This window comes from Canis lupus, chromosome 6, assembly GCF_048164855.1.
Source record: "Canis lupus baileyi chromosome 6, mCanLup2.hap1, whole genome shotgun sequence".
Lineage (NCBI taxonomy): Eukaryota > Metazoa > Chordata > Mammalia > Carnivora > Canidae > Canis > Canis lupus.
Window position 1 is genome coordinate 34,347,861 of NC_132843.1, and position 288,358 is coordinate 34,636,218.

Genomic DNA, 288,358 nt, shown 5'->3' on the forward strand with positions numbered 1-288,358 from the left:
ATGCTGTTCTGCCTGTCAGGTAGGGAATGAGGTGTAAGGCCAACCCAAAGGGAAGCTTAGATGGTACCAGTGATGATGGAATATTCTAGTGAGTTAATTTGAAAGCGTGTGTGGAATGGTAATTGTATAAGTAAAAAGGGTAATGTGGAGAAAAAGATCAAAACAAAACCACCCCATTTAATTTTCTTTTGTTTTTTCTTTTAAAAAAGATTTTCTTAATTGTGACCATGAGCAGGGGCAGGGGTGGGGGTGGAGGTGGGGCATGTAGTGGAAGGAGAGGCAGAGGACCAAGCAACTCCTGATTGAGCAGGGACCCCGATGGAGGGCTTGATCCCAGGACCCTGAGATCATGACCTGAGCCACCCAGTTGCCCCCAATTATTTTTCTTTGAATACTTTCTGGTTGGTTGACATCCTCTTGGTTTCCACTCAGGTCATGATCCTTAAGGTCATGAGATTGAGGGCCGTGTTGGGTACTGCACTGGGCATGGAGTCTGCTTGTGATTCTCTCTCTCCCTTTCCCTCTGCCCCTTCTCCTGTGCACGTGCTCTCTCTCTCTCTCAAATAAATAATCTTTTTTAAAAAAGTACTTTCTATAAACACACTTAGAATTTTCAAACCAACTTTGATTTTACTTTTTCTTCTGGTCCTCTACTCATACTTTCTCAATTTGGTGGTTTTACTGCTTGTTTTTCACCACCTTCTTTCTATTTCTTCCCAGTCTTGGTTTTTAAAATTGTTACTCATTTCATTTATTCACTTAATGAATTCCATCCTGTAGTCCCAGACTCCGTTCCAGAGTCTTGACACATTTCTCACTCATTATTATCTTAATCATAAAATCCAGATTTTCTCATGTCAGCCCTTTGCTCCTTCCTGCCACTGCAGGAATCCCTTACAAATCAACTGTAATTGTTCCCTCTACCTAAAAGTCCTACCCAGCTAATCCATCAAGGAAGGCTGCCGGAGGGCCCCACCCTTCAGACATCTTAGTTCTCTTTCACTATTTTTGAGTGGCTGCCATTTCCTCCTCTTCTCTTAACCTGGGGATTTATTCAGCCACAGTTTTACTCAACACCACAGCCTTCCCTTTCAGAGTAATTACTCCAGTGAATCAGAGGTAAGTGATTGAGCATCCTTATTTACACTGCAGTGATGAGGGTATTTACCTTTATGGGAAGATTTGCATTTTCAAAGAGAAAGTCTAGAAAGAAAATCAATGAAACGCTAATGGCAGCTTTTCCAGTGATGTGATACTTTCTTAGAGGTGATAGTTGGGGAATTCTTTCCAGGCAGTCATTTAACCTGGGTGATGTTCCACTCTATCTAGAAATAAGTAGAGATGCCACAAGATCATTGGCCATCTTTTTCTACCCACCTGCGTAGAAAATAGGTTATCACCAAATTCTAACAATGATTTTCTTAAATTCTTGAAACTGAGATTCTACAAACTAGCCTAAAGTAGTCATTCTTTTTTTTTTTAAGATTTTATCTATTTCTTTTTTTAAATTTTTATTTATTTATGATAGTCACAGAGAGAGAAGGAGAGAGAGGCAGAGACATAGGCAGAGGGAGAAGCAGGCTCCATGCACCAGGAGCCCGATGTGGGATTCGATCCCGGGTCTCCAGGATCACGCCCTGGGCCAAAGGCAGGCGCCAAACCGCTGCGCCACCCAGGGATCCCTAAAGTAGTCATTCTCAAACTTTTCTGCACAATAGAAACCCCTGAGAAGTTAAAAAAAAAAAAAGAGAGCGATCCTAATGCCCAGGTCAGTTTAATTCAGAGTCTCTGATGGTAGACTCAGGAATTTGTATTTATTTTAAAGATTTTATTTATTTATTCATGAGAGACAGAGACACGGGCAGAGGGAGAAGCAGGCTCCATACAGGGAGCCCGACATGGGACTTGATCCTGGGTCTCCAGGATCAGGCCCTGGGCTGAAGGCAGCGCTAAGCCGCTGAACCACCCGGGCTGCCCAGGAATTTGTATTTAAAACTTCCTTCTCAGATGTGTTGTCTACACAAATCACCTGAGGATTTCTATAAACTGAAGAGTCTGAATCAGGTGGTGTTCGCTGAGATTTCATATTGAAGGAGCTGAAGACCCATTTTTCAACTTGACTGTACATTTTAATCACTCTGGGGAATGGATGGATGAATGATGAATGAATGAATACATACATACATACATATATACATACATAAGTACATATACACATACATACATAAGTATGTATAAATTATAAAAAGATGCCCAGATTCCACCCCCAGGGAATAACAGCAAATTACACTAATGTCCTTCACATTAACTTTACCATTACAGCTGATCATTTAACTTAGAGAAATGAAACTCTCTGATGGGTGCAATAGATGTATTGCATCTATTTTATGATTGGAATGTATGATTAGAAGCAGGGTTTCTCCGTTACACGTATGTAAAGCTTTCTGAGGGGGAAGAGAAATTTTCACCAAAAACCTATCAAATATTTGTGGGTATGGGAACATCAGTCAAAACAAATGCTTTCCCTTTTTGTGCCTTGGCAATCAGCTATGTGGTATCAGGGAAAACAAACCCAGCCCAGCGTTTGCCAGGTAATTTTCCACAAGTAAAACTGAAGAAATGAAGGGTTGGGGAACATGTTTTGCCACGTTAAATGCTATGTCTCTTTTTTAGCCTCAGCGTTTCAAATGGAATTTAAATCTTGGGGGGTTAGAGTTCATTTACTTTTTGGCAGAACAGCACTTCCTGTTTCTAAGAAAAAGGCCCCAGAATGCTGCTTTCACGTCAAACGCTATTACAAAACAGCACTTGATGAATTGAATGCAAGTGAATGAAAAACACATGGATTAAGTTTCCATTAGCATCCACATGGGTTTAATAATTAAGGGAAAATGGTTGAAAAAAAGATTGTTTTGAGTTTTACCCAATCAAAATTTTGTAAAAAAACAAAAACAGAAACAAAAACTTAGTCACTCATTCCAAACCTGATACATGCCTGAGATTACTCATCCTTAACCAAAACAACCCATATCAACCTCATAATTTGAGACCCAAGCAATAAATTCCATCCTCTCAAAAATCATTGCAGCACTCACTGGATTTTGGGAATTGTGAAATCAATGAACCATCCTCTCCTGAAAGTAAATAAAGGAAACATTTAAAATGGAGTTGGGAAATCCTGAAGGGGGTGCTCTCACCCAGGTACCGCCTTGCAGGGTGCTTAATAAGCCAGAAGAAGAAAGATAATAACTATTTTGATGCGAGAGGATGCTTTTGACATAGGAATTTATCTCTTGCCTTTAAGAAAAGTAAGATCCTTCCCTGTCCCAGCAACAAGGCACTAACTACTACCTGCAACTGATGAGAACAACTCTCGTTCCTCTGTTCCTCTCCAATGAACTTTTATTCAGAACAGTCCTCCCCAATTGCCTCCTAAAACCTAATCAAAGCTGACCTTCCCTTCATCTCTGGACTCGTCTGTGGTTCACCATATCTTGCTTGTTCTGCATTTCTTTCCTCTATTTCTGAATAAATTCATTTTCTAAAATGAATTAATAAAACTGCCCTTTTCTGTGTCTAAAGCTGACACTGTTGTCATTGAACTGTTCTAAGCAATGTGTTATTTTTTGTTCACATTAGGTAACTCAGTTTGACCATTTGGATTTGGCTCCTTCTGTAAGCACGTTTCTTTTTTTCTTTCCTTTATGTAAGCATATTTTAAAATCAGTCTCACCCACCTGAAGTCAAAGTAAAAAAATGCCTCACAAGTAATGGCCATAGAAACATTTTTACCCTAGAAATCAGTTTAACTTTGACCAGATGCTGTTTCTAAATAGATGAGTAGAAGACAAGTTATTTAAAACTGATTCATTTCCCTCATAATTATAAACAAGAAGGTAAGACTAGATTAGTGTTTCCCAATTCTCAATGCTTTGGGCTATTCAACTAGTAAAATTCTCCATATTGTATCTCTATAGTAAAAGTAAACAAAAAAAGTAGCAGAGATTGAAATGAATCCACAATTTCTGTGAAGAATTACAAGATTAGGAAAGATGTACCTTTGGGGTAGAGTACTATTTTACCTCATTTCTATAGGTAATGATGCCTGAGAAACACTGAATCTCATGTCAAAAAGAAGTAGTCTTCAATTTCCTGTTATTCTTTCCACGTATTGTTTAGAAATTTCTACCACAGCATATTATAAGCATATCAAATAGAAGGCATCTACAATTGTCTCAGTATCTATTCACCAAGGCTTTTCTTGTTCTTATGCTTTTAAAACAAAAAAATATATATATTGATTGCCCTATCAGTTGCCCAACTTAAACTAGAAACTCTAAAATATTGAAAATTGAAACTAGAACATGGAAAGAAAAATAAGGCCTCATGCTCCAGGCCATTAGACACTCTCCTCAGTGTTATTAAGGGTCAAAAGTTGATGTGCATGTATTCATATATCTTCCCTATATACAAATGTGCACATACATATAACTATACATATAAGTGCATCTTGCCAATGTTTTGGCACAAATGGAACCAAATCATATACATTATTTGTCTTTTTGGTTTAATTTTTTTAATTAATCAAAGCTTGGGAATTAGCTATATTATAATGAAACTTTTTTCATATTTTTACAATATTCCATTTTGTGAATATCCTCTATGAGCTTTTGACTTTTATTTAAAGAAAGTACTAAATGAATACATATTAAATAGGCAGATGAATGATTTTCCTATGAGCATCTAGGATACTACCAAAATTTAGTTATTACAAAGACTTCTGCAAAAATACCCATATATCTATATATCCATATCTATCTATACTTAATGTGTTTATTTCAGTGTATTTGTAAGATCACTTCCTAAAAATAGAATTGCTTTGACTAAGAACACATTTCACATTTTGATAGACATTCCAAATTATATAGTATATTGTGTTAATTTGTACTTACACCAAATGTGTATGAGAAAGCATATTTTCAGGCAGCCCAGGTGGCTCAGCAGTTTAGCACCACCTTCAGCCCAGGGCGTGATTCTAGAGACCTGGGATAGAGTCCTATGTCAGGCTCCTTGCGTGGAGCCTGCTTCTCCCTCTGCCTGTGTCTCTGCCCCATTCTCTCTCTCTGTGTCTCTCATGAATTAAAAAAAAAAAAAAAGTGTATTTTCCTTACTCCTACCAATCCTTTTTTTTAACCAATTGTTCTTACATATTTAAAAGTTGTTTATATTTCCTTTTTAAAAACTGTTCAAAATTTTCTTTATTTTAGAATTTTATTTGTAAGAAATTTAAGATACATGTAAATAAGTATCTTATGTAATTAGAGATATTTTTGAATTTTGATTTTTAAGTGATAGTTAATAGAAGTTAGTCATTTACAAAAATTGCATAGGTATTTTCTGAGGTGATATTTTTACTCATTAATGATATATTTGGAAATTATTTTATCTTTTTAAAAACTTTTATGTTTTATTTGTTTTTTAAATCTTGTATTAAAAAACTTTTCCCCTAAAACATTTAAAATTAGTATTATATAGTTTTAAATAAATTTTTATTATGTTTTTCTTTGATTTATCAATAATTTTTGTGAGAAAAGTTAAGGGTAAAGCTGTTCTTAATAATGACTTCATCGTATGGTGAAATCTTATGTATATTTATATACTTCCTCCTACTGTTCTGTTCTAGTGATCTGTTAGTTTTCCTATGCTCAGGACAAACTGTTTTAATCACAGCAGTTTTATGATGTATTTTAATGTTTTATATGTTTCCTTGTCTTATTACGTCTAAAAAAAAACTTGCTATTTTTAGTGTTTACTTTTCCATGTCATTTGGAATATAAATGTAGCTTCTATTGTTAAAAAGCACCAAACAGAAATTGTATCATTTGAGGTTACACTGAATTTATCAAATTATACTGGAAGAGCTGGCATCTTTGCAATGTAAATCTTCCATATATTTTGGTCTCCATTTATGTCCTTTGAGGTAATCTGGTATTAGTATTAATTTTACTTCTTGCTTTGCAAACTTATGCCAAATTTCTATTTGAGTTTCTAGAGTTGCATTGTACAATATTGCCCCTTTTTGGTAACATTATCAATAATATCTTTTTGCCTGTAGGATAAAATGGAAATTCTTAAGCTTGCTAAATGAAGACCTCTCTAAAGTAGCCCTAGCTTTCTCTTCTTATTTAATATCATAGTCTCTCAAGAACACTTTTCTCTGGTTGGTACAGCTACTGTGGAAAACAGTAGGGAGGCTCCTCAAGAAGTTAAAAATAGAGCTACCTTTTGACCCAGCAATTACACTACTAGGTGTTACCCCAAAGATACAAATGTAGTGATCCGAAGGGGCACCTGCAGCCCAATATTCATAGCGGCAATGTCCACAATAGCCAAACTGTAGAAAGAGCCGAGGTGTCCATCAATAGATGATTGGATAAAGAAGATGTGTTATATATACACAATGGGTTATTACTCAGCCATCAGAAAGGATGAATACCTACCATTTACATTTATGTGGATGGAACTAGAGGGTATTATGTTGAGTGAAATAAGTCAATTAGAAAAAAAGATAATTATCATACAGTTTCACTCGTAGAATAGAAGAAACAGCACAGAAGATCATAGGGGAAAGGAGGGAAAATGGAATGGGAAGTTCAGAGAGGGAGAAAAACAATGAGATGCTTAACTATATAGGAAACAAAACTGAGGGTTGCGGAAGGGGTGGTGGGTACTGGGATGGGGTAATTAAGTGATGGGCATTAAGGAGGGCATGTGACATGATGAGCACTGGGTGTTATATGCGACTGATAAATTACTGAACTCTACCTCTAAAACTAATGATGTGCTATATGTTGGCTAATTGAATTTAAATTAAAAAAATAATAAAACACTTTTCTCTGATCACTCCAAACTGTCCCCTAGTATTTTACTGCTTTCTTCATATCTCTCTTACTAGCCTGGAAAACATGTTAATTTCTGTCCTGTAAGAATAAATCCATGATTGTTTGTATCTTAGCAAAAAACAATGTGATACTGCCTTTAAGTACAGTAAGAATCCATGCAATGGGTAGACAATATTAAGTTTCCAGTAGCTGGTCACATAATAGTTTCTTGCTCAATAAATATTTGTTGTTAATTAAATAATAGTTTCTTAGATTTTTATGGTCATGTTTTTTATTTACTTTTTTGCCAGTGCATAAGTAGTTCAATCATAATAAGTGATTTTATAGATGACCTGCATCTATATTAAACATTTAAAAATGATGTTATTTTATTTTGTTTAAGATTTTATTTATTTATTTATTTATTTATTTATTTATTTATTTATTTATTTAATTAGAGAGAGAGCCAGAGGAGAGGCAGAGGGAGAGGAAATGAATCTCAAGCACTGTCAAAAAGTTCCATTAAGCCAAAATACTTCTGATAATGCTGTACCTGTCTCTGTTTAATGATATTTGCCCTCCTCCTAGGAAGTGTTTCTTCTTTTAAATTTAAGTATACATTGTTTCATACTACTAACAAGAAAGAAAATATAATAAAAGGGTAATAAAAGAGTAACCAGTATTTTTGTGGACTACAACTGCAGTGTGTTCAATGATAGCTCTCCAAAGGTATGTCCATGCCCTATTCCCCAGAACCTGTGAATGGATCTTATTTGGAAAATGAGCCTTTGCAGATGCAATTAAATTAAGGACCTTGAGATGAGGTGATAATCCTGGATTATCCAGGGGGCCCTAAATCCAATGATAAGTGTCTTTATGAAAGAAAGATTTAACACAGAGCTATGGCCATATGAAGATGGAGGTGGAGTGTGGTTGCCGTGGGCTAAATTGTGACCCCTACCCCCAAATCAGTGTGTTAAAGTCCTAATGTCTAGCACTTTAGAATATGACTGCATTTGGAGTTAAGGCCTTTAAAGGGATAATTAGGTTAAATGAGTTCATTAGGGTGGGCCCTAATCCAATATAACTAGTGTCCTAATAAAAGGAGGAGATTAGGATAGAGGCACACACAGAGGAAAGACCATGTGAAGACAGAGGGAAAAAGACAGCTATCAACAAGCCAACAAGAGAGGGCTGCAAATGAAACCAGCTTTGTGGACACCTTGATCTTAGACTAGGATTTTAAACTGAAGACAAAAGGAAAATGATGTGGAGGTAGGAGGGATTCTGGGAGGTTACTAGGAAAAGTGAAGTAATCTAAAGCAAAGGTTGTTACACAGAATTAAATCTGTGCCTTTCAATGAGTAGATTCTATTATGATTTAGAGTGACCCTTTTCTTCCTGCTACTTACAAGGAGACAGTTAACAACTGGAGATTTCCTTTATAAATATAAATTTATCTCACAAAAAGGTAACTTTTGGAGTGGCATCTTTTGCTCTTGATGGCAAATATACTTCATTAAATCAAGAGAACTCTTGTTCATTCTATTATTTTGTCAGTGATTTGTAAACTTGCAACTTCTTTCTCAAGTCAGTACTTAGAATTTCAGTGCACAGAGGTCACCCACACTCACTCACAAATGCGTATGTATGCACAATATGCAGTATCAACTCTAGACTGATGCAGTGGGAGAGTATGTCAGAATAGTGTGGCTTCTATTCTGCAGGTAGGAAGGCAAGAGAGTGAAGGCATTGGTTACAGAATTAAACTTCATGGTTTTCTGTTGATTGAACAAGGTTATTTATAAAGACATGGGAAAGATTATTTTTTAACTCTGGAATGAGAAGAAATTAGGGAAAAAAATCAATGAATTACTATTCCAATAACAGTAGCCTCAGGCAAGATTAAATCACAGGTAAGAGTTTATTTGCTATATAACCACACCCCTGGTCAGCTAGGTTACTGTTTAAGTACTCGGATTGTAAGTTTCTTCTAGAGGTCAAAGATATCCAGCCTACCTGCCTCATTAGGCTTTCAGAGGATTTGAAATGTCCAATATACCGCAGGTATGGTTCCATGCATGACAAATATGTGCCTCCCACACAGGCGCCTATCTTTGTTTCCTCTGTGCAGACTTCCAGAGCAGCCTAGGGAGACTGCAGGCGAGATGAGATGGTGCAAGCTCATTAACAAAGATCTAATAACAAAATCACATACACACACACACAAAATCTAATTAGCAAGGATACCTCTGGAGCAGCAGCCCCATGGAAATAAACACAAGGTTGCATTTGTTTTCTGCTTAGAACCATATTTTTTCTATTTTCTTAGAATTAAAAAAAAATTGTACTCTTCCTTCCAAATTGTGTCCTCACTTACATCATTGTTCATCATGTTTCCCAGACCCTGGGATTCTTTTCAGTGCTGAATGGAGTAACCAGAGACATTTCCACTCATAGGAAGCCTTTGATCAGGGCCACTGCCTTTAAAGCACCCTCCTTGGAATCCCCAGGCTGGCACTGTGCACGAAAGCCACTTGGGGCATGAGGTAGCCTGATGGTTGTTTCATGGCACAGAGCAAGTGCTGAGGAAGGCAGTGTAAGCTGGGTTGGAACCAGTGCACCCCATCCCAACAAAACCAGCAGGGGAGGCAGAAGCTATGGAATGCAATTACATGGATTGGAATTTGGCCAGCCCACAGGGTGAAATGGCACGGCAGTTGCCTGCATCCCTCTGTTTGCTGGCTGAAGGAGTTTACACATCATTTACAATATACACGAGAAGATTCCACAGGCAGCTGTGATTGGCCCTCAAGAGCCTGCAATAAAGGAAACTGTCTTTTGCTTACTTATGAAATTCAAGCCGCAGCAAACGCGATGGCTTTCCATTCTAACTCTTCATTTAAGAATGAAGTTACTCAGACAAAGTGACAAATCTGAGAAGTAGAGGGTTTGGGGTTAGATTTCAGGAATTTCAGTTTTAGGTCTTATTGCCACATTTTACTCTAAACATAATTCGAGCACTTGAAAAAAAATTGTAGTTCCTTAGGAAGTCAGACAGGCTTGGTGTTAATATGAGTGCATCTTTACCACCTTTGCCTCAGTGTTTTCCATGATTTTGAAATGGGGGTAATGTCTACTTCACTGGAAGGTTAGTTGAACTATTACACTTCTAAGAGAAGACAGGAGAAAATCATTACAATTTGGGGTAAGCAAAGATTTCTGAAGTCACAGAAAACACAAACTATAAAGGAAAACAAACTGCGCTTCTTCAAAATTAAAATTCTACTCTTTTAAAGACACCATTACAAAATTGAAAATGGTAATCACAGTCCAGGAGAAAATATTCACAATGCATATATCTGACAAAGGACTTGCAATCAGAATTTATAAATAACTTATAATCCAATTATACAAGAACAAAGAGCCTGATAAAAATACATGGACAAAGGACTTTAACAGACACTTCAGAAAAGATGTACTTCTGGCCAATAAGTACATGGAAAGATGCTTAACATGATTAGTCATGGGCAAATGAAAATTAAGCCGACAACAAGATACCTATTTTATACCAATTAGTATGTCTAAAATTAAGGTTTGCAATACCCAATGTTGATGAAGACATGGAGTTCCCAGAATATTTCTGGTGGGAGTGAAATGGTAAAAAATAAACAAAAAACTTTGGAAAATAGTTTGGAAGTTTCTTACAAAGTTGAATATCTACCCTAGAACTTTCTCTTCTAGTTATTTAACTGAAGTGGAAACATACCCACAAAAAATCTTGCACATGAGTGTTCGTAGCAAGTTTATTTACAATAGTCAAAATGTAAAGCAACCCAAATGTCATGAGTTGTGGCATATTATATGTGGCACAGGTTTCTCAGCAATAAAAATGAACAAAATGTAGATACAGATAATACAGATGAATCTAAACGTTGGTTTGAATGAAAGAAACCAGGTACAACAAGTGATTCTATTTCTATGAAGTTTTAACGTAAGCAAAATAAATGTATGAAAATAAAACCAATCAGTGGTTGCCTGGGACAAATTGGGGTGGTTGGGATTGACTATAAAGAGAATGTCTTATCATGATAGAATTATTTCATATCTTTGTTAGAGTTGTGGTCATACTTGTCACATCTGGCATTGAGGTTGTATATACATATTTGTCAAAATTCTTGGAACTACATGGGAAAACTGGACAGCTACATGCAAAAGAATGAAACTGGACTGCTTTCATACACCATACACAAAAATAAACTCAAAATGGATGAAAAAACTAAACCTGAGACCTAAAACCATAACAATCCTAGAAGAGAGCACAGGCAGTATTGTCTCTAATATTGGCCATAGCAGCATTTTTCCAGATATGTTTCCAAATGCAAGGGAAACAAGCAAAAATAAAACTTTTGGAGGACGAATACCCACCATTTGCTTCAACGTGGATAAAACTGGAAGGTATGCTGAGTGAAGTAAGTCAATCAGAGAAGGACAATCATCGTATGGTCTCACTCATACAGAGAATATAAGAAATAGTGAAAGGGATTATAAGGGAAAGAAGGAAAAATGAGTGGGGAAAAATTAGAGAGGGTGACAAAATGTGAGAGACTCCTAACTCTGGGAAATGAACAAGGGGTAGTGGAAGGGGAGATGGGCGGGGGGATGGGGTAACTGGGTGACAGGCATTGACTGAGGAGGGTACTTGATGGGATGAGCACTGGGTGTTATACTATATGCTGGCAAATCAAACTTCAATTAAAAAATAAAAATAAACTAGTGGGACTATATTAAAATGAAAAGCTTCTGTACAGAAAGCAAACAATCAACAAAACTAAAAGCCTACTGAATAGAAGAATATATTTACACATCACATTATCTGATAAAGGGTTAGTATTCTAAAATATATAAAGAACTGATACAACTCAATACCCCGAAAAACAGATAATCCAATTAAAAATGGGTAGACGATGTGAACAGACATTTCTCCAAAGAAGACATACAGGTGGCCAATACACATATGAGAAGATGTTCAGAATTACTCATTATCAGGGAAATGTAAATCAAAAACACAATGAGATACTACATATACATCGTCAGAATGGCTAAAATAAAAAATGCAAGTATCAAATGTTGGCAAGGATGTGGAGAAAAAGAAACCCTGGTGTACTATTGGCAAGAATGTAAATTGGTGCAGCCACTGTGGAAAACAGTATGGAGGTTTCTCAAAAAATTAAAGTTACTGTATGATCCAGTAATTCCACTACTGGATGTTTGCCCAAAGAAAATGAAATACTAACATAAAAAGTTATATGCACCTCTATTTTTATTACAGTATTATTTACAATAGCCAAATTATGGAAGCAACCCAAGAGACCATCAGTAGATGAATGGATAAAAAAGATATGGTATGTAAATACGATGGGATATTACTCAGCCATACAAAAAGAATGAAACCTTGCCCTTTGCAATTACATGGATGGATCTAGAGGGTATAATCTGAGTGAAATAAATCAGTCAGAGGACAAATACCATATGATTTCACTCATATGTGGAATTTAAGAAACAAAGCAAACAAAAGGGTCAAACAAAAAACCCAGACTCTTAAATATAAAGAATAAACTGGGATCCCTGGGTGGCGCAGCGGTTTGGCGCCTGCCTTTGGCCCAGGGCGTGATCCTGGAGACCCGGGATCGAATCCCACATTGGGCTCCCGGTGCATGGAGCCTGCTTCTCCTTCTGCCTATGTCTCTGCCTCTCTCTCTTTCTCTCTCTGTGACTATCATAAATAAATAAAAATTGTAAAAAATTTAAAAAAAAGAATAAACTGATGGTTACCAGAGGGAACATGGGTAAGGAGATGGGTGAAACCGGTGAAGGGGATTAAGAGTACACCTATTGTGGTAGACACTGAACAATGTGTAGAATTGTTGAATCACTGCTGTAAACTTGAAACTAATATAACACTCTTAATTTACTGGAATCAAAAAACGGGGAGAAGTTGGCAACAACAACAAAAACAACAACCCATAATAAAAATGTTATATCAACTCTTGAAGTGTGTACATTGGCTTTCATTTAAAAGGAACTTCCTCCAGTGTTGTTGCAAACATGAATGAACCTGGAAGACATACTAAATGAAATAAGCCAGACAGCGAAAGGAAAATACCTGCATGCTCTCATAGATAGAATCTAAAAATGTCTAATCCACAGAAGCAGTAGAATGGTATCAAGCAGGGACTGAGGGATGGAGGACAAATGGGGAGATATTGGTCAAAGCGTACAAAGTTGAAGTTATATAGGTTAAAGTCTAAAGATCTAATGCACAGCATGATTACTACAGGTAATAAATAATACTGTATTAAGTACTAGACATATGCTAAGAGAGACTCCAATGCTTTCATCACACACACAAATAACTGTAGGAGGAGAAGATATGTTAATTAACCCAACCAGTAATCATTTTGCTATTTGTGTGTATACGTATATCAAAATCATCATGTCTTGTACTTTAAATACATTAAATTCATTTATAAATAAATAAAATATTTTGAAAATTCACAGAACCACACCCTTAAAGTAGCTGCATTTTATTGTATGTGAATTAGGACTCAAAAAATCATTTAAAAAGTCAATGTGATGCTTACCTCTGCGACTGTTGGAGTACACAGCAGGTTTAATGACATTGGTTCTGCTGTAGTTTTGAAAATGGATAATCAGCTCATGAGTGCAGGTTTATTATCATGCTTCATAAAACATACAGAGCATTTATAGTTTGTCATGTACTGAATATTACATAATAAAATTTTTAAAGGAACTGAAACAAAATTAGCAACATTACCATATGTAAAATACTAATCAAAGTTGCCAGACTTTATCGAATGATTACTATGCGTTAATTTTTCATAAGCTTTAGTTTATTCAATCTTTGTACAAATGTATAGGGTAGTTTTAGTGTTCTAATTAAAATATGAGGACACTGATTATCAGAAATATTGAGCCAGTTCCCCAACATAGCACAGTTAGTTAAGGGTGGATCCAGGTCTAACATGTCCTTCCTTTTAGCCCACCATGCTTGAATCCTTCTAGTGCTTGACCCAACACTGTGAATTCATTCCTCTCCATAATACATTCCTTGCTTTTTCAGGGCCATAAGTATTCAGCCCCACTTTTCTCAGTGCCCTCTATATAGCCATGCTCATTTACCATGTTTTCTCTTTCTCATGGCCACCTTCTGCTTCACACACTTTTATTGTACTCCGGACTATTCCCATTGTCTGTTCTTCCTGTTGTCACCTTTCCCTTCCTCAAATTTATTCTGCAAACCAGGGACATCTTCTTCATATATAATTCTTATGTGCAGCAAGCTAGTCACCATTATAAATTGGCTTTCAAATTACTGAAAGATAAAATGCTCTCCTGATTTAAGATTTCACAGATCCTGCAGTGGAATCCAAGCCAATATTGTCTCATCAGATATGCACATTATGCTCCAAGTCAAATGTCTGCAAGGATACTCCAGACAGATCTCGTGCTGTCCTTTTTGTAAACTTTTCCTCTTGTTGCCTCTGGAGAACTCTACCTTTCCTTTCTTCTTTCTGAACCCTTCTGTCTTTCAGTTCTGAAGTTACTTCCTCAGTGAGTTTTCTCTGACCACCCAAAACAAACCCAAGCTACCCCCTCCTCTTCAGTTGTTGTGTTTTACTGCATTTAAGCTGTGTTCTCATTCTTTCATCTATTTACAATATCTCTTTAAGACTCTACTCTGGACCATCTTAATGTGCAGTGTAGAACTGTAGTTACGAGTGAGTCCTTACTGTCATGAAGATTATATTCTTACATCTGTGCTAGTCTTATTCCTCAAAGTCAGTTATAAGCACCTTGATGCCTGGAATCTTATTTCAAGCCTGCATCACTTATCTTATTTTTTAAATTCTTATATTTTACATCTATTTATCTAGTATACTATACATGAAGAGGAGAACTACTTAAAGTCTATTGTGAAAATTTAAATAGTGTTTTTTCCTGGATGTTGGGGCCATAAATGTCTTAATGTACCATATATATTTAAAATAATGAAGTGAAAAAGAGGGCTCTCAGAGTATTTGGGATCTTTATAGTGTGCTTTTTGAGTTCTCCTAAATTTAAGAAAATAGCCTCTCCTTTAAAGGAAAATTTAATCTACTTAATAACACAGAAGTTGTCGCTGTCCTATTATTCAGTCTTCCTTACTGTGAAGTCATGGGGCTAAGATAATACTTTACTCTCCCTACTTATGAAGCTATACATGGTGATTAATAAAATGCCGTGACTTACAGTAAAATGACATTGGGTAAGGGCCATACCTAGGATATATAATAAATCTTACTGTCATTCATGAACAAATAAACTATAGTATAGTAACATCAATGTATAAAATGATACATACTGATCATCGTGTAAAAATTTTCTCTATATGGCTCAGTTGTATTTTTGACAGGATAAAATAATCCTTAGGCTTTATTCTAATTTTCTCAGTAGTTGTGATGGAAAAAAAATGAAAAATCTCTCAAAGAGCTTACCCTTGATTACTGTTGTAATCATTCATTACTGTTGTTCGTTCATTCATTCATTCATTCATCCATTCAAACATTCATTCATTTGCTCCATCCTACAATGAGGCATGCTGGGGTTTATACACTGAACAAGATGATCCCTTCCATCATGGAGCTATATATTTTTACAATATTGTATTTCCTTTCCTTGGTACTCTAGTAGAAGATGAGCTACTATTTAAGTATAAGATTCAGTGGGGGAAAAAAATAAGATTCAGTGGGAGCTCATAAGAGGGAACCAAACCAAATGTGGGGAGTCAGGAAGGCTCCTTGAATAAAAGATTTCTAGAATGAAACCTACAGACAAAACATGAAAAAAAATTAATTCAACACAATAGTAAGGATGTCTGGGACAAAATGGTCTCACTTTTCCCTGCTTTTTCACTTCTAAGTATAACTAAAACCCTAGAAATTATCAATAGACGAAAGGACTGAGAGCTAGAAAGAAGACTCATCCAGACCTTATGACTTGAGACACAACATGATGAAGTCCCTGGGTTTCCTCTTTACTTTCTGTATACCCCTGACCCAGTTCCAATTAGGCCTGTAGCCCAGGAACTGACAGCAGGTTTGAACAACAACATACCATGTCCAAGGAAAGCCTGCTCTCTCTAGCCAAAGAACTGAGAAAGGTTTCCAACAGAAACCTAGGGCAGAGTCCTGGTTCCTGCTCCCCTAGCAAGGCCCAGCCATACAGCCCCAGTTCCACACTTGGCTTATTGGGCAATCTTATCTGCTTGTGGCTGTGGTAATGGCAGCAGTAGCAATAACAAAGCCCCATAGCAATGATAGCAGCAAAGATGAGAAGGATGTATTTACCTATACTTTTATTCTTTCAGTTCTCATTTGTCCTTCCTGGTGTTTTAAGATTCATTATTTTATCATTTCCTTTCTGGTAAAAGAACCATCTTTAGCTATTTATTTATAATGGGTCTGCCAATGAGAGTCTCTTTTCTTTATGTCTGCCTTATTCTCAAAGGATTGTGGCCTCAGTGATGGTTTCTGATGAGATATATCCTATGCCATTCATAATTGTTTTTCCCCTATAAGGAAGGTATTGTTTCTTTCTGTGTCTCTCAGTCTCTCACTGTGTCTCTTTGTCTCTCTTTCCCTCTCTTTTTTGTATCTTTCTCTCTCTGCTTTTTAAATTTTTGTCTTTAGTTTTCAGAAGTTTATCTGTGATATATCTTGACACGGGTTTCTTTGAGTTTATCTTGTTTGAGATCATTCAGCTTCTTGAATCTGTTGGTTTATATTTTTTACTACATTTAGGAAGTTTTTTATTTTTATTTCTTCAAATAATTTTTTAGCCCTGCTCTCCTTCCCTCTTCTTCTAAGAGTCTTGCTGACATAAATAATACAATTTTGTTATGGTCCTACCAGTCTCTATTAATTTTTTCTTTTTTAACTCTATTTTCTCTCTCTTGTTCAAACTAGGTAATTTCTATTGTTCTATCTTCATGTTCATGCATTCTTTCCTTTGTCATATCCACTCTACTATTGCATCTATATAATGAATTTTCGATTTCAGTTATTGTACTTTTATGCTCTAGAATTTCATTGGGTTATATAATTTATATTTTCTGTTTCAGGAGACTTTCAGTTTTTTTTAATGTTCCTTTTTAAATTTTAGTATGAGTTTTTTAGTCTTTGTCAGATAATTCTCTTTTTTAAAAGATTTATTTATTTATTTGAGAGAGAGCACATGTGTGCACGAGTCAGGGAGGGGCAGAGGAAGAGAAACAGAGCCCAGTGCGATCTAATTTCACGACCCTGAGATCAGAATCTGAGCAGAAACCAAGAGTCAGATGCTTAACCAACTGAGTCACCCAGGTGCCCCTGTCAGATAAATATAACATCACTATAATCTCAGTCTTTACTGTCTACTGATTTTTTAAAATTTGTGTTGGTATTTTCCTGGTTCTTGATATGACAGTGATTTTCAATGGAAACATATATGTGAGTACTCTGTTATGAAGTTCTGGATCCTATTTAAACCTCTCCGCTTTCTCTGAAACTGCTCTAGTGGGGAACTGCTGTAGTAGGGGTGGGGAAATGTTGCTTTACTACTGCCAGGTGAAGGTAAGGAGGGAGGGTCTTCTAGTTACTGGGAAAGTGGGAGTCTCCACTAGCTCTTCAATGATTTCTCCTTCACTTGGAAGAGGAATAATTCCTTGTTACTTCCTTCTCCATCGTCTTGGCACCACAGCAGCACAGGAGGAGGAAGAGTCTTGGCTTTCCTACCCCCCTATTGGCCTTCTCTGACACTACCCTGTAAAGTGGGGGTTGGGGTACCTCCTTATAGTCTGGTGAGTGTGCAAGTCCAGGTTCCCCATGTAGCTTCTGCCAGAGTGGTGGGTAGGGGTGGAGACCACTGTTTTTTTTCTGTGGTGTTTGACTAGAATAGAGTGTTGTCTAAATATTTTATTTATTTTAATCTGCCTTTTTTCTGGTCCCTAGCCTGGAGTAAGCAGGGACTTGCTAGAGGTTTTTGGGGTCTTTTTGTTGTTGTTGTTTTTTAATCTGCTGCTTTGCTATTTCTAGGTTGCTGCTTGGTTCAGTTCCAAGTTTGAAATACATGAAGCAAATAAAAAATGGGAGGAATTCATCACCATGTTGATCCTTGTATCCCAAGGTCACTATCTGGTCTTTCTTTCTCTACCTTTGAGTCATCTTAAGTTAATTTTATATATAATGTCCAAAGTTTTTAGTTGTATCTAGTGGGAGAAATAGGGGAAAAACACATCTGATTCATCTTCCCTTAAAACTTTGTGTACCCAAATGTATAATTTTAAATATACCATCCATTGAGTGATCTAAAAGCATTTAAACAAACAAAATTATTATTTTTTAAAGATTTATTTATTTATATGAGAGAAAGAGAGAGTGGGGGGAGGGGCAGAGGGAGAGAATCCATAGGCAGACTCTCTGCTGAGCAGGGAGTCTGACTCAGGGTTCAATCCCATGACCCATGAGATCATAACCTGAGCCCAAACTAAGTCAGATGCTTAGCCAACTGAGCCACCCAAACATCTCCAAAATAAAATTATTCTAAGAATATTTAAAATTGCCATCTATTTAAAAAATATATGACCATTGTATTAGATTCAAGCATAGGAAATTATTGATATCCAATAGTTTCTGATCTATAAAACGTCATTTTCATAGGAAAATTATTTGCTACATTGAATTCAAAATTTTGATGCACTAGGACGACACTAGTAATGTCATACCAACCCAAATCAGAGAAAGAAGGAGGGGGGGATGATATTCATAGATAACTTCAGTGATATCATAATAATCTTGCCAACAACTCACAAATTAAGACATCCTTGGCTATTTTCATGTTTTAATTAATTAAAGCTAATTATGAGGTTTGAGTTGCAAATGTCAGGTATTTCTGTCAAGAAAAACTATGTAGACTGTGCTTTGCAAATATCTAGGCAACAATCACACAACATAGACATCATAGCATTGTTTATTAGTAATAAAATTTTCTGGCAAATGACTGAAAAAGTCCTGCCCTAACAAAATTAGTTTATTGCAATAGCTTTTCAAAACATGAAACTAAAGTATCTTAAAGGGGTAACACCTTTTTCTAATGTGAACCAGGTGTACCTATAGGCTAGTAAAAACACATATATATTTTCTTAAATCAACTGGACTCTTGAGGTGCTAAGATAACTAAACATTGAAGATATTTTTATTTGGTATGAATGAGGTTCCAGGTAATGTTTAAAAGCAGCACCTGTATAGAGGTAGAGAAAGGGTGCTTGTTCAGTTTTCTGATCTGCACAGACTATATCTATAAGCCACAGGGCAGTCTGAGAGCCAGACATGAAGCAGAGAATAACATTCTTCCTTCCGGAAAGGATGACACTCTTTTTTTAGGGAAAGGCATTACTTGTTTCTGATAATGTATATTCATTAGGTTTATAATAAAGGTTAATATTTTCCAGATTGGGAAATAAATTTTCAGTGTTAAGGGAGCACCTTTACTCATCTTTGAGTTTTAACCTTTCTATATCTTCCTAGATAATTTAAATAAGCTATTTGGGGCTGTACCAGATGTCATGTTAAATAAATGGTTGCTTACTCATTTATAATTTTATTGTTAAATAAATTACCTCACAAGTATCTCAAAGGTCAATATGTGCTTTCTAGATTTTTGGTTCAAATAAAACTCACTTAAGAAAATTGCCAGGGTCAAGTGCAAATGGTAAAAACATCAGGGAGGTGGTTAGAGGATAGATTCTGGACACATATACACTTTTGACTGGCGCTCTTCCTAGAGTGGGACAAATTGTTACCAACTCTTGCCTGGTGGTTACTGTTAGCAATATAAAGCCATTAAATGCAACAGTGACCTCAGCATCAAACCTCACCCAAATAGCCTCCAGTTTCACAGCTTGAATCTCCAATTGCATTGATTCATCTCCATCCCCTGTCTAGATAGTCTTCATAATGAGAGCTTTCTCCTCATGTGGACTGAACTTGATTTTGACAATCCCACTCTTGGTAATCACAGTACTTTGAACTCATTCCCAGGCATGAATTTCCACTGACTATTGTCAGTCAGTCTGTTCACTTCCAGCTGTTAAAGTTCAGAGTCATTGGACACAATTAAGAAGTAGAGAAAGAATCTTCTTCCATCATATAAATGGTGATGATGTAACTGGAAAAAATCAGTCATCTGATTACACACACTTCTCCAATTTCATTTGTAAAAATCTGCCTCTCCAACTACTTTATAAAAGCTACAAGGGGAGCAATCAAGTGGTTTCTTCTTTAAAACTCAGAGCCTATGCATGTGGCTGGGCATAGTGTTAACAGTTAATTGATGCTTATTGGCTCGACTTAAAGAGACTTAGGTATTCAGTTCTATTTTTTGAGGTTAATATTATTTAAAGGGAATTTATAATTACCCACATGGGGATTATTATCTTCATTGTGTGTCTACTATGAGAGAAACTGCTAGGTACGAGGGATACCAAAGAGGAGTAAGTAAAAGACCTTGTCTTCAAGCATCTTACAGATGCAAGATATAAAGAGATGCATCATGGAAGAGATACACCCGGCTAAAGTAGTTCAGAGAAAAAAATAAAGATTTCTTGCAACTACATGTTCTTGGAAAGATTCATAGAAGGGATGATCTTTGAATTGGGTTTTTAAAAGGTTGGATATACAAAAACAAGAGAAGTAATTTAAGATATTTATTGGCAATAGTTTATTTATGTCATGCACTTAATTAATATCTACCTTGTTATTTTGATAATGTTTGTGCTTATCTCCATCGAATGATTTCAGACATAGCAGAAATTATGTGGGTCAGTCAGTGGTCAGAGATCATAGCAATATATCCTGAAGGGCTTGATTAGCTATAGATACCAACAAGAAGTGTTAATAAGGATCACGTTAACTCTAAAATTATTATTTTTAAAATGTAATTTTGGAAATATATTCATTTATCTTGTACATTCAAGAAATGGTTACCAAGGCCATGCTATGTGCAAAGCATATTGATTTTTGCCCTACTTAAAAAGTCAATCATAAATTAATATATTTGGCCATCATTTATTTGAAAAAATATATGGCAAACGAACTACTATACTGTTAGGTATTATAATAGAGATATTTTCAGTAAATTTTTTATAGCATGCAGATGTGGGAGAAAGTAATTTTGTATGTGAAAATGAGGGAATCTAGGAATAAGAGGACGTATTTGAGTTAGATCTTAAAGAATGAGGAGTCATTTAAGAGTGTACTTTGTGGGCAACATATATGGGTTACGGCTTTCTATGGCAGAGAGTAAAGCAGAAGCAAGGCATGGAGTCATGATCATCGGGTTACCATCACAATTTGGAAAGAGCCTGTGTGGCCAAAGATAAGTTAAGAAGGTTGGGTGGGACTCAAGATTTAAAAGGCATATAGAAACACAGGTCTGGGGTATAGACAAGGTGAGGATTGAAGATAATAGATCTTAGAGTCAGAAACCCAAAGACAATACTTAGCATCACTGTTATGAATGAAAATGCCCTTGAAAAAACTTTGGGATAGTCTGGAGAATCAGCATGCTTACACTGATACCACCTCTGCTACTAATTAGCTCTGTGGGCAAGTTACCTACCTTCTAAATTTCAGGATTCACTTTCATAAATGAGCATGAGAGAATTAATCCAGTTCTTTAGTTTACTAGCTACTTGTGAGATGACCCATAAGCCATAGAACAAGCACTGTATAGAAGTATAGAACTCAAAAAAATCTCGATTACTGTTAATATTGAAGAGGACTAAATGTGGAGCCCTAGAGAGCATTAACATTCATGCCATAATTAATAAAAGAGCATAAGAGAGAAAGTATTCAAAAAGGTAGAAAGAACCAATGGGTGAGTAATTTCATAAAGTTTCATGGAAAGAAGAGTTCCAAAATGTGGAAGGACAAAACCATCACATCCCCTTCCACAAGTCCAGAAGGAGGAGCCCTGAAAAGAAAGCCGCAGGAGTTGACAGGTCTTTGGTGACCCTTGGTTAGAACAGTTCCCTTGGCATTCTCAAGATAGAAGTTTAATATATAGTCTTGAAAGTAAGCAAGGGGATGAAGTGAAATTATAATAGTTTCTTATTTAAGGTAAATGAACGGTGGGCTAATTAGAGAGTGAGATGGATCTCAGTTTTGTTAGAATGTAGATGTCTTAAATGCACTGTCAAGCAAAAGAAATTACATCCATGGAGGAAGAGGAATTAATGAATAAGATGTGGCATTTAATAGAAAATGCCCAAAAGAAGATTGTAAAAATAGAATCAAAGGCACAAGTAGAGATATTCTCCATGAAAGAAAAGTAGGGAAGCCTTCTTGATTCAGACAGGAAAAATTTATAAAAATAGTGATTTGATAGGGATTGCATTAAACATGTAAATTGCCCTGGGTAACATTGACATTTTCACAATATTAATTCTTCCAATCCATGAGCATGGAATATTTTTCCATCTCTTTGTGTCTTCCTCAATTTCTTTCAGAAGTGTTCTATAGTTTTTAGGGTATAGATCCTTTACCTCTTTGGTTAGGTTTGTTCCTAGCCAAACTATGGAAGGAGCCTCCGTGTCCATTGAAAGATGAATGGATAAAGAAGATGGGGTTTATGTATACAATGGAGTATTAATCAGCCATCAGAAACAACAAATACCCGCCATTTGCTTCGACGTGGATGGAACTGGAGGGTATTATGCTGAGTGAAATAAGTCAATCGGAGAAGGACAAACATTATATGGTCTCATTCATTTGGGGAATATAAATAATAGTGAAAAGGAGGAATAAAGGGGAAAGGAGGAAAAATAAGTGGAAAATATCAGAAAGGGAGACAGAACATGGAAGACTCCTAACTCTGGGAAACGAACTAGGGGTGGTGGAAGAGGAGGTGGGCGGGGGGTGGGGGTGACTGGGTGGAGGGCACTGAGGTGGGCACTTGACGGGATGAGCACTGGGTGTTATTCTGTATGTTGGTAAATTGAACACCAATAAAAAATAAATTTATTATTAAAAAATAGTGATTTGAGATATGGGAGGAGATGTAAAAACCTTACTCCTAATATCTCCAATTACCTGTGCAGTTGAAATCCAGGTGACTAAAAGTGAGAGATTTATTAACAGAGGGATCTAGGAGTGGAAAGGCTTGAAATTACTTAGAAGGGAAAGGTTGCGAGTTCCGAATGAGTCAATGTTTTCTTAGCATTTATGAAGGACTATAAGATATTGGAACATATTAATAAGAAAACAAGTCCATCAGAATGGATAAGTAGTTCTCTGGAAGTGCTAGGAGATCCACTCATATGAAGATAGAAAGATAACCATTGACTCAAATAGGGAAAGAATTGAGGACCTCTCTGGTGTTTTCAAAATGTTTGACTGAATTTCAGCCTTGGGAAATGATATATAAATAGCATGAGAAGATGAAAGAGTGTAAGATGGCCTATGCCTATGCCTTCAAGAAGTTTTTATTCTAGAAGAAAAAAAAACTGACATAAGTAAAGATAATAAAAAGACTAATATAACAAGTACTTTAAAAGCGATAAAAAAAAAAGTAATGAATCTTCCCAAGAATGATTGGTCATAGCATAGATACCTCTGTTCTGATGACAACTGAAAGCCAAGGTCAACATTAAGACTGGAAACAAGCATTTGAGTGTTAATGATTCAATAGGATCAGAGCTTTGAAAATGGAAAGAGAACATCATCTATTCTTGAATACCAGAGTGAAATGATAGGATATGGGCAATGCCGGAAAATATCACCTTCTTTCAAAGCCACATGGCCTTCAACAAAACTAAGTAGATATGTAGTGTGAAGACACTAAATGCTAACTTTTCACTAGTTATCCTTCATAACAGGACATGTGCTGCTAGTAAAAGCCAAGTGGAAAGAAATAAGAGCAAAGATGATTTCCAGTACTCAGAGACAGAGACATCCAGTGTGGGAAGGAGCTGCAGGTCAATGCAGCATAGTGAGAAGCCAAAAGGAGGAAGAAATGTGCTTTTTTAATTCCTAAATTAGAGGACCAAGGTAAGACAAATATTAGAGTTACCATAGAAAAGAATTAAGCAATCCAAGGATAGGAACTGACTTGAGATGTCAGTACTAGAAATAGTCTTTAAGACACTTTGGAAGGAAGTGAGAATCCTACCAGTTTTACATTGGTGCCAAGTAAGACCTGTCTTGGGTAACCATTTGGGCACCTTAGCCTCATATTCTATGTAGATAAGTTGAATATAAACACAAAACTTTGGGAAACTTGCATGGGAATATTTAAGAAAGGGAATGGATAGAGGGAATAAAAAAAAAAACCTTAGCACTGCTAATGTTTTAGTTAATATTTTTCAATATTTATAGCAACTTTCAGCAGATGTTCTATCTTTACATATGAAAGATGCTTTCAGGAGCATTTCTAAGAAAAACTCCTGTCAAAACTGTGGAGATTTATCCTTCTCCAAGATAAGCACACAAGTACACACACTGAGGTTGCAGTGGTGGATTGATAAACCATAAACACATAGTGGCATAATTCAGGGAAAAACTAAAACCATTTAGATTAAAGCTAAGACTAGGAGAAAGAAGGTACAGAAAGATCATGCAAGAGTCATCAGACCCACTTGGAAAAAATATTAACTTGTACCATTTCTTAAAGGAATCAGAGTTGACTCATGAAACACCAACTCAACTGTGGAGATTTGGTGGAATCCACTGCCTTCTTGAGCAGAGAAGTATGGCTCAGGCCTTCCATGTAGCATTCAAGAACACAATTATAAAATGTTAAACTAATTCTAAACCACTAGAGTAAAAGCCATAAATATAAATCCTTCCCAGTTCCCTTTGGTTTCCTGTAAAGACACTAAATGCTAAGAAAGTTCGGCTCAGATGTATGCAGGATTTTCTCAATCACGGCTCCTCATTCTTTCCAGTTCCCCAAATCTAAGCCGATGCTGTGTCCCTGAAGGTCACTCAGGACACCTTGTCATCACAATGTCGCTACAGAGAAAAACAACATTGAGGGCAGCTTTTTTAATGTTTTTTCAGGTCTCTGCTATGTTTGCCCCACACAAGAAAGGGAATGAAAATCTTTTGAGAGGTAAGATATAAAGGGAAATGGTTTATTAATAATTAAAGCCACTTGGTAAACTACCCACTCAGACTGCCTCCTATGGATGTGAATGACATTCAGGTTTTCTTAAGTCCAAATGCTGTTAATGCAATACTGTTCTGAAAGATCCTCCCATGGGTACTTACTGTTTTCATCTTTGTACTGAATCTGTCACTATTCCCCACACATACTATAGTCACTCTCAATAATGATTCTCTCCTCCTATGTAGTAAGGCTGAGTAGTTAAAATCGTACTCTTTGGAAGCTAGCTAGCCTGTATTCAAATACAGACCACATCCTTCACTAAGCCTCACTTTCTTCACTGTGAATTGGGGCTATTGTTAGCCCAAAGGAAGATAGAGAAGATTAAATGCAGTGATACCAGTACAGTACTTGGAAAATAGTAAGTTATGGTGATTGTTGTGCATTAATTGTTAAGTGTAATTTTACTTTCCACCAAGTCAGATTTTCCTTCTATTTTCACTATCTGTGTCTTTCTAGGCCTTCAATGTACAGTTTAGGCCCACTTCTCACCAATTATTTCACTACTTGTAGTCACACTAGGACTTACACATTTGATGAATCTATGTAATTTTAACATCTGATAATATAATGTTATACATGAAATATTTTATTAAAATATTTCCTTTCATGAAACTAGATAGTTAATAAATTTTAGGCCGGGCTTATAACTTTGTATTATGTATATTTGGATTCCTCTTGCAACTTGCCATGAGTAAGGTGCGTCATATCTACTTAATAAATATGGGCTGATTTAATATATTATTCTTTCATCTATAAAATGATTACTCTTCATTGGCACTGCTAAGAATAATTAATTAAAAAGGATTTTTGGTCAACTCTCATAAATTCAGAATATGTCAGGGTATCTTCCTATTGGAATCACTGAAAAGTTTGTTCCTTTTTCAGAAATGAAATTTTCTAATTCTTAATAGATTGTAGACTTCTGTATATCCTAGCAACATAACAAAGATAACTAAATCATTGTTCTTGTGATATTCACAGAATGAACCAGAAAAATGGGGGAAATGTGTGTGTTTGGGGGTACCATATGAGCCCTAGAAAGTATTGCCAATTGTGTGCAAAAATTGTTAATGAATTTCTGCCTAATAAAGTGCCAAATATACTCATATTTATCTTCTATTAATGAGCAGTGTGCTTAGGAAGTAATTAGGGGAAATTATGTCAAAACCTTACTAACACCCCAATTTGGAGTTAAATGAAATGATGCCAGTAAAGTGCTTATGGAAGCAGACAAGAGGATGATCTCAATCAGAAAACCTTCTTGGAAACTAGACCTCCTTTGAAATGATACTTGCAATGAACAGAAAGTTCTGCCTTTGTGGAAGCACTTTTTTTTTTTTTTTTCCAGAGGGAATAATCAACAAAAAGATGACAAAGAGAAAACCAAATCAGCAAGGCAAGGCCTCTTCTGCCATGAGCTGATGATACCTACATTGGCTAGGAAACTAGGACTGGAATGTATGTTTCTTAGGAATCCACTCCCATTGAGCATACGGGTGCACCAAAAATTTGGCTGGCATAGTGGTGGGACTTTGTTGGAACAATCACTCCCCTCAGAAAAATAGAGAAAAATAAAAATGACTATGCAAAAATACAATCTATGTAAAACTCCTGTAAAGATTTGGAAAATAATCACTCTGACAAGTATTTTCTAAAGAAAGCGGAATAAAATTATAGAATATATGTTTATAAAATAATTCAAGAGGGTAAAATAAGAGAGAAGAGTAAGCAATCATAAAAGAAATAATCTGAGATCACAAAAGACTGCATAGAAATAAAATCTTATTTTCCAAATTGATAACAGGGAAGGGCAACTAATAACAACTTTCAGTTCTGTCATAAGATAACCATGAATATGATTAGAAAGGAGATGAGATACATGAAGGGTAGATGTAGGATCTCTTATAACTTATAATCTCAGAATGGCACACCTAAACATACAAAGTTGAAGCAATGATGAAAGACTTGCACCAGCAAGACTCTTTAGGTGAAAGAAATGCTTTTGTCTGAGTCTGCAAGTCACTGTGCATCAAGAAATAGCAAATAAGAAAGAAAAATCAGAATCCAAGCTTTATTTTATTTTGAATCTCAGAATAAAAGAAAATCGTATAAAGCCAGTAATGAAGTGCTTAAAGCAAGTGATAATTGTCATCATTATCATCATCATCACTATCATCTCCAGTATCAATAATAACCATTAATAAAGGCTGGATTCAGCTATTTTCTTGTACCACTAACTGCCAAAAGATAAGTAATATATGGTCATGGGTTTTGAAGGGAAGTGCTTATGACAAAAACATTCCATAGTTGGTAATGTTCATATAAGAGAAAAATAAAATGTTCTTAAGCATTCAGAACTATAAAAGATGACATATACATGCTCCCTACTGGAAAGAATCGTAAGAAGATATACTTTAGCATTCTGTAAAATGAAGAAAAACAACTCATGAGAGAAGGATCATTATTTATCAAAAGCAGAGTTAATGATAAATAGTAGCCCTTAAGTGGATATGCCAAAATTTATTCTGGAAATCAAATACCCACTGTTTAATAGTTTAATATTTTTATTTTAGCTCTGAAACCCCAGGTAATATGAACAAGAACTGGAAGTGGAACGATAGGGAAAAAAAGAGGAATGTAATAATCCTGAGCTGACTGAAGAGTTAGACACCTGAATGTCTAATCTGGTGGCTTATATTGGGAATTTGCCAGGTCTTCCCCAGTTGATAAAGAATATTAAGGCAATTGAAATAAAAATACTTACAATGAGAATATGAAAGCAGTTTTGAAACGTTATGGCTTTGAGGAAGATCTTGTCTTATGGAATGTTATAAGAAAATGCAAAACTATGATAATTAAAACTGATGGGCAATGGTACATGAAAAATAATATTTTTTAAAGTACAGAAACCACAGTAATAGTTTAGTATAGCATAAATTTCCCTTGCTCATTAAAAAAATAATGGATCATTCAAAATTAAATATTGGGTCAATTGTCCGCATTTGTAGTTAAAAAAAGAAACTCTAAAACAAAACAAAAAACCCAGAAAGCTATTATCTCATAGTCTATTACAAAATACATTCTATATAAAGACTTAAATATGGAAAACTATAAACATGATTGGAGAAAATATTGGTAAGGATTTCTACTATTTTATTGTAGAGACCTTTCCATGTATAACTGATAGCAAAATTATGGAGAAATTAATTGCCAAATTTGTCAAGAGAAAAATTAAAAGCGGGACGCCTGGGTGGCTCAGCAGTTGAACGTCTGCCTTTAGCTCAGGGCCTGATCCTGGAGTTCAGGATCGAGTCCCACATCGGGCTGCCTCCGTGGAGCCTGCTTCTCCCTCTGCCTGCATCTCTGCCTCTCTCTCTGTGTCTCTCATGAATAAATAAATACAATCTTTAAAAAAAAAGAAAAATTAAAAGACAAATGATAGCAAATTAGGATTATTTCCTATGTATATCCCTGAGTAAAATTAATATTTTTTAGTAGATGAATAGCACTTAATCAAAAATAACAGTGAAACAAAAGAATACATTGACCACTCTTCTTCATTAGTGGGCCCTTCTCTGTCTCCCTAGATAAATTCTGTGATTGTGTACTCTGTGCCTGGTAAACTGTAAGCTTGTTGTAGGCATTATGGTCATTGCATATCTTGTTTACTTGTACATCCTAAATCCTTAGCTCACTGTCTGATGCATATATTGATTAATACATGTTGATATTACTGTTGAACACTGTGAATAAGAATTCACCAATCAGTACCTAAGGCTGATGATTAAATAAATGGAAAGTTATATTTCAGTAGAAATCAAAATGCATGTTAAAAATGTAATTAAGATTATAAAAAAAGATTATAAGTGACAATGCTCACAGTTGGCAAAGACATAGTAAATAAGCGAGCACTTTCCTGCCATTAATAGGAATAAAAGTTGGTGTGACTTTTCTAGATGTTAGCTGTAAATGTGTATTGAAAGACTTATGTACATACCCTGACCCAGTAATTGTATTTGTAGAAACATTTCGGAAGAAACTAGTCATGATAATAGTTTGGGCTTTTCTTGCTAGGGTGTTTACATCATCACAGCATTGTTTTTAATGAAGAAAAAGTGAAAATAATTTAAATGTTCAACTTTAGGTTATTGGTTAAATCAAATGAGATATATTAATGTAGCAGAATAATTCAGTTTTAAGTATGAGTTTGTAGAAAACTATTTAATGACATGTAATGTTTTTCATAATATTTTTTTAAAATGTGGATGATACCATATAATGGGTTAAATCTCATTATCCAACAAAAATGCATAGGGAACAACTTTAATGTAATGGTGAAAATGTCTGCAAATGGCCTGGTATGATAATAAAAGTAAGGTACAAAAAAGACCCATAGGCCCCTAACTGAAACAAATGGCACTGAACTGGTACGCCCTCGATATTTTTTTTAAAGCATATTTTATATCCTTTAGGATAGTTGTTTCTGTTAGGTAAGTTAAGCATTTCCCTTGCATTTTTAATTTGAACAATTGTTTTAGTTAGTAGGAAAAAAAACAACTCCTGTTTAAATAATGAATTCTGGGTAAATCTTTTCCAAGAGGAGGCTCACCATCAGGCCAGGGTTGGAAAGTTGTTTCTCTTTTAGCTGATGAGCAAGAGAGTATTTCAGAATGTTTGGTTTGGAGATCCAGCATTAACAGGACCTGAGTTCCCCACAAGAGAAATGCTTAAATAAAGCCCAGCGAGAGGAAAGAGGATTTATTTATTTACTTACTTTCTTACAGCCATCAATATTTCTGTTTGTGTTTTCTAGTCTCTGATCTAGGTTTTGTCTTATTTTTCAAGTGACAAAGTCTGTGTTCTTTAGCAAGGATAGAAGGAGGTAACTTACATCATTATTTGTTAAAATGCACAGATTTCCTCAGCATACCCTTCTTCCTCTCCTAGGAAATCCCATTGACCACCACCCAATAAAATCATCTCTCAAAGCTTGTGGTTGTTACAGTCTTCTTTTAAACACGTATATCTGAGAAAAATCACTGGATATTCACATTATTCTAAACAATTTATGAGAAAGTCTGTCTGTCTGTATTTCCCAGTAGAAAGGATTAGGCCATTTTTATAAATGATTTATCATTATTTTCTTCTGTAGGCAGAAGAAATGAGACAGAAAGATTAAAGTTGATTAAGAAAAATAAGGTTTTTTTTTTCTAAAAGCATTTATGTATATCTATTTTGTATACTATTGCCTTTTATAGGTATGTTTTTAAGTTTTTGCATTCTACGTACATATGTATGAGTATGGATCGGTGACATTCACTTTAAAAAACTTTATTTTCACTCATCTCATATTTGAAGATGTGACTATAAAAGGTACTAAATGGAAAATTGGAAAGCATGCCAACAACCAAGTTGATGGGAAACATCTGAAAGAAATTAGACACATTTTCGGGAGTACTTTTCCATTCCATCCCTGTGCCCCTGGCTAGTATGTTCTTTGTACACTGGATTGCAGCTTGGGAGAAGCTGCCAAACACGCAGGATCAGTGCATGGGCCTCATGTCTCCTTTATTGATCAGACACAGCCGAGGAGGGATGTGGGCCAAGCCCCCTGCCATGACTGCATGTGCCACTGATTCTAATAAGTGTGTACACACACACACGCACACACACACACACACACCTAATTTGCCTGATTTTTGCAAGGGGGTAGGTAGGGGGAAGAGAGAGGTTATTAAGATTTTCAAGACATAAACAGTCTTGAATCAATTATAGGATGTAAATATACAACTTGCTAAAGCACAGCAACAGCACATACCTATGGACTATGTTTGTCTTGGGAGAGGCTGTACATTTTGTTTTAATGCCTTCCTCCCTCCATTGCCCACCTTCAGGAGTCACTCCTGCCACTTTGTCAGGCTACCTAACCTGACTCCCATTAAAATGGGACATTGCTCACTTAAATACAGGAAAAACTTGCTTCTCTGAGGTGTTTGAAGTCAGTCTAGAAGGGTTCTTTTCTCTACCTGCTGCTTACCAACATGCTCTCAGATCTTGGATTCCTGACTTTCTCCTGATCTGCTCTTCATGACAGAACATAGATGCTTGCAAATTCTCTTTCCTGGACACCTTTGCCAGCTTGCTTCTGGTTGTTCTGGGTGGCACTGGTGAGAGATTGCAGAATAGGAAAAGTGGGAAACTAAGTTGTTTCTTCTCTCTTTTTGACTGTTGGTGGCCTCTCAGGGAGTTTGTGTGTCTCCTTTGTGACCCCAACTCTTAGGGCAGTACCTCATGGCTTTGACCTCTCTCAGGTGGCTCCAGTTTCTATGGTAATCTTTCTCCTTCCACTGGCCCATTAGACCTATTGGTACTGGTAATATCTTGCTAATCTCTGGGTCACCCATCATCTCCTGTTTACCCTTTCAGCTATTATAAATCCTTCAGAGCTAATCCCCCATATTAACCTCCTGTATTTACCTGGGATGGATTCCTTTTTCTTTATTTGACCCTGATTGACACAAAGGAAAGAATGCCAAGTGCAGGAGTGTGAAGAAGTCAGCTTATACTGGATGATTTACACCGCCTTTACATCATTATAATACTCCCTAACACCTCTAAGATTTGTCACCACTTGTTCCATCCCATTTTCTTTATCCCACATGGCTTCCTTCCTTAACATCTCAACTTTGATGAGATACTTGGGAACATATTTGAATCAGGCAATTTCCTAGCTGCATGACCTGAGTAGATTAATCCAAATGTCAGTTTTCTGCCTTCAAAATGGTCTAATACCCGTTCTGATGGACTCCACTGAGATAGTAGATGCGGAATCACTTTGTAAACTCTACAACTCTGTTTAGTAATAAGGTACATTAGATACTTTACAAATCTGTCTAAATATGTACATTAGAATATTTCATACATTTAGCAAGGATGTTTTAATAAGTACTATTTCTCTTTTTTTAAAAAAGATTTTATTAGAGAGATAAAGAGAACAGGAGCAGCGGGGAGGGGCAGAAAGGGAGGAGTAGACTCCCTGCTGAGCAGGAAGCCCCACAGAGGCTGCAGGGCTCAATCCCAGGACCCTGGGATCATGACCTGAGCCAAAAGCAGACGCTTAACTGACTGAGCCAGCCAGGTGCCCCAGTACTATTTCTTTCTATGGGGATTGCCTCCTCAAGTATGCCAAAGTGATGGTTATAGTTAGGTTAACAAAATAGGAAAAAAAAACAAAAAACAAAAAAAAAAAAACACAAACCCACGAGGTATTTGAAGAACATTTGGGGGAAATTTGGTGCCTGACTTGGGCCTTAAGTAACTCAAAGTAGAAAAGTAATCTGCTAAGCCCAGAAACAGGCTATGCTTTACTAAATGAATACCGAAAATATCATTTTTAGCTCAACAGAAGACTCTTAGTTAATCTCAGTATACTTTGTACTAGGAAGGTTTTGTTTGCCTGGATAATATATCAAGAATCCTGAAGTAAAGTAAACAAGATCACATGTTTCTGAGGGACAGAAACCTCTTTAGAAAACACATATGGTTAAGCCAAATAAATAAACATGACCGTATGTGCAATGAAAAGAACCTTGGAATGGAAGACAGAAAAGTGATGGTCCATTGTATAAGTCAGCTAATGTTGCAATAATGGCTTGGAAGAAAGCACCCCAAAGTTCAATGGCTTACAGCAAGAATGTATTTTTTCTCATTCTCAAGTCTGCAGTTGCCTGGAACCCTGCTTGGCTTGTCTCCGGGCTGGGGGTTGGATTCAGCTCTCTTCTCAGGTATTTTCATCATTCTTCTTGGACCAATGACTACTCTCTGTTGGTATTTTTGGCAAGTGATAGGGGTGCAAGAGGGTGAAGAGAAATATGTGATAAACATTTTGGCCAGAAGAGTCAGACTGACACTTCATCTTAACATGGTCAAGCTTGGCATAGATGAAGCACTACCCACTCTAGTGGGTAGCATCATGTATTTCCATGGCAGAGAACATAGAAGTATAATTTTAACATATGAAGACATGTGAACAAAAATTCAAACTACCTAACACCTTCTTTGAAGTAAATTGATCAGCAACTGTAAAATGGGATTTAAGTGAAGTTGAGCCTTCTTTTTTATGTAAAGAAGAAATTGTATTTGCTCAAGTCTAATGTCCTGTCCAGTTCTTCATTAATTTAGAATGTGTGCCAAATTCATTCCTATGATTTTGAAACCTTCATATTATATAACAATGAAGGTTTTTACTCATGAAATGAATGAAATTAATAGGATTCCACTGGAAGAATTTAACTGTTTCAGAGAACAAGCATTTTAAAGGATTTTTTTTATCATAAGTGTATATGCCTAGATGATATTAGTTATACATGAATAATTTTCATGTGACTATTAATAGAGTCTTGGAAAAAACAGTTTACTTAGAAACACTTGTTATCCAATTAAGTTGGTTCATTAATATAGACTATATTTTGATTAATTAGACATGCCATTATTTCACATGGCCCACACTCCAGTTTGTTCCCATTTTCAAGGGCTGATCGTACAAAACTTTGTTTGTTCTTCTCAAGAGACAGCCATGCTTGGCACAATACCCAGAGCCTTGTATGAGATCAGGGCATCTGGTTTCCAGTTCTGGCTTTGCCACCTAATAGCCACATGATTGGATAAGCCAATGGTTTTGTGCATTTCTTCCTCTGCAAAATGAGGAAGAGTCACAGCTGAACCACTTCTTTCAGAGGATTAGAGACATGATCAAAGGAGAGTCTATGTATAAAGTACTTTAGTAAACAGCACTTGAGCACATTGAACAGTTTTATCATGATGACATGTTTTAATTAATTTTACTATTATTTAGGTATGGTAAGGCCAATAGATTAAGATACAACTTCTATTGAAAAAAAGTAATTGATTATACTCACAGATCCCAAAAGAGGGAGTATATATCAGGCTGTGGTGGGAGGGGGTTTGCACATGGGCTATCACTGGAGTTGGTCATGAAGCAGAGGGAAAGAAGTGAACTCTGGGCAAGCTCCTTTATTGTGATTCCCATGAGAAGGAATGGGCTAGGCAGAGAATGTAGATTTAGGAATGGCTAATTTGAATAGTTTCAGCTCTCTAGAATCTAGGCCGGGATAATTAGGGCAAGTATATAGTGCTCCAAGATGTGAGAATCCTATAACAGGGATAAGAGTGTAGAGTCTGTATGGGATGGTTTACATTTAAAAGTGCACCCCAAGGGGCACCTGGCTGGTGCAGCAGGTTAAGCATCTGCCTTGGGCTCAGGTCATGATCTCAAAATCCTGTGATTGGGCCCCAGTTAGGCTCCCTGCTTAGCGGGGAGTCTGCTTCTTCCTCTTGTTCTGCCCCTCACCCCACATGTGTGCTCTCTCTCTCTCAAATAAATAAATCTTTTTTTTTTTTTTTAAGTGCCCTCCAAGAGGAGGACTCTCTGAGAAGTGGAGATAGTAAGGGAAGCAAGAGGTCAAAGCAAGGAAATTCAGACACAATATCACTTCATACAGAACAAGTTATGTCCAGTATGTAGGGTAGATGTTACAGCATCGGGTTTGCAGATGTTAGAAACATGGTTAATATGATCATTGTTGTATCTTCCTACGGTAATCTCTGGGAGCATTCAACTTGTTTATGTGGTTGGGACATGGAAATTGTGTCACTCTAACCTATATCTTCACAGGGTTTCTTCAGCTATCTAATAACTGTTCTTAAAAGGCATTTGTCCACCAATACATCTGATAACTGGCAAAGAGTAATATCTGAACATAATTTCTGAGATGGAGCTACATTTTTCATTATAGATGCATAAGAATAACTTTAAAAGCTAGAGAGAAAACGCTTCATAATAATATCTTTCCCACAAAGAAGCCCTTCTGTGGAAGTGGCACAAAAAAATTCACAGATGAAAGGCAAAGCTGTGGCAGTGAGCCCAAAGAATGAACCAGGAAAAGCAAGGGTCAAGACTCTAGATCATGTGTAGCCATAACAAGGCAAAGTAATTTAGTAAATACTGACTGCATTATTCATCTCTTTAAAAACTTTTTGTAGTTGTCTTTGCCCTCACAATACAGTCCAAATGTAAAAATAATATAGAAATCATTTTGTAACCTCTCCAACCACAATACCAGTTTACCAATTCAGCCCATTATTTACCTTACATTTCAGATTTCAGCCATGAAAAATTCTAACATGACTTTGTAGGTCCTTGAAAATGCCATGTTCTCTCCTGACATTTGCTTCCTGAGAATTGCAATGAACTTTTTATCTCTCTTCTATTCCTCTGCTCCCTGCTCAACTTAGAATCCTACTGATTCCTCAGGCCTGAGTTTAGATGCTTCTTCTTTGACAAGCCATTTTGACCTTCCATTTTACACTTAGGCTTGATGTATGATCTAATGGGCTGGACATAGAACATCTATGGACTGAGGTTTATTTGCCTGCTTACAAATATCTTTCCCCAAATAGTCTGCAAGTTCCATGAGAATAAATTCTGTTTTTAATCATTGCTTAGTATCAAATATCAAAACCTTGAGTCTGGCACTGTGGGAGTCCTAAATAGTGTCACTCAGTCCAGAAAAACTTACTGGATCCTACGGTTAGGCAGAGTAGCTCTGTTTGGTGTTCTTAAATTTCCCAGTTATCTCTCTTTCATTAAATACAGTTTAGTACTACTGTTTATGCAGGTGTATCTTCCATTATACTTTAAGTTTGATAAGGATAGAAACTATGAATCATTCATCTTTGTGTCTCTAATTTCAAACACAGTGGTACAATTTAGGTGCTCAGAAATTGTATCTGTTATGACTGTTATTATCATTATTATGGTAAATGTTTTTGAATAGATGGATGAATAAATGAATAAACAAATGTAAAATAGGGTATGGTAGAACCAACCTGAAGCAGGAATAATAATAGGGGACAGACTCTAAAATACATGTCATGCCTCATTCTTTTTAGTATTTTCCCCCCAAGAATTGAGATAAAATGAAGTTCAGAAAATCACCAAAAGTGAATAAGATAAACAAGGCGTTATTATAAAAAACCACTAAGATAAAATGAAAGCAAGATAATATGATTTTTTCTATATTCAGTGTACCTCACAATTTAGATTGTGCATGTTTATAAACTTATAGAAGTTTAATCACTATCATTTTTTTGGAAGACATTTATGTTTACTGATTGTTTTTCCTGCAAGGACCAGAAAACCAAGGCAGTGATGTCCAGGCACTGATGTTAAAGGCAGTGATGTCTACAGCCATCATGAGGACAAGATGTCTGATATCTAGAAGGGATCATGTATAACACTTGATGACTGGAGGCTTTTTTTCACAATGAGATAAAAAACACATATTTCCAAAGGACTAGATTATAATCGTGTTCAACTTTATACAATAGCTCCATGCAAAAGAACTGATGAAATTCTAGGAGGAATATTTTCTACTATTTCTCCAAAGGACTTAACTGTGGTCAACTAAGCTCAAGTTAGATTTTTTCCCAAAGAGGAAAAACTCATTTTTTGTGTCAGATATCCTGCTAAAAGTACAATTATGTGAGAAAATAACCCACAGCCTAAAAATTACAGTGAGGAGTAAATGGCTAATTTTTAAAAAATTCTCAAAGCAAATTTTGATGAAGAAGGGAGAGAGTCCGTAATACTTGCCAGGTGTTCTCTTAGGACCAAGAGTTTTACTCTTCAGTGCTTGAATTTCACTGTTGGATGGGAGCATACCCAATGGGAAGACCTTGCCATCAGCTATTCCTCTTCTCACTGCTAGCTCCTGCTACCTCCCTTTTGATGCCCCCTTGGCAGCACTTCACTGTCCTGCAGTCACCATTCAAGAGAGAGTGCATCCAGCTGTTTGGGGCTTTTAGGACAAGATGAAGTGGTAGGTTGAGGGCATGGCGGAATAAGAGAGAATGAAGAAAGAGCAGGTTACCAAATGTAACAGAATTTCCAGTATTTTTTAAGACTGTTCTTTTGGCCACCTTAAATTTCAAGGCAGAAAAAAAGGCACATTTCAGTTTTTCCTCTCATTACTTCAGGGTATTAACCTACTTTGAACTCAGTCTATCAGATGAACCGGTTCCACACCCATGAGGCATTATTATCACCCAGTTCAAAAGTGTTCAACATATGGACATCATCAAAACCCAAACTGACTTTATGTTCCTCATTTCTAGTAAACGATTAAAGGAATCTAATCAAGACACATGCCTGTGTCAGGGGCTAGGCAATGCACCATTAAATGTACCATTGAGTTGTATGCAGAGCTTGCAAGACTCCACAAACTCATTTTAATTTTACACAGACAAATTGAAAGACCCAGTATCTTCATTAGAGTTCAGCTCCCATTTAAAAGCAACAACAACAACCCACGATGTCATGATGGAAAACAGAAGCTGCATCTTCAAATCACATCCATATTGGCATTTCACAACTGTAGCCTGATTGTATTGTTAATTAATTCTCGAGATGCACAGTAAGCCAAAGGGACAATTTGAAAAGAGTACTTGTCATTTAATTAGTAAATTAAGTTTTTTTATCTCAAATGTTTCTCTATTTAATTAGTATGTACTGTAGGCCAAAATCTCATACCAGCTGGATATTTTCAGGATAAATGGCTTTGCTTATTTCTTTCATTTATCAAGCCAGTAACTTTTCAGAAAGAGGTTGAGCTTGGGTGATAGAAAGGCAAGGGAAAAAGATCAGAACAGAATGCTTGTTGTGGAGAATCTTATAGTTCAGGGACGGAAGAGGAGGAAATTTCTATTTCAAGATGCTACTCTGACATCAATAGCATAGAATAATGTGGCTTGTGGAGTTTTAGGACTCTGACACCTCTTTTCTTAGAATAAAGTTTTAGGGATGAAAGAAGTTAAATGACACATAGGGAATCATGTACCTAGTTAAGTAGAGGGGCCTGAACTCTACTTTACTCGAGGACTCCTGACTCCAAATGAAAGAATTTTCAGATGTCTGTGTATTCATGAAAAAGTGTAAAGTGTAATTATAAGGGTACAGATTAAGGCATGTGGAGTACAAGTGAGGAGGACTTTATGATTTGAACTATGTTAAAATCTTAGAATACTGAGATTAAACTGGATTCGGTTTAGGTCTAATGTGTTACCAATTAATAATTCATATCTCTAAATGAAGAATTAGTCAGCTTGTTTCATTTCACATTCTGGGAGCAGTTTTGTCATTTTGGAGCAAGGTTCCATGAATGTTTCTTAATATAATACTAGGATATGTCAGCTCAGTCTTAACTCATTTGTGCAGTGTCTCTTTTCTTCTTAATTAAACACAGAAACTGCTGATTTGGGGACGAAAATAGAATCTGATGATGTCTGAGTTTCTTCCCAGAAAATATTTTGTCTTTGCCTCCAGATGTTAAAAGTAACACATTAGTACAACCCAGTTGGAGGAAGGGACAAACAGCTGCCTCTTGCCCTTCCGAGAAGGCAACCTGGGGCTGGAGAGGATCACTGATTACCCACCTGTTGATGCCAGATACAGAGTCTAATACAAGATAAAAATGGCTCCAGCCAAGTTGTTGCCTGAGCTATCCTGACCTCTCTGTGAGAATGGTGAGGAATAATAAGGGAGTTGAATATAAATTAATCATTTAGCAAGTATTAATGACTGACTACAAATTACTCAAAAAAATGTGGTGGACTAAATATAAGATAGTTTTCCCCAGGATATTACAATTAGTTTGGGGTCAAGAATCCATATATGTATAAAATATTTGATAAAGCAATAAAAAATATCTACCAACTGTTTAATGAGCAGGATATAATATAAGAGCACAAGAACTTCGATAGCAGGTTATGTAAATATAAGGCCATGTGGAGACAGGCAAATGTCAAGCTTTACAAGCTGCTTCATTCTCACCACCAACAGATATGGTAGCCTTGTTATTTCTGTCTTTGTGCCTGCTCAACTGAATTTTGACTGATTGCGTCCTTATGATCTGTGCAAGCTTGTTATCTATGTCTTTGCTTGTGGAGGCCTCCAGGTTCTTATTTTAGATTCACTTGGAGATGACTGTTCAGCCAACTGGAGTCATCTGTATTATAGGGTCCTATCTTTCCTAACTTCATGCCCTGATTCTATCTAATGTACATATTATCTCCAGTCTGATTTATCTGACTGATGAGCCAATGGTACCCATGTAGACACTAGTAGTAGCTATTAGTGAAGTGCAAAGACAAACTGCTTTTGCTGCTTTCAGGTTCCTGTAGAAGCTATAATGAGGCTTACAATGTACTATTCAGTGTTGTTCCTTTTTTAACCTGCATATCAATTGGCTCTGTTTCGAGGCAAGATATTTTAACTAATATCTAAGGATCATTTTCATCTCTAAAATGCTATAATCTTGATGGGATCATTGATAATTTGCATATAAATAGAACCTTTTGCATGATTGGATAGTATTTGTAATGTTTTCTTGGTAGTGGTTATGATGTACTAGGTAAAACTAGAACTGCTCTAAATAGCTGGTAATTTAGTAATGTGGTTGCAAGGTGTGGGAGCAGAAGCATTCTCTAGTCCTATAATTAGGTCTCAGTCTTTTAGTGAGCCTGTGCCTCTTACCTATGAAATTTACAAGGTTTCAGTTTTTTCTCTTTCTTCCTTTAGGTGGGATAGGATGGCTAGGTTGATCTGAGGTTTGGTGTTTCTCTTCCCTCAGAACAGTTAGGCATTGGTTAACTACAATTGACCCCTGAACAACACAACTAAGATTAATGACCTCTCACATAGTCGAAAATCTGCATATACCTTTTGACTCCTCAGAACCTTAGCTACTAATACCCTACTGTTGACTGGAACCCTTACCAATAACATAAACAGTAGATTAACACAGACTTTGTATGTCACATGCATTATATACTGTATTCTTATAATAAAGTAAGCTAGAAAAAAATGTTAGGATCAAAAGGAAGAGATGATTCATTCACAGTACTATACTATATTTACCAAAAAAAAAAAAAAAATTAAGTGGACCCACATGTTTCCAACGTGTATTGTTCAGGGATCAACTAGTTTCTCCAGAGAGCAAGCCTCGTTAAGTGCTTGGGTGTATTTCAAAAGGGTTTCCTTCCTTTACTCCTGCCAAAAAGCATGAAAGGATAACCTGGTTGAGCTTCTAATAATATGAGGTTCCACTTCTGACCGGGTCCTCCTGGAGTTTTTTAATAAACTTTTTTTTTAAGAGAAAGAATGTGCACACATGCACGAGCTGGGGAGAGAGGAAGCTGGAGAGAGGGAGAAAGATTCCCAAGCAGGCTCCATGTCCAGCCTGGAGCCCCATGCACAACTAGCTCTCACAACCCTGAGATCATGACCTGAGCCCAGATCAAGAGTTAGATGCTTAACTGACTGAGCTACCCAGGTGCCCACCTCCACCTCTGGAGTTTTTAACTAAGAGTTGTCCACACTGAATCTCCAAAACTCATCAATTACAGTTCGGGTTTCCTTACCCTGGCTTTTGCTGATGAGACTCTGCTCTGGTAAGCCTTAACTTACTGTATTCCTTGTCTGTCTCTCTCCAATCTTGGTAGCTACAGTTAGAATTGTTTCTTTACCTCTCTTACATATCCAAGAAAAGTTGATTTTTTAGTTTGTTTCTCTTTTAACTTGTTAGGACAAAGTGATCACTTCTAAGATCCTTAAATATAAGCTAGAAACTAGAAAGGTTAAATAGTATTTGAAAACAGTTTATTCTCATAATAATTTTAAACATGCCTCCTGTGAGCTGCTTTGCCCAATTAAGTTGTGTTATTTCTTAATAAAACAGTTTTAACCAAGGTACACTTCTGATTAAAATGTCAGAGATTCTAACATGGTTCATTCTGAATTAAAGAGGTTACTAAATGGAAAGTTTAGTGTAAAGCTGAGTTGTGCTTTCCAAGTTTCATGGCTTTTATCATTCACTGAGGGGTACTAGGGTCACTTTATCTGTTGTTAAATCAGACAAAGTACAGATTAAATTATGATTTCAAATGCAAGTTCAGGCTCAGTTCTCTATTCCAGTAACTGCTGCTAAGTCATCCCATATAAGCTCTTTATAACCTCCAAGCTTCATTGTTTCCATCTATAAAATGGAGGTAATGACACTTTCATTTCTTACATTGTATGATTATTAAGTAAGTGAGGTGAGACAGTGCAAAGTGGGCTGCAAGTGGATAGGGAAGCCCAGATTAAGCACTACTTCTACCTCTTTTTAGATTGTTTTTGTAAGATCCATGATTTACCTACCATATGTCTGATATTAACACCTACCAGATTGCATTATGCCTTCCCATGCATGCTATTTCTTTCTTTTTTAAAGATTTTATTTATTCATGAGGAATAAAGAGAGAGAGGCAGAGACATAGGAAGAGGGAGAAGCGGGCTCCCTGTGGGGAGCCCAATGTGAGACTCAATCCCAGGACTTCAGGATCACACCCTGAGCTGAAGGCAGATGCTCAACTACTGAGCCACCCAGGCATCCCGCATGCATACTATTTCTGTAGTCTTAATTTCTGAGAGTCAGAAAGAATGAATCATTTATCCCTGTAACCATATAATAGCTGGCATAGTAGTTGGAAGCTATTCAATAACAAATGCTTATTAAAGTTTTTCCATAACAGGTGATACTTGAGTTGGGTATTGAAACCCAAGTAATGCAAAATTGAGGATAATAAGAATGCTTAATAGTCAGGAAAGGCTAAGATACGCTGTGAGAACAAACAACCCTAATATATTGGTGGCTTACCATCAGTCAAAAGAAATAGGTTTTTTCCTCCCTCAACACAAAGTTTGATGCTGGTCCAAGTGACTTTTCTAGGGCAGGTGTCCCATATTTGTTAAATTAGCTAGCATGTCTGGGGCTCATGCCATCTCCTTATAACATGCCTTGTAAGCTTCATTAGCTTTCTTTCAATTCCTTCCTAACATCCCAAGCACATTCCTACCCTAAGGCTTGACAGTTGCTTTTCTGTGTAGAATACTCTAACTTTGATCTACACATGGCTAATGCTTCCCAGTTTGTGAAGCACCTCTTCAATAAAGCCATTGATGACAAAACAAAGGATCACCCACACACCAGCTTCACTGAACCGTATGTTTGATCTTATTGACTTCATGGCATTTAGTATTTTTAATAATATACATTTATATGTTTGCTTATTTTGTTCATTGTCTCTCTTTTCCCCTCTCCTCTGTATTCTAAGGTACAAGCTTTACAAAGAAGAAACTTGATCTGTTTCATTCACTGCTTTTGCCTCAGGAGCTAGAATAGTATCTAGAAGCTAGTAAATAATCAAACAATATTTTAAGTGAGTTAATTGTTAGCAGGAAGACATACTATGGAATTCTAAAATTTACAGAATACTAGGAGGCTTCAAAGGGGTGTAAACTTCTATTAAGGTCCAGATAGTAGATATTTTAGGCTTTGCAGACCAGATGGTCTCTGTCACACCATTTAACTGCACTAATTCTGCCATTGCATCTCCAAAGAACCTGTAGACAGTATGTGCATGCCAGGGTATAAATGTGTTATAACAAACTATATTTACAAAAATAGACAGCAGCTGGATTTGACTTAGTAGCATAGTCAGCCGACCCCTGCTTTAGAGCAATGTTAAAGTCTGAGGAGCTTACACCTTTGGGAATACATTTTTAATTGTTAAGCTACTTGGATTCAAGTCCTGGTTCTTCCACCAATCCCTGCAAGTCCCCAATTCCTCTTTTGTAAAATGAGACTAATTATTTAAAAAAAGCACCGTACCTCAGAATTGAGATTGCACAAAAGGTGCTCAAACACAAAAATTTTTGCATTATATTTAAGAATAAGCTCCTATGAAAATGTTACCACAATAGATTAAGTAACAAACAATGGTGGCAATGGAAATAAGAATGGAGAAGAACAGATGTAATTAAGAAATTTAAGAAGTGAAATTGGTGGGTCCTGGGGACTAGAGCATGAGTTAATGCTAATGGTATCCTATATCATCTGTTTCTTCAGTCTAGAACAACCTTCTGCACTTTTCAGCCTGTAAAAAGTTACTTCACTCTTTAAGAGCCACCTCCAATTATATATCTCTGAATTGTCTTTCAGATTCCTCAACAGACTTAATAATGTAACTAAACACAATATAGAGCTTGGTCTTTTTTTTATTTCTGCTCTCTAATATATTTAGCTGTTTATACATTTGTCTTCCTCAGTACATTATAAAAGCTTTAGGATCAGGGATCATTGTGCTACCTTTTTCTTTGTCATTGTTATTGCATTCTTCATACATTTGGTACATTTAATTGCACATATTTAATAAATTCTTATGAGATGATTGAGGCACAATGATTGATTTTTTTGAAGTACACAAGTTCAAATTCCATTTGCTAGAGTTGCCATTAATAAAATATACACAGAACAAACATTGTAGATCATAAGCAATGGTTTGGTAACTTAACTTCTGTATCCCCAACATCTGCTTGCAGTGATGCGGCATCCTCTTGGCTACTCACATGCCATTCCACTGGGATATGTCTCTCCAGTCCCCATACCCCACCCCACAAAAATCCCAGCGCCTGCCTTATGTGAGACTTGGAAACATAGAAACATAAAAATAACACAAAGATCCCTTCTTATGTATGATCATTAATGGGAACAAAATGTCTTGGATGAAATATTACTGGCAAAATGAGGTAGAACCAGATGTCGTGTAATGCAAGACCTACCATAAAGTGATGACGAACTCTATTCTGAGTCAGATGGACTTGTCTCCTAGAGAAATATTTATTTTGGAAAAAAAAATAAAAAATAAGTACATTTTTAAAGATTCTGAATTTCACAAAAGTAGAGGGATTTTCCTCCACTGGTTTAAAAAGTTTAGACTATGGCAACCAAAACATTGTAAAATAAGTTGTTTTCCATTTTATTTTGTTTTCAGAGAGGGAAAAATTTTAAAAAGAGGATTACATCAATAAAGATTATTTTAGCATTTTTTATCATTATAAAAATTGTGCATACTTATTTTTGATTATAGGCATACCTCAGAGATCTTGTGGATTTGGTTCCAGACCACTTCAATAAAGTAAATATTGCAATAAAGCAAATCAAATAAACTTTTAGGTTTCCTAATGCCTATAAAAGTTATGTGTACACTATACTATAGTCTATTAAGTGTGGAATAGCATTATGTTTAAAAATACAATGTACATCTTTTAATTCAAAAATACTTAATTGCTGGGGCACCTGGGTGGCTCAGTTGGTTGAGCATCTGACTCTTGATTTCAGCTCAGGTCATGATCTCAGGGTCATGGGATCAAGCACTGCATCTGGCAATCTGGCAACTTGCTCAGTAGGGAGGGAGTCTGCTGGAGAATCTCTCTCTCTCTCTCTCTCTCTCTCTCTCTCTCTCTCCCCCCCCCTTCCTCTCCCCTCCATGTGCTCTCTCTCTAAAACAAATAAATAAATCTTAAAAAATACTTTATTGCTAAAAAATGCTGACCATCATCTGAGATTTCGATGAGTCATAATCATTGATGACAGATCACCATAACAAACATAATAATAATTATAAAGCTTGGAATATTGCAGGAATTACCAAAATGTGACACAGAAACATGACATGAGAAAGTGCTGTTGAAAAAATGGTGCTGAAGAGACTTACTCAATGCACAGTTGCCACAAACTTCCCATTTGTAAAAAAAGCATATCTGTGAAGTACAATAAAACAAAGTGCAATAAAATGAGGCATTTGAAAACTGCAAAACTGTAAAGATGAAAATAAAATTTGCTCCTAATCTTAATAGCCAGAATTAATTATTGTTACCACTTTTATATACCTCCTTTTACTTTGTTTAAAAAGAATAAGTTTTTAAAATTTGATTTATAGGTACTAAAATCGAGAAAGTTGTATTTCCTTGTAGACTTCCACCTCAAGGTTGAGTCATAAGTTTTATTGTCCTAAGGAAAGAGAGATTGGATTTTGCTAAGGAAAACGAACAAACAAACAAAGCCAAGAAACTATGTATCTGCTTTCCATGCAAGATTTCTGGAGCTCATTTTAAAAAACAAAAACCAAAAAATAATCATTATAAAAACCTGGCTTTTGGTTTGGACTTCCCATGGGTTTTAGGAAGTAAGAATCCATAAGGAAAGAACAGATTTTTCCAAATATCTGCAGCTACTAATTAGCTTATCATGACCTAGGCTTGGTGGTCTAGATCATGGAGTTCAATTATGTTCCAGGAGAACTCAAGGTATGAATTACAGTCATGGACATTTTACCTCTCCTAGGTTCTCTGACTGTGGGGAGAAGGAGACAGAGCTAGAAGTTTAAAAATGAATGCTCTAGGGGTGGCCTGGGTGACTTAGTTAAGCATCTGAGTCTTGACTTCAGCTCAGGTCATAATCTCAGGATGGTGAGACCCAGACCTGTGTCAGTCTCCACACTAAATATGGAGCCTACTTGGGATTCTCTCTTTGACTCTCCCTCTGTCCCTGCCCACCCCCAGCCTCTCTCTTAAAATACATACATACATACATACATACATACATTTAAAAAAAGCATTCTAGTCATTCTCCATCCCTACCTCAGGACCAGATAGGTGAATTTTAAAATATAAAAAGGTAGGAAGGTATCACAGAATATTAGTATAAGTATAGTTGCCTGATAGTCCCCCCTTATTTGTGGTTTCTCTTCTGTAGTTTCAGTTACCCCTGGATCAACCATGGTCTGAAAGCAGATGATCCATATTCTGACGTATAGACAGAAGGTCAAGAGTAGCCTAATGCTACATCACAGTGCCTGTGTCATTCACCTCACTTCATCTCATCATGTAGGCATTTTATCATCTTACATCATCACATGATGAAGAATGAGTACAGTACAATAAGGTATTTTGAGAAGGAAAGAACACATTCACCCAACTTCTGTTAAGTACAATTGTTCTATTATTAATTATTGTTATTAATCTCTTACTGTGCCTAATTTATAAATTAAAGTTTATCACAGGTATCCACATATAGAAAAAACATTGTATATATTGGGTTTCACATATCCACTGTGAGGGGGTCTTAGGATATATCTTGTGTGGATAAGGAAGATTGCCATAGTATACTCTCCAAGGATTATTATATAGGAAAACTAAACATGAACTAGGATTTTGGCTTTGAGTTGCGTCTAGCATAGCATGGAGCATGAGGTAGTGGCAGGAGGCATTTAGGTACTGAGGTGTTAAAACAGATCTTATCATCCTTAGCTTTACTTGGTATTTAAGAGATCAATAAATTTAACCTCTCCCTTTGAGGATATATAGAAAAGACAGAAATACAGAGAGTAGATGAGCATGCACCTCGCATAAGAACAAAGAGATTGCAATGGTCAGTGCCCTTATAACTGAAGGAATATATGGGACCACAGTCATCAGCGATATGACCAGCATGTTGCCCCAAACAGCAAAAAAGAGAAATTGTACCTTATGGGGCACCCTTCTAGAAAACCAGTCATTGAAGAGCATGGGCCAGTAAAGGTTAGAAGATTCTTCAAGGACAGGAAGCCCTTTATCCTCCTATTTATATATTCAGCACTATCTGGATGGACAAGAACATGTATGAGAGTGGAAAATGGAGTGTTCATGCCTCACAGACAAATGGGATACTATTTATCTGTCAAGTTGAAAGTAAATTATTGTCTAGTGTGGTGGGCCTTGTGAAGGATATAATACAGAGTATGGGAAATAATGAAACATACTTCCATTTACATATTTGGTGTGAATAAATTAATTCCATATGCATGCAGTTTTCAAAATTGAAGACATACTGTATATTCTTCATTATATACCAGTTTTTCACTTACCACTATATTATGATCATTTCTACCTTGTAATTACATGTGTCATCAATAAAGCATTTCAATAACTGCATTATATGCAATCATATAGCTGTATTTTGATGTATTAATTGGCTGTCCTATTCCCCAGGTTTATGTTTATTTTACCAGAATAAGTGTCTCTCTTAATGCCCTTATGTATAAATATTTTCCCAGTTATTGATTATTTTATTAAGGATAGAGCCCAAAGGATGATCTCTAAAAGTAGCTCTTTCAAAACAGTCTTGTAGAAGAAAACAAACCTCACATCAACAGCAGAGGTAGCTAGGTTCCTGTTCTTAGATTTAAAAAAAAAAAAAAAAAGAAAACAAAAAGGATAGGGTCCTAGGATAGGGCTAGGAAGGACTCCCTGGTAAAATAGTATGAATATCTTCAGTGACTTTTGAAACACATTGCTAAATTGCTTCCTTGAAAGGGTTTACATTTTGTACCCCTAGTAATAGAATATGAAGTTGGTCATTACACCATACCATTACCAAAATTAGAGTCTATATGTATATCCATTTTCCCTGTAGTTGACCCATCGTAGGCTTTCATGAATATTGGTTGAATAAAAAAGCAACCTCATTGTTACTTTAATCTACACGCCTTTATTACCAACAAAATTCCGTATTTCTTTAATGATGATTTTCTGTTTTTTTTCTTTTCTATTATTTATTGTTCTGAAACTTTAATGTTCTCCTTCACGCCTTCAGTTGAGTCCCCTCCTTTTCATACTCATTCCCATTTCTGAGTTTTTGTTAGATAAAACTTCTTGGCATCTCTTTTTTTATAAGTTTAAAATCTTCTTGGAGTGAATTTTAATCATTATATTGTATTCATATTATTATTTATTTTGTGCTTTCAGATAATGAGGCAATGTTTTACACTGGCTTTGGATTCAGAAAATCTGGGCTGAATCTTGGTTCTAGTACACTCCAGACTTTGTATGACTTTGGGCAAAACTCTCCTCCTTTTTGTGTTTAAGTCAACTCATGTTTTAGTAACTCATCTACAACATACATATTGATAACTAACCATGTGTGCATTCAGACAATTCAGTAAATCTCTTGAGTGTGTATTATGGGCCAGATGATACTTAATGGTGTTTAAATGGACAAAACAAAATGCAAGCACTAGAAAAATCTCTGAGATACCCCATATTTTATATACCATGTACATTTATACTCCTTGGTTGCACTTCTGACCACCATTAACAAGATACATTATTTTCTTGCTTTCTCGTTGGCAAGGATATGCTTTCTTTAAGCAACCATACTCTCTCTCACTGTGAGATTTCCCAGGTTGTGAGATAGTTGGCTTATGAGTCCATTGTCAAGAAAGAAGCAGAATTAACTGAACCAGAAAGAGACCCAAACTCTGACCTTGACTTCATTAAGATTGTGTGCTGACCACTTAGGCTGACCAATAACAGAAATTTTGTCTATTCAGCTGATGTGCCCTAGGATGTCTATTTCCAAGCATATCTGAACCCTGATAACTATTTCCCAGAATCTCCCCACCCCTGGAGAGAACAATTTGGAAGTCATAGTCAAACTTAATGCATTTCTATTTAGGGATTTAATGTCTGGCAAAAAATAATATCTTTATCATTTATTTAATACATAAATGGTTCTTATTCTTGTCTGATCTCCCAAAGCTTAGCAAAGTAAAGGTCATCCATTAATCACTTTGTCCTTCAGTGAAGTGCAGCCATCTAGTCTGTGAGGACTATAGCTTCATCAGCAAGGCATGTGGGCTGATTCAATAAAAACTTGGTACTCGTCCTGTTAAGGGCACTATAATTGGTGTTTGTTGCGTACAGATGATGGGATGGAAGCAAAAACAATTTTCCCCTTAGATGTAGCAACCTTATTAGGTATGGAAGGGGACATACAGGTTTATAGTAGAAGTGGCAGGTCCCAGCATGAGAACCCCTGGGGGGGTCTTCTCTATATGCTGACATATCTAGGTTCTAATAAGAGGAATCTGTGTTACTTCAATCTTAGTATACCTAAAATAAAAATTATTATCCTCCCCCAGCCCAAATATTTATTGCTTCTACTTTCCATCAACTATACCATTCTCCAGACCTCAAGTTGTGAAGGCTAGGTGGTGTCTGATGTACCTCTCCCTGTTATCTCTCATAGTCACTGGTCAACATATGACTTAAACCTGTCACGTTCTCTGCATCCCTCTGTTGCCTCCATCACTAGCATCTGTTCAACTTGTGATGAGATTACTTCCAGCAGCCTTGTTAACTGGGCCTTCAGGCCACAATCATCCCACATATCATTCCTTTTATAAATAAATATTCTCAAATGCCCTTGTCCTTCCTCTGTACTTTCACTTGAGAGATAAGACGACTTTTTGAACACCTACGACTTTATTTTTCTTTGGCTCTCAAAGGTAAACACAGCTTAGAACCAACTCTCCTGTCTTACAAACACTTTCTTTTCCTATAGTTAGCTGTATTCCTTCTCTACCAGCTCTTCACCAATGAGTCATTTTACATGTGCCTCCCACTGGAAGTTCAACTCTTGCTTTCTTCAAATTCCTGTTCCCATATTTATTCAAAAGAGCAATATTAGCTCAGTGATTTCTTTAACGAGAACATGTTAGGCATTTATACTTGGCCTTGTGGGCCTTTCATTATGATCACTAAAGATACTGTTGATACATGTACAACACCCAGATCCCAGTTCTCCATGCTGCTGTGCTCTTTTCCCTGGCTGCTGGAGGTGGTAACAGCTGACAGTTCTCAGCTTAGTCTATCTCCATGACTGCCCTTGGTTGAGTAGAGTGACTATCCAAAGTCATGGGGGAAGCTCACACTCAATGGCTGGTAGATATAGGGGAAAGACCCTTTCTATTAAAGAGTAAACTAATAGTTTGGATATCAGGAGGGCCAACTTATCTTCATTTGCAAATCACAATGACCACTCCTATTTCAGTCCTCATGAGACCTTGAGGGCCTGTGCATCCACTGCTTTTATACCATGTCCACCTTTGGGCATAGGGACATTCATATGGAGCACTGGCATCCACAGGACTGACTCTACAATGCTGCATGTTGCCATTCCCCTTGAGGTCTGCTACATCAGAGTGATGCAGTCTCCGCTAATTGTAGAACCTCAAAGTAATACTACCTTTTGAATCATGGAGAACTTGTCCCTCTCATATACAATCACAAGACTAGAAAGAAGCTTGTGGAAAGTTAAGTCATAATAAGATGTATTCTTGATTTTGTTTTTTACCATTATGATCCTTGAAAAATGGGGAATGAAGTGAAAGACATAAATTGTGATATAATGCAATAAAAGGTAATCTAAGTTAGTACTTTAGTCATTATTAAATATGTTGTACATATCTTTCCAGTTTAGAGATAGATCTAAAAAGCACTAATAATAACTTAAAATGAACTCTTCCAATCAGGAAGGAAGAACAGTGCACAAAATTTAGGTTTTTGAGATCAAATTACCAATAAATTTCATGCCCATAGAACCAGATTTTGTAGTTTGGGATGACCACCTTATAAATAGGAAGACCATATATCCTGGATTGCCAGGAATAGTTTTGGTTTATACCTGCTATTCCAGAGTAATTATTAATAGCATTTTCATTTTAAAATATTGAGTTGAAATCCACATAACATACAATTAACCATTTTAAAATGTATAATTTAGTGGTTTGTGGTACACTCACAGTGTTGTAAAACCATTACCTTTATCTAGTTCCCAATGTTTTTGTCACCCGCAAAGGAAATCCCATAACCATTAAACAGTCAATCCCCATTCCTCCCTCCCTCAACCTCTGGAAACCACTAATCTTGCCTTCTGTCTTTATAAATTTACCTATTCTTAATGTTTCATGTAAGTGAAATCGTACAATATGTGGTCTCTTGTGTCTGGTTGGTTTCCTTTAGTACAGTGTTTTTGAGGTTCATCCACATTTCAGCATGTTATCAGTATTTAGTTTCCTTATGACTGAATAATACTCATTGTATGGATATATCCCATTTTGTTTATGCATTCAGCCATTGGTGGGAATTTGGGTTGTTTTCGACTTTTGGCTATTGTGATTAGTGCTGCTATGAACATATTGCACGTGTATGTGTTTGATAATTTTCCTGCAAAATCTAGGATGTCCTTTGTCACAGAAATGTGTAAATATCATTTCACCAATAATGTGAATGATTAATTTTGTCATTTGTCTGAAGGAAAAATATAATGCTAAGCTTGGTTCATGAGTTTATTAACCTCAAAAGACAGGGACAATAGTTTGCACTTAAAGAATCTTAGACTGCTATGAGAAAAAATAATACTTGAAACATGCTGCTGCATGTGAACTATCTACTCTCAGATTTCATATATACTCTGTTTTCCTTCAGCCTATCTTAAGCTTGTTAAGCTTGTTTGAAACTTTCCAAATGTCACCTGCATGTGGAAGCTACAGAAGTTCAAATTAAAGAAAGAGATCCTCTCTTTTCCATTGAAAACAGTCTATACTTCAAGAAAATAGAATCTACATATTTCTTACTTATATCTACTGGTTCATCAACACATTTTCTGTGATTTCTTTGACATTCAAGAAGTTTCAAAAGATTCCTTGATCAAGAGGGAAGCTTTTGCCAACTGCAGAGAAGCATTGCAGGTTTAATTTGGTTGAGAAAAGCATCAACATTAGCTTCCTTTTATTGAGGTTCCCTCTGATTAAATGGGCTTGTGTAAGAATTTCAGCCTTAAGGACCTTTGACTCTATGGATTTTGCCATAATGGTGCATTATGGCTTAAACTATATCAGCTGTGTAAAGAATCAAGGCATTCCATCAAACTCAGAACAAAATTGATTGGTGTTTAAACAAGCAAGAAAAAATGGAAAGATTTTGTGTCTCAGTGATTCTGGCTGATAATTAGAAGACTTTGATAGTTTTATCTTCAATCTCCTTTGCTCATGTTGATATAACATTAGGATTATCAAAAGTACATTATGATTAATAAAATTGTATTAAAAGCTGTTTAAACACTTAAAGAACTCTGCAGTAAGCTAGGGGTGAGGTAGGTGGAATACTTTCCTATTTCTTTTTTCTGTTACCCCAAGAGGAATTTTAAGAAGATTCCTTACACATAGCAAATGTTCAATAACTACATTTTGAATTGAATTAATATTCTTTAATTTCATCTCTCTCCATTTATAAATGTTTTAAGTCTTCTAAAATAAAACCAAAGTACAAATATAGGTTTATGATGGAAAAATCTGTAAGTAGGATAGATTGAAGATTTTGAAAATCTTCTCAGCTTTAGCCATTTGAAATTTTCTAATCTCACTCTATTGGAAGAGAGAGGTAAGAGGGGATAAATTTGGAAGGTAATCATTTTGAGGTTCTAATTTCTGTTCTTTCATTTATAAGTTATTTGGCAAGACATTTCCTTTCCTGTGTTTCCATTCCATCCTCTACCAAATGGAGGCAGTGGTAGCTAATCCATAGGGCTATTGCAAGGCTTAGGTATCACAATATCTATAAAGTTATGAGGCACACTGTGTAACATACAGTTAGTCTTAATAAATAAATACTTAATAAATACTTAATAAATACGTCTTCCTCTTTTCTGACCACCTGGGGTGGGAATTGTGGAGGAGAAAATATTTTATTTTTTCATATTATTTAATTTTTTTGACAAAAACAAAACCCAAGGGGAAAATGTAAATATAAATGTTTTAAGACTATAGGAAGACACTTTAAGAGTGTTAAATTCTACCCAGAGACTAATCTCATGTCTAAATGCCCTGAATTCTAGCTTTTGAATGTCTCAGTTCCTTCTCTCACTCCCTCTAAAACAAAGTGACATTGGAGCAATTTAAATGTTCTTTAATATAATATCTGCCATGTGACATAACCAGGGTAAGCAATTAAACTCACACAACTTATTGATATATAGTTTGCATATATAAAGCTGTTCTTTGTCTTTCTAGACTGTCAATGTAGAAGGAAAAGGAGAGAAACCATTCTGAATTTGTATTACACTTATTTATTCTGTCATTTAAAGTAAAAAATGTAAGGCAGTCTCCAAAAGGTACTCACTTTTTATAAGGTGACCATAATCAAAACTGTGGTAGTATAAACTACTTGATTAATGTTTTATACTCATATAGTTGATTTTGTATGTACATAAAGAATAGATCCCCTCTCAAATGTATCTGCTCATCATCTAACCTCACAGGGCATGATATAGAAATCAGAAATCAGAGAATGGAGCCTAGGTGATTCAGTCAGTTAAGTGTCTGCCTTTATTTAGCTCAGGTCATGATCCCAGCCAGGGTCCTGGGATGGAGCTCCTCATCAGACTCTCTGCTAAGGGGAGACCCCAACTCCAACCATTTGTGCTCGCTGTCTAGCTCTGTTCTCTCTCAAATAAATAAATAAAATCTGAAAATACAATCAGAAGGTGAATTTTCTGATGTCTAAGGAAAATACATCTGTGATGTAAACCAGAATGCTGAGATGGACCATCACTGTCTTCTCTCCATGTAAGTATGTTATAGGGAACGCCAGATTATTATTACGCAGTTATTTGGAGGACCAGAATCAGAACATTTTGGATATTCCAAGATTAATTTTCTCTGGCCACAGGGATAAGAGTCTCCAAGTTTGGTTGGCACAGTGTCTCTCCCTGAACAATGCTTACATGGCCTTTGATCAGTTGGATTCTTTTAACTTCTGTTCCCTGCTTTCTTTTATACTGGATATAATGTAGTAGATTAGGTTACTAGATATCTACTTAATAAATCACATTTTGTTCCTACTCTCTCTAAATTAGAGTTGTGTGTTTATCCAAACAATTTAGTCACAAATTTATAGTCTCTAGATTTACTCTCAAAGATAGATAATAAAATGTGCACAGATAGTATCTCTTCAGTTTTCTGAGAGCAAATTTATTTTCAGTGCTGAAGAGAGGTGCATCACCCTTACTTTAGATATTGCCCCTAAATACAACTAAAATTGCTTGACTGAGGTGTGTACACATGAAAGATTCAAGATCTTGTAACTTGATATTCTCTTCTTAAATTTTAAAATCATTTGTCCTGTAAATTTTAGATGGTAGCACTCCAAAGAGCAAATTGGGTATCTAAGAATAAATATATAGCAGAGAACTATTAATGTCTCTTATAAAATCTTCTGTTAAAAAAGATTTGTTTTCCAGATATATGAGGCTGTTTTGGAATTAGGTCTTTACACAGCTCTAGGTTCTTTTGTTTCTAGGTTAAATTCTAAATACACTAATACAGATTAATGCCCCTTAGTTTTTAAAATGCTGTCACTTTGAACACTTAATTAATTATGCAGATATTTTTGAGGGACAGCTATGCAAATCTGTTAGCTAGCCTTAAAAAAAACTTAATTCCTGTCACTACCAAGCTTCTAGTTTATCAATTCTAATTAAATCTTTGTTTCTCCACACCTTGGTTGCTAAAATATGGAGCTCTAATCATTGAATCTCTACTTTTTCTTTTTTCACTTTTTCTTTTTTTCTTTTTCCTTTGTGTGTGTGTTTCATTCTTGCTTTTTTCTCCCATTCTTCTTTTTACTCTCTGTACATCCTTTTGCCCTCTTAGTCCCGTTCTCTTTCCAATTTAACTCTCTCCCTTTCCCTGTATAAAATATTGTTTAAGATTAAGCAGCAGACTAAAAGAATGTGACATATGGCTGGAGTTAAGAAATACAAAGTTACAAATATGGATAATGACAGAAAGAACTGAGTGGCCAGCCAGCAGCATGAATGTATGGAACCTGCTGCCATCACTGTAGCTCTTCTGCTTGCACATCATCTCCCATCCTTTCTGCCTTGCTGCCTGCTTCTGCCCTTAGCCTCTCTTACGCCTAAGACTTATCTCCTCACTTGCTCAAGAGATCCCATCTTTTCTCCCAGTTTGTCCATTGCTCTGAATCTCCAGTCTCTTTTCTTCACTGTCATTGTTCCCCCTGCAGTGGATTTATTCCATTTTTTTAAAATAGTCTCTTGTCCTTGAAGTTCCTCCAGCTATTATTGTTCCAGGATTTGTCTTGAATCTTCTTTTTTTTTTTTTTGTATTCTATATCTAATCTGCCAGCAAATTGTTAGCTTTGTTTTGAATATGTATAAAAATCCTACTACTTATCATTTATGTCACCCTTATAACCTTAAAAGCAACTATCTAATCAAAGGAAAATCATATTTCATCTGATTATTGGAATAGCCTCCCACCAAATTTCCTGCTTCCTTATGACCTACTACCAACAGAGTAACAAATGTAATCCTTTCAAAACTCAAGTCAAATCATAGTCATGTTCTGAAGAAAATCAATCTGTGGCTTTCTAATACACGCTCAAGTCATTACAATGGCTAGTATGACTCTGCCTAATCCAATGACCTGCTTTTTTATCTTCTACTCCTTTCCATCTTGTTCACCAAACCTAATTGTACTCTTTCTGCTATTCTTTGAATACTTCAGACACATTCCTCTAATGTGTTGTTTTCCCTTAAATGTTTCCTGGCTCCCTTCCTCACTTCTATAAGGCCTTTGTGCCAAGAATACCTTTTCAGTCTGATTTGTCAGAAAACACCCCAACTAAAATTGCAAACTTTCAGACAAACTTGTCATCTGGACTCCTTGGTTTTTCTCAGTTGCACCTGTTATTATCTGCATAACCATTTGATATGCTATAAATTATACATATGAAACCTAAATTCTTCCTTCCTTTTCTCCTACTAGAGTTTAAAATCTATGAAAATGGATGCTTTCATTTGTTGGTATATTTTATCTTGTTTCATAATTTTGTTTACTTCTGTATCAATTGCCCTTAGGAGAGTTCCTAGTACATAGTAGGCACTAAATATTTGTTGAATACAACAATGAAATGTTCAAAAATTATTTGGAAAGGAGAGGTCCTCAAAAGAAAGACTCATAATGACTATATATTAAAAGAAGGCTGATACTGTTTAGAGTGAGCTGATAATGTTTAATATAGCAAGCCAGGTAACTGAGGCATCGTCTAATCTCTATAGTCAGAAACACCTTCTACTTCATATTGTTCATTTTAAGTCATTTTATATGGGTTAATCTCATCTCAAGTTTTATCTTCTCAGCGTGTGGGATCATTAGTAGAAGGAACTCTACTCTTCTGTTTCCTTAGTGCTAATAGATTGCTGTAGTCATGATAGATTCTCATTAATTATGTGGCAGTTAATAGAGGATTTGGTTAATATTAAAATGCATAATATTTTCCCCCATCCTTGACAATCCATGTCACTTGACTGCCTCAACAGAGCCTGCTTTATGAAATCTTTGATAATTTAAGGGAATAAAACTCATTGAAAGAGACTCATACCTGGGGCACCTGGGTGGCTCAGTCAGTTAAGCATCTGCCTTCAGCTCATGTCATTATCCCAGTCCTGGGATGGAGTGCCACATCTGTCAGGCTCCCTGCTTTGAAGGGAGCCTGCTTCTTCTCCCTTTACCTCTCCCCCCTGCTTATGCTCTCTCTCAAATAAATAAATAAAATCTTTTAAAAAATTAGAAGAAAGAGACTCACACTTTATGGTAAATAGGAGTTAGTAGCTAAAAGAATGGCAGACATGATGATTTGGAATACAGACTGTCTTTATCACTGGTTACTATTCTCTTTATTAAGATTTTTTTAAGTTTTTTTATTTATTTATTTTATGAGAGAGAGAGAGAAAGAGAGAGAGGCAGAGACACAGGAGGAGGGAGAAGCAGGCTCCATGCCAGGAGCCTGACGTGGGACTCGATCCCAGGACTCCAGGATCGCGCCCTGGGCCAAAGGCAGGCGCTAAACCGCTGAGCCACCCAGGGATCCCCCTCTATTAAGATTTAAGTTTGATTGAAATTCTGGTATGGCATTTGTAAGAGTGTGTCCAGTTTTCATTATGCTTAATCTCTTTGGTAGTTTCTCCTTTGCCTGCAGAATATTCTACTGCATGTAAAAGAGAAACTGGAACCCTAAGGATCTTGTAAAGTACATCAATTTGTAGCTAAAACTAAAAGGAGAAAAAGATCTAATTTCAAATGTAAGCTAGTGCCAAACACAAATGGACAAATGGAAGCTTGCAACTAAATAATAGAATGTAGAGGGAGAATAATTTATTTCCAATTTTGAGAAAAATACACAAAGGAAATTGTTTATCTTTGTGGAACATAATTCACAGGGTCACATTAATTTTCCAATACTTGCCAATCCCATCACTGAATCTTCATTTGCCATAAAGTTTATGAAAATAGCATAATCTGATTGTGTTTGCATTTAGTCTTATGAATAGAAACTGTGCATTTACATATAATAAGAGGTTGATACAACTAATTTGTCAACCAAAAGAAACAAAAATCTTTATGTTAGGGTTTTATATCTTTGCATGCTTCTTAAAGATTTTTTTTTCTCAAAGATTATTAAAATAATGGCTAAGATAGAGTCTAAACAAAATTATTGTTTGGAAATAAAATACAATTGTCTCATAAGTGTTATATAATATTAAGCAGATGATTGCTGCTGCTTTGTTTTACTGGGTATTCACTTGCATTTAATATCATGCTACAGATAAAGAATTCAAAGAAAAGGGTCTAAAGGTAAATGATCTAATTGTGAAAGAAGAGTTAACTTTACAATACAGCTAAAACAAAAATGATGGTGATCAAAAATATGAAAATGGAAACATGGTGAAGCTAATAAAAGGTAGCATGCATAGTTGTGTAGGTAATTTTCTCGGGTGGCATTAAAATGAAATGCAAAGCAAATGAAATAAAAAATCTACTCATGTGCCTTATGGAATCATAAATTGCAATGACATTACAATGAAAACAACATGATTTGCCCAGTCAAAGTCAATTATGTTAAGAGAAAGAGAGCGAGAGCGAAAACTATGGACATCATAAACACTGTCAGTCCAAATCTTCATCTCTTTGGCATTTAAGCCAAGTTAATCTACTGTTTTACATAATTCTTTATAAATGTTCTTGGCTCAGGACATAGGACTGTGTGTTCAAACGTATAAAATTATCTGTGCTCAGAGACTCTTTTAAGGGTTATCTGTCTTTTGTATTTTTATCTCTCTGTTAGTTTTTATTACCATGCACAGCTTTAATATAGACACACTATTGTATCTGACAATTATTAAGTTATTTTATCCCATTTGGTCTTAAACACCCTGCTTACTAGTAAATATGATTTACTCCTCCCACTAAATTTATTACCTAATAAATGTGCTAAAACTCACACCAAGTAGAAATAATAATCATGATGTCTAGTGCATTGAGCTAGAAATTATGAGACATGGGTTCCAGTTATAGTTTGACAGCGATGAGCTGTGTGACCTTGTTCAAGTAACTTCAATTTTCTTGACTGGTACATGAAATATTTGAGCCAGATAATTCTCAGTGGACAGCTGCAGCATCCCATTATTCTATATTAGAATAATATTTACCATTGTTTAAGATATTTCACTTCCATGATGCAATTTGATCCTCAGAACAACTATTTACTAGAGAGAAAAGATATTAATTGACTTGTTTAAGGTAGAAGGCTCATGATTAATAGGGGTGGTTAAAAAGGAGCTGGCATGTATTCACAAAATATATATTGAATGTCTGCTCTCCTCGCCAATGGGCATAGGTGAATAATAAAAGCACGGTATTTCCATCACAGAGCTTCCAGTTCTATGTCATGGACGATCTTTGTTTCAGATCCACCCTTTCCAGACTGCAGAAGGCTAAAGGGTGCCACCAACCCTCCATCAAACACAATCTGAATAACCTAAACTAATATAAATTAGCTAAAATAAAGTTACATTATTTTTTAATACATTTATTTTTTATTGGTGCTCAATTTGCCAACATATAGAATAACACCCAGTGCTCATCCCGTCAAGTGCCTCCCTCAGTGCCCATCACCCAGTTACCCCCACCCCCCGTCCACCCCCCCTAAATAGTTACATTATGATAACAAAGTCTTTTAAATATTCTGCAAAGAAAGAAAGCCATTTAACTTTAATTAGTACAGGGTTTCACAAGGATTCCTAATGGTAAACAACCAAGCCACTCCCTTCTCCCTTCCCACCTAATAACTGCTAACAACTGGTGAAGGTTTCCCATAGCCCAGTATGGGAAACATTGGTTTGAAGTAAGGTGCCCGTTACCTGAGGAATGGTTGACAAAAGGAACATTACAAGAGGATATCAGACTGGTTTGAAGCACTGCTGTGCAAGAGGTGATGGGCTATTTAATGCATATGTCCTTCTTTCAAAAAAGAATTGCAAAGAATAATTTTGAAATCCCTTTAAAGCCATGGATCTTCCTCTCCTTCTTCCCTACTCACCATGCTAAAAGAGGAAAATAAACTTGTTGGACTATTTCTGCTCAGGGAGTAAAATGTCTTGTTTACTTTTCTTCAGAGCTCTCAGTCTTTGACAGAGAAACAGTAGATCTAATTAGACACATCTTCTGTCCATGTGCTATTCTTAAACCAAATACCCCTTTCTCTCTTAATTTTCCCTTATTCTTTAAAATAGAAAACATGGTATTTTGAAAACAAATCCCTTGTTTCGTTGACACCACCACCATTGTTTTAAATGGAAACATCTTCCATTCCAGAAGAGAGACAATTATACATAAACAATCACAAAAAAACAAATGGTCAGCAGGTTGCAAATATTAGGTAACCCTGTACACATAGGTATCAAAATAAAACAAAATTTAAAAAAAACATAAAACCTCCCTTCATAGTTAAATGACCACTGTTTTCTCAGGGTTGCACAATTAAGTAACTAGAAGCAGAACAAAATTAGACATGGTGTTTCTGTTGTTCAGTAGTTTCTCGTTTTATTGGTGAAAATAAAAATAATAAGGAAATCTAATGAGAAAGACTATTTTAGCCATATTTCCTGGTCTTACATTACTTTTTTTGGTGTGTGTGTGTGTTTGTGTATTAGTGTGGGTAAAATAAATGGATATATATAGGTAATAAGATACAAAAGCAGAATTATTGGGAGAGAAAAGTCAGAAATATAAGCTGAAATTTTAGGATATATCACTAATTATGTATTAGTAGAGAAGAGGAAAGAACTAGACTTTAGTTTGTGATTTGCTAGTAGTCAGGTAATCAAACGGGACAACTATTTTAGCATTCAGAATCACAGTGCATCACTTAAGCAATGGAATTAGTAGTACCACTAAAGTGTAATTTTTCAAAAAGTTAAAAACATGACTCATGCAAATATATCAGATGCTAATAATTTTATTTAACTCAATAATTTAATGAGGAAATCAGTAAATGTTAAAGGTGAATTTGAAGATTAGATACACACACACACACACACACATATATATAAAATCAGTAATGATGAAATGAATTTGCTAATAGAAGTGAACTAATTAATATCCCATAGGGCAATAAAATGTAATGCGTGGAATCATCTTTTCTTTAGGATAAAAAGCAATTTTATCTCTACTGAACAAAAATAATTTACATTATTGAGGACAAGAATTATTTGTCTATCAGTTATCTATGGCTTTCCTTCTTTCCATACAGAGTTGATTCCACTTAATTCTTTAACTTTTTAAAAATTGCTGTTAGCTTTAAAATGAGAAAATTGTAACCCATGATTACTAAGCTTTCTTAAAACTGTAACATGCTTCATGATCTTTGGAAAGGATAAGATAAAGAACATGACATGATGGAAGTTGAGAACTGAAAATGCAAAATATGCCAGAAATCTTAAATATAAAATATTAAATACATTTGTAATAAAACCATAAATAACCTAGTAACACAATAAAGCATGACATAGAGATTATTTAAAATGCCAAATTTAGGCTAAATGTCAATTTGTATGTCCTTGAAATTAGTGAAATAGGGGTAAGAATTGATCTAGTAGGATAGCACTGGGATATGATATTCATGCATGAAGATAATACAGGAATCTTGAGAAAGAGCACACATTTTGAATATGCCTTTATGAAAACCATCAAGTGAAACCATAAGAGTGAAGCAAAATAAGCTATGCCAAAAAGGAAACAATAATTGTATTAAGGAATAAGGATATATACATTACAAAACAGACACATTTAAGAAAAAGGAGTGACAAGGGCAGATTTATATGAATATATCTCTGGAGTACTTGGTTCATACAAGAAAGGCAAAATCACTTTGGCTCCATTTCATTGCACCTTGGTTGATGCTAAGTATTTTGTGTCAGATCTAAAGTTTGGTAAAGAACTCAGATATCTAGCAGAGGGAATTCTTCCCAACAATTTTATAGAAAGGATACTATAGGGACTCAGTACTTGGAATTGTTCACTGTTTTAGTCTTCTTTACCTCATGTGTAAATCCATGCAAAAATAGGATTTTTTTTTTTTGGCCGAATTATAAGGATTTTGTTGTTATTGTGCTTTGTGTCACTAAGAAAATTGCATATAAATCTAGTTGATGTTTTAAATGTGTTTCTTGAATAAAGGACATGTTGATATATGTACAGAGTATGGAGATTTATTACTTAGGGATGATTTTGGTTGAAAATAACAGAAAATCTGACTAATCAACAAAAGGTATCTATTTGTCTCACACAAGAAGTTAATGTGTAGACTATTCAACATGATGCATCTCAGTGATGCCAAAAGGGATTCAGTCTTTTTCTATAATTCTACTTTACCATATGCCATGCTTAGGCTGTAACTATGTCCCTTAACATCATGGTATCATTGTTATATGTGATACACATGGCAAACAAAATACCAGGTTTCTGTTCTCAAGAGAAGGGAGAAAGAAAGAAAGAAAGAAAGAAAGAAAGAAAGAAAGAAAGAAAGAAAGAGAGAGAGAGAGAGAGAGAGAGAGAAGGAAGGGAGGGAGGGAGGGAGGGAGGGAGGAAGGAAGGAAGGAAGGAAGGAAAGAAGAAAGAAAGAAAGAAAGAAAAAGAAAGAAAGAAAGAAAGAAAGAAAGAAAGAGAAAGAAAGAAAGAAAGAAAGAAAGAAAGAAAGAAAGAAAGAAAGAAAGAAAGAAAGAAAGAAAAGTTGCCTGAATCTAGAAAGGAAAAATTTGTAAGAAGTCCCCAGCCCACTTTCATTCTTGTATTTATAGTCATTACTCTATCACTTAGTCACTCATTGCTGCAAGGAAATTGTGTTCCTTAGGTGGGACCCATTTCCTGACCCCAAACAAATCAGTTTAAAAAAAATAATGGAATATAAACATTATATAATTTACTGGGGACAGTGTTAGGCTCTTCAGCTACATAAACCAAAATAAAGATGAAAGGGCATTATCTTTAAATATAAAAGATAATAGTATGAATAAATTTCTGGGGAAGATTCAGAGACTCATTCATCGATCAAAAAATTGGTAGATAATGACTGTCTTTTTTTTTTCCTTTATCAAGTGATTTATTTACTTGTGTTTGTTGTCAAATTTATGTGATGAGAGTACTAAGAGAAAGAATGAGTATATGAAATATTTATTTTATCTCAGGAATTCTGTAGCACTGTAAATACCGTATTGTGTCTTTTCAACAAACTTATGAGTTAAAAAGGAGGGTGCAACATGGCATCAGGAACAATATTATTTAGTCTGTTTGTTAGACTTTATGACTTGTGATCTTCACACTATCCTCACATGTCAAATATGGTGTCCAGTTGAGTACTACAAAGTAGAGAAAACTTCTGATTCATTTATGCTCGAGAATAATAGATGATCACTCTTTACTTTGTTAAGATCTTCAGTGAGGACACTTTTATAAAAAGGCGTAGAACAGAAATGTCAAGTTAGGCATAATTAGCTAATGTACTTATCAGTGACAGTTACTGGATTTCCATATAACCTTAGCCATCTCAATATTTCAAAACATTGGAATCTATGGTGGTTCTACCATAAGTACTCAGAGATACAATAGTAATTAGAGCTGTGTTGTCACTGATTTGTGTTTGAGCAAGTTGGTTCATCATACTTGAACCAATATTTCTAATAGTTTGTGCCTATGTCTTTGTACTGTAATGAATGGAAAATAGATCCTGTTCAGCATTTTCTTATCTCATCAGTCTTGGAAACCATAGACCTGTTATGTAGAAATACAATCCAGAGAAACTGCCAAGAAATCTGGGTACATGTGTTTGTGTGTGTGGGTATGTGAGTGATTTGACTTTGTATATATAATCCGCATATGCCTATGTAGCTGTAATGTTTGTGTAGCATACCACTTGGCACGTGGAATGTGTACAGAAGAGGTTGAGTACCTTTCTTTGGAATACTAATTATTGATAAAACATGAGTACCATTTTCTGGAAGCCATATTGAAGTTTCTAGTGCCAGATTTAAAACAACAACAAAAAAAGCAAACAAGCAAGCAGAAACGGATATCTATTTCTTCTCACTGCATCATTTTCAAGAAGACCTTAAAATTCCAGGAAAAGGTTGCAGGACAATTTAAATGCAATGTGGTGAAAATACTAACAGATAACACTCATAGGATTATCATGAGCATCAAATCAGTTAATATTTGCAAAGAATTTAGCACCAAGTATTTGATAAACAACTAAATAAAACCATCCATATTTACTATATTTCACTATAGTATTAAAAAATATTTCTTCGAAACTTTCAGACCTGCTTTGGAATTTGGCTATAGGTTTGGCTAATACACTTGGAAGATAATTTCTACATTCATAGAAGTGTTGGACCTTATGATAATGGACCATGTGCACCTTTTGGTTGTGCTGATCACAGACCATTTCTTTTTCTGAGACCTCTCTCCTAGACCAATAGAGCTTGGTACTATCAGAAATCCTGAAGAGTCTCAGATTTTACCTAGCTTGAAAGCCAGCAATTGGTCTGGCACAGTATCATGGGTGTTTGTAGAAAACATAAGACATTTGGGTCAGAGATGAAAGACAATTTATTTATTACTCACAGCAGTAATTGAGTCAAAATAACTGCATTTTGGAGTCAGTTTTCCAAGGCCTGATTCTCACAGGATGACACAAGGAAGGCCAGATGATACTTGCACACACAGTGGGTTGTATTACCAAAATGATCACTGAGTTTAGGGAACCATATTCTTTTATAATGTGTGGTAAGTATGACTGCCCTGTATTGCAGAGGGAAACATTATAATAAAAATTCTCAGCAAACTAAGAATAAACTAGGAGCTTCTTGATGTATAAAAACCTATATCCAGTACAATTTTTAATAGTTAAAAAGCAAATGTGTTTCCCTTAAAATTCAGGATTCTGGAAGATGTCCTGGTGGTTCTAGGTAATCAGTTAGCCAAAATAAAGAAATAAAAGCCATCCTGATTATAAAGGAAAAAGTAAAACTATCCTTATTGGCATAAGACTTGATTACCTATATAGAGAAGCTGATTAAATCTACAAGAAAGCTATTAGAGATAATATATTTTTGGAACGATTTTACAAAATAGATACAAATATTGTAATACTGTATAATAGAAACAAACAATTGCAAATTGAAATTCTGAAAAAAATTTCATTTTGTGCAATAGCAAAAAAATAAAAGAAATATAAGAAATAAAAGATGTGCAAGACCCGTGTACTCTAAACTACAATACCTTGCTGAGAGAAATTAGAGATTTAAATAAGTAACAAGATGGTAGGAAAGGAGATACATTGTCTATATTCTTCCTTCAGCAACAATCATTTGGTAACCATACATGGAAAAAAGGTGCCTTTGTGGGAAGTCTGGGATCCAGGCAGGAGATTGTGAAAACCTGAAGAAGCCCAAGACCAAGGAGGGCCATTTTAAGAAGGCAGGCCCATGCCCAGATGGCAAAATCCCAACCTTGGCCCTAGCTACAGACTTGAAAACAGCCCAGTCTCCATGTGAGGTCAACTACAGCCCTATGTGATCTTGGTCTTGCTGCCAGCACCATTCAACAAGGGTCCCACCCATGCCTCAGGTGACAGATCTGCTGACCTTAGACCTGACTGTACACCCTGTTGTGATTCCAGCCCCCGCCCCCACCCCCCGCCAACCGTCCATCCTGTCCACTTGGCAATCTGTCAGGAGACAGGCCCTGTGACCTTAGTCTGACTGCATATCCTGATATATCCTATGACTCAGTCCCAATCCCATCCCAGCCATGGGCCAGGACACTCCTGCCCACCCAGGGAAACACACTTGTCCATGCCCTGAGACAGGGCCTCTGATTTAGATATGAACCCTGATCCTGAAACAGTCTGTAATTCAGCCCCAATCCCTTTCTGCTACAGTCTTGTTCACCCCAGAGGGAGACATGTCAGTCTATCTGTGCAACCAGAGTCAGGCCTGACTGCAGATCCTGAAGGAAGCCTGTGACCTTTCCAGCCCCTCAGCCTTGTTCTGAGGCATATCCTGCCTACCTAGGGAACAAGAGGAAGCCACAGCCACCTGCATATCTGATAACAGGTTGTTGTCTACAGACCTCAAAGCAGACCCTTGAACTAGTACTGGCCCTACTGACCAAGGTTCTGGAGGCAGTCCCAATCACTAAGGAACCAGACAGAATTCATGCCTGTCCTAGCCCCTGGCAACAAACTTATTGACTGCAGACCTAGCAGCTTCCAGAACCTGTGGTTCTAGGTCCAATGTTCTCCCCATAACACAAAACAAATCTTAATATCATTCTCCCACTCTCTCTCTTTCCCTCCCACCCTCATTCCCTCCTTCCTCCCCTCCTTTTTAGTGCACTTTTCACAAGGATTAGAATGATGAAGATGATAATCAACCAAAGAGACAAAATCAACACATCCATTCAATAAATATTGAGTGGATTATTAGGCCTTAAAAACCATACTAGATACTAGAGAAACAAAGCAAAAGAAGACACATAATTCCCCACTATTAAAAACATATACTCCAGTGGGTTAAACAAGATTTTAAGTGACACGAATATTGTTATATGAATAATTACTGTAAGAGTCAGAAGGAAAATGTACAAGTACTATTAAGTGTATATCTAATAGACGGGTCTAACCACAGTGGAGTGTTAGCAAAAGTCTCCTGGCAAAACAGTTTCCACTGAATCTTTAAAGATGGTTTGAGTTATCCAGGTAAATCAGAAAGGAAGAAAGCATTTCAAAATCAAGGAGAAACATGGGATCCAGGAGTGAAAGAGTTAAAGAAACGGAGGGTAGGGGTATGATTGATGAGAGCTGTAGAATCTACAACACATAAGAGAAATGGTTGCAAAGATGATGGCTTTGAATAGTTAGGAAAGGATCCATTGAAAGACCTATGAATCAAAAGTAACAAAACATTATTAAAAAACATTAAAGACAATCTTGATAAATGGAAACACAGTGAGTGTTGACTGGGGGGTTCAATATAGTGTTGGTGTCAGTCAGAATTCAATGTGCTTCTAATACAAATTCACTCTTCCTTGAAAATCAGACAGCTGACAATAAAACTGTGGAAGAAAATAGTTTAATATTAATTAAAAAATAAGTTGTCTCATATGCTGTCACATATAAAAAGAAGATAAAGGTAGAGTAAGGAAGACTTTGTTGTCTTGCGGAAACAATGAGCATATGTAGCAATGGAATAGAAGAGGTTCCAGGGAGAAGCATCCAAATATGAAAACTGATATATGACAAAGGTGACTTTAAAAATTATTGAAAATATAATGACCTATTCAATAAGCAATGTTGGAGCTAATGTTTGCACAAATAAAAAAAATCGTTCTCTAATTAGTACCATGAATTCTTGGGTGTATTATAGCCAAAATGTACGAAGGAAGGTAAAACTCAGTGTTTTGTTTTGTTTTTTTGTTTTTGTTTTTTTTTTTTTAATTAAGAGAGAGAGAAGGAGGTGGGGAGGAGTAAAGGGAGGAGGAGAGAGAGAGTCTCAAGCAGATGCCATGCTGAGCACAGAACCTGACTCAGGGCTCAGTCTCACAACACTAAAGTCATAACTTGAGCTAAAACCAAGAGTTGGAGCTAAACCCACTGAGCCACCCAGGCACCCTTAAAATCCAAAATTTTAAAATGAAAATATAAAATAATGTAACTAATGTAGAATAATAGTTCTAATTCCAATGAGAAAGGATGGAGGTCCTTAATATTTTTTAAAAGTTATCATAAAATAGTTTTTAAAAAAAGCTTGAATAATAAGGAAACCTACATCTACATATTTGTCAATAAAACACTAAAATATCTTTGAAGCCTCCAGTAGAGTAACTCTGTCTCATGCATTTCTCTCTACCAGAGCCTCCATCATTTTTTTTGTATATATATATATATACCCAGTCACCCCATCCCCCACCTCCCTTTCCACCACCCCTTGTTTGTTTCCCAGAGGTAGGTGTCTCTTATGTTCTGTTACCCTCACTGGTATTTCCCACTCGTTTTCTCTCCTTTTCTGTTTATTCCCTTTCACTATTTTTTATATTCCCCAAATGAATAAGACCATAAAATGTTTGTCCTTCTTTGATTGACTTACTTGACTCAGCATAATACCCTCCAGTTCCGTCCACATTGAAGCAAATGGTGGGTATTTGTCGTTTCTAATGGCTGAGTAATATTCCATTGTATACATCTACCACATCTTTATCCATTCATCATTTGATGGACACCGAGGCTCCTTCCACAGTTTAGAAGAGCCTCCATCCTTAATGTGACATTTATCATTACCATGCATGTGCTTTCACTCATCACATACATTTGTAGCCCCACACAAAATATTCTCTTGCTTTCCATAATTTTAAACTATAAGTTATTTCAAACTGCAAGTTTTTCTAAAACTTGTTTTTTTTCTATTTGAAAATGTATAAAATTAAAAGTACTATATGAAGCCAGCCAGTACCAACATATGAAATATAGACATTTCATGTTCTATAATAAGCTACAATTTAACCTGTAGATAATAGGAGCAAAAATTAAACTCAAATGGTTATTCAGACTGGTTCTATAGCATTATAAAGACAAGAAACTAAATTTTGTTGAACTGACTTTTAGATATTTCAAAAATGATCTTAACTTCATAATAGCACATATTTGTAAATTAATTTATGAGGTAGTATAATTTAGGAAAAAAGAATGCTTAAATATCTATTAATATCTTTGTTTATGTCTTTTAATTGACCTGTCTAAACCTTTGTCTAGAAACTTGTCAAATACAATAAACATTGAAAACTTCATTTCATTGTTCAATAGCATCTTTCATACAAGCCATCTGATAAAATGTATGACCTAGTTCTCACAGCCTGGGCTACTCATAGTTGTGTGGGGTCCTCAGCAAGTATTTTTTGTGTGAGTCCCTTGTGTATATACACAATTTGACTTAAAAGGAATTATAAAATTCATGGGCCCATGAGAGGTATAGTGATGTATTGAAGAAGATTTAGAAAAATGGAAAAAGAAAAAAGACATTTCATTTTTGTTTATTGTTCAAGATTCCTCATAGTGTCTAGGAACCATCTTTTGCTATTCAGATTTGAGAACCCTCTTTTTTTTTTTTTTTTTGAGAACCATCTTTTTGAGTTACTAATTGCCAAAAGAACTGATGTTAGATAATTCTATATCTTTCGGGATGCCTGGGTGGCTACATGCCTCTATGGTCTAGCGTCTGCCTTTGGCCCAGGGCGTGATTCCGGGTCCGGGAATCGAGTCCTGCATCAGGCTCCCTGTGAGGAGCCTGCTTCTCCTTCTCCCTATGTCTCTGCCTCTGTGTGTGTGTGTCTCTCATGAATAAATAAATAAAATCTTTTTAAAAAAAGTTTTTATATCTTTCACTGCAGTAAAGAATTAGCAACACTGTTGTTACTCACAATGCCATACCAGTTTGGATTACTTTTGCCTCTGAATTTCCCTTTTATCATTTATTTAATGCTGTTTGTATCATCAGTCATTATGCTGCATCATTCATTGAGCCACCACAAACCTGACTTCTAATGACTTTTTCAAAGGTTGTTACTTTCTTTGTTGATAAAGCCCTCAAATGTGAGTCGTACCAAGAACCTGCAGGAATTGTAAACTCTGCAACCCTGCTATCCACACTTTGCCACCAATGGAGAGCAGAAATGAAAAACGTATGGTCAGAATGAAAGCAGTCTCACGTGTGCCAGGAATATCTATTCTGCTTATGGTATCTGGCAGAGTACATCAACATAACATCCATTAGAGGCAAGAAAGGACAAGAACAGGTTCTGATTAGAGTAAATATCTCAAAAACCCTTGGAGAGATGGGCAAGGCCCTCTTAAATGAATCCCTTAAACTGAAGAAACATTGACTAAGGAACAACTAAGGAGAATCTGAAAGTGATCTATGTTCACACAGACTGAAAATACTAATATTTAAACATCAATAATAATACTAAGTATAGGTCAGCAAGCATATTGGTTATTCCCGTTCAAACATTTCTAAAGTATTATAGGATTTTAGAGCTGGTGAGGAATTAAGTATCATTAATGTAATCCCCTCTAGCATAGCAAAAGCCACTGAAGCCTGTGCGGTAATGCTAAGATTATATTTTTAAGCCTGTTTCCCAGTCTGGCTCACATTGTGTTTTATATAGTCTTATCAGAAGTGAATTGATTTTAATACCTCAACATCCACACATATGTGTTTTATGTCTATTTTGGTTTTCAAATTCCTGACTCTTAAATCTAGAGTTCTGACACTATGTTTTACCTTTTCCTATTCAAAATTCACTCTCAGTAAGATTTGAAATCTATATTTCACATATGATTTTGAATTATGCCAACATTTTACAGACATTGAAAGGTCTTTGTTCAATATTGTTTCTATTTGTGGAGTTAAAGGATTTGTTTAATGGAACAAAGATTTCATTTATGAATAAGGTAGGTAAACAGGACATTGGGGGAAACGGGGATCTTGTCATGATTGCTCAGATCACACCATGTGGGCAGCCTAACAATCTGCTTGGGGATTATTTCTACAGACCATTTTATAAATTAGTTAATAAAATGTTTGTAACTGGGCTTTAACACAGATTTCTATCTTCTCTCCACCCGAGATCCTATTAAAATGGCAATAAAATAATTTAAAATGTATAAATCCACAATAATAAAACAGAGGAGGGGCCACACTGACAAAAGACATCAACGGTATTTTGGAAAAGCAGATAGAGGGTGATGAGCGATGCAATAGAGTTGAGGGACCCATAGGCCTTGTGTTCAGGCAGAGCAGAATATAGATGGTCAGGAAGCCAGTGTTCCCTAAAAACCACTAGAGGAGTCTGAGATCTTAACACCAAAGTTGAGGTCTGGAGTAAGACATAGAGGTAAAAAAGAGGAGTGGATGTTATATAGATAATACTCCATCACTACTATCACTACTACAAACATGGAAAATAACAATAGGAAAAGTTCTACAGTCTAGGAAAGATACCTGAGAATTTTACTCAGTGGAAATGGAACACTTCCAGAAAAAAGTTATCTGAATTTTGATATTCAGGTATCTCCAATATAATTGTCAGTTTATTGACTTATAGCTTTTTTCCTGCTTATAACTGTTTGTTTTTGTTTGTTTAAAAGAGAGAGAGAGAGAGAGAGATCGAGCACAGGAGCAGGGTAAGGGAGAGAGAAAGAAGTAGACTCCCTGCCAATTGTGGAGCCCTATTTAGGGCTCTATCCCACAACCTTAAGAAAATGACCTGAGCTGAAATCAAGAGTCGGTCCCCAACTGACTGAGCCACCCACGTGCCCCTCTATTGATAACTCTTAAACAAGGACCCCTATCAGTATATACAGAACTGAAATCCAAGTTCTCAGATGCCAGCCAACATCTTATCTTGTAAACAGGACTTTCTAAGGATAGCAGTCTACTATGTTAACTTTTTTCTTTTTTCATTTTTTTAAGGATTTTATGTATTTATTCATGAGAGACAGAGAGAGAGAGAGAGAGAGAGAGAGAGAGAGAGAGAGAGGCAGAGACACAGGCAGGGGGAGAAGCAGGCTCCATGCAGGGAGCCTGATGGGGGACTGGATCCCAGGACTCCAGGATCACGCCCTCAGCCAAAGGCAGGTGCTAAACCGCTGAGCCACCCAGGGATTCCCATTAACTTTTTTCTTTAAAAAAACATAGGTATATAGAAAAAGGGCAGAAGAAATTTTCCAATAAATATTTGAAATAAATTTTCTACAGCTCATTAATTTATCCAGCAAATTTCTGGTTTTTAAAAAAATTATTATTATTATTATTATTATTATTATTATTATTTATATTTTATTTATTTGACAGCACAAGCAGGGAGAGCGGCAAGCAGAGAGAGAGGGAGAAGCAGACTTCCTGCTGAGCATGGAGCCAGGGTCTCCGTCCCAGGACCCTTGGATCGTGACCTGAGGCCAAGGCAGACACTTAAACAACTGAGCCCCCCAGGCACCCTGCTGGGTTTTTTTAAAAGCTCATCTCTGTTTTAGGCACTTGGAATACAAGAGTGATGAAAGAAAAATGAATAAAATAACTTACTAAATTGTCTTAAATTTAGAAAGTAATAGTACTATAAAAAATGTAGAGAGGAGAAAAGAAAAGTTGAGTTCTGTGTGGGAAGTTTGTGACATTAAATTGTTAGAACTGACCTCACTGAGAAGGCAAGCTTTGATTAAAGACTTAAATGTCAACAATTATGAAGACAGAGATTGAACAATGGATTTAGCACCATGGTGAATACTGATGACTTCAAGAGGAACAGTTTTAATTGAGTGTGGGAAGTAAAATCTTTATTGAATTTAAAAGAGAATATATTTACAGTTTCAGTTAAGATGGAGTAATCATAGTCTACCCCATTTATCCCACTGAATGTAGCTATAAAACCTGGAAATCAAGCATAGTACAGTCATTCACCCTTCTACCTCCACCCCTTAGATTCTTAGCAACCACTATAACTTTTTGTCTCTATGGTTTTCCCTACTCTGGACATTTTATATAAGTTGAATCATACAATAGGTGGCTTTTTGTGTCTAGCTTCTATCACTTAGCATAATGTTTTCAATGTTCACTGAGTTGTAAATGAATTCTTAACTTTATTCCTTTATCTGGTTGAATAATATTCCATTGTATGGATGTACCATTTTTGACCATCTGTTCATCAGTCAGCAATCATTTGGGTTGTTTCCATTTGGAGCTATTATAAATAATGATGCTGTGAACATTTATGTACACATTGTTGCACAGGCATGTGTTTTCAGTTCTCCTGTATTTGTACTCAGGAGTAGAATTGCTGTTTTACTTGGTAACTCTGTTAACTTGTGAGGAACTGACAAACTTCTCCAAAATTGCTGCATCATTTTACATCCCTATCAGCAATGAATGAGGGTTGCAATTTCTACATCTTTGCCGACACTTATTATTGTTCATCTTTTTTCCTACAGCCATCCTAGTGGATATACTTCATTTATTTTTGTATCTACTTTATGCTCACCTGAAGAGCACCTGGCATGGAATACATAACAAATATATTTTGACTATGTGAATGGGCGAATGATTGAAATAAATACTATTCATGTCTATATAGCCCATGTACAATTAAGGTTTTTGTTTGAATTCCTTCATCAAAAGATAATTTTTTTCTTCTATTTTACTATTTATGGCATTGAAATCAATCAGTCTATTGGAAATACATTTCTTGTAAATACCAGAATGAAGTTCAGAATATTCACATCCATTCTTGCAGACATTTCCCATCATATATCATGGGTGCCACAAAAATTCCCAGCCAATGACAGTGGTATTTTAATAAGTATTATTTTAATCTCCTCTGATTTCATCAGCTTATTTTCCCTGTTCTGTCTCTGATTTCACCCATCATTTTCTGTTTTCTCTCAAATCACAGGCTTTTCAACAGGCCATAAAAGAAAAGCAAAAGCAGACAAAAAGTCATTTTGAAAGATAGAGCAATCTGTTCCCACCTCCATTCCTTGGGTCCCTGTGAAACATTAACTGTGAAAATCCTTTCAAAGTTAAAGAGGAGCTTGCTCCTTCTCCCCTTTGCAGCAATCACAACGCTGGAATACCCCACAGAGAGATATAAAGACAGATTATCCATTTTGCGTAGCACCTACTCAATGAAATGTATTTTGTATTCCAATTTATTGCTAACGAAACTTAGCTTATAAAAGTTAGTAAGAGCACCTTAATTAATTTATTTATTTTTAAAGATTTATTTATATATTTATTCATGATAGAGAGACAGAGAGACAGAGACACAGGCAGAGGGAGAAGCAGGCTCCATGCAGGGAGCCTGATGCAGGTCAATCCCGGGACTCCAGGATCCCACCCTTTGGCCAAAGGCAGGCGCCAAACTGCTGAGCCACCCAGGGATCCCTGAGCACCTTAATTTATGTCACAATATTCCTAGTACCAGTCAAGACCAAATCTGTGCTTAACACATAGAGGAGAAAGAAATAACACATAGACTCCTCTGTTGGCTTTTTCTTTATGGTTCAACTCTACGGCTAAAAGATTCTTTATTGATGACAGAAACAATTAGCTTTCAATAATAATTTGTAAATCTCACTGATAACTTCCCTAATTGTTCTTCTCTATTGATACATTAACTGATGAGATAATCTATGATTTTATCCAATTCCCTGCATTTGATTGATGCCTTGGCTATTTGATTATACGAAAGATTTTCAGCTTTAAGACAGCTCTGCTACATCTACCTAAACGTAATCACTGATCTATTCATAACATAGGTTAAAGGACTTGTAAAAACTTCATTGTTTACCTGGGCCAAAGAATTTTTGCATTTGTTATGTAAAACTATTAAATAATTGCATCATTTCTAGTATATTCCAAGTCCAACCATACTGAAAATTCTTAACATATGCCTGTTTTCACAGGGCAAAGTTTTTAGTTAGCTTTTTTCCTTCTTTTTAAACATCTGTGTTTGTTTATTGGCAGCATAAATATTTAAAGAGAGGGGAAGAAACCTCAAACTATAAGTGAAATCAGCTTTCTCAGCCCCATGTTGCTTGAAATAAACTTCATGGAACTTTTCAGTGTGAACATGTAAGAACATGGACTGAAGTTAACAAAAGAATGAGTAATCTTTTGAATGTGTTGTTTATTTCAAAAGTAAATGAAGAAGTGGTTCTCTTCAGAAAGAAATTATATTAAGGTTTTATTGGGTGACTAATGTTCTATACTCCAGGCTGCTAGCTTTAAACTCTGCCCCAGTGCTGTTAACCAGAACCTCTAAGAACAAGCTTAATACATGTAAAAAAAAAAAAAAAAAAAAAATATATATATATATATATATATATATATATACCATTTTAAAAAACTATCACAAACAACATCTCTGGAAGAAGCTTTTGCTTATTTTTTTTTATAAACACTGATTTGTACAAGACTGTTCAGTACCAAATCATTGATAACTTTTTTCTTCAAGTTGGTACTACTTTTTCTATTCTAATGATTTTTATAACCATTTTCATTGGTTAAATCAGAAAACGTAGATGGGGATTTCAGTAACTTTTGCTTTGTAGGTATGCCAGCTAATCTTTTATGACTTTGTTTTAGCAGATAATTCTGTTCTAACTAGATGGAAGATAAAGCTGTTAAAGCTGGTGGCTCCCCCCGTGATAGGCCCCTATGTGAGTGATATGTATGTCTGTAGACACACATGTCAGCTAGAAAGTCTGAATGTGGGGCTCGGGGTTTTTGATATATGTTATATTTATCTTAGGTCAATTAGAAAAAAACTTACAAGTGAAATACACAAAGAAGATTTGGACTTTTCATGCCACACATAACTATAGTAATAAAAAGGCTGATACTTGACATGTTGATGGACATCATGTGTATTTCAAATCTGTGAAGGAAAATCAACTACAGTTAAACACAAGGGAAGAAAAGAAATGTTTCCAGGAGGCAAGAGAAACCAAAATGAAACATTTTCTGCTTTTAGTTTTCAGAGGGAACATTGCTTCACTCTGTAGGGTCTTCAGTGTATTTAACCATTATAATGCTATATCTGGTATTTATGTTCATAGATCTGAAAGAGGTCATACAACTCCCTTATTTCACAGTTGAAAATGCGGCCTAAAATTTTCAATATTTGTCTGTGCAAAATCATGAGGGGGTCAAAGCTAAGTTGTCTATTTTGTATGTATGTTTTTATTTTTCCTTTTGATCAGCAGGATATTTCTGATGCCAGTAGATATATGGAAGAAACACAACGTTTTTGTGATGTTAGTAGATACATGGTAGAAAGTATCTCTCAATGATTGTATATGAGATCCTTTGACACTTAGGCGTGTCACTTTTCATACATAAAATAATAATAAAAAGGGCTGTTAAGTATATCAAGGTAATTGGCATTGGGAAATTTGAACTTGAACTTCAAAATCTATCCATTAACAACTAGGTGGCTTGGGATAAGTTACTTCTGCCTTCTGTGCCTCAGTTCCTACTTCTATAAAGTGAAGTCTTTACAGGAGATAATCTTTGGGTTTTACTCCAAAATTAACAGTTTGTGATGTATGCTCCAAATATGTGTTTGATAGAATTCTGCTTTCTAGGATCTTCTGTCAAAATGATTTTGTTCTTGTGAAGCAAGTATCTGTCAGAGTCTAATGTCATCTACAGTTTAATATGTTACCTTACATATATAATTAATGTTGAACCTATGATTCCTCTAATCTCCATGACCAGGACATGCTCAAATTCACTAAGTGACCAGCCTTAAATCAACTGGGAATTTGCAAAGGTATTTCTGTCTCATCAATTCGGAAGAAATTCAAAGTCCTAAGTTTCCAAAGTGAAAAAATTTGTCCATAAAGTGCACTATACCCATGATACACTATTCAAATTTAACAAAACATTTATTCATGGAAGTTTAGTGAGCTTTTTTGGCAGGTGTTGTAAATTAAAGGGTATAAAAAGGCATACGCTCTTTTTATGGAAGGTGTACTTCGGTGGATTATCACACAAACTCAGGGGGATAGAATGTATCACCTCTGAGGAGGTTCTTTTTAGTATCAAGATTCATTCTTTTAATAGGATTCTGCAGTGAAAGGAATTATCTTTGCCAAACCAATTCACATATATTCAAAGGAGGGTGAGACTAGGAATCTGAACACTGAACACGTGTTATAATGCAAACGCTGTTACTAAGTAGTAATTAAAGCACTGGTCAGGCATCCAATGTCTCTGTGCCTTAAAGATCTTGTCTATTAAATGGACAGGTGACTTTTGACATATTTACCTAGGAGATTTTGATAAGCATTAGACAGTATCATTTATATGCTTAGGGAAAGTTTAAAGTGATGCATGGTAGCATGTCAATATCCTTAATAGCCAACTTGTGAAATGTCCTTCTTTCATTTGGGGAATTAAAGTGTTCCCTCCTCCAACAACTTCCATTATTCTTCAGGGTGAAAACTGAATACAAACTACAAACTAGGGTGTATTACTACAACAAAAAGAGTGTGAAGAGATCTATTAGTGTAGCTTTGAATGTATCAGTGGTAATTGCCACACACACACACACTCTCTCTCTCTCTCAATCTCTCTTTCTCTCTCTCTCAGATACATACTCCTGTCACCAAAACCTTTTGTACAGTTGTTAATTATAGAGCCAAATCTAGGTTGCCTTCTACACTGTTACGATAAATATAGTCATCTTGGTAACTTTCTATTAAATCCCAGCACTTTTATTTACATAAATGGCGTAAGAGGTTTTTTCTTTTGCAATGATTTTGCTCTACTGTGCGAGATTTACTTCTCTCTATCCATAAACCTAACTACCACCTAAACTCTTTGCTAATGATTTCAGCTACAGGCTCAGATTTGTTTAATTCTCCATTTTCCAAATCATTAAAAATAGGTCCCTTTCCTGAAGGTTTTCCAACAAAGAGAAATTCAGTTCTCTTTAATTAAATTCAGTGGCCTGAAACACCAAAGAGAAGTAAACTCAGGGGATTCCAACAGGAAGGACTGCTTAGATCAAAGGAAGTGTTCATGTGGTACCAAGTTCAGAATGGGAATTAGAAAAATCCCTGGAGAAAACAAAGTGTAGTGTCTTGCAGCCTTCCATGCTTAATTTTACTTTACCATGTATTAGCTACATGGCTTAGTGCAAGTAATGTTTCACCTCTCGGAGCCTAACAGTCTTCACCAGTAATAATAAGATGATAATGTCCACCTCTTGTGCTGTTCTCAAAATTAAATACAATATGTAGAATGAGAAAGAAGCCCTTTGATTAGTGCCTATTATATACCTCTGGCTTCTTAAATATGCATCTTAACCAATTTTCACATGAGATATATGCTTGAGATATCCTTGAGATATATGCTACTATATGTACTTTATAAATGAAGACACTAAAACATGAGGAAGTTGAAAAATAATTATTATATGCATAAGGTAACACAATTATTGGAACTGAAAATCAAGATTTAAAAATAGATCTACTATACTTCAAAATGTATGTTCTTTCCACCAACTCATGGTTTCTTACACAGGATTTCCAGTATATATCACTTCTATTTATTTAGAAATCACTAGAATGAACTAGAGCAATAACTTTCAAAAACTTCCATCTCTGCCAAGTTAAAGTACCTCTAGTACATCAAGGAGCAACAGCACATAGATCATTTATCAGTCTCATAAGCCATTGAATTGGAGCAAAAGAAAAGCCAACTTTGAGACTAACACATCTGATTACAGATCTGAGTTCCATATTGATTAGATGTGTCTTTTTGCACAAATTATTTAAATTCTCTGAACCTCATTTTTTGTCATCTGTACAATGGGAATTCTAAAAGCCTTATCACAAATTTGTTGTGAAAATTAAGTGAGAGTGACTGAAGTAAGGAGGCAAACTAAGCTGATGTTTCTACTTCATCTCCCATTTAAAATCCCATAAAAACCTCCAACAAACATTTTAAATAAAGAAATACTCGTGGGGGTGAACAAAGAGTGCCATCAGGAAGGCATACATCTTGAAGGAATTCCTAAAAATCAGACAGTAGAATAACTTAGTTCTACAGAGAAATAAGACTAGAAAATATTACTTCACTAACACCATGCAGAAGACTAATGGGTAGGAAAGTGAATACAGAGACAACAGGGGATTGGTAGATCATGAATCTGCATGATCTACCGTGATCAACAGAGGTAGGGTAGATCCTGAATATGGAGGCAACAAATAAAAGACAAGAAAGGCATTCTGAAAAAACAAGAGGATTGTACTTAGTTTAAGACAAAATAAACATGTCTCTGAAAGAGTTACTTGAAGATGCAGTCTGTAAGATGAAAAAACTGAATCTAAGGAAGAGTAAAATATTAAAAATATTGTTGAACAAATCAAGTTGTAAAAATTATATTTAGAACTATTTTGAGGTACAATGAAAATCATAAAAATACTGGTGGTGGTTCAAGACCTAGAGACAAAGCACATCCTGAATAACCCAGTGATGGAAGGTTTGAGTAGCCTGCTCTTGAAGTTTCCAGACCCCTTCAATGCATATCCATCTCTTGTTCTAGCCTATTTTAAAGATGTTTCATGAGAATCAAGTTATATGAATTCTGGAATCATTTTAGCAATTAAATATTTAAAGTAATTAACAAATAATTATCACAGTATGTATCCTCTTTTTAAGTACCAGATTATACATTGTTAGGTAGATATAAGCTCATGCTTTACTGAAATCAAGGTGCAGATCATGAATCCATCAACAGTGCTACATCCAAAAAAACCATGGTTGCCAAATACCATTTAACTCTGATTAGTATGTTCTATAGCTTTGGCCAATGGGCATTACCAGGCCTCAGACATTCCTGAGAGAAGCATGTAGTCAATTCTGCTTGACTAAGATTTACTCATTCCATATACATATTATCTTCAAAAGCATGTGAATCAATCAAAATTTTATTGGTTTATTATGTCTAAATGAAACCTAGTAAATTCCAAAGAGCAGAAATCCTGCAAACTGTATTTGATCATAGTAAGATAGAATCAGAAGAGAATAGGCCTTTTCAGATTTAGAAAAAAAAATTTCTAGCCATTCTTATCCATATATTCATCAAAATTATGTGTTGAGATTTATCTCATGTTTTAAGGAATATATTACTTTTATTACAAAATTAGAGTGATTATTTCAGTAAGGCAATACAAAAACATTTCATGAAATTTTATTTCCATTCAGGATAAAAAACTTAGGAAAATCAGATGAGAAGAAATTCTCAAAATCTCTTAAAGTGCATCTACTAGATATCTACAAAAGAAAATCATTATTACTGGTAAAAACTTAAGCATTAATGGGGATCCCTGGGTGGCTCCCACATCGGGTTCTCTGCATGGAGCCTGCTTCTCCCTCTGCCTGTGTCTCTGCCCCTCTCTCTCTCTCTCTCTCTCTCATGTCTTTCGTGAATAAATAAAATCTTAAAAAAAAAAAGGCAGGAAGTCAGTATCCTGGACTTAAAAAAAAAAAAACTTAAGCATTAAAATCAGAAAAGTAAAAAATGTTTTTCTCAATGCTAAGAATCATTCTTAATGTAGAAATCATAGTTAAGACCGACAAGTAGAAGAAATAAAAGGTATACCAATTGAAAAGAAACAAGGATAACTGTTTTTTGGTCTATACAATTGTATATCAATAAAAAAATAAAAAAATAAAAAAAATAAAAAATAAAAAATACTAGGACAAATGATGAACATAATAAAAAATAACAATACTAGCAGAAATTTGTACAATACTTGACATATAGAGGATGTGTTCCAAGTCTGTAGACATATTAAAAGAAAAATTCTTTATAACAATTAATGAGGTTATTTCTATTGTTATCCCATTTTACTGGGATAACAGATGAGGAAATTTTAGTGCACACTGGCTACATAACACCAAATAAGTGGCTGAGGAGGGAGTTGTATTCACAGAGTCTATATGCTTAACCACTAGGTTGCATTTTTCAACACTCTAGAAATAACCAAATGGAATATGCAATTGTAATAACATTGCAGCAAGAGAAATTGTTAAATAACTATTGTTAAATAACTCAGTAAGTCAAACAAGAGAAAGGCATGACCATTAAAAAATATTCAATAATAACCAAGAAAATGTTGAGATTAAAAAAATATATAATAAATAGCATACCACTCCAATCAATAAAACTACACAAATAAATTTTATTAATTGAATCCATGGAAATAATATATTACTGGTATATGAATAAACAAGTGGATCAATGAAATAATGAAAAATCAGAAACAATTATATATGTGATACAGTTTTGGTAAAAGTGGTATTGTGTATCAAAGGAAAATATATTAGAGTTTTACACTAATATATTACACTATTAGGCCTAAAGATAATTAGGTCTTTATGTGAAGATAAGCATTTATACTTTTTCTTTAACTTTACACAAATAAATTATAGATGGACTACATAACTAAAAATAAATTAGAAGGAAACTTAAAAGATTGTTTTAGTAAATTTGTGATGAGAAGGCTTTTCTAGGGACACCTGGATGGCTCAGTGGTTGAGCGTCTGCCTTCGGCTTGGGGCATGATCCTGGGGTCCTGGATCAAGTCCCACATTGGTCACTGCAGAGAGCCTGCTTCTCCCTCTATGTCTCTGTCTCTGTATCTCTCTCTGTGTCTCTCATGAATAAATATCATGTAAAAAAAAAAAAGGCTTTTCTAAATAAGTCACGAGATCCCAAAGGCATAAAACTAAGGCCAATATATTTAATTATTATATTTATATAATTTATAGTTATATTTATTATGTTTATATTTATTATAGTTATATATTACTTTTAGTTATAAAATCTGTATAATGAAGCATACCAAAAAGAAAAACATTCTATGAGAAAAAATGACAAAGTATATAATAAAATTAATACCTAGAATATATATTTTTTACATTTTTTAAAATTTAAGTTCAATTTGCCAACATATAACACTACTGCTCATTTCCTCAAGTGCTCTCCTCAGTGCCCGTCACCGAGTTACCCCATCCCCCTGCCCACCCGCCTTTCTGCAACCCTTTGTTTGTTTAGGAGTTAGGAGTCTCTCATGGCTTGTCTCTCTCTCTAATTATCCCCACTCAGTTTCCCTCCTTCCCATTATAATCCTTTTCACTATTTCTTATATTCCATGTATGAGTGAGACCATATGATGATTTTCCTTCTCTGACTGATTTATTTCACTCAGCTTAATACCGTCCAGTTCCATCCATGTCAAAGCAAATGGTATTCATCCTTTCTGAAGGCTGAGTAATATTCCATTGTGTATATAGACCACATCTTCTTTATCCATTCATCTCTCAAAGGACATCATGACTCCTTTCACAGTTTGGCTATTGTGGACATAGCTGCTATGAACATTGGGGTGCAGGTGCCCCAGCATTTCCCTACATCTGTATCTTTGGGGCAAATACCTAGTAGTGCAATTGCTGGGTTGTAGGATAGCTCTATTTTTAACTTCTTAAGGAAATTCCACACTGTTTTCCAGAGTGTTTGCACCAGTTTGCATTCCCACCAACAGTGCAAGACAGATCCCCCTTCTCCACATCATCTCCAACATTTGTTGTTTCTTGTCTTGTTAATTTTCGCCATTCTCACTGTTGTGAAGTGGTATCCCATTGTGGTTTTTTTTTTTTTTTAAGATTTTATTTATTTATTCATGATAGACACAGAAAGAGAGAGAGAGAGAGAGAGAGAGAGAGGCAGAAACACAGGCAGAGGGAAAAACAGGCTCCATGCAGGGAGCCTGATGTAGGTATCAGTTGGGACCTGTTTTTTGACCCAGTATGTAGTCTATTCTGGAGAACGTTCCATGTGCACTTGAGAAGAATGTGTATTCAGTTGCTTTTGGATGTAAAGTTCTGTAAATATCTGTGAAATCCATCTGGTCCAGTGTATCATTTAAGGCTCTTGTTTCTTTGGAGATGTTGTGCTTATAAAATATGTCAGTTGCAGAAAGTGCCGTGTTGCAGTCTCCCAGTATTAGTGTATTACTATCTAAGTTTGTCTTTACTTTGGTTATTAATTGATTGGTATACTTGGCAGCTCCCATTTTAGGGGCATAAATATTCATGATTGTTAGGTCTTCTTGTTGCATAGACCCTTTAAGTATGATATAGTGACCCTCTTCATCTCTTACTACAGGTCTTTGGGATAAACTTTAATTTATCTGATAGGAGGATTGCTACCCCCGCTTTCTTTTGAGGACCATTTGAATGGTAAATGATTCTCCACCCTTCCATTTTCAGGCTAGAGGTGTCTTTAGGTCTAAAATGAGTCTCTTGTATATAGCATATAGATGGGTCTTACTTTTTTATCCAGTCCCAAACCCTGTGTCTTTTGATGGGATCATTAAGCCCATTCACGTTCAGAGTAACTATTGATAGATATGAATTTACTGTCCTCGTAATACCTATTCAGTCCCTGTTTTTGTGGATTATTTCTTTGGGCTTCCTCTTTCTTTTACAGGGCCCCCCTTAATATTTCTTGCAGAGCTGGTTTGGTGGTCACATATTCTTTCAGTTTCTGCCTATCTTGGAAGCTCTTTATCTCTCCTTGTATTCTGAATGAGAGCCTTGCTGGATAGAGTATTCTTGGTTGCATGTTCTTCTCATTTAGGACCCTGAATATATCCTGCCAGCCCTTTCTGGCCTGTCAGGTGTCTGTGGGGAGGTCTGCTGTTAATCTAGTATTACTCCCCATATAAGTTCGGAATCTCTTGTCTCTTGCTGCTTTAAGGATCTTCTCTTTATCTTTGGAATTTGCAAGTTTCACCATTAAATATCAATGTGTTAAATGGTTTTTATTCATTTTGGGGGGATTCTGTCTCTTGGATATGAATGACGTTCCCTTCCCCAGTTTTGGGAAGTTCTCAGCTATGATTTGTTCAAATATACTTTGTGATCCTCTCTCTCTCTCTCAGTCTCTTCTGGAATCCCAGTTAGGTGTATGTTCTTCCTTCTCTATCATTTATTTCCCTAAGCCTTTCCTCATGGGCTCTTCATTGTTTTTCTCTTTTTTCCTCAGCTTCCTTCCTTACCACCAACTTGTCTTCTATGTCACTCACTCTTTGTTCTACCTCATTACCCTTCGTCGTTAGGACCTCCATTTTGAATTGCATCTCATTTAATTGATTTTTAATTTCGGCCTGATTAGATCTCAATTCGGCAGTAACAAAGTCTCTAGAGTCCTTTATGCTTTTTTTCCAGAGCCACTAGTAGCTTTATAATTGTACTTCTGAATTGAATTTCTCACAATGTATTTAAATCCAAATTCTGTAGCTCTGTGGCAGACAATACTGTTTCCAGTCTTTTGTGGTGAATTCTTCCTTTTATCATTTTGTCCAGTGCAGAGTAGCTGTATGAGTGGGCTGAGTCAAAAATATCAACCACGACCTAAGTAAAATATACCCTAGATGATTCTGAAGAGGTCAGAGACCAGAAAAGAAAAGAAAAAGAAGAAAGAACAAAATAAAACAAAAGGACCACTAAAGTGAAAAATAAATTTTAAAACAAAATAGTAAAAAGAAAAAAGAAAAAGAAAAGTAAAGAGGAAAGAAAAGGGGGGATGGTGGTGGTGAGGAAGTGGTAGTGGAGAGAGAATATAGTCTACCTGATGGGTCCTAGAGAGTGATCCTCTTGGCGCTAAGTGTATTCTGTTCTGTGTGTTAGAAGATGCTGAAGCATCTTATATACTTATATAAAGCTCCAACATTGACCACAAAAACATAAACAAGATGAGAGAGAGGGGTAAAAGGGGAAGGAAAAGAAAATATAATCTCACAGAATGAACCAACACTGTGTTCCACTTGGTTCTGGGTGAATTTTGGTCGTATTTTAGAAAGTATTAACTTCCACCATTTTAAAACAAAATGAGGCAGAAAAAAACAAATACTCATATCTTTTCCATCTACCAAAATTACATTGAATACGTTGAAGGAAATCCAGAAGTGAAAAATATATCTAAGGCATGTAATTGTAGAAATATGAAAGTCAAAAAGGAAAAAAAAAAACTTAAAAATGAAGATTTGGTAAAATATTGCAGTTAGGCTGGGAAAAGAGAAAAAATATTGGAAAATTTTAGTCTGATATAAAAATGAGTCATAATGGAAAAAAAAAAAAAAAAGGACCCTCTAGTTCTATATACCATTTTCTCTCAGTTCTGGAGCTTTCTAGTGCTGCTTGTTCCATAAACTTTCCTTTCCCTTGTACTTCCAGCAGTTCTTCTGGGGAGGGGTCTGCTGTGCTGATTCTCAGGTGTTTGTGCTTGGGCAGAGATGCCCCACCCCTTGCCAGGTGCTGGACTGAGTCTGAGCTGTTTAGCCTCTGAGGCCTTTGTTCCCTAGAGGCCCCACCTCTCCCAGGCACTGGGTGAAACAAAGAGGAAAAAAAAATGGTGGTGGCCAGATTTCCAGCTCTGGAGTCAAGCTTCTTGTGAGTAACTAACCACAGTCTCCCTGTCCACACTGGCCTAGATGCTCCTGGGGGCAGGTGTGGGTGCACTTATCTGCACAGCTTGCAGGGCGCCCAGGGGCAAAAGAGTTCTCGATTTCCTGTGCCTTCCCTGCTTCTGCTTGTCCCGGGGGAATGCAGGATCCCCAGCTTTGTCCACTTGGGCACCCTGGGATTTGGGGCCCTGCGCTGCTGGACCCACACTCCTGGGGACCACCTTTCCCAAAGGAAACAGGGTACAGCCACCTCTGTCTGGAGCAGGCCCGCCCAACCGACTGGTTTCTCCCAAGTGCCCCAGAGGGCTGCAGCACTCCAGCCCTTTACCCATATGGGACTGTGGTTTGAGGGGAGCTTTCCCCTGGGAGCCCTGCCTCTTATAGTCACTCCAGAAATCTTAAGGCTTCACTGCTCCTCCAGCAATTCTGCCCAATTTCCCTGCTAAGCTCTTTTCCATCAGGGAAGATTCTGGCATGGATTTTTAAAGTTGCTGCTTCTCTAGGGCTTCTCCAGGCTGCCCTGAGGCTTTTTCCACTGGTCCTTAGCCCTGCTAGTCACGGTTTCCCTCTTCCACTTTATTCTTGTTTATTTGTTTGTTAGTTAGTTTTTGCCTTCCTACCTTGTTAGAAGCGAAAACTTCTGTCTCTGTAGCATTCCAGCTACAGGTCAATTTCGTAGGTGTTCAGGGTGCTTTAAAAGTTACTAGGTAAGTTTGTGGGGCCAGATAAGTTGCAGACCCTACTCTTCTGCCATCTTGCTCCTCCCCCAATATCTAGAATATATAGAGAAATCAAAATGAATTGAATAAAAAAGGTTACAAACAAGAAATTTACATAAAGAAATATATAGCCAACTGTGTTTAAATACAGATGTTTACTTTCTTTAATAGGGAAATAGTATATATTTTTTTCATATCTTTTATATCGGTTTTCTATTGCTTCCATAATAAATTACCAAAAACTTAGTGGCTTAAAACAGCACAAATTTATTATCTTATAGTTCTGGTAGTCTGACACAGATCCCATCCCACTGGGCCAAAATCAAGGTGTCAGCAGGGATGCATTCCTTTCTGGATGCTATAGGGGAGAAACTGTGTTCTTGCATTTTCTAGCTTCTAGAGGCTTCCTGATATGCTTCTATTATTCAGCTTATGTAACTTTAGGTTTCCTGCCATCTAAGATCCCACCAGGAGGGGTGTTTTGGGATAGGTGTGTTGTACCAATATATGTCAGCATCTTATAGCTATATACGTGATTATCTAAAAATACGAAGACTTTCTATTACTTAAAATATGGATCATTTTAGAATTCTAACTTATGTTATAATGAAAATGCCATCTTAATGCATTTTATCTTTTGTGTGTGTGTGAGACTGGTTTTTTCTTTAGCTTTTCTATAGTCTTTTCATTAAGAAAATAATCTTGCAGTTCTTTTGTTGTATTCTATTTCTGACCCTGCTACCCAAAGTACTATTTTCAGGGATAGAACTATGTTAGGATTCAATATAATTTGCTAACAACAATTACAGAAACTTGAAGTTGGGGTCACTCTTAGATATTAGACTCATTAGGAAGATATTAGCATTTTGTGTGGGGCAATCCTTAGTTGTTCAGGAATTTTCCAAATGTAATAGTCAGTACATTTAACACATTCTTGAATTTCCTTCATTAGAACAGCCAAAACACCCAGAGACATTTCCAAATTTATCTTTCCAAATGGATATTTGGGAGGACTCAGGCTGCAGAACATGAAGAAAGTAGCCAAAATCAGAATTATGAGTGTAGAGAAATGGTAAAAGCCAGTATTTCTTGATGCCCTTTCTCTCCTGTTTGCTTTCTAAAATGTTTCATAAACTTATTTTCATTTTTTTAAGATTTTGTTTATTTATTCATGAGAGACAGAGACACAGAGAGAGAGGCAGAGACACAGGCAGAAGGAGAAGCAAGCTCCATGCAGGAAGCCCAATGTGGGACTTGATCCCAGAACTCCAGGATCACACACTGAGCCAAAGACAGTCACTCATCCACTGAGCCACCCAGGCGTCCCCATAAACTTATTTTCAAAATGCAACCTTTCTATAATCACATAAACTTTGTATCTGTTTTCCAACATAATGGAGTAAACAATTCAATATTCCATTAGCTTCTTGATTTCTTTATTGTTATATGTGTATTTTAACATTGTAGCATGTATATGGAACAATTTTAAAAATCAGTCTTAGTGGAGAAAATCATGTTTCACTCTATCTTAACAATGACTTTTATTTATATATATATATATATATATAGGTAAGTCTTCTTAATTATGATATAAAAGCAAGAATTTGCACTAAGTTAAAGTGGATTACTTGTCAATTTGATGAGATAATTAATGAAGTAAGATGAGATAAGTAATAAGATTTACTCTTTACCAAAAAATTTATTATCTGAAGGAAGAAATAGAGTTGTTTTTGCAGGGACACAGAATATATATATACTGAACTTTGAGCCAGCAAAACATGTCTTTTGCCAACATAATAGCAAACCTCTAGATATTTTTTTCCATATTTGGGTGAGTGAGAGGATAGCACATAACACCTATGAAGTATAAACTTAAAAATCCAAACTGGGGATCCCTGGGTGGCGCAGCGGTTTAGCGCCTGCCTTTGGCCCAGGGCGCGATCCTGGAGACCTGGGATCGAATCCCACGTCGGGCTCCCAGTGCATGGAACCTGCTTCTCCCTCTGCCTATGTCTCTGCCTCTCTTTCTCTCTCTGTGTGACTATCATAAATAAAAAAATAAAATAAAAATAAAAAAAATAAAAATAAAAATCCAAAATGTTTGCATTCTATAAATATATGAAAAATATTAACAGTCATCCCAGTCATTTGATTTATTCAGTGAATACTCTGAAAATCTACAACATACATGAGAAACCTAAGTTCTTCTAGGTAAGGAATTTTTAGTCCAAGAAAAAAAACTTAATGGGAAGCTGAAAGTACACAAATTAGTGATGTAATGCAAAACATAAGAAAGACTATTAAAGCCCTAGGGAGCACTGGGTGTTATACTATATGTTGTCAAATCAAATTCCAATAAAAATATATACAACAACAACAAAAAGAAAGTCCTGGGGATATGCAGAGAGAAATTTGTATCAACCTGTGAAAGAAACTTCCCTCCTTCTGTGTCATCAGAAAATCTTAACAGCGTTGTGTACATCAGCTCAAATATAGGCTAGAAAAAAGAGGGACTGCATACTCTGTGAATTGGAGGAACCAAGATCTAAGCCACTTATGGCAAAGAGGAAAGACAGTGCTTAGCTAAAGCTGATCCAAAAACTTTTCCTCATAGCTTAAAAATATTGATATATATCAGATGCTAATGATAGGATTCAGGAAGAAATCTGCTTTGCATCTCAATGAATATCAGGACACATGTTCCTATTACAAAACAGAAGCCAGCAAATAGACAGGAATCTCTAGAAACTTTGTAAGACTGAACACAGAAGCAAAGCCAGTCTGTAAAGATCCTTTTGACAAACCAAGAACAGAATGAAGTGGCTGCAATTGCTGATTAGATAAAAGAGTTATGCAGACCAAGGAGTTGTATCTATATGCAGTCTAACCACTTAATGATTAATATCCGTGTAATATTTTATTTCCTGCGAATTAAACTTCTTAATATAACTTCTTGTAAGAGTGCCTGTCTAGTATTTTAGCTTCACTAGAAAGTGCTGGAAAAGTGGAAATATGACTCCTGCCAAAAGTCCATGAGAATAATTATCCAAAGAAATGCATGCCACAGATACAACTAATTGAGGTGTTACCTGCATAGGTGAAAGCAAAACACCTAATTGGTTTTTGTCCAATTTTCATTCAAAAGCTACTGCACCAGAAGTTTGTGTTTGAGGTAGGTTTGCTCTAAGCAGATGCTTGTTTTTAAGGGTAAGACAAAAAATATACATCAAAGAGGCCAGCAAAAAGAAACACTAATTCTGAAATAGTAGCCCATAAAAATACTTAAGACTCATCTAAATCCCCTTCTTCTCAGAGCCTTCCTTCACCCAACCTCAACAGGTATACACTCCTGATCTTGAGATTCCAGTGCAAATAATAATAATAGTAATATAATATCCCCTGCTTGTGGCTCCAGCCGTAGCTACCCAGTGGACTTCCTATGGTTCATGAGCCCCCTCATTATAGCACACCAGGAAGCTCAGTGGGTATTGAGCTTTACTTATAGAACAGATACATGTTAAGAAAGGGAATTTATTTCCTCATTCTTTAAAGAACACAAGGTCAAAAAAATAATACAAGGTCATCAAAACAACATGGGATGACTGGAGATGGAATAGAAGAGTTCTGGTACTGACAGGACTTAAATACACCTGCTACGCATGTCCTTTGTATTATAAGGCCCCATCCTTAGTGCTGAAGACCATCCTGTGGTGGTGTTTTCTGTAGCTATTATCAAAGAAATAATAGATATGTTTGGGTTATTTACTATGTACCAGATACTCTGAAATACATAATCCTATACATAATCCTATTTAATCATTACAAGGAACTTTGTATATATCATTGCCTTTTTTGCAAGTGAAAAAAATAAAGCCAAGCAATATAAATAACTCACTAAAAGTCACAGAGCTATACAGAACTCTTGAGGGGGGATCCCTGGGTGGCGCAGCGGTTTAGCGCCTGCCTTTGGCCCAGGGCGCGATCCTGGAGACCCAGGATCGAATCCCACATCGGGCTCCCGGTGCATGGAGCCTGCTTCTCCCTCTGCCTATGTCTCTGCCTCTCTCTCTCTCTCTCTCTCTCTCTCTCTCTCTGTGTGTGTGACTATCATAAATAAATAAAAATTAAAAAAAATTTAAAAAAAAAAAGAACTCTTGAGGGACAGACAGTAACCTTGAACTCATGTCTTATGACTCAAAGTCAAAAGTGAGGCTTTGTCATCAATGTGGAATTAATATCTACTCTGTGCTCTCTCAATTCCTTGTTTCCTCAATAATAATAAAGGCATACTAATAGTAGATAAGAGTACTTACATCACAGGATTGGTAGGATGATTAAATTAGATGTTTTATGTTTAAATGAACAAATTATTTTCTATACAAATAGTAAGTATTTAATAAAGTCAACTACTGTTTTTATAATTACAACCTGGAAGTATCTTATCCTCTGTTCTTCCCATTAATTTTATAATCCTACTTTATGTCAAGTATTGTTCAAGATGACTAGTACATAGATTTTATCCATAAGGCATATCCAGACCTTGGGGAAGGATCTATGAAGTAAAAATTATTGAAAATTTATATTCTTCAAAGGAGACAGCTGTATATGCAGAGTATATGTATATATGCAGAGTTTGATGGGGAATAAATGAATATGAAGTCTCATTTCTATTTGGAGAAGAGGATGAATAAAATGGGGCTTTATAAGGAATGTTGGCATTCACCGGAAATTAGACACTTTTCCCCCTAGTACCTTATTGATACTACTGTCCTTTCTTTTCACATGTATTATTTCTAGTGGAAAATCTGCTATAATTCTTAACTTTATTCCACTCTACATAGTTGTATTTTTCTCTCTAGCTGCTTTTAAGTCTTCTTTTTTTTTTTTTTCATCACTTCTATTGAGCAATTTGATCATGATGTAGAGTCTTGGTGTGGTTTTATTTGACAGAGAGAGAGAGAGCAATCACAATCAGCAGAGAGGCGCAGAGGGAAAGGGAGAAGCAGACTCCCTGCTGAGCAGGAAGCCAGACTTGGGGTGTGATCATAGAACCTAGGGATCATGACCTGAGCTGAAGGCAGATACCTAACCGACTGAGCCACCCAGGCACCCCTAGTTATAATAATTTTTAATACCCATTGGCTACTAATTCTAGTATCTACACTATTTCTGGATTTATTTCTAGTGATTGATTTTTTTACTCCATTATGTGTCATATTTTTCTGTTTTTGTTTCTTTGCATATCTAGTAATTTCTGATAAGATGCCAGACTAATGCTTTTATCTTATTGGGCTCTGGATGTTTTTGTGTTCCTTTAATTATCACTGAGCTTTGTTTTGGGATGCAATTATTACTTAGAAATGGTTTGATCACTTATAGTTGTTTTGTGCTTTGTGAGGCTGATCCAGAGCAGTGTTCCACTTAGGGCTAATATTTTTCTCCACTATCTAAACAGTACTTTTCTGAGTACCATACCTAATATTCCATGAATTTTGAAGGTTTTCTGCTCTGGTTTATGGGAACACAATAACTGGTTTTATGAAAAGTAAAGGGATTTTTTTGTTTTGTTTTGTTTTCCTTTTGAGTGCTCTTCTCCTCCTGGCTGTGAAGAACTTTTCCTATGCAAATACACTGAAATCAGTACTTTATTGAAAACATAAGGGGAACCTCTGTAGATATCCAAAACTCACTCTCTGTGAAGCTTTCTTATTTGACACTTCCCTATCAACTTAAGCTACCTTACCTTTTCTTAATTTTTCAATCTGTTGCCTTAGCAGAGAGCAATTGTTATTGTACACTTAGATACCCACTCTGTGTGCTACAGCCAAAGAACTAATATAGGCAGTAGGATGGGGCAAACAATCTTTATTTCACTTTTCTCAGAAATCTCTGTCTACTGTTACAGGATATTTAATGTCAAAAAACCCCCATTGTTTCATATAGTTTTTCTTGTATATTAGTTTTATAATTTGAAGGGATATATCTGGTCCCTATTACTGCATATGACCAGAAGTGGAAGCTCCTAGATATATTCGTATTTAGATGCCTATTAGACATCCAATCAAAGACATCAAATTAGCATGTGGATATTTGAGTTTGGAGTTCAGGGTAGTCATCAAAAGATCATATCAAGAGTGAGTATAAATAGGGGTAAGAGATAAAAGAACTGAGTCCTGGGTCACTCTAGAACTTAGAGGCAGGGTGATGAAGAACAGCTTGTAAGAGAAAAGAAGGGGCCATAAGGTAATGGAGAAATAGACACATAGAAGGTCTTTTGAGTCAAGGAAAGAAAATAAGAAGTGCAATATCAAATGATCAAGAAATTCCAAGTATGATGAAAACCAATTAAATTGCTATTGAAACTGAATAACATGGAGGCAGCTGACAATGTTGATAAGGCAGTCTCTGTAGGGTGTGGAGTGGAGGAAGCTTGGTCGAGGTGGGCCCAAGAGATAAATCAGAGAGAACTAGTATACAGAACTCTTTAGGGAGGTTTTGATTTAAAGGGAAGGTGAGACAAGGAGAAGTAGTCAGAAAGGGAGGTAAAGTCAAGAGAATTTTTATTTTTTAAAAAGGGAGAAATAACAGCATGACTCTTGGGATGGAAATGATTCATTAGAGAGAGAAAAAAAAATATTGCTTGAAAGATGTGGATAGGGAATTGAAGCAATCTTTTCCAGTAAATCAGAAATGATGGGAACTAATGTACAAATTGAGAGGCAGTCCTAGGTAGATGAGTGGGTATTTCCTTGTCCAGTGAAATACAGTTATCAATTTTTATTAACAATAGCAGAAGAGATCTTGTAGGTTTGAGAGAGGAGCTAATATGGAGTATCTGGCCAGAGGAATGGGGAAAAAAAGAACTAGGGCATTTTAGTGTGATTACTGGGCAGCATTAATGTTTCACTTAAGTTCAGTGATCATGAATGTTAAAGTGAGAACAGTCACATGGTTGTCCATCTTTCTCCACCGCCATTTAGCTATGCAGGTATATGTTCAGAGGATGGATTTAACCAGGTTATAGTGTTGCTAAAGTGGCATAATGAAATAAGAACATGGCAGGTACTTGAAGGAGTAGCAAAAGAATGCTTATAAGGATTGATTATGGAGTGAAGCCAGACAAGGAAGTAAGGAAGACATGAGAAAAATGAGATATATTGAAAATTATGTTGACAAATACAGTACAGGAATTCTTCTTTGTGCTTTGTATATAAAGATCAATGGAAGGAAGAATTAGCCTGGTTAAAGAATTGTTAGAATTGGCTCACTAAGGAGAATAAGTTGAAAAGACAGGAGGGGGAAGCAGAAAATCCTGACTATTTAATCTACTAGTCCTTGGTTCTCAAGCTTTAGCATTAGAATTGTATGACTTGTATAACTTGATAAAGCTCAGATTTCAGGACCTCCCTCCATCCTTGAGTTTCTGATTCAGTAAATTTAATGGATTTCTAGGTGGAACTTCATTGGTGCTAGTCCAGGCATCACAGTTTGAGAACCACTGTTCTATACCTCTCAAAACCCTGAATTCTAAGTTACTGCTGCTTGAGAAAGCAAAAGAGAAATGCACTTATATTGGAATGTGAGTAATTGAAAACAACTGAAAATGTAGGCTTCAAATAATTAATATACACTTGTTTTCTATGCTTGTTATATATTCTATCAAGGACTATTATAATTCTGTAATAAAAACAGTGAAATTTAAGTTGAGTTTTAGGTATCCTAAAAAATTAAATGTCAAGCCTAGTATTCAGCTACAGATCATGAAGTCATCTAACTGCAAATGATTTTAAGAAAAATTTCTTTTGATGATAAAAATCTATTTCAGCGGTTAAATGGTATCTGTTTTCCTACTATATGGATTAACTTTTTATTTCTCTTAAAATGGAAATCTGGACATTTTTGCCATGCACTGGCGCCTTATTTCAAATATGGAGTCTGGGAAAAATACTTGTTAAATATTTAAGCTAATAACCAGAAAGTAGAAAGAGTGCACAGTGACCTAACCAGCTGCAAGAAGGGACATGAGTAGGAATGGGAATTACATTTTTATGTAAATGCACCATGAGCAATGGTGCAAATTGGGCGCAATTGGTGCAAATCTTCAGGCATCTGCTCATAATTTTATTGATGGAGCTAAATGATTGATATGTCATCCAGATCTACATCTATTTAGTGCAAACAAGGTGTATAGTATGTAGCTAGGCATATAATAGGACTTCCATAAATATGGGAATGCTATATATCCATTGGACTAATAAATGGGTAGTAAACTATGGCCCCTGGGCCATATCTGGTCATGACTATTATAAAGTATTATTGGAACCCAGCCATTCCCATTAGTTCATATTTTTTCTATGGCTGTCTTCCTGCTACCATAGCAGAGTTGAATACTTGACTGAGTATGGCCCACAAAACCTAAAAGATTTACTATCTGACACTTTACAGAAAAAAGTTTCCTGCCCTCTGACAATATTATGGACAGCATGAGCCAGGCATTCTGGATTCCTATGTTCCTTGCATGTAAAAAACTGATCATTCTTATTCTAACATTTAAATCAATCAAAAAGACAAAAAAGCCAGAAAACTGCACTATGAAGGCATTTTTTTGTATATTTTTTATACGAGTTCAATTTGCCAAAATATAGCATAACACCCAGTGCTCATCCCATCAAGTGCCCCCCTCAGTGCCCGTCACCCAGTCACCCCATCCCCCCACCCACCTCCCTTTCTACCACCCCTTGTTTGTTTCCCAGAGTTAGGAGTCTCTCTTGTTTCTGTCACCCTCTCTGATATTTCCCACTCATTTTTTCTCCTTTTCCCTTTATTCCCTTTCACTGTCTCTTATATTCTCCAAATGAATGAGACCACATAATGTTTGTCCTTCTCTGATGGACTTATTTCACTCAGCATAATACCCTCCAGTTCCATCCATGTCAAAGAAAATGGTGGGTATTTGTCATTTTTAATGGCTGAGTAATATTCCATTGTATATATGGACCATATCTTCTTTATCCATTCATCTTTCCATGGACACTAAGGCTCCTTCCACAGTTTGGCTATTGTGGACATTGCTGCTATAAACATTGGGGTGCAGGTGTCCCGGCGTTTCACTGCATCTGTATCTTTGAGGTAAATCCCCAGCAGTGTAATTGCTGGGTTGTAGGGTAGTTCTGTTTTTAACTCTTTGAGGAACCTCCACACAGTTTTACAGGTGGCTGTACCAATTCATATTTCCACCAACAGTGCAAGAGGGTTCCCCTTTCTCCACATCCTCTCCAACATTTGTTGTTTCCTGTCTTGCTAATTTTCACCATTCTCACTGGTGTGAGATGGTATCTCGTGTGTGTGTGTGTGTGTGTGTGTGTGTGTTTTAAGATTTTATTTATTTATTCATGACAGACAGAGAGGGAGAGAGAAAGAGGCAGAGACAAGGCAGAGGGAGAAGCAGGCTCCTTGCAGGGAGCTCAACGTGGGACTCGATCCTGGATCTCCAGGATCACACCACCGGCGGAAGGTGGCACTGAACCGCTGGGCCACCAGGGCTGCCCTCATTGTGGTTTTGATTTGTAATTCCCTGATGCTAAGTGATGCAGAGCATTTTCTCATCTGCGTGTTGGCCATGTCTATGTCTTCCTCTGTGAAATTCTTGTTCATGTCTTTTGCCTGTTTCATGATTGGATTGTTTGTTTCTTTACTGTTGAGTTTAATAAGTTCTTTATAGGTCTTGGATACTAGCCCTTTATCTGATATGTCATTTGCAAATGTCTTCTCCCATTCTGTAGGTTGTCTTTTAGTTTTGTTGACTGTTTCTTTTGCTGTGCAGAAGCTTTTTATCTTGATTAAGTCCCAGTAATTCATTTTTGCTTTTGTTTGCCTTGCCTTCCTAGATGCCTTCCTAGATGATTGCAAGAAATGGCTGTGGCCAAGTTCAAAAAGGGTGTTGCCTGTGTTCTCTTCTAGGATTTTGATGGATTCTTGTCTCACATTTAGATCTTTCATCCATTTTGAGTTTATCTTTGTGTATGGTCTAAGAAAATGGTCTAGTTTCATTCTTATGCATTGTTGCTGAAAATTGTTGCTCCAATTTTCTCAGCACCATTTATTGAACAGACTTTCCTTTTTCCAGTGGATAGTCTTTCCTGCTTTGTTGAATATTAGTGACCATAGAGTTGAAGGCCCATTTTTGGGTTCTCTATTCTATTCTATTCCATTGATCTATGTGTCTGTTTTTGTGCCATTACTGTACTGTATGATGATCACAGCTTTGTACTACAACTTGAAATTCGTGTTTGTGATGCCTCTGGCTCTGGTTTTCTTTTTCAATATTCCCCTGGCTATTTGGGGTCTTTTCTGATTCTTTTTTTTTTAAGATTTTATTTATTTATTCATGAGAGACACAGACAGAGACAGAGACACAGGCAGAGGGAGAAGCAGGCCCCATGCAGGGAGCCCGACGTGGGACTCGATCCTGGGACCCCAGGATCACACCTGGGCCGAAGGCAGATGCTCAACCGCTGAGCCACCCAGGCGCCCCTTTTCTGATTCTATACAAATATTAAGATGATTTGTTCCAACTCTGTAAAGAAAGTCCATGGTATTTTGATAGGGATTGCATTGAACCTGTAAATTGCCCTAGGTAGCATAGACATTTTCACAATATTAATTCTTCCAATCCACGAGCATGGACTATTTTTCCATCTCTTTGTGTCTTCCTCAGTTTCTTTCAGAAGTGTTCTGTAGATTTTAGGGTATAGATCCTTTAGCTCTTTGGTTAGGTTTATTCCTAGGTATCTTATGCTTTTGGCTGCAATTTAAATGGGATTAACTCCTTAATTTCTTTTTCTTCAGTCTCATTGTTAGTGTATGGAAATGCCACTGATTTCTGGACTTTGATTTTGTATCCTGCCACACTGCCGAATTGCTGTATGAGTTCTAGCAATCTTGGGGTGGAGTCTTTTGGCTTTTCTACGTACAGTTTCATGTCATCTGTGAAGAGGGAGAGTTTGACTTCTTCTTGACCAATTTGCCTTTTATTTATTTTTGTTGCCTGATTGCTGAGGCTAGGACTTCTAGTACTATGTTGAATAGCAGTGGTGAGAGTGGACATTCCCGTCGTGTTCCTGATCTTAGGGGAAAGGCTCCCAGTGTTTCCCCATTGAGAATGAATTTGCTCTGGGCTCTTCGTAGATGGCTTTTAAGATGCTGAGGAATGTTCCCTCTATCCGTACACGCTGAAGAGTTTTGATCTGGAATGGATGCTGTATTTTGTCAAGTGCTTCTTCTGCATCTATTGAGAGGATCATATGTTCTTGTTTTTCCTATTGTTGATATGATCTATCACATTGATTGCTTTATGAGTGTTGAACCAGCCTTGCATCCCGGGGATAAATCCCACTTGGTCATGCTGAATAATCTTCTTAATGTGTTGTTGGATCCTATTGGCTAGTATCTTGTTGAGAATTTTTGCATCTATGTTCATCAGGGATATTGGGCTATAATTCTCCTTTTTGGTGGGATCTTTGTCTGGTTTTGGAATTAAGGTAATGCTGGCCTCATAGAACGAGTTTGGAAGTATTCCATCCCTTTCTAGCTTTCAGAACAGCTTTAGTAGAATAGGTATTTTTTTCTTCTCTAAACTTTTGATAGAATTCTCCTGGGAAGCCATCTGGCCCTGGACTTCTGTGTCTTGGGAGGTTTTTGATGACTGCTTTCAATTTCCTCCCTGGTCATTGGCCTGTTTAGGTTTTCTATTTCTTCCTGTTCCAGTTTTGGTAATTTGTGGTTTTTCAGAAATGCATCCATTTCTTCTAGATTGCCTGATTTATTGGTGTATAGCTGCTCATATATGTTTTTAAAATCGTTTGTATTTCCCTTATATTTGTTGTGATCTCTCCTTTTTCATTTTTTTGATTTTATTAATTTGAGTCTTTTTTGATTTTAATAAGGCTGGCTAATGGTTTATCTTTTGAATTCTCTAACTTCCTGGTTGACCTTTTCATCTTTTAGCAGGATGCTCTTTAACTTCCAGGTGTTTTAGTTTCTTCCAAATTTCTTCTTGTGATTGAGTTCTAGTTTCAAAGCATTATGATCTGAATATATGCAGGGGATAATCCCAATCTTTTGGTATCAGTTGGGACCTGTTTTTTGACCCAGTATGTAGTCTATTCTGGAGAACGTTCCATGTGCACTTGAGAAGAATGTGTATTCAGTTGCTTTTGGATGTAAAGTTCTGTAAATATCTGTGAAATCCATCTGGTCCAGTGTATCATTTAAGGCTCTTGTTTCTTTGGAGATGTTGTGCTTATAAAATATGTCAGTTGCAGAAAGTGCCGTGTTGCAGTCTCCCAGTATTAGTGTATTACTATCTAAGTTTGTCTTTACTTTGGTTATTAATTGATTGGTATACTTGGCAGCTCCCATTTTAGGGGCATAAATATTCATGATTGTTAGGTCTTCTTGTTGCATAGACCCTTTAAGTATGATATAGTGACCCTCTTCATCTCTTACTACAGGTCTTTGGGATAAACTTTAATTTATCTGATAGGAGGATTGCTACCCCCGCTTTCTTTTGAGGACCATTTGAATGGTAAATGATTCTCCACCCTTCCATTTTCAGGCTAGAGGTGTCTTTAGGTCTAAAATGAGTCTCTTGTATATAGCATATAGATGGGTCTTACTTTTTTATCCAGTCCCAAACCCTGTGTCTTTTGATGGGATCATTAAGCCCATTCACGTTCAGAGTAACTATTGATAGATATGAATTTACTGTCCTCGTAATACCTATTCAGTCCCTGTTTTTGTGGATTATTTCTTTGGGCTTCCTCTTTCTTTTACAGGGCCCCCCTTAATATTTCTTGCAGAGCTGGTTTGGTGGTCACATATTCTTTCAGTTTCTGCCTATCTTGGAAGCTCTTTATCTCTCCTTGTATTCTGAATGAGAGCCTTGCTGGATAGAGTATTCTTGGTTGCATGTTCTTCTCATTTAGGACCCTGAATATATCCTGCCAGCCCTTTCTGGCCTGTCAGGTGTCTGTGGGGAGGTCTGCTGTTAATCTAGTATTACTCCCCATATAAGTTCGGAATCTCTTGTCTCTTGCTGCTTTAAGGATCTTCTCTTTATCTTTGGAATTTGCAAGTTTCACCATTAAATATCAATGTGTTAAATGGTTTTTATTCATTTTGGGGGGATTCTGTCTCTTGGATATGAATGACGTTCCCTTCCCCAGTTTTGGGAAGTTCTCAGCTATGATTTGTTCAAATATACTTTGTGATCCTCTCTCTCTCTCTCAGTCTCTTCTGGAATCCCAGTTAGGTGTATGTTCTTCCTTCTCTATCATTTATTTCCCTAAGCCTTTCCTCATGGGCTCTTCATTGTTTTTCTCTTTTTTCCTCAGCTTCCTTCCTTACCACCAACTTGTCTTCTATGTCACTCACTCTTTGTTCTACCTCATTACCCTTCGTCGTTAGGACCTCCATTTTGAATTGCATCTCATTTAATTGATTTTTAATTTCGGCCTGATTAGATCTCAATTCGGCAGTAACAAAGTCTCTAGAGTCCTTTATGCTTTTTTTCCAGAGCCACTAGTAGCTTTATAATTGTGCTTCTGAATTGGCTTTCTGACAATGAATTGTAATACAAATTGTTTAACTCTGTGGCAGAGAGTACTGTTTCTGATTCTTTTGTGGTGAGTTATTGTTTCTAATCATTTTGCTTGGTGCAGAGTGGCTGTATGAGTGGGCTGAGTCAAGAATATCAACCATGAACTGAGTAAATTTCACTCTAGATGTTTCTGACAAGGTCAGATACTAGAAATTGAAAACAAAGATCAGAATGAAATAAAACAAAAGGACCACTAAAGTGAAAAGCAAATTTTAAAACAAAGTAGTATAAAATAAAAAGCCAGGAATCCTAAAGAAGAAGAGAAAAAAAAAAAGAGAGAAGAGAAAAAGAAGAAAAAAAAAAACAGGAGAAGAAAAACAAGAGGGGGGACTGGAAGATGGTGGTGGTGATGAAGTTGTAGTGGAGGAGAATGTAGTCTATCTTGAGAGGTTCCAGAGGGTGATCCTCTTGGTTCTGAGTATATTAAGTTCTGTATGTTAGAACATGCTCATTTCCAAATTTATGTAAACCAGAAATACTTGTAGAGGGTCCCAACACTGACCACCAAAACATAAATGATATAGAAAGGGGAGCAGAATGGGAATGAATCTCACAGAATGAACCAACACGGTATACCACTTCGTTCTGGTTGCATGCCAGTCATGTTTTAGAATGTATTAACTTCCACTATTGTAGAACAAAATGAGGCAGAGAAAACAAAAAACACAAAATGATACAAAAAAACCTATCTTGTATATCTCCCAAAATTAAGTGGAGTATGTTGAAGGGAATCTAGAAGTGGAGAACATCTAAGACCTGTAGCTGTAGAAATATGAAAGTCAAAAAGGAAGAATCCTAAAAATAAAGAGGTCATAAAGTATTGCAGTTAAGGTGGGAAAAGAGAAAAAATAATTGGAAATTTACAGTCTGATATAAAAATGAGTTGTACTGTAAAAGGAAGAAAAAAAAGAAAAATTAGGGTTACCCTCTGGTTCTATATACTGTAAATCCCTCCACTTCCCCTGGAGCTTCCCAGCGCTTTCCAGTTCTGGACCAGTTTCCGTCCAGAACTTGCTCTTCCCCTGTCCTTCCATCTGGTCTTCTGGGGGAGCGGCCTGCTGTGCTGATTCTCAGGTTGTGCACCTGGGGGAGCTTCCTGCACCCCCCTCCAGGTGCCGGGCTCAGTGGGAGCTGCTGACCCCGTGAGGCCCCTGTTCCCTGGGTCCCTGCCCCATCCCAGGCACAAGGTGACACCAGGAGGAACGACCACACTGGCGGCGGCCAGCTCCCCAGCCCTGGAGTCCGCTCCCGCAGTAACTCCCGCAGCTCCTAGTCCTAGTCCTCACTGGCCTGGATGCTCCCGGGGCGGGGGCACCGATCTGCACAGCTCGGGGCCCCTGGCAGGAGCGTCCTCGCTGTCCTGAGCCCTCCCCGCCTCCCTGTCCCGCGGGGAGCGCAGGGCCCTGGGCTGTGTCCCCCGCGCCCTGGGTCTGGGGCCTGCGCCGCTGGACTCGCGCTCCCGGGCCTCGGCTCCCGAAGGCAGCAGGTGCAGCCCCCTCCCCCGGAGCCCCCCGACCCAGCGGCTTCTCCCGAGGCCCCGCCGGGGCGCTGCAGCCCTTCCCCGAGCTCGGCCGCGGGGTGTGGGGCGCTGTCCCCCGGGCGCACCTCCTGTTAGTGACCCCGGGAGACTGGGGGCTCCGCGGCCCCTCCTGGGATCCCGCCCGAGCTCCCTGCGAGCGCCTTTCGTCCGGGACGAATCCGGGCGGATCTTTAAAGCTCCCGCGTCTCGGGGCTGGGCTCTCCGGAGCTGGAGGCTCTGGCCGCGGCCTCAGCCCGGTTCCTCGCGGGCCCTCCCCCACCTGATCCTTCTTTATTTTTTTTCCTCCTGCCATCCCACCTTGTTAGAAGCGAAAACCCTTCTCTTTGTAGGGTTCCAGCTGTTCTCTCTCTAAATATCAAATCGAATTCATAGGTTTTCAGGATTATTTGAAATTTATCTAGGTAAGCTGGTGGGGCCGGGTGACTTGGGGACCCTACTCCTCCGTCATCTTACCCCAGCCATATTACTGTATCTCATAAGCAAATTGATGTAACCTCTTGGAGCATGTATTCTAGATGTTACGTGTACGTTACTTTTCTACTCTATATAACAAATTTTTCTTTTCTTTTTTTTAAGATTTTATTTACTTGAGAGAGAAAATGAGCAGTGGGAAGGAGCAAAGGGGGGGAGAGAGAGAGAGAGAGAGAGAAGCAGACTCCCCACCAAGCCCCATGTGGGGCTTGATCCCATGACCCCGAGGTCATGACCTTAGCTGAAGGCAGACACTTAACCGAGACACCCAGGTGGTCACAAATTTTTATTTTAGGTAACATATTACAGTTTCTCACAAATCCAGCAGTTGAATAGGGATCTTTTCTCTCCGTCACATCTTTTCCTTTCAAGGAGTTGGACATAAATAGTGATGATCGCATTGTTATCTTGAGATATGGCAGTGACACTTTATATTTTTCCATTTATCTATCCCAGTTTCCTACTTATCAATTAGGGGATATCATCATAGCATGGATAAAAAAAGGAATAAATATTTATTGACTTCCTATTACGGGCTATACTGAATTAGTTAATTTATAAACACAATCGAAATTAATTCACTGAATAATCTTGTGAGGCTATTTCTTTCTCTGTATTTCTTTATCTTTCTCCATGTCAATTTCTTGAGGCTTCAAGACAGGCTAAGATCTGAGAAACCAGATCCATGAGACATAAAGCCTGTGTTTTCTTCACTATATCTGTTAACATATTTTATATTAACCTTTGAGTTAAGAGACTATCTGCTATGGGAAGATAACTAAAGATTATTTTTATTTTCCAGAATCTCAAATATTAGGAGTCATCTATAATACATGATAGAGGTTAGCAGTAAATGCACAGGAATATAAAACCTCAGAGTAATTTGAGACATCATAGGAAGGCCTTATGATCCAAAGTAAGTTAAGTATCATTTGTTGTTTATTCAATCATAAAGGTATTTATTGAGCTCTTACTCTGAGCCAAGCCAGTTCTAAATGTTCAGAATTCAGTTTTGAATTTGCCATTGTTATAGACTGAATATTTTTGCCCCCTCCTAAATTCACAGGTCAGGTCCTAATCCCCAATCTGATGGTGTTTGTAAGTAGGGTCTTTGGGAGATAATTAGAATTAGGAATAGAATTAGGTGCTGTGGTTGGAGCCTCCATGACAAGATTGGTATCTTTGTAAGGAGATGATAAGCCTGGATAGCTCTCTCTGCAATGTGAGAACAAAACAAGAAGATGGTTGTCTAGAAAGCAGGAATAGCACTTTCACTAGAAATCAAATACGCTGGCACCCTGATCTCAGACATTCCAACCTCCAGAACTATGAGAAATAAATTTCTGTAGTCTAAACCCTTCAGTCCATGGTTTGTTGTTATAATAACCCAAACTAGAACAGATGTTGTCCTCGTCCTTATGGAATTGTTATGTTAAAGGTCTAAGATCCTATAACGGCCTGTATGTTCCTTTTGTATTTACATCAATTCACCAGTTATAAAGTGCTCTCAAAACATTATAAGTTTATCTCATCTGTGTGAAATAGGTCTTGTTATTTCAAACATCCAATGGTATATTGAGCCTCATATGTAACAGATTTAAGTAGCATATCCATAGCAAAATGTATGGAAATGTTGGGATAAAAACCTGAATCTCTGACTCCAGAGCCAATATTCCATTCACTATACTGCAACAAACTCTTTTTAAAATGAAAATAATCTTGCAGTTCACATTAAGCAATATATTAGATAGTGCTGGAAGTTATTCTCATAATAGATAAATTTTGGTCCTAAAGGAATTCTCTGTTCTAATCAAAACCCAAATAGCAGAATGCTAGGACTAGAAAGGCTCCTAGAGATTATCTCAACCTAAATTACTCATTTTACAGTTGAAGGAACAGAAATGTAGGAAAATATTGGAATCATAGCTCATCAGGGAAAGAACCAGTGAATTACCTAATTGCAATTCAGCCCTTTTCCCAGTACCCTAGGAAAACTTTTTCCTAGCATTAGTATTCCTGCTATTATATGCTGCCTTACTGTGTTTAATGGGGTTGTGTGATTAACTTTTATATTCTAATAATCCAGATCCATTTGCCTGGATGAAAAATTTTGTTCTCATCTTTTCTTTTATTCATCAAAATGCCAAAGAAAGCCCATCCTGAACTATTACGTATCCTAAAATGTTATTGCTCACATTTATGTTCTCTTGTTCCAGGAGGGAAAAAACACTATTAAATTATAACGAATCTGTTTATAATATATTCCACAGCTTTACAATTGCCTGAAATGTGAGCTTGATGATAGGCATCTCCAAATAAACTCACATCATTTCCTCTGTTCTCTGCCTATTTGGACAGTTGGTCGATGCCTTCATTCATCTGTAAATACTATGTGGTCTGTGTTACATAGCACAGTTTGTTTCAGAATCTACAAGGACACAAATCAATAACACTGCCTACTATTTTTTAACACTAGATTTGAAAGGTACTGAAGTGTTTGGAGAAATTTGCTTTATTACAGTCATAATTTGGTGTATGTGTATTGCGTATTTATATACATACATATTGTCATTCTCCCTGTTCATATTCTTATGGCCAGTGATAAACATTTCAGAAATATTACCATTCTTATTAATTTTTATTACAGTAGGTAAGGAAAATATTTATATTTTTGCCACTGTAGAAAAGCCTTAACCCCACTTTCATTTTTGAGGCCAAAATGAATAGCTAGAGATACTCTTAAGACCTTCAAAGTGAAATGTTATGGATTCAAATTTCAGCTTGATCACTTACAGTTTTTGACCTTAGACAAATAACTTAGCCTTTCTGTACCTCAGTTTCATCATCTGAAAAAAAATTGGGCTAATAATATTACTTCTTAGGATAGTTTGTGAAGATTAAATGAGATAACCTATATACATTTCTTGGCTCCACTCCTGGTACACAGCAAGTACTCAATATACATTGACTATAATCATGATAGTGATGTTAGTGATCATGACAAAGGTGAGGATTATAATTTAATTGCCTGGATTACAAATGTGCAAGTCAAAAACCAATTACCCAGAACCAGTTCCATAGCACTTTTTTGAGTATCCTGTGTTAGGGGACTCAGGTAGATTTCCAATGACCATGTAAGATTATTAACTATGAACACATCATGCTATGAAACACACATGCTAAGACCAGTATTACCAATAGAAGACCTGAAGAAGCAATAGTTAATACAGTGTATTTAGAAAACTCACTGTATATGTAGATTTGTGATATAGAATGTTAGCCATATATAAAATTAGGTAGATCCACCCCTTTCCTGACAGGCAAGCCAAGGAGGGAATATGCCAACAGAGAAGTCCTGAATTTTTAAGAGAAAGAATACTAGATTATGTACAAGGAGAAAAATGGGGGTTGGAGCAGGCAGCTATAAAATAACACAGTGCACAGTAAGTTATCTAATGTGTGTGCACAGTGACAATGGAACACTTATGGTTAGAGAATCAGAGGAGATTAGAATGAAAAGCAGAAGATAGGAATGAATTTTGATCTGGTTTAGTCCTAGAAAACACCCGAGCGGGTTCCCTGCTTGCAATTAAAAAGGGCCATGGTAGTAGTAACAGGAGATGGGCAGAGTAGGGAGTGTCTGAGTTCTGAATGCATTCATTGATTTACCTAAGACTACAGAGCTTCTTAGTTGCTGATATAGTTTTAAAACCCATGTATCGGGTCACCTGGGTGGCTCAGTCAGTTAAGTGCCAACCTGTGATTTCAGTTCAGGTCATGATCTCATGTGCCGTGGGATTGAGCCCCATGTCAGATTCCACACTCAACACAGAGTCTGCTTCTCCCTCTCCCTCTGCTCCTCTCCCTGCTCTCTCTCTCTCTCTCAAATAAATAAATAAAATCATTTTAAAAAAAGAATAAAATCCATGTATGCTTACTCATAATTCTGAACTTGTTCCATTAGATCACATGACAAATGCTGATTCAGACTAAGTCACTTAATGACTAGAAAGTACTTTCATAAAAATGTTTGTTTGCTATGCTTGCCATAGATCTGATGAAGTTATAATATAAAAGAGATATTAATATGTATCTGTGTTAGTCTTTTAGAAGTACACACCTACTTGAATACTTCCTTGGACTCCTATACCTTTCTAATTTATTGGTTTTCAATTTTAAAAACTTTTTTTGTCTGTAGATGTATTTAACAGCCATATTAATACCACCACATAACCCACTGTGAATCAGAACATATCAAGCTTCTGCTCAAGGCAGAAGCTTCTTTTTTTAAAAGATTTTATTTATTTATTCATGAGAGACACACAGAGAGAGGCAGAGACATAAGCAGAACCATGCAGGGAGCCTGATGTGGGACTCAATCCTGGGACTCCACCCTGGGCTGAAGGCAGGTGCTAAACCACTGATTCACCCAGGCATAGTGTTCTTTCCCTACTTGTCATTCTCTTCCTGACCCCAGATATCTACATAGATGACTATTTTTCACTTCCTGTAGGCCTTGACTCAGAAGTCACCTTCTCAATGAAGACTTCGTTGGCCTCTCGAGCAAACATTTCAATGTATTAGACACTTCATATTTCCTCTCCCTGCCTTATGGGTTTTTTTCCTTCATTATTAACTGTATCTAATTTGATATATTCACTTACTTGTTTTATTTATATATATTTTTTACTACCAGAATATAAATTCCACAAGAGCAGGCTTTGTTTTGTTTGTTCAGTGCTAGATCCTTAATGACCAGAACATTACCTACATTTAATGGGGGAAATAAAGGAATACATAAAATACAAACAAACCAATACATTAATGAATTCTGGTTTCTTTAAAGTTAAATTTAAAATTTTATGACTTCTCTGCTAGAGAAACAATACAACATGATTATCAAACTATATAATATAGGCTTTAAAAAACTCTCTGACATTGAATTTCCTCAAATTGACCTTTTATACTTATCCAACATAATTTCTATCCAAATGAGTAAAAACATTTCTCTTTTACAAAATATCTGTTAGCTTCTAGAAGGATCTTCACATTTTTTACATCTATACCATCATTTTCACTCTTAAAATCCCACTCTTTCTTCTCTTCTGTAGTCAATCCTGCCTCCTTAAAAGCCCATCACAAGTTCCTTTTTTTTTCTAGGAACAACTATTCTATTCCAGCTAGCTAAACCACTCTGATAATATTCATCTGAGGTATTTCTTGTAGCACTGTCTTGTTTTGGAATATAACATTTTGTTCATACTTTTAAATTACTGCTATTTATCTCTTAGTTGTGAGTCTATTGAAGTCTTGGTGTTTTACAGTTGTGTGAAACCTCCTTAATGCCTTAATGCCTACATATATATACATATACATACATATATATAAATGTATGTATATGTATATATATGTACATGCTCAGAAAATATATGTTGGTAAGTTTATTCTTTTGGTTTTTGCAGCAATGCAGTTATTTGGTTTAAAAGAGCATTTAAATACAATAGGATAAATAAATTGGTGGAGTACTCAGACTGGAGTAATCAGAAGTTACAGTCTCTGCCAACAAACTTGTCTCTGAAAAATAATTATCCATTTTATCCTCAATCCCATTAGAGCATTTCTAAAGGATAAGTGAGTAGGCATGCTCTCAATGTCATAGGATATGAAATGGGAAGCTTTACCATTAAGTCACAAGGGCAAACTTTTATTCTCTTCCAATTTCCATAGCTAAACTAAATCTAATTCCAGTGTTTCATGAATAAGAGAAGCAGACAAAATTATTGGGAAGAATCTACTCTATTGCTTGTGTATCAGCCTTTAAAATGATACATTAGTCCAAAATCAAGAAGGTAAGCAACGTAACAAGCTCAACAATAAGACCACGTACAATTGGGTACTCATTCTCCAGAGCTGTTTATCTCAATTTTACATCTTGCTTGTCATTTTGAAAGGCATTTTTCTCTTAAAATCCTATCTATTTCTGAAGACTGTAAAGGTATATCCTAATATGGCAACAATTGCTGTAAATTTTTGTTATTTACTGAAATCATACTATTGTGTCTGTTGCTCCTACTTCATTTTCAAGAATAAATTGCTTGAAGTGTAGGTTAGTACATAAATATTGCTCTGCAAATTAAATGGTTGTCAAAAATGTTTTGGGGAAATTGCATTGAAGAATAAACCAAAACACAGCGTGATTTATCATTGAGCCTGCTCAACTCTCTAGCAGTACATGGAAAGTCAGAGAGTAGGAGCCCTTTCCCAAGCAGCAATCTCAGTGAATATGTGTGTGAACTCCCATGTATACCTCAGGCCAGTTTGGAAAAGGAGTGTTAGGGCTGCAGTTAATGACTATTTAAAAGTGAAGTAATTTAATCTGAAGAAGGAAAAATATCCATGGCTGTCATGAGTGTGCTCTGGAGCTTAAGAAAAAGGAATTGCCATTGACCTTGTTAGTTTAATTAAGTGATTCCCAATTAAGAGACTAACAGAATGTTAGCAGCTAATGACATGCAAACTAATATTGGCTTCAAAGTGTATGCTGTAATTCCTGATGATGATGATGATGATGATACGAACAATGCTGTATTACTATCTACTATGAAGCAGTGCATTAAAAAAAAAACAGAGCATTCTAAAATATATGCATTTGATACTGCATTGGAGGAAAAGCAGCCAGCACGTATCTTTTGTGGAAGGTATATGTTCACTTGGAGAGGGACATGATAAATGGAGAAACAGAGAGAGGAAATGTGAAAGAACCTGTCTTCTATTAAAAAAAGAAAAGAAAAAATCCCCAGCAACATTAGTAAAACTTAAACCCTTATAGATTAAATATCATGTATTTATTTATTACTTGGCTCACTGAATATTTATTTTGTACCCTTTTGATCAGTCAGTGGAGAGATGGAAGTAAATTGTGTTTGCCCATGTTTCTTCTTTGCTTTCATCCCAGCTCAGACTTGACCAAATTGTTTCCTAGAGTAGAGATATCTAAACAGCAAGCCAGGCAAATCCAAAGGTGATCAGTGTCAAATTCTGGAGTGTTTTTGAAAGTCTTTTCTCCAAAGATATAGCTTCACATAAGCTGTTGGGTAAACCCCCATTGTCTCCTAATGGTAATCCATTTTCATTCACAAGTCATAAGTCATTGTCTCTGTGTTATGGTCAACAGGCTCTAAGAGAGCTTGTGCCTAGAGATCTTTCTCAAAGTTACAATTACAGTGCTCTGTTACAGCATTTGTTTACTGAAAAGCCTTACACTTTCTTCTAGGCATTTTTAATTTGAATATATATATTCATCATGAATCATATATATATATTTATCATGAATATATAATATTCATCTATATATATAAATATAATCAATATATATATTCATGAATATATTCCAGTAGGGTTTTGAGATTTAGACCAAACTATTTGTCATTTCTGCCTTCCCCAAAGGCTTTTCAGGTAGTCTTCTTCAAAGCTGACTAAGATTTCTGGTGGAACAGAAGGTGCTTCAGTTTTACTAGCACAGGTTTACCCTTCCTATTGAGGATTCTCAGGTGTACCCTTTAATGAAGCAGGAGAACTGACTCATTAAATATTTCAGGAAATCAGATCTGCCCTAAGAGATACCTGATGATACTCCTGCACAATGATATCAACATTTCAGCCATAAGCTTTTTAAAGATAAGAACTGTGTCTTTTCCTTTATTCAAGTTGTCTGCTTTCCATGATAAAAGAAATACATATATAGTCACTCAATAAATGTGGATGAATAAAATAAATAATAAGTGAATTTACAGTTTAATTCATCAAATTTATAAGGTTTTTTTTTGGCCTTGCTATTGATAAATTAATACTCTTTGTAACAAATCTCATATGTGGGCGTGGTGACTTTTATATGTATAACTGTATATCCAATAAACAAGATATTTCTCTCTTCCACAGACATGGCAGACAGTGTCAAACGCACATAGTGAACTTCTTGCAGCTGAGCCATGGTATAACCATCCTTTTTAACCTAGATGTTCCTGCTGATTAAGCTACTTTGAATTAACCTATTTCCACCCTGACGTTAAAGAATTCTTCATAAAACACATACTGTAAGTGGAGAAATGATCATGTAGCTAGAAAGTGACATTTTATGCACGTGAAAGAACTAGAGGACTGGGCAACATGAACTTGAAATTTTCCACCCTATCTATCCTGCACTTCCCCCTTGCACCACACATGAACAATATGGTAGAAATAGTAGCTACCTCTTTTATTTACAACCCATATCCAAATGATCCAAGTTGGTCAGTACTTATTCCAAAGATATTTCAGATATCTTCAAATATCTTTGGAAACTTTGCTCTACTTGTGATGTTATTTTCTTAATTCTGGCTCAAATAACTTCTCTCATGAATTACTTAAATTATCTCCTTTTGTCCCCAGTTAGTTTTTTCTTCTAATTTGTCTTATATACAGTTTTCAGAGTGATCTTTATGAAATTTGAATCTTATTACATTACTACTCTACTTAAAATCCACAGTGAGTTCTCATACTTGCAGAATAGTATTCAAATTATTTAATATAAAATATAAATAATATTTTATATGTAATATAAAATATAAGGCCCTGGAGGAAGAGGCTGTTGTAAAAATCTATCATCTGTTCTCTACGCACCCACATTACAATTCTTTAAGGCAGTATTTAACTTCTGTTCTTTTCTTGATACCTTTCTGAATACTATCCTGTCTACTTAAAATACTCTTATACTTTCTTCATCTTCATCTTATTAACATGTTTCACATTTCTGGGGATTCTCAAGGGTTCTGTTTGGGGCTGGAATGGACAAGTGAGAAAAATAAATACACGAGTAGGACTCACCTATGACCCTTTTAAATTATACTTTAACTAATCAGTTTACTTTTTATCAGTTTTCATATTGGGGTTCCTTTGTAGGATTATATTTAAATAAGGATTTTTTTACTCTAAAAAATTAATACCACTGAGCTTCCCTGATCCCTGTTAGATTTAGATTGCTGATTATCTTGGTTGGCACACTTGCAGAATAAAAAACTGGGACACATAAATGTTCTTAAGATTTTTAGATTCATGTATTGGTGAACTTGGAAAACTTAGAGCAAATAATTTAGCAGCAATCATAATGTCCTATTTAAATATGTTTTCTGGGCAGCCCCGGTAGCCTGTCGATTTGGCGCCACTTTTGGCCCAGGGTTTGATCCTGGAGACCTGGGATCGAGTCCCACATCGGGCTCCTCATGGAGCCTGCTTCTCCTTCTGCCTGTGCCTCTGCCTCTCTCTCTCTCTCTCTCTCTCTCTCTCTCTCTGCCATAAATAAATTTTAAAAAATCTTTAAATATGTTTTCTAAGCAATGATTGGAAAATATTCCTGTTATTCTCATTATAGTGGTACATTTGAGAATGAACTCTGAACCCTTAGGGAAGCTGTGAATGAGCTTTAGAGATTTAGTGAAACACTTGAAATGGTAGGGAAAAATTTTTTAAGCATTTTTTTTAGGCAAAGGTTCATAAGTTTCTTAGAGTCTCAAAAAATCTAAGATGACAAAAAAGTTTAAGCACTTCTCTTTTATAGATAAAACAAGGCAAATCTAATCATAAGATGAAATATATTTTTTCTTTAAAAACATAAACTCAGTATAACAAAAGGGAAGAAAATATTACACATAATAAAACATTCAAATGCAAATTAATTGCCTCCAACATTTTGGAGTTTCTTTCATCTTATCATATCCAGTCTTAGCTCACATAAAGAATTCTGTTCTTTGATCTAAAGGACATGAGCATATAGTCTATACTTCTGTAACTTAGTTCAGGGGGTGGATGTGACTCATGTGGTTAAACCACACCATAGAAGTAAGAGCCAAGGACTCTCTTGGTCACTAGCAAGGTCAGATAAAAAAGCACCTAGACATCAATGATGAGTAAAGGGTGTATTTTCTGATATCCCAAATAATAGAATTTCTGTAAGTTTATTTGAGATACTTTTCATTAAATGTGCAAGTGAATATGGAGTCACTATTTTAACTAAGACACAGAATTATTGGTTTCATTTGAATTATGTCAAAAACAATTTTTATCATGGTAAAGATATTCAAATCCTTGAGTCATTACCAACAATTTCTTTTTTTGGTATATTTTTTATTGGAGTTCAATTTGCCAACATATAATATAACCCCCAGTGCTCATCCCGTCAAGTGCCCCCATCAGTGCCTGTTACCCAGTCACCCCATCCCCCTGCCCACCTCCTCTTCCACTACCCCTTGTTCATTTCCCAGAGTTAGGAGTCTCTCATGATCACCAGCCAGAGTTAGGAGTCTCTCATGTTCACCAGCAATCTCTCTTGGAAGAATATACATTTGGGCAATATATTTCTCCTCCCTTTCCCAACTGAGTATCATCTTTAATGGGTCATAGCTGATGACACCTAAACTGGATCTTAACCTGCAAAGAGTCTATTATGTTCCCTTTTCAAAGAATTAGAGTATAGAAACCATAAGAATCAACCCATCAAATAATGATGGGCTCTTGAACTGAAAAGTCATATCAAGTTGGTGTGAGACTAGGCACTAGGGATAGTAAATAAAGGCCATGAACAAGTTTTGGGAAACAGAGAATGTGAGAAAAGAAATGAGAAAATAAGCAAAAGTGTAAATGCACTTAAATGAGAGATGGAGACAATGGCTTTTGTTATAGCTTAACATTTCTAGCTGCCTTGTGACACTTGATTATCCAAGGATTATCTGCTAAAGTCTTTAAATAAGCAGCTTTCTACTTAAGTCTTTTTGCATGTGTTCAGTTTTTTGCAACTGAAAACAGTAGGACATTTCATGCTCTTCTTGGCCCTGAATATTAAACTTATATGTGACAATAACAAAAAAATAAAATTAAGGCTTGAGAACCCAGGGTCATGAAGAATTGGAGCAATAGCTGGGAAAGGGTAGAAATGCACCTAATAAAGTGCAAAAAATTATACAAATATACATGTATCTGTATTTATCCACATACATATATATGTGTACACATACCTGCAAATAAAAATTTGCTTCATTCTGAAATTTTAGGTCATATGAAGAAGCCCTGAGAATGCCTTTCAGCCCTATATGAACCAGATTCTTAATTAATGATATTACAGTTCCTACCACCATTATTATTGCTACTGTTACCACTACTCATACTACTATTGTAATAAAATGAGTCCCTCTTATCTCACAGTACTCTGCAATGTTTGAGAACTTTCTCATCCAGCTGTAAATCTGATTCCCTCCATGTGATGTAAAGCGGCACTGGAGACTTAGTCATATTGTCTTCCGTCACTTAGCAGACCACGGGCAACTGATGGGGTCCAGTGAGCAATATGGTAACCCGCTTCTGAACCTACTGAGCAGAGAAACCAGTTCTGGCAAGAAGAGACTTCTCTGATCAGCGAAAACCTAGTTTCATAGGGGTGCAGTATAGGAGTCTGCTCTGCCTGAAGCTGCCTATGGTTAAAGTACTTTTTAATTTCAAATTTAAAAACTTGGATGTTTCATTCTGTCAGTGAATTCCAGCTATCTGCAAAAATTATCTTTTCTATTGGACTTAAAACTGAAACATACTGTTTCCATACATGGTACAAGGAGTAGGGTAATAAAAATATTCTGTGGGGGAAAAAAAAAAGGAAAGCCCATGATATCAGTAGAGAAGACTTTTTTTTTTAAGATTTTATTTATTTATTCATAGAGACAGAGAGAGAGAGGGGGAGGCAGAGACACAGGCAGAGGGAGAAGCAGGCATCATACAGAGAGCCTGACGTGGGACTCGATCCAGGGTCTCCAGGTTCATGCCCTGGGCTGCAGGCAGCGCTAAACCGCTGCGCCACCAGGGCTGCCCCAAGAAGACTTTTTTTACTTTTTTATTCTGGTCAAGAGACTGAACCTTACAAAGTCATTCTGACTTCAGATTAATTCTACCCTTACAATTACATTACAGAAATAGTTGCATATAACTTTTTAGTTGAAATTATCTAAATTTAAAATACTGAATCCATCCTGAAAACCCACTGTCTTTAGTTTAGAGAGGCTAAGAGAAGAGGATATAGATGGAATCAACAAAATATATTCATTCTTAGAAGTCTCAAAACCCAGATCTTAGTGCTATAAGAAAAAAATGGTTAGATATAACAAATCACATACCTGTTACCTATTTCAGCAGTGATTATTCCCTATATACCAACTATATGTTCATCACTGTACTGAGGATCTGAAGGTAATAAAAGAGGAGATAAGCCCATTTTCAGAGGGTTTTCTGTGAGGAAATAACAAGTGAAAACTAATTTTAAGCTGTGTAGATTTGCAGAAATATGGATAAGAGAGAATTGACATGGGCTCAAAGAGTCAACAAAGAAGATGCCCAGTGAAATCTGAGTACTTGAGTTTCCTTGACTTTGTAATATATGATGCAAATAATAATGCCATTAAAAAATGAATGGAATGTTTAATATCTGCTTTCAAATCTAGCCTTTAAGAGCTCTGAAATTTGAGCAGAAAATACCACATATATATCTTTCATTCCAAATAGGTAGACATAGAAGACTTCAGGGATAGAGCTTATGATGTGTCATTATGGGGGCTAGTTAGAGGTTAACACAACAAGGGGTGTTTCAGTGCTTAATGTGGCAAGATTAAGAATGCTAATGCAATATTTCTCAATTCTCAATATATCATGAGGAGTTGTGCAGCCTTACTACAATTGGTGCCTAAGGCAGCCTGTAAGAGAGACATCTCATCAGGCTAAAACCTTTCTATTGAGGTCACCACGTAAACAGTTAATGAAGCAGAAACTCTCTGGGGATTCATTGAGCACATTTAGATGAGTTCTACAGAAATGTTCAGTCGGTGGTAGGGGAATTACTTCAATGATGCTTTAACAGAAACTGTGGACATTCAACCCTCTCTGCATTCAATGGGGTGTTCATAACTAATTTCTTATTTTCTGAGCACATGTAATAGTTTGACTATAATTTTTTTATTATAAGCATTAACAGTTAAGCCAGAGGTCACACAGCACATTAACTGTCCAGTCCAATTGAATAGAAGAGATTTGAGTTGCCAACTTCTTTTAGATTGGCTCGTCAGTTTTAGGGAAGTAACCCCTGTATAATCCTGCCATGAACATGCAGTGAACAATTATTGGTCTTTTTCCTGATAACCACCATGACCACCCTTTCAAAGAATATGCATTGTATACCTGCACCATTAGGAGTACATTATACCTATGTACATATCTTTGTTACATATACTCTTATTTAGCATGCAAAAATGCACCATTTACTGTTGTAAATAGTTCACAAACATTAACTCAGTTTAGCAGAATTTGCTTGTTATACACTCTTGAATCTCTTGTCACCAGAATATCTTGGTCGTCTTGAGACACTCATATTTTATTTGAAAGAACTAGCCCAATTGTTTTCTTTCTCACCCAATCTCCTGCCATGTTTCTCCTTTATATCAACAGACATGTTGATGATCCATCCAAAAAACTGATATAACTGTTTTTAAACTCCCACAGATAAGATTATCTTTAGCTCTCCATGAGCATAGTCATAACTGGATCTTACTTCAACTGGAAACATTTCTCCTTTTGAAATTTGAATATTCCTTTAAAGTGACAGCTTTCTCTCTCTTCACCTCTTCTCTTTTTTTGTCTCATGTATGGTGCCTGTAATTTATTCTTATCATGACCCCTTTCTGCTAATTTTTTCCCCTTTTTCTTAGTTGAACTGTCTCATTTGGGCTTCATTTGCTCACCATGACTATCAACTTTCTAAAAGCCACTGATTATGTCTCAGGCTGAAAATATCCTATTATTTTAACATATTTCATGTCACTGAGTTGAGTTTCTGAAATAATAGTTTTACATGGAAATTTGAACTTGTAGATAACATGGTGTTAGTACACTACTCTATCGTTATCACTACTATACTGCTTATTCTACACTACCATCACCTTATCATTACAATTTACTTTGCTATTATTATGTGTTAGCCTCTATACTAACAGTTTGGTACCTCTTATCTCATTTAATTCTCACAACAGCGCTGTAAAATTTGATGGTATTATAACAGCCATTTTACAGTTGAAAAAATGGAGGCCTAGAATATTAAAATTACAAATATGCGCTCTTTCTTCTAGGAATACAATAAGAAGTCAGGATTCTGCAACCACAAGAGGGCCCTCACCAGAAGCAGACTATGCTGACATCCTGGACTTTCATTCTCCAGAAGGATAAAAAATTAATTCCTGTTGTTTTTATAAGCCAATACATAGTGTGCATTTTATTCATATTGCAAAGGGATTCTTTACTTGATAATAGGATTTGTGATGGAATGATTTTTAATTAGTATTTCTTTTGGTTTACAAATTATTAGAAAATCTATGAAGAAATTGTTGATAAAAAAGTCAGAATATAGGATTAGAAAAAACTTAATGATTCATCTTTAATCAGTCAGACTATCTAGCTATTCTAAGATACGTATAAATTATAACTTCTCACAAAGTCATAAAACATAGGAGGCTCAGCCCCTACCCTTGAGTCAATTATATCTTAGCTGAATAGAATGTATAAGCACATATGCATACACACACAATACAGATACCTTGAAGATACACACAACACAGTTTATAAATATAGTTATCAGGATATCAAGATTAATGGCAAAAAGAAGATAAGCATCCATTTTTTTTATTTCAGTGTTTTTGAACTATTATTATTATTATTATTATTATTACTATTATTCTCCCCTCCTAAGTGGTCTTCATATACTTTTTTTTCTTCTTTTCTACAGTTAAAATTTTAATACCAAAGATATGTAGTGTATCTTTTTTCATATTGTGGGCAATATGGAGACCACAACCCACTGCAATATTTAAATTTTTTTTCACTCCCCAAGAATAGATTTTACCCCCCTTGGAAGGAGATATGTCCCTGTTGAAAATGCATAGTTCAGCATTATGAAATGTTTATGCTGGAATTTAATGTTGTATTCTCAAGCTCCATTTTATAATCACATAATCCTGTTTTATCACCAACAAGAAATATTTCGTGTTTTTAATTTTTTTATATGAATTTGACTGAATCCATTAATTCATACACTTCGTGTCCCTTATTAAAATTCTTCTATCTGGTAATAACTGATATCAGCAAGTGCATATTAAATCAAATACTGAAAGTTGAAGTCGGTTAAAAGTATAAAAATTTCCCTTCAATGACTTGAGAATTGAGCCAGGTAGTTGTATCAAATTTCTAAAATATCAGAAATTACCATTGTTCCCTACTGAGGGCAAGTCACAATTTGAACAACTAATAAGATACGTTGATTGCATTTATCTGACTATAATTTGTATCAATCCAGCAGTATAATAAACATCAAAGTAACCTCCACATAATGGCAAAAACAAGGCATAAAATTCAAACTCAGTATCCTATAAATGTGTCCTGGCTGGAGCCCTGGAGATTGTCTCCAGACTTGTAATACAATCAGGTCTGGGGAAACACCAAGAAAATGTTTTCTTTCAATCACTTGTAATTGGCATTCTTAAAGTGAAGGGAAGAAAATAAAGGGGATGGAATCTTTCGATTTGCTGCTTTTGTTTGGAATTGCTCCAAATCACAAGTAACTACAGGGCAAATTGACATCTTCTCAGTTGAGTTGTAACCTTTTCCTCCCCTATTTCTTTCCAACGTTTGTAAACAAACAGATATGAGTCAGGACATTGAAAAGTTGGTCTCAAGCCAAATGTCTTATCCTGGCATTTTAGGCTGTACGTAATTTCAATCCACTTTTACACTTTCCAAACGTACTTCTTTTTCTTTCTCATGTAAACCTTTAACTATTTTGTCTGTCTTTCTCAGTACGCCTTGAATAAGCCATGCGCACCTTAGCAAACTGAGCTCCTTCTCATTTCCTGGTGTTTTTTGGCATCCCCTCTCCTCTCTGCCTAGCAGAGGTATACTCATCCATTTAGATCCTTTACCAAGGAAGTCTCAAAAATCCATACATTGATACATCTCTTCCCTTTCTGATAGTACTTACTTTATTTCAACTGCTCCATATATCATGTTATTGATGTGGCAGATATTCAATTAGCAAATGTTTAGTAAGTATTTACAACATGCCACACAAATTTCTAGGTATCAGAAGTAGACTAGGCAACAAAAGAGATTAATTCCTACCCTCAAAGGATTTATATGCTAGTAGGGGGGAAAGAAAGATAAAATGTAACAGACAAAATAGTATGCACAGAACTAAAACTAAAAACATATTTTTAAAAGTAATCTCTACTCCCCAACATGGGGCTCAAACTCACAACCACAAGATCAAGAGTCACTTGCTCTACCATTGGAGCCAGCCAGGCATCCCCAAAACATAGTATTTTACATGAGAGGCCAGCAACCTTTTTCTGCAAAAGGGCCAGATAATACAACTATTTAGTTTTGAACTCCTGATATGAAAACAGCTAAGACAATATGTAAACAAAAAATGAGTGTGGTGCTGTTACAATAAAACTTGCCTTTGTAAACATTGAAATTTGAATCTGTTAAAATGTTCTCATGTTATGAAACATTCCTCTTCTGATTTCTTAAAAAACATTGAAAAAGGTAAAACTTCTCATTAGCTATACAGATCATACAAAAGCAGGAGGTGGTAAGGATTTGACCCCAGCACATGGTGGCTGAACCTGTGTTGAAAGAATGGCAAGTGCTCAGGGAAAATGAAGTCAAAGAAGTGGGCTAGGGAACACAGACAGTATGAAATCAGATTGGTGTTATAGAAAGTCACCCAGATAAGGCCCCACTAAAAGATAACACTTGAATAAAGAATTGAAAGAAATGGGGTCAGTTAAGCATCTGAAGCTCACAATCATGAGTTCAAGCCCCATGTTGGGCTCCACGATGGGCGTGGAGCTTACTTAAAAAAAAAAGAATAAAAATTTAAAGAAGAAACGTAAATTTCACTTGACAATAAGAAATTTAAGAAATAGGTGTACCTGGGTGGCTCAGTGGTTGAGTGTCTGCCTTTGGCTCAGGGTGTGATCTCAGGGTCCTGGGATCTAGTGCTGCATCAGGCTCACCACAGGAAGTCTACTTCTCCCTCTGCCTATGTCTCTACCTCTCTCTCTGTGTCTCTCATAAATAAATAAATAAATAAATAAATAAATAAATAAATAAATAAACAAATAAATAAATAAAATCTTTAAAAAAGAATTTAAGAAATATAATCTTAATTTTTCTACCTGTTTCAGTCTCCATCTCACTTATTATCCCATTTCTTCACTTGGCATCCACAAATACAACCCCTCACCCTCTGGGAGAGCCTGTGTGTAGAAGAGTAAGTATTTCACAGTTATTTTTAATCCTATTTATTTTATCCATACATTTAAAATTTTTATCCAGAGGAGGACTGTATAGCTTCACTAGACTGATAGAGAGATCCATGGAACTAAGCTATATGAAGATCATTATGGGTCAGGTCCCAAGAAATTAGATGCAAGGGGGGAATTGGAACTTGGACCTTGGTATTATTAACTGCATCTTATTACCTGGTTGACCCTTGTATCTCCTGCATAAAAGTCCCTTTATCGTCTAAACAAATATAGTCTAGGGATACTCGGCTCTTCACCTCCAGAATTAGCCCAGAATTTTTCTCCTTTGCCAACTCCAAACCAGCATTCCTCTCCCTAATTCCACCTCTTATGTTTTTTTTGTTTGTTTTTGTTTTTGTTTTTTTGTCACTGACTCTTAGCAATGTCTCCATCTGCCTCAGTAACTCTTTTTTTTTCTTTTTTTTTTAATTTTTATTTATTTATGATAGTCACAGAGAGAGAGAGAGAGGCAGAGACACAGGCAGAGAGAGAAGCAGGCTCCATGCACTGGGAGCCTGATGTGGGATTCGATCCCGGGTCTCCAGGATCGTGCCCTGGGCCAAAGGCAGGCGCCAAACCGCTGCGCCACCCAGGGATCCCTGTAACTCTTATAATTATTCCAAAACCCTCTCCCCTCATCTTCTCCCACCATTACTGCCACACATTACTGGTCCGAACTTACCACAGTCACTCAAAATATGTTAATACTATCTGAGCAAGTCTACCACATGTTATATATTAAGCATTGCAGTACTTTCCCAACTGCATTATCCTATTGAATCCTATCAATAGCCTATGATACAGCTAAGCTATTATCTTTTATTGACATTTTATCTATGAGTAAATTGAAGCACGGAAAGATTAATTTACAAAGACTGGATTTTAATATAGGTAATTTAGCTAAATAGTTCATGCACTTGATGAATGCTCATGATGGCATCCAGGGTACAAAGTTATCCAGCACTTTAAAGAAGTAATGTAAATATATTTTGCTGAATTGAAGCCACAAAATATTAAAAAGACAATATATCATGATCAAGTAAGGTTTATTCCAGAATTTAAAGGTTTGCTTAATATTTGAAAATCAACAAGGTAGTTCACAATACTAGCAAACTGGGGGGAAAAAAGACATGATCATCTCAATTGATGCAGAAGAAGCATTTGACGAAGTTTGGCATCCAATCCTGATAAGAATTTTAAGCAAACTAGGAATTCAAGGAAACTTCCTCAACCTAATAAAGGATATCTGTGAACATCTACAGCTAGCATCATACCTAATGGTGAAATTCTGAATGGTTTACCCCAAGATTGGAAACAAAATAGGAATGTCTGCTCTCAATAATTATATTTGACATTGTACTAGAGGTAGAGGCTCTAGCCAGTGTAATAATCAGGCAATGAAAATAAATACAATACTTCCAAATTTTAAAGGAAAAAATAAAATTATCTTTATTTCATTACAATATAATCTATATAGAAAATGTAATAGAAGCTACCAAAAACAAAAACAAAACAAAATTGGAGCTAATAACTGAGGTTAGCATTCACGTTTATTCAAGAGAAAAGAATATATCTATATATATATATATATTTTACACAAATGTTCAGTGAAGCTCTATTTGTGATAGCCAAAATCTAGAAACAATCCAAGTGCTCATCAGCAGATAAACAAACTGCGGTATATTCATTTAGTGGAATATTACTCAGCAATGAGTAGGAAGAAGCTATTGCTACACACACAACATGGGTGAATTTCAAATAATTATGCTGAGTGAAAAAAAGCCAAACCAAATAAAGGTGCATATTACATGATTTCAATGAAATAAGAGTCTAGACAACACAGACAAACCTATAGTGGCAGACAGTACCTTAGAGGTTGTTTGGGGAAGAGGATTGGGATGGGCAAGATAGAGTGATAACACAAGTACATAAGGAAACTCTGGGAAGTGATGCCATGTTTATTATCTTGACTGTGGCCATGATTTCATTGGTGTATGCATATGCCAAAACTGATTGAATTGTATACTTTAAATGCATGGAGTTTATTATACATCTGTTATATCTCAATAAAACTATTAAGGGTTATTTCTATATTTTTATCCTTCTTGGTATAGATTGAAATTAAACAAATGTTATCATGAGAGCTTGTGACTAGCCATATTCTATGCAATGTCTAGCCCAGTGGTATATCCAAATATGTCAGAGTCCTTGTCATTACTTAAAAATTGCCTTACTGCAATGCATAAACTGTAAAGAAAGTTCACTACCATTCCCATATGCACTTATACCACATAAATTACTCTTCCATTTATGATGTCATTAGTGTAATTGCTTGGATAACTGAAAGTAAAATCAAAGGTTCCTTTAAAGAAATGTTAACTTTAGCTTAAATGAGCAATGACCATTAGCCAAGCCATTAGACTAATATTCAAAAATAGCTTTAAAATGAACTGTAACAAATTTTTAAGGAGCCAGATTCTCTAGAAGCATAGAAAAGGTACTTAGTTTGGCACTTTGGAGAGCTGTAATAATTAGGATACCCAATAAATTCCTGCTTTAGGACACCAAAATGTAACCTGAAGGCTGTAAAAACTACTATAACTTTCAGAGCTATATAACTTATTTCCAGGAATTCATTCCAAAATGACTTTAGTATCCCATGTCACTGGCATAAGCTAAAAAAAAAGTTTTCAAACTTCTCAGGGAACCAAAATTATATAGTTTAAAAAATTGTAGGATTTCATTCTCTCCTCGCATATGTATATTATAATAAACAAACATTAAATTTCCTCCCAGTAATCTATTTTAAAGAAGAATGAGTGTGAATTTGATAAAAATTTCCATAATCATCATCAAAGCCTAGACTTTTAAAACTGGAGGAGGCTTAGAAATCAGCTAGTTCAATTCTTCATTTTAAACATGAAAAATTGAAACCTACAATGATGTGCAAAATTCATATATTGAGATAACAGAGAATAGGAACTAAAACCCAGAATACTTATTTCATTCTCTCTCCTGAAGATTGCAAGCAAAGAGAAAAGACAGATCTTGAGATTTAAGAACAAAATTTTTTGTGTCCTGAATTCTTCAAATTATTATTCAATGAAGTAGGCTATCTATTCCACAAATATATGACTTCTATATTCTCCAAATACTACAGGCTTCATGCACACTTCATTTGTTAAAAGATGTCATGAATATTAAATAATTGACAGCTGCATACTTTGACCCATGCCTGAAGCAAGCACCAGGTATATTAGGAACAGTATAGTTCTACAAAGAATAGAAGGGTAGAGCTAATTAAATCCTGGAGAACTCATCTGCAGAGATTGAGATGCCCTCTGGCATTTGTTAACACCAGGCAAAAGTCACTAATTATAGCTATACCATTCATGACACTGAAGTGCTTAGGACCAGCCTGGTGTGCTTTTCTATGCCTGTAATTTTTTCAGAAAACGTGAAACCATTAAGAAACTTGACAGGTGTCATTTTACTCAAATGGAGTTGCTTTCAACAAATCTAAAAAGGAAAAGCATTTTCCCCATTAGATCAAATTAAACAATGAGAATGCTTTCTTCACTCTCTTGTTAGTTGTTAAGAAAAGGACTATGGGGAACAACTCCTGCCTTGAAGGATTGGCACTTTTAGGCTGTTGGGCAGTGATCCCACACCTAAAGCATAATACATTATTATCAATTGATGGACATTGATTGAAACCAATAACATTTAATTTAATTCAGAAAATATTTATTGAATCCTTGTAAAGCGCTAGTCACTATGCTTGGCCCTGTGGATGAAAACTTCCAGATTGAAAACCTATATTTTGTGACTTCAAATTATACATTTTCATGAGTACCTTTTAGAGCTAATTCTGTATCTGCATTTTTTAAAAAGGCTAGTATGTATGTGTGGTTTAAAAAGTGTTGGGAAGGCTGTATTTTCCCCTAGAATGTCACAGTCATTTTGCCTAGGATGATGCAAAACTGAGATTCTCAAAGATTCTCAAAACGCTAAAGAACCTGAGAGATTATTTAATCACCACCTCTCATTATAAAAAAGGAGTTGTCATGAACTCAAACAACTTATCAGAAGTCCACTAATCACTCAAAATATTGATGGCAAAGTCAGGGTCCAAGTACTCTCTGATTTCTTTTTAGTTTTGTTTTACTGCTCTTTCATTTTTATTTTTTTTTTACTCTTTCATTTTTAAAAATTACTTTTTCTTCACCTCTTTAGCACACACACACATCTTCTTAAATATGAACAATAGATGAATGCTTACATTATTACTTACTGGGGTAAAATCTATTTTATTGTTCAATTTAATTAAAAAACTTGGAATTTAGATAATTGTATATGAACAGTAACATAATTATACATAGTTTCTGAGAAGGAGTAAAGTAGTATTTTAGTTAAGAGCAGAGATTTTGAAGTAATTTAGCTTGGATTTCTACCCCAGGTACAACCCTTCTGTTTTTGTAAAGGTACTTAACATTTCCATGTCTCAGTTTCCACATCCTTAAAATAAGTTTGAAAAAAAATACAGGATGAAATGAGATTATGTAGCTTTTTTCAGAGAGCTTCCATCCTTGGGGAAACAGAACACTTCCACATGCCACAAAACTGGGCCCCAAGCTCCAAGAAGACAGAAACTCCTTTGTTTGAGAGGATTTCAATTTATATCCTTTATCATATCCTTTAATGAACTAGTAAACATGAATGAAAAAAAAAGAAATGAGATTCTGTAAATGAAACATTGCTTATAATCTTTGGCACACAGTTGTGCACTCCTAAAATACTAAAAAACAAATAGCACACGCTTTATTTGGATGCACTGAAAAAAGTAGAATCTTCATACTCTATTCTTGATGTAGAACTCAATTTAATTCTAAATAAAAACCAAATAAGCTTCATAATGTTAATAGTGTCATACCAGAATCCTTACCATTAATTTTATTGAATCATATTTGCAAAATCAGGATAAGATTCCACAAGTACATATTTTTTTGATAGAAAAAGTCACTGATTATACACTGATGCTTACATCTTACAGAAGCTTAAAAGTCTAGGGGAAAACAAAGAAACAAAAAAGATTACTGCATCCTGATGGCAACTAGAAAGTATTTGAAAATGAGTATGATATAATCACAGCACATCAAAACTTGTGGAGTGAAAACCAGCGCCATTTAGAAATAAATTTTACACCAAAGGTTTATATTTGAAAAAAAAATTAAATATGCTAAATATTCAATACAAGATATTTAAAGGAACAACTATAATTAAAAGGAAGACAAAAAAAGTAGTAAATAAGATGCTAATGAAATTAAAATTAAAAGGAAAGATAAGAATCAACAAAATTAAAAGCAAGTGTTCTTTGAAAAATCTATTGAAACAGACAAATTTCTACAAAATTGACCAAGGAACAAAATTGTAGAAATAAATGATATTAATATGAAATAAGTGGCTAAATATATAGGTTTCACTTAGAATATAGAGAAAATATGAATTTGAAAGCATAAATGAATAGAAAGTTTTCTATCAAGTATAGGGCTAAATTTTGCATAAGTAGAAATTTTAAATAAATCAGTCTGATAACCATTTAAGATTTGAATAACTTAAAAAAAGATTTGAATGACTTGTGAAAAATTTATCAGCATAATATATAAAAGACAGTAATAGAAACAGTTCTACCTCAAAATTAATGAATAGCTAATCCCAAAATTGTCTGAACTCTTACAGAAAATAGGAAGGAAATCTATTCTATATCCTATTCTCTCAAGAATTAGATACTTGAGGGGTACCTGGGTGGCTCAGTGGTTGAGTGTCTGCCTTTGGCTCAGGTCATGATCCCAAGGTCCTGGAACCAAGTCCCACATCGGGTTCCCTGCTAGAAGCATGCTTCTCCCTCTGCCTATGTCTTTGCCTCTCTCTGTGTGTCTCTCATGAATAAATAAAATCTTTGAAACAAAACAAAAAAAGAATTAGATACTTATTAAATAAACTCACCAGAACAATCTGTGGAACTAAATTTGTGATATTGCACTCCTAGGTAGTCTGCAGTGGAACAATTAATTCTGGGCTAGAACAAACATTTCAGAAGAGAAGAGCCCTTCCGTATGCTTCTCAAATCAGACCCTTGGCACACAGCTAATTCTTCAACCTGTGACTAAGGTACAGTCTGGTCATTTTTGTCCTAAAAACTGCTGGGTCCCACAAAACCACTGGGCAGGGAAAATTTAAAAGCATTGTCCTTACCTTTGCATGCTGTGATTTCAGAAATCAGTTAGTTTTTGCTGAGAAGTGGTGCCAAAAATTAGTGGTTTAAAACAAGCATTCATTATTTTTCATGATACTGTGGGTAGACTGGATGACACCTGGACTGAATCAGCTTGGCCGGAATGAATGGTCTAGGATAGCTTCCCTTCCAGTTGGCAGGCTGGTTGGGCTACCAAGCCTCAGTTAGGTTGCCTTGACTCTGCTCCACATGGTCTCTCATCCTTGAAAACTTGCTGTGCTTCTGCACGTGGCAGTCTCCAAGTTCCCAAAAGCAGCAAGAAGTAGATGTGTAAGTCCTTTCCAACTTTTTATGGCCAGAGGAAGTTGTTCAAAGAAAATCCAGTCCAGACTCAGTGTGGGAGGGTACTACCAATGGGCAGAGATGGGGGAAGAGAATAATTTATATCAAATATTTATACCAGTAGCAAAATAGATAATATTTGTTGATTTAAGATTTTAGTAGGGTTGGTGGTGTATTGAAGAAAAATCCAATCACCAGCCCAAAGTGTTCTGTACATAGTTCCTATTGGGCATGTTGATGTTACATCATCAATTTCAGTTTAATTCAGTCAATTCACTGATATTCTCTCTCTGCTCTGATACACATAAGATTAAATATGTTCATGGTTCTCAGTGCACCTGAAATTTAGTTGGGATAAGTTTAAAAAGTTAAAAAACTTCACAAAGCATTAATTATGAACCCAGCCAAAAAGAAGAGACAAAGGATTCTAAAAGAACCAATGGGAAGGGAGTTTATAAGCAGTAAAGCACAGGGATAGGGATAGGAATAGTCAAGTAAACAAATGGCACTTGAGGTAGAACTTAAGGAATAAGAAATTTTCTAGAGAAAAGAGAAATTGAGGACTTTTCTAGTGGAAGGAACCAAAAAGTAAAAGTTGTGGAAGTAGGAACAATGCTGTCATGACCTGGAGATTTATAATAAACTGCTCTGACATGCACTGAAAAGGTGAATGGGAGCAAAAAGTATTCTGTGGATTACTGAATTCCCTGTTCTTGCTGATATCACCTAGACTAGAGTTGATGCTATAGACCAGAACTCCTACTACTCTTCCTTAGATTTTTGTTCAACTCTTTTAACCCCAGCATTAAAAATCTAAGCAGCTTGAAGTCGTGGGTAGTAACAGAGCTGCTTAATTTACTTTACTTCTAATTAGGTGATATTTAGCAGAATCTAGGATACACGAATCCTTTGCTACTTATCTCACAGAGTGCCAGATTGTGTGATAATATATGCAGAGGAGATGTTCTACGCAAATCATATTTTATATTGCTTTGAGACTTCTGCTCCCACATTCTGTACCAGGGTATCCCTCCGTACAACCGCTCCTGCTATTGATTGGCTGCTCTTTCGAAGATGTCCATCTTAGGGACAAAAAAGATACCATGAGGGTCAATATCAAGGAGAATAAAACATATATGGTTACTCTACAGGGCTTCTTAAGGCAGGACTATGATCAGTGATGTTGGCACTTAAACTGGACTCATAAAAAAAGGGCAGAAACTATGACATGCCTACGACAGACATCATCATGGAAGAGAACTTCAAAGTTGAGGTGTAACACCTTAAAATGCTGTAGATAGTAAAAGATAATGAGGAATGAAAATGTCTTAGACTTGATGATTAGGAGAACAGCATGAATTTCTCATGACTTTGCTTCTGCTAGACAAGGAAGATTTTATGGAATAGTGAGAATGAAGTATATAAAATTGTTAGTGTATCCTTAGGAATAGGTGAGAACATCATTGATTAGGGAATAGCATCAGAGAAAATCCTGAGAAAGGGATTAGAAAGGCTGAATAGATGGAGAAGATGAAGGAGGTGGTAGAGAAGGTAGTTAATTCAAATCTTACAATCAAGTTAATATTAGTAACTATTTAGTGAAGAACTAGGATATTTGGATATGGAGAAACGCCAACAATTAATAAAATTTACTGCATTTAAAAATGTAAGAAACTGAGCCAAATTGACTAAATAAGTTAAACATTTTATAAAATGTTACTTTCTGATATAGGTGTTTCTTTCATGCCACTGTCTTCATAGCTAATGATTCTAATTGAATGAGTATTTAGAGACAAACTTCATTTAAAGCATTTCTAGTCTGTTGTTCATTATTCTTATCCAGCTTTTGTAAGATACACCTTAAATTACTAAATTATAGTAATTTGAAATTATCAGCCTCCTTCCTGTCATGGAAGTAATTTAAAATCCTAGAATTTGATGGCATCATCACATCAGTCCCTCTTTTTGGAGGTATACAATTTACACTGTCCAGAGGAACAAGTTTCTAAAACAGTATTCAGAGTATTCTCATTTTCCCACCTCTGAAGCTAAAAAATAAAGCTTTATCATCCACACTATCTGGAATTACACAATATATTTTTTTAAATTAAAACTATCAAACCTTCTCAATTTATCCTTAACATCCTTTGAAGAAAAACAAAGTAGTTATATTTGACAATAATTTACTGGGCTTTATTCTCCTTCCCTAGCCCAGAAACATTCAAAATAACTCAATTAAAATATATATATATGCAATCGTCAAGATAAAGAGGAAAATTTTATTTTTCTTAGCTTCTTTTGTATTTTCTCATTTATTCATAGAATGAATGATTGGACATCCCATTGACTTAAACTATGTTCTCCTGAAAACTACCTTTCTTTTGGATATTTCAAATCCAGTCTATATGAAAATTAATTTTAAGGCTATAGCAAATGGCCAACACATGGACATCACAGAAAGACCCTAAAGTGTAGAGATCAAGGTTAGGGCAAGGCTTATTCAGGTTACATATGGTAACTGAGCAAATTGGGTGTTCAGACTAGAAACTCAATTCTGCTTATGCTGGATAGAATCCGGCAGACCATTATGATCAATTTGTTTTTAAGTATAGAAAGAACATTAGGAGCATGGATAAATTATCTAAGAAGCATGATGTAGTGAAGAGTACTAGAGTATTTGGCAAATATGTATTTGAAAAAAAGCTTTTATCTGGAATTTATTTTTAAAAATCTAATATTTATTAATAATCCAAATTCAATCAAATAGAAAATTGAAAAATCAGCCAAACTTAAAAAACACATTTCACTCAAGTAGAGATATGGCAAATAAACATTAAAAGGATAATACAATTATAAATCATTAGGGTAATGCAAATTAAAATCACATTGAGATACAACTACACACATATTAAAAATTCTGACAATGTCAGCAGATATTGGCAAGGAAGAATAGAAGCTAGAGCTTTTACATGTGACTTTTGGAACTGGAAAATAGCACATTCACTTTGGACAAAGATTGGCAGTTTCTTCAAAATTTAGACATACAATTTCCATGAGACCTAGCCATCTCATTCCTAGATATTTTCCCAAAAGAAATGAAAACATACATTCCCACAAAGCCTTGTCTTTGAATTTTCATGCAGCTTTATTCATAGTAGTTCCCAACTGTAAACAACCAAAATATTTAGCAGCTGATGAATGGAAACAAATTGTGATTGCCATACAGCTACTATTACTCAGCAATGAAAAGTAATGAACTACTGGCGCATATAACACCATAGAAAAATCGAAAACATATTGTGCTAAGAGAAAGAAGTCATTCACAAAAGTCTGCATACTGTATAATTTTATTTATTTGCAGTTTTGGAAAGTCAAGATAGATAAAGAGGACCAAAGTTTGGAGTTAAAGGAGGGGATTAATTACTAAGGAGCATTAAGAAAACTGGAGATTTATGGAAAAAATTTCAAATCAATTAAATTGTATCTTTAAAATAGATGCATTTTATTATATGTAAATTTTTCTGGTATTTAAAAATCATGACTCTTTCATTCTCACAAACTCTTCATTTTGCACAGAAGGGCTTTGAAAGGCTTTATCTTTCCATTTATATTTTTTTCCTACTTAGTAAAATATAGCCAAACTAGATGGTACAGCTCTCTTCCCTGAACATGTCACACTGTTATTTTCACATCTTTGCATGTGATATTCATACTCTTTTGTTTTTAGAGTATGGCATTAGAAATACAGAAATATTTTAGAAATTATAAAACATTCCTCAGACTGGGAAAGTGACTTGTGCAATATCACAAATCTAGTGGAGTGGCAGATCCAAACAAATTCATATTTCCTGATTCCAGATCCAGTGTTTTCTGCCATCATGGGTTTCTTCCATACAATTGGAATTATACCCACTATATCTACCTGTCACATTTCATCTAAAACATGATTTCACCAGAACATGCAATATTTCTCTAATTTTAAATTGACCCCTAATTTTACTCAGATCATTATTTTTCCATTTAATTATTTTACCTTGTTTTATACTAATGTCTGTTTATATCTAACCTCTCCATTACATTGTAAATCTGAAGGCAGTAACGTATCTTGCTTTTCCCCTCAGAATGTCTAGCGGAATGCTTGCTAGATTGAACACTATCTTGAAGTTGAAAAACTATCTTGTTTCTTTCGTGAAAGGATGTTGTGGGACACTGAATCAAACTGACTTATCAGAGGAAGTATCTCTACTTAAAACATAAGTGGACTGGCTCTGTATGATGACTTGAATCATAGAGGTCAGAACCTCCTATGAAAAATATTTGAAAACCCAATATTTCAACTGTTTGCTCCAAGGAAAAATAATTTCCACCATAAACATTTAAATATATTTGCCTTCTGAGGCACAGATATTTAAAAACCTTAAATTCAAAAAAAATTAAACGGCAAAGCAGTGGACCCCGGTGAGCTGTATTCCTGAAGCAAAACTTTCTAGGAGAAATGGTTGGCCTGCATCCTTAGTCATTTTTCCCACTTAATGAATATTTCAGTTGTTTTATGCATACAATATTACACTGGCAAATGCTTGCTTAATGGACTGAAGCTAATGAAAATCGAAGTCATGAATGTGTCAAGTCTAATCCTTGAGTTCTTACATCACCTGACTTTTCTCTAACTCTTTGCAATAGATTTTTCCCAGGGATCCTTAAAATCAGGTTAAGTTAGTTTCTTTGTAGAGTAGATGAAAAATGGAAGGATGTCCAAAAGCAGAAGGCTGGATCACTTCGTTCCAATAGTCTTCCCATTAGGCTTCCTAAAAACCCTCATCCACCTCTGTCTTGGAACTGAAATGCCAAACTCACTTTGATCATGACATCACCTTATTTCTTATTTTGTACATTTTCTAATTACTGAGAGAACTTAAAAATTAGTCTGCCGAACCCTAAGTGCTCTTCAAGAGAGTGTAGTGAATATGAGAGATTCTAGAAATCTGGAGAAAGGTAATTGTTTGAAATTCTAAGAATTGTAGATTTATGAACTCAAAGAGATTATTCAAAAGTCGCTAAGAAAAGAAGCAGTGATTGTTGGGAGCCAGCACAGATTTACTGAAAGCACATCTTACCAGTCATTTAATTTTCCACTTGTACCAGATTATTAGATAGATCGATAGATTGATAGATCAATATATATAGAGAGAGAGAAAGACAGAGAGAGAGAGAGAGAGAGATCGAGTCCCATATTTTTTTTACTATGCAATTTAATAGCTTTTATTTAAAAGGAAGACCTTCTAAGTACCCTCTACACTTACAGATTGATAACTGAATAACCAAGCTTAAAAAGTATTTATTACTAGATTGCTGCGAACCTCAAGGGATAGTTCTTGACATTGTGACATGAATATTTTTATCATAATCTATATAACAATAAAGAAGATTTATGCTCGGAAAATCAGTGAGTAGCCTGCTTTTGAAAAAGAAAGTGACTGTATTAGATGACAAAATAAAAATCTGAAAAGATCATGGCAATCCTGAGCAATCAGCTGAATCTAATTGCCTGAACTTTCACCGAGATAAATGTGGGGACAGCAAATGGGTTTAAAAGATCAAACCTTTACAGTTAAAGTGAGACAGAGATAGGTAAAAACATAATCATATTAATAAACAGCAAGCTCAATGTTAATCCACCTTGCACTGTGGCTACAAAAAAGGCTAATAGAAATTTAGTTTATGGTAGAGTATGTGTAAAAACAACTAGAATATAAGGGTGTGGAAGTATCGCTCTTTTCATAAGAGGTTGTAATCAATTATTACTCTGTTCTATATGGACACAAAAGTCATGAAGAATGACCAAGATATTAGAAAGAGTGAAAATCATGCTGTGTGAGAAACAATTTAAGGGTTTAGGGTGACTAGCCTTAAGAAGATGAGAGTCCAAGGGAGATGAAAGCAGTTTTAAATACTTAAATAAATTTTGTTTGAAAACAGCCAGTGAAGAAATTTAGAGGGTAAGAAACAAGGCAGTAGAGTGCAACCACAAAGTGGGAGGTTATCTTTGTACTTATACGCAAGAATAGCACCTAGATGAGTTTCAAAAACTTCTGTTGACTACGTATTTTAATAAAGAGGATAAATATCCAGAAGGAGTTTCTAACTTTCTCATCCTCTGGGAAGAGAATATGAACCAAGAAAAGAATATGTTATCAAGAGCTGTTGACCTTTCAAAACACAGAAACTTCTGTAGAGGTGAGATATAAATCATATAAAAAGGTGGGATGACAATAAAGCTGTTATTTTACAAAAGAGGTAGAATGGGATGATTTCTAAGATTTATGCGACTCTTCACTTTGAGATGCTTTTAGAGGGAGCATTAAGTGGCAAGCAGCTTAAACATCAAGAAACCAGAACTAATTTTCTAAACGTCCATAAGCAAAATACCAATGACACTCTAGGCTTACCTGGGTCACATTTTAGAAGAGTTTTCTGCTCCTACCCACCCAGACCCTGTCAACCAATTCGTTACCTCATAGGAAATCTGGGCCATTCAGATGGTGGCCAAGGAAGGGTGTCTCTTTCTATTCAATGAGGCCGGTCCTCTGGGGCCTTCTACTATAAGTAGGGACTACTGCGTGCAGCTCTGTTGGGACAGAAATCTGGAGTGGGAAGCTGGGACTTAAACATTTATTTAAAAGCAAAATACTCCTGTTTGAAAACAAAAAAGCATTATTTGAGGTATAGTACTGGCTAAGTGAAGATTTCTAAGTGAGAGAGAAAAACCATGAGAGACTCTTAATTAGGAAACAGAGTTGCTGGAGGGGAGATGGATGGGGGTTGGGGTAACTGGGTGATGGACATTAAGGAGGGCATGTGATGTGATGGGCACTGGGTGTTATATGCAACTGATAAGTTGTTGAACACAACCCCCCCCCCAAAAAAAAAGAAATTCAGATCAAATGGTCTACACAGGTCATCCCTTGGCATAACTGTGAAGTTGTAAAATTATTCAAAAATCTCTCCATATATTTCAGTGGACTTCTCCCTCCTGTGATTCCATCCACCCCAGAAAACTAGGATATTATTTCTGTCATTCCCTCAAAACACACTCACTTGCTCCATCCAATCCTATCAGGGACCAAAACTCTGGAGTTTTTTCAGCTTAAAATTTTAGCTCTATCTTCCTTCACTATCATTTACAGGAATGATAAGTAATAATAGTTAATGGAGATTAATGTTTTTTTTTATAATTAAGCATAAAAACCCATTAGGCACAAAGATTTATAATACGAGGAGTAAGTCAGATGATACAAACTTCAGATGCTAAAGCAGAAATAAAGGTTTGTGAAGTTGCAGAGACCAACTTCATGTTCTTAAAATCTAATGTAAGCAGCCCAATACACACAGTGGGTCCTGGAGATGAGAGTAGATTTTCACTAGAAGAAGCCAAAATGTTAATAGCTTTATTTCCTGAATTGCTTATATTGTTTGACCACTGATTTTTAGATCACCCTCACCATGTCATTGCTCTGTTCCTTTCTGTGCTTTTAGTGTGGTTCCGTGGAGAACAACCACCACCTACTTGTTCTTTTCCCCCAGCATCACTGAGGCATCTCATTGAAGGCCAACCTCAACCATGAACAGAATAGATGGTAGTTAAGGGCATTAAGGAAACTGATCCCCAAGTCCCCCACCCCTACTCTCCTTCAATCCTATTTTTAAAAAAATAAAGTATTTAATTCTAGAGTCAGAGATTTGACATAAAATACTTAAAACACTTGGAACTTATGTGAGGTAGTAACATACCATCCTAACTTGACAATGATTAAACACTGACCAAGTGACTCAGGGTCTAAGGAGAGCCGAACAGTGAAACACAGCAGATTGAAGTAAGTGATTAAAAATATCAAATTTTACCTTCATCAAAATTATACATTTTCAAGGGGAGAACGTGGGGCCAGTATTGGTTTTATACTCCTATAGACATTAGACAATAGCTGGCTTCCTTCCCATTTTTACTAACATGACTGACCCAGTGATACGTACATTTTTTTTCTGTTGTTGAGTGAACTAAGAAAAATGGCTGATTTATATAGAAATATTACTCTTGAGAAAAGCAGTAATACAGAAGAAAGTCCAATATGTTTGGAACTTAGTCCTTGTGTATTCAGGCATGCATTTCAGTAAGTAACTTTAGTCAACTATTAGTTATTTCTGATTTTATTATTTCCAAAGAACAGACAGCACCCCAGTGCAGTGAATTCATTTTCTTCTCTGACAGGATAGCTAGGAGCCCAGAAATAGAAATCCTTTGTTCTCTTGTCAATGAAGGATAAAATACCATTTTGCAAGTTCTGAAAAACAATATTTATGCCTTCAAATTTGTGTACTGTGCTTTAGAAGAAAGTCAACTGGTTGTTTACCAATCACACCTTAAAGCATTATTATTACTAGCGAAGAGTATAAGATTCATATGAACAAATATAAACCATGGGAGAAAATAGGAATGTGTTACCCTAGATTTAGATTTTACTACACATAGCGACAACTCAATGTATCTGTATTTGTCAGTGAACAAACGTATAGGCAGCTAGATACAAAGACAAATATTAATGAAAAATGTGAAGTAATGCCTGAAAGTACAATGCCAAATATTCAATTATGTCTAAGTAGGCTACAATGTGGCAGACCAAATCTCATTTTGTCAGCTGGCTTCCAAATTGTTATGCAAAGGGTTCCTTGTCCTACAGATTTCCTTGTAAAACTAACTTATGTCTCTGTGAAGATAGAAATACTCTTGTAGGGATCTGGGCAGAAGGACAGACATAGTGCAGTGTCCCCATCCCAGTCTTCTCTCTCCCCAAACCCCATGGACAAAGCCACTCTGCAGCTTCCTCCCTCCGGGTTCTAAAATACATTCCCCATTCTGCAAATTCTCTAGGCTTTAGAGTTCAAGTACCTTTGTTGTCATCTGTTTCCATGAAATAGAAGCCATCCCCAGCTCTTTAGGAAGAAATGAGGGAATATATAACTTAAAAAAATTATTCTCATGAAAAAAAGTCTCAGACAGGACTTGGAATCAAAAACTAAAAGGCACCAGGAATCTAATCCACTTCTCTCAGCTCATCTGCGGTCTGAATACTGTTTTTATTAACTGTACACAAGAGAAAATGATACCTCCTCCCTAATCTGTCATGAATGTGCATGTACTCATTTGAGAGGTGTGAGAACTGGAATTTGAAGTCCAAATACAACAATTCCAGGGAGAGAAATTACAATGGAACATCTTTCATCTTTGTTCTGGTTTCTAACAGCAACATAGCAGATGTAGTTGACATGTAGAGAGAATAATTTTTAAGATCTCCCTCCTCTTATATACCAAACTATTTTTAGTAGTCATCAAGAAATGAAACAAATAGTAATAATGGCCAGAGAAATTTGCAGGCTGTGGGGAAAAAAAAAAAAAGATTGTTATTTGTATATATAATGCCAGCAAAAATTTTAAGCAAATATGTATAAAATAAAACAAATATCAGTCTACAAAGGAGATACAATAATGAATCAATAATTTTAACTACATTAATATTTAGTTTGAAAAAGATAAAACATTTATACCCACATATTACTCTGTCTCAATAAAGAATAAGAACATTACATTTTCTGTCTTTGAATCTTCTACATATTGTGTCATGATGTAGAAATTCATCTTTCTCCTGATCATGTTCAGTAGACAACAGAGCTAGATTTATTAGTCTATCTTTGTTTAAAGCTCATGAAATCACTTCTTCATTAACTTTAATTTCTAAAATTTATTTATATGAAACAAGAGGTATTACAAAATGCTTAGAGAATTCCAAAGTATGCTCAAAAGTTAGGCAGAGCTTCACAAAAATTCCATTTGATGCTAAATTCCTGAAATTGAAAATCTATTGACTCAGTCTTTAAGATTGATCCGAGTGGCTTTTAGATGTGTCTGCAACCGAACAGTTTAAAGAAATAACATCTTGTGGTCACTTAGGTAAAATTAAAGTAATTCAAGTTCTATTTTTTGGCTTTTACAATCATCGTACACTCTACTATCATTGTTTAACTTTAATCAGCCGTTGAAATATAGAAATATATAGTACTCAGGGTCATAGTCATGGATTCTAAGTGAAGAGATTTTGAACTATTTTCACCTCTCATTTAGAAACAAGTGCATGTAGGAGTGCCTGGGTGGCTCAGTCAGTTAAGAGAGTCTAACTCTTGATATCCACTTAGGTCATGATCTCAGGACCCTGAGATGGAGCCCTGCTAGGGCTCTGTGCTGGGCATGGAGCCTGCTTAAGTTTCTTTCTCTCCCTCTCTCTCTGCCCCTCCCCACCTGCTCAAGTACATGCACTCTTCATATAAAAGAAGAAAGAGATAAAAAAATGCATGTAGCTGAATCCACTTACTTTGAGAACCATTGCTTACAGGGGGATTTTTAAAAATTACATTCTGGGGTCCTTGGGTAGCTTAGTCGGTTAAGTGTCTGACTTCAGCTTAGGTCATGATCTCAGGGTTCTGAGATGGAGCCCCAAGTAGATCCCCCCACCAAGCCCCCTAACTGTTTCCCAGAGTCCTCAGGCTCCGCACTCAGCAGGGAGTCTGCATGTCCCTCTGTCCCTCCCCCTGCTTGTGCACACACTCTCTCTCTCTCTAAAATAAAATAAATAAAATCTTTTTTTTTTAGATTTTTATTTTTTAGATTTTTTATTTATTCATGAGAGACACAGAAAGAGAGGCAGAGACACAGGCAGAGAGAAAAGTAGACTCCATGCAGGGAGCCTGATGTGGGACTCAGTCCCTGGACTACAGGATCATGCCCTGAGCTGAAAACAGACGCTCAACCACTAAGCCACACCGGTGTCCCTAAATAAAATCTTTTTAAAAAATTAAAATTAAATAAAAAATTAAATTCACTTAAAGTACAATGTTAAAGATAAAAGCAGCATTGTGCTAAATCAAAAGCTTATATATATTTTTTAAAAGCTTATATATATTATTATCATAACTACCAGTAGTAATTTACCACTAACCACAACACTGGTTTAGCCCTTAGAACAACAAATGATTTAGGAGGAGGAACAGAATATTTTCTTGAGATTTTTCAAATTGCTGATTTATGGTGATTATAAAAATGTAAGTAATTTAGTCATTTTTATTATTTTCTTATTTCTAAAGGCATTGGACCCCTATCTCCTACTCTATGTGGAAATCCTCTCCTACCACCTTGCCCTTTGTTATTATCTTGGTTAGATGTCATCTGTAGGGGACATGGTCACTTAGTACAAAAATGTCTCTTGGGAACCCCACTGAGTAAGAGGATAATTAAGAGGAAAATTCTGATCTGGATAAGGGCTCCAAGGGAATCCTCACAGTAGCTTACAGTTTATTTAAGGGAAGAATGTATTAGACTTTCTATCCGTAAGGGATTTCTTTATGTTTCAAGTTATCTGTTATGCTCATTATATACCCTTTGTGATTTTTTTCTCCATAGCAAACATACACATCTTTTGTTTAATTTATACTTTGTAACCTTATACCTATATTTCTAGTTAAGGAGTTTTATTTTTAAATCTTTTATAAAATTGGTTATTTTTGCACACTAAGAACGTCTCTGTGTTGACGTTGCTCCAGCAAACATGTTAATCTCTTTTATTGGTTTTAATAGTTCCTGGTTCTCTTGGATTATCAATAATGAACAAGAATTCATTTCATATTTCTTGTTGAATTGACTAAAGCATAGAGATAGGGAAAGTGGGTTTTCCTTCATGGTTCTCAATTTAATGGGAATATTTAAAGAGTATCACTATTGGGTATATAATGAAGGCTATTCGTAGAGTTTTTTTTTTTTTTAATTCACATTATATCCTTTTCCTTGTGTTCCCCATTAGTTTAGAAACTTTTTATTTGTGAGTGTTGAATTTTTCAAATGCTTTTGAATATCTCTTTAAAAAACCATGTTTCTTTTCTCTTTTTTATCTATGGCAGGTAATATAAATAGATTTTTCTGATGATGAATAACCCTTGGATTCCTAAGATATACTACTTAATCGTGATACATTTTTCATTATACCAAAGTATATTTCCTAGAATTTTATTTAGAAATTTTGCATCTATGTTAATAAAATTTGCCTATAGTTTTCTTTTATTGCATAGTCCTTTTTTATTTTGCAATCAAGTTATACACTCCTGATAAGTGATTTGGATGTTATGCTTCTCTATTTTTAACTGAGAGAATTTGAATAAGAAAGTCATCATTTCTGCCTTGAAGTTGTGTTCAAACTCAATAGCAAAACTATCTACCTCTGTTGTCTTTTTCCTTTTTTTAAAGATTTTATTTATTTATTTATTTATTTATTTATTTATGCATGAGAGACATAGAGAGAGAGAGAGGCAGAGACACAGGCAGAGGGAGAAGCAGGTTCCATGCAGGGAGCCCGACATGGAACTCGATCCTGGGTCTCCAGGATCCCACCTTGGGCTGAAGGCAGCGCTAAACTGCTGAGCGACTAGGACTGCCCTCCTTTTTATTTTTAAGGAAAATATCTTTTATTACTAGCCCAATGACATAAATATTTGTAGTTTTATTAAGAATTTCTATCTCTACTCAAATTAATTTTGATAATTATTTAGTTAGGCAATAAATTATTTCATATAAGTTTTCAAATTCATCATAATTTTTTTATAATATTCTCTTATATTTTAAAGATATTTTATTCTCTTTGTATTTATTAATTCTTAATATTACCTATTTGTACATTTTCCCATGATTTATGTTGGTAGAGAAATACATATTTTTATTTAGATTTACAGAAAATCTGGTTGTAGTTTTGTGCTCCTTTCTGTTGTTTCTGTGCTTTCAGTTTCATTGATGCCCATGTATCCTTGTATTACATATTTTTTATCCAGTGTTACTATACTCTATTATTTTCCTGGCTTCTCGAAGTCAATGCATACATACTTTTAAGCTGTGCTTCTACCTTTGAATGACTTTAGTTGTATCCCAAGAGTTGTTATTCATAAGTACTTTCATTTTCATTCATTTCTAAATATTTGGTAATTTCCATTTTGATTTGCCCATATATTAGTTAGTAATGTTTTTATAAGTTTGCAAACATTTGTGTTTGGGGGAAAAGAAACCTTAATTGTGGATTTCAGATTTAATTGATTTACGGTCAGACAGTGTGGTATATATGTGCTATCAATTATTTGAAATAGCTTGAGATATCCTTTGAAATCTATTATGTAATTTATTTATGTAAATTGGCCATATGTACATATATATTAATTAGGGTTGTTAACTGTGGTAATCAAGTCTTCTTTTTCCTTGCTTAATTGTTTGTAAGCAAGAACTCTCAGTTTACAAAAAAATTAAGTTAAAAAAATCTCTGAATTTGAAAATGAACTTACTAAATTAATTGTAAAATAATGCCGACAGTTTTGCTTTATGTATTTGAATGCTATCTTGTCACTTTTCTCTTTCATTATTATGTAATATGATTTATTCATTTTAAGGAATTCTGCTTTTAGTTCTCATTTGCATGTTATTCAAATTTTTGCATCAACATTCTTAGGTCAGTTTCATACATTAGCTCATTCTATTCCTTGATTTTAAACATTTTTAGGTAGTTTTGTTTCAGATGTGACATTTATGCAGTATGTGGCAGAATTTCTAAATCATTTGGGAGGGATAAACAAATTAATCTCTAAATACCCATTGTTATTAATATATTTTCATTTATTTCTACTATTGTATGATGTTTTCTATTTTAAATTGCTTTCCACTGCCTTAACTTCTTTTATTTTTTCCACCTTCCTATGTCCAGATGAATGTTTTTACTGCATTTTACTCTCTTAATTCTGTTTTGATTTAGTAACAACAGATTATATTTTAGTTAGGCAATTCCCTTGGTTATTTAGCACAAAATTTTTTAACATATACGGTTGGCCCTTAAACAACATGTGTTTGAACAGTGTGGGTCCACTTACATGTTGATTTAAAAAAAAATAAATACAGTACAGTACTGTCAGTGCATTTTCTTTTCCTTATGAGTTTCTTAATATTTTCTTTTCTATCACTTACTTTATTGTAGGAAAACTGTATGTAATATATAAACATACAAAATATGTTATTCAGTCACTTATATTATCAATAAGATTTCTATCAGCAATAGACTATCATAGTTATGTATTGGGGAGTCAAAAAAAATATGTAGATTATTCAGCTGTGTAAGGGTCAGCACTCCTAAGCCTCTCATTGTTCAGGGATTAACTGCACTTTTAATAACATACTTCTAAAAATATAAAATCCTTCACTTGAACAGGACAAGGATCCTAAACATGTTTCAACCACCCATTGAAAACCTGGCTCTCTGTTTTTATTGCAATCTGTAATTTTAGTCTTAAAATTATAATACATGGGATCCCTGGGTGGCACAGCGGTTTAGCGCCTGCCTTTGGCCCAGGGCGCGATCCTGGAGACCCAGGATCGAATCCCACATCAGGCTCCCGGTGCATGGAGCCTGCTTCTCCCTCTGCCTGTGTCTTTGCCTCTCTCTCTCTCTCTCTCTGTGACTATCATAAAAAAATTAAAAAAAAAATTAAAAATTATAATACATAACTAACTTTTTATAGTCATAGTTAAGTAGGTCTACATAACTGATTTACTAAGTCTTGTTTTTGTTCTTTCTTATGTCCCATAACATTCAAAAGTTTTTTGTTTTTATTATTGAAGTGACTATTTCAATAATTGTTTTTGTTGAAGATGGGCGAATGGTAAGCCTTGTTTTTCCAATGTATCTGGTCATGTTTCTATTTTTCCCTTATTCTTAACTGTGCACTGTTTAGAAAATATCAGGTCATATGATTCTGATTCTGTGGATGGAATTGACCCTTTTAATTGCCTTTAAGTGAATTTAGAACTCTGCAAATTGTATATGACAGATAGCAATGTAAAATCACTCTTATCTGTAGACACCCAAACTGTCCAAGAGAGATTCAGTTGACTTTTTTCCACACTGATAGAAGATAGTTATGCCTCTATTTGCATATTCCTTCAATATTCCTGATTTATAAATGTGTCTGTTGTTTATATTATCCTTTGGATTGCTTGTAACGTCCTCTTGACTACCTGATTAATAATGAATTAAACACAACTTTAACACATGGTCATTTTTTTAAACATATGATCATTTTATATCTCAATGAAAATCATGATTTTACTTTTCTTTTGAAAATTGTCCTCTAACACAGGCATACAAATTTGGCAGAAATAGTCATGAGGTCAGTAAAGTTTTTAAGTGTCTATTAGACAATTGAGAGGAGACATTGAGTCAGTATTTGAATTTTTAAATCTTCTTTGGGAGAAAAATCTGTTCTGTAGCCATGGATTTGGGAACAGTAAACATCTAGATAGTATTTAAATTCGAAAGGATGAGCTCACTAAGGGAGTGTATGTAAATAGAGTACTAAAGACTAAATTCTGGTGTACCATTCCTGTGGCAATAGAATAACATTTTAAGTATGTTTTAACTTAAATTATTTTAGAACATCAATGCATATACTTATCCTGTTGTCTTCTCACATTTAAAATTGTATAATATATTGTCATAGAAGCACATATTTGTCTTCTATGACAGTAAATAAGTGTTAAGTGCATCTATTTATTCATTTTATTTTTTATTCTTTCTTTTATTCTATCAATATTGAATTAAATACTATTTATCTCTGGTCCAAGTCTTACCACTTACCATGTCAACTTAAGAATTTATAATTGGTTAGACTGGTTGACACATAATTTCATTCATATCCTTTTAGGCTCTACTCTAGCATTTTGCAGGTAATTGTAAGTTCACATGATAAAGGTTTAACTCCTTTCTTAGAGTCTGTTTCATATTACATAATCTTCTGGCATGTGATTCAAACACTCTCTACTAGGCCAATTTAATTCTTTGTTAATGTTATTATCCCAAGTGTCATCTTGCCTAATTATATATACACACACATACACACATACTGTTTACATCCTATTAAGATGGTGCTTTATATATTTGTGTTAGCCTTCTTGATCCAACTTTCCTAGATTCATCCATCTTATAGAGAGAAAAATGATAGACAATTTATAAACACTTTTTTTTCTAGATTGACAACAAGGAAAAAGTAAAACTCATTTGTGACTTATATAATTTTATAAAATGGGGAAGGAAACAGTTTGCCTAAAAAATTTATTAAGCCACCAGGCGAACACTACTGTCAAAAAGCTCCAGTCTCAGTGCTCTTTCCCTAAAACTATGATATTGACTTCAATGTGTACAGTTTTTAAGAGTCTCCAGTCAAAAGGGCTATACCACAGATATTTATTACATAACTTTGCAAAAATCAGATCATCAGTTTACATAGTAGCATCTTTCATGCCTCACTTGATAAAATCTAACAGAACTGAAATTCAAGAATACTCTTGGTCACATAATAAGAGGCCAATAAAGCTCCCACTGAGGAGCCTATAGAAGAATCTGTAGAAGTCTCCTAATTGAAGAAATATCCCCAAAATACCCAGTGAGAATTGATCTGACATTCAAGGAATGGATAAAGAAGATGTGGTATAGATATATAATGGGATATTATTCAGCCATCAAAAAGAAGGATATCTTGCCATTTGCAATGACATGGATAGAACTACAGTGTATTATGCTAAGCAAAATAAGTCAGAGAAAAACACATATGACTTCCCTCATATGTGGTGTTTAATAAACAGATGAAATGAGGGGAAGGAAGGAAAAATAAAGATAAAAACAGAAAGAGAGGCAAATAAAATAACAGAGAGAGAGAGGCAAACTGTAAAGGACTCAACTATAGAGAACAAACTGAGGGCTATGAATAAACTGAGGATTACTGGAGGAGAGTTGGGTAGGGGGAGGGCTAAATGGGTGATGGGCATTAATTAAGGAGGGCACTTGAGATGACCACTAGGTATTGTATGTAAGTGATGATAAGTAAATTCTATTCCTGAAATAGTACTACACTATATCTTAACTAACTTGGAATTTAAGTAAAAACTTGGAGGAAAAATTAACAACAAAAAATAGAAACATTTAAAAATGAGATCTGATAATTTATTACAGCAAGAAAAGGGGATGAGAAAATGTAATTACAGATATGAAAAGTTCAAGAAACAGAATCCTCATATCAAATTAAGTAATATTTACTGTGGGCTCCATGCTGTCTTGTGTTAATGAAATAAACTTCTTAAAGGCAAAATCTGATCTTTTTTATCAATTTGTTTTCCATAGCTCTTTGTAGGTCCTACCACTTGGGATTTTCCAGCCCCACTTCAGTTTTTATCACAACACCAATTCAGTTGTCCTTTAGGATGCATCTTAAGATCCAACTGCTTCTTCTCCTTTAATACATGAAATATGTTCAGAGAGTGAGACAAATTTAGGGAATTCTTCACTTGTTTCAGGCCTCAGAGGCTTTGTTTGTACTATGCCCTTTTTCTGGGATGTCCTTTCTTAAGTTATCTATCTAGTGAATACTTAATCTCTATTCACTTTACCTATTCCTTACCACAGGTGTCATTCTTTTCTACCTCAGTCTGAATCAGTCATTCTATTTTTCTTTTAATAGCAGTTCCTCCATTGTTGCAACCTTGCCTGGGCCTTTGCTTAATGGAGTGTAAGCTATACACATGCTGTGAATGTTTTCCCTTCTAGGCATCCAGTAACCTTCTCTGTTTGGGGAATCTCCTGCCTTTGGAGGCTTGGTGGGGGGAAATATGCTCCCCTATAAAAAGCTAAAAATATTGAAGTACCTGCTTTCCAAATTCTCTTGCATCTGTGGCCTGGACAAGTGGGCTAGATCCCACCAGTCAGACACATAGGCAAGACTTTGACTCAAAAGCTCAAGACTGACTTAAGACTCATCAAGGACCTGAATGGAGCTCTCTTTTTTACATCTAGAAATAACAGAATCAGAGACTTCAAAATAGAATTCCTAGTTAGTTAGAGATAGGGGAATTCATTTCAGGATCTGATTGTGGTCCTGGCTGTTTGTTATAACTGAGCCTGGTTCTATAATGTTCCCAACAGTTCCATCAACTATCTAAAAATATCTTCAGAAAACTCCTTGTCATCATAATCAGCCAAATCTGCTAGCTTTCCAGGGGCAAAGATCATCTATATTTGTTTTGTTTGTTTTTTTCCTCAGTGTTTCTGTCAACTCCAATGATCTCTAACCAAGAGTAACTGATCAATAAATATTTGGCATTCTCAACCACCTCCTCCATGGGGAACCTGTCTTTCACGTGGTGGTAAACTTATACTGTGTACCTGCAAGTCAGTGATAGAGCAGGAGAAGAGGAGAAGGAAATAGAAAAGAGGAAGAGATGGAGAATCAACTGGGAATTTATCTTTGATAAGGTCATCCATGAGGTCCTTGGTACCCCAGTTATTGTTTGATAATTGCCACATTCACATTAACCTATAGATATGTAAATTTTACTTCACGGAGCTCATTTTATTTTGGCTGGAAAAATCAAAATGACATACACAACACTTGTTCTATGGAAATTGAGCATAAGAGATTCTTCTGTCTTCATTAAGGTGTTAATGAGCTAGGTCAGATGTTTATAGATTTTCATCAAATTAATCAAAGAACCCTATAGTCAACTTGACTTCCTTTTTCCAAAGTTCATTAAAATATAATCTTTGTCAATTAAATGGAGCATTGCTTATCTGTTGCTGGGATACCATTACCTCCTCTAGTCAAGAAGGTACTTAAATTGGAGAGAGAGAAAAATAATGCTTGGCCATTTGCCCATCTGGAAGGTATTCATCATTATCAGAATATTAGGTTTCATAAGCTACTGTAGCATACTAGAGCTAGAAAAAAAATAGTCTGAGGAATTTCTTTTACAGTTGTGGAAAATTTGTCCTAATTGTAAGTATTCAAATATTTAAGTTCACTTAGAAAATTAGAGGTAAAATCTGGGCTACTATATTGTATCATATTTTTATCCATTTTGTTCTTGTTCCTAAATAAAAGTTCTATTGTGGCTAGATGATCTCCATTGTCCTCAGCAAGTATGTTTAATTTTTAAGTCTACACCCTTGTGTGTAATTGTTCTTTTTTGCTAGATAATTATCTTCAATTTTCCCTATATATATCAAAATCAAACTCGTCAGCAGCAGAAGTCCTAGACTGAACTTAAAGATTAGGGCTATCATGTCATGTCTGGCAAATTTGGTAGTTCAGGACACAGGAACCTATTAAGAAGAAAACCATTTACCCCCATAAACAGATGGACACTAAAGACTGAAAGTACCTACTCCCTTCCCTCTCTTGAACATGTCTTTATTCTTCCATTGTCTTCATTAGCATAACAGTATTTTTCCAGGAAACTCTTCACCATGCAAATAACTTGATTGCTCGTTACAGGGATTGCCCAAAACGTTTCAATTGAATTTATGCCTTGTTATTTTCATCAATCCTACCATTCTGCCATAATATTTATCTAGTCCTAATCAAATTCTCACTTTCAAATACCTGCCTTAAACCAGATTTCAAATTCTTCATAAATCCATTTCTTTCCCCTCAGAGACATTCCAAAGGTCTCTGATTCTCCTTTACTGTGGTAAACAATAAACTCAGCTTTGTTTTATTTACAAGTTGTGTTGGTTATATCTTGGGAGAAGGCATTTGACACCACACAAAAGCTGGAGAATTTTCTGGGGGAAAAAGATATCCTCATGGAAGAAAGGGTCCAAAATCATGAATTTGATAAAGAAATCAAGTGTGAATCATTGAGAGTGGGAGGAGGGGCAAAGGGAGAGGTAGAGAGAGAATTTCAAGCAGACTCCTCACTGAGCACTGAGCTCGACTTGGGGCTCAATCTAACAATCCATAAGACCATGATCTGAGCCAAAATCACGAATTGGACACATAAGCAACGGAGCCACCTAGGCACCCTGCAAAGTGTTTCTTAACATATTATCTTCTGTTTCTGGTCACCATTAGAAAAATGATCAAAACTTAGTGATCTCTTGCTTTTTTAGTTTCTAATTTTGGGAATGATGTATATAAGTCTGCCCTAATTCCAAGACAGTATAATTATTGATTTACATTTTCTTCTACTAATTTTATAGTTGCCTTTACTCTTAAAATGTCAAATCTATTTTGGATTGTTTTATTATGAGGCCTAGAACTGCATTTATTTCCTTCCCAAAGGAAATATATTATTTCAATAGCCTTTTGTGATTGGTTCTCATCTATTTGCTAATTTATTATTTATATACCTAAATCTGTTTCTAGAATCTAAAATCAGACTTTTTTTATATTTCTCAGATGTCTTTTATTTTTCTTCCTATACTAGTAAAACACTGTTTGAATTACTGAAGTACTATCATGTGTTTTAATTTTTAGTTGAGCATTACTTCCCTCACTGTCTCTTTGTTCAAAAGTATAGTTCCTCAAAGCCTATGGTTATTTAGATAAACTTTAGAATCATGTATCAAAAAAAAAAAAGAATCATGTATCAACCTCTGAAAATAATGTCATAGAAGTTTTCTTTGGGATGAAATTGATTTATAAATTAAATTGACAGGGGATCCCTGGGTGGCGCCTGCCTTTGGCCCAGGGCAAGATCCTGGAGTCCCGGGATCAAGTCCCACGTCAGGCTCCCAGCATGGAGCCTGCTTCTCCCTCCTCCTTTGTCTCTGCCTCTCTCTCTCTCTCATAAATAAATAAATCTTTAAAAAATTAATTAATTAAACTGATGGAAAATTTGATGTGTGTGTGTAATACTAAAGCTTGTTTGACTGAAATACAAACTTCATTGTGGAAGATATTCAAAGTAAACAGACAAACTCATGTCATTTTAAAGCTGTATTAGTGAGATTATTTTGGATATTAGCAACTGAAACAGATTCTGATTAATAAACCACAGATAGGTTTGTTGGAAAAACAGGATAGCTCCTGAAGGGGAAAGCAGAGGCACCCAGAGAGCTCTGGAAACCAAAAGAGCCCCTGACTTGCCTAAAATGACTTACCTCCATCACTTTCTGTCCTTTTCTCTGTAGAGAGTATGTTAAGTTACATACATTTTATTTTGTTTTGTGTTTTGTTTTATTTTAATCAGGACATACATACATACAATGTGCAAAAAAAAAAAAACCTGTAGAAAACACACACACACACACACACACACACACACACACACACCTCTTAAATATATTACTTAATTGCCAAAAGTAAGCACTTGGAGAATTGCTACCGAAATCAAGACAGTGTTGTCAACACCTTCAGATCTCTCATTATGGCCTGTGCAGTCTCTACTTCCTTTTCCTCCAAAAATAATTATGCTTTTAACACAGTATCAGTTTTGCCTGTTTTTTACTTTAATATCAATTGAAATATATATCATATTAATTTTTATTTGGCTTTTTTGTCTCACTATGGTGTTTGCTAAGTGTGTACTTGTAGTTTCTTTCTTATTCTGTACAGTATTGGAGAATATCCTGCTGTATGAACCGTTCAGTTTATTCATCTTTTTCCTCCTACTGTTGGTGAAGACTTTTATTGTTATTTTTCTCTTATGAATAATTCTGCAAAGAACATTCTTGTGCACTCATCTTGCTTGGTGCATATAGCACCTCTGGTGAATATATACTAAGAGTGGGGTGTGGCACATGTATATTTTCAATTCTAGCAAATAGTATCAACACCTTTCCAAAGGGGTTTGTAACAGTTTACAGGACTCCTGTCAGTCAGACTCCGCCCCCCCTCTTTTTTTTTTAAAGATTTTATTTATTTATTCATGAGAGACACAGAAAGAGAGAAGCAGAGACCCAGGCAGAGGGAGAAGCAGGCTTCCTGCAGGGAGCCCGATGTGGGACTTGATCCTGGAACCCTGGGATCACGCCCTAAGCCAAAGGCAGACACTCAACCACTGGGCCACCCAGGTGCCCGAGACTTTCCCCCCTTATTCCACATCCACAAAAAAAGATTGATTATGTGAATCTTTTTAACTTTGCCATTCTTAAAAATATGAATGACATCTCATTGCAGTTTTAACTGCATTTCTCTGATTATTAATAACATTGAGTCTTTTATAGGTTAACTGGCTATTTATATATTCTCTTTTGGATATCCTCTTTTGTAAAGTTTCCTGATTAGTGTCTTGCCTATATTAATATTTGGTTGTCATTTTTCTTTCTGATTTGTATAAATATTTTATATATACCAGATATAAGCACTTTGCTCTAGGTGTTACGGATATATTATTTTTAATACTTTGACTTGCATTGTCTTAATGGCATCTTTTAGTGAAGAAATTCCTTAGTTTTACTCTAGTCAAATTTGCCAATTCACTATTGGTATTGTTTCCTTTGTCCTGTTTAAGGAACAACTCATGTTCCAAAATAGTAAAGAAATTATGTCCTAGGAAATCTAATCTTTAACCTGTGATGTATCAATCTTTAATATTCTTAGATTGGCTTTTTACTAATTGTATGGGAAAGAGAGTCACGCATTTTTTTAAATAAAGATTTTATTTATTTGAGAGAAGTGAGAGCATGAGAAAGAGATCACAAACAGGAGGAAAAGATAGAGAGAGAAGCAGACTCCTCACGGAGCAGGGAGCCCGATGTGGGACTCCATCCCAAGACTCTAGATCATGATCTAAGCCGAAGGCAGACACCTAATCAATGGGACCACTCAATGCCCATCATGCATTTGTTTTTAACTAAGATATCTAATTGCCCTAGTTCCTTATGGCTCTGGTGGATTATTAAAATGTGCTCTTTCAGTGAAAATTGCCCTAATTTGGACAATAAAATATGTGATCCCACTCCAACTGATGAAGCGATGTTTATTTTGAAAGACAAGTGTAAACTCATTGCTCAGTAGTAAGCTTTATCTTAAATTCAGTTTCCACACATATGTAGCTCTGTTCTTGAACTCTATTGTATTTAGAGGCACAATTACTTATTCTTGTACCAATACCAAACTTTTAAATCATCTGTGTAATAAATTCGATTAATCCCTATAATAAACCATTATTTCCTCCAATTTTGTTTATCTTCAAGACAGAACTCTTTCTCCTTTCCGTTTTCATGTAATTTTAGAAGTAATTTTGAAAAGTTCTAATCGTAGTTGGGATTTGGTTAGGATTGAATCTCTAAATGAATTTGCATATCTAAATTCATGTGTAGGTAACATTTATCTTACATTTATCTACTTATTTAAGTGTCCTTCAGTTTTTCTAAATGGAACTTTACAGTGTGTTATGTAGTTGTCTTATCCTAATCCATTAATTTAATTCCAAGATATTTGATATACTTGCTACTATTTAAACTAGTATCTTTAGCTTAATTTTATTAACTATGTATAACTAATATAAAGGAGTAAAATTAATTCTTATCTATGAACTTTAACAGTCAGCAGCCTGTTAATAAAATAATAATAATAAATGTATTATTTCTAATAAACAGATTCCTTTGGATTTTGTTAGGAAAAAACATACTGTATGATAATACTATATTATTATTTTCAAATTCTTGTATCATTTATTTTTATTACTTTATTATAGGGCTTACATTTTATAGGACAATGTTAAAAGAAAGTAATAGTGGGCATCTTTATCTCCTTCCCAGTTATAGGAAAATATTTCAATATTTCACTATTAAGTAAAATACCTGATGTAGGTTTTTTATATGACATTATAAAATTAAAAAAGCTCTCCTCTACTCAGAGTTTACTAAATGTTTATTTATAAATAAATGTGAAATTTTATCAAATTGCTTTTTCTCATCAATTGAGCAATATGATGATTTTTCTCTTACTTGGTTAATATAATTAATGACTAAGGTCATGGTAGATTCTCAAACTCCCAGAAGATACAGGAATAACAAGAAACCAAAAAATAACTAAGCAGTTTATTTTTTTTTTAAGATTTTATTTTACTTATTCATAGAGACAGAGAGAGAGAGAGAGAGAGTGAGCCAGAGACACAGGCAGAGGGAGAAGCAGGCACCACACAGAGAGCGTGACGTGGGACTCGATCCCGGGCCTCCAGGATCACGCCCTGGGCTGCAGGTGGCGCTAAACCGCTGCGCCACCAGGGCTGCCCAACTAAGTAGTATAATAATAAGCAGTGGTTGCCACAATTCCAGAGGTGTCAAAAGAGGTAGTGAGACTTAGTGGTTTGGAGCAAAGCAGTTTATCACTCATGAGCTAAGCCAACAACAGGAGATTCTGCATGTAGCACAAGTTCCCCTGAGACCAAGCCCCACTGTGTGGTGTGGCCAGCCCAGATGATTACTATACACCCTAGATTGTGCTGTAGTTGAAGAAACCGGGGTCAAGCATCTTTTGTAGCAAACAACAAACAAGCTAGTCTCACTTATACAAGGAATAACCAGTTGTGTGGCAGTCATGCTAAAAGGTCTCAGGGTCAAAAGATGTTTAAGCCTTGCGATTTGACACAGCAAAGATAAGAAGGGCTGTGCCCTTGCAGGACTGTTTTTCTCAATAATTGATTTTTCTTTTTTTTAAGTCCAATTTTACAAACTCACTCTTTTATTAGGAATATTTAGTTATTTACATCTAACATAACTAGAGATATACTTGAATTTATACCTGCCATCATTTTTTTTCTATTTGTCACAACATGTTTTATTTACTATGTATTTCCTCCTCTCTTGTCTTTTTACCAATTAATCAAATTTTAATCCTCTTTTTCCTCTATTGATCTTTAATTATATATATATATATATTTTTACTATTTCTAGTAGTTATCCTTGAGATAAGTCTTTGATTCATTTTCCATCAATTAAAAATTATTATTTTTACTGCTTTCCTGATGCTGCTAGACATTTGGGAACTTTTTTTCTATTTTGCTTCCTCCAAACTTGTTCCTGTTGCCATGCATCTTAGCCGTGCCTGTATTTGTATTTTGTGAATCAAACATTAGTTTGTATAATGCATAATGCTGTGATTTCGTTTGTATTTTAACACCCCCCCAACAAATAACAGTTTTATAGTGTTAATGTTTTTTTAAATATTTTTTATTGAGGTTAAAGTCACATAACATAAAATAGCCATTTTAAGGTAAGTGATTCAGTGACATTTAATGCATTCATGGTGTTGTGCAACCACCACCTCCTTTTAGTTCCCAAATATTTTCATCACCCAAGAAGAAACCCTGTACCCATTGGACAGTTGTTTTTCCTTTTACCCTTCTTCCCCTGGCAAACACTAGTAGTAAGCATTCTGCCTCCATGGATTTAATATTCTGAATATTTTATGTAAGTGGAATCATGCAGTATGTATGTTTTTATATCTGACTTCTGCCACTTGTAATGTTTTCAAGGTTCATCCACATTTTATCATGTATCAGTATTTTATTTAGTTTAAGACTGAGTAATATTCCACTGTAATAATATACCACTTTTTATGTATCTATTCATCTGTTGATGGACATTAAGGTTGTTTTTACCTTTTGGCTGTTTTGAATAGTGCTGCTATGAACATGTTTGCAACATATTTGTTTGAGTATTTTTTCATTTCTTTTAGGAATATATCTGGAGTCAAATTGCTGGGTCATATGTAATTCTATGGTTAAGGTTTTTAAGTTTTTGAGGATTTGAGAAATTGTTTCCATAGCAGCTTAAACATTTCACAGTCCTATCAGCGCAATGTAAAGGAGTTTCCATTTCTGTATATCCTTACTAACACTTGTTATTTTACATTTTAAAATTATAGCCATTTGGGATGCCTGAGTGGCTTGCCTGTTGGGCAACTGCCTTGGGCAGGGTGTGACCCTAGGGTCTGGGATCGAGTCCTGCATTGGGCTCCCTGCAGGGAGCCCCCTTCCCCTCTGCCTATATCTCTGCCTGCCTCTCTCTCTGTCTCTCATGAATAGGTAGATAAAAATTTTAAATAACTAACTAACTAACTAACTAACTAACTAACTAAATAAATAAATAAATAAATAAATAAATAAAATTATAGCCATTTAAAAGAATGTGAAATGGATCCTCATTATAGTTTACATTTGCACTTCCCTAATGATAGTGATGTTGAGCATCCCTCCATGTGCTTGTTAGTCATTTGCACATCTTTGGAGAAATACTACTTATTATTATTATTAATACTATATAATCACTGTTACTTATTATTCAAGGCAAAAAAAATTTGCCTATTTTTAAATTATGTTGTTTATATTTTTTCTTTTTATTACTATCATTTTAGTTTAGTAATTCATCAGTTGCATATAATACTCAGTGCTCATCACAATAATGTATGCTCTCATTAATGCCTGTCACTCAGTTACCCCATCCCCCAACCCACCTCCCCTCCAGCAACCTTCAGTTTCTTTCCCATAATTAAGAGTCTCTTATGGCTTGTCTCTCTCTCTGATTTCTTTCCATTCCTTTTCTCCTCCCTTAGCCTATGATCCTCTGCACTATTTCTTGTATTTCATATGATTGAAACCATATGATAATTTTATTTCTCTGATTGACTTATTTTGCTCAATGTAATACCCTCCAGTTCCATCTATGTCAGTGTAAATAGTAAGATTTCATCCTTTCTGATGGCCAAGTAATATTCCATTATATATATGTGTGTGTGTATACATATATATGATATATATACATATATATACACACAATATATATCTTCTTTTGTATTCATCTATTGATGTGTATATTGGCTGTTTCCATAGTTTAGTTATTGTGGACCTTACTGCTATGAACATTGGGGTGCAGGTGCCCCTTCAGATCACTACATTTGTATTTTTGAGGTAAATACCTAGTAGTGATATTGCTGGGTCATAGGATAGCTCTATTTTTATTTTCTGGAGGAACCTCCATACTGTATCCAGAGTGGCTGTACCAATTTGCATTCCCACTAACAGTATAAGAGGGTTCCCCTTTCTCTGCATCCTCGCCAACATTTGTTGTTTCCTGATTGTTAATTTTAGCCATTCTGACTGGTGTGAGGTGGTATCTCATTTGGTTTTGATTTATATTTCCCTGATGCCAAGTGATGTGGAGCATTTTTTCATATGTCTGTTGGCCATTTGTATATCTTCTTTGGAGAACTGTCTGTTCATGTCTTCTGCCCATTTCTTGACTGGATTGTTTGTTTTTGAGGTGTTGAGTTTGATAAATTCTTCATGGATCTTGGATATTAGCCCTTTATCTGATATGCCATTTGCAAATATCTTCTTCCATTCCAGAGGCTGCTTCTTAGTTTTGTTGACAGTTTCTTTTGCTGTGCAAAAGCTTTTTATCTTGATGAAGTCCCAATCGTTCATTTTTGCTTTGGTTTCTCTTGCCTTTGGAAATGTGTCTAGCAAGAAGTTGCTGTGGCCACGGTCAAAGAAGTTGCTGCCTCTAGGATTTTGATGGATTCCTATCTCATGTGTAGGTCTTTCATCCATTTGAAGAAATCCATTTCATCCATTTGTAAGATAAACTTACAAAGTATAAGGAAATGGTCCAGTCTCATTCTTCTACATGTGGCTGTCCAATTTTCCCCACACCATTTGTTGAAGAGACTATCTTTTTTCCATTGAATATCTTTCCTGTTTTGTCGAAGATTAGTTGACTATAGAGTTGAGGGTCGGTTTCTGGGTTCTCTATTCTGTTCCATTGATCTCTGCATCTGTTTCTGTATGAGTACCATACTATCTTGATGATTACAGCTTTGTAATAGAGCTTAACGTCTGAGATTGTGACACCACCGGCTTTGGTTTTCTTTTCCAACTTTCCTTTGGCTATTTGGGGTCATTTTTGTTGTTCCACACAAATTTTAGGATTATTTGTTCCAGCTCTGTGAGAAAAGTAGATGATATTTTGATAGGGATTGCATTGAATTTATAGATTGCTCTAGGTAGCATAGATGTTTTTCACAATATTTATTCTTCCAATCCATGAGCATGGAATGATTTTCCATTTCTTTGTGTCTTCCTCAATTTCTTTCATAAGTGTTCTGTAGTTTTTAGAGTACAGTTCCATTATCTCTTTGATTAAATTTATTCCTAGGTATCTTATGATTTTTGGTACAGTTGTAAATGGGATCAATTTCTTAATTTCTCCTTCTTCTGTTTTATTGTTACTGTATAGAAATGAAACTGATTTCAGTGCATTGATTTTATATCCTACTGCATTGCTGAATTCCTGTATGAGTTCTAGCAATTTTGGAGTGGAGTCCTTTGAGTTTTCCACATAAAGTTTCATGTCATCTGCAAAGTGAGAGTTTGACCTCTTCTTTGCCAATTTGAATGCCTTTTCTTTTTGTTGTCTGATTATTGAGGTTAGGGCTTCTAGTACTATATTGAATGACAGTGGTGAGACTGGACATCCTGTTGTTTGTATTTTTATTGTTAGTTTGATGTTAATTTTTATTTACTCATTATTAAATTTTATTCTTTATTCTTTCCTGAATTTACATATTTTTGTGTAACCTTGCCTTTTCTTGGCTGAAGAAGTTGTTACAGTGTTTCTTTTTTTAAAGATTTTATTTATATATTTTGACAGAGCGAGCACAAGCAGGGGAGCATCAGGCAGAGGTACAGGGAGAAGCAGGCTTCCCCAGTGAGCAAAGAGCCTGATACAATGCTCAATCCCAGAACCCCGGGGTCATGACCTGAGCCTAAGGCATAAGCTTAATCAGTTGAGCAAATTCATGTGCTTCTAGTGTTTCTTTTTTAAGTGATGACCTTTTGATGAAAAATTTCAAGTGCTTGTGTTAACATATCTTTATTTTACCTTTGATTCTGAAAGATATTTTTACTGGGCATAGAAATCCAGGAGATGATAGATAGATAGATAGATAGATAGATAGATAGATAGATAGATAGATAGATGATAGATATTCAAACCTTTAAAAGACTTTTTTTCATTCTCTTTTTTTCTCTTGTTTTTCTTTTTTGTTGTTCTTGTCTTTCCTTTTCATCTCTAAAAAAGTCAGTTATCAGTCTTATTGTGGCCTCTTGTATGATAATTGTTACCTCCCTCAGGGTACTTAAAATATTTTCTTTGCCTTTCAGCACTTTATGGTCAACTTGGGTCATTTTTCTTTGTAACTATGATGCTAGGTTGGTTTTCATTGACATTTGTAAATCTATGGGTTGGAATATTTAATCACTTTTGAAAAAAAAAAACTTGACCAGTATCTTTTCAAATATTCTTCTGTGTGTTCTCTTTCTCCTCTCCTTCTGAAAACCAGTTTTTATATTAGAAGTTTTAAGTGCATTCCACAATATTTCCCAATTTCTGTGTCATGTTCTTCCTCTTTGTCTTTTTTTCCCTCTGTGATTCGCTTTTATTATTTTCTATTTACATGTCTAATTCTGCATTCAGCTCTAATTTTTGTAAATATATTCCCTAAATTCTTCATTTCTGATGGATTATGTTTTATCCCTGTAGTAGCCATTTAATTGATTTTGACAGATTTCATTTTGCTGCTGAAATCTTCCATCTTTTCACTTATTCTTCCCATTTAATCCTGTATATATTAATAAATCAATCATAGTGATTTTAAAAGTTCTTTAATGTTAATTACTGTATCTGGATTATCTGCAGGTCTGTATTTATTATATGTTTTTCTTCTTGATTGTTGATCACATGGTTTTTGTATACCTGATTTTTCATTATATTCTAAATATCATATAGATACATAGGTAGATAGATATATCATTTATATATCTATATATATAAACTACTGATGTTACAGATGATGGTATCATCTATTAGTGAGAGTTCACCCATTCATCTATTTAAGCATGAGAATGGACACCTATCACCTAAATCCATCAGAATCTAAGTTTCTCAAAGAGAGATTACAGTTTTATTGAATCTTAACTATCTGTGATTTGTCCCTGTTGCTATTGAATTATTCTCAAGAACTTTCACTTGAGTATATGGCAGATCTTTTCTTCCTCCATACTGAGAAAATATGAGAGATTAAGTTATATAAAGTTTTCTTCTAGTAACCGTAAGTCTCCAGATATAAACAACTTTAACATTTAGCACACATTTTGAAATTGGCAATTTTTTGGTAAGTATTTTCACACATTCCAATTTTTCCTGCCAGCCTTGTTTATATATCAAAATTTCTACTGGTAAAAAACAAAACAACAACAACAACAAAAAAAAAAAAAACACCACAAGATATCTTTGTCCCCAGGATCAGTCTTTTCTGAGGGCTCAAGCCTGAATACTCAGCCTCAATAAGTGCCTCGAGTCACTTTCTATTCCCAGATGAGAATTGATTGTGAATCCTCAGCTTCAAGTATATCTCTCTCCATAACTTCATCTTTTACATATTTTTATTTCAGTGCCTATCTACTTGGTTGATTTTTTTCATTCAAAGTCTATGAAACTGCAGATTTCACTCTTCCTTTGAGATATTTTAGAATAGTTTTTAATTGATTTTTAAAAATTGATATTGATAAAAAAGATATTGATAAATTTATATTGATAAAAAAGATATTGATAAATAGATATGCATGTTACTTACGATATACAGGTGCACATCCCATAAACCACAGTAATCGTAAGTGCACACCTCAATAAAACATTAAATATGTATATGTTTTCTAAATCAGAACTTAGATCAAGACATAGAACATGTTCAGGACTCCAGACCCTATTTTCTTTCTTTCTGATTTAATATTCTTTAATATTTCTTTCTTTCTGATTGAATATTTAATATTTCTTTCTGATTTAATATTTAATATTTAAATATTAAGCTCATGACAGCTTAAATACTTATATCTCTTCCCATTCAGTTCTCCCAGGACCACAGACCCAATTCCCTTTCCTATTCCACAGTTATATCTCTTCCCATTCAGTTCTCCCTTTCCACAGACCCAAACCCAGATGCAACCATTATTTTTACTTTGTTCACCATATATTAGATTGCTTATTCTTAAAGTTCATGTAAATAAAATCATCATACGTTATATTTTTCATTTTGTCAATCTACTATGCATATATAGTAAAATGTAATTTATATTTTATAACATATTATGTTGTATGAATAGATATTAACTTCTCTATCTTCTTGACAGTGGGTTATTTCCAACTACTACAATGAATAAAGTTTCTCTGGTCATTTTTATATATGACTTTAGTGGGTATATGTCATCATTCCTCTTGGGTATTTACTTAAAAGTGGGGTTTCTAGTTCATGCTAAGTTCATAAGCATATGTTTAGCTTTAGTAGTAGATTGCCAGTTTTTCAAAGTTGTCCCAATTTTCATTCTAACCAGCAATTCCAGTTATTACATCCTCACCAAATCTTGATATTTTTAGTCTTTAAAAAATTTAGTCATTTTAACAGATGTGTTGTCATATTTCATTATAACTAGTGATGTGGAGTATTTTTTCAAATGCTAATTAGTAGTCATTTTGGTTTTCTGTTTCTTTAGTGCCTATGAATTTTGCCTATTTTTTAAACTGAATTGTCTTTTTATTGGCCTGTAGAAATTTTTTAAATTAATTCTGGATGTAAATCCTTGGATATCCTATTGCAGTCCATGATTTGCTTTTTTATAGTCATAATGATATCATTTGATGAGCACAGAATTTTTAAATTTTATTTGAGTTTAATTTGTTGATGTTTTTCTCCAATGGTTAATTAATTTTTTTGTTAAATTTAAGAAACATTTGCTTAAACATTCTTATAAATTCATTGTTTTTGTTTTGCCTGTCAATTTTTTGCTATAATCCATCTCACATTAATGTAGTTCTTCTGACCAGCACAATTATTCAGCTTTTTCTTGTTTTGTTTTGAAAAATTTTTTTTTCATTTGAGGACTCACAAGTCTCCAGTTTTGCCACTCTGATCCTTCACAATGTCTCTCCCTCAATTTTCTAATTTCCTTAAGTAGCAGCAATCTTCCTGACCCATAGGCCATGCCCAGAATTGACAAATTTCTGAAAAGGACTAGGGGAATGGCCTTCAATCATTAGCAAACCTCTGGATTTATTTTCCCTCTCTGGAATGTTGATTCATTTTGTCATTTTTCTGCCACATTCTTTTATTTTTGTAACTTGTCTGTCTTTTTGTAGTGGATAGCAGAAGTGTTGCCATGCCATGATCTACTAGACCCTACTTGGAAGCAGAGGTCCTTCATTGCTTAGTTATTAAATTTGAAACCAATTGTGAATTACTTGGATAGAACAACTCATTATGTCTTACTTTCTTTTTTTACTGTCTTTCTTTTTTATATATTTCTGGATTTGGTATGTAAATTCTTTTTTAGGTATGAGTGGCTTTTAACATTCTTTTCTTATAATGACATTATCAGATTTTGGAATTAAGTTTATTGTGACCTAATCAAACAATTTGGAATGTATTTCATCATTTTCTAACCTCCGAAAGACTTTGTGTAAATTGGCATTACTTCCTTCTAAAGTAATTGGTAGAATTCTCTAGGAAGTCATCCGTGCAGGATTTATAAATTGCATTTTTGTAGGAATTACCTATTTCTGAATTTTAAAATGTACTGTCAATAAATTCAGTGGATACATTCTTTACAATCTATAGGATGCCTCTCTATATATCATTTTCTTCTGGTATAGTAGTAATATGCCTTCTCTCTTTTTATTGAACAATCTTTCCAGGGGATTATTAAACTGATTTTGTTTTCAAAGAATCAATGGATTACTTGGCTACTTGATTATCAGTTTTAATATATTCTGGATATAAATCCTTGGTCTGATATCTTCCCCCATTCTGTAGTTTGCTTTTTTACTCTTACTGGCATCTGGGACTATTAAGAAAGTATACATAATTATAAATTTGTTTTGAATTTGATTGATTTAGGATGTTATATCATTTATTAACTTTTTTATGTTTTTGTGTCTGTTTAGCTCTCTAACATCTTCAAGCAAATTTGCCTTCTAGGGATTTCACCTGCATTCTTGAAGTTTGGCTACAACTTTAAATGAATACATGTTTATTAATTCATTTATCCATATGTTTCTGTATGTATATAACATATATAATATTATCACAAGTTTCTTGGCAATTAAGTGGGAAAAAAAACTTTGCCATGATACTTAGATATCTAGGTGTAAAGGTTTGCTCAAAACAGAAGGCATGATTTTTATTTACCTCATTTTAGAATAATCTTCATCCTTTTGAAGGCCAATATTAACTTCTTCTTGGATGATATTTTTCTCAATTCATTTTTCCCTTTTTATTATTTTGGAAGTTACTGCTACTTTTTTCCAAGTGGTTGTGCTAATCTATTTCCATTTCAAACTAAGGAAGTCTGAACTTAATCACTATTGACTTATTCTGAAACCCTATAAATTCTTTTGAAGGCCTTGACCTTGATGATTCCACTTCCTCTTTTATGAACTATTGAGATCTAGTTTTTTTTAATTCTAAAATTTTAAGCTTTTCTATTTGAAGTAGTTATAATCTTACGGGAAGTTTTCCGAAGTAGCTCAAAGAACTCCCACATCGTAATTGTCAGAGTTTTCACCTATTTAGCCCATCATTCTCCCATCCTGAACCCTTTTGCAAACTGCAGACATAATGTGTAATTATGCCATAGAAAATTTGCATGCACTACTAAAAACAAGAACACTCTCTTACATAATCATAGTACAACCATCAAAATCCTAAAATTGAAATTAATATCATAATGACATATAATCCACATCATTAGAAAACTGTCCCGATAACATTCTTGACAAGTCCAGTATTTAATTCTGGATTGCTCGTTCCATTCAGTAGTCTTGTTTCTCCAGACGCTTCAAAACAGAGTAATTCATTGGTCTTTTTTTAATCTTCATGACTTGGACATTTTCTAAAAAGAACAGGCTAGCTATCTTGTCAAATACCTCTCATTTTGGGTCTGTTGTTTCCCTAAGTTTATGCAAGTATGGCAAGTTACACAACTATGAAGGAACACTGCAGTGTAACCTATCCAAGGTACATCATACCAATCCATCTTGTTACTAGAGATGCTAAATTTTGCCACTTGGCTAAGATAGTGTCTGCCAGTCTTTGCCACTATAAACTTAGTATTTTATATTTATTGTAAATAAGCAATTATTTTTTGCTTTCATTTCTGTAAGAAGTTTTCTTCTCTGTTATTTATTTATGTATTCTGTTACTTATATATGAATGTGGACTCAGGATTTCTATTTTATTTAATCAGTTATAATCCATGACAATTGTTATTTATTCTGAAGGTCAGATTGTCACATATTTGAACAGTGGGAGTCTGTTCTATCTAGCATATTCTTTGAGTGCTTTCTTATTTAAAGGCACAATGAGATGTTCCAAGGTTCATCTTATACTTTTCCCCACTCTAGCTCAAAAACCAGCTGTTTCTCCAAACTCTGCTGGTATCATGTAGTAGAGAATGGTATTTGAATACCAAAAAGATATGGGTAAAGATATGGGTGCCAGGTATGCTTATCGCTCTTGAGGTACTAGTGCTTCTAGGTTTCTTATAATGGACAAAGTTAAGAAATACATCAATATATGGACACATATACACACATATGCTTTTTCTGTATACATATCTATATATATATATTTAAATATTGTAAAGTTTATATTGCAATAACTCTCATGCAATCTTACATGACAAAGTTTAATTTAGCTTACTCCTTTCTATGTTTGTAACTCTCTTCTTGACAATAAAACATATACATTCTATTATTTTTTATATATTTATTTATTTGCTCAATTGCTTTGTAATTAACTATTCTTCCAGTTGAATCCCCTAGGTGCTACTGATATGGGGCTACCATGTGCTAGATGGGAACCTCCCAGTCATGCAAGCCCCAGTGAACATGGGAACAGTAGGGAGAAAAAGAGGAAGATGGAGAATCTAGTTTATTCTCTCTCTCTCTTTCTTTTTCTGTTTGTTGTTGTTGTTATTCTTAATCTACAAGTTAGGGATAATTGCTTTCATTGCAAGCAGTCCTATTTGTCAGCATTTTTTGCTTAAAATTTCTTCTGGCATTCCAGATCTAAGTTCTGATATCATTTAACTTCTGCATAAAGGATATCCTTTTTTTTTAAAGATTTATTTGTTTATATGAGAAAGAGGGAACAGGGAAAGGGGTAGAGAGAGAGTAAAAGAGAGAATCCCCAAGCACACTCCCCACCAAGTGCAGAACTCCATCCTAGGACCATAGAGATCATGACCTGATCCAAAATGAAGAGTTGGCTGTCCAACTAACTGAGCTTCCCAGGAGCCCCAAAGAATATTTTTAGTGAGTGTATATTGGTGCTTTTCTGAAAACATTTGTATTTCATTCTCATGCTTAAAATGTAGTTTTTCTGATTATAGAATTTTAGGTTGACATTAATTTTGTTTTGGTACATCACTGATTTACATAATCTACATAATCTTCAGACTTCTATTGCTGATGTTGAGAAGTTGGTATTTGATTAAATAATATTCTTTGTCAAGAATTTGTCTTTTTTTTCTGGCTGCTTTATAATCTATCTTATCCATTGACTTACTATAGTTTTTATGTGCATCTTTATTTACCTTCATTTTGCTTTTATGCTTGAAATTTTGTTAGGCTACTTGCATTCAAGAATTGTTTCTCCAGGGCACCTGGGTGGCTCAGTAGGTTAAGAATCTGCCTTTGGCTCAGCTCATGGTCCCAGGATCGTGGGATCGAGCCCTGCATTGAGCTCAACATCAGGCTACTTGTTCATCGGAGAGCCTGCTTCTCCCTCTCCCTCATCCTTACCCATGCTCTCTCACTTTCTCTCTCTCTGAAATAAATAAAATATTTTTTAAAAATGAATTTTTTTTCCAAATGTCTTTTTTTTAATGCTAAAAAATGTTTGAACACTATTTTCCCCTGTTCCTGTTTTTTTTTTTTGAAATTTGATTTGATATATATCAGCACTTTCCATACTGTCCTCCATGTAATTTCACATGTCTATCACATTCTTCATTTCTTTGCATCTCTGTGCTGTGTTTATACTGTATCTTCCTCTTCATTTATTTGCTCTCCAGCTGTGTCTAATCTAAGTAACCACTCTTTGAGATTTTATTTCAATTGTATGTATCATTTCTAGAAGTCACATTTAGTTCCTTTTTCGAGATGCTTATTTTTTCTTTATATTCTCCTTTCCTCTTTGTGAAATCAAGACTTAATTTGGTTTCAAATATTCAATGTCAGCACTTTATATACAGATATAACATTTTCAATATTAAAGTATTGTGTCACTCTCTTTTTGGTGGTTTTAATTAATGGTGACTTATTTTTTGTGTTTATAATTTTTGACACTGAACAAAAAAATTTTTCTCTGGAAATTTATCTTGGGGATTATTTGTGTTCTCTATTAAAGTTGCATTTTCCTTGAAAATGAAGAGAGGATTTTTGTTTGCTTCTGTCAGTCCTCTCTTGGGCACTATCTTAAGTCATTCTAAATGTAATTCTCCTCTTTATGTTTTAAAGATGTTCACAAGAATTAATATTATAGAGTTAAACTTGTATACATTCTGTCATGTCATTAGAAATTCTCAGGGAAGATTATTTTTCTATCAACTCAGGATGAGTAATGAGACAAGGAAATTTAGTCTTTATCTCTTTCTTTGCAGCAGATTTATTTTTCATTTAGCCCTTTGGGATTTCTGCTTCCTGTATGGGCTCTTATTAGATGTGCTAATCTGGCAATACCCAACACTATGTATATATGTATCCTTCAAGCTTCTGAGAGCACTAACGCAAGAGTTTGGGGTCTCTAGGATTTGGTATAAACCTTTAAGTAAAGCCAGTATAGTGATTAATTATTTCTCAGGCTTGGAGCTTACTTTATTTTGACCACTGAAGATTTCTTCCTTTCAAGGTACCTTGGCAATTCTTTTAAACAGAAATACATGTATCAGCATTTTGATTGTTTTGAATGAGAGAGTTGTTTAGTGTATTTAGTCCACCAATAGCTAGAAAACAAAAGCAATATTCAACTCAATGTTTTTTTTTACTATTTCCATTCATATAGTTAGCTAGCACATTTTCTCTCATGTTCTGTTTTTCATATTCCTTTGAGAATTCAAGCTCACTCTTATTTTGTTCAGAAACTATCTTCATAATCTTTCTTCCCTTTCCTCTATTTTATATAACCTTCACCCCAGTCATATATCGCATGTCATATACCACAAAATATTTGCACTGAGCATTTGACTTTATAAAGAACTCTGAGGCCCATTCAGTATCTCAGTGGATCCTTTCCACACTGCTGTGAGTACCAGCATTATTGCCCCATTATGCAAAAGATGAATCTTTATATTAGACATGATAAATGGTGCAACCAAGTTCATACAGTAGAAGTGTATAACATTTGACAAGGTCGTGCATGCCAGAACTTAACTCAGACGCTACAAATTTTCTTCCAGGACTCATTCCATTTTAAGTTGTTCTTAGACTTTGATATCTTTAGCTTGAGCTTTTGAATGACATTTTTATAGAAAAGGTAAAAAGGACCCATCCGTGTTTCCAGTTAAAGAGACTGTCTCACAACTAGAACAATGAAAAAAAAAATAGAGTTCTCATGTTACTTTATGAGAAAACAAAAGGCAAAACTTGTCAAGACCTGCTATCTGTTCTTTATGGTAGCCATATCTGCAATTTTATTATTTGGTTGCTCCTCAAGGAGGTAGTAGAAGAGGATACTCACTCATGCTCCTCACAAATAAATTTGTATTTACCATAAAAATAACTTAAAACCTAGTAAGGATCTCATTTAAAAAAAAAGAAAAAGAAAAGAATAATTTCATTTCACTATCTTTTACTTAACATTTTCAGTTCTTGGTTGAGTTTGTATTAGATTAGATCTTTGACTTTAAGAATGATGGTTCTTTTTCTTTTACATATAAGTTGGGAAAACTTGTAATTATTTTAGTGCAAAGTATCTAGACAAAGTTATATGATGTCTCGGTGCTGGGTTAGCTCCGGTGAAGTGGGTACATTACCTTTGGCTAGAAGATCCACCCATTTCAATTCTCCCTGTGACTTTCTTCTTTCTTGTTATGCTACTCATCTTGTCTGTACCAGTGGCTTGCTTTCAGCATCCTAATCAATACTCACTAAGGCTGGGCAGCCCTGGTGGCTCAGCGGTTTAGCGCCGCCTGCAGCCCATGGTGTGATCCTGGAGACTCTGGATGGAGTCCCACGTCAGGCTCCCTGCATGAAGCTTGCTTCTCCCTCTGCCTGTGCCTCTGCCTCTCTCTCTCTCCTCTCTGTGTATTCTCATGAATAAATAAATAAAATCTTTAAAAAAAAAAAAACCTCACTAAGGCTTGATAATAAAGGCTCACAGAGCAACTATCCAAATACAGTCCTCAATATCTGTAGCAGAAAGCCTGAGGTGTCGTTTAAACTTGCCTATATCTGGGTCACCCTACCCCTGGGCCTGTTGAATCAGGTATTATGAATATGAGGTTCCAGATCTCTAAAGTATTTTCCCAGGTGATCCCTACATATCACAGAGTTTGAAAAGCACTGATTCAAACGCTTCCATTACTTGACCTAGTTCACCTTTCATTAAACATGTCCCCATCCATCCAAATCACACACACAGATAAACTCAACAAAAAATTTGCATCCCAATCAAGGACATATAGGTCCAGAAGGAATCATTATAAAAAGGGATTACTTGTGATTTATTCTCAAGTAATTTGAGGAGAATTAAGGGATATTTTTCTAGCATAAGAAATACTTAGGGGGATCCCTGGGTGGCTCAGTGGTTTAGCACCTGCCTTTGGCCCAGGGCGAGATCCTGGAGTCCTGGGATCGAGTCCCGCGTCAGGCTCCCGGCATGGAGCCTGCTTCTCCCTCTGCCTGTGTCTCTACCCCTCCTCTCTCTATGTCTATCATGAATAAATAAATAAGTAAATCTTTTAAAAAAAAGAAATACTTAGAATTCCTGAAATTATATGATAATTCTCTCTTCTGCCTACACGTAAGATAAACTTTGTGCCATGAAGGCTTCTTAGCTCTTTACACTATTGGTGCAGGTGAATGCAGATAATCACAGGTTGATACGGTGGTTATGTGCATAGTTTAGAGTTACCATGTGAGAGATTTCATAAGCTCTCTTTACTGGTTTGTAATCTTTAAAATGTTGTCAGATCTCAGAAATCCTAAGGATGAGGAATCATATGGAAAATATGATTCAAATGTATGTATATGTAATATATATGTAATATATATTACATATATGTAATTCAAATATAATTTGAAGGCCTTAGTAACAGTCAAAAAGATGTGATTTGTAGAAATTTGAAAACAAAACGTAGATACTATACAGTGAAATAATATGGGATATTAGAGTTTCTAGAAGCACCTTGAGGGCTTACATGTAGTTTTATTAAACCATCAGTGAGATAAAGTAGAAAGAGGATGAATTTCAAACATTCAGAATGGCCATTTGAAGACCATTTCTTGAAGTCTATTAGGAAAATAGTTTGTAAAAATTATGAGTCCTTTTTACTGCCAGATTTATCATCCATAAAATGGGAATACATGTGTCTACTTTGTAATTGAGTCTATACTTTTAAAGTTTCATTATTCAAGCAGAACACATAAAATACATAAAATACATATAAAGTAACATATATATATATAAAATGAATATAAAATATAAATATATAAAAATAATATATAAAATGACACACAAATCAAGATATAGCACATTATCAACAGAGGCTTCCCTTGTGCCCCTTCTGGTCATTATCCACACCAAATTTAATCACTACTCAGTTGACAAAGATTTATTTGCTTTTAAATTTAACTAATATAATGGATGGAATAATATATGAACATTTGCAGTTGACTTCTTGGCTCTACATTATGATGAAGATTCATTCATATTCTTATATACAACAGTAGTTCACTTTTTGAAATTGCATACTATGCCATTTTATGAACATACCAATTTACTTTTTATCCATTCTAACAGAGATGAACATTTGAGCTATTTTCAGTTTTTTGTTATGCATAATAGTTGCTAGGAATATTTTTTTATGTCTTTTATTTCTCACATTAATGTATTCTGAAGGATTAGAATTGCTGGGTCAAGGTAGAAATGGTTTGGGACACCTGAGTGGCTCACTCAGTGGTAGAGTGTCTGCCTATGGCTCAGGTCGTGATCCTGGGGTCCTGGGATTGAGTCCTGCATCAAGCATGCTTCTTGCTCTGTCTCTGTCTCTAACCCTTCTCTGTGTGTCTCTCATGAATAAATAAATAAAATCTTAAAAACAGAAATGTTTTCACCTTTAGAAGACACTGTCAAAAAGTTACTAAAAATATACTAACTTACATCCCCATAAATAGAGTTGCAGATGCTCCAAATCCTCACTAATATGTTGAATCATGTTATTATTACTGTCACTGTTTTGTCTATTTTGGTCTCACTTTTAGTTATTCGGGTAAAGGGGTAGTAACATACCATTACAGTTTTAACCTGCATTTCTCTAATGACTGATGATGTAGGTCAACTTTCCAGATTTGAATATTTTGTGAAGTGTCTGTTTAATCCTTTTGCCTGTATTTCTAGTAGTTGTGGTTTTAAAAAACTATTATTGAGATGTAAGAGCTATGTATATAATCTAGGTGTAAGTCCTTGGATAGGTACATGGCATGCGTTATAGACTCTCTCAGTGCCTTTTGAATTTTAAAATCAGTTTGCCAGTTTTACAGAAAAAAATCTTTGGGATACAATTAAGATTACATTCGATTTATGTTTTTAATTAAGGTAATTGATACCATTATAGTCTTCCAATCCATGAAAATAGTGTATTTATCCAAGTGTTTATGTGTTCATTCAACTTTTGTAATTTTATATTCTAGTTTTAGTGTAGAGGTCTTGCTTATTTTCCATTACATTAATAGGTATTTGATTATTTTATTACTCAAAATTATACTATTTCTCTAATTTTTTTGTATCTGATGTTGCTGATATATAGTAATACAGTTGGTCTTGTATATTGTCTTTTATAAATTAATCTTGTTGGGCAGCCTGGGTGGCTTGGCAGTTTAACGCTACCTTCGGCCCACGGCCTGATCCTGGAGACCCAGGATCGTCAGATTCCCTGCATGGAGCCTGCTTCTCCTTCTGCCTGTGTCTCTGCCTCTCTCTGTCTCTCTCTCTCTCTGTCTCTCTCTTTCTCTTTCTCTCTGTCTCTAATAAATAAATAAAATCTTTAAAAAATAAAAACAAAAAACTAATAAATTAATCTTGTTAAATGCATATGTTAATTTGAAAAGGTTCTAGATTTTTAAAGATATTCTGCACACTATCTTTTTTGGGAGGTAAAGCAACAGTTGTTTTTGCTTTCCTTTCCACTTCTTATGCATCTGGTTTCTTTTTCTTGCTTGTAGCACTAGCTATCACTCACAGTAGGTTGAATAAAAGTGGTGATATTATCAAAGATTGGGTATCTTTGTTTATTCCAATTCACAGAATAAAGGGTTTCAGTATTTCACCAATTGGAATTAATGTTTGCTCAGATATTTTATTACAATTATTTTTTTAAATTAAGAAAAATTCTTCAAGTTTTCTATATAATTATTATAGCCTCAAGTTTTATATTTTTATCATCTATGCAAACACTTTTTTTGGTATATTTTTTATTGGAGTTCCATTGGCCAACATATAGTATAACACCCAGTGTGCATCCTGAAAGTGCCCCCCTCAGTGCCTGTCACCCAGTCACCCCATCCCCCTGCCTACCTCCCCTTCCACTACCTCTTGTTCATTTCCCAGAGTTAGGAGTCTCTCATGGTTTGACACCCTCTCAAATTTTTCCCACTCATTTTCTCTCCTTTCCCCCATAATCCCTTTCACTATTTTTAATATTCCCCATATGAGTGAACCCATATAATGATTGTCCTTCTCCAGTTGAATTATTTCATTCTGCATAATACACTCCAGGTCCATCCATGTTGAAGCTGGGTATTCGTTGTTTCTAATGGCTGAGTAATATTTCATTGTGTGTGTGTGTGTGTGTGTGTGTGTGTGTATATATATATATATATATATCACATCTTCTTTATCCATTCATCTTTCCATGGATACAGAGGCTCCTTCCACAGTTTGCACAGTTTGGCTATTGTGGACATTGCTGCTATAAACATTGGGGTGCAGGTGTCCCGCCATTTCACTGCATCTGTATCTTTGGGGTAAATCCCCAGCAGGACAATTGCTGGGTCATAGGGCAGTTCTATTTTTAACTCTTTGAGGAACCTCCATACAGTTTTCTAGAGTGGGTGCACAGTTCACATTCCCATCAACAGTGCAAGAGGGTTCCCCTTTCTCCACATCCTCTCCAACATTTGTTGTTTCCTGTCTTGTTAATTTTCACCATTCTCACTGGGGTGAGGTGGTATCTCATTGTGGTTTTGATTTGTATTACCCTGATGGCAAGTGATGCAGAGCATTTTCTCATGTGCTTGTTGGCCATGTCTGTGTCTTCCTCTGTGAAATTCTTATTCATGTCTTTTGCCCATTTCATGATTGGATTGTTTGTTTCTTTGCTTTTGAGTTTAATAAGTTCTTTATAGATCTTGGATACTAGCCCTTTTATCCGATATGTCATTTGCAAATATCTTCTCTCATTCTGTAGGTTGTCTTTTAGTTTTGTTGACTGTTTTTTTTGCTGTGCAGAAGCTTTTTATCTTAAGTTCCAATAATTCATTTTTTGCTTTTGCTTCCCTTGCCTTCATGGATGTATCTTGCAAGAAGTTGCTGTGGCCAAGTTCAAAAAGGGTGTTGCCTGTGTTCTCCTCTAGGATTTTGATGAAATCTTGTCTCACATTTAGATCTTTCATCCATTTTGAGTTTATCTTTGTGTATGGTGTAAGAGAACGGTCTAGTTTCATTCTTTTGCACGTGGCTGTCCAATTTTCCCAGCACGATTTATTGAAGAGACTGTCCTTTTTGAGTGGATAGTCTTTCCTGTTTTGTAGAATATTAGTTGACCATAGAGTTGAGGGCCCATTTCTGGGTTCTCTATTCTGTTCCATTGATCTATGTGTCTGTTTTTGTGCCAGTACCACACTATCTTGATGATCACAGCTTTGTACTACAACCTGAAATATGGTATTGTGATGCCCTGGCTCTGTTTTTTTTTTTTTTTTTTTTTTCCAATATTCCCCTGGCTATTCAGGGTCTTTTCTGACTCCACACGAATCTTAAGATGATTTGTTCCAACTCTGTAAAAAAATTCCATGGTATTTTGATAGGGGTTGCATTGAACCTGTAAATTGCCCTGGGTAGCATTGACATTTTCACAATATTAATTCTTCCAATCCAAGAGTGTGGAATATTTTTCCATCTCTTTGTCTTCCTCAGTTTCTTTCAGAAGTATTCTGTTGTTTTTAGGGTATAGATCCTTTACCTCTTTGGTTAGGTTTATTCCTAGGTATCTTATGCTTTGGGGTACAATTGTAAATGGGATTGACTCCTTAATTTATCTCTCATCAATCTCATTGTTAGCGTATAGAAATGCCACTAATTTCTGCGCATTGATTTTGTATCCCACCACATTGCTAAACTGCTGTATGAGTTCTAGCAATTTTGGGGTGGAGTCTTTTGGGTTTTCTACATACAGTATCATGTCATCTGCAAAGAGGGAGAGTTTTACTTCTTCTTTGCCAATTTGAATACCTTTTATTTCTTTTTGTTGTCTCATTGCTGAGGCTAGGTCTTCTAGTACTATGTTGAATAGCAGTGGTGAAAGTGGTCATCCCTGTTGTGTTCCTGATCTTAGAAGAAAGGCTCTCAGTTTTTTCCCATTGAGAATTATGTTTGCTGTGGGCTTTTCGTAGATGCAAACACTTTTTAATGTTTTATATTAATGTGGTGAATTGCTTTGAATTTTCTAGCACATACTTAGCATTTTTAATCATATTTCATAAATCAATTCAATATAATAATTACTTTCTATTAAGTTGACTCAACTTTATTAAATGTACTTTTTCTCTTAATCTTTAGTTGTATTTGTAAGATCTACTTTTATAGATACTACAATTTACTTATAATATTAGCTATCTGTAGGTTTAACTTGTCATTCCTTTATTTTCAAACTTTCTTTTCCTCATAATTTAGAATTGTAAGCCATTTGTAGTAGACTTATTTTTATATCCAGCTTACAATGTTTGTCATATATTTTTATAGTATATTTAAGTTTATTTACAGTATATTAGGTATAATTATTGCTATATCTGAATTGTAGTTACTATTTCAATATTTGTTACCATTTGCCTCATTTTTTGTTCCTCTTTCTTATATTGCCTTAATATTTCATCCTATCCTTGCTTGATACCCCCGTTAAACTGTAACTTAAACATTATGCTGTTTTTTCTTTTAGTGGGTACCCTGAAGACAAGCATGCATCCTTGACTTATTAGAGATTACTTTAAGTTAATACCATGCATCCTTGATTTATTAGAGATTACTTTAAATTAAAACATTATTTAGGATGTTTACCACATCCTAAGTGACGTTTCACCCTATGGACCTTTAGGTCCATTTATTTCTGTGTTTGTCTATTGTTATTAACTGTATAAATTCAATACATTTCAAATTTGCATTTTAAATCCCAGAAGGTATCATTACTATTGTTTAAATAGTGAGTGTTTACTTATATTTACCCACATAATTGCTCCTTTACTTGTTTTTCATCTCTTTCTATATTGCTTTACTTCCCTTGGGAATCCTGTTTCTTCCATGTGAAGAAATTCCCTAGATAAGGTTTTTATTTTTGTGCAGATCTATTCTCAGCAATTACTATTCCTGATTATTCTGTATTTTACCTTCTATTTTGAAATTTATTTTCAATAGGTATTGCATTCTAACTTAACTATTATTTTATTTCTGTGTTTTAAAATTAGCATTCCAGTGCTTTCTGGATTCTGTTGTTTCTGTTGAGATGTCAGTTGTCATATTTTTGTTATCCTTTGAAGGTAAATGTTTTATCTGGCTGATTTCTTAAACTTTTTAATTTATCTTTAGATTTCCAGAAATTTATTCTAATGTGTATAAGTATTTCATTCCCTCAATTTATACTACTTGGTAAGTGTATAGATTCTTCATTCTTTGGCTTTATGTTTCTTAGTTTAGAGAAAATCTTGACAAGTATATTTTCAGGTATTTCGTCTGTTTCAAATATACCCTCTGTTTCTTGGATTGAAATTTCATACATGTTTGATATCTCTATAATGTTTTTTTATCCAATATTCTGTGATTACATTTTATAGTTTTTTTTTGCTTCAATACTGATATTTAGCACTTATGTATCTTACTTTTGGATATTTTATTTTCTGCACTATACATTGTACTGTTAAACTCATATATTGAATTATTAATTGAAATTATTGATTTTTGAAGTTCCAGTTTTCTCATTTGATTGTTTTATAGATCAGTTATCTTATAGAATTCGTATCTTCTGAAATCTGTTTTTGAATGCAAATATCATCATATTAATTTTTAAGTTCATGTCTGAACACTAATATCTTGATTATCCATTAGCCTAAATTTACTGACCATTTTTTTCATTTGAATTTTGATCATTTGTTGTTGTTGTTGTTTTTCCTAGTATGGCTGGCAAAGTTTATTGTTATGCTGTACAATATATGTGAAAAAAATATAGAGGGTCTAAATGTCATTATATTATCTCCAGAGAGGAAGTATGTGAGGTAGAGAATGTTTGGTATGCCCTTATTCTATCTGTCATTAACACCACTTCATATTTCTTCCAAGGTTACAACTAAACTCTAGGGTTTTTGAGAGGAGTGGCTTCTATTTCTTCATGACTTTAAACTAAAAAAAAAAAAAAAAAAATCTATTTAGCTTTTTAGTCCCTAAAAACATGTTTTCTGGGTTTTTTTTTTTTTTTTTTTGGATGTAACCATATCCATGTGCAATTTAGGTGTCAGCAAATTGCTCAAGGGGAAATTATTTGCAAAATGTTAAACTCATCTTAGAATATTTGCTCTTCAGGATCTTAGCTCCCAAGTTCTGGCTCTTATTCCTTTGCTTTTTTCATACTTTCAAATAGTTATTCATTGCTTTTCATTTCTAGTTCTTGTTATGAGCTTTCATCTAATAATTTCTTCTTAATAGTCCTTCTTCATAGCAAAAGGAGGACATGGTTTATTTATATTTGAATTAATAACATTCACTGTATTCTTCTGCAGGATAGAAACAGCAATTTCCTATTACCAGAAATTTATGAGCTTTGTTATATCTCTACTTATTTACCAACATTTTGCAATGTAACTGGTGTTATGATATCTAATCCTGGAAATGTTTAGTTTTTTTTTTTTTTTCACTACTGCTGAGTTTAAACTTATGTTCATGTTCTTAATAACATTATTTTTCTTCTCTCTAAATTTCTCATTTCAAAATAATTTATATATACTCTATCTTCAAGCTCTATTGTCTATTAGTCAAACACTTCATTTAAGTTATTATATCCTTAGCTTTCATTTGACTGAAATAAAATCAAGGGGCTGATAATTGTTTGTTTTGGAAGACCTAGCACCAACATCATCTTTTGTGAAGAGCCTTCTTTGATATCTAGGCAGAATATTTTTGGTAGAAAAATTGGTGGAATACAGAGCTCTGTATAGGTTGTAATGGAATAGGCCATGTGGTACTAATTGCCACTGTGGTGGACAAAAAGAGCAAAACTAGGACCCCTCACAAATTTTCTAAGAAAAATTCCTAGTTTCTGTTAAGAGCTTTAATTTATGTAGTCTCAGACTCAAATGCCCAGTTCTACAGAAAGGCAAATGCTGTGCTGTGATTATTATTCCCAGCACTGGGGTAAAAATCTACCTCTCTCAGGAGGACTACATCCCCTTACTATAGTTAAGACATTCCTTGGCTGATGCCCCAGTTATTTTGAGGTTATCCTGGTAATAGCTGCATAACAAAGGTAATTCACTGAAGTCCACTTAAGAGAATTACTGGTAAAAGAATAAAACGTTTATCGAAATCAATTCTCTCTGCCCCAAACCTCTCAATTATAACTGTAGCTGTTAAAGAAATTGCTGCTGCTGAATGAATAAAACAGATTTTAAACAGGGATCTCTGAAAGGCCTTCAATTTCAGTCACATGCTGATTACTGGAAAGACTCCCCACCACCTTCACTTTTTGGCACTTGAACTTTCATGTTAAGTTTGAATGTTCATGGAACACAGCAAAGATTGGAAATACAGAAAGTAACCAGGCTTCCTACTCTTTTTTTTTTTTTTTAAAGATTTTATTTATTTATTCATGACAGACACAGAGAGAGGCAGAGACACAGGCAGAGGGAGAAGCAGGCTCCATGCAGGGAGCCCGGTGTGGGACTTGATCCTGGGTCTCCAGGATCACACCCCAGGCTGAAGGCAGCACTAAACCACTGGGCCACTAGGGATGCCCAAGTCTTCCTACTCTTAAATGGGTAAATGTTTTCTCCCTGAGAGAAGCTAGAGCTGTGTGGGGACAAGAACAGTATCTGATACACATCTTTTGTCCATAGAAGGAAAATTAGTAAGTACCCAGTAAATCACTCATGATGAGAATATAATTGAATTGAACTATTATTTTAATATATTTTCTGGGAAACTTCCCTGGATAGAGATCTACACAGAGCACCCAGAGTAGGCCCTGTCCTCAAATAACTGCAATGTAAATGGACTAATAAAATTTATACTTTAAAAGTTAGAGTTCAATATAAAAATATATTTCCTAAGTATTAAGAAACCGTATAAATTCAGATGTGAAGAAGATTGTCCCTTATCTATTGATAGGGAAGATTTCATGGAGGAAGTGAGGACTACCATGGACAAAGATACTTTAGCCCTCATCAAACTCTGACCAATCTGCTATCCTTTAGTATCCGTATAATACATCAGTGAATTGCAAAAATCTTCCCAGTTTCTCACATACCTCAACCAAGGTCTGTGAAACACCCATCAGACTCTATGTGCTCTGTCAAGTTTATAGTCCTTTGAAGGGCAAGGATAATGTCTATCTGAAGAATGTTGATCTTTAATTTAGAATTCTTGAATTTGTTGTACATGCTTATTTTACACCCTCAGACTGATTATTTAACAGTTTCTGCTCAGGTACCTCATTTGTCAACTTAAAATGACAATATTGAAACTTACCTCATAAGCTTGCTATGAGCATTAAATTAAATAATTCATATAATTCATGGCCTGACTCATTGTGGTTATTTATTAAATGCTATCCATCTTCATTATCATTTTCACGTAATATTTTTGTTTCTTTTTATAAAGTTTCTATTTAAATTCCAGTTAACATACAGTGCAGTATTTTCAGGTTTCAGGTGTACAATATAGTAATTTAACACTTTCATACAACACCTGGTGCTCATGTGCAAGCCTTAATCCCCATCACCTGTATCACCCATCCATCTACTCCCTCTTCCCCTCTGGTAACCATCTGCCTGTTCTCTAGAGTTAAGAGTCTGTTTCTGGTTTGCCTCTCACTCTCTTTTTTCTTCTTTGCTCATTTGCTTTGTTTCTTAATTTCCACTTATGAATGAAATCATGGTATTTGTCTTTTGCTGACTTATTTCACTTAGCATAATACTCTCTAGCTCTATCCATGTCATTGCAAATGGCAAGATTCCAGTCTTTATCATGGCCAAGTAATATTCCATTTTATATACCGCCTCTTTTTTTATCCATTTGTCAGTCAATGGACATTTGAGCTGTTTCCATAATTTGGCTACAGGGGACAGTGCTGCTATAAACATTGGGGGTGCATGTATCTCTTTGAATTAGTATTTTTATATTCTTTGGGTAAAACCTAGTAGTGCAATTGTTAGATCATAGGGTGGTTATATTTTTAACTTTTTGAGGAACTTCCATACTCTTTTCCAGAGTGGCTGCAGCACTTTGCATTCCCATCAACAGGGCAAGAGAGTTCCCCTTTCTCCACAAACTGGAAAATATCTGTTGTTTCTTGTGTGGTTGATTTTAGCCATTCCAGCAGATGTGAGGTAATATCTTTCTATTTTACTTAATTTTTTAAAATTTAAATTCAATTAATTAATATATAATGTATTATTGGTTTCAGAGGTAGAGGTCAGTGATTCATCAGTCTTATATAATACCCAGTGCTCATTACATCGAATGCCCTCCTTAATGTCCATCACTTAGTTACCCCATCCTCACCAACCTCCTCCCCTCCAGCAATTGAATTTCCCTGGTGATCAGTGATGTTGAAGATCTTTCAAGAGTCTGTTGGACATCTTAATGTTTTGTTTGGAAAAACGTCTGTGTCTTCTGCCCATTTTTAAAATTGGATTACTTGTTTTTGAGGTATTGAGTTGTATAAATTCTTTATGTATTTTGGAGATAAATATATCCAAACCCTTTACCAGGTGTCACTTGCAAATATCTTCTCTGATTCTGTAGGTTGCCTTTTAGTTTTGTTAATTGTTCCCTTTGCTGTGCAGAAGTTTTATTTATTTATCTTTTAGAAGTTTTTTTTTTTTTTTTAATTTTGATGTAGTCCCAATAGCTTATTTTTTATTTTGTTTCCCTTGCCTTAGGGGACATATCTAGGGCCAATATCAAAGAAGTAACTACCTGTGCTCTCATCAAGGATTTTTATGGTTTCAGGTCTCACATTTAGGTCTTTAATCCATTTTGAATTTATCTTTATGTTTAGTATCAGTAAGTATTCCGGTTTCGTTCTTTCACATATTGCTGTCCAGTTTTCCCAATACCATTTGTCAAAGATATTGTCTTTTCCCCATTGGATTTTCTTTACTACTTTTTCAAACATTACTTAACCGTAGAGTTGTAGGTTAATTTCTGGGTTTTCTATTCTGCTCTGTTGATCTATGTGTCTGTTTTAATGTCAGTACCATACTGTTTTGGTCACTAAAGCTTATTTATTTATTTATTTATTTATTTATTTATTTTTTATTTTGACTAAAGCTTTTTAATACAACTTGAAGTCTGGAATTATGATGCCTCCAGCTTTGCTTTTCTTTTTCAAGGCATTTTCATATAATACTGTATTCCAGTACCATCCATAGCCAATAGAAGAATCTCAATAAATGAACCTCAAATAAATTAACGTGTGAAATGAGAAAGGTTTGGAGCAGATAACAAAGTCACCCTGAGGGCAATAAGGATAAGAACCAAGAAATTAGCATCTCTTTATAAGTTCCTGGAAGGCAAAAGTAGCATCTTATCTTAATTTTCCACACTTATTTCAGCATATTTAGATAACGTATATAGGTAAGTATATAAACTTTGGCAAATCATTAGCTATTTTTTAAAATTTTAGTTCATACTTAACAAATATTCAAAAAATGATAAAATTAGCTCCCATTTATTAAGTACCTATTAAGTACCTCATACTCCTAAGTCCTTTACATATATCCTCACTGCAACTTTTTGAACAAACCACAAAATTAATGGAAAATTGCACTAAAATATATAATCTAAGGAAAGATTATAACAAGGAAGTCTATATAGATATGCAGTCTATGAAAAAAAAAAAAAAAAAAAAAAAAAAAAAGATATGCAGTCTATGAAACAGCAAAGCTGGTACATGCAAGATAGTTTTACAGTTTTATCAGTTTTGGTAACATAGATGTAACATAATTCACAGGCTCATAATATGATAGCTGGATCTTCAGGTAGATAATTCACATATAAATCCCAACCAGATGAGAATTCTAAAAGGCCAAATTCAGGAAAAAAGAAAATTCTCTTTGCCAGATAGCCCAAAAGAAGTGTGCAAGTGATAGAAGTTACAAGGGTCAGACAATTGGAAGTGTAGGCATTTATCTCTAGTCTGCTAGGAGATACAGATAATCCAGGTGTGAAAACCTGGTGTTCAGAGGTAAGAAATCTGCTTTCTAGGTATGAGGCTACCAGTTAAAACCAAAGGCACTATGGGAACTTGGTTTCTTTAGATTTCCAATAAGTTCTCCATCACCAAAAATTCAATTTCAAAGAAACTTTGTGGAGAAATTCAATACAAAGACTCAATCAAGGCACTGGGGAACTGGGGGAAAACTCCAAAGCAAAATAAATAGGGCCAGCTGAAGAAGAGGGAGAGATTTGCATTTCTACTCCTCATGGTCTAGTCAGGGAGATGAAACAGGTCCTGTGAAAGGGGTTGAAGCCTCCAGAAATAAGAACCAAAATGATTTTAATCTCATATATGGAAAACTTCTAGTTATAATTTTAGCACCTATGTCCTAATCCCATGTTAATTCTGCCTATAGCACATCTATGTGACAGAAATTGATAAGGGGACTGATAATACTTAATTATTAGTTATCAAGCTTAATCATTAAAGGACATGCCAATCTCGACTTATTGCCAGTGATATTTCTTAAGATTTTTAATATAATTGGATACAGATGACAAAAAGAACAAAATATAAAATAAGCAAGCTAATGGGCAGCTTAACTGGTGGCTCACCGGTTTAGCCCTGCCTTCAGCCCAGGGCGTGATCCTGGAGACCTGGGATCGAGTCCCACCTCAGGCTCCCTGCATGGAGCCTGCTTCTCCCTCTGCCTGTGTCTCTGCCTCTCTCTCTGTGTCTCTCATGAATAAATAAATAAAAATCTTAAAAAAAATAAGCAAGCTAAAACAAACCAATCTACTGAGCATCTGATGGGAAACCCAAGCACTTACCTTGTTACCTCTACTTGGTTATCTCTTAGATTTTAAACAAAGGTTTTTGTTTTGTCTTGTTTTGTTTTTTAAACTCTTTGGCCTTCTATTTCCTTATCTGTTTAGCGAACTATTACATAATATTTATAATATAATCAGAATTCTTCTCAGAGTTTTACAGAATGTAGCTTATTTTGTACTCCCTAAAGACCTAGATGTAAGTAACATGATTATCTCCATTTTACAAGGGACAAAACTGACCAGAGAGGATAAATTATTAACCTAGATTACATATCTAGTCATTGGCAGACTGGTGATTGAGCCCAGAGGGTAATCTTTACCATTCTCAGTTTCTACTTTATGCTTTATTTGTACATTTATTTGTATCTACAGAGCTTACACAATTTTTAGCCTATGTTAAAATGATCCAAGAAGCAGATGTCAAGGCAAGATTTATTGTGCAAGGATTTTATTGGGGATGCCTGCATGAGGGGAAAATGGGAGAGAGCCAGGAAAGGCTGTGAGGACTATAAAACTATGATACAAATCAGATCCCAAGTGAAGTACAGAGGGAGTGATCCTAGAGTGCCATGCCATCCACAGAATGTGGGCATAGCCATTAGGGGAGCCCTACGTTTCCCCCAAAATAGGTCAGCCCTCAGTGTAGCCCTGCTGAAGTATGGTCTTTTAGCAAATACAGACATTGACTCCAAAGTGAGGCCCTTGATCAGCTATACTCCCTAGAGGTGGAAGTCTGTGAGAGGAAGAGAATGAATTTTCATGGCTGCCACATAGTTTAATTATACATAATTTTATTGCCTTTAAATTATTTCCTACATATTAATCTTATTAATCTTGGTGAGGACAGAAACACAGAAAATGGTAAACACATAGCAGGTGGTGAATAATATTTCTTGTTCTTTTTATGTGATCCCTCTGAATATTTTTTTAATGGAATAGACTATTTAAGACAATAATTTCCATTGCTAATCTTAAATGGCCATATTAGAACCATTTAATATTATTTCATATTACAACTTTTCATCGAATAGCAGGCAAGTAGAGAGGTTCCCTGTGCAAAATTCTGTTTTCAAACTTTAAAGACTCCTTTTGAGATCACAGAGAAATTAGAGATTATTTGTCACTAAATGCCACCTTTAACAAAGGAAAGAGCTAGGTTAAATGAAAGAGATTACATGATTTTCACAGCATCACACTGTGAACTAGTTTTAAAGCTAAAACACAAGCTTCATGTCTGGCTTCCCATCCCAGAAGTACATTGTCATGCTGCCTCCTTTCCATGCCAGCTATCTTACTTTTTTATCTCTGACACACAAGATCCTGATTCCTGGATTGAAACCTATGCATCCCCCACACCTGTGCTTTAGCAGAGCAATCAAGCTCGACATCATTAACCATTAACCTTTCTGTTTGCCTGATAGAGGAGATGAGAGAGGATAGCAAGCAATGAGCCCTTGGGGTGCTGGAGCAGTGCCAATGCAATTATGCTCCTCTGGCTCTCTGGGCTGGTGGCTGGGGCGGAGGTGGACAAGAAGGGTAGATGAAGCATCCCTGCATGAAGAATTCAGTCATCTACCAGTTAACTAGGGATGGCAATGTGACAGTCAGTGTATTCAGTTCAGCCGGTGACCCTTTGGAGGGGAGGAGAGAGGGATTGAGTCCTGAAAAGCCCAACAGATGAGGGCGGCTTCCCTGCACCCCACACAGATAGCAGCCCTCCGCCTGTCGCTCCTGATTACTGTGTGCAGTTCTGTGTGCATGATTAAATAGTGATGGCAAGGCTGCCTCTTCCATAATCACATCTCCTGACCTCTTGACGGGGTGGCAACGATTGCAGATGGAGTCCCACAAACGCATAACAAGCTTTTTTTTTTATTTCATGTAATGTTATCTCCTATGGATATATAGTTTAATCATCTTCTTTTTTTCCATTATATAAAATTCAACTGAAAAATTTGAATGACTTCTTATTCTACACCTCTGTTTTCACATACTGAAACCAATATCTCTTCTCAATACAGAGTCTAATGATACATTCAAATCCATGAAAATAATGATATTTCCTGAGATTTCTGACTTGTTCTAAGAACAGATTTTTGAAATACATACATATATATAATATATATATATATATTTGTCTGCACTCAGTGTCTGCACTGAGTGTGTCTGCACTGTATATATATATATATATATATATATATATATATATATTTGTCTGCATTTAACATGTATAAAACTGAAATGAGATGTAAGAGCAGAAAGGATAGAAGAAATGAAATAGAATATCATAAAGTATTAAGCTAAATATGAAGACTCAAAATGTATAGTGGTAAGCATTAATGATAATGTTATAACATTAGTATTTGTCATATGTATAAAGCTTAGAAATGTTACAGCCATTTCCCTTAAGACTCTTTTCCTCACTACAGCTTCTGGAGATGAGCAGAGCAAAAATTATTATTTCTGAACTAAAGATAAACATGTTCTTAGAGTGAGATGGTTTGTATAATTTCATGTAACTAAAACATGACAGACATGGGGAAGGACTGTAGTTGTTTGATACCTAATAATATATGTCATGGGCAATAACAGAATTCTTATCAGCTAGAGTTATCAGAATCTTTCTTTTTGATGTTGGGAGTTGAGGAAGTAAAATAAATCAACAGAAACTTACCAACTACTTTTACTCTGGGTCCATTACTGCACTGAGAGCACTGCAGCACATAAGAAAGAGAAAAAAAAAAACATGCAGAGGATCTCCACTGGTCTTCGCTGAGGTAACTCCCCATGCAGGGCATGCTGATAGGCCATTTTCCTAGAGGTGGTAAATCAATTACCCTAATGTCCTTGAAGGCCAGATCACGAAGCTTTCCTTGACAATTCCAGAAGCTTCTGATAGAATATTTTAAAGGCATAAAATTTGAATTTCCAAGGGTTCTAGTGAGACTCTAACTAAATCCCATGATACAATTAGGAAGGGAAAAAGAGAAAATGATTTATCCTTCAATGCTAGGTTTGTAGTTAGAACTCTTTGGTGCTATAGAAATCCAGATAATCCTTTGTTTTATATTCAATAAATGTCTCATATAAGATATGTGACATTGATTGGATGTGAAACAATAGGTGAAATTTAGGTAAGTAGGAAATAAAAGCATTTCAAGAGAGGAAACTGTGTGTCAGTGACAAGTTTTTGGTGTCTTCTGTGTGCCCAATAGAATTTTCTACTGGATTTGGGAAACTATTTGGATGAAAGAATTTTAGAGAAAGAAATCTGCTAAGGAAAAAATATCTGCTAAGATAGTGAAGCATCACTTCTTACCACTGAGATCAGAAATCCAAATGTTTCATCCTTTTAAAATATTCTATAGTAAGTTTGAGGAATTGTCAAGGAATATCATTGCAATCTAACCTATCAGATAGTTAGGACTGATAATCAACTCAACACATCAGAGAGAATGACCTAAAGAGTGTGTACTTGCCTGTGTCGGGAGTTACCTCAGTAATGCCCAAAGGAGAGAGCAAACCTCAATACTAGGGTCATGCTTGTTTCATATTTTCATATTTCTATATATGATTATTTCTTCTAAAATAAAGCCACAGAGAGAAAACAAGGCAGGATAGAATACTAGTCCCACTATTTAATACCAAAAATAAAAATTGTGTAATTGGCATATATTTGTTTGAAAAGCATCTCACTGTGCACTGTTCACTCACCAACCTGTCTAGATTAGGTGCCGAAGGTGTTCCACACAACCTTCCCCCAACTGCAGAAACCATAATCTCCTTTTATACCCTGTAAAGAATGATGAACAAATTATTGCCTGGATGGCTCTTTGGGATTTTTGGAAAAAGCTACTAGAGTGAAAAATCAGTGGTATATGATCCAGTAATACTAGCTACTTACAGAATTTTAGCCAAACTGAGATCTCTTTTGATCTTAGTAAATGCTGGTGTTAGAGAAATGATCTTTAACAAATTTTCCAGCTCTAATGCTTTATAATGTTACAGGAGATATGAGAGTTCCAAATGAGTGAATAAATGTAAATGTGCTTTGAATACCAAAATATATTTGATAAGTGAAGGTCATGAAAATCATCCATGAAGTGCATTCACAATATCCTGAAAGTAACAGCATCCTAGGAGAAGAATGACCAGAAACATTGTTGCTTGCTGATCATTTGCTCTTTAGCCTCTGGCATTTGACCTGCTTAGACAAGCAGATTGCTTATTTTGCTGCTCTGTCTTCCAAACTTGGGGGATTGATCTCAATGCTGAGACCTTGTAGGGCCACTGAGCTCCATCTCCAGATAGACTAGAGCAGGAGCTTTTTGACAAATCACCTCCAGCCATGGAAATTAGAGAGCCACCCTCAGATTGATTTACTTTTCCAAGACAAAACTGAAAATTCAAGCACTGTGTCCCCAAGCCACAATACATTCTGCTTCCTTCCTTCCTATTTGTTTCTGTTTTGCCTGTTATTTCCATCATTATGGAGCAAGGCTGACAATGCGGGCATAGTGCCAGCTCCCATTGCTCCCTGATGCTCTGATGGGCTTTGGATATATGCACATGTTGAGGTGACATTTAAATGATGTTTGTGTGTTGCACAGTCAGAAAAACATTTCCACACTGGCTCCTTTGATCTCCTAAAAGCCAGCTATCATAATACAAGAGGATTTTTTAATAGATATAAATAAATCCAGGTGGCTCCAGCCTACCCCGTGGGGCCTCATGTAGCTCCACTGGCTTATCCAGGTTTGCCTTGCTCCAGATTTTAATAGTCACAATTATCACTTTTCAAGTAGGATTGAATTACAACCACAAAATTTGAAACAAACAAATAAATCCGCTTTCTACTAAGATGGCAGAGTCAGTGTTTGGGTTAAAAAAGAAAAGTAAAGGGGAATCACAGTTTCTCTCATCAGAAAAATCAAGGGAGGAACACCTGGGTGGCTCAGTCGGTTAAACATCTGACTCTTGATTTTAGCTCAGGTCTTGATTACGGGGTCATGAGTTTAAGCCCCACACTGGGCTCCATGCATGGAGCCTACTTAAAGAAAAGAAAAGAAAAATGAAGGGAAATCATAGTTTCTCTCATCAGAAAAAGTCATGGATTATATTAGGAGCTCTGAGGCAAAATAAAAGATGTGCTTGACTTTAGCTTGAACCTGTTTCAAACTAGAGATAGCAACAAGTTGTAAATACTTTGCAGGTTGCCAAATTTATTTGAAGCAAATTGGAAGTGGGGATAACTCAAGGGGGTCCAAAACTCAGAGAAGACTTCACAAAGTCTTTGACCTGGAGAGAAAGAGCATTTTTAGCAGAGCAGAATCCGTATGAGAAAAAGAAAGCAGACAAAAGCATGACATATTCTGAAAGTTGTGGAAAGAACATATGGTAGAGTATGTATTGCATGAGGTGAGGGTGAATAGAGAAGAGGTAAAATAAACTAGAAGGGGATGTTTGGAGTCAGATTGAGAAATGACAATAATCTTAATTAAAGATGACAATGAGGCTACAGATGACAAAAGAGTGACCTACCTGGTATGTACATGAGAGGTAGGATCAGGAGAGCTTGAATTGCAAATAACTCTAAACACTCTAGTTAGAGTTGTTGAGTGAAACATAGGGCTAAAAATACAGAAGAAAGTGATTTGATGAAGTTAAGTTTTGTGTATATTGCATCAGATACACCCATATGGCATGGATATGGAATGCCTAAGCAGTCGCTGGAAATATCGATCAGGATGTGAGGAGAGGAGAAGGCCTGAAAACTTGATGACAGAGGAAGTACAAAGCCCAGAACTTAAAATTTATGTACTTTGGAAGGAGTTGGGAAGATCCAAGGATAGACGGATGCGGGAAGTGATGGGTGTAGAAAACGAGTGATCGGGAATGAGGGAGAAACAGGTGTGTTTAGGACATGAAAACTAGGACAAGAGAGCATTTCACAGATTGTGTACCTGATATTGTAAATGTCACAAGGATTTCCAGGAGTATGAGAAACAAAGAGGGTTGTTAGATTTGGTAATTAGAGGATTAATAGTACAAATAGAAGAGCCATTTTAGAAGAGAGATTGGAAAAAGCAAAATCCCAGAGGGAGAGTAAGTGAGAGATCATGAACTGAAGATTAGAGTGTACATGATCTTTAAAACAAGTTCAAAGTGAAGAGAATAGCAATAGGGTGATACCTTTGTAGTCTGAGAAGAAGATTACAGATGAGAAGTAGCAGGTGAAGGAAAACTTGAATATATCACAAATGTCAATCCCAACCATGAGCATCTTTTTGTAGAAATTTTGGAAGAGAAAGTGTATGTTACTACCTTGGCTCCCATTTCTCACACTGGCCATGTTAGCTGTTAGTAACCACCTAGAACCTTTGTACTCAGTTCTCCTTGATATGATGATGCTGCAGCCTCCACCCAGGCTTTAAGGAAGGGGACATGGTGTGCTTTGCCACATGCCCATAAGCCAAATGGATGAATTGGTTTCTATTAAAATGTTTCAGTAATTCAAGGGAAACAGGAGGGGAAATCAGAATCTAAGCTAATGGGAACAAGCAACATGACAGTTAAGAAAATTTGATGTTACATCTGAGTTGCTACAAGTTCAATACAAATGGAACAGAAAAAAAAAGTTATCTAGAACATATGGCTTGTGATTGAATTTAGATCCTAAAGCCAGAAGGAGGATCAGGAGTCAAGATGTTTGGCAAAAGAGACAGACAGAGACAAGACTGGAACGAGCAGGTAGAAAGGTTGATGTTGAATCAAGCAAATGGGTTATTAAGAAAGGGTACAAAATCTCAGATAAGGATACTGAATCAAATGAGGAAATAACTAGCAATTATTGGCACCCAGTGCTTTTTTCTCTGCAGAACTGTTAGGCAAAACCCAGGGAATCCTTTAAAGTTGAAATGGTGTACTCTCTCATTATACCTCTAGAAGCAAGTCACATGTACCCAGAGTATGTTTGGGAGAGCTGGTAGTGGAGGCAAATACAGGCAAAGTGGAAATTGAAATTACACTGGATGAACTTTGAGAACAAAATTGCTTGTGAAAAGTGGTGGCACAGATGGGACCAAGTGGTGGGGCCTTTGTAAAAATATCAACTTTGATTCGTACATGTTATATTTCATTATGATTTCCTCTCAGTTGATCCACATAATAACAATGTTAGCAAAAGCCAGGATAGAAATAATAATCATCATTTGTAGATGGAAAGAAGGTGAACTAGCAAATTAAAGTAATTATCTCAAGGTCTTGAAATTACTGGCTTTAGTCAAAACTAAAACATTAGTGACTCCTGGTCTAGGGTTGGTTTTTGTTTGGTATGGTTTGATTTGGTTTTGGTGTCCTATTTCTTCATAAATTTTGGTAAATTTTTAAAATTTCATATTAAAGCAAAATGCATAGACTAATATGGCAAATACAATTTTTCTTCTTTCTTATCTCTTTTTTCTTCAGGTTAAAGGTGTGACAGATTCAAAATTCTACATTCCAAGGTAAAAAAAAATTCCCTTTCTTTTGCCATCCAAACTTCTTAATGAGGGGCTAATGGGATCAAGAAGGATTTGAGAAAAAACTGAAACAAATCCCATGAGAGCGAAATTTGTCTGCTTCTTCCTGCACTGCTTCTCCTTGATCTGCAAACATTCCCCACACAAGGCCAGCAGCTAAAGAACATCGTCCCCTTGCTCAGACTCACTCTCCTTCTTTATCTGGGGTCTTCTGTCATTTAGGAAATTAAACTAAAATAATGAAACATTCCTTGTGAATTGTCTTCTAAAAACTACTAGTCTAGTCGTTTACAGCAATAGCTCTTCATCTCTGTAGGGGAAACAAGGAGTGAGGGCAGAGGGATTTGAGGAGACAATAAAAATGACCAGCTAAATCTCAAAAAAAATTTTTTAATTACCAAAAAGAAAAGAAAAGAAAGACTAACTGTTGTCTGAGTGGTGGAGCCTTCCAGGAGACCAAATAAGTCTTCTATAAACTGATTTGCCTTCCTGACTGTGATTTACCAGACTGACACCTAATTTGTTCTGAGCACAGTTGATGCCTCAGACACAATGGCGGATGACAGCCCACATAACCTCTCTTTCAGCTTTCATCTCATATATTCCATTTGAAGTTGAGTTCCGACAAGAGAGAGGCACAGAATTAATATTACCTTGGATCAGCTCAGTCTCCAGAGGGAGCAGCAAAAGCTTTTCTGGAAACAATAAACCCTTTAAACATGACAGGGGGAATGGGACCTTAGGAGGTCTCTGAAAGTATCCATTATTAAAGAAAAGGGGGGGGGAAATCCTCGTGGGCGACTTTGATTTTTTTTTTTCTCAGCAAAAGCAGTGATGAACTGGTGCCAGTTTTACATACAAATTTAAAGATCTGGGATGGTTTATGCTAAAAATCTCTCTTTCCCCTGTCCCTTAACAGGAGCAGTAGAGAGAAAGAATTCATTATGAATCACATTTGTTATGACATTGGTACTCCCTTCTTGTTTAATCTTTACCAAAATAAAATAAAAATAAAAATCAATAACTTCAGCAATGAAATTCAAAGGAAAAATACATCATATCTAGTTATACATATAGGTTCAAATTTGGATGTCCAAATGTACAAATAAGGAATATGTATGAGTCTCAAGAATTAGAGGAAATTTTTTTTAAAATTTTTTTATTTTTATGATAGTCACACAGAGAGAGAAAGAGAGGCAGAGACATAGGCAGAGGGAGAAGCAAGCCCCATGCACCGGGAGCCCGACGTGGGATTCAATCCCGGGTCTCCAGGATCGCGCCCTGGGCCAAAGGCAGGCGCTAAACCGCTGCGCCACCCAGGAATCCCAAGAATTAGAGGAAATTTTAATTGAAAGTTAACTGTGTGGATTCCCACAAGATTCAAACAGAAAAAAATCACACACAAGCATATATACATATGTGTGTATTAATAACAAGATTGCATAGTAATTTGATACTTTGTTGCAATTAAAAACAAGTAAATTCATGCAGCACTTAATACAGATGGTCTGATATTTTTCAAATCTCTTTTTGTTTAGGAACTTGTGATAGCTTCTCTGTGATATAGAAGAAACTAAAACAGAGACAGCTTCAGTATAATATTGTTGAACCTAGAGTCAAAAATCCTACTTCCTACTTGCCTTACTTATCTTACCATATCTTAGAAGAATCAAGGGGAGTCATTTATGAGTTGTTAAAAATAACCAAATATCCCTTCTGTGTGAGCTAAGAAGCACTGGAGCTCAGGTTTAGGATGATGAGTGCGTAGGCTGAGCTCAATTAGGGCTAAAAGATAGAAAGAGAAGGTCTTGAAGTCCAGGTTCTACGTGGTCATAGTCTAGGGGTCGTAGTTTAGGAAGAAGGACCAGTGCCGGTGTTTCACTGGAACTGAGGAGACTGTTTTAATTATTTATCACAGTATAACAATCTCCTTCAAAACCTTATGGCGGGATCCCTGGGTGGCTCAGCAGTTTAGCGTCTGCCTTTGGCCCAGGGTGTGATCCTGGAGTCCCGGTTTCAAGTCCCACATCGGGCTCCCTACATGGAGCCTGCTTCTCCCTCTGCCTGTGTCTCTGCCTAATTTGTTCTCTCTCTCTCTCTCTCTCTCTCTCTGTCTGTCTCTGTCTCTGTGTGTCTCTCATGAATAAATAAATAAAAATCTTTTAAAAAAAAACCTTATGGCTTAGATCCAGATATTTATTATCTCACAATTTATGTGGATCAGGAATCCAAGTAAGATCTAGCTACAAGCCGCTTTATCAGGATCTTTCACAGGCTATAGTCAAGGTAATGGCCAGGACTGCAGTCATCTCAAGGCTGGGTTGGGAAGGGTATGCTTCCAAGCTAGATATGTATATGGTGGCAGACCTCAGCACATCCTCTTCCAAGCTCACTCAGGTGACTGTTGACAAGTTTCCACAAACATCAGTTCCTGGCTACACACATGGCAGCTTGCTTCTCTAAGAGCAGTGGCTCAAAGAAGCAGCCAATCTGTTTTGTTTTGTTTTATTTTTAAGATTTTATTTACTTTAGAGAAAGAGAAATAAAGAGCATGAGCAGGGAGAAGGGCAGTCTGTTTTTAACATAATCTTTGAATTGATATCCATTACTTCTCATGTATTCTCTTGATTATAAGGGAATCACTAGATCCAGCCTATACTCAAGGGGAGAGGGCTGAACAGGACCATAAAAAAACAGGGGTAGTGTTCCATGGGGCCATATTATAGGCTGCTTGCTACACTGGGAAACAAAGGAAAGTTTGGAAGAACTTGATGGGGAACACCCTGGAAATTCCAGATAAAGTCAACTCACAAAGAACAGGAAGGTAAAGCACATAGGTTCAGGACTTAGGACTTAAGATTTCTTGCCCTCATCGCACACAAAGGATGGGAGATGTTTTGAGCCCCTGGAAGTCAGAAGTTTACTTATTAATGATTTTAAGATGTTCCACAGTCTTCCATTATAAAAGAGACTTGTTGATATTTGAGAAGACTTATCGATATTTGAGAATCTTATTTAACTCAGTTTTTAAAAAATTAAAACATGGAGTTACATATTCCCTAGTTGAAAGGTGAGGAGAGGGTCTCTGAGGCTCTGGTCAGTGGGTTAAGCTAGGTCTGAAACCCAAGCGTTCTGATTGCTAGCCTGTATTCTTCTAAAGTTAACACATCATCCTTGATATGAAAGACACAAGACAGGACAGGGCACACCATTCCATGGCACAAACATCTGTACTGAAGCTTGGTGTTTATTCATCAGGCACAGGTGATCCTGGCAGAGGTGTTTTTAATATCTCACTAGGGGACCCATGAGACAGGTCATTCAATATGAAGAGTTGCTCAAGAAGAGTCTTACATTTTACCTTCACTTACCAGGTGCAAGGAAACAGCAATGAACTGGAATATAACTAATTCAGTTACATATAGTTAAATACCCCACCCCCAGAATTTTTCTTTGAGGAGAAAGAAGCTGATTACAGTAAAGGGAGCTGATTTAGCAATTCTCCCAAAAAGCCACTTCTTAGCTATGTCCTGGGGTTGGGACATACTCCCTGAATTTCTTATACATTTAATTGATGTCCCTGAGGGATCACAAGCTTACTCATTTATTCAAGGAAGATTCAGTGATATTCACCAGATAGGAATTAATGAGGTAAGAATATAGAACCACACACTTATGAAAGTTTTCCATAGCCAAATGGGATTCAAGGTGATTGGGATCTGGGGTAGATCTATTTCCCATAATAAAGTAAGATAGAATGAAATAACCAGAGACTATCATAAAGGATGACTCATGTGTGAGGAGCTGATCTCTTAAATATCTTTAGCAGTTTTAATTTCTTTAGGTTAAAAGTAATATCATTAAAGATAAAAAAATTCAGTTAAATTAACTACAGTTTATTTTGTTAAGCCATGCCTTCTTTTTTACAAAATATTTTTACATACATTATCTCCAGCTAACTTCAGTCATAGGCCTTTACCCATTACAAAAGCTTATTAGAACTCTTCACAGGTGAAAACTTTATCTAGATTTTCCTCTCTCATTACCATGCCACTTAACCATATTTCTCCCAACACACACACATACACACACACACACACACACACACACACACACACCTTTCACCTAACCAGTTAACTCCTTCTTACATTTCAGATCTCAGCTTAGGCCTTTCTTCCTCTAGACTCCTCTAGACTGAACTGTAGAATCAACTGGAAAGGCCATCCCCACACCAATTACGTTAGGATCAGAGCTAAGAATCCATATATTTTTAAAGTTCCCCAGGAGATTTCAATGTTCATTCAAGATTGAAAACCACTACTCTAGATCCATGAATCTGGGTAATAAACTAGAATTGAAAAATTTTGAATTGGAGTAGGCCTCATTTTAGTCTAGACCCAGTCAAACTAGAACTTAAATACATTCTATCTTGTGAGAAGTTCCCAGATCCATAGTAGCGATTAAACAAGAACTACTATATGCCTTTTGTTTTAAATATTCCTGCAGCACATAGCTCCTTTGTTGGTGAGGGTGTAGAGGAAAGAGAACCCTTGTGTACTGTTGGTAAAAGTGTAAATTGGTGCAGCCACTGTGAGAAACCAGCTAGCTGTACATTAGAATCTCTAGGGAGGCTTATGAACTACAGAAATGCATTGGTCTGATTCCATACCTATAGCATCAGAGTTTGGGGATTCAGATAACTCTGATACTGTAGATTGTGGTTGTGGAGATTGTTCTAAAATTCAGATGACTTCAATGTGAATGGACTTCGGGGTTCAATAACTTTGAAAATGTAACTAAAGCATGGGTCACATACAAAACCTCCTAACGGTTGCTTCAGCATTTCCAGTGACCTAATGTTCACCATTTTTCCTCAAGTCCACTTCCCTGTTAGACCACTGTGACATTAGCCCATTCTTGCCTCTCTTGTTTGAAAGCTTTTTTTTCTTTATAGCAGATATTATCAGACCTCGCTGTCATCTCTCAAAAAATGTAGTAAATATGAGGTTACACTAATAAACATGATAAGTTGCCTGGCCATAAGAAACTGAGGGATGTAAATTAAGGTAAAAGTTAAGTATTACCAAAGGAGTTAAACCCAGGGTAATGGCACAAACTTGTAAACATAGGCATATGCCAGTCTTAGGGAAGTCCAGGAAGTTTTCCTAGAGAAAATGATGACTTGGATGAAGGCTAGAGGGTTAGTAAAGGTCATCTAGATGAAGCATGTGTGGCTAGGAGGGGAGAGGGCATCGCAGTAAATAAAGGCATTGCACAGCACTGTTCTAGGCAAATCATTTCTCCCGGGATTAAGGCGACCAACCATTCTACTTTGCCCAGGACTTTCCTCATTTTATCAGGGAACATCCCATGTCTGGCAAACCCATTAGTCCTGGATTAGGCACCCAAGAGGGTTAGGGGACATTACTGTGATGGGATGGCCAAAATGATTTCACCAAAAAAGAGATTGCTAATAAAGTTCACCACTGATGTTCAGTATGCTTCTGTATGCATATGGAGTTTAGGGGAGGGCTCCAAAAAGTGTAGAAAAGGTGGGCATCTGGGTGGCTCAGTTAAGTGACTGCCTTTGGCTCAGGTGATGATTCCAGGGTCCTGGGATTGAGTCCTGCTCTCTCAAGAGTCTGCTTCTCTCTCTCCCTTCTCTCTCCCCTCATCATGTAGGCATGCTCTCTTTCTCTTTGTGTCTCTCAAATAAATTAAACTTTTTAAAAAATATATATGGAAAAGGTTAAAGAGATGCTAGGATGATAATAAAGACACACTTGACCAACTTTATAATTTTTCTTGCATTATCCTGCTCATGCCTTCAAAATGACTCTGTGCATTGCCTTTAACCCATAAACCATCTATGGGGACCTGATTCTTGAGCTAGACAGGAATGCCAGATCTAGTCTCCAGACAGACCTTGGAGAAACACTCAGGATAGGGGAGTTTATTACACTCAGACACTGGTTTCACCAATCCCAAGTGATAAGAAAAGAGTTTGTTAAATTGCTTGGTCAATTTCAAGATTTAAGAGGGAAGATTACCAGGAACAGATCACTCTGATCTCAGACTTAGAGAGAAGGCAGATGTGATGTGAGAAAGAAGACAGATGTGAAGTGATGCCCTAGAATCTTGGAACAGAGTTTAATGAAAAGCTCTCTTTTAAGTGGCCATGCAAGTGGGATTTTTAAAGTTGATTAGTTGACAAGACTACTTAGCATATTAGAACACTGGATACTCCAAAGTTAAAGATTAAAAAGAATTTTTTCTCCTACTGTCTCTCACTTAATTACTTTCTGCAGCTTGCTTGAAACAGCTGTCTTCTTATCCTATCCTAATGAGGCACGACCGCTGGCATGGAATATTCAATGCCATTTTTCAAATATGATTTATGGAAAAATAGAAATTCCTTTTTCTATAATTTTCCTGGTTGACATGAGGAATTAGGAGACATTGGCCCAAGGGGAAACATTAGAAACTCACCTGGGAGCTCCATGTCCTAAGAGGAAATGAGAATTTCATTGCAAAGGTTAACATTAAAGTGATAGGAAATTATTCTGTTATTTTTGTAATGGATATTTTCATTTTAAGTGAGATTTACAGAGAAAGAACAGTGTTTCATCTGAAGGAATTATTTCTATACTCTAGCAAATGGTGAAATACCAAAGGAACTATTTCAGGTGCAGGGATGGGGGGCATTATGCTATTATAATGTAGGCTGATTCCAAGCTATGTAGACTTTTGATATTTGTTATTATCAATTTACTATTATTATTATTATTATTAACAAATATTCACTTAGCATGTTATATGAGCCAGGCACTATTCAAGACATTGAGGATGCAGTGGGAAAACAACAGATTAAGTCCATGCCCTCATGAAGTACTACAGTTTTATTTTCCATGGTAATTAAGTTGCCATAATCATAATTATGTTTTTTCCTTTGGATCCCTGAAAACAGATGGACTGAGAATAAGGGAATTTCATCATCTTGCCTTTCCACAAATATTTATTGAGTTTTTCCTACGTGGCAGGCACTGTCCTAGGTGCTAGAATCAATACTTTCTATTGAGTTGTGTTTCAAAGGTTCAGGTCCTCAACTTCTTTTTTTTTTTTTTTTTTTTTTTTATTTGTTAGATCTTTGAAGCATTTTCTTTTTTTTTTTCTTTTTTTTTTTTTTTTTTTTTATTGGTGTTCAATTTACTAACATACAGAATAACCCCCAGTGCCCGTCAACTTCTTTTGAGAACCAATCAACCTGGCAACTTGTGGAAGTGAGGTGAGACTGCCCCTTGCTGTTATTTTGATGATTTCCCATATTCTTATATTCTCTTTCTTTTTGCTATTTTCCCCATGATCTCTATGCTAAAATCCTGATACTGACTGTCCTTTAGCTAAAGGTTTTATATTTAACATATTTTACATATGTCTCTACTTCCTCTAAATTTTTAATTTCTTCACAGGTACAGTGTTCTTTCCATAGTTAGAAGAAGCATCTTGATTGAAAATATACTTCTAATCTCCTGCTACTTGCTGATGAAATATTTGATGTGTGAAAACTTTCCTTAGTTTTAAAAGTGTTAAATATCCTTCTAATCTACTGATCCAAATGACCCCAAGTGTCCATTTGCTTTGCTTGAATTATCAAAGTGTGGTCACAGTCTGACTCAGTGGCACACAGTTCTTACCATTCTCTGGTTTGGGAAATACATTTTTTTAGTGGTGAAAGCTGATGCAGATGCCCCCCCAAAAATAGGGATTTCTTGACCATGAATTTTGTGAAAAAAATATCATAAAGAATTCATTCATGAGGGATTTATTCCTTCACCAAATATTTACTGAGTGTTAGACCATATGCTAAAAACTGATTAAGGTACTTGGAATATAGCAATAAAATAAACTAACCAAACAAGCAGCCATCCAAGTCCCTTCCCTCTTGGAGTTTGCTGGTTTGTTGATGAAATTTGTGTTGTATGAAAACTTTTTTTTTTTTTTTAGTTTTAAAAGCATTACATAGTGTAAAATGTAAAATTTATTTGCTTGCTTGTTTATTTCATTGCATATTTATTTTTTAAAGATTTCTAGAGAAATTAGAGAATGCTGTGTAACAAATAAGAAAGACATTTTTCATAGTTTTGGTCAAAACCTGCTTCCTATTTTGAAGCTAAAAGAACAAAACTGCAATATTTATGATGATATAAAAAACAGCCCATTCAGTCCTCTTTCCAGTCAAGTGGTGGAGTTAAAAGAACTGATGACTTCTGATTTATGCATTAGACTGCTTATGTAGATACAAGTTTGTATCAATAGGCATGTGTAGGCACAGATACACATATGTCTTTGTGGTTTTTCCTAGTAGGTATGTAGCTACTTGCTATTCTCTTCTGAAAGCTAAAGGAAAACTCACAAAACTTACAGAATTGGCTCCCAAGTTCATTTAGCATAATTTCAGGACAAAGGTCTCATTATGAGTGTTGTTAGTATTTTTGCTATAAGATGTGACCTTATGTATATCTCCAATGATTGGTTTTCAACCCATACTTACTCTGTATTTCAATTTATTTATTCAACTACATAACTAAGGTATCTATGTACTATTTTACCATAAAATCATTAAGTCAATGTAGCTGCTAAACAAGGAAATTCATTTTCATGTCTGAAATGACTATGATTAGAAATTTGATGCTGGGGATATATTCTTGTTTTTATCATTTGGGCACCATTGCTTCAGCATCATCTGTTTACATCCATTTGGAGGAGTGGCTATAAGAGAGAAGTATAAAGCTGATCTGTGATTGCCAGTTGCCAAGAGTATACCTCCAATTGCTAAAACATTGATGGCCAAAAATCTGCTATTTACATTAACATTACTTTTATAGGTTCCTTAGTTTTAAAGCATTTACCTTCCTTTCCTTTGGCTAATTATAGTAACAGAGCCACGCTCATACATACACAGAGTGAGAGGTTCCCTAAGGGAGAAATTTCCAAAGTGCTAGGATGACTGAGGACTTCACAAAACACCTCTTTAGGGGGATAAATACTGACTACAGTTCTCTTTAAGAAAATAAAGTCTTTACTTTCACTATCTGAAGTGAGTACAAAATGAGTCCTCCCTCTATGAGGGGCAATGGAGTAACTCACATTTATTTTGAGGCATTAGGGCATATACTAGGCCTTTTCTCAATAGTATATACTGATGTTTTATAAAGCATCATTATTAATAAGATGATGTGAATCCTGTGAGCAGGGCAGAGGTCAATAGTAGCTGGATGGAATTGGAGGTGGTCAGATGGCTATGAGGGGACTACTTCATTGTCAGTCAGGAAATAGAAAAACAAGTGACTTCTGTCAAGTGACATTAGATTATCTGTGGGATTTTCTAAATGCATAATGTCACATCTTCATGGATTTATTTATAAAATAAATTATTTCTCCAACTTTGATTCATGACATGGGCATATTGACTCAGATATCATATACTAAGCATTTTTTATATAAAAATCAAGTGGGCTTTCTTCTTTTAACTTAATACAAAAATAACATGTTCATTGTAGAAAACAATTTAAAAACAAAATGATAAAGAAAAATAGAACAAAATTAACAGCTTCCTGAGGAGGCCAAGAATTTAAATACATATCTACCTACTGGGCTAGAAAAGAGATACCTCTAAATTAGAGAGCTGTGTTTGAGTGGGGAAGGCAAAGAGGAGGCTGAACAGTCTCCCTCTTGAGCCTCTAAAACTCCTGGAGATGTAGGTCAGGGAAAACAATAGAGTAAGGTGGAGAGAAGGAATAATAGAGATCCACAGCCCTCTTCCCTAAGGTAGTTCTGGAAGGTAGCCAGTCTTTCAGAAGCTGTGTACAGTGAGAAGCAGTGAACTAACATTGACTGTGAGACTTTTATTCTAGGTAAAATAGCTGACCCCACACACATACAAGAAGTAAATGCTAATCATCAAAAGTCACTGAGTGTTGTCCAGCAGACCAGTACAGATGTCTGGTCATTTGGCCTCAAACCATCTCCATGTACTCCAGCTGCCAGTATGGTGAGGAAAGACCCAAGTGTTTCCCTGTAGCCAAGAAAGATAAATATGAGGAAGGGGGAAGCTTCCTCCAGGTCAATTAGGCTACTAATAGAAAAACAGGGCAACCCCCGTGGCGCAGCAGTTTAGCGCCGCCTGCAGCCTGGGGTGTGATCCTGGAGACCTGGGATGGAGTCCCACATCAGGCTCCCTGCATGGGACCTGCTTCTCCCTTTGCCTGGTCTCTGCCCCCCGCCCCGCCTCAATAAATAAATAAAATCTTTGAAAACAAAAAAGAAAAACAATGTAAGTCACAGTGTGTGTGTGTGTGTGTGTGTGTGTGTGTGTGTGTGCAACTTGGGAAGTCTAATAGCTCTTAACAGTATTTTTTAAAGATTTCTAGAGAAATTAGAGAATGCTGTGTAACAAATAAGAAAGACATTTTTCATAGTTTTGGTCAAAACCTGCTTCCTATTTTGAAGCTAAAAGAACAAAACTGCAATATTTATGATGATATAAAAAACAGCCCATTCAGTCCTCTTTCCAGTCAGTAAGATAGGTACAGACTGGAATAAAACAGAAGTTGGTATAATAGAAAAATTGAGGCAGGTCAATTATATAAAATTAGGATATATTGACCTTCAAAGTTAGCTGATCCTTACATTTTCCCTCATAGGAATATGAAAGTGAAGGAACCAGTTAGTTAGAAAGCAGCAACCAATGGAAGGACTAGAGTTAGAAGTATGGCAAGCTGAGAACCTTGTGAAAGTCAAAGCTATCATGGACTGAAAACACTGAGTTAGCAGACAGAGCTGATTAGAAGAGAGAAGAGATTTCAACTCAGAAAAAAAAATTCAGATACACAATGAGAAGTTACTGGACAACCTGTACAGCTACTTGGGTTCCTGATACTTTTCTGTTGCTATTTATTCTGTCAATAAAAATCTCCATTACTTAAATAAGTTGACTGGTTCTCTGCTGTCTGCAGCAAAACAAAACAAACCCCTCTGTTATTTAACCACTTGGCAATTTGAAATAAGGCTAAAAACAATAACTTCATTTATACATTTCTGTACCCAATAATCTTTGATTCTAAAATAACACCCGACAGTATATTAAAATTCTATTCTAGGTGGCTGACAGACCTTTTTATCTCATTACAAATGGCACCAATTTGTTCCAAGGGCCTCTCTTTATGAGTAGGTCTGTGTGAGTTTCTCCAATTCCCAGTCTAACTCAAAACTCCAGTAATTTTTTTTTGGCATCATCCCAGGACTGTATGCCATTTTAGGAGAAATGGTGGACCTATTTCTAGGGGATACTATGCTAAGAAAATTCTCCTTAATTCATCCCGTGTTTTCCCCTCAGCAGAATAGAAATGTCCACCTCCATTCAGTAGTCTCATTCACTTCTTAATTACAAGAGAGATAATTGCCACTTCTCTGTGATGTACAGGCTTCTACCCTCTCAGAGCAGCCAAAAAGCTAGGTCAACACAGGGAATTTGACCCAGTAACTGAACTACTCTTTTAATCGAGGATGGAGTAAGGAGGAAAAAGACAGAGAGGTTGCACAGACTGCCTATGGAGTATAAGCAAACCCTGCTGATTCATTTACATATCTAAATTTAGCCAACTTTAGGCTCCTAACAAGCTCTCTTCCTTCAACTCAGCACTTTAAAGGGATTTGCAGAGAGGTTCCCTAAAGTGAAATTGAACCTGTGAGTAAACAGTGAAATGTGCTTATGTTTTCTTGCTTGAATATTCTGAAGACATATATTTAGCCTATATTTTTAATTTATAAAGTACTCTTAACAATGACATTCCATTACTTATATGGATTATTTCAACAACTTGGAATTTAATGCTAATATTGGCCTTGCTGAAATACAGAAACAGGAATATATATATATCACTGGCATATAGTATATGACTATGGCAATGATAATTCAGATAAATTATGTTCTTCATTTGCTTAATTAACTGAATATTTCAGTCAACAATGGCCTGGATTACAACACCAAGGCACAATCTATGACAGAAAGAATTGGTAAGCCAGACTTCATTAAAATTAAAAATTTCTGCCCTGTGAAAGATACTGCCAAGAAAGTAAAAAGACAAGCCATAGACTAGGAAAAAATATTTGCAAATATAGATATGATAAAAAGTATCTTCATTGGGCATCTTTTGTATATTTGGAAAATAAACATCCAAAGAAGTCTTAAAACTCAGGAATAAGAGACAACCTTATTTTAAAAATGGGCTTGGGACACCTGAGTGGCTTAATCACTTAAGCAGCTGACTCTTGGTTTCAGCTCAGGTCATGATCTTATGGATTGTGATATCTAGCCCGGTGTCGGCTCTGTGCTCAGTGAGGAGTCTGCTTGAAAGATTCTCTTTCTCTGCTCCTCTCCTCTCTCCTTCCCCTCTCTCTGACTTCCAAATATCTTTAAAAAAAAAATGGGCCAAAGTCCTTAACAGACATCTCACCCTAGAGATACACAGATGGCAAATAAGCATATGAAAGGATGCTCTACATCATGCGTTATCAGAGAAATACAAATTAAAAAACAATGAGATACCACTACATACCTATTAGAATGGCCAAAATCCAAAACAGACAACACCAAAGGCTGGTAAGGATGTTGAACAATAGAAATTATCGTCCATTGCTAGTGGAAATGCAAAATGTCACAACCACTTTGGAAGACATTTTGGCTGCTTTTTACAAGACTAAACATACACTTCTCTTATGGTCCAAAGATTGTGCTCCTTGGACACAAAAGAGTTGAAAACTGTGTTCATCAAAAGTCACACGGATGTTTATAGCACACATCTGGAAACACACATATTTTAATAGCAGCTTTACAATTGCCTAAACTTCAGTAGGTGAAAGTATGAACAAACTCTGGTATTTCCAGACAATGGGGTATACACTCAGCACTTAAAAAAAAAAGGAGTTATCAACTCATAAAAAGACATAGAAGCTTAGACACTTAGCTTTATTACTAAGTGAAAGAACCAATCTGAAGAGGCTACACCCTGTATTACTCCAACTATATGACATTCTGGAAAAAGTGAAATGGTAAAGACAGTCAAAGGATCAGTAGTTGCCAGGAAATAAGGAGTAGGGTTGAGGCAATAGATAGAGCACAGAGAAATTTTAGGGCAGTGAAACTATTCCGTATGATACTATAATAGTAGATATCACATTATACTTTTGTCCAAACCCATATAATGTGCAACCCATTAGTGAACTTTGAAGTAAATCATGGACTTTGGGTGATCATGATGTGTCAGTGAAGTTTCATCAGCTGCAATGAATGTCTAACTCTGGTCCAGGTTGTTGGTCTTGGGGGAGGCTGTGCATGGGTAGGGACAAGGGGGACATAGGACATCTCTGACCCTTATTTTCAGTTTTGTTATGAACTCAAACTTCTCTAAAAATTAAAAGTTTACTTTTAAAAATTGTCTGGGTTGAGATGGCACACATTTATTTTTTAACTGGTCTCCATTTGACCAATATCAGTTCTATGCTTAAATGTATTTTGATTGTTGCTTATTTCTTCAGCTGCTCATTTGGATAGACAGACCAATCAAGCATCATGAGTAGTCAATCTTTCGAAAGAAAGGGCCAACCAGAGAGACCCTGTAAGTGGGAAGTTATTCTTTTTTTTAAAGATTATTTATTTTAGAGAGAGAGCATGGAAGCAAGCATGCAGTTAGGAGGAGGGGCAGAGGGAGAGAATTTTAGGCAGACTCCCTGCTGAATGCAGACCCCAACAAGGGGCTCAATCTCACAACCCTAAGATCATGACCTGAACCAAAAATCTAGAGACAGACGCTTAGCTGACTGAGCCACCCAGGTGCCCTGGAAAATTATTCTTTTAAATATATATTTTTTATCATTATTATTCTTTCAATCAAGAGGAACAAGTGTGGATTTACTGTATGTGACCAGCTCATCCAGCCCGGACTCCATTTATAGAAATTCCCTCCACAAAGTCATGAGAAGTAAACCTCTTTTTTTTTTTTTTTTTTTTTGAGAAGTAAACTTCTGAGAGAAGTTCTAGCATCCTTGAATTTATTCTCTGCAGACTATAGATGCAAGTAAAAAGATGCTAGTATCATGATAGGACTACTGATTGTAGGTCAGATGATAGAAATTCTAGGAGGTAGAAGGCAGTAGCACTTAACTGTCAGAGACAAAGTAGGGGTGGCAATCAGAATGTTTTTATGATGTCTCATTGATCATGAGATCCCTAGAAATAAAATCCAACTTAATCTGAATTGTAGCTCCTTAACCAATTCTTCTCCAGCAATATTTATATCTTTTTTTTTAATATTTATATCTTAAAATGATAAGGAACAGTTTTTCTTAGGAAGGAAAAAAAAGAGGCAGAGGGATTTTGGAGAAGCTTAATGAAGACCTTTGCAATAATTTCCAAATATGTGCTTCTATTTTCCTCTTTGCTTAAACTTTCCTCTACAACGTAATCGATATTTACATAATGCTGGTTATAGGCATAGCAGGGTGGTTTGTGCTAGGGAAAGGAAAATACCCAACATTTTTGGAATAACTGAGTCCAGAATCTGAGTTACTATTAATCTTTGGGGACCCAGAAAGCCCTCGTGATCTACTGGCCAGAACGAGAATTTATGAGATTAGGAGGTAAATGGAGTTTTGGCTCAAGTTTACTTCAAAGAAGAATTACCATATGACTGTTCCCCAGTCCTTCTGTGTATAGTTAGACTGGATGCACTTAGCAAGTGACAAAATTCCTATACTGAGTCTCTGACCCATTAGGTTGGAGCTTTGGAAAAGGCTAAGTAAGAAAAAAAAACCAGAAGCTCCCTATTCTTATGAAAAATAATAAAACAAATGCAATCCTTCATTCATGAGAGCTTCTTGGAGATTAGTGCCATAATCAATCATTTAAAAGACATGAAGTGGTTATCCTTATCATATCTCTCTTTAAATTACCAATGAGGACTGTGCAGAAAATAGATGGATCTTGAAGAATGAGAACAATTACCATAAATTTAGTCAGTGACGTCACTTGCAGCTGAGCTACATGTAGCCTCCTCAGTAGAGCAAACCAGCAAGTCAGTAACATCTGATATGTAGCTATTGATATGTTGAGCACATTTTACTGTATATAAATGTGCATAGTTTAGATTTCACCTGACTTTGGCAATGGTGCAACATTATTCTCTTATATCAGAGTTATATCAGCTGTAATTAGTCTGCAAGAAATTTGATATTCTCCATCCCACAGGACAGGTTGGTCTATTACATTGATTTTCTCATGCTGACAGGACATGGTAAGCTGAAAGTAGCAAGGAATTTTGTGTTCTAGTAACTTGCATTTGTTAGGATCATCCAGGGGTCAGGAGATAAACTCCATTAGAATTCAGGGGCCTGCCACTTGATGAAATATTTAGAAATCATTCATTTGTGGTCTATTGTGATATTCCCTTTAAAAGCAAAAAAAAAAAAAAATGTTATACCTTGCAACAACTACCATAGAAAGTATCAATTTATGGGCAGGGATATTAGGACTTTAGAGGCCACATATAATATATCTGGTTGTTTTGCTTCTAACTATTTATTCAGAAGCCCCCAAAACTGGCAACTTTGGGTAAGATCCAGAGAAAAATAAGGCTTTTAACCTGGCCTGGGTTTCAATTCAAGCATCTCTGCCATTTGGCTCTTACGGGGCAATGGCAGTTTAGAGTGTTGTAAGCGGGCCCTGAAAAGCCCTGACAAGAATATCACAATGTAGGTGCCAAGCAGTTTGTACCTAGAGCAAAACTCTGCTGCCCTCAGCAGATAACTACTATGCTTTAGAGAAGGAGTTCTCAAACATTTTGGCCCCAAACTTTTTAACATTTATTGAAATCCTTCAAAAGCTTGTGTTTATGTGAACTGTATCTTTTTTTACAGTTTTTATTTAAATTACAGTTAATTAACATACAGTATAATAATAGTTCAAGTGTACAGTATAGTGATTCAACACCCAATGCATATCACAAGTGCACTGCTTATTCTTCATCACCTATTTAACCCATCTCCCACCCACCTCCCTTCTGGTAACCATCAGTTTGTTCTCTATAGTTAAGAGTCTGTTTCTTGGTTTGCCCCTCTCTCTCTTTTTTCCCTTTGCTAATTTCCTTTGTTTCTTAAATTCCACATATGAGTGAAATCATATGATATTTCTCTTTCTCCGACTGGCTTAATGCACTTACCATAATACTTTCTAGCTCTATGTCATTGCAAATGGCAAGGTTTCATTCTTTTTTATGGTTGAGTAATATTCCACTATAAATACACACACACTCACACACACACACACACTTGGATTACTTCCATAATTTGACTATTATAGATAATGCTGCTATGGACATCAAGGTGCATATATCCCTTTGAATTAGTGTCTTTGTATTTTTTAGGTGAATATCTGGTAGAGCAATTGCTAGATCATAGAGTGGTTGTATTTTTAACTTTTTGAGGAACCTCCATACTGTTTTCCAAAGTGGCTGCACCAGTTTGCATTCCTACCAACAATGTGAGAGGATTCCCATTTCTCCACAAACTCAACAATACCTGTTGTTTCTTGTGTTGTTGATTTTAGTTATTCTGACAGGTATGAAGTGATATCTCCTAGTAGTTGTGATTTGCATTTCCCTGATAATCAGTGCTGTTGAGCATCTTTTCATGTGTCTGTTGGCCATCTGGATGTCTTCTTTGGAAAAAGGTCTATTCATGTCTTCTGCCCACTTTTAATTGGATTATTTGTATTTTGGGTGTTGAGTTTTATAAGTCCTTTATATATTTTGGATACTAACCCTTTATCCAAAGGGTTATAAGATGGGTTATAATAAAAGGGTTATAATGATATAAAAGATATATCATTTGCAAATATCTTCTCCCATTCCATTGGTTTCCTTTAATTTTTAAATTTTTAAAAAATTTTCCAGACAGGAGAAGCCTTGTTGTTCTTTGTTGTCTTTCCCTTAGGCTGAGGGAGGAGCCAGCACAAAGTCTTTCTGGAGACCCAGGCCCCACAACTGTACCAGGAGGCAAGAGGGGCTAGGCTGTCAGGAAGCCATGCTCCAGTGTCTGGGTTGGAGAGAAATGCGCCTGCACCTTTGTAGTCTTGAAGCTTAAAGAGCCTGTTTGGTTGTGACCAGGGAACCAAGAGGAACCCTGTGCTGACTGTGAAGTCTCAGGCTCACATGGTCCAGTAGGTACAGATGAGGGTCAGGAGGATGAAGATAGCCACAGAGAGCAGCATGTTCTTTTCCTTTGGTTCTCCTGCCAAAGCAACTTTAGCTCCTTCTCATAGTTGGAGGCTTTGTACATCGGGTTGCTTTTCTCCTTCTCCAGAGACTTTCTGGCCTCTTGAACTTAGCTTTGCCCTGTAGAGCCTGGAGTTTATACCCTCCGGGTCTCTCTGACACTGCAACATCTTCTTCTCTAGCCCATCTATCTCTAGAGCAATGTCCAGATTCTCCTGCTTCTTTTTGGTCCTGTTGCTTGCTGGGACTCCCCAATCATTATTAGATACTTACAGGTTGCTTGTTTCCTTCACTATGCAAAAGCTTTTTATTTTGATGTAGTTCCAATAGTTTTTTGTTGTTTTTTCTTTTTGCTTTTGTTTCCCTTGTGGCAGGAGACTATCTGGAAAGTTGATACGGCTGATGTTAAAAAAGTTACTGCCTGGGTTCTCCTCTAGGATTTTTCTGGTTTCAAATCTCACATTAGGTCTTTAATCCATTTTGAATTTATTTTTGTTTGGTGTAAGAAAGCAGTCTGATTTCATTCTTTTGCATGTTGGTATCCAGTTTTCCCAACATCATTTGTTTGTTATCTTGACTACCTTTTTTCCCATTGGATATTATTTCCAATATTATATGGATATTTTCCATATAATATGTTGTGAGTCCATTTCTGGGTTTTCTGTTCTGTTCCATTGATCTATGTGTCTATGAGTTGTATATTTTGATACTTGCTACATTAGAAACCAAAATTGAGAAAAGTTAAAATATTTATTAAATAATTTATTGAAAGTAGCGATAATAATCCCAATATATGACAACATAAATGATGCATTTTTGCATGACATGTTCACTGGTTTCTCAATAATCTGGTAGACAAGATAACTCTTTGAGACTTTCTTCTCAGTATATAGCAACAACAAAGTCTTTTTCCTGTGTTTCTTCTCTCACATTGCTACCACACATACCACACTTCTGACATCAGATGTGTGGAGTGTTTCTTGCCCCACATCAAAAAATTGTGACATCAACTGGGTGCCCTACAATTCACATTAATTCTGACATAACAGTAGTTAGTGCAAGCCCCACAGATTAAGGGATTAGTTCCATAAAACTGCCCTCCTCATTCCAGAAGCCAGTTGCAAGTAATAGGTCCCCAGTTTACTGACAACTGCCTGACTTAGCTACAAATTGGAGGTTCCCGTGACCTCTCGTTTGTACTCAATTATTTCCTAAAACAGCTCACAGAACTCAGAAAAACACGTATATTTGCCAGTTTATTATATAACAAAGGATATGATAACATTAATTGTGAGACAAGATCTGGAAGTACAAGAACTTCTTACCCTGTAGAGTTAGGATATGTCACTCTCCCAGTATATGGATGCTTTCATATCCATATGAAAAGCCTGGAAGCTCCCCCAACCCCATACTATTGGGATTTTTATGAAAGCTTTCTCAGTAGGCATGATTGATTATTAATTCCATTTCCAACCCCTCTCTCCTCTCTGGAAAATGGAGGAAAGGGCTTAAAATTCCAAGTTTAATCATGGATTGATCTTGCTGGTGACCAGCCTCCATCCAGAAACCATCCAGAAACTCTTCAGTAGTCTCAGAACAAAAGGTACCTAGCAAATTCCAAGGGATTTAGGAGCTCTGCATCAGGAACCAAGGTCAAAGACAAAATATTAGGACAAAAGATGCTCGTAGTGCCTTTATCACTTAGGAAATAATAAAGAGTTTTAGGAGCTCTATGATGGGAACTGGTAGAAAACTAAATGTTAGAACAAGAGGTTTTCCTAACATCCTTATTTACAAGTGATTTAGGAGCCTTGTTTCAGGAAGTGGGGATCTATCTTTCTATCTTATTAGTTAGCACTCAGCCACCTCTGTGCTGGTTCATTTGAATCCTAAAAAAAGAGACCAAAATGAAAAGGAGACAAATTATTTATAGGTTCAAAAACATGGGTGATCCCAACAAAGCCGGTCTGGTTACCACTACTGAGTACCCAATCTATCAGTATATCCAGGGAGACTAGCTAATTATCTGCTGCCAGGACAGTTATATTAGAGACCACTCACTATGGACTGGCCAATGATTCATCCTCATTTGAACTGCACTTATATTAGATATGTATTTGCATTGACTTCCTAACACACATCTGCCAACAATACTGACATTCTTCAAGAGTGTCTTATTCACCACCATAACATCCCAGACTACATAGCTTCTGATCAAGGCACTTATTTTGCAGCAAAAATGTCCAGTAATGAGCTTACGCAGATGCAATTCACTGTCTTCATCGTCACTAAGAAAAAGTTGAACTGAAAAACAGTGATCTACTTTTGTGAGAAATTAGTTACAAGCCAATTAAGAGATACTTTCCAATATATGATGTTTCTTTCCTATAATCGAAGTACAGTGATGGAGAAACATAGGATGGAAGTGTGATACGCACTTCTCTGTACTACATACTAATAATTTGAATTCAGAAATTTCAGGTTTAGCAATCTTCATACCCAAGAAGGAACCTTTCTTTAGAATACAATACTTAATTTTAATTGGATATTTGAATTGCCACATAGCTATTTTTGGCTTCTCATGACATTGAGCCATCAGACATAGAAGGGGCAACTCTTCCATGCCCCTATGTCAGTTAGGGTACTTAATTTTTTTATTTATTTGTTTGTTTGTTTATTTTAGAGACGGAGCATGAACAGGGGGAGGGGCAGAGAGAGAGACTCTCAAGCAGGCTCCCCACTGAATGCAGAGCCTGCTGCCTCAGGGCTCAATCTCATGACCTTGAGATCATGACCTCAGCCAAAATCAAGTCAGATATTTAACTGACTGAGCCATCCAGGTACCCCATTACTAGCATAATTATTAATAGAGCTCTCATACTCAAAAGTTTCTCAGGTTAAGTATAAGTATAGTGATCTTAATCACATTGTGAACCATCAGAGACTCAGATTCTTCAGGATTTGTGATACAGATTGTCCTACTAGTAAAGGACTCCTGATGAACTGGATATTGGTTGAGAACAAGTGGAATGTTGAATGAGCAGTGAAGAAAATAAGTTAAATATATCAACCCAGCTATGTGGCCAGCTGCAGAAATGAGAATTCTAGGACATACCTGTTATCTTTTTTATTCTTTCTCCTTCTCTCTATCCAGTTATCCATCTAGATGTGTATCTATAGACCTATATCTCTCTATATATAAGAATAGTGTGACATATATATATGTACATATTATCTATAATATCTTAATTATATATATCTTAATATGCAAATAGATTTAGATAATAAATTATCTAATATATATGTGTGTATATGTATGTGTGTATAATTTATTTTTTCTTACCATTTTCATATAGCAGGGTGATTGTGACTAACTATAACTTAATGCAAACTTTACTGGTTATAAAGACAGGATGGAAGTTAATTCCAGTTCCTGGAAGGAATAATATAGATGGAGCTTGGGCCATCCATTTGTAGGAGAAGGTAAATGAATTTTCATTTATTTGAAGATTTGCATTCTGTCAGGAAGTAGGTTCTTGCTGCTATTGTTAATTATTGAAAAATTAAGTATGGGAAGAAGTGTGGGGAAGTTCTTAAATATGTAGAGATATGTATATGTGGAAAGAGAAACATATGGTCTTTTTGTCTCTTACAGTTACTTATAAACTAAATGAACTTAGCAGAACTTAATTAAAACAAAGATAGTGATTATTAATGGCCTGTATTTTTTACTCATCTTAACAAAGAATTTGCTAAATATGGTTCTATTCTATGGCCTAGAACATAAAAATGTGCATAATAAAAGACATCACAAAAATCTATGGTGGGTAAGGAAAGGAAGAAGAGAAATCTACAAGTAACATGATTTTGCTCTAATGGCTGAAGTTTCCCCAAAAGGAGTTTACCTTCTTTGATGGATTTGAATACATGGGCTTGAATGCAATTTGGACATCCTATGCAATGTCAATCACACCTAAGCTAAGTAAACCCCCAAATGTTCTATTTCAATGTCTCTATTGTTAATTGCTCTGTGGAGTGACATATGAGACATGAAGAGTACTGGTGTTGTTACAAACTTAGCTGGGCATAGCTAAAGGGAAAGAATAACCTAATTTGAACATTGACATCAGAATTAAGCGAGGAATGAAAGCAGATTCTGGGTAGGGTCACTTTCTGGTGAGTGCTGAAAACAGAAGGAGCTAGTATAAAGTTTAGAATCCTGAAATGAGAAACAATGACAGCAAATTATCCCTCAGTTAAGATAATAGTATCATTTTAATGAAATCCAAAGAATTAATATGTACAGAATAGTTCTCTTGACAAAGCAGAATTAAATGTTAAATTAGTAAGAAAAGAATACATGAAAAAAGAGCAAAGCACAAACATTTGGGGAAAAAACCCAAAACCCGAAACACTCCCAAATATCCACTAGGTCAAAGATTACATTACAGAGGAATTTTTCCAAAGTATTTTCAACTGAATGATTTCAACTGCCTTAATTTTTTTGAACAGCTTTACTGTAGTATAATTGAACAGTAATTTGTTAGGTAAACCAACCTAAAAACCAGAGCAGCATTTAGACTTGGGCTAATTATTTCTCATTATTGAAGCAAGACCCTTCTGGGTTTTTTTACCCAATGCCCTGTTGAAGAATGAAGATTTCCAGGATGACTTAGAGGAACAAGTGTGATTCTTCTACCTGTGTCAGCACCAGTCACTCTTACCTTCCTGATGTTGGATAGTTTCCTCACACAGATTCACTGAGCAACTCTCCACTGAATACATGAGGGGAGTCCTCTGCAGACCTCCAAAGTTCTCTCCCTCTGAAGTTCTTTTTTCTCTTGCTGTGAACTTCAGCCACTGCGGCCTCCCTGGACCTCTCGGATCTGTCTCAACTCAGGGAATTCACTGGACTCGGCATCGGTTCCACCTTTTCAGTGCTGTGAATTAGAAAGTATCCAGGGCAGTCAGCTGGGACATTCATTTTCTTTTCCATTTCATGAGGATCCCTGCACCTTCAATGCTGATCTGCAGTGTCTTAAAAGTTATTATTTCATATATTTTGCCATTAGGATGGGGAAGTACAGTTTTTTTCAGGTCATAAGGTAAACACTATCCCTAGTACTTTAAATTGGTTAGAAGTAGTTTCCATTAGTTTTAACTAAATAAAAAATTAATTACTAACTCAATGCAAAATTTTGTATTGTGTACTGCTGATTCAAAACAATTTTAAGATATGTTCAAGAAAAAAAGGTACATTCAAGAAGCTTACTCTCTTGTAAGGAATATAAAACACGAAGATTAATCATTGAAATGCAAAGGTCAAAAAGAATAAGCACCAAATCAATGGGATAAAGGGCTATGAAAGTTTGGATATGAACTATTATTCTCAGCTCACAGCATTAAGGAAAGTTTGATCGACAAAAACACTTTTGTGATGAATGGAAACTGTAGGACAACCAGAAGAGGTGAAATGGTGGTAGTTACAAAGTAAAGATAGACTGGTATAAAGCCAGGAAAAATATCAGGTGCCAGACAAAAGAGCAGCAAATTCTATCAAACATTTATGAAAGAAGTAGTAAAAGTTTTTTAACAAACTCTTTGAGAAAATACAGGAGGAGGGAACCCTTCTCAACTCATTTTATGAGATAATTATAACCCTGATACCAAAACCTGACAAGACACTACAACAAAAGAATATCACAAACTAATATATGTCATGAACATTGACACAATAATCCTCAAAACTTTACTAGCAAATTAAATCCAGCAACATATAAAAAAATACTTCCTGATCAGTGTTGTATACCCCAGAAATGCAAGATTAATCAATCTTTGAAAAATCAATTAATGTAATTTACTGCATTAATATAAAAAAGGAAAACTTATATTAGTTTCTCAACAGATCCAGAAAAAGCAGTTGACAAGATTCAACACACACTTGTGATGAAAATCCTCAAGAAGCCAAGAAAATATCTCAATCTGATAAAGGTCATCTAAAACTCCTTTAGCCTATAACATTCTAGGGAATGAAAAACAGAACACTTTATCCATATGAAAGGGAAGAAGGAATGCAATATGAATGGTCATTAAGCATATATGAATGTGTTCAATACTATTAGTTATCTGGGAAATGTAAATTAAAATCACAATGAGAATGGGGAATCTAGGTGGCTCAGTCAGTTAAGCATCCAACTCTTTCTTTCTTTTCCTTGTTTTTTTTAAATTTAAGTTCGATTAAATTTACATTAAACATATAATGTATTACTAATTTCAAGGGTAGAGGGTAGTGATTCACCAGTCTTATATAATACCCAGTGCTCATTACATCACATGCCCTTTAATGTCCATCACCCAATTACTCCATCCTCCCCTCCAGTGACCCTTAGTTTGTTCCCTATGATTAAGAGTCTCTTAAGGTTTGTCTCCCTCTCTGATTTCATACTGTTTTATTTTTTCCTCTCTTCCTCTATTATCCTGTTTTGTTTCTTAAATTCCACATATGAGTGAGATCATATCATAATTGTCTTTCTTTGATTGACTTATTTTGCTCAGCATAATACCCTCTAGTTTCATTCATATCATTGCAAATGGCAAGATTTCATTTTTTTAAATGGTTGAGTAGTATCCCATTGTATATATACCATATTTTCTTTAACTGTTCATCTATGGATAGATGTTTCAGCTCTTTCCATAGTTTGGCTATTGTGGACCTTACCGTATAAACATTGGGGTTCAGGTACCCCCCACTCCATTGGTATCTTTGGGGTAAATACCAGTAGTGCAATTGCTGGTCATAGGTAGCTCTGTTTTCAACTTTTTGAGAAACCCCCATACTGTTTTCCAGAGTGGCTGTACCAGCTTTCATTCCCACCAACCATATAAGAGGATTCCCCTTCTCCACATCCTCACCAACATCTGTTGTTTCCTGACTTGTTAATTTTTGCCATTATGACTGGTGCGACATGGTATCTCATTGTGATTTTGACTTGTGTCTCCCTGATGCCAAGTGATTTTGAGCATTTTTCATGTATCTTTTGGCCCTTTTTTTTTTTTAAAGATTTATTTATTCATGATAGTCACACAAAGAGAGAGAGAGGCAGAGACACAGGCAGAGGGAGAAGCAGGCTCCATGCAGGGAGCCCGACGTGGGATTCGATCCCGGGTCTCCAGGATCACGCCCTGGGCCAAAGGCAGGCGCCAAACCGCTGCGCCACCCAGGGATCCCTCTTTTGGCCCTTTTTATGTCTTCTTTGGAGAAATTTCTGTTCATGTCTTCTGCCCATTTCTTGATTGGATTATTTGTTCTTTGGGCATTGGGTTTGATAAATTCGTTATAGATTATCAATACTAGCCTTTTATCTGATAAGACATTTGCTAATATCTTCTCCCATTCTGTTGGTTGTCTTTGGTTTTGTTGACTGTTTCCTTTGCTGTGCAAAAGTTTTTATCCTGATGAAGTCCCAGTAGTTCATTTTTGCTGTGGTTGCCCTTGCCTTTGGAAATGTGTTTAGCAAGAAGTTGCTGTTGCTGAGGTCACAGAGGTTGCTCCCTATGTTCTCCTCTAGGATTTTGATGTATTCTTGTCTCATATTTAGGTCTTTCATCCATTTGGAATCTATTTTTGTGTATGGTGTAAGGAAGGAAATGGTCTAGTTTCAGTCTTCTACACGTAGCTGTCCAATTTTCCCAGCACCATTTGTTGAAGAGACTATCTTTTTTCCATTGAATATTCTTTCCTGCTTTGTCAAAGATTGACTATAGAGTTGGGGGTCCATTTCTGGGTTTTCTGTTCTGTTTCATTGGTCTCTGCATCTGCTTCTGTACCAGTACCATACTGTCTTGATGATTACAGCTTTGTAATAGAGCTTTAAGTCTGGGGTTGTGATGCCACTGGCTTTGGTTTTCTTTTCCAACTTTCCTTTGGTATATGGGGTCTTTTCCTATTTCATACAAATTTTAGGATTATTTGTTCCAGCTTTGTGAAAAAAGTAGATGATATTTTGATAAGAATTGCATTGAATGTATGCAATGGCAGCACAGTCATTTTCACAATATTTATTCTTCCAATTCATGAGCATGGAATGATTTTCCATTTCTTTGTCTTCCTCAATTTCTTTCATGAGTGTTTTATAGTTTTCTGAGTACAGATCCTTTGCCTTTTTAGTTAGATTTATTCCTAGGTATCTTATGGTGTTTGGTGCAATTATAAATGTGACCAACTCCTTAATTTCTCCTTCTGTTTCATTGTTAGTGTATAGAAATGCAGCTGACTTCTGTACATTGATTTTATATCCTGCCACTTTGCTTAATTCAAGCATACAACTCTTGATTTCAGCTTAGATCATGATCTGAGGGTCATGAGATCGAGCCCCACATCAGACTCTGTGCTCAGTGGGGAATATACTTGAGATTCTCTCTTTTTCACTCTGTCTCTTCCCCTCTTCCCTACCCTTTTACCTCATTCTCTCTCTAAAATAAATAAATCTTTTAAAAAATAAAATAAAATCAACGAGGTAGCATTACACATCCACCAGAATTGCTAAAGCTATAAAGCAACACAAATCCAAATTATGAAGGTAGGAAGGAATTGGGACTCTACTAGTGGTAGAGTTGGGACTCTCAGTGGCAAAACCACTTTGGTAAATAAAGAGTTAGTTGGTTTCCTGAGAAGTTACACCTATCCTGTGATCCAGTAATTCCATTCTCATGTATTTTTCTGCCAGAATTGAAAATGTATATTTGCACAAAGATTTGCTGATGGTTGTTCATAGCAGCTTTATTTATAATGGCCAGAACTTAAAACAACTCAAGTGTCCATCAATAGGGGAATGAATAAACAAATTATAGTATGTTCATACAGGGGAATAATACTCAGCAATAAAAAGAGCCTATTGATTGATGAAACACCATTGACAAATATGCTGAGTGAAAGCAAGCTGGACACAGAAGGATACATGCTCTAATAACTCATGTGTATGAAGTATAGAACGGGTAAAGCTAATTTGCAGTGTTAGAATGCTGAGCAGTTTTTGGTGAGCATACTAGGAGGGGAATAAAGGAGCTTTCAAAGGTGGTAGAAATGTTTCATATCATGATAGCAGTGTGAATTATACAGTTGTAAGCATTTATCAAAATTCATTGAATTATACAGTTAAAATCAATGCACCTCACTTTTGCAAATTATACCTCATTTTTAAAAAAACTAATGGAAAAATGATACAAATATTTTCATGAGTGTTAACATTTATTAACAGAATATACATATGTATGTATATGTCTATGTGTGTGTGTGTGTATATATATCAGATTTCTGATATATTCCCAAGAAAGTGAAGAAGAAGTTCTATATTTGACAGAAGCTTGTGACAGTACTTTCAGACATAAAGAAGTGCAGGATGCCAAATTTTGTTTATAGAAATTCTTGAGAACCAAGCAGAAGATTTATATTACAATACTCTATCAAAATAAGACCCACAGATGCTTTTTGAACAGGAAGTATCATGTTAAAGCAATGGTTTTAGATAAGTATATGCAGTTGCAAGGGTGTGTGTAGAAACTAGAATTAGGTTGTGGTAGGAAGGGATTGCTGCTCTACAAAACCACAGCACATGGCTGCCTGTAAAGGAAACCAGTTGCTGGACAACTTTGCAGGCTGCAAAGTCAAAGGCCAAGGAAACAGTGCAGTGTATGAGCATCATGGAGCATAAACAAGTCCAAGGACATTCTTTCAGTGAGTGAAGGACTCTATTTATTATTGAAATCTGGAAAAAGGATGGGTAATGGACTAAAGCCAGGGAGTATTCACACGGGAGCAGCCAGTCTATATCTTAACAACATAAGCATTGAATTAGCCTGAAGGCACAGAGTCAACACCCAATTACTGAGGAAAGTGCAAAGAGAAGAGACATTGCAGTGCATTGAATGTAAATGCCTAATAAATAGAGATGCCCTTGCCTATTCTAAAGACGCAATTAAGGACCTTCAGTTCCAGTAGCCACATGCTCTGGAATTAAAATGTTGTTTCTTTTTCCCCCCCTACAGATGGTAGATGTTCCTGCGCTAGCTTTATTCTAATACATTTTAGAAAGAGATTCAGGTCACCATTGAATCCATAGACAAGTACGGAGTATGTCTCAATAAAGTTAATTCTATGTGTATATAGGAGGCAGAGGGTTGAGTACAATGATAATAATCAAGATTATCCCTTCCTGAAAATATAGATCTTATATTTCGGTTGAAGTGACAAAACTCAGAGGTAATGTGTTTTTTTAGAAACAAACTTACATAGCCAAATGAGTTTGTCCTCCTAACCATCCCTTTGAAGCTGCATGTCTCTTTCATCATTGGACCATTATTGGACACCTTTAATAATTGTGCTCCCCAGAACCTGTCACTTCTGATGTTACTAAATATCCTGAAGAAAGACAAATCTTGACTCTTTGAAGATGTCATTGCTTTTTTTTTTTAAACAATAGATAGTTCCTTCAATATAGACATTTCAGATAAAAAGAAAAGTAATCCCACTATGATTAAAAAAAAAAGTGAGGGAGAGGGAAAGGTGTTGATAGAAACCGCTTTCCTTGTAGGGAATATGTTCTGGCTCTGAAGAAAAATTCATTTTTTAAAAAGATTGAGGAACTGTGCTATCAACGTCTAGATGTTTCCAAATACCCAGCTGTTTGGCACTCTGCAGTTCCTTCATCAGGTTGATTGAACAGTGAGTGTTTCACTTTACATCTACCTGTTTTCTGCTGTGTAAACACTGCCATTAGCTTTGTTATCATCGCTCCTGTGATCTGACCACGTAAATCAATCCTCACTCGCACAATTCATTAATGTTTTATACTTTTCCAAGGATTCCTTATCTTCTGTGTTAGGACAGCCTTATTAGGTAGGTGTGTCAAGTGTGACTTGACCCACTTTCCAAAGGAGACATGATCAGGGCTTTGATGTCACTGACTGGTCACTTGTGCAGGTTAGGAAAGAGGGAGAGAGGATTGATTTCTACATCTGATTTCTACATCTTCCCCTGGGGCTGTCTTCCAGGGAGTGTCATCTTAGGACAGGTCCTGTTCCACACTTGTGCTCCAAGGATTTTTCTCTCTGTGAAAGTTTCATCTCATCCTTTCTGAGAACTGATTTTTCCCTTTGTGTGAGAGAATATTTTCACCTACACCTCCTATAGGCAAATAAATCATTTGAACTTCTTGTTTTCTTATTTCATATTCTGATCTCTTTTTAAGTTGCTTCTGATTTTGTCATGGAATCACAAAATATTGTTCCTTTTGACTTAGATATCTGAGTGAAGCGACACCCACGTTTATTATTCTGCTTAAGGGGAGAATTCCTTCTTGGGGGATGGAGGACAAAGAAAATTTAAGGTTATGTTTTGGAGTTCATTCTCTTGAGTAAAGGAGCACCAAACTCCTTTAAGACTCGTAAGAGTTTTGCAAGGAAAATCATATAATAGTTACCAACCACACCGGTGGCCTCTTGTTACTTCAGGAATAGACAAAAGTCACAGAGGATTGAAGTTGTTAGATCTCTTAGAATGGAACATACATAATTGGAAATATAAACTGAGTGCTTCTGGTGTGCTTCTCCTTCACTCCACCCTTTGATTTTTTGTGTGAGCCCGGTTCCTGTTCTCTACCATAGATTTGTTATAGGCACGGTTTTAAAATTTAATTTTGCTAAACCTGGCACATCCATCTAGTAAATATTCAATTTAGTTCTTGAGAGTATTTTTAGTTAGCCACTGTATTCCTCCTTTAATGTCTAACTCTTTTGCCTAAATTTTCACTTAAACTTTTGCAAATCGCATCCTGTACATCATATAAGCTCTTTAAAAGGCAGCATGACAAAGCTTATTGACAGGGTAAGGGGATTTAGTTCTAATTCATGTCACTAGCTGAATATACACATAAGTTCAATTCCAAAATATACAGAGCTTTCCAAGTAGCAACCTAGTGATATAACATAACACTTCACTACCTTCACCTAACCTTGTAACCTTGAGGTATACCTCAAGCTGTACTATGAACACAGGAAGTGCTCAGTGATTATACACTGCATCTGATGGACAAAGCTTAAGGGAATAAAATTATTTCAAATAATAGTAAAACAGCTAAGATTTTATGAACACTGACTATGAGAGACTACTGTCCTCATGACAAGCCTACTTTTCCTTTCAAAGATGAAAGTCAACTTGACCAATGTCACTATATTGTTAGGAGGTAAAAGTCTTTCAGCTTTATACTCTAAAATACCTTCCTTTGAAGCCTCCCTCTTAGAATAGGGAATGCCAGCAGTACATCTGCTGAGGTTCTTACCTATTTCTAATAGTTTTCCCCCAATATTTTTATGGGAATTCAGAGAGCTTGTCCCTGATGCCCGAGTAATGGATCAGAGACAGAGAATTTGAATATAATTTATGAACTAAAGCAATGTTTTGTTTATCCATTTGAGAATTGTTTGTTAAGTACATACTATATTCCTGGCACATGTAGGTGAGCATTTCTGAAAGGAAAGTGGGTATACAAATTGTCACAATGTAGTGCAGCCTGGGTCACCACAAACCAGAGGGGAACTTCAGTAGAGGATGGAATGAGGTCTGGTGTGTCAAGGAGGCTGTGTCTCTGCACTCAATGTCCTCTTTCATTCCCTTTAGCATTCTTTCCAAACTACTTCTAATTCTCCAAGGTGGCAACCCTGACTCTGCTCTTTTTATTTTCTCACTTTACTGCAAACTTCTACGTCCTCTACTACAAGCATTTCAATCCTCTTCTTTCCCTCTGACTATCACTTTATCACTCCCAGTCATTTCCCATTTGTACTTCCCATTTACTCTTCCACCCTTGCTATGGACTATGGATAATAATAACCTTGTCCATCTCCTCCAGGTCCTCTAGGATTTGGCCTCATAATTATTTCTTCTGATTATTTCCCCTCAGAGTAGAAATATACCCGTATCCCATATGCTTAAAGACAAAAGATATGACAGCAACAACAAAATTTATCTAGCCAGCTGAGGTGTTACTTTAGTCTTTTTCTTTCTTCTCTAATAAGCATACTCAAAGAAGGCCTGTGATGGCTGCTGCCACTTCCCCACCCATTGCACTTTTAAATCAAACTGTACCGAGACTCTTTTCTTATCAGTTCAAATTCAATGTTTTACTCTCAGCCTCCATTCTGTTTTACACTTCATCAACATTTGACTTTGACCCAATTCCTTCTTCCTACTGCCTTCATATTCCTAAAATCCATAAAATTTCTCTCAAGCGGTATTTTCCTGAATATGCTTCTAATATCACTCATCACTCTTTAAATATCATTGTAAATATTTTTCTCTACCCTAAATCAAAATTGATTCAGCTTAGAATGGCCGGTCCTCTTATCTATCTGCTGAAATTCTCTGCATCATTCAAGATCTAAAGTGAGTTTCATCCACTCTGTAAACACCCTGTTTTCTCTTCACCAAAATTTAGTGCTTTCCTCTGTACTTTTATAGCACTTAATAATATCTTTCACCTTCTGACTTCTGTTGTTGTTTCTTAAATTATAACACTTTACAAAAGTAGAGGAAAAAATATATAACAACACTTATGCTCCAACAAACACTAACATTTTTTATATTTGTTTTAGATATATCTTTTAGGAAAAAACATATACATATGACAAAACCCTCCTGCTTTCCCAGAGAAAACCACTGTCCTAAAATGATTCTACTTAAAAGTAATGGACTATGTGTTCTATGTTCTGAATGCCTACATGTATGTCTATATGTGTCTAATAAATATAATATGAGTGTGTGCATATATATTTACGTGTATATATACACCCTTAAATACATAATATTGATGTCTGTGTTTAATTATTTCTATAAAGAGGTTCTGTACGTAGTACTTTGTAAATGGCTTTTTTGTGAAACCTATTTACTAATTTGTATAGGTTGATATGATAAAAGGGATCATTAATTTTAAATCTACATATGAATTCAATCACACCTACCCATTCCTGTATCAGTGGACATTAAAGATTCTTTTTGTTCCATTTTGCTATTACAAACGTTGCTGGGATAAACATTTTGTACTTGTTTCTTTGTGTATATATAGAGATATTTTTGCATATATCTAGAGTGGCCACAAGGCTTTATATACTGATAGGAAGTCATTTGGTTGCTCTCTTCTATTCTTAATGTAGAGTTGATCTTTCTCATTTGAGTTTGTAGACACTTTCCTGGGAGTCATTAAGACAGTTCTTGATAGCTCTTTTCAGATCATCATTAAAAGCAAGTACCTCATGTATGAGACTGTGTCATAACTCTGTACATGAAAGGGGATTGCTGAATCAATATTGAATATTGCCAAAGAGATCTCCAAATAGATTGATCCTATTCAAACTCCCACAAGAAATACATAAACATTCCCTTACTCCAGGTCATTGCCAAGAATTTATATAGTTAGATTTTTAATTGTTTTGCCTGGTGAATAATACAATTTACTAATCTTATTGGTTAGTAAATTACTTAGTAAGAATTTCACGCAGGATAAGTGAAGATTAGCACTTTTGTATATATATTGGCAATAACTATCTATATATTAAGAATTGTCTATCCAGGGGATTTCTGGGTGGCTCAGCGGTTGAGCATCTGCCTTTAGCCCCAGCAGGGCGTGATCCTGGAGTCCCAGGATAGAGTCCCACATCGGATTCCCGGCATGGAGCCCGCTTCTCCCTCTGCCTATGTCTCTGTCTTTCTCTCTCTCTGTGTCTCTCATGAATAAATAAATAAAATCTTAAAAAAAAAGAATTGTCTATCCATAATCTTTGCCAACTTACACTGTGCTATTGTTCACTACTGACTTCCAGAACTCCTGTGTAGAGTCTGTACTAACACTTTGTACCATGTACAAATATGTACTTCCCTCTGCGGTATATCTTTTCACATTGGTATTTGTCTTCTGTCATAGAAACCATTTTCATTTTAATGCAAATACATCAAAATATTTCTATATGATTAGGCATATGTAAGTAATTGTCTTGAATGTGATCATTCTGAAGATATATGCTTATAAGTTATCTTATGTATTTTCTAAAGTTTTCAATTATTTTACAGTTAGGTTTTTAAGACATCTAGATTTTACTTTGTTAAGGTGTAAATGTATCGATTTGGGTTGGAGATAAAAGAATAGGAAAATAATGATAAATTATACTTTTATTTTATTTTAGTACATATCTCCATGAAGATTTTCCTTAAATAACAATGAGCATGTATTACTTTTATCCTTTTAATAAAAACGAGATTAATATCCAAACATTCATTACTAAAGTCAGCAATATCAAGCACATTAACAATGTTGATTCTTGATACCCTGAAGAGAAGAAAAAAATTAAATACTATTCAAATGTAAGAGTTACAGAACCACTAGAGAAAATTTTAGGGGTAAATTTTATGTGTAATTCCACCAATGGAGAAAAAAAAGATCATCGTATGCTGGTTAGTCTTTTTCAAGTAGCAGTGACAATGAACAGAATAAGTAATTTGTGTCCTTCATGACTGAACTATAAATTTTTTTTCTAAAAACTCTATTCATTTATTGTTTGATGAATGTGAATGTTTTCCAGAAGAGGAGTCCAGGTCAGCTAAGTACTATATCATAGTTTGTTTGTTTTGCATCTACATTTTTTTCTATTCCTTGAGAACCGATGCAGTAGTTTGGGCATTTTTGGAAAAGCCAAAATTCTGAGTGGAGTGACCATACAATGTAGGTGCTCAACAGTTTTTTTAGCTGATTAGAACTAAAATTCTGTGTATCCATAAACAATGGTATATTGAAGCAGGACATTGAGCTATCTCAGGCTAAGGATAAGAAGATTCAACTCTATAAGTAGTGATCTTTCTTTATTGTTTTATAAATTCTTCTTTGTCCTTGTTCACAGTCTTGGAATTTAAATTACCTTCACTGCTTGAACCCCCACAATCCAGCTATATTATCCCTTTCTGGGATACTTCTTACTCACTTAGAAAACAAACATCTACTGCTCCTAATTTTCTGAAACTATATATAGATTCTTGACTTTTTGACCACACTCATTTGCTCCTGAAATAGACCTATAATAGAGTAGCTCCCAATTACATTCTACTATGTACAAAACTGTCTCATTTCTGTGGCTAGTTTTGTCAGGCATGTGTTTACCAATTACTGTACTTTTCAGTGAAAAATAAAGACCTACTGATAAGGACAATAGTCTTTCTGCAATTAAAAAACAATAGCAGCAACAACAAAAAAATGGTAACTGGAAAAGTGTAGTTGTCTGTGGTCTTTGTTCAGGCATTTATCTTCTTACTTGATTTTACATAAGTAAAATGAGAAGGATTGGATTACTTACTCTTCTAGACCATTTCTAGAACTAATATACTGTCACAACTACTCATTTAAGAGCTTGTTTTCATAATTTTCCATGTACTGTATGTTTACTTTACATTGTTATTGACCTTATCCTTAAAACACTATTTTTCAATTGTTTTCTGTGTAACATACAATTCCTAATTTATTGCAAATATTAGTTGTGTAAGGTCAAATAGATCTTTTGCTTTAGGGTCAAATTAAAGGTCATGCCCCCATGCCAAATTCCTTCATTTCACAAATACCTTCCTATAGGAGGTCGTTTATTCATGGAGATCTGGCCAGTTATTCCAACAGAGAGACAGATAGATCCAAATGAGCTATTTACAATTACACAATCACCAAGAATAAGTTACCTGCTGCACTCTTGCACAATCTTCATATATTCTTTTCTGATTGTTTCCCCAAACTCAATACAAGTTTTCTGTTAAATATAAGCAGCTGGAGTTGAATTGAATATTAATTTATAAACACAAATTATGCAGAAATAGAACTACTATATTTTTATTCTTTGACAAGGTAACTCTTCTGTCTTAGCTACAATACCTTTGAAGGGAAAAAAACAAGGAATTTTTACAGAGTGACATTCCTTCATAAAATACCTCATGATTTCTCATAGTTTTTATACTATGGATGAAATAGGTTTTTTTTAATGTCTTTCTTATGCATTCGGACCTACATAAAAATGCATGTTGATTTTAAGTGACATAGAAATGAATTCTTTATTTTAAAGTATAGTATTACAAAAGTTCCACAACATTTGACATAGAAAATATTTAATTTCCTTTGATAAAAGAATACATGCATGAATGAAGAGCTTTAGTATGTTCAAAAGTAGAAAGACTTAAGTATCCTAAAACTCTGTTTTCACTAACTTAATCTGTAACTTTGATACATATCAAAAATAATTGTGAAAGAATAGTTTATGCAGTAAATCAGCTGAATCCAACTATAATATGGAAGATCACAGAGTCTTTCAAAAGCAGGGAAACAAAAAGGGAGGGCTTCCCAAACTGTCAAGAGTTATAATAAAGCTGAATAAGTTATTTGTTATTGACAATAGGAAGCAAAATCAAGAACTGGACAAAGTAGAGGACATAATAGTAGATCCACATAGTATGGATTTTGCATATTTGATAAAATATCAAAATATCTCCTACATCAGTAGGAGAAATTATAGACTATTCTGATAAAATAGACTGACCAGTGGGAAAAACACAAGTATATCCTTACCTTATATCATATATACAAGAATAAGTTCCAGATGGATTGATATCTAAACACAAAAATAAAATTTCTTAAAGAAGAAAATATAAAATAACTTTATAACCTCAGATAGGGATTTATGAAAACAAGATGCAAAATATTATATAATATAATGCAAAATTTCACATTTTTATAACATAAAAATATAATTCTTAAGTACAACAAAAGATCATACCTGATTTAAAATGCAAGCTACATGCAAGGGAAATGTATTTACAATGTACTCATATGGCAAAATATTAGAATCCACAACATATAAAGAGCAACAACTGACCAATTTAAAATATTTAAGCACTGAATAGAAAAAAGAATGATGGAAATTTAAGAGACAATTCAAAGAAAATGTTATTAACAGCCAATAAATGTGAATAAAGATATTCAGCTTCCCTTGTAATCTCTAAATGATTTTAAAACAACAGATACCACTTTATATTCGTTTGTTTGACTAAAATAGGAAGAGGGGAACAGATCATTATTTTAGTCAAACAAAAATAGGAAGAGGGGAACAGATCATTATTAGACAAACACTGCAATAATAACTGTTATAGACAAGATATACTCACTGATAGATGCTAAAAGTAGTTGAAATTTTGAAGAGAAACCGGTTTTGCATAGTCTTAGAGTATTTCCCTCAAAGTGTTTATTAACTACAAAGTGAAAGAGAGTAATTTCACCGTGGAGAATCCCAAACACCACCTTAGCTAAGTGATTAAGGTCAACAACATATGTTGATGTCATAAATCTCTTGATTCCATGCACCATGGAAATGTCATGTCTGTAGCCTTGTTGCACCCCTCACAAAACCTCCACATAATCTCATTTCAATCTGACAGAACATGAGATAAACCCAAATTGAGGGATGTACTACAAAATAACAGATCGGTATTCTTCAGAACTGTCAAGACAAGGAAAGACTGTGGAAATGGTACAGATTGGAAAAGCCTAAGGAAAAATTGCAACTAAATGCAATGTGGGATCTTCAATAGGATCCTAGAACGGAAAAAAAAAATTAGAGGAAAAACTGGTGAAATTTGAGTTAAAGTCTGACGTTTGGAGAATTGTATTGTGCCAATGTTAGCTTCCTGGTTTTAATAATTGCACCATGGTTATATAAGATGTTAACCTTAAAAGAAGCTAGATGAAAACATATGGAAACTCTCATTTAATATTTTTGCAACTTTTATGTAAGTATAAAATTATTTCAAAATTAAAAGTTAAAAAGAAATAATGAAAGACATGTAGAAAAACAAACTTTCATTAATTGTTGGAGAGTTTCAAGAACAATTTTATAACATATGGTAAAGTTTAATATAAGCATGCTCTTTTCCCCAACACAATATCTTCTAGGCATGTACTTTAGGGAATTATTTTCAAATTTTGAGTTGTAATCCATTAATGGGTAATTAAATTGATTTAGTGGTTACTTTAGAATCTTTGAGAATTCAGAACAGAACAATGGGAGAGAATAGAAGAGCAAAGAGAATGTCAAAGCATATTACAGTAACAGAATTGTTTTGTGAATATAAAATTTATGTATGTGTGTACTGTGCCAGCACGTACAACTGGGCACACTTAGAGGAGGCGGGAAGCACCCAAGACTTTTATGTGAGTTGTGTCTCTGTATCTGAGCAGTGAGAAACTTAGCATGCTTGTACACCACACTGTTGTATGTACTGGATTTTGTTGTCAAATATATTATCGAGGTTGGGTGTCAACATCAATTGTTTAGAGAAGTTCTCGCACTTTTAAGAAATGGGAGTGAATGGGTGACGGGCACTGGGGGTTATTCTGTATGTTGGTAAATTGAACACCAATAAAAAATAAATTAAAAAAAATAAAAAATAATAAAAAATAAATAAAAGTTTTCACATGTTAAAAAAAAAAGAAATAGGTTAGAATAATTGGAAGGTTTGTTTGTCAGAGTGAAAAATTGGAAACAAATGTGGAGCTAAAGAAAAATGACCAAACTGTACTATGCATATATACAGTATAGAGTATTATATTCCAGGAATTGACAAATCTGTCCTATTGTCTGCTTTTGTAAATTAAGTTTTATTGTAACATGGCCCCCAATTTATTTATGTATTGTCTGTAACTGCTTTTAGTTATAAAAGCACAACTGAGTAGCTGCAACACAAATGCATAACATAGACTGAAATAGTTACTATCTTGCCCTTTACAGAAAAAGTTTGCAGACCCCTGCTACATAAAAAAATTATGAAAGTGGAGCTACATATATCCACATGAAAATGGAAAAAGCAAAATGCCCCATGGAAAACAGTTGCAAAATATTATACTATTTTTAGGACTTTTAAGATATTTGAGAAATATTACATATGTAGTTTTATTATATTTATATAATAAATATGTCATATAAATATAATAACTTATAATACATAATAAACATATTATTTATAATACTTATTTGTACAAATACATTTTATATATATACACATATATACATATATACACACAGTTTTTTTGAAAACATGTATAGTTTAATTTTTCTGCATAACAAATGACCACAAACATAGTAGCTCACAGTTCTATATGTTAGAAATATGAGTGCAGAATGACTACATTCTTTGTTCAGGGTCTCACAAGATTGATATCAAGGTATTGGGTGGGGCTCGGGTCTTAACTGAGGTCGGAGGTTCTTTTCCAAGTTCATTCAGATCTGAAGGAAAATTTTAGTTCCTTGTAGTATATAAAGAGACTCCTGTTTTCTTGCCCTATTAGCTGAAGTCCTTACTGCCTGCATTCCTTGTCATATGGCCCCTTCTATTTTCACAGCCAAGGATAGAGAATTCCCTGTCATCATTGTCAAATGACAATTGAATTGTCATTATATTTTGAATGTCTTTCACCAAGAATAATATTTTTAAGAGATCTCTGAATAGATCAGGCTCTTTGCAAATAAACTTCTATTGTTAAGGTCAGCTAACTTGAGATCTTAATTACATCTGCAAAATCCAGTCACAACAGCACCTAAATTAGTGTTTGAATAATAGGAGGAGGTGAATGTACAGCAAATGCTGGAGACCTTGGGAACCATCTTAGAATTCTGCCCATACCATGCAGTAGAATGATAACCAAGTAATAATATTTGCAGGAATATTTACTCCAGGAATAGTTAGAAACAGACATATTTATTTTAAGAGGTAGATGTCTTGAAATATACCAATATTTTTTCCTCAAATACTGTAAAGCAAATATAGCAAATTATTAAAATGAAATTGTGTTATGTACTTAACACATAGATGTCCATTATAGTATTCTTTATCTTCTTTATATATGAATATTCCCAATTAGATAAAAATAAATTTGTCTTCAAGTTTCATTTCAAATCCTTCCTCTTAGCTGAGCATTTTCTTTTTTTCTCTTTCTTTTTTTTTAAGATTTGGTAAATGTTTTTATTTTATTTTATTTTTTTATTGGAGTTCAATTTGCCAACGTATAGCATATCACCCAGTTAGCTGAGCATTTTCAACCTTTTTTTCATTCTTGTTTAACCACAGCCTCTTGGCATTTTCATAACTCTTATCATCAGAGTTAATACAATCATTTTTGAACGTCAAATGCATGTCATGGACCATTTTATGCCACTTACATATGTTGCCACTAATCAATATATGAAACCTGTAAGAAAGGTATGAATATCTATAGTCCAAAGTTGAAAAACAAGGTGTGACCCACTAGTTGAGTTTCTGATATTCTCACAAGTGGAGAAGTTTGATTGAGTTGAAACACTGAATTTTTCACTTCATCTAATTCATTAATAACAGTGCCTGTGTCTTCCTTGGTACTAAACTAAATTCTTGAAGGCAAAGTGCCTTGGTTTATTTAATTTTCATAACTCATAGCTCCTGAAACAGTAATGCTCATATAATAGGTACTCTTCAAATTAATTACATGCCATAAGAGGGTTCCCAGCATCTGGTAAGAAGGTGCAGTAGAAGACTAAAATTCCTTTGTGAATAAGACAAGTGTATGGGCGGGGGGTGGAAGTGGGTAGGGATTTGATAAAGGATCACATTTTGATGTTGAAAATCAATGATAAAAGTCTATTCTAATTCTGATGCTTGCAATCGTCCCCTCCAAAGATTGGAACATTCCATTACCTTTTAACAATGAGGACTTCTTTTCCATGCCCTGTTCTAGAAGTTCATTAGCTGTAACCTTTTGGTTCTCACATCTCACCACTTTGCTTGAATCTCAAATACTCAATAATCTTAAGAAATAAATGTCAAGGTATTAACCATGCATATTAAAAACAACACTTACAAATTTCACAAAGAATTAGAACGTCATAACAGCACACCAAAAATCTCACTGTGGAAAATGTACTGAGTGTATATTTATATTTATAGATATTTAATCATACTCACTTTTGATGATCCAGACCTGGTTATGTAATAGTTACAGATATAATTGGGCTTCGATGTATGTAGGATAAATTATAACATGTGATGAGCTGTTAAAACTCCTACTCTTAAATATGAATTTCTCTCCTAGCTACCAGCAAATTCCTCAAGAGTTACTCCTAGAAGGTATTCTGACTTGCCAGGTGCCTAGGTTTGCCAACTACAAATACTACAAGCTATACTAAAGCATGATATTTCTTATACAGACCTCATTAAATGCTGCAGGCATGATATAAATAGCAAGAATAATGAACCAAAGCTCAAAAGTATGGATTCTGGAAATGTGTACAACAAACTCTGTAACTTTGAACATATGAAATAAGTTATGTAGACCTTGTGTGATTCAATCCTTAAATCAGAATAATATATCTTACCTCATTGTATCAATTAAGTTATATATTCATGCTTCAAAAAATAAGTATGACTGTATAAAGAAGGCAGATTTTTTTTTTGCTCTCTCTCTTTTTTACATAAATTAAGTCTGGAGCTAGGCTTTCCAGGGCCAACATATGGCTTTATGTGTTTTTCAGGGACCTAGGCTTCTTCTGGGCGTAATATGGTCAGTCCATAGTTGTCAGTGTCATTGATTAAGTTCCTGCCTTGACATCTATATTCCAGGTAGCAAAGAAAGGAACAATAAAATGTGCAAAGTAAGCCAGCTATATCTTAATGTGGTTTCTCAGAAGCATCTGCATAATCTTTCTGCCTGTGTTGGCCTAACATTTTACCATGCTATTTGTAAGAGAAGTGAGAAATACAGTATTAGGAGATCACATGTCAAATTCGAAGTCAGGCATTCTATTTTCTAAGGAAGAAAGGGAGAAGACATATTAGTATATGATGAGCAGTTGCAACTACATGAGTTAAATCTAAGGCCTGGGCAGATAGTGAGGTATAACTTCCACATTGTAGAGTTATAATTCCATAAATCTTTGTCTATAAAAGCATGTAAAAAATCCTCACCATATGCACATGCACACATATATTTAACCTGCCTGTCAAATTTATGAATATGAAAATCTAGCATAAAACACAATCTTTTTGATATGCACAGCTTTTTAAAAATAACATTTCCATGAGGCACTAAAGCTTTAATATCTACAACATTCCTAAAAAGGGAAAAAAACATACACATACCACAGAGCTTAGAACCTGCTATCAATTCCATTCACAGTGGCAGAATGGCTCTAATAGCAAAGACATTTATGAGTCATAAATTACCATTTATAAATGCAGTGTTTAGTGTTCATTTCAATGGACGACATATGGTCGCAACATTTCCAAATAGCTTGAACTGATAAATAGGCCACTGAAGTGGTTCAATTTGTTAAAATGCTAACACATTAACTCCTGCAGGAGTCAGGCTGCAGGTTTGCATCTGAAATGCTGAGCACTGACTTTGAGATTGCAAGATGCTACCTTTGGAAACTGGGCAAGGATTTATGAAGTGGGCCTCACAGTCCATTTTTCATCATGATTTATATGATTCCATGTGGAGAGACTTAGTGATCCATCAGGAGAGAACCCCACTCATTTCCCTTCAAGTTTCAGAATAAGACTGCCCTAGTGACAACAATGTCCTACTGTTTTAGTTGAGCCATATCTAGTGGACATGATTGGGGGCTAAGGAATTTCCAGATATTTTAGTACAAATTAGTGAAATCCTGGTCTTTCCAAGGGGAGAGAAAAGAACCAGTAGAAAGATATATGACCTACAGTTAGCACATTTTTATTGGAAATTTAGAGGGTCCAGCATGTAAGGAGCTAAGAAGTAAATAGCTGAACAAACTGAAAACAATAAGTAAATTGCTGAACAAACTGGAAAAAAAAAAGAGAGAGAAAAAGACTCCTTTTAGATATGTCAGAGAACGTAGGTCACTGGAGAAACTGCTGAACCCAAAATTGGAGAAATAGGCATATAAAAGAAATTCACAACTTCCCAGAGTGGAGACTTATAACCAATATTTAAGTAAGAAAACCTGAATTGTAATGGCTCAGTGAAGGGTGAATCTGAGCATTATGACCTCTAGGGGGTCCCAATCTAAGGGACTCACTTTTGTGAGTTTTAACTGTCAGCGCATATCAGAGAAAAATCCCCTTGTACTTCCAGCAGGAGGAGAGAAATGTAACCATTTTGAAATCTGCCAGAGCATTCTGTTCTTAATAAGGCCTGTCCTTAGGAGAAATTCTTATCAGAGCCTAATCTATTGGGGTTTATAAGAGCCTACCCGACCTTATGTAGACCTATGTAGAGATAGAGAATTACCTAACTCCAGCCTGCCGTAGCCTTCTACACAGGAAAGGGAAATATCTCAGCCTCCTCTAGCCTTCCATGTTGGAGAAGGGTGATACCCAATGCTAGCCATCCTGTCCAGCTGAGATTAGCCATCCAGGGCATAAGATCACTAGAAGACTGAGAACTAATTCTACGAACATCCTCTCCCCTCACACCTTACCACTATATTACTAATGACCTATTTACTACAGTTCCATGTACACAATAAACATGTCTGGCTTCTGGCAACAAATCACAAGGCATACTAAAAGGAAAACAACACCAACACAGACTGAAGGGACAGAGAAAACATCGGAACCAGACTGAGACATGGCAGGGCTCTTGACTTATCAGATGAGGATTTTAAAATAAGAATGATTAATAAATGAAGAGCTCTAACAACAACAATAACCCCTGCCAAAACAGACATCATACAAGAATAGATGGATATTGTAAGCAGAGAGGAAATTTCTGAGAAGGAATCAGAAAGAAATGCTCAAGATAAAAAACACTGTAACAAAAATGAAGACTACCTTTGAGGGTTTATCAGTAGACTGGACATGGCTGAGCAAAGATTCTCTGAGCTTAAGGATATGTCAACAGGAATTTCTAAAGTTGTAAAGCAAACAAAAATGAGTGAAAAAAATAGGCCAAGAATATTAAGAAATGTGGGACAACTATAAAAAAATGTTAACAGATGCATAATGGGAATATCAGAGGCAGAAGAAAGAAATGAACAGAAGAAGCATTTGAAACAGTGACAATGAATTTCTTCAAAATAATGTTGAGTATCAAACTGCAAAGATAGGAGGAGAACACAAACAAAAAAACTATAGCTAGTCATATCATATTTAGACTCCAGAACATCAAAGATGAATTCTAACAATAGAGCATCAAAATGCATGAGGCAAAAACTAATATTTCTACAGGGGAAATGGTTGAGTTCACTATTGTAGTGGGGACTTCAAAACTCCTCTATCAGAGTCAACAGATTGAAGAGGCAGAAAATTGGTAAGGAAATAGGAATCAGTATCACCATCAATCAAAGGTATATATTCTATATCCTTAGATTGATTACTTCATCCAGGAACAGAAGGATTTACATTCTTTTCAAGCTCACAGAAACATTTACCAAAATATATCACATTCTGGGCCATAAGACACCCATTCTTTAAAAAATTTTAAAGAATAGATAACTATACAATGTATGCTTTTAGACCACAATAGAATCAAACTAAAAATCAACAACAAAAAAGTGCTTGGAAAAAAAATCCCTGAAATACTTAGAGATTAACAACACGCTTCTAAATAATCCAAGTTTCAGAAAAAGAAATCTCAAGAGAAATTTAAAATAATTTGAAATGAATGAAGATGAAAATACAACAACAAAAACTTGTGGGAGATAGCAAAATCAGTTCTTAGAGGGGAATTTAAAGTACTGAATGCATGCATTGCAAGTAAAGAAATACCTAAAATCAATATTCTAATCTTCCACTTTACGGAACTGGAAAAAGAAGAGCAAATTAAATTTGAGGTAAGCAGAAGAAAAGAAAATAATAAATATCAGAGCATAAATCAATGAAATTGAAAACAGAATCAGTAGAAAAAAGCAATGAAACCAAAAGCTGGATCTTTGAAAACATCAATGAAATTAACAAAGTTCTAGCCAAACTAAAAAAGAAAAATGAGAGAAGATATAAATTACTAACATTAGAAGTGAAAGTAGGGACACCACTGCAGATTCTATGGACATAAAAAGAAACAGATCAATTCCTTGAATGACACAATCTGCCAAACTGACAAGAAGAGACAGACAATATGAGTGGGCCTGTATCTATTGAAGGAATTGAATAAATAATTGCTAATCTTAAAAAGCACAAAGTACCAGACTCGGATGGGTCCACTGGTGAATTCTACCAAACCTTTAGGGAAGAAATTACACCAATTCTCTACAATCTCTTCCAGAAAATAGAATCAGAGGAAATACTTCCCAAATCATTCTTTGAAACCAAGAGATAAAATACTCAGACTAGTCAACAGGATATTTAGGAAGAAGAACAAAGTCAAAGGAATGATGCTATGCTGTCAAGATTTACTATAAAACTGCAATAATCAAGGCAATGTCATATTGGTGAAACAAAGACATATAGACCAACAGAACAGAGTAGAAGAACTGAGAAGTGGACCCGCAAAATTTAGTTAGCTGATCTTTGACAAAGGTAATACAATGAAAAAAAAAAAAAGACAGTCTCTTTAACAAATGGTAATGGAACAATTGGATATAAATATGCAGAATTATTAATCTAAGAGTCAGACTTTGCACTTTTCATAAAAATTAACTTATATTGGGCCATACACCTAAATGTAAAATGCAAATCTATAAAATTCCTGGAGGAAAACATAGGAAAAAATCTAGAAGACCTTGGGTTTTACAATGATTACACACTACACCAAAAGCACAATCCATGAAATAAATAATTGATAGACTGTACTTCATTAAAATTAAAACCTTCTGCAAAAGACACTATCAGGAGAATGAGATGAGAAACCACAGACTGGAAGAAAATACTTGCAAAAGACATACCCTGACAAAAGACTCTATCTTAGGTATGTAAAGAACTCTTAGAACCGCAAATAAAGAAACAAGCCAATGAAAAAAAATTTATTTCACACACACACAAAAAAACTGCATATAAGGTTTATAGCAGCTTTATTCATATAGCCAAAACGTGGGAGCAACCAAGATGTCCCTCAGTAAGTGAATGAATAAAACTGACAATAGAGAATCACTTGGTGCTAAAAAGAAATGAGCTATCAACTCACAAAGAGACGTGGAGGAAACTTAGATGCACATTATTAAGTGGGAAAAAAATCCTAGATATTATATGATCCCAACTATATGATATTCTAACAGAGATAAAAACTATGAAGACTGAAAAGATCCATAGTTGCCATTGGATAGGGAGTAGGAGAAGGGATGAATAGGCAGAGAACAGAGGATCCTTTACAGCAGTGAAACTATTCTGTCTGGTATTATAATGGTGGATGCATGTCATTATACATTTGTCCAAACCCACAGATTGTACAACATGGAGTGAACCCTAATTTAAATTATAGGCTTTGAGTGATAATTATGTGTCAATGTAGGTTCATCAGTTGTAACAAATTGCTCTGGTGTGGGATGTTGATAGTGGGGGTGATTATGAGGGTGGGGACCAGGGGTATATGGAATCTCCATGTATTTTCTGCTCAATTTTTCTTTTTTTCTTTTTTTAAAAATATTTTATCATTCATGAGAAACACACAGAGGAGAGAGAGAGAGAGAGAGAGAGAGAGAGAGGCAGAGACACAGGCAGAGGGAGAAGCAGGCTCCATGCAGGGAGCCTGACGTGGGACTCGATCCCGGGTCTCCAGGATCACGCCCTGGGCCAAAGGTGGTGCTAAACCGCTGAGCCACCCGGGCTGCCCTCTGCTCAATTTTTCTATGAATGTAAAACTTCTCTAGAAAAGTAAAGCCTATTTTTAAAATGAATTTAGAAAGGAGGAACAGGGATTTGGCAAATTTTGGAGACAACCATTATTCTAGCCTTGCCTGATCACCATAACTATTCACTCCGCCTCTGCTACTACCCCTTCTCATTTAATCTGCCATCTTCTCTTGAGATATGTAACCCCGAGCTGGGCCTCCTCATCTTTCAAAACTTTCTTGCCAGAAAGCCTATGATTCATCCCACTGTAATTATTACATGCTGTTATGAAAGCCTGTTTTCTTTTGCTAGGGCCCTTTTTCCCTGAGGACAAGAACCATGCTTCTCTTTCTTTCATCCTGCTGTAGAGAGGCACTATGGGGGTAGTGTTTAAGCAAGAGGATTTGGGAGCCAAACTGCTTAGATCTGAATCTCAGCTTGAGCACTAGTTAACTGCATTGTGCTTGCCAAGTCATTTCACTTCTCTCTGCTTGTCTCCTCATCTGTAAGATGGGGATAATAATAAAATCTATTGCAGAGAGTTGTTGAGAAAAGTAGGAATAATAATAAACATAAAGGGCCTCAAGGAGTGAATGGCACTTAGCAAGGTCTTAGTTTTCTTTCATTATTCCAACCCTGCACTTGGCCACAATGTTACCCTCATTGGGAACATTCAGAATGTCACTTTTCTCTCTTATAGAAAGGAAGGGTCTTGTCCCCTGATAAAAAGATTATATGCATGTGATGAGGAGCATTTGTGGGGTGAAGGGCTTTCTCTGCAGCCTTGAAATCATATTACAGGGGAAAAAAAATTTGTCTTCTGTTCTAACTCTGAGACTCTGCCCTTACCTGAAGATTTGAAGAGATATTAAATTCCTCACAGCCCAGCATTCTCTTTTGCCCAACCCAAAGTCGAAATTGTTCATAATGGTCTGCTCTTACAGAAAAGAAATCACTTTATACGTTCAGATTTCATCAAGTGGATAGATGTGGTTGCTCCCAGCTGTGAGTGATAGAAGCAAGAAAATAGAAGGTGAAGAGAGGAGTCTGTGAAGTCATAGACAAACGGAGTCCTTTTATAAAAGATCACGTGCCAGCTGTGTTCAAACCCCAGGGCAGTAATTCAGATGCCAGGTGGCTATGGGCAGACATGGTCAGGAGAAATAGGACTCTAAAAACAGGACTTAGGAGAAAGAGTCAGGACTAGGAATTAGGAGGCTCAGGTTCCAGTCTGGATGATGTGAGGCAATAGCCAGGTGGTCCTAAGCAACTCATGTTAATTCTTTGAATCAGAGATAAGACAGGCTGGATTCCTGAGGGGATTAAATCAAGAGGTAGTAGGTATAGACATGATTTGAAAACTGTACAGGAAAAAAAGCAAATTTAAGGCAATATTATTTTTCTCATAAGAACCTATTTTAAAAAAAACAGGGAATTTTTTTTATTAGGCCTTTTCTGTGAGAATAAAATATTATTACTATAATTATTTTTTTGCACATTAATTCATAGAGTGTTTTTCTATATGTTCATTCATTTTACATATAATCTAAAAGTCTTCTGGCTCCATAGCCATCACCATGTGGTAGGAATTCAGCTCTCCACTCACTTGTGCTGTCTTATGACGTTAAGGACATAAGGGAAAGGCTTGCACAAAACCACTACTTGGGTCACTGCTCTTTATTCTCCTCTTTTATAGTCTCCCAGTCCAAGTCTGCTGCCTGGAGGCTACTTGGAGACCTCTAACTATGGTTCTGGTCTATCAAAAAAGACGCTTATGTAGCTGTATTGCTTCCTGGCTCTGGATGCCTCAAATGTTCCAATATTCTGGGTCTCAGTGTCAAATTCTGAGAAACACCAAAAAAGGCCTGCTCCCCTCCAATTCCCCCAGTCCTGTGCTGAATCTCATCCCTTACCTGTAACAACTCTCCTCATACCTGGAGTCTCATGAGTTTTTTTCTCAAACAGATCCCACTATCTCTGTCGCTATACCATCTTGCCGTGGCAACTGAAACTTAAAAACCTGATAGAGAACAGACATTACATTTCCTCTTGGTTCTACTTTCTCTTTATCCTCCCACCGTACTCTACTGATTTCTTTCAACCACACAAACACCCCAAGCATATGAGTGGAAGCAAATGGACATGTAAGAACAGAACGGAGTTGAGAAGTGTGTATATTGTCTAAACAAATAGCAAAACCCAAACATTTTGTTATAAACACATATGTCATGGATGCAAGTATACATACACAATTATACTATGTATAAAGAAAAGGTGACTTTTTCTTTTCCTTAACTGGTCTACCATCCCCATTCCACTCAAGTGGGCAGCAAGAAAGCTTGAATTTGTCCATTAATGATATTTAGATCACTCCTCGATTAAATTATCTATTTGTATTTAATATTCAGTGATTCCAGTGAATTCAGATTTCCTTTCTGTTTCAGAGCTGGTTTAAAACTGTTTCTATTTAGATTTGACCAATGCTATATCTTTTAGATCTTCTACTTTCCCTGTTCTTTCAAGATGACATCTTGGCATAGGAGATAGAGGGCCAAAGACTTTCTGTCTGGGTGAGATGAGACCACAGATTCAGTGTTTTCCCTAAATCTTTTCTGGTCTTTGTGGAGTGGTCTTGTTCCTGATGAGGTGATGGAGCTATTCCATTTTTTCTTTAGAGCTGGTATCTTGATCCACTAGGCACAAATATCCAGTGGTAATCACTTAGTACTGTTTTACTTATTAAGGATATTTCCTCTGAATATAGAATTATGAATTGATAGGTTTTGGATGCTTAAAGTTCTCAAATACTATTTCATTGTCTATTGATATGTAGAATTTCTTAGGAAAATTCACAGAATTTAAACTGACACATCCTGTATATACAATGTGTCCATATTTTTCCGGTTGTTTTCAAGGTTTTTTCTCTTATTTTTGGATTCCAGTAGCTTGATTATGATAATATCAAGGCATGGTGTCCTGTATGTTTATCTTTCTTAAGATTGCTAAGCTTTTCAATCATAAATTTATGTCTATGAACAAACTTTGGAAATTTTGGCCATTATTTCCTCAGATATTTTTCTGTCCCCTTTCCTTTCTTTTTTATCTCTCTTTGAATCTAAATGTGTATTTTAGGTCTTTCATATTGTCTCATAGGTTCCTAGAAATATTTTTTTGAAGATTTTTCTGTTTTTCATATTGAATTGTTTGTATTGATCCATCTTCAAGTTCACAGTCTCTTCTGTAACTTCTACTTGTCTCTTAAGCCTACCTAGTACATTTTTAAAATGTTCTCATACTTCATTTTTTGGTTTTATAATTCCATTTGTATCTTTTCAGAGTTTTTTTAATTCTAAGATTTCTTACTTTTTCACATGGCAAAAACATATTTTCCTTTATATCATTGGGCTAAATTAAAATAGCTATTTAAGAATTTTTTCTGACAATGCCAACAGCTGTAGCATCTCAGAGGTAGTCTGTATGGATTGCATTTTCTCTTCAGAATGAGTTGTGTTTTCTAGTTTCTTTGAAGATACGGTACCTTAGGATTGTGTATTTCTGAATAATAGGCTCTACAGATTAGGTTATAATTCCCTCAAGAGGATTGAGTTTTGAGAGTTGAATAATTTTATATCTTTTAGCAAACACTTAAGTTGGTCGGATTCAAAGGGCAAACCCACTCTCTGTCTTCCTGCAGTGGGCAGCATAATACGTCTTGGTTCAGATATTTTATCTTCAGTTGTGTTGTTTGTGTCCACATCATTCATGCAAGTTTCCATTATCAGCACGAGGTTGGAAAGAATCATACACAGAATTTGAAGATCCCCTCTCTGGTTTCATCTTTTCTGGGTTTCTACCCTCAATTTCCATTGACTATTGTTGCCTTTTATTCTATTTTCTATTGTTACCACCCAGAAAAGTTATGAGCTCTCTGAGTTTTCTACTTACTCTATGCAGTGCAAACCTGCTCAGTCTAAAAATGATGAAGCTAGAAAATCTGCCTATTGTGTTGACTCCAGTCCAATATTATGATTTTTATAATTCTTCCATGTTTTCAGATAGGTGTGTGTGTGTGTGTGTGTGTGTGTGTGTGTGTGTGTGTGTGTGTTTTAGCAAAATTTATAGTTGCTGTCTCCAAGTCAGTTGGACTGATAAGAGCCACTCATCCATGTTGGAAAAAATATATTTCCTTCTGTCACTATTTCAGTTCTTCCTTGCCATATTTTATGATGCTCTTCAATGCTGTTGTTTTTCTTCCATTTTTTCCTACGCCTCTATTTATTCAGTTTGATTTAAATTTATATTCTATTAAGTTTATTTTTCCCAGCTAGTAGTCCTGTTGGATTTAGATTCCTTGAATTAAGCTCTACTCTATGCTGATCTTTTTTTTTTTTTTTTCACACACACTGTTGCTTTATTCCAGTCTCATTTTTAAAGCTTTCTTTTTCCTTAAATGTTGGATAATGGACCATGCCATTGTTTTTTTATTCTCATATTTCATTTGGGTAGCCTAATCTGATGTAATTATTTATTCTAATAGATGATGATTTACTTTGCTTCAGAAATCTCTATATTATATTCCAAGCTTTACAATGGGGACTAGGATCATTTCTTTCATTCCACACCTTTTAACCTGAGAACAGAGAGAGAGAGAGATACATGCCAGTGAGGCAACATTCAACCTTTACTGTAGAGCCTGGCTGTATGTCTCTTCTTCTTTTTTTTTTAATAAATTTATTTTTATTGGTGTTCAATTTACCAACATACAGAATAACACCCAGTGATCATCCCATCAAGTGCCCCCCTCAGTGCCCGCCACCTATTCACCCCCACCCCCCGCCCTCCTCCCCTTCCACCACCCCTAGTTCGTTTCCCAGAGTTAGGAGTCTTTATGTTCTGTCTCCCTTTCTGATATTTCCTACCCATTTCTTCTCTTTTCCCGTCTATTCCCTTTCACTATTATTTATATTCCCCAAATGAATGAGACCATACAATGTTTGTCCTTCTCCGATTGACTTACTTCACTCAGCATAATACCCTCCAGTTCCATCCACGTTGAAGCAAATGGTGGGTATTTGTCATTTCTAATGGCTGAGTAATATTCCATTGTATACATAAACCACATCTTCTTTATCCACTCATCTTTCGATGGACACCGAGGCTCCTTCCACAGTTTGGCTATTGTGGACATTGCTGCTATAAACATCGGGGTGCAGGTGTCCCGGCGTTTCATTGCATCTGAATCTTTGGGGTAAATCCCCAACAGTGCAATTGCTGGGTCATAGGGCAGGTCTATTTTTAACTCTTTGAGGAACGTCCACACAGTTTTCCAGAGTGGCTGCACCAGTTCACATTCCCACCAACAGTGTAAGAGGGTTCCCTTTTCTCCGCATCCTCTCCAACATTTGTGGTTTCCTGCCTTGTTAATTTTCCCCATTCTCACTGGTGTGAGGTGGTATCTCATTGTGGTTTTGATTTGTATTTCCCTGACGGCAAGTGATGCAGAGCATTTTCTCATGTGCGTGTTGGCCATGTCTATGTCTGCCTCTGTGAGATTTCTCTTCATGTCTTTTGCCCATTTCATGATTGGATTGTTTGTCTCTTCTAACACTTATCAGTGTTTTCTACTGAGCTTCATCCAGTGGGGGAGTAAGGTAAGCAGAGTGTCATTATCCAACAGGATGCAACAACTCTCCCTTTGGTTATTCCTTAACTTCACTATGAAAACCTGGAAAATGGAGAGTCCTAGAGAATTTTATGGATTCTCTTGAGACAGCAACAATTCTAAGTTTCTATTAAAGAAGATTTTTCTGTCATTGTGCCATTGACTGCATTATCACACTCATTCTGCTTAAGTTCAATGTGGGAGTTATTAGTAAAAATCCTTAGGATTTGCTTGAGATTCATTTTCTTTCTTCTGTATTTCTTCAAGAGGATAAGGGACTGGGTTTAATATGTGTAGCTTTCTAAGCTGTACCTGGATTTTCACTGAATTGCCTGAACTTTAAAGGTGTATAGTATGTGGTATAATATATTTTTGCTTCTGATCATTTTTTCTCTGATTTTATTTTTTGTTCTTTTTGTTGTTCATTTAACAAGGTAGGGAATATAGGGAGAAGAAGAATTGTGGCTCCTCTCTCTGCTTTCTTACCATAAGCCTTTTGCCGTAGCTTGTTAGCTTGCCTTTCTGTCTTAGTCTTTTTCTCTTCTTAAGTCACTCTCTGCTGCCTCATCTAAGAGATTCTAATATAAAAAATTAATTTTATTACTATTCCACTTAAAATTCCCAGTTGCTTGAATATAGCACCAAAAATAAAAGGCCAAGAACAACAAAAAATAGTTTGACTCCATTAAAATTAAGAGCATTTGTGAGTTAAAGGGTACTATGAAGAGAGGGAAGAAATTCAGAGTGGAAGAAATTATTTACAAATCATATATCTGATAAGGGTTTAATATTCAGAGTATATGAGGAATACCTATAACTCATCAACAACAACAAAGAAAATAAACCAAATGAAAAATAGGCAAAGGAGTTGAATGGACATGTCTCCAAAAAAAGTTATACAAATGGCCAAAAAGCAGATGCAAAAACACTCAACATCACTAGTCATTAGAACAATGCAAATCAAAGCGACGAGATACCACTTCACATTTGTTAGGATGGCTACTATTTAAAAAAAGAAAAAGAAAAAGAACAGAACAGTTGTTGCAAGGATGTGGAGAAATTGGTAACTGAAAAGCTAGTGCATTGCTGATAAGAATGTAAAATAGTGCAGCCACTGTGGAAAACAGTATATTGGTTCCTTCAAAAGTGAAAGAATTGTCATATGATATAACAAATCCATTTCTTGGGTATACTCAAAATAATGGAAGCAGGGACTGAAGTAGAGACTTGTAGAGTAATATTCATAGAAGCATTATTAACAATAGCCAAAAGATAGAAACAACCCAAATGTCCATCAACAGATGATAGATAACAAGATGTAGTATATACGTACAACAGAATATTATTCAGCCTTAAAAAGAAATGAAATTCTAATACGTGCTACAACATACACAAATCTCAAAAGCATTTTGCTACATGAAATAGGCCCGACACAAAAAATGCAAATACTGTGCAATTCCACTTATAAGAAGTAACTAGAATTGACAAATTCACAAGGACAGAAAGTGTAATAGAAATTTCTAGGGCTGGGGAGAGGGTGGGATGGGGAATTATTGGTTAAGGGGTACAGAGTTTCTGTTTGGAATGAAGAAAAAGTTCTCTAGATAATGATGAATGTAATTAATTGTACTGAATTAGACATTTAAAATAGTTAAATTGGAAAAATTTTATGTGATACACATTTTACTATGAAAAATAATTCCCAATTACCTATTTTTAAAAAACCTTAAGGTTCATATTCCAATTTCTTCATGACCTACCTCCTTATCTTCTTACCCTCTCGTGCTGCTTTCTTCTCTGCTTTGTCCCAGCAGTATCTCAAGGATCCATAAGGTCGGCAAGAATGTTATATTGCTTCAACCTTTTGTTCCATCTGTTATATTTAAAAGAATAATCCTTATTTCTTAATACATAAAGAATCCAATTCACCTTCCAAAAACAAGTTCACATATTAAGTTTTACTTAACAGGCTTCTAAACATCCTACTTCTTCTTTTTTTTTTTTTTCCCCATGGGTGTGCTGGATTTATTTATTTATTTTTATTTATTTTTATTTATTTTTATTTTTTTATTTCTTTTTTTTTAATTTATTTTTTATTAGTGTTCAATTTACTAACATACAGAATAACACCCAGTGCCCGTCACCCATTCACTCCCACCCCCCGCCCTCCTCCCCTTCCACCACCCCTAGTTCGTTTCCCAGAGTTAGCAGTCTTTACGTTCTGTCTCCCTTTCTGATATTTCCCACACATTTCTTCTCCCTTCCCTTATATTCCCTTTCACTATTATTTATATTCCCCAAATGAATGAGAACATATAATGTTTGTCCTTCTCCGACTGACTTACTTCACTCAGCATAATACCCTCCAGTTCCATCCACGTTGAAGCAAATGGTGGGTATTTGTCATTTCTAATAGCTGAGTAATATTCCATTGTATACATAAACCACATCTTCTTTATCCATTCATCTTTCGTTGGACACTAATATTCGATAAAGGAGGAAAGACTATCCATTGGAAGAAAGACAGTCTCTTCAATAAATGGTGCTGGGAAAATTGGACATCCACATGCAGAAGAATGAAACTAGACCACTCTCTCTCACCATACACAAAGATAAACTCAAAATGGATGAAAGATCTAAATGTGAGACAAGATTCCATCAAAATCCTAGAGAAGAACACAGGCAACACCCTTTTTGAACTCGGCCATAGTAACTTCTTGCAAGATACATCCAGGAAGGCAAAAGAAACAAAAGCAAAAATGAACTATTGGGACTTCATCAAGATAAGAAGCTTTTTATTTCTATTTATTGGAGTTCAATTTGCCAACATATCGCATAACACCCAGTGCTCCTTCTTTGCCCAGAACTGGACCACTATCATTGGTGAAGGCTTCTTTCCCTAATACAAACATCATGTTAGGGGCACCTGGCTGGCTCAGTGAGTAGAGCATGTGACTCTTGATCTTGGGGTCATGGGTACGAGCCCCATGTTGAGCATAGAGTTTACTTAAAAAAACCAAAAACGTCCTGTTGTTTTCTTGAGTGCTGTTGATTCACAGCTATTGCTGAATAACACCTGATGAAAGGGGACCAATTAAGTATATCAATAAATTTCTAACTTAAAATTTTCAAAAAAATAAAATAATAAAATAAAATAAAATTTCAGTCTCTTTCCATTTATAAATCCAGACTATGCATACCAAAGAAACTGATAATCATTTTTTTTGGACAGTAGAGAAAGCCAATTTTGACAACCATGGAAAAACAGATAAAATGGTTAAGATATGGATAGAAATAAAGAAAGAAAATTCTGGAAGATTCAGGTCTCTGAGGGCACTCTAGAGAAACTACCTGGTACCTCCTCTAACTGGTTAGTTATGTGAGCTAATAAATGAGCTCTGCACATAAACTCCTCAGTTTTAAATTTCTTTCATTTGCAAACACAATGACTACCTTGGATTACCTCTCTGATTATATATCTATGACCTTCCAATATTATCATACCAAATTCTTATTTGGTTTTGTCTCTGCTAGATGGTGAGTCCATTAAGAATAGTTCTTTGCTTCTCTCATATTAGTTTTTCCAGAAACTACAACGCTGAATTTCAAAAATAGTTTCATATCTTTAAAATTGTGATTTTTCTTTATAAGTCAAACTTCATGCAGCTTAGTTCAATTTCAGAAATGTATCTTTACTATATACCTCCCATACTAAACATTAAAAACGTAAAGATAAAAATATGACTCAATCCTTAATCAATTCTAGAGCCTGGTGAAAATGGATGGATACACACAGGCAAATGATTTTGATACAATGTGAAAGTGATAAGATGAGATACATGTACTATATATGTGCCACATAGCTTTGGATATTTTCATTCAACATTTGTAAGCATCATTTTTGCTAAAATAAACATTATTTTGTTATGATGAAATCATATGAATTTATTATAATTACTTAATCATCTTGCTATTGTTAACACTTCCACAGTTTCAATATTTATTGATTTGTAAATAATACTAAGCTGAATATTTCATTTCACTTATAATTTCTTCATTTCTAATTATTTACTTAAGACGGATTTCTAAAAGTACAGGCATGCCTTGAAGATATTGTAGGTTTGGTTTTGGGCCTTCATAATAATGCAAGTTCACAATAAAGATAGTCATATGTATGTTTTGGTTTTCCAGTGCGTGTAAAAGTTCTCTTTACATTATACTGTAGTCTCATAAGTGTGCAATAACATATTTTTAAAAATGTGCATATCCTAATTTAAAAATACATTATTGTTAAAAAAAATATTAATCATTAGCTGGTAGAGGTCTTGACTCAATATTGATGGCTGCTGACTGATCAGGGCAGTGGTTGCTCAAAGTTTGGGTGAATGTGGTGATTTTTTCTTTTCTTACAGATTTTATTTATTTATTCATGAGAGACACAGAGAGGGAGGCAGAGACATGGGCAGAGGGAGAAGAAGGCTCCCTGCAGGGAGCCGGATACAGGTCTCAATCCCAGGACCCCAGGATCATGACTCAAGCACTGAGCCACTCAGGCTTCCTGAATTTGGCAATTTCTTAAAATAAGACAGTAATGAAGTTTGAGACATTAATTGACTTTTTCTTTCATGAATGATTTCTCTGTAGCATATGATGCTATTTGATAGCATTTTACTAACAGTAAAACTTCTTTCAAATTTGGAGTTAATCTCCTCAAACATTGCTTTATAAACAAAGTTTATGTAATATTCCTAGTCCTTTACTGTCATTTTAGCTATTGTCACAGCATCTTCACCAGGAGTAGTTCCAGCTCAAGAAACCACTTTCTTTGCTCATCTATAAGAAGCAACCTCTCATCTGTTCAACTTATATCATGAGATTGCAGCAATTCAGCCACATCCTCAGGCTCTTGTTCTCTTACTGTTTCTACCATATCTGCAGTTACTTCTTCCACTGAAGTCTTGAACCTTCAATTTGTAAAAAATGCAATATTTGCAAAGCACAGTAAAGTGAAGCAGAGTAAAACAGGTATGCTCTGCAGTCTTGAGTCAACAGCTAGATTAGCTCTTAAAGGTGTCAAAGATACAAGTAAATTCTAAGCCTAAATTTGGGAGTAATTGAGGCATATAGAATTTAAATGAGTTGTCTGAAGATACAAAGTTATTTTTTTAAAACTCTCCTTGTAGTGCTTTTTATTCCTTTTCCCTTGTAACTTGCTTGTAACTTCTGCCCAGCACTCCTCAGCTTTTCTTGCTTTGTTGCCTGTAAGCACTTGGCACCATCTGGCTTAGTTATCAGCAGTGGTGCTTTAACCATCCATTCACATGGCACTGTTAATGGAAGCTACCACTGTGCCTAGGTGAGGGGAGGTTGCCTCCCTGGTTAATAATGTTATATCTCAATTAAAACACCCTAATAATTACTATTGCACCATGCCATATTAGTATAGGAAAGCTTTTAGTGTCTCCAGTAATCACGCAATGTGAGAGACTATTTCTTTTGCTTTTAAATATAATTAGACTTGCTTTTGAGAACACTGGTCTTTATTTCAGTGTTACAAATTAACTCACAGAGGGATTGTGGATAATTTTTTCCACACTGTTGTTCGGATTCTTCACTTGAAAAATATAACCAGATACGCAGATGTTGAAAAGGGCAGGGTAATCTCTCACCTGTAAACAAAAGCCAAGTGCCTTCTGAAAAGGAAAAAAAAATCATCAAGTAAATTGCATTTTTTTGACAACAAAATGTGCTTAATTTTTGTTTGGTTTTCAAGGAAATATATCCTGTTAAAGAACATTAAAAAAGAAAAATATCCCCAGCATCCAACTCACTAAAGGGGATGCATGTGTTTATCATTCCTCTCCTATGCCCACTGCCTGAGGCAGTGGAAGGATTTTCCTGCTGTCCCTTTGCCTTATCTCTTCCAATTTTATATCTCTATCCTCAATAGACTCCAAGGCCCACTGTAATGAATACAAATATGCTTGCTGTATTAGGACTATGAAACCACGGTTACTGGTTCCCCCTACTCCCTCTGTCCCAGTGGGATATATCTCAATGAGGCTATTCAATAAAGCATCATCTTACAGTAGTAGAAAAAGAGCCTGGCCTTTCACCATCTCCAAGTACTAATAAAATGTTTCTTTCTCTAATACTGGCAGCAGGCTAATAAGGAATATATTTGCAGTAGAGGTTAGTTCCATTTTTAGTGTATGAGATCAGAGAGACCCCCATTTCTGGACAGTTGACATAAAGCAAGGAAATTGTTTATTGCTTTGAAATCTTAGTGAGTCTTTTTTCTTTTTTCAGCTTTCTGAACTCTTGATTATTTAATCACTAATCATTGCAGATGTACTGTAGCACTCAAGAGTAAAAGAATAAGAGGTCCTAGACAAGGGAAGATACAAAAGAGATATAAATGGACTTCTGTTCCCATGAATGAGTCTTTTAATACACCTTTTGAACACCATTCTATTCCCATCACTCATTTGTTTGTCTTAAAAATAGATATAAAAATGTCTCAAAAATACAACCCAACATGCTAGACTCTGGGAATATATCACTTAAAAGACAAAAACAATCTTCCTAAAGGAATTTGCATTATTCTAAGAAGTAGCAAAAGTTACCAACCAGGACTCATCACCTTTTCATCATTTTATACTTGCCCTGGATTAAAGGTAAAATAAGTGCAATGCAATTTTACATTAGAAAGTTTAGTATCAGTCAGGGAAAGTTCATTTGAAGTAGTAGTTTTGGAAATGAATCTTAAAGATGTTTACCTTAATAGGAGGTATCACAGACAAAGGTAATAGCATTGCATTGACACCAAGATGGAGAAAAAAATTGGCATATTCAAAGAATTGGAAGAATGCCAATGTTGTAGAAACAAGGATCTCTGTATGAATAACATATTTAAGAGTGACATGCTAGGATCAAGTAAAAAAAAGCTAAGACTTGAGAGAGAGTTTGGTAATTTATACTATGACAATGGTAGAGAAATTGATAAAAGTGGATGAATTTGAGAGACATTGGAAATATTTATGTTCCATGGCAAACAAGGGATGAGGGAGAAATAAGAGTCAAAAGTGAATCTTCAGCAATTGCAAGGATGAAGGTTGTAAGTGTTTGTTGAATCTCTTTCTTCATTGTCATAGAACTCCAAGCCTGCATAAGAAAAAAATATAGAGAATTAGGAAATTTATTGGCTTAAAAGATAACCAAAAGTTCAGAAGAACAGAGGTAGAATTTGTTTCATGGTTGATTGGAAGTTAATATTACAACACAATCAACTTCCTTTTCACGTCTTATTATTGATTCTCTCAAACTATTGATTTGATTTTTCCTATTGGGTATATGGGCTTTCTTCAAATCATGAGAGACTCAATTATAGATACCGTTTTTAAACCAGAAAGCCAGTAGACACTGGGAACTTCTCTTTGCCACTTTTAATTTGATAAATCTCAGGGAAAAATTCCTATTATCTTTTTTTTTAAATTGAAATATAGTTGACGTACAATGTTACATGAAGTTGGTTTCAGGTATATAACAGTGATTCAGCAACTCTATACATTATGCTGTGCTCATCACAAGTGCGGCTATCGTCTGTCACCATACAATGCTGTTACAGCACCATTGAATGTATTCCCTTTGCTGTCCCTTTCATCCCCATATCTTACTTATCCCATAGCAAAAGCCTATGCCTTCCTCTACCCTTCATCCCTTCAGCATTCCTGTTATCTTTGTTTCCTGTGTTGCCTTCCTGTGGCCAGAGGTGCAAAATGGTTACCTAAGAAGGAAATGAGCAGACAAGGCTACTGGGTGATTCACAATGAACTGTAAAGTCATCACAGTTTGTATTTGCCAGCATGGAGTTGATGAATATCTGAAGAGCACCTTGAGGGTTGAGAGAAGGTGAGTTCTGTAAATATTAACTCTTAGATACCTGTAAACATCTAATTGGAAGTGTTGACAGGACAGTTTGATTATCAGATCTATAGCTCAAAGTTGAATCCAAGCTATAGGTAAGTTTGGAATGAATCATATATGGATGGCAATTGAAGCCATAACCTTTAAGAGATAACAAAAGGAGAGAGTATAAAAATAAAAGAATAAATTTGAAATGTGAATTGAGATAACATCTGAACTATCAGGCCAAAGAGACTGAGGAGTAGGAGACAGAAAAGTATAATGAAGGCAAGAAACCAAAGGAATAACCCTTTTCCAAAAAGGAAGGTGTTATAAACAAGTGCATGCTGTGAAAGTAATGCCTAAAATACATCCACTGAATTTAGGAAATGAATGGCATTGTTGACAATAAGGAGTGTCATATTGGTGGGGTGGTGGCAGTGGAGAAGTCTAATTAGAAAGTGGAGAAAATGAGAACTGGTAACTACAAAGATGACTGCACCAGAACGTGGACAATTGGGTTTAACTGAAACTGAATTGAGATCAGTTTTTCTTGTGATTTTTTTTTTTGTAATATGTGTAGGGCTTGTGTGTATGTTTAAGGCAGAACAGATGGTCATACTTAATTGCTAATGGGTCTGTGCAAATTTTGTTCTTCATTTAAAAGTTTACATTAAGAATACTAATGAGAAGGAGTACAGTACAAGAAGCTGTAAAATATATAAGAAAAACATAAAGAGAAAAATTATAATGGATAATTTTTCTTCTTAACCTTAAATAAATTTTTATGTCAACCATAAAGTTTGACATTTAAATATTCCGTTTTATTCATTTTGCTTTTGTCACTCTCATATTTTCAGTGAATTTTCCTTTTTCCAGTTCAGAATCTACATTAGAATGCCTATTAGAGCACATAACAGGGTGGGACACAGAGCAAACATTCTATAATTTATATTGGGCATTCAATTCCAGTTTGTATAGAAAATGAAAACAGCAATTCATGCTTATTTCTCTCAGCCCACTCTTAATGGTTTATAAAATAAAAAGATGTTTGATTGAAATGATCACACATTCTAAGCACTTAATTAATATTGATAAGAAGAATTATGTGTATTTTGAAAATACCAGTTTCAAGAATAGTTGCAGAGCTCTGAACCTACATTTCACATATGCCCAGACAAGGAAAGAAAAGTCTGTTCATATATTTCTATGTGAAGATCCTTTTGTCAAGGACAAATGATTGGGTACTTTAGATATGAAAGTTAGTCTCTAGGACCATACTCCCAAAAGATTTATGGAAAAGAATTGGTCTTAATGTCCTTAGAAATTGCACCAGTAGGAAAAGACATGCCTCAGAAGGAAATATTTGAGATTCAGGTAAGGGTCAAAGGGTAAAGGAAAATACAGTGAAGGATTTTTGGGTAAACGGTATAGCACTGAGCTTTCAGTTACTTTGTGTCAAAACATCCTGTAGACTGAAGCTAGAGATTGAGACAGAGCTATAGCAATATGTAAGTCAGAGAATACTTACCTAAAGACACTCAACACTTAAGCATTCATACACATGCAACATTGCTTGTGTTTTCCCTCCAGAATCTACAACACAATGTAGTAGTATTTTTGGCTTAGCACATCTGTATAACATTAACTGAAAAAAGACATCAGCCACAGCACAAGAAACTATGGAATGCAACAAGAAATATACATATTGGTGGTCATAGGATAATGATGGCAGAAGAGACAGAGGACAATTTCTAAGTAAACTGTATAGTGTAGACCCTCTCTTTTGGCATCTTTGGAAGAAGAAAATATGTTTGAAAATATACAGGACATAATGTGGCCTTTATTTAATCATAATAAAGACATTTGAAGTACTGAGCTATTAATAGTGAAGGTTCCCTTTCTGTGCCTTCAGGCTTTTCCAGTCTCCCAGTCCTACTTTGAAATCCTGATTTCTCTCCAGCACTCACCCCAACTTGAGCATTTAGCCACAGGAACTCTATACAAGTCACTGCACTTGAATTTCTGTGGAATTCACCAATGCTGTACACCCTAGGCTTCAGCTTTTGGTAGTTCTTGCCTTTGCAGCTGGACTCTCTTTACTTGGATTTGGAAAAGTAAGTGTGTTCTTAAAGGAATTCCAGAACTACTATAAGACACTAAATAATGAGTAGTAAAGGCCTCATAAAAAGTTTATCCATGATTTTCGAAGTTGCTTTAGGTCATCAGAGTGTTTAGAAACTACAAAGCAGGACATTCTATACATTCAAATGACAGGGCCACCTTAGCCCTGTGCCAACTCTGTTAGTACTCACATGGATTCCTACCCCTTCCTTCAGAGACTACTGTTGGCTAGGAAGTTTTCTCTTCTGAAACCTCTGCAGGGAAGAAGGAATACCTATTATAAACTAAGTTACATCAGATGAAGTGAGGGATATGAGGGAGGCTGGAGGGAAAATTTTAGGGTAAAAATAAAAAGGTTCCATAATCATAAAAGATCAACACCTAGAAAAAATACACTAGCACTAAAATTTTACGTGAGCAGTGAATACAGAATAAAGGAATGTTCTAAATAAAAGTGAGAGGGACCAGGGAAAGTTGTCAATAACCTGTAAGCAGAAATTCTCACCACTTACCAAATTAGGAAGGAAGGATGTCAAAAGGTACAGTGCCAGTTCAATGTGAGAAGCGATTCATGAGGAATGATTAAAAAATAAGGTACTTTCAGAGATTTGACCTTACTCCACTATGAGAGTTGGTAAAGCAGCATTGGCTCAGTATCTTCTACTTTGGCATCTGACCCTAAGCCTGAAGTCACACAGATCACGCAGTCAGGGGAAGAAAATGAACATGAAGCAGAGCAGAGACAACTAGAGCCTATGCCTGTCTCTTACCAGATCCCATGTTGTTCTTTCCCTATGGTCAAGTTTCTAGCTTTGTTGCAATGGGGACCTGGAGCTGTACCCCGACCTGTCCCAGAAAGTGGAGAAGCTGCAGTAAGAAGTCCTGTGGAAGGTAGAGAAGGTATGTGTCCTCCTGCTGCCCTCATCAACAAGCTGAGCCAGTGGAGCTTAACAGACCTGTGAGAGCTCCAACAAGACCTGGCCTATATCCACCCCCAAACAGTAGACATGGCTTCTCTTCACACAAATCATTCTCCTCTGGCCAACCCTAATTAGAGACATATAAGGAATTAAACTCTGAGAAACCTTGTTTGGTTCAAGCAAGTTGAAATATTGCAAAGATGTTGGTATCTTCTAGCAAAAATATTCAGGTCTGTGGCTTGATTTTCGTTGAAAACCAAAAATCTGGAGAGGTGGGGCAAGATGGTGGAGGAGTAGGATCCTCAAGTCACCTGTCCCCACCAACTTACCTAGATAACTTTCAAATCATCCTGAAAACCTACAAATTTGGCCTGAGATTTAAAGAGAGAACAGCTGGAATGCCACAGTGAGGAGTTCGCACTTCTATCAAGGTGGGAAGAGGGGAAAAATAAACAAAAAAGAATCCAAGGGGGAAGGGACCCCATGAAGAGCCGGACTAAAGCCAGGCAGCGAGTGCCCCAGGACAGGAAAGCCCAGCCTCGGGAAGCAGGAACTTTACCAATCTCCCGGAGGGAAAGGCACTCACAGGGAACTTGGGCAGGATCCCAGGAGGGGCAGGGATGCCCTCAGGCTCCCAGGGGACTAACAGAGGAACTGCACCCAGGGGAGAGCCCGCCACACTGTGGGCTGAGCTCCCTAAAGGGCTGGAGCGTGTGCCCGGGGAGGGGGGGGGCCCAGAACAGCTCGGGCAGTGGCTCCACTCAGAGGGGGCTGCGCAGCCCTGAGACCATGATTCCAGCGGGCAGGCCCCAGAGCACAGGGCCTCAGGGGACACAGTGCAAGATCTGGCACTCCCTCCAGGACAGGCGGAGGCCAGGAGGACACAGGGCAGCAAGGACGCTCCTGCCGCTGGGCGGCCCCCGCCCCCAGAGCATCCAGGCCCCTGCAGACTGGGAGACTGTGGTAGTTACTGCTGGAGCTGACTCCAGGGCTGGAGAACTGGCCACCGCCACTATTGTTGTTCCTCCTGATGTCACCTTGTACCTGGGACTGAGCAGGGCCACCAGGGAGCAGGGGCCTCACAAGATAAACAGCTCCCACTGAACCCTGCACCTGGCAAGGGGCAGGGAAGCTCCCCCAAATGCACACACCTGAGAATCAGCACAGCAGGCCCCTCCCCCAGAAGACCAGCTGGAAGGACAGGGGAAGAGCAAGTTCTTGACCAAGCAGCTCTGGAAAGTTCCAGGGAAAGTCAAGGGACTTACAATATATAGAATTAGAGAATTAGACTTACAATATATAGAACACCCCTCCATGTTTTTTGTTTTTTGTTTCTTCTCCACCCTCCTTTTTTTCTCTTTTTCTCCTTTTTCCAGTACAACTTGTTTTTAGCCACTCTGAACTGAGCAAAATGACTAGAAGGAAGAACTCACCACAAAAGAAAGAATCAGAAACAATACTCTTTCCCACAGAGTTACAGAATTTGGATTACAATTCAATGTCAGAAAGCCAATTCAGAAGCACAATTATAAAGATACTGGTGGCTCTAGAAAAAAGCATGGGATTCAGGAAGAGACTTCATGACTGCAGAATTTAGACCTAATCAGGCCAAAATTAAAAATCAATTAAATGAGATGTATTACAAACTGGAGGTCCTAACGACAGGGTTAGTGAGGTAGAAGAACGAGTGAGTGACATAGAAGATAAGTTGATGGCAGGAGGGAAGCTGAGGAAAAAAGAGAAAAACAAAAGATCATGAGGAAAGGTTAAGGGAAATAAATGACAACCTCAGAAGGAAAAATCTACGTTTAATTGGGGTGCCAGAGGGCGCCAAAAGGGATAGAGGACCAGAAAGTGTATTTGAACAAATCAGCTGAGAACTTTCCTAACTTGGGAAGGGAAACAGGCATTCAGATCCAGGAGATAGAGAGATCTGCCCAAAATCAATAAAAACCATTCAACACCCCAACATTTAATAGTGAAACTTGCAAATTCCAAAGATAAAGAGAAGATCCTTAAAACAGCAAGAGACAAGAGATCCCTAACCTTTATGAGGAAAAGTATTAGGTTAATAGCAGACCTCTCCACAGAGACCTGGAAGGCCAGAAAGGGCTGGCAGGATATATTCAGGGTCCTAAATGAGAAGAACATGCAGTCAAGAATACTCTATCCAGCAAGGCTCTCTTTCAGAATACAAGGAGAGATAGAGAGCTTCCAAGATAGGCAGAAACTGAAAGAATATGTGACCACCAAACCAGCTCTGCAAGAAATATTAAGGGGGACTCTGTAAAAGAAAGAGGAAGTCCAAGGAAACAATCCACAAGAACAGGGACTGAATAGGTATTATGATGACATTAAATTAATATCTTTGAATAGTAACTCTGAACGTGAAGGGCTTAATGATCCCATCAAAAGGCGCAGGGTTTCATACTGGATAAAAAAGCAAGACCCATCTATTTGCTGTCTATAAGAGACTTATTTTAGACCTAAGGACACTTAAGGCCTGAAAATAAAAGGTTGGAAAACCATTTACCATTCAAATCTTCCTCAAAAGAAAGCATGGGTAGCCATCCTCATATCAGTTAAATTAAAGTTTACCCCAAAGACTGTAGTAAGCGATGAAGATGAACTGTATCATACTTAAAGGATCTATCCAACAAGAGGTCCTAACAATCATGAATATTTATGCCCTGAATGTAGGAGCTGCCAAGTATATCAATCAATTAATAATGAAAGTTAAGACGTACTTAGATAATAAAACACTTAAACTTGGAGACTTGAACATGGTGCTTTCTACAATTGATAGATATTCTAAGCACAATATCTCCAAAGAAACAAGAGCTTTAAATGATACACAGGACTAGATGGATTTCACAGATATTTACAGAAATTTACATCCAAACGCAACTGAATACACATTCTTCTCAAGTGCACATGGAACTTTCTCCAGAATAGACCACATATTGGGTCACAAATCAGGTCTGAACCGATACGGAAAGATTAGGATCGTCTCCTTGATATTTTCAGACCATAATGCTTTGAAACTAGAACTAAACCACAAGAAGAAGTTTGGAAGGATTTCAAACATGTGGAGGTTAAAAACCATCCTGCTAAAAGATGAAAGGGCCAACCAGTAAATTAAGGAGGAATTAAAAAGATTCATGGAAACTAATGAGATTGAAGATACAACCGTTCAAAATCTTTGGGATACAGCAAAAGCAGTCCTGAGAGGGAAATACATCGCAATACAAACACTCATCCAAAAACTGGAAAGAACTCAAATACAAAAGCTAACCTTGCACCTAAAGGAGCTGGAGAAGAAACAGCAAATAAAACCTTCACCAAGCAGAAGACAGTTAATAAATATTCGAGCAGAACTCAATGAAATAGATACCAAAAGAACTGTGGAACAGATCAACCTTTGAAATAATTAATAAGATAGAAAAACCATTAGCCAGCCTTATTAAAAAGAAGAAAGAAAAGACTCAAATTAATAAAATAATGAATGAGAAAGGAGATATCACCACCAATACCAAGGAAATACAAACGATTTTAAAACTCATTATGAGCAGCTATACCCCAATAAATTAGGCAATCTAAGAGAAATGGACACATTTCTGGAAAACCACAAACTACCAAAACTGGAACAGGAAGAAATAGAAAACCCGAACAGGCCAATAACCAGGGAGGAAATTGAAGCAGTCATCAAAAACCTCCCAAGACAAAAAAGTCCAGGGCTAGATGGCTTCCCAGGGGAATTCTATCAAACGTTTAGAGAAGAAACCATACCTATTCTACTAAAGCTGTTCAGAAAGATAGAAAGGGATGGAATACTTCCAAACTCATTCTATGAGGCCAGCATCACCTTAATTCCAAAACCAGACAAAGACCCCACCAAAAAGGATAATTATAGACCAATATCCCTGATAAACACAGATGCAAAAATTCTCAACAAGATACTAACCAATAGGATCCAACAACACATTAAGAAAATTATTCACCATGACCAAGTGGGATTTATCCCCAGGATGCAAGGTTGGTTCAACACTCGTAAAGCAATCAATGTGATAGATCATATCAATAAGAGAAATAACAAGAGCCATATGATCCTCTCAATAAATGCAGAGAAAGCATTTGACAAAATACAGCATCCATTCCAGATCAAAACTCTTCAGTGTAGGGATAGAAGGAACATTCCTCAGCATCTTAAAAGCCATCTACGAAAAGCCCACAGCAAATATCATTATCAATGGGGAAGTACTGGGAGCCTTTCCCCTAAGATCAGGAACAAGACAGGGATGTCCACTCTCACCACTGCTCTTCAACACAGTACTAGAAGTCCTAGCCTCAGCAATCAGACAACAAAAATAAATAAAAGGCATTAAAATTGGCCATGAAGAAGTCAAACTCTCCCTCTTTGCAGATGACATGAAACTGTACATAGAAAACCCAAAAGACTCCACCCCAAGATTGCTAGAACTCATACAACAATTTGGCAGTGTTGCAGGATACAAAATCAATTTGGGGTAGAAATCAGTGGCATTTCTTTACAGCAACAATGAAACTGAAGAAAGAGAAATTAAGGAGTCAATCCCATTTACAATTGTACCCAAAAGCATAAGATACTTAGGAATAAACTTAGCCAAAGAGGTAAAGGATCTATACCCTAAAATCTACAGAACACTTCTGAAAGAAACTGAGGAAGACACAACGAGATGGAAAAATATTTCATGCTCATGGATTGAAAGAATTAATATTGTGAAAATGTCAATGTTACCCAGGGCAATTTACACATTTAATGCAATCCCTATGAAAATACCATGGACTTTCTTCAGAGAGTTGGAACAAATCATCTTAAGATTTGTGTGGAATCAGAAAAGACCCCGAATAGCCAGGGGAATATTAAAAAAGAAAACCATAGCTGGGGACATCACAATGCCAGATTTCAGGTTGTACTACAAAGCATGGTTATCAAGACAGTGTGATATTGGCACAAAAACAGACACATAGATCAATGGAACTGAATAAAGAATCCAGAAGTGGACCCTCAACTTCATGGTCAAATAATATTCGACAAAGCAGAAAAGACTCTCCATTGGAAGAAAGACAGTCTCTTCAATAAATGATGCTGGGAAAATAAATTCTGCATGGGACATCCACATGCAGAAGACTGAAACTAGGCCATTATCTTACACCATACACAAAGATAAACTCAGAATGGATGAAAGATCTAATGTGAGACAAGATTCCATCAAAATCCTAGAGGAGAACACAGGCAACACCCTTTTTGAACTTGGCCACAGAAACTTCTTGCAAGATACATCTATGAAGACAAGGGAAACAAAAGCAAAAATGAATTATTGGAACTTCATCTAGATAAAAAGCTTCTGCACAGCAAAAGAAACAGTCAACAAAACTAAAAGACAACCTACAGAATGGGAGAAGATATTTGCAAATGACCTATCAGATAAAGGGCTAGTATCCAAGATCTATAAAGAACTTATTAAACTCAACAGAAAAGAAACAAACAACCCAATCATGAAATGGGCAAAAGACATGAACAGAAATCTCACAGAGAAAGACATAGACATGGCCAAAAAGCACATGAGAAAATGCTCTGCATCACTGGCCATCAGAGAAATACAAATCAAAACCACAATTCTCACCCCAGTGAGAATGGTGAAAATTAACAAGACAGGAAACCACAAATGTTGGACAGGTTTTGGAGAAAGGGGAACCCTCTTGCACTGTTGGTGGGAATGTGAACTGGTACAGCCACTCTGGAAAACTGTGTGGAGGTTCCTCAAAGAGTTAAAAATAGACCTGCCCTACGACCCAATAATTGCACTGCTGGGGATTCACCCCAAAGATACAGATGCAGTGAAACAGCAGGGTACCTACACCCCAATGTTTATAGCATCAATGTCCACAATAGCCAAACTGTGGAAGGAGCCTCGGTGTCCATGGAAAGATGAATGGATAAAGAAGATGTGGTCTATGTGTGCAATGGAATATTACTCAGCCATTAGAAACGACAAATACCCACCATTTGCTTCAACGTGGATGGAACTGGAGGGTATTATGCTGAGTGAAGTAAGTCAATTGGAGAAGGACAAACATTATATGGTCTCATTCATTTGGGGAATATAAAATTTAGTGAAAGGGAATAAAGGGAAAAGAGAGAAAATGAGTGAAAATATTAGTGCAAGTGACAGAACATGAGAGACTCCTAACTCTGGGAAACGAACAAGGGGTAGTGTAAGGGGAGGTGGGCAGGGGGTTGGGGTGACTGGGTGACAGGCACTGAGGGGAGCACATGATGGGATGAGCATTGGGTTTTATGCTATATATTGGCAAATTGAACTCCAATAAAAAAATTTAAAAAAAAAAACCAAAAATCTTTATTGCAGAAAACACTATTGTTTGAGAGATACCTGCAGGGCCCAGGTACTGTTGCCTTGACCTCCTCCAAATAGTGAAGCCCAGATGCATTGTGGTTAAGTCAAGGAAACAGGGAGTTTTGAAGGGCCTGAACTTAAAAAAAAAAAAAAAATTTTTTTACTTAATTACTCATGAGAGATGCAGAGAGAGAGGCAGAGACATAGGCAGACTCCCTGTGGGGAGCCCAATGTGGGACTCGATCACAGGACCCCAGGATCGTGACCTGAGCTGGAGGCAGACGCTCAACCACTGAGCCACTTGGATGCCCCAAAGGGTCCGAACTTTAAGGGAATTTACAATGGCTATTTTCAGTTTATTAGGCAGGAACCCAAACTATTGAAAACCATGAGGCATTCCTGTTAAGTTTATAAATATCAAGCTAAAACATATTTATCAAACCAGCGTGTTCTATGTAGTTACTTAGTTTTCTTCACTCTCACTTCATTCTTTCGTGATAGGTGTTTTTTTAAACACATCAAGAGCTGATTAGAAAGACCCTTCTATATGTCGTTAGTACATAATTATCTAAATAATGGGAATTGGAAGACGCTAGGAAAGCTACTATCATGTAGTACTTTTCCGTTGCCTGTAATTCCACTGCTCATAATTTCTTTTTTTCTAAGCATATTCCACTTCCTGCAACATCCTGTTGAAATATGAATGGGGTGATCCAATTAGTAATTAGTTCATCATACTCTTTCATCTAAGGGAAAATGAAACAGAAAAAAAAGTACACTAGCTATCTGAGAGGGGAAGAGGAAGAAGAATTTAATTATATTCAAGGTAAACGTCCTTAAGTTTAGCATTTGCCCATGAAAAGTATGACGTCATCAGTGATACTTTCTGTCAAAAGCCAAAAGGAAAAAAGCATTCCAGCACATAAGAAGCTCACTTTCCAGTAATCACAGACAACCGTTTGTGAGTACACAGAATGTGCCTGATACTGGTCCAAGGGCTGGACCTACAGTTGATGAGGTATAACTCATACCAAGCCTAAGAGAAAGGCACTCAGTTACCCTCATCTGACAGATGATGAAACTGAGTCACAAAGGTGTTAGGTAACTTATTCAGGCCTATTCACCCAGGAGACTGCAGGACTGGAATTTGAGTTTAGAAAAGTCAGAGCTTGAGAAGGAATTCTCTAATTTGGTTAACCCTGGTATTCAAGCAAATAAATTCACACAATCACCATCAAAATGGGAAAAAAAAATTAACTAAGGAAAGTAATTAGGAGTAAAGAGAAAAAGGTTTTCATGTAGTAAAATATTTACAACTAAAAATACTGAGGAATTGCATTCAAATATGAATGGAGTGCAGAAAAATGGATGATTTTTAAATGAGGCCTGAAAATGAAAATAAACCATTGAATATGAAGGCATTAAGTGCACCAAGTCCTGTTCCATGCATTTGACCCACTATTCTTCCTCTTGAAATGTTCTCTCTCCATCTCTCTAGTTCTCCAAATTTGATTTATTTATCAAGATGCAGATGAGAATGTGAACACAAGCCCGCCCCATCATCAGTGTCCTGGTAATGTTAACCAAGCCAAAGAACAGCAGTGTTCCCAGTTATAGAATGAAGGCATGAGACTAGATGGAGAGTGGCAGATTGAATAACAACCCTTCTCCTTGGCAAACAGAACCCCGCTTTTTGTCCAGGGCTAATATGCTCAGGGCCAGGTGAGATGACTTTTTTCCCAGATGCCTTGGTAGATAAGGAAGGCCATGAGACGCGATTATAGTCAATGATATATAAACAGGTGTCTGCTGGATGTTCTAGATATGATTTCTTTTTTTTTTTTTTTTGCTTTTTTTGTCACTTTTATTGAAAGAGACGTTTCTTTTCTTTTTTTTAAGATTTTATTTATCCATTCATGAGAGACAGAGAGACAGAGACACAGGCAGAGGGAGAAGCAGGCTCCAAACAGGGAGCCTGACTTGGGACTCGATCCCGGGACCCCAGGACCACACCCTAGGCTGAAGGCAGCGCTAAACCGCCAAGCCACCTGGGCTGCCCGAAAAAGACATTTCTGTATGGCATTGCTGCTCAGCCCCTTTCACATTTTCAGGGCAGATGTTATAATTCCAGTTGCGGCAGCCATGTTTGACAGTGAGGAAACAACAACAACAACGTGTTGACAATTGCAAAAATAAAACAAAGACCTTGCGTTGCTGATGGAACTGTTGAACATCTAAATCGATTCCAGCAGTATTTCAGGCTTATTTGCAAAGGGGAAAGATTACTTCCCTTTTAAAGTTATTTGGGCCATATTTAATGTTAGTAGTAACAGAGGTATTTCTAGCTTGTATTTTCAGGGATTTTCAGACTGGATTGAGGAAAGCTCTGAGGCTCCCAAGAAATGTCCTTAAAATGTTGTGCAGAGGATGATTTGGGGGCACTTGGAATCTTACCCTTTCCCCTAACTTCACTCATGATTATTCTACTTTGTAATAGTTACATGTTACATTTATGTATAAGAGTTTTCCTAAAGATACAGTTCACTTACTAGAAAATGTTTGAAATCATTTGTCTGGCATTAATGTCTTACTTCCCTCCCAGCTTTAAAATCCCAATTTCTGAATTCTTTCTTGAAACTTTCCCTAATATCACTCAAAGTGATATTTATTTCTGACATGTCAGAGGACTTATTTTCTATATTATTGTATGATAGTTTATTCTGACAATTTAGCATTTACAGTATAGTTGATGCATAATGCATGGCACATGTTCATTTGTATTAGTCTTGTCTATAGGCATTGTCAATTAAAAACCATAGAGTTTGAAGTAGTTTGAGGAATGCAGTCAGAGTCCTGTGTATGTACATATATAGCAGGGGTCCAGCGTGTATATATATTCATTTGGATTATATGCCATCCAACAGCCTCTGATTCTTGGGACCTGCACATCAGAGATTTCAGGTTATATTATTCATCACATTCAGTGGAGGAAAATTACAAACATTTCCTACCCTCAAGACCTCATCATAAAGTTGTTTTTTTTTTTTTTTTGAAGAAAAAGACCTCCCTACAATCATTTTTTTAATATTTTATTTATTTATTCATGAGAGACACAGAGATCGGCAGAGACACAGGCAGAGGGAGAAGCAGGCTCCATGCAGGGAGCCCAACGTGAGACTCGATCCCGGGACTCCAGGATCACACCCTGGGCTGAAGGCAGACGCTCACTGCTGAGCCACCCAGGCGTCCCCCTACATCATTTTTATCTGGATTTTCCCAATTTCTCTAGTCCGACCTTGCATTTATTCCTGATGCAAGGAAAGTTACGGGCATGGAGTTACTAGAATTATTCCAGCATAAGAAGAGTTATTTTTTCAGGTTGCAGAATTAATGTGTCATTTTTTCTTTATAGCTTCTGACTTGATTTCTATTAATGTTGCTGATCATTAGTTTCACAAAGAAATTCATCCGAATGAGTTAGTGGTTTTCTACCTTTATGCTGATAGCACAAAAGGCTAGATAGGTAATGTCAGAGTATCTGTAAGAGGCAAATAAAGAGATCGATACACTATGTAAATAGCTTTCACAGAGCATTTTATTTTATTTTTTTCTTTTATTGCTGAGTTGGTAGAAGCACGACTGTGGGTCATAGGCAAGCACAACAACGCTTCTCAGAAATGAGATGATCAATGACAGCATTTTAGAAAAGATGCTCAATCAGTAGCAGGAGAAGCCTCCTATTTTGGAGTTCAAACTTCTATTCATGTGTGTACTTGAGGAATATTGATGGCATGCCTTTTATGTGACAACTTTGCTTGGCACTGAGGAAATGAAGATTTACAAGACAGTTCCTGCCCTCTAAAAACATGCGAGGAAAATAAGAAAAAGATAAAACCTTTCTTGAGGTAATATGTGTCTAGCATGTTATGCCACAAGAGAGAAGCTTAATAAAAAAAAAAAATAGCTAAGATGATTAGTGGCCTAAATAGGTGCCTCACTCCCTGAAGTTCACAGATGCACTCAAGCCTCCTTTCAAAGTATATGTGTTAATTATGTCAAAGGCCCAACAAGTGAGTAACTTGTTTCTTAGGCTTTTGGAAGTCAGAAGAGACTAGTTACACAGAACGGGGAGGCTGAACATGAAATGGGCAACTGAGGAACTGATAACAATGGGGGGAGTCACAAAAGTCATTGGCAGCCCACATGCCATGACAACAGACACCCACAAAAACTATATCATTCAGAAGCTTTTCAATGTGGGGCAAACAGAACTGCATAGCTGGGGAGACTGCAAAGTAGACTAAAGGGGCGTCCATAATAGAGAAGAGTCAACTAGTATTTGAGGGCTTTTTTTCACATGTTTATTTCATTTATTCCTCACAAAGACCCTGCTAAAGTAACTCGTTCTAGTTAACAAATGAGGAGATGAAGTCTCTAACTAATCAAGGAACATATTCAACATGAATCATGAATATGAAGTTCAAGATGTTAAATTAATTTAAATATCTAATTTTGATTGCATCTTTGAGTTTCAGAGCTGCTTGGGAACCACTCCGTTGAGGGGATTCATGATTATAAATCTGTAAATGGCATTTAAGAGTTTCCTAATCCTCTAATTTTATTAGAGGTAGATAGTTCTAATTCGGAGAATAGTTAACATGGACAAATTAAAATATGTAAAGAAACCAAGAACTTTTTTCAAGAACAGCATGTTGAACGTGCTGCTGATCTTCTCAAGGACAGAAAAACCTACTAATTTCACCCTAGATCCTTAAGGATCAGCAAAATTCCAAGTAAAAATTTAATACTCAATCAGCATGATTTAGAAATGGCTGATTACTGTACATTATGGTTTTTGTTTGTTGAATTGTCCCCACACCCAGTGATCATAGTAGATTTTTTTCCTTCTCTTTTGTTTATGTTCCTCAACTCCTCCTTTTTTTTTTCTCTTTAGAGGGATCATAATGACAATATCTCCATGCCCTATCCATCAGAGCAGTCATAGACAAACACTCTTTGTCCCAAATGGCTTTCCGGGACCAGAACACCCTGCATGGTGAAATCAGAAAGTGAGGAATCCACATATCTCATGCGATGGTAAATAACCATTAGGTATTTTCTTTGCACCCATTCTTTTAAAAAGTTATACCAAATAGTTCATCTCAGTGCTTTACATGATGTGGTGAAATGGCTCTTTCTAGAAAATCCATTTTTTAATGGTCCAATTTTATTGCACATTGAAATTCAAGTTAACTTTATTGTGTTTTGATCTTCTTTATTTTCACTCAGCATCTACTTTATTTCTGAATGTCTTCCAATGGTATGTGAATGAGTATATACTTTATAGGAGTGACCTAAAAGCCTATAGAAGGAGGCAGAGGACCCCACATATCCTATTGATGTATTTGTCTTTACAGCTAAGAGCATGGGATATGGGGGTGAGAGCAACCTATGCTATTCATAAGCTTAAGGCCTTGGACATTTTGCTTTACATTCCCAGGTGTCAGGCTTTTCATTTATGGAAAGGGAATACTTACTTACTTCACAGACTGACTGTAAGATTACATAGCATAACTTACTTAAAGCAGATACTGAACCCCCAGTAAAAGGGTATTATTAATTATATCCTAATTTTTATTATCTAACGCAGTGTTTAAATAATAAAGGACTCAAAGCCTTATTGATGATGATGAAATCGCAAAAGATAATAAAACTCCATTCCTTGATCTTTTCTGTATTAACTAGTAGTCTTCACAGTCCCAGTTCCCCAGAAAATTCCACATTCGCTTTTGGGTTCTGGGTGATCCAGTTGGCTCTCTATTACACAGTGATGACATAATTCAGATTATTTCATGTTTCTTCATTTCACATTCCAGTCTTCTGGCACTCTCAACTGCTCTGTGCCCTCCTGAAATCAATAAAGTGGCCACTGAAGGACCCTGCAAGGAGTCCTTCCCATATGGCAAGTGTAAAAAAGATGTTGGTCTTATAATAAAACAGAACAAAAACATGCATTTGAGTTTTAGCTCTGCCATAAGCTGGCTCTGTAACTGTAGGTAAAACCAGTAGCTTTTTTGTGTCTTAGTTTACATAACTGCAAAATGGGGTAAACATTCCTGCTTTCCTTGCAAGAAATTTGTAAAGATTAAATGCAGTAAATATTTTTGTGCATATGAAATACTTTTGACATCTATAATAATGTCCATGTATTAGGCATTCTATTAGATACATGCTCTAGATTATGCCCTTTGTGAATACCCTTGTTTTAAATGATTCGATTCTATGTGCACTTCCTCAGTGCACATAGATGGCTTAATCATTTTCAACTCTCACATTAACTAGCTAAAGTTGCTAGTAATGTTACTTAGTACTTACCTGATAGAAGATATTTTTTTAAGATTTATTTATTTATTTATTTATTTATTTATTTATTTATTTATTTTAGAGATAGAAAGAGAATGCACAAGCAAGGGAAGGGGCAAAGGAAGAGAAATTCAAGCAGACTCCCTGTTGATTGTAGAGCCCCAGTTGGGATTTGATCCCATAACCCTGAGATCATGACCTGAGTTGAAAGCAAGATTTGGATGCCTAACCGAATAAGCCACCCAGCTGCCCCTACATGATAAAAGATATTAACACAACCGAGGTAAAATATTTGGATTTTGATAGAAGACTTCAAGGTACAAAATGTTCAAACTATTGGGAGTGGATCTAGTGAAAAAAAAAAAAAAAGAGTTGCCTCTGAGCTCAAATGGAAAACTCTAGGAGATATATTTGACACAGGCCAGATTTCTAGTGTTATAGCAGTTTTATTGTAAGCTTCCTATAGATAGGGGTGACCCTCTGATTGGGTATAAAGCCTAAATCCTCTTCCCTTGCATTAAACCTTGCATCTCATTCTGTATCTATCAATGGGAGAAAGCAGCTTTTGATTTCACCATTGTTTATTGTATGATAAATGAAGTAAGAGACACAATGCATCATGAAGCAGTGGGGATGAGTTGAATTCAAGTCTGATATAGACACAGAAATTAAGAAAAAAAAATTAGCTGTTTGGTATATGGCACCTTAGGGAACAAGTTAATTGAAGTGTGTCTGGATGTAGCTTCATCAGCCACTAGGGGTCAGAATTACACAGCACTCTCCCAGAACAAGGACCACTGGTAGGCCAAAAAGGAGGGACTAGAAATCCCCATTTGGAAAAGGTTTTGAGCATTGTGTGCAGAGAGTACCCTGAAAAAAGCATTTGCCATATGCCTGCCAGGTCTAATTATATGTTAAAGGCTAAGAACATGCAATTGGCATATAGACTTGCTCAGCCTATTTTTCCAGCTTTATTTTTTCATTTCCCTCATAAGATACCGCTTGGAACTAGATTTGAAAGAGACTCTCCCTGACTTTAGGGGTCAGATTTCTGACAGCCACCATGGCAAGACAATTTGACATTGAAGAATTCAAAATCTTCTGGAGAAAATGGGATTAAGAGGGGCAATATGTATGGTTAACCTATGGAAAACTGTAATAAATACACCCATCTTTCCAAAATCAAAATAATAAAACAGCATAGCAAAAAAAAATTTAAGATAGGAAAATGTGAATGGTCTTTTATATATTTTAGAAGAATGATGGATAGAACAGTATACATTTCTAACTACTATCTCTTAGCTCGTTAGAACCTTTTCCTGATCGCTCTACAATTTCAAAGAGGTCCATGTAATTGTTTTCATTCGTGGCAAATAGTAAGATGCTAAGACATAAGAAATGTCTGTCTGCCTGATACTCCGTGTTTTCTGGTTTGATTACTGGAGAGGTTCTGCCTCAGTCCCTCAAGTCCCACTGTGGGCCCTCTGGGTTTCCTCTGTTATGTCCTCCATGTTGGTGCACCTATCTCTCTCCTCACAGAAACTAGTCACAGAGAACACTTGTAAGACCTAAATTCATGCCTCTCATTTTCTTTTCCTTTTCAAAGCTTTTTTTTGTGGAAATTCAATTTTTTTGACATTTGCTTTACCTTCCTTTTCTATTAGTAACTAGCAGTCTCCTTGTTCTCTGACTATACTCAAATCAATCACATTTTGCAGATACTGGAACAGAAGATTACACAGTTGCCAAAAAGTTTTTCAGACATAAATTCGTATAAGCAGTTTGCTAGAACTTGTGGTTGGGTATATATATGTACAAAAATATATGTAAAAACAATGCAGAAGTACAGAGGCATAAAAAAGTATGTCATTCTGGAAAGAACAACATAACATTCAGGGCATAGCAGGGTTTTTTGTTTTGGGTTTTTTTTTTTAAAGATTTTATTCATTTATTTGAGAAACAGAGAGAGAGTGTGCAGAGGGAGAGGGAGAAGCAGACTCCCCTCTGAGGAGGGAGCCCTATGTGGGACCTGATCCCAGGACCCCGAGATCATAACATGAGCCAAAGGCTGATACTTAACTGACTGAGCCACCCAGGCACCCCTGCAAGGCAGATTTATAGAGAAGTAGAGAGAGAGAAGGCTTGTAGTATAGACCACAAACTCCATCTGCTCTTTTAACTGCCAGTGATCTCTGTAACTTTTTAGGAAATGGGGATTGTGTTGCACAACCCCACTCCCAGGAAGGCAGTTTCACCAGGTGCACCTGTGGATGACCTGGGGATGGCAGTATAGATGTGTGTGTGTGTGTGTGTGTATTTCTCATTTCTGATTGTTTTTGTGTAACTTTAAACATAGTAATCATAATTCTAAACTAGAAAATATGAACTGGAAAATTGATTTAAAGCATTTGCATTCTCTTTGGACAAAGATAAAGCATCACAGAACCAACCAACACAAACAGGAGCTACATTTTTACAGATATATAGGCAGTGAGGGGCCCTGGTATAGGCACAGAAGGTAGCAGGTGGGAGTAACTGGTAAATAGCTTATGTTTAAAAATCCATAGAAGAAAAATAATCTGAAATGTACTAAGACAAAGAAAAAAATCCTAAAAAAGAAAAAAAACCTAATGAGAAGAATTGGATTGAATATGAAGGCAATTTATAAAACAAGAAATACTGAGGCCAGTATTGGAAAGAAACGACTTCAGCAATAACTGATAAATGAAAATTAGAACAGCATTTAAGGGGCACCTGGGTGGCTCAGCAGTTGAGCGTCTGCCTTTGGCTCATGTCACAATGCCGGGATCCTGGGATCAAGTCCCACATCGGGCTCCCCACAGGGAGCCTGCCTCTCCCTCTGCCTGTGTCTCTGCCTCTCTCTCTCTGTGTCTCTCATGAATAAATAAATAAAATCTTTAAAAAAATAGAGTAATTAAATATGACATTAATGATTTTGTATGATTTAATTTACACAACAAATAAATGCCCATCCAAAATAGTATGCTCTATAGTTCTTCCCTAAAGGTAACCACCTTTTCAAGTATGGAATTTATTCCTCTGGACTTTAATCTATAAACAACACCATATATATATATATATATATATATATATATATATATATATATACACACACACATCTGCATATATATATGCACATCTGCATATCATTGACATCTGTGGATTTGTGGTGATAGTGACTATTCTGATTTTTTCCCAAAGGAAAAGGCTTTGTTTTTTTCTCTTACACATCATAGAGATTTTTTCTTAAGGGCCTTTTTACATGAGCACATGCAAATATTTTATGTTTTCTAAAATTACAAAGCACAGATGCACCTATAATTTAATTACCTATTCTTTTACTGATAGATATTTAGGATCTCTATAATATTTCATGATAATGTGATGATGAAATGATTTTCACACATTACCATTTGAGATAAAATCTTCACCCTTAAGATTGTCAATAAAAGTAAGTACCTGATAATATCTGGCATTGGATGGACATAGGCAAATAAATATCTTCTCACATCACTACTAGTGGGAAAATAATTGGCAGAAACCTCTTTTGAGGGCAATTTGGCAACATCTAGAGAAAAAAAAAGAAACTTGGAAGGAAACACACCAAACTCTTAACTGAGATTATTTCTGGGAAGAGGAGTTAGATTACAGGAGATGGAGTAATTTAGAAAGAATTTAACATTTTATTCTATGTAATGCCATATTGTTTAAATTTTTACAACAATTTGTATCCCTTTGCAAATAAAATAAGATAAAAAAGAAGAAAATTCTATGATCAAATACTCTTTTCCTATACTATCATATATTTTCTTTTCCTCTTGAAAATTTACAAAGCTCATTAGCACATTTCACATCTGAGAAGCCCCAAGTTATTCAAATTTTGTATAATTTATTCAAATACCTCCTATTAATCTGACCATAATTAAGTATTCCTATAAAACACTTTAGAAAACCATGCTGATTGTTGGAGAATATCTATGAAGAAGAGTTCTTCCCACATACCAAATTGTTCAAAATTGATCAGTCTCAAGGTTTCTGTGAATATCAGTCCATGCCTATAGAGTCAAGGGCAAACAACCTCTAGGGGCAAATGACACTTCCCAGGTTGGCTTCGGTAATTAACTCTGTGCTTGATGAACCTTGTGTTTTAGGGCAGTGCCTACTCTTAAACACAAATGTGTGGTCTCTACAGGAGTCCAGCACAATGAAAACCACTTATGCTTAAATGTGGCATGAGTGTAAGGTTTTAAGCATTAGCAAGATACAGTACAGTTTCTTCATTTTCTCAAACTACAGCTCCTTTCAGTTCGTCTCCCATACCTCAGCTGCTGACATTCAAATTGACTTTTCGCATTTATAATAGCAGTTTCTGTCTTGTTTTTACCATTGTCCACTGAGACCACTGCTGTGATTTTCTGCTGATGCACAAGATAGAAGAAAGCGTCTGGGAAAATGCACCACTTATTCCAGTCATTTTGCTAAAGGACACTCAAGTGTGGGCAAAGTCGTCAGAGAAAATGACAGAGCTGCACGCTGCTGTCAGGAATTGCTTCCTCATCAGTGGCTCAATTTTCAGAAGTGAGACCAAAAACTCATGAGCTCTCCAGCTTTCAGAAAAGAAAGAAGTGAAGTATATGACATCTAAACTAAAGGAATGAGCCAGATTACAAAATAATAATAATAATAACAAAAAGGAAAGAGAAGAAAGAAAAAAAAGAAAGAAAGAAAGAAAGAAAGAAAAAGGAAAGAAAGAAAAAGGAAAGAAAGAAAGAAAGAAAGAAAGAAAGAAAGAAAGAAAGAAAGAAAGAAAGCCAGCCTCAGTAATGCAGATCCCTGGGCAGAAACACCAGTTTTGAAGGACAATATATTTTTTTAATAATAAATTTATTTTGTATTGGTGTTCAATTTGTCAACATACAGAATAACACCCAGTGCTCATCCCGTCAAGTGCCCACCTCAGTGCCCGCCACCCAGTCACCCCCACCCCCGGCCCACCTCCCCTTCCACCACCCCTAGTTCGTTTCCCAGAGTTAGGAGTCTTCCATGTTCTGTCTCCTTGAAGGACAATATTAAACTTGATTCAAATATAACTCAATGACACTGAAATGTCTTCTGTGAATTTTTTGTTCTGCATATTCCAGGCAATGAGAGAAGGCAAAAAACCAAGGTGGAGGGTTCAGAAGAGGAAAAGAGTAAGAGCCATGATTTCAACAATGAGTAGTTTGTAACCCAGGAGACAAAACTAACAAAAAGAGAGAGAGAGTGAAAGGGGGAAGGGGAATGTAGTTCCATATTTTTCAAAATATGTTCCATTAAATAACAGTTTCTTAGATGCTAATAGGTATTTATTTTGAAAAAAAAAAAAAAAACCACAACAACCCAGAATCAATTAAAAAAAGACTCAGGTCAATTAAATGTCAAGCTTCTCAGGGCCTATACTATGTAAATATGTTTCCTGACTTCCCAAGAGGGAGATTTGAAATTTGCTGCATTTGAGAATGGAAATCGTTTGTATTGACAGTGGGTCTATTAACATTGGGTAACTATACTTTTGAGAATCTGGTTAAAAGACATCAGAGGTCTCTAGTTCTATGTCTGCTGCTCTAGTTAGTAGGACTTTGGACAATTTTCCATCCTTCCCTGACTTAACTTTAGTCTTAGCATCTGTAAAATAATAAACCTTCCCAAGATGGCCCTATTATCCTATGATTCAAACATGATAGTACATGCCCAGACCATCACAGGTGTAGCACAAGCTAGAATCTTACCTTATTGATTAGGTAATACCTTCTTAGACCACACCTTCTGAGAGAGTTATAAGGTCATTGGAAACAAACACACAAACCTTGGTTCTGAAGGCCTTTTGGATTTAATAGAATAATTCAAGTTTGTTATTTAGGGGCCATTAAAACTTTCTACTTGTAGTGGTCAGAAGTCCCTGGCTAACTATCCAGTAACCTATAGGTCACTACTGAGACCAAGTAGACCTCCTAAATCCATGAGGCCCCTTTCTGTGAGGGCATTACATTTTTCCTCATCCTACTGGGAAATATCAACATTAAAACATTTGGGACTTTGGGCAGCCTGGGTGGCTCAGTGGTTTAGCGCCGCCTTCCACCCTGGGTGTGAACCTGGAGACCAGGGATCAAGTCCCACATCAGGCTCCCTGCATGGAGCCTGCTTCTCCCTCTGCCTGTGTCTCTGCCTCTCCCTCTCTCTGTGTGTCTCTCATGAATAAATAAATAAAATCTTAAAAAAAACATTTGGGACTTCATGTTTCAGCTTCAGTATTTACAAATTACAAACATTTGGGCCATTAAAAACATTTTAAATTTAAAAGAGTAGAAATCATACAAAGCATGTACTTCTACTATAATAAAATGAAACAGAACGTTAATAACAGAAAAATACCTAGAAAATAACTAGATATTTGGAAATTAAAAACATATTTCTAAATAACATATGGATCAAAGAAGTCTCAAGATAAACTGAAAATATTACTCATCAAAAGCTGCGAGTTACAGCCAAAACAGTGCTTTAAGGGAAATTTATAGCATTGAATGCATATGTCAGGAAAGAAGAAAGCTCTAAAATAGAATCAATAATATAAGATTCCATTTTAGAGAATTAGAGAAAATAAGTAATTTAAGCCTGAAGCAAGTAGAAGGAAGAACTAATAAATTTAGAGCATAAATCAATAATCCTGAAAACCAGGAAACAATAGAGAAAATCAACAAAAGCAAAAACTAGTCTTATGAAAAGGTCAATGGATTTGATAAAATTGTATGGATAAATAGATTTGGGGGTTAGGCCAAACAAAACAAAATTTACACTATTCATAAACTTCACAAAAACCTTATAGAATAAGGCTTATAATTATTTCCTATAACTTCAGATAATGTAATGGGGATTATATGGTTAAACAGATTGTTCTATAGTACATATCAAAGGAAGAAACAACTTTAAAAGATGAAGAAGCCAAATATAATTTCATACAGGGGGCAGGCATTTGCTACATTGTAAAGGCCAGTCACACATACAATGAAGAAAAATTTTTACGCCTGCTCTTTTGCCCAAGAGATTTTTTTCCTTGTGGTGTTTTTCTTAGTATTGAGTACTGTTTATATTCCATTTGTAATCATGTAATTTAAATATGAGTTTTTAATAGTGGTGTAGTCCCCTGGGGTCATACAATGCCTAACAGAGAACAGGCACAGATAACTCTTAAGAGAGATCAACTATGTAAATCCAGGTAACATTCATGCATTTTGGACTGCAAACAATTGAAATCAATAAAAGCTAAGTTAGGAATTTAAGGTAATAAGTGATGTGGTAAAAGGCAGTTCATAGGATCTTGAGAGGAGGTTGACAATTAGGCTTGGCATCTACTCTCTCAGGATAAACATGAAGTCATGCCACAGAGTTAGAAGCCACTGAATGCACAAACCACATCTTATCTCTACCTCCATCAAAATGGAGTCGTCAGTCTATTTTCTCCTTTTCAAATCTGGCATCTGGGTCTTGAGAAGGTATGTCACATAAACAGACATACAGCATGGCATGTACCCATGTTCTAGCGGCAAAAGAGGATGGAACAGTGAGTATCAGGCAGATTCAATCTCTGAAATGGGATGCATGCTCAGCTGCTTCAACTGGAGAAATTCCCTTTCCAAACATAGGAATGGAGAGGAGGTGTTTCAAGCCCAATAGTATTGCAAATGCCATTACAATTCTAATATTTTTAAGAGTATCATTATTTTTAAAAGGAGTTTAAATCAGATACTTATATCATGTTGAAGCTAAAAAGAACACCTATGATAATCAAAGATGGCAAATTTTATATATAAAATTTATATATATTTAGTAAATATATATATAATATATACAAAATATATATAAGTATATATTTACTAAATATATCTATTCTGTGTATATCATATATAGACATATATATACATGAACTGTTGTTAAATGTGTATATGTACATATGTGTATACATGCATGCCACCAGTCTGACAGAGCCCCTTGCAGATAGAGCTAATTGATACTGAATTTTTTTTCTGCCCAGCCCAGATATAATCCTTATGATTACTATGATACAAGTACCTAATCCTAATCAATCAGAGTTGACATTTAAGATAAAATCTACTTGCTAGCATAAAACCACATTATTGTACAAATGAGAAATCAGAGATTGAAAGGTCTTCTTAAGTTACTTATCAAGACAGATAGTTAATGGGAAACTCAGGGCTAATGGCTAATAGCTAACATTTATCTGGCTTCTCAATCTACCAGTCACTATTCTGAATGTTTTATGTGTAATAATGCATTTAATCCTCATAACAACCATGTAAGATAAGCATTATTATAATTCTCATTTCATGAATATGATGACTGAAGCACAGAGAAGTGATTTATAGATTCAAGATTGGAATCCAGATAATCAAGATCCAAAATCCATGCTTTTCACCATGATGCTAAACTTCTCACAAAACCTCAAAGTAGAAATTATGGCCTTAAAAACAACTCTTATCATCTAAAAATTCTCTTGTACACTCAGAATTTTCTTATAGTATTTCTTGGGTACTAAATAAGTTTCTTAATCCTCTAATATTTTTCAAAACTTCTGCTAATAAACACTCAATCACTAGAAGTCCCTTTTCACAAGAACCCCAAGTGATTTGTTCACCATTCACAGGCTGTTGAGTATAATAAAAATAATAATGGCATGGTTTTTTTTCTTCGCCTTTGAATCAACAAGACATTTTTTCTCCTTTAAAAACTTACTCTCATGTTAATAAAAGAAGAAAAAATATTTCAAGGCACAGAATGGTGACTTGTATTAATTTTGGTCATTAGTTTTTAATTTGTAAAACAAAATTAGAAGGTATGCTTCTAAAATGCTTTCACATTCTGCAAACAACCTCTTAGTAAAAAGATTTTTCAAATAATTTATTTGAGAATATTCAAAACATTTAGTCAAAATAAATATCCAGAATGAGTGTAGGATACAAGGACAATTTCAAAAATGGCACAAGATCCTTCTAAGTATTGAGGACAGTAGTGATCAGCACAGACTTATGAGAAAACTATCTGATACTTGGGTGAGTAGGTGGGTTAGGAAGGACACTAGCAAATATTAGAAGGAATAGTACGCACAGCTCACTCAGGGCCAGAAATACTTTTTGTTCCCAAGCTAGCCAGAAATACCCAATAATTCAAGGGGCACTAAGCAGGAAACTCATAAGATCTTGACTCAGTAGCACAGAATAAATTGGTCCTGAACTAAATGATGTTATAGTCTTTCCTAATAAAGCTTAAAAATAAAACTTGAAAGTTTCTAGCAGTTTTCAAGAAATTTAATTGCATCTCAAAACAAAGTTCAATAAAATTTATAGGATTACAAAAAATATCCAGCATCCAGGAAAAAAAAATTATAGTGTCTGACATCTACTCAAAAAATTATTAGGCATGGAAAGAACAGAAAAATACTAGTCATAGTCAGGGGGATAAAACAATCAAAAGTGACCCAGATGTAAGAATTAGCAGACAGAGACATTAAAAATTATTATTACTATATTCCACATGTTCAATAAACTAGAAGAAAGATTAATCATGTTAAATAAAAACATGTAAGATATGAAAAACTTCCAAATAAAAAAACTAGAGACATGAAAACTACATAGTCTAAGTATAATTTTATGTCATGAAAAATATACTGAATGGGATAAATTATGTATTTGATAAAGATAACAATTCATAAAGATAATTAATTTTAAATTAATTAGATTAGACATTGCCAAAGAAGAGATTAGTGAATTAAGGAATAGCAAAGGAAAATATAAAAATGAAATAGAGAAGGAAAAGTGGTCCTCAGGGCACCTGGGTAGTAGCTCAGTCAGTTAAACGTTTGCCTTCAGCTCAGGTCATGATCTCTGGGTCCTGGGATCCAGCCCCACATAGGCTTCCTATTCAGCAGGAAGTCTGCTTCTATCTCTCTTCTGCTCTCTCTCTCAAATAAATAGATACAATCTTTAAAAAAAAAAAAAAGAGAGAAAGAAAAATGATCCTCCTCGAAAAAGAACATAGCATTAGTGAATGGTGGCATAACACTAAGTGGCTAGTATACATGCAATTAGAGTTCTTGGAGAAGAAGTTATGGGATTCCCCCCCCCAAAAAAAATTGAACAAATAATGGCCACTTTTCCCCAAATTTGATGAAAACTATAAAGCTCAGATCCAAGAAGCTCAAGTATAAGAAACATTTAAAAAACTACACCAAGACACATCAAAATCATATCAACCATGACATAATCATTATAACAATGATAAAAAAGAAAACCTTAAAATCTTCAGAAAAAAACCCAAAGCAATGCAAACATAAAATAAAGATAAGGATGACATCAGAGTCCTCACCAGAAAGAATTCAAGAGAGATGACAGTAGAGTAGCATCTTTCAAGTAGTTAAAAAACAAAAACAAAAACAAAAACAAAACTCTAACCTAAAATTCTATACCCATAGAAGACACTTTTTCAAAGTAAAAGCAAAATAAAGGCTTTTTTTCAGAAACTGAAAATCTTAAAGAATTTGACAGCAGACCTACACTGCAATAAAAAAAATTGATGCCAGATAGAAATACAGATCTATACAAGGAAAGCTCCATATGTATTTTACATGTGTAAATATATAATATTTTTCTTGTTTTTAAAAATATGTTCAAATAAAATTTATGTTTAAATAAAGATAATAGCAATATAGTGTGAGACTTTGTCATACACATAATTAAAACATGCAATAACAAATACATAAAACCTGAGAGAGGAGAAATAAAAATAAACTATTGTAAAGTTCCTATACTATACATAAAATAGTATAATATTAAAAGAAGATAGTTTATGATAAATAATAAAATAATAAAACAATGAGTTATTGCATACAAAACCAATGAATGAGATGAAAGATAATTAGTTTTTAAATTATTAATTAACCCAAAAAATTTCAGATAAGGAAGGAAAATTAATGAAAAGGAGAAAAAGAAAAAGTAACAGGTGAGATAAATAGAAGACAAATAAGATTGTAGGTTAAACCCAACCATATCTATAGCTAACACTAAACACAAATGATTTAAACATTATAACTAAAAGCTAGAATTTTTTAGGTTTAGGGCAGCCTGGGTAGCTCAGGAATTTAGCACCACCTTCAGCCCAGAGCCCGATCCTGGAGACCTGGGATGGAGTCTCACGGCTCACTGCATGGAGCCTGCTTCTCCCTCTGCCTGTGTCTCTGCCTCTCTCTGTGTCTCTCATGAATAAATAAATTAAATCTTTAAAAAAAAAGAATTTTTCAGGTTTAAAAAAACAAAAATGAAACACGTCTATTCAAAAGAAACACATTTTAAATATAAAAACACAAATAGGTTAGAGAGTAAAAGGATGGAAATACATACATCATGCTACCACTATCCCAAAGAAAGATGACAAGGTCATATTGATATCAAAGAAAGTAGGTTTCATAGTAAAGACTATTATCAGAAATAAAGATGGCCATACCATAATGAAGTGGTCAATTAATCAAGAAGACATAGCAACTGTAAATATTATGAATTTCAAAACATAATAAAATTGAAATTGAATAAAAATTCAACATTTTATTTTATACATATTTTTAAAGTATATATCAAACATTTCCCAAGATAGGCCATATTCTGGGCCATAAAACAAGTCTCAATAAATTTAAAGGTTTCATTTCACAAAAAAACACTGTTTGACCATAAGGAAATAATTTGAACTCAGAAAGATATTTAGAATGTTATCTAATATTTGAAAATTAATTAGCAGACTTTAAATAACACAAGGAGAAAAAAAGAAATGAGAATTTTAGACTAAAGGAAATAAAGACATAACATGAAAATTTGTGGAATGCTGCTAAAGAAGTACTTAGAAGTTTATAGCACTATTATAGCTGTATATTAGAAAAGAAGTAAGGATTCAGATTAATGACCTCAGCTTCCACTCTAAAGAAATAGAAAAAATAATGGAAGCCAATTAAAAGGAAAGAGAAAAAGAGAAAAAATTCAATGAGAGGAGAAGCTGTATCTTTGAGAAGATAAGTAAAATTGATAAACCTCTAGGTAGACTGATGAGGGGGAAAAAAGTTACAAATTACTAAAAAATGACTAAAATTACTAAAAAAAAGTCACAAATTACTAAAATCAGGAATGTGAGAGATGACAGGTACTAAAAATGTTAAATGATAATGAAGAAACATTAAGAACAACTGTATGCAAATAAAGTTGATAACTGAAATGAAATGGATGCATTCCTTTAAAGATGCAAAGTACCAAACCTGATTAACTAAAGAAGAAATAGAAAATTTGAATAGGCACATATTTATCAAATAAATTATATTTGCAGTTTAAATCTCTACACTGAAGGAACTCAAAGCATTGGTGACTTCACAGGTCAATTTTACCAAGTAGTTATGGCAAAAATAGCAGTTTTACCCCAAATTATTAAGAAAATGTAAAAAAATAGAATCCTTCATAACTCATTTTATGAAGCCAAGTTTTGCCTGATAAAATGGATAAAGACATAAGTTAAAGAAAACTAAATGATGTCCCTTATGAATATAAATACAAAAATCATTCAGAAAATTTTGAAATTGATTGAGCAACCTGGGTGGCTCAGTAGGTTAAGCATTTGCCTTTGGCTCAGATCATAATCTCAGGGTCCTGGGATCTAGCCTGATATTGGCCTTCCTGTTCAGTGGGGAGTCTCTCTCTGCCCCCTCCCATGTCTTGCTCTTTCTCTCACTCTCTCTTAATTAAATAAAATCTTTTAAAAAAAGAAAATTTAAAATTGAATTCAACAATATATAAAATTGTTACATATTGTATTATTATAACTAATATAATATGTAAAAATATATATAACATAAAACATATAAAAAGGGTAATATATCATGACACAAGTGGAATTTCTCCCAGGAATGCACATTTAGTTTTAAGAATTTAATTAATCAATGTAATACCATGTTTACAAAATAATAAAGAAAACATCATCTTTATAAAGAATAAGTATTTGACAAAATTCAACATCCATTTTTGATTAAAAGCTCTCAGAAAACTAAGAAGAGAATTTTCTTGGTTTGGTAAAAGCATCTGTGAAAAACTCACAGACAACATCATATTTAGTAGTAAAATATGAATGTTTACCTCAAAGATTAGAAACAAGGCAAAAAGTCCCCCATCACTATTCTTTTTTTTTTTTTTTTTTAGGATTTTATTTATTTATTCATGAGAGACACAGAAAGAGAGAGAGAGAGAATGAGTGAGGCAGAGACACAGGCAGAGGGAGAAGCAGGCTCCATGCAGAGAGCCCGACATGGGACTCGATTCCGGGACTCCAGGATCAGGCCCTGGGCCTAAGGCAGTGCTAAACCGCTGAGCCACCTGGGCTGTTCACTACCTCTTTTTTTTTTTTTTTTTAAGATTTTATTTGGGGGATACCTGGGTGGCTCAGTGGTTTAGCATCTGCCTGCAGCCTAGGGTGCAATCCTGGAGTCCCGGAATGGAGTCCCATGTCGGGCTCCCGGCATGGAGCCTGCTTTTCCTCCTCCTGTGTCTCTGCCTCTCTGTGTGTGTGTGTGTGTGTGTCTATAATAAATAAATAAATAAATAAATAAATAAATAAATAAATAAATAAATAAATCTTTAAAAAAAAAAGGATTTTAAGTGCTCTCTTCATCCAACATGGCTCTTGAACTCACAACCCTGAGGTCAAGAGTCGACTGCTCCACTGACTGAGCTACCTAGGCACTCCTTATCACTACTGTTCAACTTTGCACAGGGAAGTCCCAGCCAGTGCAATAAGGTGAGGAAAAGAAATAAATGGCATCCAATTTGGAAAATAAAAACTAAAACTGTTTATTTGTAGACATGATTATCTGTGTTTAAAATCTGATGAAATTTATAAAAGAAGTTACTAGAACTAGTGAGTTTAGCAATGTTGAAAGATACAAGGTCAACAATATACAAAAATCAATTGTTTTTCTTAAAAAAAAAAAAAAAAAAAAAGATTTGGGGCAGCCCTGGTAGCGCAGCGGTTTGGCGCCGCCTGCAGCCTGGGGTGTGATCCTGGAGACCTGGGATCGAGTCCCACGTCGGGCTCCCTGCATGGAGCCTGCTTCTCCCTCTCCCTCTGCCTGTGTCTCTGCCTCTCTCTCTCTCTGTGTCTATGAATAAATAAATAAGATCCTTTAAAAAATAAATAAATAAAAATAAAAAATAAAAAAAATATTTTTTTTTTTTCATGAGAGACACGTAGAGAGACGCAAAGACAAAGGCGAGAAGGAGAAGCAGGCTCCCCATGGGGAGCCAGATGCGGGACTCAATCCAGGACCCTGGGATCCTGTCCTGAGCTGGAGGCAGATGCTCAACAACTGAGCCACCCAGGCGCATCCCCAATTGTTTTTCTATAAAACAGCAAGGAATACTCAGAAATTGAAATTTTGTAAATACCCCTTTAAAAAGAGAAAGTATCAAAATATCAATTACTTAGAGTTAAAGCTGAAAAAACATGTGCAAGGCTTGTGAACTAAAAACTACAAAATATGGCAGACAAAAATATAAAAATGTAAATAATGAGGAGATATATGGTGTTTACGGCTTAGAAGATACAATATTGTATGATGACATTCTTCTCAGATTAATTTTTAGATTTAATACAGTCTCAATATCCTGCCCCACTGTGATGTAGAAACTGATAAGCAGATTCTAAAATTTATTTAGAAATGCAAAGGACTTAGGATAGAGCCCAAACAACCTTGGTTATAAATATTACTGTAAAGCTATAAATATCAGACCTGTGTGGTATTGTCATAAAGACAGACAAATGGATCAACAAAGCAGAATACAGCATCTAGAAATAGATTAACATATAAACAACCTATTTTTAAGCAAATTTGAAGGTTATTCAATGGAGAAAGGGTAATCTTTGCTGAAACAATTCGATATCCATATGCGAAAGGAAAAATTGAAGTCAACCCTCACACCATACACAAAAATTAACTCAAAATGGATCATTAAACTAAATGACCTATAGCTAAAATTCCTATAGAAGGAAACAGGAGAAAATCGCTCTGAGTTTATGTTAAAAATTACTTAGGGTGAAAGATTTATGCAATCTGAAGAGAAACCACAATGAAATACCACCTCACACCAGTGAGAATGGTGAAAATTAACAAGACAGGAAACAACAAATGTTGGAGAGGATGTGGAGTAAGGGCAACCCTCTTGCACTGTTGGTGGGAATGTGAACTGGTGCAGCCACTCTGGAAAACTGTGTGGAGGTTCCTCAAAGAGTTAAAAATAGAGCTACTCTGCGACCCAGCAATTGCACTGCTGGGGATTTACCCCAAAGATACAGATGCAATGAAACACCGGGACACCTGCACCCCGATATTTATAGCAGCAATGGCCACAATAGCTAAACTGTGGAAGGAGCCTCGGTGTCCATGGAAAGATGAATGGATAAAGATTTGGTCTATGTATACAATGGAATATTCCTCAGCCATCAGAAACGACAAATACCCACCATTTGCTTCAACGTGGATGGAACTGGAGGGTATTATGCTGAGTGAAGTAAGTCAATGGGAGAAGGACAAACATTATATGGTCTCATTCATTTGGGGAATATAAAAAATAGTGAAAGGGATTAAAGGGAAAAGGAGAAAAAAAATGAATGGGAAATATCAGAAAGGGAGACAGAACATGAGAGACTCCTAACTCTGGGAAACGAACTAGGGGTGGTGGAAAGGGAGGTGGGCGGAGGGTTGGGGTGACTGGGTGACGGGCACTTAGGAGGGCACTTGATGGGATGAGCACTGGGTGATATGCTATATGTTGGCAAATTGAACTCCAATAAAAATAAAAAATAGTTACTTAGGGGCACCCGGGTGGCTCAGTAGGTTAAGCAGCTGCCTTCAGCTCAGATCATGATTTCCAAGTCCTAGGATGGAGCCCTGCTTATGGCTTCCTGCTCAGGGGGTGTCTACTTCTCCCTCTGTCCCTCCCCATTACTCACACATGCTCTCTCTTTCTCTCTCTCAAATAAATAAATAACCTTTAAAAAGACTATGTAGATACATCACAGAAAGTGCAATATGTTAAAGGTAAATTTTATAAAGTCAACCTTATCAAAATTAAATTTTTCCCACTTTGAAAGGCACTTAAAATTAAAAGGAAAGCCACAAGCTGGGAGAAATTAGATGTAGAGTGTATTTTAAAAACACTTTTAAATCTCAAAGATAAGAAAATAAATAATAAGTAAATAGAGCATAATATATAAATAGAGCAGAGATTAGCCACTTCACCAAAATGAATATACAAATGACAAATAATCAAATGAAATGATTCCTAACATCATTCATCATTAGGCAAATCCATATTTAAACCACAATGAGCTAACACTAAACACTTAATTAGAATGCCAGTAATTTAGTACCATATCCAGTGTTAGTTAGGATGTGGATCAACTAGAAGTTTCATGAAGATATTTGCTCCAATATCCACACACCGGAAAGAGGCTCTTTGACCACTCTATATCAACTTATTTTTCATATATGAAATCTTTGGCCTGAAGTTTAGTGACTGACATTCAGGTATCTTCACGAAACCTACTGCATGCTTCCAGATGACCTTTACCTAATGACTCTCTTTGTGCTGCTTCAGTCCTGAACAAGGGGAAAGGAAGTGTTTGGTATTATATTCTGCGGACTTTTGCAGATAAATTAAAATGTAGTTCTCATTTCCAAGGCAAGATTGAGAAAAGATTCTCGACTATTATTTCTGTTAAGTTCTACATATAAATTTAAATATATACTATTTTACATGATAAATGGCTTTTATGTAAGCAGGATTCATGAAGTGATATGCATAACTGTTTGTCACTGACAACCTTAAAGGATGAAGTGTCAAAGTGGCCTGTACTTTTTCAGGTCATATTCTTCAACTTACCCAATTTCAGATGAGTCAGGGTAGTTATCCTTCACATAGGTCTATGAGCCATAGCTGAACATATTACTGTTTCTAATGATTTTTTTATCCTCCTGAGTAACCACTTCTAAACTCCTCCTTGCTCACTTTATGGATTTAAGTCAATGAAAGGTAAGTGATAAGAACTCAGTGGGAATGTAGGGGTGAATCAATTTCAAGGATGGGGTGCAGACTTTGGCCCTGGACCCAGTCAGTTCTTAGTATCCCTATTTCAAAAAGAAAAACACTGAGATGCTTCTGGTTTTCTTGTTTGTTTTGCTGGAGCAAGGTGGTTAAGTGACTTCTAGGCTTCTGCTTGAAATTCCCCTGGGAAGCCCCATGACAGTTTAGCAACTCTTGAAGCACCAGCCTGAAAACACAGATCAAATTCAATTTCATTTTATAAACTCAGAAAAGTTAAGTGACTTATAGATAGTCACATAGCTAGTGGTAATTTTTCTAACAAGTTGTCCTCTATAGCCAATGTCCTCTTAACGTTCAGTGTAATGAATGTACTTTCCATGTAGGCTCTCTAGATTCAGCTCACTTCTCACTGATTCAAAGTAACTCATGCATCAAAATAGGATATACCTACCTCTGTAAAAAAAATAGTCAACAGGCTGCCTGACCTACCAAGTAACTCAGCCTTTAGGGCAGTCTGATATTCTCTCCAGCACCCTGAGTCTTTGTTCAAATGGTATCCCTTAGTTATATCTTATGCCACCCAAAGTTTACCCAGCTGTTGCCCCTCTGAGGTTGAGTTAAAGACTTCTGTCTTGTATACATTAAATGCTCAGATACTGGGATGCCTGGGTGGCTCAGTGGTTGAACATCTGCTTTCGGCTCAGGTCCTGATCCTGGGGTCCTGGGATTGAGTCCCGCATCAGGCTTCTCACAGGGAGTCTGCTTCTCCTTCTGCCTGTGTCTCCGCCTCTCTCTCTCTGAGTCTCTCACGAATAAATAAATAAAAGTTTTTAATAAAATAAATAAATGCTCAAATACTAAATAAGAATAGCAAATATGTCTTGACTGACAGGCCAACTACAACCTATTGAAAGTAACTATGGGGCTGTTTCTTGTTTTTTCTGTTGTTTCTTTTTTTTTAAGGTAACAATTATGAATCAGTATCCAAACTCACAAGAAAAGAGTTTCATGATGGATTAGCAAAATATCCTATGACCTCTAGACAGTTATATTTTGGCACTCATGCAATCTATATGCCCTAGTTTTCCTGAATTTTACGAGAACCCCTAGAAGGCAGAGCATTAATACCATATAACTACCTTTCCTAATTAAGTAACCAGCTCCCTGAATTTTCACAATGACTGTTGGCTCCATACTAGTTATTCTTTTAAGTTTCATAGTTCTCACTCCTTGCCTCACTCCATTCTCCTTCTATCTTAAATTTCAGGCAAATTGCTGATACCTTTTCCTCTGAGTTGTGGTATATTTAGCTTCTTAATCTGTTGCAGACAGATTGTTCTACCTTGGAAACACAGCATTCAACTATTTTGTGCATTAGAATGACATGTGAACATTTTCCAAAATATGTATTCCCACAGAATCTGACACATTGGGTTTATAATATTGCCTGAGATTGTATGTTTTAGAAGTTGCCTAGGTAAATTAGGGATGTGAAAGAAATAAGAACCATGACCATAAGCCATACTTCTAATTAGATTTCCTCAAACTGAAGTATTTGAAACCTTATAGCTCCCACTGGGGCTGGACAGTTTTGAAACTAGAACAGAGAATATAAACGTTAATGCGTTATCAACCTTCCTAAAAACAATGCTACAAATGTAGTCAAATTCCATTTATACAAACTACTAACAAAAGTAGAGGGGCTTTGTGTCATCAGAAATCTGTTCAGATGACAAAATTTGTACTAGGTAAATTTTAAAGGAAATGTGCTCTAGATCTATTGTCTAGAATAACTTTGAAGTTATATGTATAAATGTATGAATATAAATTACTATCATGATATATGCAGAATAATTTGAAAAGACTATTAAAATCTATTAGGCTATTACACCTTCAACAAATATAATTTTAATGAAATAAATAATAGATTTTGACTTCGTAATCATCAGAATATGCTTACTTTGATGAATAACCAAGAATAATTGCAACTGAAAACAGTTCTGGAAAAATAGTCATAGCAGTAGTATAGTAGAACTAGAACCAGTAGTATATGAAACTACATATAGAAACAATATCCAGTGTACTTGAAAATATTAACCCAGAGTGACCATAAAAAATGGTAAGAGAGTGGAAAAACTATAAGCAAAAAAATCCAACGAAAGCAAAAGTCAAATTTTAAAATATTTTAAGAATCATTATTAATGGTAATAGTAGTAGAATTGCTATTCAGAGCCTATTGAAAAGTGAAATAATGTATAATTATTACATATTCTAATTCTGTCAACCTGATTGCTCCTGATAACCCAAATTCTTTATATGAAAGAAAGAACATGTGGATTAGCAGTTAAGTTAAAAATCCTGTGGTTCTGAACCTGAATTGAAAATATCTATCTCAACTCAAAATACACATATATAGCCTGATTCTTTCCACTCAAAAGACCTAGTAACAATAACCAACCCAGTAACAATGAACTTGCCTAAGTTCTTGAAAATAAATAGAAGACAGAAAGGAAGGAAGAAAAGAAAGAAGGAAAAAAGAGAGGGGGGAATGAGAGAAAAGTTTTTTTGGAGAAATTTTAATGTTCCTTTTTTTTTTTTTTTTAAATTAGGCTCCATGCCCATCATGGAGCCCAACATCAAGCCTGAACTCATGACCCTGAAATCAAGAGTCGAATGCTTAACCAACTGAGCCACCCCAAAATATTGCCCCCCAAAATATTTTTAACGTAATAATGACAATCATTGCAATCTACTGAAACTCTTCAAATATGTTTAGATCCATGAACTCCTAATGACAGTTTTTAAAATTACCTTATGAGAAAGATAAGGAAGTGAAAAAAAATCAAACATTTATTCTGACTTGTACATGCTTTCCTACATACTTTTCTGGATTGTTCCACCAGGTAATCAAATAGTAGAGGGAGGCAGTGGGGGAAACATTTCCTTATGAAGTTACTGTGACTCATATAGGAAAATTAAAAGGTCATCATTTTGCAACTCCAGTTAGTTACTTGTTGTGGGCATGGATTATAAACATTTTCTAATATCACCAAAAGAGACAGACATTGTATCCTTTCTACAGCCTTGCAGTACACTACCTAAAATTTTGTCAGGGAAACAGCTCCTAAATGCAATTCAGTCTCTGGCCTCTTGTTTTTGCTCACAATTATGCCCAACAAATCTTTTTACCACATAGTACACCAAGGTGAAAGAAGTAAGAAGCCATAAAACAAATTTCTAGTCCTACTCTGTTAGTTTTGGCACAAGAGAAATGAAGCATTTGTACTAAATGTTATCTCCTTGTGTTTGTATGTATATATGTGTATTTGTGTGTGTGTTCCATTTCTAAAACATTCCAGAATTTTACTGTCTTGTTAGTTTTATTCAAGTATCAGATGAATAATACAAAAATTCCATGTAGACCCCTTTTTATCACATGTTGTACTATCAAAATCATTTCATACATATTATTCCATTTAATCTTCAAATCAATGTTTACAGGCAGATCAGAGCCATCGTGGACTACAAGGCACACTGGGCTTCAGCAGACTGGAGAGTAAACTGAGGAGTTAAGGCTTGAAAATATATGTTTTGGGGATCCCTGGGTGGCTCAGCAGTTTAGCGCCTGCCTTTGGCCCAGAGTGTGATCCTGGAGTCCCAGGATCAAGGCCCACGTCAGGCTCCCCGCACGGAGCCTGCTTTTCCCTCTGCCTATGTCTCTGCCTCTCTCTTTCTCTGTGTCTCTCATAAATAAATAACTAAAATCTTAAAAGAAAAGAAAATACATGTTTTGTTGCTCATTTAGCAAAACAAAAGAAAAATACAATAGGAACTTTTTTCCTATTGCATTTGAAGATTTAACCTGGAGGGAATAAAAACACTTGCCCCCTCTTTAAAAAGGAAATTCTGACATTCAAGTTTCTAATAACCGTAATTATCATTGAGAAAGAACAAAATATTTTTATTTTATTTAGGTTTGTTTGTTTGGTTGATTGATTTTTTCTTTGAAGGATGGCAGGCGTAGGTGCCTTTTAGTGGATTTAAAGTTCAGAATGGGGGAGAAATAGATGCAAGAGTTGGCAGGAAAAGAACTCTGAGGAGAAGAAACAGGGGTACAAGATGCCAGTTGGGTTCGGGGTTTTGGATATCTGGTCTCCATCCCTGAAAGTGACCTCATGGCTCATCCTTGGCTTGAGAAGAGTCAGAGCCAGGACACTTGTGGAAGGAAGGATCTCTATGAAGAGTGCTATCACAATGCCCAGAGGCTGTGTTGGATCAGAGAAAAATCCCTTATTTCTGGCCCAAATTCTCCTGGTCTCAGCGATCTGCAGTTCAGTGGGTAGAAACTTCATTGTATTAATGTTTTAAGGTCTCATTTTCTAGAGGTCTTGGAGTGGAAACACTGCTGTCCATGGGCCTAACCATTTGGCTACTCAATGAGGAAGCTGCCCTGCTGCTTGCTGCATACCCAGATACTTGCAAATCTTCAGGAACTACTCAAGAGGGTGAGTGTTGGAGATGATTACTATGCATATTTATTTTGTGAACAGTAATATGCCACTAGGAAACCTTAAGCTGATAGTAGAGGATAGTATTTAACCTTATAGAACTGGGAGTGGGCAGTGGTGGGCTAAGAAGACGTGAGCTAACTATGGGAGGTCATGTCCTTAGAGAGAATATCAACATTTCAACTACTCTGTTTGAGTTACTTGGACAAGATCCAAGAAGCTTCAGCAAACAAAAACTCTAGTACTGTAGTTAAGTTAGCCTCAAGGCAACTTGCACTTCAAGTATGAGAATATGTACAATTAGATGGGTAACATTATTTCTTTGTAGGGTTATTAAAAAAAGAACATTTGTTTTTTGTTTTGTTTTGTTTTGTTTTAGAAAGGACCCAAAGTGGTGCCTGAGTTGTAGGATTCAGGCATCATTGGGTTCATGACAGTTTAATGGGGTCCTGTGCTAGGAAGGGCTCAGTACTCCGTTTAATGCTGTTCTGTGGTCATCTTTGATTTCTTTATAATTTTCAAACGAGTCTCATGTTTTCATTTTTCATTTAACCTTGCAAATTATATAGCACCCATATTTCTTGGAGATAGTTTAGCAGTAGATGCTAGTCTGATGATCAGGGTCCTATGTCATGGGGCTGGAACTTTGGGAAATAATTTCATCCCAGTAGAGAACTAGAATGCCACATAGGACAGAAGAGATAATTGCTTTTACAAACCTAGTTCATGTGATTGAGTTAAAGAGTAGAATATATTAGTGGGTTGAGGACATGAAGGAATACACCCTGGACTTACTAGGTAGAGGATTGAAGGCTACAAAGATGAATTCTAGGCTTTATCTGCTGGTGGGAATTGGGCTTCTGGGACTAATTTCCTCTCCCAGTTAGGCTGGGACAAAGATTAGATATGGTTTACACTGCAGATCATGATTAGAAACTTTTCCAAAATCTGGGCTGTCTCATTCTTCTATGGTAATCACAAGTATAAAATTTTAAAAATTTTCAGCTGTATCTTATTCTTCTACAAATTCCCAGATGAAATAATGCCTAGCACAGAGGAAATGAGCAGTGAATGGAATAAAACCAACTGTAGACCAAAGCATTCAATGGTTACAGCTCTATAGTTTTGGTGTTAGCAGGAACTTGCTAGAAAGGTAGGACAAATCTTACTCGTCCTCATTTTGGAAAATGAGACTTTGATTGATTAAGGAATCTAGTCAAAGTTACTTTAGTGATATTAGCTGTTACCAGAATTCAGTTCTCCAGAGTATAGACCAATTCTGTTATGCTGTCCCCTAAATTAATGACATTTTACTGAATGGAAAATGCATCAACAACTCATTTGTTTGGTGATGAGGACCTGAACATCATTGCTAGACCTTTGTTTTTGTTTTTGTTTTGTTTTGTTTTTTTACATTTGTTTTCATTTAAGTTCAATTTGCCAACATCTAGTATAACACCCAGTGCTCATCCCATCAAGTACCCCCCTCAGTGTGGACCTTTGTAAGGAAACTCAGTGAAAGTAAGATTCATGTATTAAAACAGGAAAGGCTGTGGAGTCTTCATTTCTGCTGATTCCGGTCTTCAAAGACATGATGAGAGGGAAATGAGCTATATGATGTTGTCTTCACTTCATTGTCTTTCATAATTGAGCAATTCAAACCCATGAACTTTTCTGGGTTAGAATATTTCTAGGACATGGGAACAAGAAGTGATGAGTATTAAAAAAAAAGTCTAAGCTTCATCATTTTGTCATAGTAATCAATTAAAAAAATAGGCTCTCAGTAATTTCTTTTTCATTATTGCACATTACCAATCTTTTAAAAATATAGCCTCTCTTCTATATGGCTTAAGATTCTGTCTAGCGAATTGAACAACTGAATAATTATCCAGTTAGTTGAATCAGGATAGACTATTGATCTACTTAATATTGCCTGAAATATATCTGTTAGATTAAAACTGATTGAGAGCCTGAGGGCTATTTGGCTATGTGAAAAACATGATAAAATTTATATCTTTAAAATTTATATCTCCACCAAAGACAGTGTGATTCTTCCCTGCAGAGGTTTGTTCTCTTGCAACACTAGATTATTCTGAGTGAGGCTTGCTTCCAGATCAGAGCTCACAACCTTGGCTGCATTTTAGAATTGCCTAAGAAGCTTTAACACTCAGGGATGTCCAGTCTGCACAGCAGACCAATTAAAGCAGAATATTTTGAGGAGAGACCCAGGAATCAATATATTTTTTTAAAACTCCACTGATGATTCTAATAGGCAAACAAGATAACCATTACCCTAAGGTCTCTTTGACAGCAGAAAATTTAGAGTATTTCACACCCTCCTCTAAGTGAGAATCTCCCATCTGAGTATGTACACTTGCATGCCATGCCTATTTGTGAAAATTCATTCCTTTTTAAATTGACTCATCTGTGGACAGTTGCTTAGATGTGTCCAGTTTGTCCCTAGTGTAATGGGCCAGGCCAGGCAAAGCAGTGACAGCAAAACTCAAGTCTGTCCCCACTTCCACCTCACTCTCTCCCTCTCCAACTATTTCTGACCTGTTTTTTTCTATAATTCTTTCTTCACCAGAACTCAAGAACCTTTATATCCTCTGTGTAGACCAGAATTCCAGCCTCTACCCTCGCAAGACTTGTTAGTTCTTCTTTTACTAGCAAATTTGGCTTCATTTTCCCCTTTGGACTTTGCTGTGGTTGCATTCAGTGTCCCCCATCATTTCTGAAGATACTTTGTTTCCCTCATGTTTGCCAGCAGAGAAACCTAATTCCTGACCCTAGCCACATAACTGGCATTCACCTGACTCCCTTGGGGGAAATTATATAAATTCAATCCAGTCCAAAATCAAAGAACTCTTTAGAGGATCAGCAAAACTAACAGAAGAAGAAACTGCTTTAATATGTGATTCTTAGTAAGGCAAATTTAAAATCTCCCTTGACTTCTTATTAAATGACATAAACAGCTAAGTCATCAGCACAATTTATGATAAATTTAGGCTTTGAGGTTCTTATTCTGTAGCTTAGAAAGGCCAAGAAAGGCAGCCAAACTAAGAAACTCCTGCAACAATATGCTCAATTCCACCTAAGGCAAAAATCCAAGGTTCTTAACTAGAAGACAAGCCAGAATTTAAATACCACAGAGCTGTGTAAAATAGAAGGAGGTAGTATGTGCAATGGACAGAAGAGACTTATGTTGGATCTCTAATGTTGTAGTGGCCTATAATTCAGTATAGAAATCCTAAGGTAGGATAGCCCCCTGAGGTATCTGTGAAGCTGTTGTCAAGCTAAATGATGCCTAATCAGATTGCAGAAAGCAGTATTTAGGACTTAGCAGAAATAGAGAGTACTCCATGGTGAATCTATATTGAGTAGAGCCCTGAGATGTGCCTGGGAATATGGGTCACTGGTGCCAAATCCTTTCCCCAGGTGAAACGAAATGCAAGGTGGCAGGTCCTCTGACAAATGGAATATAGTTCATAATATGGCTACCCAGCTCCTCTAAGGAGGAAAGGGGCAGCAGATCAGCATAATTAATTGCAGATCAAATCAGGTAAACAAATTTCCTAAAGTCTTCAGTGGCTCAACGTGTTCTCTGTCTGCCTGGGGTACAATATGCAGTACAAATGCCTGGGTGATGCCTATTGCAAGATTGAAGTTACAGCTGTTCGTCATAAAGCTTTGGTTTGTCTTTTTCTCTCCACATTTATTCACACTGTAGTTGCCCTTGTGTGAATATGAGCAAGTTTCCTTGGGGAAGCATAGGAAGGGAAGAGTATTAGCATTTAGCCAATGATACAATGTATCAGACACTTCTGGGTATTTTATTGATATATTATTTAATGCAAGAAGATAACTTCTGTACAAAGTTGTTATTTCCATATTTACACATGAAAATATTGAGGCTGTAGGAGGTTAAACATTTTTTTTCTCTAAAAATTAAATGAGCTTTAAATACTATGGTCAAAATTAAAATACAGAAATTAAACAATATAGGAGAATGTCTTGGAGTGTGAAAAAGCAAGCATGTACTTTAAATACAGTGGTCAAAGGATGGAATTCTCATCTTTTCTCCCAAAATGCAACATTAATTTGATATCTTAACATATGGGTCTTTTTTTTCCAAGAATAGCAACAAAAAAATCAGATAAATACAGTTAGAAAGATCTAATACCTAAGGAAACAGTATACACACCACACATATATGCAATATTTACATCAACACTGAGAAACACTGCTTAAAACAGGGTACAAATGCAGACTAGTGGAGCAGCCTTGCTCCACCTTGAGTGGAGCAACTATGACCTTGAAATCTCTATGAATGGAGGAATCAAGGATACTGCTCTAGTACTGATTCCAGCCCCTATTGCATTGGTGATGAATTCAGTTTAATTACATGTTAAGCACCAAATTTCTGGGCAGTACACCAAGCACAGATATTTAAAAAGGAAAAGAAATATGGCAAAAAAAAAAAAAGAATATAAGTGTCATTAGATATTTGCTAACACCTGTGCAGATGCAAAGAAGAGATTGTATCTCTTCTTGGAAGAGATTGGAGGTTTACAAAAATTAAAGTTTTATTGATGAGTTACTTAACAAATAGTAGACTTTAGAATGAACAAATGTATGAATAAATGAACTTTATTCTGCAAGGGGAGTGGGATGGAAAGAAGACCATATAAAAGTTTATGTTTATGACATCACAGACACGGAAAATCATGATCTATGTTAAAGAAAACCTGTTGCCTGCTGAGGCTGAAACTCTGAGTGTATGTGCAAAAACTATGTGTGCCTCAGTCCACCTGAACTGTTGTAACAAAAATACTAAAAACTGGGTGCGTTTTGTTAAAAGAGAGACAGGCAGACAACAAGCCCACAGTCAAACCCCAGGCCAGCAAACCAAGACTTCATAACTAACCTAACTGCAGTTTCAACCTCTCCTAGGGATATAATCTTAAAACAGTAAATCTGGAATTTCCTCGTCAGCATTAGTGAGGTCATCTGCCTCATAGGCTCCTTCCATCCCTCAAAGAAAACAAAGTCACTCACTTTTCTTGTCTTTCTGCCTTCTGCCTCTAAAAGTTGCCCATTTTGTACATCTCTCCAGAGCTCTGTGCTCGGTGGGATGATGCCTAATTCATGGAACATTCAATAAAGCCAATAAGATCTATAAATTTTACTAAGTTGAATTTTGTCTTTCAGCGCTTATAAACAACAAAATTCTATACCTCACAGTTCTGGAGGCTGGAAGTCTAAGATCAGGGTGCCAGTATGGTTAGGTGAAGGCCTTCTTCCAGGTTGCAGACTTTTCACTATATCTGCACAGGATGGAAGGGACCAATAATTTCCCTGGTGGGTCTTTGTAAAGGTACTAATTTCATTCATGAGGGCTTTATCTTCATGACTTAATTACCTTCCAAGGCACCAGCTCTTAATACTATCATCCAAGGGTTAAAGTTTTAATATTTGAATTTGGTGAGGGGAGGGGTCACATAAGCATTCAGACTATTGCAGTACAGGTCAAGGCTTTTTTTAAAAAAAAGATTAGTATCTGTTGATCATGCCAGGCTTGCTCCGGTCTCAAGACATTTCCCCTTACTATTCTCTCTGTCTAGAATACTTTATACTACCTTAGTTCACTTATTTTCCTCACTCAGATGGATTCTTACACATCATTACTTCCTCTGAAATTCCTTTCTTGACTGTCCTTCCTAAAATAAGGCTCCTATCATTGCTTATAATCTGTTCTGCTTTGCTTTTTTAATTAAAACCTGTATTATCAAGTTATCATAGTTTATTTGTTCTTGTCCCTCTCTCCTAACTGGAATGTAAGCTTCTTGAAGATAGGTACTGAGTCTGCTTTATCACTGGACATCTCTAAGATCAATGCCAGACATAGAGTAATTTAACAAATATTTACTAAATGCATCAGAATATCTTTAGGATTTTGAGGTAGGAAAGAATTTCTTAGCAAAGAAAAAGCATACTACGAAGTAAAAGATTGATCTATTTGATTATATTAACATTTAAAAAATTTGCTATAAAGCCATCTTAAATAAAATAAAAACTTTTAAGCGATGATCTTGAGAAGATTTTTTTAACTGTGTAACTGAAGAGTTCCCACAAAATAAAAATGAAAAGATAGATAATGAGGGAAAAATTGAAGCACTTTTTAAATAGACTATTCAAAAGAGGAAACAAGAACATCCATAAACACAGTAGATATTCAACTGCATTAGTAATCAAGGAATGCAAATTAAAATTGTTTTACCCTAATTAGATTGGAAAAGTATAAATATATATGTACACTATACAAGCAAGAAATGTTGGTAAAGATATGGAGAGAGAAACTCTTACACTCACAGAAGGAAGTATAATTGGTGCAATTACCTGGGTATTCTTGGAGACTCCTGCATAGTGACACACGATGATGAACATAAGAATATATACCATAGCATCTGTCATTATTATAAAATGGTAGAACAATTTAAATATCCAAAAACAGGAGAATCAATGTAAAAATTATAACATACTCATGTGATAGAATAAAAACAAATAGAAAAAAAAAATAGTAGCTGAATGATATGTTTAATAGGACAGGATTTCTGTATTTAAAAAATCTGGGGGATCCCTGGGTGGCTCAGTGGTTTAGCGCCTGCCTTCAGGGCAGGGCGTGATCCTGGAGTCCTGGGATCGAGTCCCACATCAGGCTCCCTGCATGGAGCCTGCTTATCCCTCTGCCTGTGTCTCTGCCTCTCTCTCTCTCATGAATAAATAAATAAAATCTTAAAAATAAAATAAAAATAAATAAAAACTCTGAAGAATACTAGGGGCACCTGGGTGGCTCACATCATTAAGCATCTGCCTTCAGCTCAAGTCATGATCTCCTGGTCCTGGAATTGAGCCCTGTGTCCTGCTCCCTGCTCAGTGGGGAGTCTGCTTATTCCTCTCCCTCTGCCTCTCCCCCTACCTCCCAGCTCTCTCTCAAATGAATAAATAAAATCTTTTAAAAATCTGAAGAATACTAGTAAATATTGTTATTTATACATAAGCATGTAGTAATATTATAAAAATAAGCAAAGAATAAATTTAAAAATCTTAACAGTTGTTATCTTGAGGAGGGTTAAATAGGATCATAAAAAACATATTGTGTCTAGTTCTTTAGAAAAAATTGAAGAAAATAGAAATTATGGGTAAATTGATGTACTTGCTGTATCTTTCAGTAGGTTTGTAATATTTCATTAAAATTGTATATATGTGTATTATAAATGTTGCTTACTTATACAAACCTTAGATATTGTCAAAATATAATTGACGGGGAGGAGCAAGATGGCGGAAGAGTAGGGTCTCCAAATCACCTGTCTCCACCAAACTACCTAGAAAACCTTCAAATTATCCTGAAAATCTATGAATTCGGCCTGAGATTTAAAGAGAGACCAGCTGGAATGCTACAGTGAGAAGAGTTCGCGCTTCTATCAAGGTAGGAAGACGGGGAAAAAGAAATAAAGGAACAAAGGCCTCCAAGGGGGAGGGGCCCCGCGAGGAGCCGGGCTGAGGCCGGGGCGAGGGTCCCCAGGACAGGAGAGCCCCGTCCCGGAGGAGCAGGAGCTGCACCGACCTTCCCGGGCGGAAAGGGGCTCGCAGGGAGGTGGAGCAGGACCCAGGAGGGCAGGGATGCCCTCGGGCTCCCCGGGACAGTAACAGACACCTGCGCCCCGGGAGAGTGCGCCGAGCTCCCTAAGGGCTGCAGCGCGCACGGCGGGACCCGGCGGGACCCGGAGCAGCTGAAGGGGCTCGGGGGCGGCTCCGCGGAGGGGGCTGCGCGGCCCCGGGAGCAGCTCGGAGGGGCTCGGGCAGAGGAAGAGGCTCCGTGCGGAGGGGCCTGCGCGGTTCCAGGAGCAGCTCGGAGGGACTTGGGCGGCGGCTCCGCGGAGGGGGCTGCGCGGCCCGGGAGCGCGAATCCACCAGCGCAGGCTCCGGAGCACAGGGCGCCGGGACACAGCCCAGGATCCCGCCTCCCCCGGGACAGGCAGAGGCCGGGAGGGCCCAGGACAGC

At 35.8% G+C, this 288,358-nt stretch overlaps 1 long non-coding RNA gene and 1 pseudogene across 3 annotated transcripts; both read right to left on the minus strand.

Moving 5' to 3' along the window:
• Nucleotides 1-122,479: 122,479 nt before the first annotated feature.
• LOC140635200 (uncharacterized) lies at nucleotides 122,480-230,222 on the minus strand. Of its 3 annotated transcripts, XR_012032567.1 has the most exons (7): nucleotides 230,065-230,222; nucleotides 223,848-224,278; nucleotides 219,613-219,696; nucleotides 206,099-206,314; nucleotides 124,504-124,890; nucleotides 124,050-124,205; nucleotides 122,480-122,954 (listed from the first exon to the last, which is right to left on the minus strand). It is a non-coding gene; the product is annotated as an uncharacterized lncRNA (long non-coding RNA). The 3 variants fall into 3 exon arrangements; XR_012032568.1 differs by lacking the exons at nucleotides 219,613-219,696; nucleotides 223,848-224,278; XR_012032566.1 differs by lacking the exons at nucleotides 223,848-224,278; nucleotides 230,065-230,222 and having other exon boundaries at nucleotides 219,613-220,927.
• LOC140634825 (coiled-coil domain-containing protein 167-like) lies at nucleotides 200,669-204,536 on the minus strand (annotated as a pseudogene).
• Nucleotides 230,223-288,358: the final 58,136 nt, after the last annotated feature.